This window comes from Macaca nemestrina, chromosome 16 (genome assembly GCF_043159975.1).
Source record: "Macaca nemestrina isolate mMacNem1 chromosome 16, mMacNem.hap1, whole genome shotgun sequence".
In the NCBI taxonomy this organism is placed as follows: domain Eukaryota; kingdom Metazoa; phylum Chordata; class Mammalia; order Primates; family Cercopithecidae; genus Macaca; species Macaca nemestrina.
In genome coordinates, this window is record NC_092140.1 from 10,839,574 (window position 1) to 11,116,335 (window position 276,762).

The following is a 276,762-nucleotide window of genomic DNA, read 5'->3' on the forward strand; positions in this document are numbered from 1 at the left end:
GCTTTCTGCATCAATGACTTATTGCTTCATGACAAGTCACCCCAAAACATGGTGGCTTAAAATAACAATGATCTTTTTAGCTCAGAATTCTATGGGTCAGAAACATTGAATGGGATCAGCTATGCAATTCTTCTGGTAGGCTGGGCCGGGCTTACTCATGCGTTTGCAGTGAGTTGCCAGTCTCATGAGGAGCCCCTGCTTCTGGGGATTGTCTGGCTGTCAGCTGAGACCACAAAGGCAACTAGGCCATGTATTTGTTGTCATCTACCCAGCTAGGCTGAGTGTGTTCCCCTGGCTGCTCAAGGTTCTAAAAGCACTTAGATAGTAAACCCAATGTACATCTTCGACATTTTCAAGTCTCCACTCGCCTCACAGATGCTGCTGTCCCATTGGCAAAGCAAGCCACACAGATAAGCCCAGGGTCAATGTAGGAAGGCCCCATCAAACTGCACCAATATTGGGTGTCATTACAGCAATCAAGCCACCACACTCCCATATCTCCATATCTAACTCTGCTTTCTCATCCTACTTAAACTGCCTGCTAGACATCTCTTCAAGTTGTCCTCCCTGAATTTCAAATTTTACTTCTATGAAATTCATCATATCCGAGATGGCCAAATAGGAACAGCTCCAGTCTACATCTCCCAGCACAAGTGACACATAAGATAAGTGGTTTCTGCATTTCCAACTGAGGTACTGGGTTCATCTCACTGAGGCTTCTCGGACAGTGGGTGTAGCCCACTGAGCGTGAGCTGAAGCAGGGCGAGGAATCGCCTTACCTGGGAAGGGCAAGGGGTTGGGGAATTCCCTTTCCTAGCCAAGGAAAGCTGTGACAGAGGGCACCTGGAAAATTGGGTCACTCCCACCCTAATACTGTGCTTTTCCAACAGTCTTAGCAAATGACACACCAGGAGATTATATCCTCTGCCTGGCTCAGAGGGTCCCATGCCCATGGAGCCTCCCTCATTGCTAGCACAGCAGTCTGAGATCGAACTGCAAGGCAGCAGCGAGACTCGGGGAGGGGCACCCGCCATTGCTGAGGCTTGGGTTGGTAAGCAAAGCAACCAGGAAGCTTGAACTGGGTGGAGCCCACCACAGCACAAGGAGGCCTGCCTGCCTCTTTAGACTCCACCTTTGGGGGCAGGGCATAGCTGAACAAAAGGCAGCAGAAACTTCTGCAGACTTAAACGTCCCTGTCTGACAACTTTGAAGAGAGTAGTGGTTCTCCCAGTTTGCAATTTGAGATATGAGAATGGACAGACTACCTCCTCAAGTGGGTCCCTGACCCCAGAGGAGTCTAACTGGGAGGCACCTCCCAGTAGGGGCCAACTGACACCTCATAGGACTGGGTGCCCCTCTGAGACAAAGCTTCCAGAGGAACAATCAGACAGCAACATTTGCCCTTCTGCAATATTTGCTGTTCTGCAGCCTCCGCTGGTAATACCCAGGCAAACAGGGTCTGGAGTAGACCTCCAGCAAACTCCAACAGACCTGCAGCTGAGGGTCCTGACTGTTAGAAGGAAAACTAACAAACAGAAAGGACATCCACACTAAAACCCCATCTGTATGTCACCATCACCAAAACCAAAGGTAGATAAAACCACAAAGATAGGGAGAAACAAGAGCAGAAAAACCGAAAATTCTAAAAATCAGAGCACCTCTTCTCCTCCAAAGGAATGCAGCTCCTCATCAGCAACAGAACAAAGCTGGATGAAGAATGATTTGACAAGGTGAGAGAAGAAGGTTTCAGATGATCAGTAATAATAAACTTCTCCAAGCTAAAGAAGGATGTTTGAAGCCATCACAAAGAAGCTAAAAACCTTGAAAAAAGATTAGCCAAATGGCTAACTAGAATAAACAGTGTAGAAAAGACCTTAAATGACCTGATGGAGCTGAAAACCATGGCACGAAAACTACATGACGCATACACAAGCTTCAGTAGCAGATTCGATCAACTGGAAGAAAGGGTATCAGTGATTGAAGATCAAATGAATGCAATGAAGTGAGAAGAGAAATTTAGAGATAAAAGACTAAAAAGAAAGGAACAAAGCCTCCAAGAAATATGGGACTATGTGAAAAAACCAAATCTACGTCTCACTGGTGTACCTGAAAGTGACGGGGAGAATAGAACCAAGTTGGAAAGCACTCTTCAGGTATTATCCAGGAGAACTTCCCCAACCTAGCAAGGCAGGCCAACATTCAAATTCAGGAAATACAGAGAACACCACAAAGATACTCCTCGAGAAGAGCAACTGCAAGACACATAATTCCCAGATTCACCAAAGTTAAAATGAAAGAAAAAATGTTAAGGGTAGCCAGAGAGAAAGGTCAGGTTACCCACAAAGGGAAGCCCATCAGACTAACAGCGAATCTCTCAGCAGAAACTCTACAAGACAGAAGAGAGTGGGGACCAAAACTCAACATTCTTAAAGAAAAGAATTTTCAACCCAGAATTTCATATCCAGCCAAACTAAGCTTCATAAGTGAAGGAGAAATAAAATCCTTTACAGACAATCAAATGCTGAGAGATTTTGTCACCACCAGAAGGAAGCACTAAACATGGAAATTATCAGCCACTGCAAAAATATGCCGAATTGTAAAGACCGTCAATGCTAGGAAGAAACTGCATCAACTAATGAGCAAAACAACCAGCTAACATCATAATGACATGATCAAATTCACACATAACAATATTAACTTTAAATGTAAATGGGCTAAATACTCCAATTAAAAGACACAGACTGGCAAATTGGATAAAGAGTCAAGACCCATCAGTGTGCTGTATTCAGGAGACCCATCTCATGTGCAGAGACACACATAGCCTCAAAATAAAGGGATGGAGGAAGATCTACCAAGCAAATGGAAAACAAAAAAAAGCAGGGGTTGCAATCCTAGTCTCTGATAAAACAGAGTTTAAACAAAGAACAGAAGAGACAAAGAAGGCCATTACATAATGGTAAAGGGATCAATTCAACAAGAAGAGCTAACTATCCTAAATATATATGCACCCAATACAGGAGCACCCAGATTCATAAAGCAGATCCTTAGAGACCTAAAAAGAGACTTAGATTCCCAAACAATAATAATGGGAGACTTTAACACACCACTGTCAACATTAGACAGATCAACGAGACAGAAAGTTAACAAGGATATCCAGGAATTGAACTCATCTCTGCACCAAGCAGACCTAATAGACATCTACAGAACTTTCCACCCTAAATCAACAGAATATACATTCTTCTCAGCACTGCATCACACTTATTCCAAAATTGACCACATAGTTGGAAGTAAAGCACTCCTCTGCAAACGCAAAAGAACAGAAATTATAACAAACTGTCTCTCAGACCACAGTGTAATCAAACTAGAACTCAGGATTAAGAAACTCACTCAAAACTGCTCAACTACATCAAAACTGAACAACCTGCTCCTGAATGACTACTGGGTACATAACAAAATGAAGGCAGAAATAAAGATGTTCTTTGAAACCAATGAGAACAAAGACACAACATACCAGAATCTCTGGGACACATTTAAAGCAGTGTGTAGAGCAAAATTTGTAGCACTAAATGCCCACAAGAGAAAGCAGGAGAGATTTAAAATTGACAGCCTAACATCACAATTAAAAGAACTAGAGAAGCAAGAGCAAACACATTCGAAAGCTAGCAGAAGGCAAGAAACAACTAAGATCAGAGCAGAACTGAAGGAGATAGAGACGCAAAAACCCTTTAAAAAGTCACTGAATCCAGGAGCTGGTTTTTTGAAAAGATCAACTAAATTGATAGACCACTAGCAAGACTAATAAAGAAGAAAAGAGAGAAGAATCAAATAGACGCAATAAAAAATGATAAAGGGGATATCACCACCGATCCCACAGAAATACAAACTACCATCAGAGAATACTATAAACACCTCTACACAAATAAACTAGAAAATCTAGAAGAAATAGATAAATTCCTGAACATATACACCCTCCCAAGACTAAACAAGGAAGAAGTTAAATCCCTGAATAGACCAATAACAGGCTCTGAAATTGAGGCAATAATTAATAGTTTACCAATAAAAAAAGTCCAGGAGCAGACAGATTCACAGCCGAATTCTAGCAGAGGTACAAAGAGGAGCTGGTACCATTCCTTCTGAAACTATTCCAATCAATAGAAAAAGAGGGAATCCTCCCCAATTCATTTTACGAGGCCAGCATCATCCTGATACCAAAGCCTGGCAGAGACACAACAAAAAAAGAGAATTTTAGACCAATATCCCTGATGAACATTGACGCAAAAATCCTAAACAAAATACTGGCAAGCTGAATCCAGCAGCACGTCAAAAAGCTCATTCACCATGATCAAGTGGGTTTCATCCCTGAGATGCAAGGCTGGTTCAACATACACAAATCGATAAATGTAATCCATCATATAAACAGAACCAAAGACAAAAACCACACAATTATCTCAAGAGATGCAGAAAAGGCCTTCAACAAAATTCAACAGCCCTTCATGCTAAAAACTCTCAATAAATTAGGTATTAATGGGACTCATCTCAAAATAATAAGAGCTATTTATGACAAATCCACAGCCAATATCATACTGAATGGGCAAAAACTGGAAGCATTCCCTCTGAAAACTGGCACAAGACAGGGATGCTCTCTCTCACCACTCCTTTTCAACATAGAGTTGGAAGTTCTGGCCAGGGCAATCAGGCAGGAGAAAGAAATAAAGGGTATTCAATTAGGAAAAGAGAAAGTCAAATTGTCCCTGTTTGCAGATGACATGATTGTCTATTTAGAAAACCCCATCATCTCAGCTCAAAATCTGCTTAAGCTGATAAGCAACTTCAGTAAAGTCTCAGGATACAAAATCAATGTGCAAACATCACAAGCATTCTTATACACCAATAACAGACCGAGAGCCAAATCATGAGTGAACTCCCATTCACAATTGCTTCACAGAGAATAAAATATCTAGGAATCCAACTTACAAGGGATGTGAAGGACCTCTTCAAGGAGAACTACAAATCACTGCTCAATGAAATAAAAGAGGACACAAACAAATGGAAGAATATTCCATGCTCATGGATAGGAAGAATCAATACTGTGAAAACGGCCATATTGCCCAAGGTAATTTATAGATTCAACGCCATCCCCATCAAGCTACCAATGAGTTTCTTCACAGAATTGGAAAAACTACTTTAAAGTTTATATGGAACCAAAAAAGACCCCACATTGCCAAGACAATCCTAAGCCAAAAGAACAAAGCTGGAGGCATCACTCTACTTGACTTTAACTATACTACAAGGCTACAGTAACCAAAACAGCATGGTACTGGTACCAAAACAGAGATATAGACCAATGGAACAAACAGAGTCCTCAGAAATAATACCACACATCTACAGCCACCTGATCTTTGACAAATCTGACAAAAACAAGAAATGGGGAAAGCATTCCCTATTTAATAAATGGTGATGGGAAAACTGTCTAGCAATATGTACAAAGAAAACTGGATCCTTTCCTTACACCTTATACAAAAATTAATTCAAGACGGATTAAAGACTTAAATGTTAGAACTAAAACCATAAAAACCCTGGAAGAAAACCTAGGCATTATCATTCAGGACATAGGCATGGGCAAGGGCTTCATATCTGAAACACCAAAAGCGATGGCAACAAAAGCCAAAATAGACAAACGGGATCTAATTAAACTAAAGAGCTTCTGCACAGCAAAAGAAACTACCATCAGAGTGAACAGGAAACCTACAGAATGGGAGAAAATTTTTGCAATCTAACCATCTGACAAAGGGCTAATATCCAGAATCTACAAAGAACTTAAAGAAATTTACAAGAAAAAATCAAACAACCCCATCAAAAAGTGGATGAAGGATACGAACAGACACTTCTCAAAAGAAGACAATTATGCAGCCAATAGACACATGAAAAAATGCTCATCATCACTGGCCATCAAAGACATGCAAATCAAAACCAAAATGAGATACCATCTCACACCAGTTAGAATGGTGACCATCAAAAAGTCAGGAAACAACAGGCGCTGGAGAGGATGTGGAGAAATAGGAACACTTTTACACTGTTGATGGGACTGTGAACTAGTTCAACTATTGTGGAAGACAGTGTGGTGATTCCTCAAGGATCTAGAACTAGAAATACCATTTGACCCAGCAATCCCAACCCTGGGTATATACCCAAAGGATTATAAATCCTGCTGCTATAAAGACACATGCACATGTATGTTTATTGTGGCATTATTCACAATACAAAGACTTGGAACCAACCCGAATGTCCATCAATAATAGACTGGATTAAGAAAATGTGGCACATATACACCATGGAATACTATGCAGCCATAAAAATGGATGGGTTCATGTGCTTTGTAGGGACATGGATGAAGCTGGAAACCATCATTCTGAGCAAACTATCGCAAGGACAGAAAACCAAACATCACATGTTCTCACTCATAGGTGGGAACTGAACAATGAGATCACTTGGACACAGGATGGGGAACTTCACACACTGGGGCCTGTCGTGGGGTTAGGGGAAGCGGGAGGGACAGCATTAGGAGATATACCTAATGTAAATGACGAGTTAATGGGTGCAGCACACCAACATGGCACATGTATACATATGTAACAAACCTGCACGTTGTGCACATGTACCCTAGAATTTAAAGTATAATAATAATAATAAAAAAATTATCTGTCTCAAAAAAAGGAAGCGTCTGTCAAATTGCTGCAACAGTTTCTAAACACACAGTCCCAATTTCCCCACTCATCTCTTCATGGACCCATGACAAACAGCTACTGGACTGAGAGCTGCCCTTTGAGAAGCACCTAAGTTAGGAGCCCTTCACTACTGATGGTCCAGCTAGTTTCTTGCCTAACCTTATCCTCCAATCCACCCATTCCCCCACACCCCAACTCTTCCTGCAAAATGTTATTTATGCATTTGTGCATTCATTCACTTGCATATTATTTATTTGTTTATTTGTTGACTTGGGTTCCCCCAATGTATAATCCATCTCTGTTCCTTCCCACATCCTCCTTTCTCTTCCTCTTCGTATCTTTGTGACCAGAAAACTCCTGAGCAGATGCTGCATGGTCTATAGTCTTCCTATCTGCTGCTGTGTGTCGCAGCTGCCTGCCAGGCCCTGTTTCATCCCTGATACGATGGTTGGTTGTCATCGCATTCCCCGATGCTCCTGTGTGGCTGCCAGCTCTCTGGTGAGTGTGGTCTCTCCCCACCTTAACAGTTGCAGGTCACTGAGTCCTGCTGCCTCCACCAACGCTTCTGTGGCACTGGTGCTTCTGTAAGAAAGGAAGATTTCCTCCGTGAATTACTAAAGCCATTTGATCCTTTTAGTGAAATCCTGCTTATTCCATTCCTCTCTCCGTTCTCCTTAGGTAACTGGGGAAATGCACTTGAAGATGGCTTCAGAAAACATTCAAAGACACCACCTTGTATCTCATCAACTTTGCCGAACGCCTACTCTGTCTGTTATTCAGCTGGCTGCAATAAAAGCAGAAAGAAAAGCACATCCCCACCAGAAAAGCACCATTTAGAGCGGTTCAAGAAAGACCAGAATCATGGGATTGTACTGGTGGTTGGGGTAATTCATGGAAGAGTACTAAGTGGTGACTAGGATTTTCATCTTGAGAGACAGTTGTCCGTGAGTCCTTCTCATTTTCACGCGTCTTCTGAGCAGAGGCATGACAACCTTTTTTCTCTTTTCAAAAATGTACATGAACAGTGGAAAGATAGGAAGTGTCTTTTCTGGAGCAGAGGGAAGAATGCTATACAGTACAATAAAGATAGTGTCTCCAGGCAGGGCGCGGTGGCTCACACTTGTAATCCGAGCATTTTGGGAGGCCAAGGTGGGTGGATCGCCTGAGGTCAGAAGTTCCAGATCAGCCTGGCTAACATGGTGAAAACCCATCTCTACTAAAACAATACAAAAATTAGCCAGGCGTGGTGGAGGGTGCCAGTAATCCCAGATATTTGAGAGGCTGAGGCAGGAGAATTGCTTGAACTGAGGAGGCAGAGGTTGCAGTGAGCTGAGATTGTGCCATTGCACTCCAGCCTGGATGACAAGAGCAAAAATCTGTCAAAAAAAAAAAAAAGAAAGAAAATGTCTCCCTCCTGGGCAAAACTTAGGTAGGTTTGCTTGCATCTCGTTTATTACCAAATATTGGAGTCCCCTAAGCTGAGGGTTTCTCAAATACACATACAACATCCGGGACCCCGAATGAGATCACATCCTTTACAGAGACATGGATGAAGCTGGAAACTATCATCCTCAGTAAACTAACACAGAAACAAATAACCAAACACCACATGTTCTCACTCATAAGTGGGAGTTGAACAATGAGAACACATGGACACAGGGAGGGAAATATCATACACTGGGGCCTGTCAGCAGGTGGCAGGGCAAGGGGAGCGATAGCATTTAGACAAATACCTAATGCATGTGGGGCTTAAAACCTAGATGACAGGTTGACAGATCCAGGAAACCACCATGGCATGTGTATACCTATGTAACAAACCTGCATGTTCTGCACATGTATCCCAGAGCTTAAAATTTAAAAAATAAAATAAAATAAAAATACATTAATTAATTAATTAATTAATTAATTAATTAATGTAATTAAACCTCCAGGACCCCCCTGTGTGGCCCCGTGAGACTTGGGAGGCGAAAGGAACTGACACCAGCATTCACTGCATGCCACTTGCTCTGCAGGAAGGAAAAAGTTCTTTGTCTCTCACCCAGGAGAGTTGTATCTTCTATCAGCATCCGTGAGTCAGTGGCAGGCTTAAGTGTTAGCTCAAAAGTGGGGTAAAATAACACAGTTCTTGACATTTAGAGGAGGTCAGGGAGCTCTTTTCCAGGTCCCACTTGAGCTGAGACATACAGGCTTTGTGTAAGTTAGCCATAAGGACATTCTAGAAGACAAAGAGAAAAGCACATAGCAGGGCATGGCGGTATCCCCTCATGACACATTTAGGAAAATTCAAATAGAACAGGATGACCAGATCATTGCCAAAGACTTCGCAGACAGCTGTGAAACTAAACCGATGTATTCAGTTTAGACTTAGGGTTCATTTTGAGTGAAAATTTTGAACAGCATTAAGCATAGTCTACATTAGCTAATGCAGTACTTCCCAAACAGTTGTCAAAGAAACATTTTGTAGTTTTCCTTGCAATGCAGCGTTAATCGTGTGCCAAGAAAAATAGACTTTCCTTGCACAATTAAGTTAGTTTGTTAACGGCAAGCAAAGTTCGATACTTTTTTTACTGAAGCCCTTCTGGATACTTTAAAACGTCAATAAATATTTCATATTTCGAATCACCCAATGGGAACTGTAGCATACAGTCTAGCTAGCCCCAGCTAATCTGATCAGATATCCTCTGTTTGGGGAACCCTGATTAACATTTCCCAGAACCATTGTTCTGCTCCTCCCGATATGAGTAATGTCTGTCTAGTCTGTTTAAAAATCACTATAGCATTATTATAAACAAACAAATAAAATTACAAATGAGTAAAATTAATCTTTAGCTGGATTTGCTTTGAAAATATATCTATATGGTTAGGATCCTGTGATCCTAGCCTTGATCACCTAAAGGAAGTAAAATTCTGCAGAGGCTTTTGCATGCATCTGTTCTCTGCTCCAATGACCTGCAAAGTAATAAATCATTTCATTAATTACACAGGAACATGTTAACTCATACACCTAACCTCTAGTTAATTAAGTTGTTGTAAGAACAATTTTCATAATACTGAAATATATATACACATACACGCACACACATACACACACACACACACACACACACATATATGTGTGTATAGTACAATAGAACACAGAAGTTTGGAGGTTTACCCTGTATAATTCAGACATTATTTACTTTGCTGAAGAATGCCCTCGGAGTCTTATTGCACTCTAGGTCATTGAAAATATAGTATTGCACACATATCACTTTAATATGGAAATATATATATTATATATAACAATATATGTATTATATCTGCATTAATATATATTTTATATATATATGTTGAAAATACCTAGACAAGTTTTTCTTAACTCTAAAACAAAAAGAATTAGGAAGTCAAGCAGGGCAAAGTTGATAGCCCTTTGATTGTTAGCCATTTTATAGCTGAAACAATGGCTTAATTATTGTTACAAGCACACACTAAAATAAAAAGCAAATATTGTTTCCTTAAAGTTGAAGGGAGGATTGATTGAAAAGCTCCACTGGCCAAAAATATTTGGAAGAGTTTGCCGTCATCTGCTTCAGCCTGTTGAATGGCAGAGATTCAACGCACTGGCTCTCCAATGTTTTGGGAAAAAAAGGATTCTAATCTATCGTTACTTCACCATTGAATCCCCCAGCCACCACTATGTTATCATATAGAAGATATTCAGTCAATGTCTAGTAAATGAATAAATGAATGTTTCACCTTATAATTGATTTGATAACTATATTGTATGATTTTGAGCATGTTTGCTGATTTCTATGAAATTCTTTACCACCAATCCAGCTGATTCAGATGACTAAAAAAGTTTATTAGAGAAACAGAGAAAATACAAAAATGTTTAAATGATTTATCAGAAGCAATAACTAAATTACTAAAATCCTGAGGATTATATGGAGTGAAACACTACAGTACAGCAAACATAGATAACATTCTGTTTACATAGATTTTACATTTAAGTTGAAAAACAAAATTATCTTCTCTTTGGTAAAATCATGGATAGGGTTTTACAATTTTCATTTATTTCAACTCTGAGTTTCTCATATGAAGTAGTGTTTATTTCATATAATCCTCTGGATTTTAACAAAGGAATACTTTGTTATTTAAAATGTCATGCTGCTGAGTGAGAAACTTATGCTGAAATCAATAAAAGATTTAAACTGCATAGGCCAGTTTTCTTTTCCCATCTCACACTGATTCGGTCTCCCCAGGTCCATGGGCTTTGTCCCTCCATTGTTTGTTAGTCTTGGCGTGGCCAGGATAATCCCCAGCTGCAAATTTCTCTTCCCCGATTTGCATGCATGAGGACTCACTGCCACCCAGAGCCATAAATTATTTGTGCATATTAGCCCCATATCATGACCTTTCATGATGAAAAAAAAAAAAAGATTCCCAACCTCGAAGGATTTATCATCTATATGGAGAGAAAGTCAAATGCAAAATTAACTGTTCTGCAAAACGGAATTCATTTCCTCATCCATTCATTAAGTCATTATTGATTCATTCAGCAACATTTATTTACCGCATGTGAAGGTACTGCTTCTGTGGAAGATACTGTGGATATAAAGATGAATAAAATATCTCAGTCTACTGCCATCCTCCTACTTCCCTGCCTGCCTTTCCAGAACCTTGGCTTTGGCTTTCATCCAGGCTCTATAGTCCCTCAACAACCACAAAAGACCGTTGTCTACAGTTTTCCCCGGGACCCTCCAGGCCTATAGGTAGTTGCCCAATCTTCCTCAAGCAAAATTTTTTTCAACTCCCCTCTTCAAAAGCTTTTAATCCCACAACCTAGGGAGTAAATTATAAATCCTCTAATTGATAACAATTGAAGCTCCCTGATATGCTGGCCCCTATCTATTTCCAGTCTTAAGAAACTAACATGACAGGAGTGACTTGCATTGCCCTAGTCCTTTCATACATACTATTTCAGACCCAGTGCCCTATGAATTATTTTCACAGTAACATTGGAGATTCACAGAGTACTGTCATGTGTATCCCAACGCACTTCATTTTCCTCCTGGGCACACCAAAGACTCGATTTCTAAGCCCCTGACATCTAGGTGGAACCATGGGACTGGTTCTTGTCTATGGAGTGTGAACAGACTTAATGCACTTCTACACCTGCTCCCTAAAAGACTGCCCACACTCTTTCCCTCTTTCTTCCCCTCTGGTGGTGAATGTGGAGACCTGTGTGGGAGACAAAGGCATCTCAAGATGAAGTGCTCAAAACTCATGCTGCAGCAGAGCTCCCACCCCTAGAAACCAAATTAAACTCTGATGTTAGAAAACATTCCATTTTTATTGTTTTAAGTCCCTGAGATTTCAGAGTTTGTTTGTTATTGCAGTGCAAGCTAGCTTATTCTAACCATCCAGCCAGAAATTAAGTACATCCTTTTAGACATGAGAAAACTAAGGTTCCAAAAGGTAAATGACACCCAAATGCATATGGTTAATAAGTAGAAGGATTATGTATTAGTCCATTCTCACACTGCTATAAAAATATTACGAGACTGGATAATTTATAAAGGAAAGAGGTTTTATTCACTCACAGTTCCACAAGGCTGTGGGATGCCTCAGGAAACTTACAATCATGGTAGAAGGCAAAGGACTTTCTTCACATGGCAGCAGGAGAGAGAAGAGTGAGGAGCAAAGGGGGAAGAGTCCCTTATAAAACGATCAGATCTCCTGAGAACTCACTCACTGTCATGAAAACAGAGATTTGTGTGGGGACATAGCCAAACCATATCAGACTATAAACTCAGATCATCACGTTCAGATCACTGAAACTTTCCACTTCAACCTCTTCCTTTTCTGCCATTCATGCAATGATCCCCCTCATAGGTCATTTAGCACAGCTACACAGAAATGCTTCCTTAAATGCACAGTGCACTTCCTCACCTCCATCCTTTGTCCACAGTAGTACCCACGGAGAAGGCTCTTCCCTCATTATATGCTTTGAAACCTGTACTTCAGGGTCTGACTCAGTCTCCACACGGAGCCTTTCCTGCTGCTCCTGAACAGAGCAAATCCTCTCACCTCTGTGATCATGCAGCATCTTGTCTCTCACTTTCTCATAACTCCTATCATATCATAGATCTGCATATACTGTCCCCCATTAAACCAAAGGCTTCTCAAGGACAAAGACCACGTTTAATTCCTTTTTGCACAACCCACTTTGTCTAGCCCTGTACCTTGTGCATGAGGTGCTCAATAAATGTTTGATTTTAGTTAAATTCACATTTTAAAGCCTTTAGAAATTTTAATACATTTTCCACTTCTATTAATTATTTTAAATGATCCTGGCCTCAAGACAACATTTAAGGTGTCATGACTTCTCTTTTGAAAGTGCCACTTCAGTAGCAGCATTTCAAAGACAAAAGACAGGCACTATATGCGGTATTGGGTTTCACATCGCTTTGCACATAAGTCACCCAATAATCATGTCAAATGAATAAATGTGGTGGTTTAACTGTTTAATCTATCATTAGTACGTGTATGGACTTACAGTGAATGTCAATGAAAGTCACTTCTGATAATAATACAGAAGGATAATATATGCAAAGGATCTCCGGACATGGTATCCACTTTGATCTTCTTTTTAAATACAATACTTTAGCTCTGATTTTTAAAGTGTACTTTGACATCCTCTGATCTTCTCTAATGAGCCACTTGATTATATAAGGGCCTTGCCTTGTGTTTTAGAAATGAATTTGCAGTGTCTCTGTTAGCCAGAGCTGGACTTTGGAAATATGAATAGTGGAACAGATTATTAACAAGCACTTGCTCTTACTTTACTTTTGTTACCACAAACCAATTTACTTCAGCAATATTTACCTACTAAAAACAAAGTACATAAACTGGAACATGTCTTTAAAAATGAATTGCTTCTAAATAAACTTTAGATGCAATTAGAATTATGATACTTATTATGAAGGGCTGTGTCTCCTTCCATTTGGCACTAGTGACAAAGGTTAAAAATGTCCTTCTATAAAAACACCACATCATTAAACAAAGCAACTCTGTAATTACCCACTACACAACTGGATAAATTCCAAGTTTTATAATTATTTTAACCTGCATATAATCTACTTGTACAAAAAAAAAAAGATAAGTCCAAAGGATAGAAGAATAGATTTTCTCTTCAGCACAATTTAGTTTTGTTCTCACTTCTGGAAATTCATTCTGCTCCTTTTGTTTGAAAAATTAAAATAACAAATATCAAAGTTTTCCACTCCTTCTATCTTTCTCTTTAAGTAACGATGTAAGCATATGGCTGTGGAACGTCAGGCTTTCTGCCTGTGCGTTGCTAAAATCCAGCACTGGGAATGAGACATAAAGTGGTATCTAGCATATTAAAAATTCAAGCCCCACAAGCAACAGGTGCAAGAGTAATGCCTAAGGAGAAGCTGAAGGATCTCATTATAATCATCTGATAGAGGCAAAACTCTCTAAAAGGCAAATCCTTGTTTCCCAATAGGATCAAGTTGCACCCGTGGAGGCAAAGTCCCACCACTTCTCCAGTGTTGCACTTCCAAAGGTTTCCATCTAAACTGCACATCTTTTCAAAGTACCAAGGGGCCAGGCTCTCTCACCAAGGTCCAGATAAACGTTCAGCTACCTCAGGGGTTCCCGCAACGGCCCCTCTGCCACACTGAGAAGAAGGCTATCACCTGTGGGTAACTCTACAGAAGGAATGCATTCTGCACTATCCAACACACACTGAGATGAAAAAGAGTAAACACTTCTAAAAAATCATCCTTTGAAATTTCCAGGTCACTGGAATTTAAAATCATGGTGATGACCAAGTACTTTCATCAAATATCCATGAAATACCTTAGGCATTTTTCTAAGCACAAATCCTAATACCTTGGCCAGGTTTCCCCTTTGAGTGGGTGCCCCTGTTGGCTATTTAGTTATTAACTATGAAAGTGGTGTTCTTGCTGTAGGCTCAGACCACTTCCCCACAGCACATTGAGCGAATGCCCCCAAATTCCGGGAAGCTGCATGGACTTTCTATAAATGAAAAATCTAAAAAATAATGACAACTGTTGAAGTTGCATTCAGAGCTTACTATTAGTGCCTGATAACTTCCAGAAGATCACTGTTACCTTCTGGAAAATTGTAAAACAGAACATGTTGACCAGTGAGTTACAGGGTCCAACTCCAATACCCCTCAGGGACTCACCTCCCAGTTTGGATATTCAGACCTGGGGAGAAAGAGAGCAGTGTAATGACTGCAGTTGTCCAGGCAAATCAGCCTGTATTTGTCTCTCAGTCTTCCCCTTTCTGAGTTTCAGAATATAAATATACAATTAAGTTATCTGATTTCTACACATATTGAACACTAAATGTAAGTTACTTGGAGCAATTAAGCATATATCTACTTGGCACTTACCATGCCAGACAGTCTGCTATTGTTTTACAGAAATTATCATTTTTATTCCACAAGACAAGCCCACTATTTTTTTTTCACATGAGAAAACTGAGGTTCTAGTAATTTAAGTGACTTCCTCAAGGTCACCCAATAAAGAAGTGATATAACTGGACACCTGTCTTCACAGCCCATGCTTTCTACTACGACATATTACTTCTGTGAATTTTAAGTTCAAAATGTGGACTTTATGTTTCTTAATCTCAAAACCTTGTTTTCTTTTCTTTGTTGGTAAAATTGTGACATTCCCAAGGGCATGGCTAGTAATTGACAATGGTGGGTACTGAATGTTGGATTTGGTGCTCTTTTTCCATATAACATCTTCAAAAGACACTGGACATGTGGTCTTAATCTGCCAATTTTTTTCCGCCCTCTAGTCTCCTCCCTCTCAAAACTTGGGGATCACCCTGAAAGCTCCTTACTTCTCCCTGACACACATCCCATCCATTAAAACGACCGGTTAGTTCTACTTTCAAAATATCATTCAAATTCATCGCTTCTCTCCAGCTCCAACAACAGCTCTAGGGCTAGTTGCCATCATCCCCTCCGTGAGGCTGAGTGATACCCCCTCATCCATTGCTTTTCCTTCCAATACCCCCAGTAGAGAGTAAGCTTTTGGAAATGCAAATCAGTCTACAGTAACCCATACTTAAAATCCATCAGTGACTTCCTGTTTCACTTTGGATTACCCTGGTCCTTTGTCACCTGCTTTCCCTCATACTTCTTTGAAAATATCAAGTTCCTTCCCACTTCAAGGGTTTTATACACACTATTCCTTCTATCTGGAGCACTCTTCTTCATTCAGCTTCAAATATACGTCCTCATGGGAGATTCCTGTCCCTTTACTCCTGTTTAAACTGGGTCCTCTCCTTGCCCTCTACTATGAACTGAATTGTGTCCCGCAAGCATTCGTATATTGAAGCCTTAGCCCCCAATGTGACAATGTTTGGAGATGGGGGCTTTGAAAGATGATTAGGGTTAGAAGAGGTCATGAGGGTGGGGCCCTTATGATGGAATCAGTGCCCTTATAAGAAGAGGCCAGAGTGCTCTCTTGTTCTTGCTCTCTCTATTTCTCTCTCTCCCTCTTTCTCTTTATCCCGGTCATGATGTAAGGACACAGCAAGACAGTGGCTGTCTACAAGCCAAAAAGAGAGTCCCTACCAGAACCCAACCATGTTGGCATCCTGATCTCAGACTTGCAGCCTCCAGAAATGTAAGACAATAAATTTCTGCTGTTTAAACCACCCAATCTATGGTATTCTGTTATAGCAACCTGAGCAAACAAATACACCCTCTTTTGTGGTTTTCCTAGTTAAGATATGGGCTAAACAGCAATAACAAATAGATCAAAAGATGCAATGATTTAAATAAGATGAAAATTCATTCCTCTGCCCCATTATAATCCATAGTCCAAGACTATATGGGAAGTTCTACAGTCTCCAACTCACGGTTTCTATCTTGCAGTAGAAGGCTGCAGTTTCAGTTATTATATTCCAGCCAGCAGGAAGCAGGGAAAGACCAAGAGAATATACATGATTCCTTTTTGAGGCACACTCGAGAAGTGATAATAAAAATAATAATAATAATTCTGTTTATTTACCATTGGCCAGAACTTAGTCACTTGGGCAGGTTGCAAAATATGCTAGATGCCTGGTCATGTTCTTGGCTGAAATTCAAGCATTCTCTGATTAAAGATGGACAGATGAAAGAATGGAATTGATGAAAAGCGAGCAGTCTCTGTATTTTCTCTTCACAAGTTGTATTTCAATTAATAGCTACATATTTATTTGCTTGACAATTTGTTCAATGACTCTCTTCTCTTTTGAACATATGCTTGATAAGGGGGAAACATTATACATGCTTGGATCAGCACAATGTTCCCATGCTGGGCACAGTTGCTAGAATACATTGGATGATTCGTAAATATTTGATGATTGGATGAGTAGAAAATGTGTTCTTTAACTATCATGCAATCTAATATGTCCACCTTCTGCTAAATAAACTCCTCAGGGGATAAAGCATATACTCTATATGTGTGGATACAGGCATCTCCAGCCAACCCTGAGGACTCCAATGCTGCTTCCACTCCTTCAGCACCCATTTCTTCCTTAATACCTTCATCTGGGGCTTCTGAACACTCCATTGTAACTTTTTTCTTGGCCAGATCTCTTTCTCACACTAGTATTACATCTATTACTACCAACCACTTTCTATGGTTCTTAGAATTCTTTCCACCTTGGTTCTCCCCCTCTTAACAAATGCTACCTTCAAACCCCAAATCAAATAGGCTAGTTACCTTCAAGTTATTTTTTATCCTTCTTTCATTCCACAATTCATCTTTACTCACTGATTCATCAATTCCTTCTTTCATTCAGCAGCTATTTATATCTGTTCTGTATACTGTGCTAATCAGCAAGAATAGAAAATATGTAATATAAGCTTTCCTAAGGAAGCTCAGAGTCTACTTGACTTGAGTATTTTGGGGACAAACTGGAAAGTAAACCATTAAAATGCAATGCAACGGGTGCTATGATAGAGATATGTTGAGAAAACTACGGAAACACAATTATTGAGTACCTACTACTATTGCCTCATTGGATCTGTTGTTATCCTCAGATCATCCCAACTGTACAGATAAGGAAACTGAGAATCAGAGTTAAAGAATATGCCCAAGGTTAGACTACCAGGAAGTGAGAAAGCAATTGTTAATTCAATACTATCTGATAACAAACTCACTACGTTTTCCCTCTGCAATGCACTAATGCAAATTCTGTCCTGCTCTAATGCAAGTTCTCTTAAGATGGCACCTAGTTCTGCCTCTTCTCATCAACAAACACCCAGCTCAAGCCAGACCCACATGGCATCCTCAATAGATAAATGTAATGGCTTCCCATGTTCTTTGCTTCAATCTAGAATCCTTGTCAGAACAGCAACCACTACCAGAGGAAAGATGGTGCAGAGGAAAAAAACACCTGTGTTTGCTAGTTATCAGTTTTGTATTGCTACAAACTACTCCAAAACTCTGTGGAATAAAACAATTTATTATCTTTCATAGTTTTAAGTGTTGACTGGGCTCAGCTAGGCAGTTCTTGCTCAGGGTCTCTTGTGCAATTGCAGTTGTTTGCTGGCAGGGACTGGAATCATCAGAAAGTTTCTTCATTTACATTTCTGGTGCTGGGGCTAAGACACTGGAACAACTGGGGATTGGTCAGATGTCTCATATTGTTGGCTTGTGCTACCTCATAGGACAGCAGTTGCAGGGTAGTTATATTTTGTACCTGGCAACTGGCTATTCTTAGAGCAAACTCAGTTTCTTAGCTATAAAATGTCGAAAGCAATGCCTAACTCATTGGGTTGCTATGAGAATTAATTGGAATTGAGTGTATAAAATGCCAGGTAGCAGGTAGGTTCTTGGTAAGTGTTAGTTCTCTTTCCCCATCATGTTCCACCCTCATTCCCTAGCAGGTGATAGAACAGGATTTTTATAAGTTTTTTAAATGAATGAATGAGTGAAACTACACAATGCATGGAGCTTCCAAAGAAATCATCCAAGACACTATTCATAAAGTTACCCTCCTGCTTAAGAATGTGTAGAACCTTTGAGTTGCTGAACACAGAACTCTGGGCCCACCAGCCTCTGCTCTCCATTCCCCATGACTCCTGCAGGCAGACCTCAAGGGCTCTCCTGATGGATCCCAGCCCTCCCTCTGACACAGACAATGGTGACACAACCTAGCATGTGTTTACAACTGCCCCTTGCTGGCACGGGAGCCAACTGAAAGAGCCCCAGTGGCCAGGGCACAAGCAATTTAGCAACAGGATAAAGTAGTACTGTATCATAACCCAAAGTACAAATTAAATATCCATGGGTCCATACTGATATAAATAAGTGATCGAGTAAATTAATGAATGAGGGAGAAAAAACAAATATCATGTGCAAAATGCCAAGTGATTTATGTAAATATGTCACCCTCAAGGAGGTGGAGTGTCAATCCCTACTCCTTAACTCTGAGCCACGCATAGTGACTTCTTTCCAAAGAGTGCATTATGAAAAAGGAATTTTTTTTAAAAGTAGCTTTTCAGTGGAGAAACCTGACAAACATGACCTCAGCCAGGTAATCAAGGTCAATATCACTTATAAATCATGGCCAGGCATGGAAGCCTGTACCTGTAGTCCCAGCTACTTAAGAGGCTGGGACAGGAGGATTGCTTGATGCCAGGAGTTTGAGGCTGTAAGACACTATGATCATGTCTGTGAATAGCTTCTGCACTCCAGTCTGGGCAGCATAGCAAGATCCCGTCTCTAAAAAAAGGAAAAAAAAAATTGTTATGTCATATTCACAGTGTGCTCCCTTGATATAATGTGATGAGAGTTGTACTTTACCTATGTGATCTTTGTCCCAAAAACCTATAAGCCTAGTCTAATCATAAGAAAAGCCTAACTGAGGGATGGTGTTTGACCTGGCATTCTCAAAACTATCAAGGTTGTCAAGAACAAAGAAACTTGGGCCAGGCACAATGGCTCACACCTGTAATCTCAGCACTTTGAGGGGCCAAGGCAGGAGGATCACTTGAGCCCTGAAATTCAAGAACAGCCTGGGCAACAAAGTGAGACCCTATCTCTACCAAAAACACAAAAATCATCTGGACATGGTGGTGTGCACCTGTAATCCCAGCTACTTGAGAGGCTGAAGTGGGTGGGAAGATCGCTTGAGCCCAGAAGTTGAACTCTGCAATGAGCCAACATCATGCCACTGCACTCCAGCATGGACAACAGAGAGACTCTGTCTCTGAAAGGAAAAAAAAGGAAACTTAGAGAAAATGTCACAACCAAGGAAACATGATACCTAAATGTACTGTGGTATCCTACATGAGATCCTGGCACAGAAATAAAGGACATGAGGTAAAAACTAAGGACATCTTAATAAACTGCAGACTTTAGTTAAAATAATAAATCAAGATTGTTTCATTAATTGTAACAAATGTACCATACTGATCTAAGATCTTAATAATAGAAATTAGATGCATAGTATATAGAAAACTGCTATACTATCTTTATAAGTTGCTGTAAATCTAAAATTGCTCTAAAAAATACGCTTCTATCATGGAAAAAAGTCTTCTGAGGCTCTGTCAGTAATGGCGATCACGCTGGGAGAGGCTCAGATGCTGAAAATAGAAGTGTTTCTGTATTTGCATTGAGTTGGAGTATGGGCTCCACCATTTGGAATCATCTCTCCCTACTAATCCAACCTGTCCCCTGCCTGCATTCCCTTTGTTCATGGCAAACCATCTCCTAGATCCCTAAGTTCAAGATCTCATGGTTAGCCGCTCTCTTTTTGCTGCATTTTCTAAGCGCAGTTGCTTCTGCCTCTGAATTTTATTTCAAATCCAGCATCTCAACTGGATATTACTGTCTTAGCTCAGGTCCTCTGCATCAGCCATACACATGTCTATGTCATTCCCCTCCCCCAGTCTCTCCCCAGTTTCAATCCATACACTGGGGCCAACAGAGCTAGCTTCTCCAAACAGGTATGTGATCACGTCATCCCACTGAGTAAAAGTGTCCTGCTTCATCTACATAGAATGTGTACTTACTTGCACTGATAGAGGATTCTTCCCACTACCCCAGTCCACATTTCCACTTTCCTTCCCTACCCCTCCCTTATGCGGCAGACACACCAGGTCACCACTGCACTCCACAAAACCTACCTTGGAGCTTCACGATTCATGCCATGGGGTGAAGCTCCAACAGGAATGTTCTTGTCACCCCCTCCCATCCCTGTGTTTCCTCTCTTGGTGAGCCCTTCACCCCACAAACCTCATATCAGAGTTACCTACACCAGACACCTTCTCTGACTCCCTCAGGCAGAAATCGTCCCTCTGTAGCACTGCCAACATGTGGATATGCAGATTTCCACAGGAAGGGTCTCTAATGTGCGAAGACCACATGCTATTCACAAACATCCGCCATGCCTACAACAATGTGTCTCTCATGGTGGGTACTGAATTAACCTATGCTGAGTGCTTCTGTTCTACAACTCACCGTGACCCTTCAAGACCGCAACCCCTGGGGACCCCCTACCCTGCCATGCACCACTGCTTCCCACCCTCATCAGAATCTTCTTTCTCAGATGAACATCCCTGTCAGCTCAGCTGAGGATCAGCCGGGATGGCCTGCAGCAGGAGTCAGCAGAATTTTAAAAGAATTGGCACTTTGAGCCTTAGTCACACAGAAGGCGACCTGACTGGTAGTTGTCTCTCTCCTTTTATGTAAAATACATTTCCTTGTGCCACAGTGATGTGCTCCTAACTCAGGATGAAGCAGCTGCAGCTCAAGGGGGCAAGAAAGACTGTCTGCTTTTCCTAATAACTACAGTCTCCCAGTGCTGCCTTTCCGACTAATGAAAGAGTCCAAGATTCCAACAAGGACACTAGAGTGCCCCTTGTCTAGCCCTCAAGCCCATAGGCTGCTGTCCCACTAGACAGACTGGCAGGTTAAAGAAACTCCCAGCTCCCAGAGTCTACGAAATGCTGCCCCAAAGCAGATGGATGTACCATCAGGAACACAGGTCCAAAAAATAAAAAATGAATCACTTACAAATTAAATTAATAAAATCAGTGAAATTATAACATAAGTAAGCCAGGTGTGGTCACTCACACCTGCAATCCCAGCACTTCAGGAGGCCGAGACAAAAGAATGACTTAAGCCCAGGAATTCAAGTCCAGCCCCAGGCAATATAGCAAGACCTTGTCTCTACAAAAAAACTTTAAAAGTCAGCTAGGCATGGTGGTGTGTGACTATGGTCCCAGCCACTTGGGAGGCTGAGGCAGAAGGATCACCTGAGCCCAAGAGGTCAAGGCTACAGTGAGCCCTGATTATACCACTGCACTCTAGCCTGGGCAAAAGAGTGAGGCCCCATCTCTAAACGCGCGCGCGCGCGCACACACACACACACACACACACACACACACACATAAAAGTAAGCTTACTCAAATAAATCAGATAGAATTTCAAACATGTTTATACAAATTGATGTTAAAAAGTAAGTTTAAAATTGGACCCCGGACCCCTAAATACCAAATGAATGTCAAAGACTACAATCACAGATTGCGTTCCAGTGTTCTTTGTGAAGCACTATATATTTTATAATAAGAAAGTCATTTCTTTGTTTTTGTAAAATGTGTCTACTAATATGAATTATAAAGCCCTTGAATTTTTTCTCCAGTTTTTATTTGTTCTTTTCTGTTCTCCTAAATGGTAGTTCTTCTAACTTCTAATTCTTCAAAAACACACAGGGCTAATGATTAGGGTGGGGAGGACGATTGGCCCAAAACTACCAGAGACTAGTCAGGCCCAACTATATTGTAGTCTTTCAGGACAATACCACCCTCACTGAGGGGCACTGATTTGTTCCTACTAGGACCCAAACATATTCTCCATGATCCTGATAATAACGGATGTGGTTCTATTCCCAAAGCAGAAATCTAATGAATCTTAAAGATGAGTATTATTATGTACTGTGATTTTCTTAATAAATCTCTATTCAATTTTGTAAATGAGTATCTCAATGTCGGGAGTAACAAATATATTAATAAGAATCAAAATCAGAAAGACCACAGTTTTAGTTCAGTAGGTTCTGTATCTTATCATTAGATGGCAATAACGTAAAAAGTTTCTTTTTGTTGTTGTTGTTCTCCAAACTGATATTTGCATCAGAGTTAGCAGCTGATAAGAGATTATGAAAATTCTGGCTAAAATTAAAATGCCAAAACTGGATCTTCTGGATAATGAGAAACTGATTGCCTCTATTACTAAAGAGGAAATGAAAGCAGCAATAGAGAAATTTGCAAGTAGCAAACCTCCTGTGGTGATGAGTATCAATTGGAATAGGATAAAGCTTTTGGGAGAGAATCAAAAGATCTGTGAAGCAGGATTTAGGAGAACTGTCTACTTACAAGACCCGTGAAAGCCTCAATGTAAGGGCCTTTGTTTTATAAAGAGTACCAACTTCCTTCCTGTTTGCTTAATTAATTGCACTGGAAATCAAAGCCTCCCAGGTAAAAACTGGATAGAATAAATTCAAGTTCAGATCAGTGGAGGTTTCCTGCATGGCTGCACTTACAATGTGTGCAAAATGTCTAATTTACAAGTGCCAGCAAATAGATTTAAACCTCCCTCCTATAGCAATTTATGAATTTGCACAGAAAACCTTTATCATGTAGAAGAGGAGTATTTACAAAGGCTCCTAAAGAAACTTCATTTTCAAGAACTTTGGTAAATGAAACATAAGACACAAATCCCTTTTTGACTGCACCAGTTACCAATAGAGTGCTTCTTTTTCTGGGAAGAAACATGTAGAATATAGATGTCATTTTGTTTCATTTCGTCTGTTGACAAAAGAAGTTTATGTTCAATTCAATAGCGAAGTGAGTCAAGGTAAAAATTAAAAGCCAACCATCCTTGGCAACAGTGTACTTCACTTTACAGTAATGTGTTCATGCTTTTTTTCAAGTTACTTTTAAAACATCTCCACATCAAAATGCACTGGAATCCCCAAGTAAACACTTAACCTCAGAAAAAGACAAAAACATATATTAACTTTAACAGCACTTCACAAGTGGTAAAGAACAAAACTCAAATCTCTTTAGCCAAGGTAACTTCTTGACAGACACTATTCAAACATTCCTAATATCTTTGCAGTTGATCATTTAATTATTCCTTCAGTTTTTCTCAAACTATTGCCCCATACTTCCTGCACATGAAAGGAAAGAGAATCTTTTGTTATTATTTCAACTGCTCCTGAAATCATCCTAGGAGACAACACAAATACACATCACTGAGGCACACACCTGAGGACTTTTTTATGTTGATGTCCTAGTTTCTCCCCTTTTCTCGGCACTTTTGTTTCTGTTTGTCCTGAAACGTACTTGATGTAGACAATGATTCCGAGTGCTGGTTCTACTTAAAGCAAGATTTTCCAGACAGGTAGTTTATGTACCCAAAATATGTATTTCCTTTTCTTTTCTTACAATTATTAAGAAATTTCACTTCCCAGAGAAATAAAAGGTAGCTATAGTATATTAAAGAGGCAGGAATTAGTCACATGAGGTGCACCTAAGGGTACCGACTGTAAGAAATTTTTTTTCTTTCTTTATTATTTTTTTTTCTAAGATGGAGTCTCACTCTGTTGCCCAGGCAGGAGTGCAATGGTGCCATCTCGGCTCACTGCAACCTCCACCTCCCGAGTACAAGCGGTTCTCCTGCCTCAGCCTCCCGAGTAGCTGGGATTACAGGCATGTGCCATGATGCCAAGCTTTTTTTTTTTTTTTTTTGGTATTTTTAGTAGAAACAGTGTTTCACCATGTTGGCCAGGCTGGTTTCAAACTCCTGACCTCAAGTTATCCACCCACCTCGGCCCCCCAAAGCACTGGGATTACAGGCATGAACCACCACACCCAGCTAAGAATGTTTTAAAACATTAAAAACTTTGTTGTAATGCACACTTGGCTTAAGAACTGATTTTCTCTGACATTTTCTTATCCTCAGTTTGCATGTGAAAATAATATATCTGTTTTTCAAATATCAAAACCAGGCTGACTAAAGAACTGTTGGAGATTTATGTGATTATAGCAATATATTGTTATTTCAGTTTGCCAAAACTATTACAGATTACTGGAGAAATCCTAACAAGAAATAAATTGCTGAGGAATCTCTTAACTATTGAGCATTTTCAGCTCCTATGGAAATACTAATAACTGTGTATTCATGAGGCTATGATAGGCATATTTAATATGAAATTAATATTCTTTCAATGTAATGTTTTGGTGGAGTGTTGTTTCACATGTGTTCTTAGCATTTTGGTCAGAGTCTTGTAAATACGTATGTCTTTAAAAGTTAAACCCATCAGTGCTGCTGCTTGGTTAAAAAAATAGTAAAAAATAAAAGTTAAACTCAATTAGATCTTTCTAGTGATATATCTGTATTCTGAAGCTCAAGTTCCAGACAATTTATTATAGTTATGAGAGCTATTTCAACAGATTGGCTGATCCAGTTAAGAAGGAGCATGTCAAGCATATAATGATAATAAGCATTTCTCAAAAGGTGGTCAGCTCTTAAAAATTCTATAGGGTTTCATTAAGGAAGGGGGTGGGACCTTGGCCCCACACTCACCACCCAGAATTATCAGGCTCCGGGGCCTATTGAGCCAGGCCCCTAATCCCAGATGCAGTCCAAAAGGACTCAAATCAGGCCGAAAGCTGACATAAGAGGGCCACGATCAAACAGGAAGCGCTGGAGTGGTGTGGACCAAGCACGTGCTTCAATCTGCCAGAAGGAGGCAATAGTCAAAAGAGCTATATCTTGAAAAGTCACTGAGAGAATATCCTACAAATAAAAAGGGAAAAGACCTCCCATAAGAGTGAAGTGAGGAGAAGTCTAAAGGCACCAAAGTTTGAGAAATCTCATCCAGGCATCCACTGTGTCTGGATTGCAAGAAGGGAAGGTGGTGGTGGGATGTAAATGTGTGGGGTTTCTTTGGGGGATGCTGAACCATAAGGATGCTGAGCATCCTCCAAGACAGGCTTAGAGACACCAGCCAGGGCACGTGAGAGTTTAGGTTCCAGAAGATGACCTGTATGGATGGTTTAATGGCAGCGGAGACTGTGGCCAAGGACATGGACTCCAGAGCCGATGCCTGTGCTCACATCCTGCCTCTGCTCCTGTCTACCTTTGTGACCTTGGGCGTGTGACTTACTCATTCATGAAATAGAAAGAGTCAGAGTCTATCTTAGCGTCATTGTGAGGATTAAAGGAGTTAATTATTTCTAAGACATTTTCACACATCTGGCAAAGAGTCAGCATTATTTAAGCGCCTGGTAAATAAAATAGTGGCTGAAGCAATTAAAGCATCATCTCTTTACCAAAGAAAGTCTGCTCTGGATTCCAGGCTTGAAGGAAATAAACAAACAAAAAAAAAGATACGCCAAAGATTACTGAGGTCCCTGACTATAGAATCATAATCCAATAACTCGCTTTAAGGAAGAATTCCAGTCTTGACCCCAGTATTACTGCACTGAGCATTATGTAAGAAGTTAGAGCTTCATCTTAAAGGTGAGAGGTAATGAGCTCTTCCACAGAAAAAGAATATGAGTCTGCTCGTTTGCTTTAATAGATGGTTGAGTACAGAGCCAGCAGATGGATGAGTCCCAAGCAAAGGCCAAGAGAAGAGATTTCCCCCACTCTGGGCTCTCTGATTATCCTTTGCTTCTCTGAAAAGCAATCATTCTTTTTTACAAGTTCTTTAGAAAGAAATACAAGGTTATTAAGAACGTTTTTTTAATTCAGATAGCCCAGATATTTGGGGGTAACTGTGTCATAATTACTGAGTTATGCATCAAGATTGCATATAAAATAAGTTACTGTGTATATATAAACAAATGAAAAATGAACTATAATATTCTTTCTAATTGTAGCTACGGTCATCAGGCTGGATCATTTAAAAGTTTACGGGAGTGTGCTGGGTTGCACTTTGTCTACAATTGAAACTTTTGTGGTCCAAGGGTCATCAAACCTCACTCATACAAATAGAAAGACAGAATCATGCTGAACAGTTTGCTTGCTAAATTCTTTTGGATTTATGTTGCAAACTACTACTGACTTCTACTCAAAATTAAAAAAAAAAAAAGAGAGTTTTACCAATTGTATCATAGTAAAATAAATACATAGATACATGTGTGCGACCACAAAATGCTGACCTTTAAATTTAGTCATACCAACCAATAGTATCTCAGAATCAGAGTTTATTAAAAGTTAATTATTGCAGTTAATAATTTTAGAATAAAGATCCCTTTCTAATTGTTACAACTTACATGCTAAAACCAGTGTCTAACTTGCCTTTCTTTAAAATGTAAGTTAATTATGTCTCAGCATCCGTTTTCCCTGACACACCATTACCCCTCCCTAAATATAACTTTACCTATAAAAATAATGGGCCAGAAAACCTCAATAAAATATTACTTGTATGTAACTTGTGCTGTATGGAAATCACCAGAACAGTCTATTACCTTGTATGTGATTCCTGAAAAAACAAATGCATCCTAAAATGTTTCATCTAATGAAATAATCTATTTTCTTTTGAAAAAAAAAAGAAAATGTAGTCAGGAAAATGAAAAGAGGAACACTTTCTAAAGGGACTAACAAGAGTCTTCTGATGTCACAAATTATATTGCCTTTCAACACAACTGTGCTCCCTAGTGGGAAGTTCTAAAAGGTTTAGTTTAAATTTTTTAGAAGTTTGTTTCATGTAAGCATCACCACATATGCCAAATGATCCATTAAGGGCGTTCCATTATAGCTTAAAGAGTTTTGAGTTAAACGCACAGGGCACTGTGGCCTAAGATGCTAAGAAAATACACAGCTCGATTTCCATTTGATGTAACTCAGCAGGAAGATATTATCCACAGAACATTTGCTGCATTAAGGCAAGCGGTTATACAATGACTTCAGAACTCTTTCAACTACTTGGATGCTCCTGACCTCCCTTGACCAAAGTCCACCCATCTTAGCATATTGAAAAGTTAGTCAATTCCCGTCATTCAAACATGAGATCTGCAAGTGTCCAGTGTGCATTGAAAACATGCTAGGGGTCTAAATCATATCCTTATGGCAAGGCGCAGTGATTCATGCCTGTAATCTCAGCACTTTGGGAAGCCAAGGCAGGTGGATTACTTGAGGTCAAGTTCAAGACCAGCCTGGCCAACATGGTGAAACGCTGTCTCAACAAAAAATACAAAAATTAGCCAGGTGTGGTGGTGAGCATCTGCAATCCCAGCTACTCAGGAGGCTGAGGCAGGAGAATCCCTTGAACCTGGGAGGCAGAGGTTGCAGTGAGCCAAGATTGTACCACTGCACTTGCACTCCAGCCTGGTGACAGAGCGAGACTCCGTCTCAAAAACAAAAGAACAAAAAAAGAAAGCATAAAATAAATCATATCCCGTGTTTTCATGGGGACTTACTAACACTATGCCAACCCACTTTTCCTGGCCCACACCCCGTAGAGCCTTTGCCTTGAGTCCTTCTCAAGCTAGCAGTTTCAGTTTAAAATCTGGACCATTCCAACTTTTATCCTAATTGTCCCCCTTTTGTATGGGCCATTGTGTATGTGCTAATTATCTTGCTCTTGTCTGCAGACAAGTGTCCTGGAAATACCCTTCAGGCCAGAATTACGTAAGTGGTGTCTGCATGCTTGGAAAGAAAACTGATAGCCTCAAGTCACTGAGAATGTCCTGGACTCAAGACATGGAGTGTGTCCTGAGAATGTTCTGCTACGTGAGCCCTCTAAGTGTGTTCAGTCAGTGATGCAAAAATATCCCCAGTGGATTTTAAACAAGTGCCATGTTGAGAGAGGAAGATATCTTATACTCAAGAGGGCAAAGTAAGAGATGCATATCTTAAAGGCATTTATCTCTTGGAGGAAGTTTCGACAGCTTACTTCTGGAAAGCATAGTCCTTCAACACAGTCTTCGGTATTAACATTTTGTTTTCTTTTCACTCATTTACTCTCACCAGAGATCACCAAACACAGACATTGTGGAAATAAAGGCAAGAACCCAACTGGTTTCAGAAGGGTCAAGAGTGGAAAAGGTAGGATTTGAGCAGTTGTGTTTAAAAATTCACATCAAGGGAGAAGAGTGAAGAGGTGTTCTAGATGGGTGATAGTAGTATATGGACAAATCCTGAAGATAGGAACTGCATGTGTCTTCAAGGAACAGCCAGTACACTTGCCTCACTGAGTCGAGGATTGCTTTGGGAAGAATGAAGTAGGTTGGGGCCAGATAGTCAAGGCCCTTGAATGTCAGCCTAAGGGATTTGCAATTTATTAACAATAAGAAGTCATTAAAGGCTTTTGATACAATGAAAATTACATTTCAGAAAGCTTTATTTGAAAGTGCAGAGGAGATCTACATGGGCAGGATGAGCTGTGGACAATGGAAAATGAGAAATCTATGTTCCTGGGCTAAACCTCTCCCTTTGGCACCACATGGTGACTTGGTCTCAGAGGGGGAAATCCAAAACAAAGGGAAAAGTAAGAAAACTGCCCTCCACCGATCTCCTCCTCTCCTTACCTCCCAGGGCTGATCCAACCACAACCCTGAGAACAAGCACTCCCCGGAGAAGCCCAAGTCCACAAGGAAGCCAGGCTTTGTGCCCGTCTTCTTCACTTGCACTCCCCGTCTTGTTCACCTACTGAAGAAGCACAACTAGATGAAGAAACACCTTTCCTTTTAAGGAAACTGGATTCTCCTTAACTGATGAGAGCCCTTTAAGACCAATAAGTCTCTACCTGGAGTAGGGCCAATTTAATATATCTGAATTGCCCTAGATAAAATGTCTTATCTGCAGAGATCCTTATCAAAGCCAGTAATTTCTCTATGTATTCTTCATAGTATGTCCAGCCCTAATGAAATTTTCTCCCACCTGCTGTCAACTTTTAAGTCCAGAATTCTGCCTAACACCAGATCAGCCTTGCCAGTCTCATTCCAAGCACAGCTCACCCAGGCCTTTCTACAACTGTACCTGTCTACTTGTGCTGACCTCATCTTGCTTGATCTTCACTTGTCTCTAGCAATGCTGTATCCAGTGGCCACTGTGGCCGTGACTCACATTCTCATAGGGATGTTGACCCCTAAGGAAGCTGGAGGGGGCGGTTACAGGGAGTCACCAGCTGGTGAGGGTCTGAAACACATGAGAACAATGGAAGAAAGAAGGAGGAACTAAATAAAACAGGCCTGATTTTTGCTGCTGTGGCATAGCAAAAGGGCTGCATAGCCAAGTCACTCCAGAGAACAACACAGTACACAGATCATTCCCATGGTGTCCTGAGATAGTCAGAAATGAGTCTGTGAAACTGAACCTTAAAATGCCTTTATGGCACTGGTCCTAAAGCCTAGACACTCATAGTAATTATTTACATAGACGAAGAGATGGAATGAAAAACAGACTTCTTTGCCTCTCTTCTTTCAAAGAGATTTACATTGGGTCACTGAAGAAAAACTCAGAATACTGGCTCTCAAGAATTCTTCATGACCAACTCCAGGTTCCATCTTGTTTCTTTCCTGGGATATATACTTGAAAGTTCTGTATCATCATCTATTTTATAAAATATTGGCATGCTAAATGAAGATGAGAGAAGGCAAAAAACAGAAACATGGGAATGGTAGTGGAATGCAATAAACGACACCATAGATACTGAGGTCATTTGTCCTTTCAGCCCCCTATTTAAAATACTACCACATAGAAATAAGATCTCTACATGCAGACCCAACTGAAAGTCCAGAGGCCAAGGTGGGCAGATCACAAGGTCGGGAGTTCCAGACCAGTCTGGACAATGTAGTGAAACCCCGTCTCTACTAAAAATACTAAAAATTAGCCAAGTGTGGTGGTGTGCACCTGTAATCCTAGCTACTCAGGAGGCTGAGGCAGGAGAATAGCGTGAACCCAGGAGGCGGAGGTTGCAGTGAACCGAGATCGCGCCATTGCACTCCAGCCCAGGCGACAGTGCCACACTCCGTCTCAAAAAAAAAAAAAAAAAAAGTCCTGAAAATAGAGATGTGTTTGATAGTCATATACAAGGATATGTAGTGGAAGGTCTGAGTTCTTATTAGCAAACATCAATTAAGCGTGTTTCACATTTCTGAGACTTACTAAAGCTTAAGGAGACTAAGATTTAAAACATTTTTTCAACAATGGTAACAATTCAAGAAATAAGTGCAATAGACACAAAATGCTACTGGAACACACAAGAATGATACCTGATGTAGAAACAGAGACAGAAAAAAAAAAGGATTTCCTAGGGCAGTGACCTCAAGTTGGGATGCTGAGGAGAAGGAGGAGGAATGAACCCTGCAGGAAGCCCAGTGCTGCAGGAGGAAATTAAACAGATGCAAAGCCCCTCACTGTGATAAGTAGGGCACACAGGGAGCTGCACACAGTTCCAATGAGAGTGCCAGGGTTCAAGGAAGGGAGTGGTAAGAGGGGAATCAAGAGCACAAAGGCGAGGGCCAGATAACAAAAGACTTTGTGTGCCACGTTAAAGATTTCGGATTTCATCTGGAAGGCGAGGGGAAGCTGTGCAGGGGTTTTCCAAGGGAACAGACATTATTAGATTTGTGGGTGAGAACCCTCATCCTGGTGTACCATCTGAAGACAAGCTGGAGTGGGGCTAGAAGGGAGGCCACGAAGCCAGCCAGGTGGCCAGGGGAATATTCCAGAAGGGAAATGGCAGAGCCCCAAGCAGGATGCTGGGGGTGGAAATACCAAGGAGGGAGTAGAGCAGATGAGGAATAGAAGACTCAGCTGAGCTGTGCACTTGTTAGGGGAACAGGCAAGCAGAAGTATTCATGGCTTCTGGATTGAGCAATAGACTGACAGGATGAGGCAATTCTCCAAGATAAAGAGCCTGGAGTGAGGGAGAGGGGAATCTGAATTTGAGGTTTATCTGTGAGTTATCCACATAGAAACTTCTTGGTCTTCCCTAAGGTTCAATCTCAAAGGCTTACATACAAACACATCTTTACATCTCTTATGTCAAACTAGGAAGGTATCCACAAAAATAATTTATTTCAGACTTTTAAGATCTACTACTGTTTTCAGTAGGTTCCAGCTTTCCGGTTAATGTGTTCTGTTAGCATATTACCCATGTGAAAAGTATTTCCTGTTTCTCTGGAAAGGATCTCTTACCATAGACTTGTGGAATTCACTGAGAATCTTGCTGTTTAGAATTTTCTTAATGAGCCCCCCAACAAAAATTTTATTTATACTACTGGTTTTTTATTTTTTAAACAATTTCTTACTCAAACACTTACACTTCAATAGCCTGTAGTACAAAATATTGTCCAGAACTTTTTGAAAAGTCTAAACATTATCCCCTAGCACCTACACTTCTTCACAATCCTCTAATAAATTACTCAGACATGAAGTTTCTTGATCAAATCCAGGAAGTATTCCTTCCACAGAGCTCACACAATACAACCAAGATGACTTTCAATTTATGGTATGGATGTTGAATCAATAGCAACTCTTTTATTGGAAGAAAACTCACATTTTAAAAAAAGCAAGATATGAGTCTATGTGGAGCATAGGCAATGTCATCCAAAAACCTTACAAATTATTACCCATATCAACACTTTTATAGAAGCCTTTCAAAAGATTCCTGAGTCTTCAGTTTAAGTTCACAGTTATTCAGGATTAGTCAAAAGCACCATTCACCCAGATGCCTCTGACCTGAGCCTGTCCACCTGCTACTGGTCCCCTGCTGCCTGTCCCCTCTCTCCAGCTCACTGCAGTACCTCCTCTGTCTTCCACCATTGCTCACCCCCCATCCACTTCCAGCACAGCAGCCAGAGGAAGCCTTTGAAATCGCTGAGCCAAGTTATATTCCTCCTCTGCTCAGAGCCCTCCAGTGGCTTCCTTCTTCCCTCAGAGAAAGAAGCCAAATTCCTTACAATGGCCTAAAAGACTGAATTGGTCTATTTTCATGCTGCTGATAAAGACATACCCGAGATTGGGTAATTTGTAAAGAAAAAGAGGTTTAATGAACTGAAATTTCCACGTGGCAAGAGAGGCCTCACAATCATGGCAGAAGGCAAAAGGCATGTCTTACATGGTGGCAGACAAGAGAGAAAATGAGAATCAAGCAAAAGGAGTTTCCCGTTATAAAACCATCAGATCTCATGAGACTTATTCACTACCATGAGAATAGTAGAGAGGAAACTGCCCCCATGATTCAATTATCTCCCACTTGGTCCCTCCCACAACACGTGGGAATTATAGGAGCTACAGTTCAAGATGAGATGTGGGTGAAGACACAGCCAAACCATCAAAGGCCCTCACTACCTCCTTCTAATCTCTCCCCCTTCCTCCCTCCCTCTCACCCTGGCCCACCCTGCTCCAGCCCCAGCAGCTGCTGTAGGGCCTGTGCCTTGACTATTCCTGTGCAGGGAAAGCTGTTCTCCCAGATGTCTTCATGGTCAAATCGCCCCACATCTTCCCTCAAGACTCGCTTTCTCAAAGGGGCCTCTCCTGCCCACTCTATTTTAAATGAAAGCACCCCACTATCACCCAGACACCCCAAAGTCTCTGATCCAGCTCGATTTTTTTCTATAACACATAAATGTTAACATATTTCACTTCTTGTATTGATGGATAATTTTTGATCTCCTTACACTAGACTGTAAACTCAATGAGAAGACAGATGTTTCTTCTCAGTTTTGTTCTTGAGTTTTAGTGCCTAAAATAGTGTCTAGAACCTAACAGGCACTCAATAAATTTTGTGGAATGAATGTGAGTGAATAGCAAGTGGGAATTCTTTATTGCTAACAAGAGTTTTCTGTGCTCAGGTCTTACCCAGAAAGAAAAATGTCCAGCCAGAGGCAGAGCAGCGAGGGAGACTAGTGGGAACTGTTTTTCTGAACTGTTAATAGAGAGAGCACATTGGGATTCCCAATCAATATCAACACAATCAGATCTCTAGCATGCCAAATCTATAGTTCATTTTTTCTTTCCCTCATTCATGCATTTTTATGCGTGCATTTTCAAAAATATTCGAGAGAAAATTTTGGTCCAACTTTTCTTTCTGGTTCAGAAGGTACATGCACAGATTTGTTAAATGGGTGAATTGCGTGTTGCTGGTATTTGGTGTACAAATGATTTCATCACTCAGGCAGTGAACATAGTACCCAATACATCGTTTTTCCATTCCCACCCTCCACCCTCAAGTAAGTCTCGGTGTCTACTGTTCCCTTCTTCATGTCCTCACGTACTCATTGTTGAGTACCCATTTATACGTGAGAATATGTTGGATTCGGTTTCCTTTTTCTCTTTGCGTGGCATTGGGAAGGGAGGGGAGGGAAGGGAAGTGCAAGCCTGTATTTGGTTTTCTGTCCCTGCATTAATTCATTTAGGATAATGGTCTCCAGTTGCGTTTATGTTGCTGCAAAGGACATGATTTCATTCTTTTTTTGTGGCTACATAGTATTCCATGGTGTATACTTACACATTTTCTTTATTCAGTTCACTGTTGATGGACATCTAGATTGATTCTATGTCTTTGCTACCGTGAAAGTGTTGTGATGACCATATACCTGCATGTGTCTTTATTGTAGAATGGTTTCTATTCCTTTGGGTATATACCCAGTGATGGGATTCCTGGGTCAAATGGTAGTTCTAAGTTCTCCAAACTGCTTTCCACAGTGGCTGAACTATTTGCATTCCCACCAACAGTGTATAAGTGTTCCCTTTTTTCTGTAACCTCACCAACATCTGTTATTTTTGACTTTTTAATAATAGCCATTGTGACCGGTGTGAGGTGGTATCTCATTGTGGTTTTGATTTGATTTTTCTAACAATTAGTGATGTTGAATATTTTCTTCATATACTTGTTGGCTACATGTATGGCCTCAAAAAGACTTTTAAGAATTACACACTTTACTATTAATATTTACTCACACCAAATATGAAAACATAAAGTATGTATAAATTTCCTTTTATGTGAGGCATTATGCTCGGTGCTAGAGAAGATTTTTTTCTTTTCTTTTTTTTTTTTTTTGAAGACAAAAGACCCGTTCTTTTGTGCTTAAGGAGCACACAATCTAGAGAGGAAGACTAGAAAGTGATTACATCAGACTAGGGGTGAGTTAAGAGCTACCTTCCCAAAGGAGGGACATTAGCTCATTCTTGAGAATGAGAATGAGTTTGGCAAGTGAAAGATGAGGAGAAAAAATTTCAAATGAAAGAAGAGGAAGAATTAAGACCTACAGGCATAAAGAGGCTGAAAGCCAAGTCATCTCAGCAATCCATCTATGTTAATTCCAATGAAGGCAAGTGACTTTTCCAAAGTATACAGAAATGAACAAATGTAAGGACTAGTATAATTACTTCTGTCCTTTGGAAGCTGCATTTGTATAATATAGATTTCGTTCCAGAGATATCAAAAATAGTATAGGGCATTAGGGGCATTTTCCTTTAGCTTAACCATAGAGAAACTTAGTACGTAGGTATTGTTTGTTCCCAAATAAAAAGGTTGGAAACTTCCCCTGTCTCCTTCTGCTGTGTCATCAAGTCATATACAACTCTAACTGGACTTACAATCCCTAGAGAGAAAACGGAGAAACGCAAAGGAGAGTGAAACGCAAAAGAGAAATCTAACGATTGCTTAAAGCATGTCTTCCTGTTACTATTCCTTTCTCTTTCCTCAGTGGTTCTGGAGTCTTCTGAGAATCGAAGAAAGTTGTCGAGTTTTTCTTTAGAAAATATCACATAGGCACTCTTGGTCAGGGTTCAGTGTAGAGAACAGAATCCCCCCAGAAACTGTAGCTTTTATCTCTCCACCCATTATGGCATGGGAAGGCTCACTGGAAGGAGGAAAGGAGGTTTGAGGTTTGTTTTGTTTTGTTTTGATTTTAAGGCATAAAAAAGGAGTGAATAGAAACATGTGTAAAAATCTCTGCACACGTGTAAACCTATCCACAAGCTCCAGGATCAAAACGTCTCAGAAGAGGTCAGGCATGATGGCTCACGCCTGTAATCCCAATACTTCGGGAGGCCAAGGTGGGCAGATCACTTGAGGTCAGGAGTTTGAGACCAGCCTGGCCAACGTGGCAAAACCTCATCTCTACTAAAAATACAAAAATCAGCCAGACATGGTGGCACATACCTGTGATCCCAGCTCCTTTGGAAGCTGAGGCAGGAGAATCACTTGAACCCGGGAGGTGGAAGTTGCAGCAAGCAGAGATCGTGCCACTGCACCCCAGCCTGGGTGACAGAACATGACTCTTTCTTAAAAAAAAAAAAAAAAAAAGCCTCCTGAGAAATAAAGACCTCAAAACAGCAAGCCCGGGGCAAGAGATAAGATGGGGAGCAAAGCACTCCGAATTAAGCAGCAAAGAAAGACAGAAGTGGCTATTTTTTTTCATTTCAACCTTTTCAGCCTGCAACCATCTTGGAAAATCTAAATTATAAAACCAACAGGATTTGAAGGTCAGAGAATACACTTGTGTGATTTTACCTTCAATTTCCTCATCTGCAAAATGGGTATAATCATATATATCCTATTCTATCTACCCCCTGGCATCGCTGTGAAAATAATAATAGCATACGTGGAAGAGCTTGTACATACTTACAAATGATAGCTTATTGTTATTATTATCTGTTTCATGTTATAGATCAGCTTTAAGGAATCAATAGTTACTTCTATAACCCACTTGAAAGGAAAAGCTCTTACCTACTTAAGAGCCCTAATCAATTAATAATAAATAGTGCATAATAAAATTAGCTGTTCCAACATTAGCCCCCTAAGTATTACCTGATTGATCAAGTAGCATTTCCACTAAGAGTTATGTATTAAATATGGATGAATCAGCAATATTATTTGTGAACACGCATATATGGAAAGCCAGAGAAGACTACTCAAATGGAACAGCCCGGGGAGCTGATGTTCGGCTTTCTCCATAAAACGCACTTTCAACTCAAAAGATCACCGCTGAACTCATCATCCTCCCCTCTGCCCAAACTTCCTCCTCAATCCTTCTTGTTCTCACCGTTTACAGCATCACAATCCAGCTGGCTGGCCTTAATAATTTTCCATTCCACCTTTTCCCCCTCAACTCCCATATTCAGTAAATAGCCAATCCTATTACTTTTCCAGTTCTTTGCTTTTAACTCATTGTGGTTGTTTTGGTGGAGGCTCACTTCATCTCTTGAAAAAGTTATGGCAGAATCCTCCTAAATGTGTATTCTTTCTATTGGGAGAAGGTTCCGTACAGGTAAACTAATTGTGTTGCTCAGATCTACTACAGCCTGACCAATTTTTATTTTGCATCATTTATTGATCACTGACAGATGTACTAAAAACTTTCTCACTACAACAGGGATTTGTCCATTTTACCTTGTGATGATGACAACTTTGGCTGGTTAAATACAAACTGCATTATTAGGTGATTAAAAGTTCAGACTTCTTAATTCTTACATTTTCCTCCGGAATTACTCCTCTGGAATTACTCCTTTTAATCCAAATGTAGTAACCCTCATCAGCCTTAACAGTGCTTTTTGCCTTAAGGATGTGTTGCAATGAATATGGTTAGACTAGCTTTCTTTGGTTAGTATTTAGCTGGTATATCTTTTTCTTCCCTTTACTTTTCAATCTTTTTTAGATTTACTCCTTGCATATTACATCCAGCTGGCTTTGTGTTTTAGTTTTTGCCTTTGACTGTAAAGAATTTCTAATCTATTCTGATAATCTCTGCATAATAAGTGGTAAGTTTAACATAATTGTTATTTATTTTGTGCTTATTCTGCTATTTTATTTTGTACTTTCTCTTCATTTTTTCTATGCTTTTTTCCTCCTTTTTGCTTTCTATTGATTTCACCAAGTTTTATTTATTCCTTTTCTTTCCTCTACTTATTTGCAAGCTACAGATCCTATCTCTGTTCTTTTAGTGTTTAGTGTTTTAGTATTTTGACAAGCTGTCCCTATTTCTAATTACACAAAAGCAGGGCAATGAGTTCGGGATGATGGGAATGGCACCTGGCAAAGGATGAGGCCACACCTGATGTCTGCACTTCTAAGCCTAGCCACACATGTCCTCTGCAATCTTCCACTCTCTCCGCTATTAGCAGCATGCATAGCAGCTGTGGGTGCATCAAAGACAGTGGCCTTACTAAGTGGAAGGAGCCTGGATTGCTAAGTCATCCTTTAAACAAAGTCACCCTGAAATTCAGATTTTCTTGATTACCTCGGCATAGTCAAAAACATACTTAAAGTCTGAAGATTGTCAATGTCTCTAACCTTAGATGACTTTAGAGTGATTTAAGTACAGACATCCTCTCCCCATGTGATATATTATTTTGTGCAGCGATTGAGTTCCATCTTGACTTTGCCACCCTTCACAGTCACCGCCTCCATGGTTTTATGTGGATGATGCTTATACACATGGAGCCACACATTCACCTTCATTCTCACAGCTCACCCCTTCCTTCTGAGTTCAGTTTCCTTCTTCCTGAAGCACCTCTTACATGGGACGTTTTGAATCAAGAGCTTTGTTGGTGGCAAACTAACTCAGCCTTTATCTTTAAGTGTCTTTTTTTTATTTTGCCTCTCGAAATATAGTTTAAATATAGAATATTTATTAACCATGATTTTCCCTCAACACTTTGAAAATATTATTCTATTATATTCTAACATCCACTTTGGCTGATGAGGCTTCTTTTGGTTTAATGGTTGTTCTTTTGCAGGAGAGCTACGTCTTTTTCTCTGGTTGCTTATAAGATCTGTTTGCCTGTGGCGTTCTGAAGTTCCATCAAGATGTGTTTAGGTGTGGATTTATTTATTCAGCTCAGGACACATTGCATTTTTAATCTGATTTATGAAATTTAGTCAATTTATGCAATATGATTCTACACCTAGAAAACCCTATAGTCTCTATCCAAAAGCTCCTTGACTTGATAAACAACTTCAACAAAATCTCCCGATACAAAATCAATGTAAAAATATCAGTAGGATTCCTACACCAATGACATTCAAGCTGAGAGCCATATCAAGAGCACAATCCCATTCACAATAGCCATTAAAAAAAAAACCTAGGAGTACAACTAATCAGGGAAGTGAAAGGATCTTTACAATGAGAATTACAAAACCCTGCTCAAAGAAATCAGAGAGGGCACAAACAATGGAAAAACATTCCATGTTCATGGATAGGAATAATCAATATTGTTAAAAGGGCCATACTGCCAAAGCAATTTACAGATTCAATGCTATTCTTATCAAACTACCAATGGCATTCTTCACAGAAGTAGAAAAAACTATCTTAAAATTCATATGGAACCAAAAAAGAGCTCAAATAGCCAAAGTAATCCTAAGCAAAAAGAACAAAGCTGGAGGTGTCATATTACCCAACTTCAAACTATACTGCAAGGCTACACAATCAAAATAGCATGATACTTGTACAAAAACAAACACATAGACCAATGGAACAGAATAGAAAGCCCAGAAATAATGCTGCACACCTACAACCATCTGATTTTTGACAAAGGTGACAAAAAAAAGCAATGGAGAAAGGACTCCCTATTCAATAAATGGTGCTGGAATAAATGGTTAGCTATATGCAAAAGATTGAAACTAGAACCCTTCCTCACACCATATACAAAAATCAACTCAAGACGAATTAAAGACTTAAATGAAAAATTTAAAACTATAAAAACTCTGGACTTTGAGAGGCCAAGGTGGGCAGACCACAAAATCAGGAGATTGAGACCATCCTGGCTAACATGGTGAAACCCCATCTCTACTAAAAATACAAAAAAAAATTTGCCAGGCATGGTGGTGGGCGCCTGTAGTCCCAGCTACTCAGGAGGACGCTGAGGCAGAAGAATGGCGTGAACCAAGGAGGCGGAGCTTGCAGCAAGCCGAGATTGCACCACTGCACTCCAGCCTGGACAACAGAGCAAGACTCCATCTCAAAAAAAAAAAAAAAAAAATTCTGGAAGATAATCTAGGAAATACTATTCTGGACATAAGCTCTGATAAAGATTTCATGATGAAGACTCCAAAAGCAATTGCAAAACAAACACAAAAATTGAAGCTGGGACTTAATTATACTAAAGAGCTTCTACACAGCAAAAGATACTATGAAGCTAGTACACAGACAACCTACAGAATGGGAGAAATTTTTTGCAATCTACCCATCTGACAAAGGCCTGATATCCAGCATCTACAAGGAACTTAAACAAAATTACAAGAAAAGAAACAACCCCATTAAAAAGTGGGCAAAGGACATGAACAGATACTTCTCAAAAGAAGACATACACAGCCAACAAGCATATGAAAAAATACTCAGTGTCACTATTAGAGAAATGCACATCAAAATGACAATGAGATACCATGTCACACCAGTCATAATGGCTATTATTAAAAAGTCAAAAGATAACAGATGCTAGTGGGGTTGTGGTGAAAAGGGAATGCTCTATACTGCTGGTGGGAGTGCAAATTAGTTCAACCACTGTGCAAAGCAGTTTGATGATTTCTCAAAGAACTCAAAGCAGAATTACCATTTGACCCAGCAATCCTATTATTGATTATATACCCAAAGGAATATAAATCATTCTACCATAAAGACACATGCATGCAAATTCATCACAGCACTAATCACAATAGCAAATGTGTGGAATCATCCTAAATGCCCATCAATGGTAGACTAGATACAGAAAATGTGGTACATATACACTATGGAATACTATGTAGCCATAGAAAAGAATGAGATCATGTCCTTTGCAGCAACATGAATGGAGTTAGAGGTCATTATCCTAAGCAAACTATCACAGGAACAGAAAACAAAACACTGCATATTTGTTGTAAGTGGGAGCTAAACATTGAGTACATAGAGACGCAAAGCAGGGAACAGCACACACCAGGGCTTACTTGAGGGTAGAGTGTGGGAGGAAGGTGAGGATTGAAAAACTACCTATCAGGTGCTATGCTTATTACATAGGTGATGAAATTTTTGTATACCAAACCCTCACAATATGCAATTTACCTATATGACAAACCTGTGCATGTACCTTGAACCTAAAATAGAATTTTTTTAAAAAGAAAGAAATTTAGTCAATTTATGGCTTTAATCAATTTTCTGAAAGTTTTAGCCATAAACTCCTTAAATATTGGCCTTTCCCTTCTTTCTCTTCTTTCACCTAGAATTTTTACTAGAAATATATTGGGCCTTCTAATTCTGTTGTCCACATCTCTAAACTTCTCTTTAACATATTTCCAGCACTCAGTCTTTCTGTGCTGTAATCTTGATAATTTCCTTAGATCAATCATCTACTTCACGAATTTGCTCTTCATCTGTTTACTACCCTCTTTAAATCTAGCTAGACTTTATCTTATCCACTGAGATTTGTATTTCAACTACTCTTTTATTCTTCCTAGAAATTGTATGTGGTTCATTGTTAGATATATCTGGACTATTCTGATAGTCTTGTTCACATTTTGGTAACTTGTTTTATGTCTTTAATCATGCTGTTATCTCTGCCTGATACTTCTATTGCCAGACATGCTTGGAGTCTAGTCCTATTGTTTGTCTTTGTTGATTCCTTCAGGATGGACTGTGTCATATGAGGTTGAGTCCCTGTTCTATAATGCAACAGTCATATTATCTTGGGTATATTACTTATCTTGACTAAATTTGTTTATTACTCTGTAAAATGAAATTAGAGATTAAAGCACTTGTTTCAGAATATTGTTGTAAGTACTAAATGAGATAATATGTAAAAGCCTTGGTGTAGAGCCTGAGCTCTCAGAACATAACTTTTCTTGCTAGTGTTTAGTGCTGGATTATCTCTAGTGCCCATCACAAAGCCTGGCACTTAGTTACTGTTCAGTAACTGTTTGGCAAATGAAAAAATTTAACTAATTTATGACCAATTTTACCATTACAAATTATCCAAATGCTAGTAATCTGTGGATGTACCATACTTGTACTATAAATGCTTAACTTACAAATATCTCAAACATCCATTTATTCATTCTCTATACAAGAACAACCATGGTCCTGATGATGAGATAAATAACAACGAATTTTTTTTAAAAATCCTGCTCTCATGGTGTTTACATTCCGGTGGAGATAAACTGATAATACATGGATCATATATTAGATGAGTAAATAGGAAGATGGAAGGAAGGAAGGAAGGAAGGAAGGAAGGAAGGAAGGAAGGAAGGAAGGAAGGAAGGGAGGGAGGGAGGGAGGGAGGGAGGGAGGGAGGGAGGGAGGGAGGAAGGAAGGGAGGAAGGAAGGAAGGAAGGGAGGAAGGGAGGGAGGGAGGGAGGGAGGGAGGGAGGGAGGGAGGGAGGGAATGAGGGAGGGAGGGAGGGAGGGAGAGAGGGAGGGAAGGAGGAGAGAGAAAAAAGAAAGAGAGGAAGAGAAAGGAAGGGAGGGAGGAAGGAAAGGAAGAAAGAAAAAAGGAAAAGAGAAAAGAAAGGGAAAAAAGGGAAAAAAGTAAGGGAAGGAAGAAAGAAATCACGATTAAGGCTTAGTCAGAAAACTAAAGTGATAGATTGGAGAGCAGCTGAGTTAATGCTTTAGATTGGACAGTTTTACTCTACATGGATGTTGAGTTGAGGGCTGAAGGATAAGACCCGAGCCATTTGGTGATATGAATAAGAGCATCTCAGGCAAATGAGACAATTAACGCACAAGCTCTGAAGGAGCTTTGCTCCTTCAAGAAACACAAAAAGGTTCTGCACATGTATCCCAGAACTTAAAGTAAAATAAATAAATAAAAATACAAAAAGGCTGTGTGGCTGGAGTAAGATTAAGGGGGGACAGCCAGGCACGGTGGCTCATGCCTGTCATCCCAGCACTTTAGAAGGCTGAGTTAGGCGGATCACCTGAGGTCAGGAATTCCAGACCGGCATGGTCAACATGGTGAAACCCTGTCTCTACTAAAAATACAAAAATTAGTCGGGTGTGGCGGCACATGCCTGTAGTCCCAGCTACTTGGGAGGCTGAAGCAGGAGAATCGCTTGGGCCTGGGAGGTGGAGGTTGCAGTGAGCCGAGACCGCGCCACTGCACTCCAGCCTGGTGACAGCGAGACTCCATCTCAAAAAAAGATTAGAGGAAGGGTGGGTCGCAACAAGGTCAGAACAATAGCTATGTACCAGATCATGTAGGGCTTTGTGAACCAGGGTAAGGAGTCTGGAGTTTATTCTACACATACTGAGAAACCATTCGAGAGTTTTGAGCAAGAAAATGTGATCATCCAAGTTCCATTTTTAAAATGTCACACTAGCTGGTTAATGTCTGAGATGGAGAACTGTTGGAGGAGATGCAGCCAACGTGAAGGCTGGGCGGTTGCTGCTTTCTGCCTGATTCTCAACCCATCCTGAAACTACCGTTGCTGCCACCACCACAGCTACTACTACCGCCAGCATCTACACGAAAAGCTCTGGTCTCATAGGGCCATCTGGTGGCCATAGTAGGAACTGTTCGATCCCAGGGGCTCTGGAAACACCCAAGTCTTTTCAGACTACCACGATCTGTCTCTAATCAAATTATTTTAAGTCCCACTTTCAAAAGTATCTGTTATTCAATTTATTCATTTTCTCTTGTTTTTATGAATATGATAACAATAGGATATTTTGTTACTTTTCATTATAAGTAAAAAGAAGTCTGGACTACACTCTAATGGACTAGGTTACAACATTGTGAGTGAAATTTACTATTTGTCATAAGAGGTTTCATGGAAAACATGAGGATCAAATTCTCGCTCCCCTTAAAAACTACTTACGAACACTTCTAGAACATAACAAAGGGACAAATAAGATTATTTATGATGTTACTTTAGTGAAGAAGTTGGAAGTCAAGCTCATGTATATATTTTTAGTTCCGAACGTGGCCCTAGATGTGGAATCATAACATCTGGAACAGCTGGCGAGTGCTGAAAGAATCTCAGGGTTTTTTTTTTTTTTTCTTTAAGAAAGTAGCAATTTGAAAGATGAGGCTTTGTTTCAGAAAGGAAAGCTATTTATAACTGGTAGCTGGCAATTGTTGAAGCTAGCTCTGGTTACTTTAGATATGAAATGAACTACCTTTTTCAAGAGTACAGTGGTCAAATCAGAAAACTCTCAACTTTTCCTGGCTAATGCAAAGCACCTCTTTTATATTAATTTAAATGTGTGACGCCTGGACCACTGATCCCCCTTGGAGAGGATTTTCCAGGTGCAATAATGTGGCTAATTGCAATAAGCAGTCCTACTTTTCTCTACATGGATATTTTCTTGTCCATCACATTGAAAGATCTTAAAAGCCATGCTTACTCGCTCAACTTCATTTAGGAAACTTTGACACATTATAGCAAGTCTGTTAAAAATTTATTTCACTGGGCATAAAGATCTCTGGCTGCTTTGCTAGGCAGAAGTGAAGCAGAGAATTTTCACTCCAGATATAATTAGATTGACTCTTACTTTGGGGATACTTTTGGATCCTTCCACATCAAAGTAAGATCTGGAGAAGCAATGGCAAAATTCCTCTTTCTGGAAAAATTAATTGTGGCTTTCAGTAGCTGTCAGTGGACTGTAGCAAGACAGGCCTGTGCTCTTGCCAGTGATCTTTCTTCCCCGCCCATCCATACTGTTGTACTATCCCAAAGTACCTGGTCTCTTGGGCATGCTCTACATGAAATGAGTTAGGGGTCAGCCCTGTTCTCAGCAGAGACTTGTCACAGAATCTTTCACCACCATTGGCAGCAATTAGCACTAATTGGTACCCTGGGCACCCGCAGAACAGCAAGGTCAGTGATGGAGTGAACAGGCAGGACAAATTACCCTTTCGCCTCTGGGAAGTGAACTTATTGGTTCTGTGCAAAGCTGCTCTGTTCCCACTACCTTGGCTGGGCCTAGGAGGTGGATTAAGGAGGAATTTATTCTCTGCAGCTGTCATACAAGAGGATTGAAGAAGGTCAGTTCACTGAGTGGGCAAAACAAAGCAGTTGAGTTACGACCACGAAACAGCCGTAAATAGGTCTCCCCGTCCTCACTCCGTATTGCCTCACCCCTTCCTTTCTCTCCCTCTCGCTTTCCATTTCTCCCAATAATATTATAAATCCAATCAAAGCAAGCGCTCTGTCAGCATTTTTCTCTCCTTAGCCTCAGAGTGCCCGCTGTTTATACTCATTACCGTGCAACCTGGGTCACCCCGTGGCCAGGAAGGGATATGGTCATTTGTCTTCGCTTTGCTTCGATATCAATTCATCCTATCCACTTCACCAGAGATACGGGAGTGACGTGAAAACAAGGAAACTGGGACCTGTGCAAAACTTTGGTCGTTGCAGAATATTAATTCTACTACGTGCCCTTGGGTTTGTCATTCTAATATCTCTACCATAGCTACTTTAAGTCAAGGGGTTGAAGAATCCTTGAGAGAATTAACAGGGAACAATTAATAATCCTTTCCTCTACTACAAGTAGCCACCAGACGACTTGGCATCACTCACAAGACAACAGAAGGCAAAGGAATGTTGGCATTCTGCCACCTTAGAAAACTCGCTCCTCCCTTTCGCTTAAGTCAGATGCCAGCACTCTTCTCAAGGCTGAGCAGAGAGGAATAGAAAAGGGAGTGGGCGTTTGATTAGCAAATTCACAACAAATAAACGACAGCACCAGGATATCATCAGTGCTCTTCTGTCTTCCTAAGATGAGGAATCGGTTTGAAACTAAACAAAAGCCATTCACTTTCCACCTTGCATTACTTAAAAAAATACTTCTTTTGTGAGTGTTTAACCATTCATTTGGGAGGAAGGAACCTCAAAATGGTTGACCTAGAAACAATTCAGCCTTGCAGAGATGTCTGAGCCCAGACATTACCAAAGCCAGGAAGGACCTTTCAGAAGTGTTTATAACTGGATCGATATGTCAACTGGTCCTGCCCTCAGCTCACCCCAGTTTTTGCTGAAACTGAAAGATAAGCCTAGAAACGAACTGCCAGAAGGCTCACAGTTGCCACAGATTGTGTAAGGAGGCAAATCTGGTTTTGGAGCTCCTTTCCCTTCCTAGACGGGCTCCAAGACAAGCTGATGTGATATCTGGCCTAGATATCTTTTCATTCTCAATGGCTAGTAAAACACCTGATAGAAAATGCTCAACAACTGTGGGTTATATGAAAGAATGGATAAGTGAATCATCACTGAAAGGCTAGAAGAGGTATAGACTTTATAGCAACTAATTGAGTTCATTCCATTCAGCTCAAGGGATGCTCTTTGCTGGAGACCTAGAACAAAATGAAAAATATATGACATTAGCCAGAAAAGTGACACACTTTCATTTATTCAATCAACAAACATTTGTTGACACCTGTGATATGCTAGGCCCAATGCAAGGCAATTGTATACAAAATAAAAAACATAGACTCTGCCTCATAAAGTTCAGTTTAGTTGAACAGGCAGAGATCAGAACACATAAAGAAAGACAAAGAGATGTGAAATAGCCATCCTAGACTACATCATGGAGAGTACAGAGCAGGAGGCTGCCGGCTCTGGGAATTTATAGAGGAGGAACATTTGAGCTGGGTCTTTGTAGAGCAAGCAGGAAACCAAAATAGGAAAGAGATGAGTATTCCAGGCTCAGAGAGCGATGGCAAAGCAGAGAATGGCTGTGATGAAGAAGGATGGGCTTGAGGGAGAGGAAGTAACTGAGCATCAAGTTGATAGGGAAGTGGGATGGGGTGGAGAGGAAAGGAGGCAGAGAGGGCGGAAGGAGAAGGAAAGGAAAAGGATGGAGACTCAGAGAGCTTGGCCTGTCATCATTTGGCCAGGGGCCTGTGTTCTACCTAGAATACAGGTTTGGACTCTAACCTGAGGCAACAAGATATCACAAACAAGTTTTAACCAGGACAGTGGCAAGATCAGATTGTTTAAGAAGACAATGTAATTAACCTGGTCCACAAAGCAGTGTCCCTTTCGTTCCCCATTCATTCTTTGAGTGTGCTTCTGGAAGCTTTGCATAAATGAATGTTTCCAAATGATATTAAAAGACTTAAGAAAAGTAAAAAGACGGTGTATGGAAGTTGTTGGTCAAAGAATGAAAAATTTCAGTTAGGAGGAATAAGTTCAAGAGATCTATTGTACAACATGGTGACTGTAGCTAATAGTGTATTGTATCCTTGAAAATTGCTGAGAGAGTAGATTTTAAGTGTTCTCCTCACAATAACTTGGTAAGTATGTGAGGGAATGCATATGTTAATTATCTTGATTTAGCTATTCCACAAGTATACATATCTCAAAACATGTTATACATGATAAATATATACTTTGTCAATTAAATATATGTATATATATAATTTTTAATAACACTGTGAGAAATGGGCTGGAGCAGAAGAAAAATAAAGTCAGGAGAATGTTTGATAGCTATTTTAAGGGCAAAGTTTAGGAGGTAAAATTGATAAGCCTTGATGATGAAATAATTCAAAAGCTAAAAGGAAAAGTGGACTTGATAATAATGGAGGTGTTTCCAGCCAGGACAACTGAATGGTTGAAATGCTTCTTGAAAGACTAGAACCTCTACTTTTAACTCCAGAAAAGAGACACTTGGCCGTCAAAATAGCCTAAAATTGTCATCACTACGTTGAACTATTATATGCTTAAAGGCAAGAACAAATGGCATGTTTCCAGTCTGCATCAGAAAATAACAAAAAATACTTTAAGACAGAGGAGCCTCGCAGAGATCAAGGAAACTATTACCTTAAACTATTATCGTTTCTCAAAGATCTAGTTGTGTTTTTGGTGCCTTTGGTGAATGAGAAAGCAAAGGCTTTCCTTGGAAGTAAGGATGAAAAATCATTTCAGTGATAAAGCTCCACATTCATTCACTCCTGACTTCCAGATTTTAAATGCAATCTTGATTTTATCTCACCTAAGAACAAGAGTGTGCATTTGGTTTTCTTATTAAAGTTTGACTGAAAAACTACTCAAGGTCCAGAGACAATGAACAATGATAGAAAGGTGAAGCACATTTCACAGGAATGTGAGACGGCAGGTCTGAGCCAGCAGCGGCCCCTCCCTCCGTCTTGGCCTTGCAGACATTTGCCTCCTCTGCCGCAGGCCTCAGGGATCCAGGCCCGTACATTATTCATTTTGCCTTTGGCATCCGGAGCACACCTTTCAACCGCATGGGCAGATGGATGGACACAGCTATGCTAGCAGTCACTTCCCCATTGCAAAATGTACCTGAAAACCACATCTTCCCAAGCTTTCCCTCAGGCCTTTTAAAAACTCAAAACCAGGTAAATTTTTCAGTTTTACACCGAAGTTAACAAGTACCCTATTGTGCAGGAGTTTTACTCAATTCCAAAAGGAGAAAGTATTTTTCAAAAGTTATAAGCCGCTTAAATATGGTTTTGCACAATAAGCTGTTTCATTTGGTTTTTAATCTGTATCAAAACTAGTCAAATGTTTACTACTTCCTAACTAGATCTGGCAAAGGTTTTATTCTATGTCCTTACTTTGTATTTTCTCTCAGAAATCTCAGGAAATTAAGGATAAAATGAGTATTAACAATGTTTATGTTACAAATGTAAACACAGGAAAGTCAAGAAACCTTTTAAACATTCCTGGATTTTTTTTTTTTTTTTTTTTTTTTTTTTTTTTTTTTTTTTTTTTTTTGAGACAGGGTCCTATTCTGTTGTCCAGGCTGCTATGCAGCTGCATGATCATAGCTCACTGCTGCCTCGACCTCCTGGGCTCAAACCATCCTCCCACCTCAGCCTCCCAAGTAGTTGGGACTACAGGCATGCACTACCACATGCAACTAGTATTTTTAAATTTTTTGTAAAGACAGGGTCTCACTGGGTTGCCCAGGCTGGTCTTGAAGTTCCTCAGCTCAGGTGATCCTCCCACGTTGGCCTCCTAGATTGCTGGGATTACAGATGTGAGCTACCATGCTGGCCTAGCAAGCTTTTTAATAAGGAAACATTTAATAGTCATTTTAATTCATCTATGCTGTTCTCAAGTAAAAATTATATATTCTTGTCCTGTTTTCCAAATATTCCTCCACTGAAGAATTGATATGTCAGAAGAAACGCACTTACAAAAGAATCTTTATTTTTGCTTTTGTTGACTTGAGTTTGTGACTCAAATAAACGCAATTGCTCAATTGTTTCACATGTATCATACCCACAGTGAAGCGTTTAATTTTTCTTACTGTATTTCTTGGTAATACCTGTCAAGTCAGCTAATCAAATAGATATCATGATCTACTCTGCTGTGTTCTTTTTTCTCTTCTGCTTATTATCTGAAACACACCAAAGGCAATGGGAGGCATGAGCAAATTTAAATCCCTTATGAATTATCCCTGGCAACGGTATTTTGCCTTTACCTTCAAGAAGGGCTTTTCATAATGAACTCTCTTATGGAGACTTTGAAGAAAACAGAAGAGAGGCACGAAACTGAGCACCCTGCGGAGAGCCTTTCTAAACAGAAGGCCAGGCCATCTTCCCGCTCAATTCTGCCTGGACAGCATTTGTTAGGGGTAAACAATTTTCTCTTCTTCCTGAGCCCTGCACAAAACATTTTCAGGATCTAACTCCCAACGCAACAGATTTCTTGACATCTAATCACAGCCGCCTGGTTTTATTGCTAATAATGGTCTATTAAAATTCCAAATCAGCTTATTAGTATCTTTATGTATTTCTTTAGTGAATAAAACAAGAATTCCAACAGAATTCTCTTTTTAAGTCAGTAACAAAGCTGGAAACCATCAAAGTGATAAGGCACAAAAAAACAGAGAATTCATCTTTAAATTGCTATCAAGGGAAAGGAAAACAAAAAAAATATGGGGGTCATTCACTGTAGCAACAACCTCTCTCCTAATAAAAAATCAAATGCCATGCATGCAGATATTGGCCAAGACAAAGGAAAGAAGTTACTTCTATTAAGGATCTTTCACCTAAGTGGCCATTTTCGTTTGACGATATTTAGCACTGTGAGAAAATTAAGTAAATTAAAGGTTTAACATTAGCATGCACCTATTTACATAAAAGACAAGTTTAAAACAAGATAATATGGTAAGATGATGTAGAAAGAGAAATAATTTCTCTAAAAGGAATTAAAGTTAAAAAATAAGAATCTTAGGCCGGGCACGGTGGCTCACACCTGTAATCCCAGCACTTTGGGAGGCCGAGGTGGGCGGATCACCTGAGTGAGAAGTTTGAAACCAGCCTGGCCAATATGGTGAAACCCCATCTCTACTAAAAATACAAAAATTAGCTGGGCACGGTGGTGAGTGCTTGTAACCCCAGATACTTGGGAGGCTGAGGCAGGAGAATTGCTTGAACCCAGGAGGCGGAGGTTGCAGTGAGCCAAGATCGCACCATTGCACTCCAGCCTGGGGGACAGAGTGAGACTCCATCTCAAAGAAATAAATAAGAAGCTTTTTTAAAAATAAAAATCTTTTTCTAGAGATATGGGAGTCTATGCTCTGCTTGGAAACTACGTTGTCAGTAGAAATAAAGCTATGATCAGTAACTACAAGGGGCTAGGCACTGAACACAGGTCCTGTGAACATGGGTGAGGGCTCCTGTGGTTCCCAACCAGAGTGGGTGATCTCTGTTGCCCACAGGGAGAATCAGTGCCCTACATATAGCCAAAGAGCACTGCCTGAATGAGAGTAACAGTATCAACTGCCCTGGATGAAGACTCCTCCATCATTTTTTTTTCAAGATTGAGCAAGCCTGTGAAGTTCTTGAACAATTCGAAGAGTAGAGCCCTAATAAGACCAACGTAATAGTCTTCTGCTAACCAGGGAGACTGGAGCATACCAGTTTTTTCTTAATCTTTTAAAAAATGTGAGAAGTGTAATATTATTACACCAGTATTATAGTTTATGTATGTTTCAATAGCAAAACGTAAACAGATCTAGGAAATTCAACTCAAATAAAAAGTGGACATAAATATGCCAACTCTAAAGGTCAATATGGTTGTCTTTGGCTCTGTGCTATTTTGAAATGATCAGTCTGCATCGAATGGCAAGATCTTTTTAAAAGGAAAGTTCCAAAGCACATTTATTGTTATGACTTAACTTGAGTTTTCTGAAGAAAACATATGGTTTTAAGAAAATATTGAATGTGGTTTTTGAAAATTCCTAAATGAATCTACATATACAGAAAAAATGACTAATGCCACATATGAAGGTCATATACCTTCTTGACCCTTCATCCAGGAGCCAAATTCAGGTGGGTACCTGTAACTTCTCAGCTACTGGTAGATGACCACTCCCTCTTACCTGTTACTCAGCCTGTGCATAGATTTGAGTAAGTTCATCAGTTACCAAAAGTGAAGCATTGGACTCTGACCTTACAAAGCAAATAACTCTTTGGGTTTACAAAGGGCAAAAATTTCCATGGGAAATCCCACATATTATAATCATCCTGGGTGGATCCACATTGGTACACCAATGTGTTCCAATACTATATTTCCTATGAACCAACTAAAGTCAGATTCCTGGAAGGAACATTTCTTGGTTCCTACCATATCTATGAAATGCCTACGTTCCATTACTGAGGTATTAAGAATGTTCAGAAAGCATGCTTCCTGTCTTGGTCGGATCACGTCTACACCATTGCCTCGAGCTTTGGAGACCACAATTTAAGAGGCAATATTGAGTAACTGGAGTATGTCCAAAGAGTGTAATCAAGATTGTGAAAGTAACTTCAAATGACAAATGATTGAAAAAGAACTAGTGATGTTTAGCCTGGAAAAAGAAAAACAAAAAGACTGTCTTAGACTGTCTTATACTCTTCTCATTGCAATTTCATAGAAAAGGTTAGTTTTGCATGGAAAAAGGCTTATTTTTTGTTGGTTATAAGAGGTAAGCAGATTTCAGCTCCATATAAGGAAGTACTTTCTCATAATTAGAATTCACTGTTTTGTCAAAGATAAGGGTCACTTTCCTGAAAGAATTCCCATTCACCATCTGCTACCAATACTTTTGCACTAAATAAGAGATTAGACTCCTAAGCTTTAAGGTAGCTTTAAATTCTAGGTTCCTAATAGTCTGTATATTTGGTTAACTCATAACATATTATACTTAAACACATTTTTTGCATGAGAATTTTGAGTCATTCTGGAACCAAGAGGTTCTTCTAAAGCAACTGATTAAGTCAAAAACACTTGATTTGATGCCAGTAGATATGATCCCCATTACCTTACAGATTGCTAAAACTGTGAAAGCATAAACTTCAATATTAGGCTTAGGTTCAAATCCCTCCTCTAACATTTAAAACCTGATGTGGCCTAGGCAAGTCCCTTAACCTCAATAAGCTTCAATTTCTTCATCAGTAAAATGGGACAATAGTGTTTAGCTCACAAGACTGTTGTAAGGATTTTTTTTCACATTCATACAAGCCATGTAATTAAAGTGTACAATTCAGTGGTTTTCAGTATATTCATAGCATTGCACAACCAATACTACTAATTCCAGAACATTTCCATCATCCCCCCCAAAACCTCTGTACCCAGCTGCAGTCATTCCCTATTTCTCCCCAATCCCTATCCTCGGGATAATAAACATAAAGAACTCAGCAAAGTTCCTGGCTCAAAGAAATCCCTTAATATAGGGCAGTTGTTATCAGACATCATGCCTACCACATCCCGACAACATGAGGTTGGAATGTGCTTTTTCCCTGTACCATTTGAATACTTTCTACATGCCCCAAGACATACTAGACATATACACATAGAGGAAGACGGATGGGGAAAGGGAGGGACACAAAAGATTTTTTATGCACAGTCCATAAGCAAATACATAAATACATCTGAACACACAACTATTTTTTTAAATGTTTCATTTCGAGAGAGAGTCATAGATTCATGTGCTGTTATGAGAAATGATACAGAGAGACATGTGTACTCTTTACACATACCTATGTAATCTAGCTATTTTTATGTAATCTAGCTATTTTCTTACGTTGTGAGGCTTTGTTGTTAGTGTTCTGTCCTCCATCCAGTTTACCAGTGCAGACAAAGAGGGGAAATAATTAATGTTGCTGAGTGGACCGGCCATGAAAGCACTGAGAACCTGGGAGTATTCTCCCTGGAGATCTGTGCAGTCACTCTCAGCTTTTCACTTTAGCTTGAGACACTGTCACTCCCTACTGAGTCTTCCTTTCTACAGAACCCCTGACCACTTCTGGGTGAAAAGCAGAGCCCTTTTCTGTGAGGCTGAACTACTCAGGTTCTTGGAAAATGGCGGTGTTGTGGCTCATTGGGCAAAGGGTGTAGTTTGTGTTTAACATTGGAATATTCCAATTTCTATTGATTAGATCAATTAATATTCTAGTACTGAGGTGAGGTAGTATGTTTTCTTTCCTCCAAAAACAATTACTCTGTATTGACTGAGCTCTAGGGGAAATGTTTCATAGGATATAGCTGAGGTTGGTTTCAACGCAGTTGGAGTCTTTCATGTGGAAAATTCTCTACTTAGCAATTACATGCAATGAGAAAACTTGAATTCATAAGTGGTTCAGTAAATCACAAGCCATGAAGAGTATAGGAAGAGCCAAAGAGAGAGAGTCTGGGCATTTAGCCAAATTCACATCACCAATATTTCCCAAAAAATGGCCAACAAAAATCTTGTGGAGAGCATTTTAAAAACACAGATTTCTGCACCAAAATACATCCATCCCCACTCTTGGTGGCTCTAAATTCAATGGATTAAGGCAGACCAGAGAAAAAGGATTTCCATAAAGCTTCCCACGGGGTTCCGCTCAGGAGCCAAGGTTGAGAACGATTGCTTCAGGCTGGTATATTTCACTGTGATGACTGTCCCCTCATAGCGGGAAAGAGAAAATGAACACCTCCCTTCACCTCCACTGTCAAAATTCTTAAATTTCTTTTATTTTAAAATTATTTTGTACTGTAATCCCAGCACTTTGGGAGGCCGAGACGGGCGGATCACGAGGTCAGGAGATCGAGACCATCCTGGCTAACACGGTGAAACCCCATCTCTACTAAAAAATACAAAAAACTAGCCGGGCGAAGTGGCGGGCGCCTGTGGTCCCAGCTACTCGGGAGGCTGAGGCAGGAGAATGGCGTAAACCCGGGAGGCGGAGCTTGCAGTGAGCTGAGATCCGGCCACTGCACTCCAGCCTGGGCGACAGAGCCAGACTCAGTCTCAAAAAAAAAAAAAAAAAAAAAAAATTATTTTGTACAATGAAAATGATGAATTTCGGTTTTTCAAATTACTTAATGGAGATTATCTAGTTGGAGGTTTTATGATACCAGTTTCGTGGAAGAATATGCCCTGAATTCATCACATATTTGGAAAGGAAAAAAATACTATACTCCATGCTGCCAGAATATTTCACTTGTGACCAAAAAAAAAAAAAAAAAAAACAAAAAACTCACCAAGCAAGGCTGGGCACAGTGGACCATGTCTGTAATTCCAGCACTTTGGGAGGCCAAGGTGAGTGGATTGCTTGAACCCAGGAGTTCGAGACCAGCCTGGACAACATGGTGAAATTCCATCTCTACAAACAAATACAAAAAATTAGCCAGGTGTAGTGGCATACACCTATAGTCCCAGCTACTGGGGTGGCTGAGGTGGAAGGATCACTTGAGTCTGGGAGGTCAAGGCTGTAGGAGCGAGACCACATCTCAAAAACAACAAAAAACAAAACAAAAAAACGAAAAAAAAAACAACTCACCAATACCAACCACCTTCTAGCTTATCCAGCAAGTGGTGAAGGTGGGTGAAAACAAGGTGGATGCCCAGGTACACTCCTACACTGATGAAATCAAGAACTCTGACTGAGCTTCCCCCACTATGTTCCCCCATCCCTTACAAACTCCTCTGTACCCCACAAATCCCACGCTCAACATTGTCACTGTTCGTGTATATCAGAATCATACCTCTGAAGACCATATAAAGGTTGGGAATCCAATCTCTGGGACTAGGAGCACATTTTTAATTAAGAGCCTGTCTGAATTTGGAGCTATTACACACTGTAGCAATAAAATTAAACACTGTCACTCTCTGTTCTTTAATAGCTTACACACATCTCATATCCAAAGTCCCCAAACTAGAATTTTAAGAAATATCCCCTTAGTCTCTGGCTGTCAAATAATCTCTGCACAATTTTTCTCACTGCGTCTTCACTTCATAGACCATAACTATGCTTAAAGTGTTAGACTCAAATGCGCATATGTGGCCCATAAACATAAAAGAATACTTAGTGCATGCAAAAATGATCGCCTGTATCATGCAATCTTGCAAGAACTCGGGAAGGATGGAGCCTAGAGGAATTGACCCATAGGAAGGCCTCTTGAGAAGGTGTTCTTTCCAGAAAGAGGTGCCTGTAGAGATATGAATCATCAGACACAGCCGATGGAGTGAGTGGAGGATACAGTGGAGCAGGTAGGTGAAAGCATCTCCCTTTTGTACCAACATGCCCCAGCCTCAAAGGATGATCTCTGAAGACGGAGATGTAGTGTACGGCCACACAGTGGGTCTCAAAAGTCTTGTTCCCAGACCAGCAGCATCAGCATCACCAGGAACTTAGAAACACAAATCTTCGGGCCCCGTTCCAAATCATTGAATCAGAAACTCTGGGGTTGGGGTTCAGCAACCTGTGTTTTGACAAAACCTCCAGGTGATTCGGGTGCACCCTCAGGTTTGAGAACCACTAGGTTACAAGAAATGGAAATCTGAAAAGTACAATCAGACATTTCTTCTTAGGCTGTAAGAATCAAAATCTCCCTTCCCACCCCAGTGTCCTCTCTGCTTGCTCCCTGTCTTCATTCCCTTACACTTGGCTCCTCTTCTGTCTCCTCCCTCATCACCCCTTCCGCCTCATCACACACCAGCGAACACCTGTACAGTGTTCAAAGAACTAGAAACCGGCCCCCATTTCTCCTTTTCTTGGAGAATGTATTTCATAATGTGTGCAAAGTGCGCAGGCAAGGGGCGGAATTGAAACAATACCTAATTAAAGAAGACAACACCACACGTTTATTACATTACACTGTTGTGTATTTACCCCTTGCCACTTTTGATGCATTTGCATATCATCTTTTATAATTCAATTCACTTGCTTAAATCATTTCTTTTATTTTTACTTATTTATTCAGAAGGAAAAGTTCATTTTGCAGATCACCGGGTCCTCCCAGTGGTGATCATCTGTAATTTCATACTCAAATTTTATACTTGGAGCTCTAGGGTAATGGTATCTAAATCCTTAGAATATCACCTACTTGGTAGGATCATGAAATAGAAGCAAAGCAAGCATTTTATTTAAGAGAGATTGCATCAACATCCCAGCTGAAATTTCTTCAGATGTTGGCTTTGACTTCTTGCATTTATCAAACTCCGTATTCAGTCATCTGCTTTGTAGAGATGACAATCAGCAGGCTTCAGGCTCTGCTGGTCAGCTCAAAAATCAGCCAGGAATAAGCACAATAAAGAGACTATCAGAGAGAAACATCTTGTGATTCCTTTCCTCAATAACCTTGGGGTCTCTCCCTCGGGTTTCCATTTCTACCATGCTGCTTTTGAAGTTGTGCCTGTGCCAGGTAACCATTTCTCACAAGAAGTTTTAAATACAACGTTTTCCCTTCTCTCCATTCTGGAACATTCAATGTCTGCCTTGCCTCTGCTCTCCTGTGGCAGTCAGCACCGTCCTCTTCACCTTATGCTCACAGGACAGCCTCTGACATTGTGGCAGCTCTCCGAGCCACCCCTCCTTCCCCCCTTCACCCACCACCCTGCTCCTGCATCAGCTTACATCGTGTCACCTGTCGGAGGGCTCCGGCCAGGGCTTGCGGCTTACTCTGCAATATCACCCTCCAGGGACATAGGTGCCTGGTCAACCTCAGGCTAACAGGCACCAAAGGCCATTTCCACTTAGACAAGCACTTTGCTGCCAAAGATACTGGTGTCCTTCCAGTCTCCCACTCGGTCCCTTTGGCCTGGTCTTTGGCATTGGAAGGCTGTGCTGCCTGAGTCAATGCGGGCCCTCCCGTTGAAAGATTGCTAAAAGGTGGTTTCCAAGAACTGATGTTCTCACATCACCCCATGGCTTAACTCTGCTGATTCAGGGAGAGTTCTCGCCTAGTAACAGACCTATAAACATCAGCACTGTTCACAGAATATGGCCACAAACAGATCATATGAGGTTTTAAAGTTCATCCCCACCCCCTCGGCCTTCTCTGCTGAAAAGTCAGCAGAGGGCAGCCCACATTTCATTCATTTCGTTCTTCCTGAGCCATTGCCCAAGCAAAAGAATAGCGTTTGCTTCCACCTCGGCACCTCCTTTATATAATAGGGTCTTTTTCGCTTCCCACATTGGTTGTTTTAAGATCAACATACACCTTTAAATTAATTGTTCTAATATGTGCTCCATATTCCTTGCAAAGAAAAACTTAGTGAAGTCTTCGCTGGGTATATATGTGGATTCATAAAATTCTACTCTTGGAGACATACTATGAATAGGAGTACATTTCTGCAGGCTCATCTCAAGAGTAGCCCACTTAAACTAATTTGTGCTCAGCTGGCAAATGAAGACAAGGTTTATGAAACCGGATAGCTCCAAATTAGCTGGGGAATAAAATTAAAATTTGGGATTTCCTTGCAGGGCTCAGAGTGGAAAACTTACACAAGGCCATACTCTGTAAACAGCACAAGTTTGGTGCCATAGAGACAGAGGTTCCCATCCCAACAACTGCCACCCACGTGTAACCTGGGAGGAGGCTTATTTCTGCTGAGCCGTAATATCTTCACATATAAATTGGGGTAATGCCACTAGGGTTGTCAGGATGATTCAGTGAGATGCTACATTGGAAATCTCTAAAACAGTCCTGAAAGCAGTGAGTATTCCACTAATAATGGATATTACTTCAGCAAAGGTTCGTAGAAGCTACAATCTTTCCAGCGAGTCATCGCAACAAGTCACTCCTATTTGCCCCCAAAGCTTAGCACACACACTTCCTTCTGCCTAGAGCATGTCCCGTCTCTCCTCTCTGCCCTCACCTCCATCTCCTTCACCCAGCTACACCTTCCCCCAGAAGCCCTCACTATGCCCTGATTGTGCACTAAGCTCCCACTGCCAGGACACCCAGAACTGATTGGTTTTCATGTATTTCCCCTACCAGGCTATCCCCAGTTCTGCCTCTGCCCATCTGCACTGGGCTCATGGTCTCCATGAGGACTGGCCCTGACTACCTGTTCACTATTGTGTCTGCAGCCTCTGCTTGGCACATTGTGGGTTTTCAGTAAATATTGAATAAATAAATGAATGAATGACAACCATTAGAGGCTGCCAAAAGAAGAAAAACTAAAATTCAAGGAAAGTAAAAGGGAACTGCATTAATTATTCTTTATTCAACTATTTATTATGCATTAATTAATAGTTGCATACTTATAATTACCTTTCATCCTCCTTGAATTACTTCTTCAAAAAAATATGAAATCTATTCCCAAGAGTTCTAGCACTTTGTTCCCCTGACCCTTTGAATGTTGCACAAAATGTTACCTTAATTTCTTTCCAATACATGATTACAAAATGTTTTTATTATGCTTTACATCTTCTAATTCTTAAATTGACTATCTATTAATCACAGAGATACTAAGGAATGAGGAAGTCCTTGGTAGAAAAGTGTTAATAATTTACCAGTTGCCAACTGTACTTTTACCTCTGCATGCCAGGTAGGTAGAAGCATTACTCATGTTTTTTAATCTAAGAATTTCTTACATTTTTATGGCCTGTCCTTTGGGCTTATTTATGATGGTTTGTGACAAAGAGACAACCTTTGCCATTAAGATTCATACTCTACTAACAAAGAAAACGCAGAAGTAGATAAGAAGCCCAAATTGAACCATGGCACTAGATAAGAGCACCCAAATTAAATAATGACACTAAAAATTAAAAAAAAAAAATTCCAGTGAAGGTAATTTAAAATTAAAACAAACAGTATAAACATTGCAGACTATGGACAATGAGAATACAGAAATTTTCAAAACATAAACTACAAAATCTAGCATTTGCCAAATAAGTCACTTTAAAAATTTTATACTTATATTTGTAGTGTCATGAAATAATACCCAGCTATTAAAATATTTTAATGGCATGTTTTAATCTCATTCTTTTGTGCCTTTGTTTGAAAAACCAAGCAATATTTTTTGGTTTGGTAAAGTGTTCTTGGTTGGCAGAAGATATTCAGTATTTTTCCGTTTTTCCCATTAATACCATTTATCACAAAACTGACCTGGATATCTGTTATTGTTTTTAATAATCCCTTGAAATTCCTTGATGGTAAATGCCAACTTGATTGGATTTCAGGAAAAGACAATTGCCTTAGAAACAAAGAAACAAACAAAGACAACAAACAAAGAACACAGAGGTCTCTATCATGAGAGTGAAAGCACTGCTCACGATAGAGACCAAAGGTTAGTTCAGTAGAATAAGCAGTCAACAGTGTATGCCCAGCAATCTAAATACTACACAGCCATATGCGACCTGAGTAAACACAAATGTCCAGCTCAGGAATCCTTCAAAAAGGAGTTAATATGACCTCACAACTAATTGATGCTAACCAAGGCACCTAAGACACAACTATCCTGTTAATACTACAGTATAATTATACAGAACACTGTCTTTGATTTTGTGTGGAACTTCAAAGCAAAGCAAATACTGACACTGGACTTGCAGGTAATATCCTAGACTTAATTTCACATCACAGACTCAAACATAGTGATATCTGGGTGTGGAACTCATTCGCAAACCACTTCCAGGCTTCATAAAGAAGATAGAAGGAACTGGGTCCACACACATACATACTAACACAAATGCCTATAATTTTTAAATTTTGCTGTGCCTGTATTCCTACTAATACTTTTGCAAATCATTTACTTGCTCCATTCCCAACTGTATTTCCTGTTATCGCCTTATAATTTATATGTGCCTTAAAAGTACATATTGTTGACCATTTTTATTTTCTTCACCTACAGATTTCCATGAAAACTAAATTAAAATGAAGTAGGAAGAAGCACAGTCTATTACATTTCTTTTAGTCTTATCAATAAGCTTACTTGTCTGATTTACTTATGGTTGACTTTAATTCTTTTATATCTACGATCCAAGGTCCCCAGCTTGTTTTCAAAGTTAATACCTGCAAATCTCTTCTTGCAGCTAAATTCCACTCAGTGGATGTGTTTTATTTCCAAATGATACTTAGAAATTATGTGTCTGCGAGGTCAGGAGATCGAGACCATCCTGGCTAACACTGTGAAACCCCGTCTCTACTAAAAAATACAAAAAACTAGCCGGGCGCGGTGGCGGGCGCCTGTAGTCCCAACTACTCGGGAGGCTGAGGCAGGAGAATGGCGTGAACCCGGGAGGCGGAGCTTGCAGTGAGCTGAGATCCGGCCACCGCACTCCAGCCTGGGCGGCAGAGCGAGACTCCGTCTCAAAAAAAAAAAAAAAAAAAAAAAAAAAAGAAATTATGTGTCTGTTCATGTGCAATGGTGCTACCTAAACAAATGAGACATGGTCTCTGTCTATAAAGACCAGGCATCCACTGAGAACGCCAAGCTCCTAGACTCTGAGGCCTTAACGAAAAAAATGGAACACTCCATTCTGTTATTGCTTCCTCAGCTTTTTTCTTCCACAATAGTGAGCTTCCTATTTGGCTGCAGATATGTTAGGAAGTTACCCAATGTCACCAATTCTTTATCCAAAAGAAAGGGAACAGAGTATGAATACGGAATGAAAAAAAGCTTTTTTTCTAAATTCTGGTAGACAAAAATTGGTACAAATCAAAGAGGATACATCATTACATTCCAAGATAGACGGTTTTAGTGCAGTACTTCGTTTCCAAAGACAGTTGATACAGTCTAGGGAACAGAACTCTCACGGTTACCTGTGTGTAATTTTAAGCTGCAGAGAATCTCCTGCCGGTTGAGGTGTCTTCTATGGAGTGATAGCTATTCTGTAATAACCTATATTAAAACCTTGACAATCAGTAAGTTCATTCTATTGGAAATCCAGAAAGTTACTGAAAGAATTGGACCAAGGTTTTTAATAACATAGTCTAGCTTGTCAAAAAGCCAGATAAAAAGGTACGAAAATTCACAGTATAACTCCCTTAGATTGAAGTTAACAAATCAATTCCCAGTCGTTTAAAAAAAAAAAAAAAAAAAAAAAAAGTAAGGTAGAAAAGGTCTACTCCAATTACATCTTTTGAAATTAAATTATTGTAAAATTGGATCTAAAAAGTATGGAGAAACTGCAGCAAAAAGACAAAAGAATAAAAGAATGAAGTGGATAATAGAATGAAGTGGAAAAGAGGGGCATGGTGTGTGTGGGTGGGTGTTAAACTTTGGGAGTGAATGCTATAAACAGAATAAAACAATGAATCCGGAACACTGCGTCTGACAGATTGGCACATAGAGAAAGATGAACTTTACAGAACTGTATGTTTAGTTTGGTCCTAATGCTGTCTTTGAAAGGACACCTTATGTATTCTACCTAAAAATAACTTAGTAATGATATTCAAATATTTTCTTAGCAGAGGAGCCATTTTTTCATTTGTTACCCCAAGGTTTCTGCTGCATTTCCAACTCTCAGGCTCCCAGAAACCTCTAGAGGCAGCGTTCAGGAGCCTTGGAACTCTACTGACCAGTTCAAAAACCACTGTGGTATTAAATTCATGTTGTTCAAAGTCAACAGATACGCATATAACTGGAGTTGGGGAGAGCGTGTAGAACCTTCAAAATCATCTCAGTATACACACCCATATGTGATCTCTTAATGACTCGGGGCCTAGTCCTTGTTCTACCCTCTGTCTAGTCTTTTTGTTCCCTGAGGGAGCTTCACAAACTATCTCTAAGCTGTTGACTATAAATTTATGCACAGTGACTCAGCACTGACTCTTTCTCCCACACACTCTACACTCTACATGGTGGGAAGGTCTGTTGACTCTGGCAGCCAAACACATCTAGAACTGGCCACTTCTCGCCACCCCAATGCAGGCTGCCACCTCAGATTGCGGCAGCCTCTCCCTGGTCTCATCTCTCCCCATTCTAGTCTCAAAATGACAGCCAGAGTGGTCCTTACATGAGGAAAGTTTCTTTGACTCCTCTACTCACAAAACCATTCACAGATTCTCCATTCTACCAGAAGAAAAGCCAGAGCTCTTTCTGAGGCCTAAAGGTCATGCTGGACCCTGTGATAAGCCACCCAGATCCTCTTCAGGGTGACCTAACCCCTGCTGCTGGAGCTGGTCAATGTCTTCAGGACTGCCTCAGCTGAAGTCACCTCACCCAAGGTCACAGAGTCTTCCCAGGGCAGCCCATATCCAATGACTGGGCCACACAGGGTCATCAAGGCCCAGACATATCTTTCCAATCAGGGCAACTCCAGAGGCCACTCTCAGGCCAGTGCTCTGTCTGGGGGTCACATCAGACTGTTACTGGGCCTGCATTGCAGTTTGACCTGTTTCTGTCCTACTTCCTTCCACTCCTTTCCATAGGTCTTCATTTCAACAGCACTCCCTAAAAAATGATCTGCTCACCCAATTCCCTCTCAGAGTGTGTTTCTAGAGAACCCAGCCTGCAACACAGTCCTACGTGATCTAGCTCCCTGTAGCCTCTCTAAATACTTGCTCACTCTGCACCAACCTCTCCTGCTTGCTCTGTGCCAAGCACACTGGCCTTTGATATTTCCAGAGGATTGACTGGCTCCTTCCTCCAGATCCCTGCATGGTTGTTCCTTCTGCCTGCAACACCCTTTCCCAGACACCTGCACTGCTACCTCCTGTCAGCTTCACCTAAATATCACCTTCGAAACAAGCCTACCCTGACCTACTCACATAGGAAATACAAGTTTTAAAATGGAACAGGTCTCATTTTTTTTTCTCATGTATTTGCTTATCTTTCTGGATATTTATTTCATTTTTGAAGGAATGACTTCACCTGCTTTTAAAAGCTTGAAAATTCTTGTTTTAAATATATAAAGACAGTGCAGTGGTTAATACAGGATTTGGGCTTGTACAGACCTGGACTTGAATGTCGTAGCACTACCACTCTGCAGCTATGTAGCCTGGGGACATCTCAGCCTCAGTTTCTTTATCCGTGAAGTAGGGATAGCATAGCTTCTACCTCTTAGAATGGTTATGAGGATTAAGTGACTTTATGTAAGTAACAGACTGTGAAAATGACAGAGATCCATGTAAATATTGGGAATTATTGAGAGATTGTCCTATGAACCACATGTACTAAAAAAATAAAATAAAATACACTGGAGTATATTTGTAGCCTGACTTTCTGATCAGAGTTCTAGAAAATATTCTTTTCAACTATACTCAACCTGGAGTGGACAGAAAACTTTCACCAAAGCAGAAAGGATTAATTCTAGAAAGGAAAGTATCACCCAGAGGGCACAGTAACAGCCTAAAAAATGTTACTGGGGACATGGCAGAGTAATTGCCAAGCAGTGTCGTCTAGGCAGTTACATAGTACAAAATCCTAATTCTTTGCTCTTTTTGCACTGACTGTAATTACTACAGACTTTATTCTACTTTAAGGAAATTCTACTCTAAGGAAAGTTTATGTGAAAAAAAATCATATTGTATTTCAAGTATCTAGATGTATATATGTTCATCAGAAGAGCTTTAAACTTTAAAACCAGCTATATGTCTGATTATCTGAGATCAGAGACCTAAATCTTTTCATACATATTTTTAACCCAAAGTGTTTATGCTTATTTCTGTTTTTGTGATACAAAATAATGATTGTTGGCTTAAAACAAAACAATAACTTCTCCAAAATCTCAACAATTTTTGCTTGTGTTCACTCATTTTTCATTGGACAGAATAAAATGTCCTCATCCATGACCTCAAATCCACAAGCTTGACTGATTTCAGAGGTTACATCAGAGGTCCACTCTGCCAGGCAGAGATGATAGACCACCTATAAGATAGCACTAATGGAAACCACAAAAGTCTGAGATTTACCATTACATTATGTATCTGCCTGTTCAGATTTATTTGCAGATCCCACTGTAGTCGATTTCCTTATTTCTAAAGAGAGAATCATAAGCTTATGTTTAAAAGAATTAATAACAAGTTTCACTGAAGAGATATCATTAAAAACTATCATTTTGTGATTATACATTAAAAATAATAATTGCACCATTGATTAAAATAATAATAAATGGTGATATAAGGAATAAGGACAGCAGACACTGACAGCACAGTGTGACTTTGCCAAGAGTTTCTATTACTGCATGAGTAGAAGGCAGGCCTGGGTGCTGATGGAGACAAACTAGGAACAAGTTACCCCCAATCCTACAGACTCACATGCAGTATCTGGAAAAATTACTGCCTGGGGTGAGGCAAATTTGGGAAACTGTCTTTTATTCTCATAGTGGTGTGTGTGTGTGTGTGTGTGTGCATCTGTGTGTGTATTTGCCCTTGGGAAACTCAATGGCACATAAGGTTATTCAGGGTTTTCTTTCAAGTGATTATTTGCTAAAAATTGCCTTAACCTTTCCACGTCCTCACTGAGGATGTCATACACTCCTCCGGTTTTTCTTCACAGCTTTATACAACTTAATATTCAGGCTAGGGAAACTGGAAATTTCCTCCAGGTCAAACAACTCCTTAAATCTATCTATAAATTTATTTTCCTTCTCCAACCTGAATTTCATGGCCCAGAGGATGATGGTGGTTTCTTTGCACAGATGGTCAAAGGTAATGAGGAGCTCTTCCAAGAAAGGATGAGCGTAGACCACATCTGCTGCCAAAATATAGTCAAAATTATTAGAAGACCTGGGGAAGTTTGTATCTAAAGCTACTCCCCAGGAGAGTTCTTTAACCTGAGGCAAATGCTTGCTTTTCATTTTGGTGTTTCGGGAAATATTATATTGCAGGTTTCCAAGTAATTCGGGTAAATCTGTGGCCGTCACATGAGCACCTGTGAAGCAAAGGACAGTAGAGAAAGTAACCCTCATGAGATAAGGTAGAACAATCAAGAGTTTCAAGCCAACATGCACTTTGCAATTCTGCAAAATTGTTCATCCCCCCACACAACAAGACTCATCAGTACCTATACACAGAAAGGGAATCCCATTCAAATGGATGCTAAAGCAGCTATATGCCTCTGCTTAAAGAGAAAAAAAAGACAGAGAGAGACCCATGGTACTTTTGCGCACCACTGCATTTTTTACGTTCTCCTGGTTTTTTTTTTTTTTTTCTGGTATGTTTTGCTGTTACTATTGTTTTTGTTTGCTATTTATCTACTACATACTAGGAGAAAAATAATCAAGAGAAAGAGAAAGTCAAAATATTTGGCACCCTCACTGAAACAACGAGAAGTCATTGATGGAAGAATAGGTACCTCCCTAAAAGAATTCTGAGCCTCAGTCGTGTGAGACCAAGTGAGTGTATGCAACATCGGACATCCTATAGTTGAACAGGAAGTGCTCAAGTGAGAAGTGGAGGGAGGAAAGAAGGCCTTTCCATGGCATTACCTGAAAAGTATGATGACATCCATGCTATGCCCAGGTTTTCAACTTGGCCCATCACAAGTGTAAATCTTCCCATCAAAAGATGCTAAAAACCTAGTCACAGCAAGTGTATAGTGCTCATAAAGCTACCGCTCACAGAAGAGGATGTAAACAATTTCCAGGATAGAAGTGAATAGTGATGGGTTTTTGAGGAAGAAATATGGCAGAAGCAAATTTGTAGAAATTTGGTCACTAAAGTAAGCTTTGAGCAGTAGCAAAGGCTGAAAATAATCTGCAAATAAATCTAAGATTGTCCAAATCTGCAGCATCAGAAAAGCACAGAGCAGGTAAAGAACAAGAAAGCAGAAATGGAAGAGAAGTCTAGTTCAGCTCAGACAAATAAGAAGCTACTCCTCAGCAGCAATATCACGAGTCTCTTGGCATCAATTGTATTTTGTGAAAACATTAAAATGGGAGGGAGATATGCCTATCATTGGTACACTCATGGAGATACAAGCCTTTACATTCTACTATGGGTGGGTCTATCATTTTCAACAAATCTTTTTTAAATCTCAGGGTAGGGAATACACCTTTGCCCATATTGAATGTAAACTCCCCCTAATATCTTTTTGCCTAGAGAGATAAACACTACCACTTTCGGCATACTGACCAATCAAAGTTTCTATCTTTTAATATTTGTTCCAAGTTAGACAAGCGGACTCAAGGGACCAGTTCTTTTTAATAAAACCAATGACTCCCCAAAGCACAAATTCTGCTCCTAAGTCAGGCTTTCAGGTATAAATCGAATAGTGACTCTGACCTATCCTTACTAAATGGAATAGTGACTTTGGCAAACAATATCAGGATACAGCAACTTTAAAAAAAAAAATGTATTTGGGAAGACTCCAAGAGACTTATAAATACTCTTATAAAAACAAATTTGAAAGTTGTAAATTGCTAAATGTTCAATTCCTCTAAAGATTTTAAAGTGGCAGGTGTGCACTTCTGAAGATCAAGGAAATCAGGATGGATCTGGGTAGCACACATCAGAGAAGGAGCTAAACTAAGGCAATGAGATAGATAACAATAGCAAAAAGACTGAACTGAAATAGGCTCAGGCATATATTAAAAACTATCACATGCTTAGTTGGAAAAGATGCTCGTGAGAGAACTCAGGGTAACAATAAAAAAGAATGGAGGTGGGTCAGGCACAGTTGCTCACGCCTGTAATCCCAGCACTTTGGGAGGCCCAGGCGGGTGGATCACCTGTGGTCAGGGGTTCGAAAGCAGCCTGGCCAACATGGCAAAACTCTCTCTCTACTAAAAATACAAAAAAATTAGCTGGGCATGGTGGTGCGTGTCTGTAGTCCCAGCTACTCGGGGAGGCTGAGGCAGGAGAACCGCTTGAACCCGGGAGGCGGAGGTTGCAGGGAGTGGAGATCGCACCACTGCACTCCACCTGAGTGACAGAGAAAAAGTAAAAGAATGGAGATGAACTGAGAAAACAAATTCAAGGACAAACACCTAAAAATAGAAGCAGACGTGTGATTTTTATGTGATTTCTAATACTCTCTCCCTATTCTAACACGTGCTTTTTCATAAAAACATAGCACTTCAAAACTCAAAAAGAATCTACAACTACGTGGGAACACTGAAATGGTGCTAAAATTTAAAGTGCGTCTGAATCAGCAGCAATAGAATCTGCCTCTGCCTAGTATTTCACATTTCTCCTCTTGCAACCAGAATGCTTCCGTGCACCGCTTAGTTAGAACACCTCATCTGAGGCTTGTGACAGTATTCCACAAGAAGAATTAATACAACTTAATGCAGAAAACTATGAAAGAAACCGGTAAGGAGACTTTACAATCTGTAGTTTCTAGATGAAGCCCATTCAAACAATTAAGGAGTCCCAGATAGGTGCAGGTCATAGTACACTGAATAGTAAAACAACTAATGATATTTGATCATCAAATTCTCTGACACTCCCTCTATTCAATCAGAAATATCTGCTTACCAAGTAAACTTGCCACAATGGAGACTAGTCCTGTTCCAGCTCCAATTTCAATCACGTTTTTGTCAACCATATTATACTGCTTTGCATTTGTTTCCAGGAAATAGCATAGAACAAGGGCCTATGAAAGTTAGAAAAAAGAAAACAGGGATGCTTGGCAAGTAATAACAGAAAGTAAAATTAAACTTTATTGGATAAATATGTCGCTAATGTTATGATATGTATGCATGCATATATGAGTATGTGAGAGTACTCATGTGTGTACCTGTACATCACTCCAAGAAATGTCAACAAAAGTGCATCCTCTGAGAGGTTCAACATTTCTGTTAGAAAAATTCCTTGGGGATTACTGAGAGGAAAAGAGAGAGAACTAAAATAGTGGAATTCAGTTGCTTAGGTTTGATCATTTTTAAAGGAAGCAACTTCTGATAATACTAGTCATTTCCAAGTAGTGTGTGGGATCGGGGCAGGTGGGGTGGTGAGTCCACTACTCTTCACGGGACAGTTGGTAAAGGATTGAGGGTCTTTGAGGACATTGTACATGTGAGACTCATAAAGATTTCATTGCAATTGTTTAACTCAAATGGAACTAATAAAAGGGGAAATGAAAGTGTTTACTGCTCTAAACTCTTCTTTTAAAAACTGAAGAAGTAAACACCCTGTATTAATCCTACAAATTTTAATAAAGTCAGAAATACAATTAATTGAGGCCCCGTGGCCAGGCACAGTGGCTCACACCTGTAATCCCAGCACTTTGGGAGGCCAAGGCAGGTGGATCACCTGAGGTCAGGAGTTCCAGACCAGCCTGGCCAACATGGTGAAACCCCATCTCTACTAAAAATACAAAAATTAGCCGGGCATGGTGGCAGGCGCCTGTAATCCCAGCTACTTGGGAGGCTGAGGCAGGAGAATCATTGGAACCTGGGAGGCGGAGGTTGCAGTGAGCCAAGATCATGCCATTGCACTCCAGCCTCAGGGACAATTGTAAGACTTTGTCTCAAAAAAAAAATTGAGGTCCAGGGTGGTGGCTCACGCCTGTAATCCCAGCACCTCAGGAGGCGGAGGTGGACGAATTACTTGAGGCAAGGAGTTCGAAACCAGCCTGGCCAACATGGTGAAACCCCATTCCTACTAAAATTACAAAAATTAGCTTGGCGTGGTGGTGCAGGCCTGTAGTTCCAGCTACTCAGGAGGCTGCAGCAGAAGAACAGTTTAAACCCAGGAGGCAGAGGTTGCAGTGAGCTGAGACCATGCCCCTGTACTCCAGTCTGGGTGACAGAGCAAGACTCTGTCTAAAAAAAAAAAAAAAAAAAAAAAGAAGAAGAAGAAGAAGAAAAAGAAAATAAAATAGAATTATAGAGTTAATTGGGAGAAGTAATTTCCCAATCACATGATTTCTAAAACATAGTATTATTTGAGGTCACAAAGAAGGAATATGGAACCTGTTTTCTTCTTCCAAATAGAACATAATAACGAACAAAACTGGCTGGAAAAATAATTGGAATGTAACAAATTCTGTATGAAATTATACCGATGGCCAAACAACAGCACCGTAACAATCCATGGCCTCAGTAATTCGAATCTCATGACCAATAAAATGAAAACTTTCCCAGGAAGTAGTTGTTATCGAAGTCGGAATAAAACATCTTGCCATGATCTCTGTGACCACCTGCTTGTCATCATAGTCTTCTCTGGTCTCTGAAAGGAAAAGAAAAAGGTAATAGTTGTATAAGTAAATCCATGAAAAGAGAAAAGAACTTGACAGAAATACAGCATTTCTGCTTAGACTAAGGAGCTTTTGAATTGACTTTAGGTGAGAAATAATAAGGTAAACTATTTGAAAATGACTCATAATGTAAGCTAATATTGCCATTCATCAGGGTGGCAACATCTTTATTATTTTTATGGGAGCTGAAATCACCACTGTCTACTTCTGCAGTGCTACATGCAACAAATAATAATTGATGCACTTTTTTAAAGCAATGTATTTTAAGAGCCACCAATCAGTTCATATAGATTAAGAGAAAGATTGGTGATGGAATATAAGAACCCACCTCTTCATATTGGCCACCCAGTGCAATCCTAGTTGTTCTGTGTCCCAGGCATGGTGCTGAGTGATGGAATATAGTAGCTAGCCAAATAGACATGGTCCCTGCCCTTGGAAAAATTGGAAATCCACAGACACAAACATTGGCATCCCTATGAAGAATTGTTGGATTGGATGAAAGTGCTTTTCCACAGTACTCCCAACGCTCTTGGCTCTGGTGCCCACTTGGATAGACATTTCTAATAAATGGTGTGTTCTCAGCTTTGCCTTGATGAACAGTTTTGTCAATGGTTTGACTAACTGATGACATTACAAGTATTATAAAGTTTTCAGAATATACAAATGTGATGGCGACAACAAGTATAATAGAAAACTAAATGTGATGGAAAATTTCTTGAGTTATAACAATGAATTGGCCTTAACAATGTGAAATCTAACAAAGATAAGTCTAGAGACCATATTCAGCCTGAGTTTAGCAGCACTGTTTAGGGGGTGGGGACAGATAGATACATTTACTTCGCCACAAGCTCAATATGAGTCAAAAGTTTAATATGACCATCAAAAAATCGGTGCACCTAGCCCACATGAAAAATATAATTTCCAAAATCAGGGAGGTAGAGGCTTTATTTTACACCAGTCAGATTATACTTGTACATCCAGTTAGAGAAGGCCCACTTTAGAGGGACACTGAGAAATCGTAGCAACCGAGAGGTCAGAAATCTTGAAACTCACCTTATAAGGACAGTTTTGGGGAGTTCCACACGTTCATCAAAAAGTAAAGATCTGAGTGAACACAAGAGTTTTCAAAATTTGAAGGACTAGAAAATAGAGGGTTGGGGTGCATGCGTGTGTGTGTGTGTGTGTGTGTGTGTGTGTGTGTGTGTGTCCTGCTTAGAATACAAACAGAATCATGTACTCCTCAAAAGAACTCCAATTTAACCATACCCACAGGAAGGGCCCAGCCTACCACCCACCTCTACCACTACTGCAAACATTGACCCTTGACAGAGATGCAGGGGAAACAAAGAAATTGAAATTTGGTATTTTTCAGCAAGAGCCGTCTCTTCTAATATTTTTCACTGTACTTCACCTTAAACAACTGTATGCATTCATATTCAGGAAGAGCTCTAAGAACCAAATAATATTGGTAACGTGTTTTATTTGAACTTTAACTTCTATTTCACTATATGCACTTGCCTTGCTAAGACTGGGGGTGCAGGGGGAGGGCAACACTTGCTGTGGAAGTTCTTTAGGGAAAAGTAGAGAACGTTAATTGCTTTCTTGACCTTTAACTGAATTTGTCCTCTTGGGCCTCCTTGCATACTACTTGTAAATGTAGCACTTCTATGACAAGTCACCTAAGGTATCAGGGATTAATAGATGTTACAGTACACTAAGTCCCAGGAACATCTTCAAAAGTCCCAGTCTTTGATATACAAACTTTGGCGGTGAATATTTACTGATACAAACTGACATCTTTGACTTTGCATGTTCTTTTAAAGGTTAGTTGGCCAGATTAGTGCTCCTGTCCTAACAACTACAGAGGAATAACAAATGAATTCCTAGCTTTTGACTGTGTCCTTCTGAATAGAGTTATTTCATTCTAAGAATGACCCCATCTTTACATAAATCTCATATGGAAATGAGATTTAAAAATATATGAATATATTATAATTGAAAATTACTTACACTCCTAAAACAAAGAACCTTCAAAGAGATTTCATGAAATGAATATAACCACTACTAATTGCATATACATTTTAAAAAGAGCACAACTATATCACTCATAAATGGTAATGCAAAATTAGTTATACACCTAAGATGGTCATGTATCACAGAAAACATTATCAGGTTGAATAAAATTTAATTGATAATGCTTTATATTAATATTCTCTTTTGCATTTAAATATTATATGAATACTACAAGCATCCAACAAGTAGCCTTCATAAATTAGCATAATTTACAGCATGAAACCCAAATAAACTAAACTTGGCTGCCTAAAATAATTTGTCTAAAGGGGGATATGCTCTTTGTAAGTACCATGCTGATAAAATCATAAAAAATTCTTTTAGAGGAACGATGATCAAAATGAAATTTCTTTACGACAAGGAAAAAAACAATAATTTGTCTAAAAGTGTAAAACTTTAAAAGCAAACATATACACATAAACACACAATTATTTCCATGTTAAAACATTGGTTGCTGTTTTCCAGTGTGAACTACTATTTAAAGATTTTGAGGTAATAGTTTTTTTCTTTTTTTGTTGTTGTTTTGTTTTTTGAGGGTTTTGTTTGTTTTGTTTTGTTTTTTGTTTTGTTTTGTTTTGACAGAGTCTGGCTCTGTCACCCAGACTGGAGTGTAGTGGCGCAATCCCAGCTCCCTGCAACCTCTGCCTCCTGAGTTCAAGTGATTCTCGTGCCTCAGTCTCCTCAGTGGCTGGGTCAACAACCACACGCCACCACGCCTGGCTAATTTTTGTATTTTTTTAGTAGAGATGGGGTTTTACCATGTTGCCCAGGCTGGTCTCCAACTCCTGAGCTCAACTGATCCACCCACCTCAGCCTCCCAAAATGCTGGAATTACAGACATGAGCCACCGCACCCGGCCTTGAGGTGATTGATAGTTTTAACGGTAATTCTTTATGTAAATCAAGACATGTTTAATATTAAGCTCTAACAATAACACCACCCATTTCAAGGTTGATAATAAGAATCTCTAAACTAGAATCTAATGGAAAGCGCTGCCCTATGATAAAGGCATCCCTACAGCAGCCTTGTTGTCATAAAAAGGAAAAAATCTGTGCTCCAAATAATTTACAAAGAACAGGCCCCTTAAACTGCATGTATATTTAGTTGTTGAATATGAGTCAAATATTGAGAAGATTGGTGAATTAGTAGATAGTCTGGTTTTTAAGATTTGAAGAGTAATTCCTACAAAAATTAATAGCATTGTCATACAACGGAATTTTAATATACATTTCTGAAGAATAATTTTTCCACATATATTCTTTCCTCATTATCTAGCACTTTGCCCCCAGGACAAACAACAAAAACCAGATAATATTACCCAAGATTCTGTACATCGGCTTCCCTATATGAGAAGCAGAAAACTTCTGATAACTGTACCTTCAGATAAAAGCTATCTACTATAGTTTTAGAACATTATTTGATTGGTGAATTGAATATTAAAACACAAATATTAAAATAGATTGTAAATAGAACATAGTCAAGGCAGAGTACTGCAATTATGTTGCTATCTTGGGCTTATGTATTTTAATCCTTTTGATACAAAAAAAGTCTTAACATCATTTTCCTGCTATTCAGTCTTTGGTGATGCTGAATAAAATCTACCAGGTGCTCTTGTTCTCCTGAGAATTAAAGGGGTTTCAAGTATAAAGTGAAAAGTAGCAAGATTCTGCTACATTATGAGGATGATTTTAAGAGGAAAATTCAACAATGAATTGACTTCAATTCTGGATTACAGCAAGCCTTCAAAAATAGAGGCTTTGTCTATATTATTCTCTTCTATAGTTTTAAGGTCAATAATAGCAATAATAAGTGGAAGGGCCAGATCACAGAAATGCATCCCCCCCACAAAAAAAAAAAAAAAAAAAAAAAAAAAAAAAAAAAAACTCTTTAATAGCTATGACAAGTGAATTCAAGCTTCCATTTGAGGGCTGTCATGAAAATCTGCCAGCAAAATTTAAAGTAAAATCCCCTCTACTAAATGAAAGAAACTGTCATTCAAATGAATCTTCTATTCAAAGATGAATGTCATGTGCTTCTTAGAAATGCCTACAGATTTTAAAAAAAGAAGTTAAAGATATTTTCAGATTAGTAAATAGTCACAGGCTTAACTTAAAAGGTACAATTCTGAAAACCTCAGCAATGCCAAGGTCTTGGACCCTTATGTTGAAACCAATTCCTGAGAAGATTCTACAAATATTCTCTGTCTGCTGGTCTTCTTAGTTTCAAGAACGTATAGAGGTTGTAACTCTAATCAAGTAGACCATACAATGCTACATTTTGTCCTTACAAAAGAAAGAAAACGTATCTTTTATTGAGATTGCTCAGGATGCAAGTGGAAAAACAACATGAATTAGTTGTACTACAAGTTTGCTACTGGGATCATGGAAGGGACAGACAATGAAACAAATGTCAATAGCTTGATAAATGCTATACAACAAGTCTTTCTAAAATGCTATGGAAGCATGAGTGGTTGGTTGAATCAGGAGAAGTATCATAAAAGAGGAGATATTTAAGCCCAGGAGTTGTTAGAAGATCTATAGAGCGAGGGTACAAGGCTAGGGGTTTGGGCCAAAATCCCAAAAGACACAATTTCTGATGCCATAATCCCCAGTGTTGAATCCTAAAAGATCAAAACCCCAAATACATAATTCTGATAAAAATAATTTTAAAAGTTCTTTAAAACATATTTACATTTTTAAGAGTTTAGAAACATAAAAATACAACAGAACACTTCGTGGGCTACTTTATACAATAAAATTGGCAACAATAACATACATAATTTTGCAATCATAAGCACTCAGGTGTGCTACCCACAGTTACATGGGTATAACAGTTATAAGCAGACAAACTGTATTCATAAAGAAATCACTTATATAGTTTGGTCACTTGAAATATCCTGATGACCAACCTAAGTCTTTTGATGAAACTGATCCAAACCTACAATGGAGCTGGATGTGGTGGCTCACACCCGTAGTCCCTGCTACTCAGGAAGCCGAGGTGGAAGGATTGTTAGAGCCCAGCCTGGGCAACATAGTGAGACCCCCTTGCTGAAAAAATTAAAATTAAATACCAACAATGGGTCACCACCATATATACAGTTGCCTAAAGAGCTGAGATCTTGAAAAATGTTACCTTTCACAAATGCAGATGCAGAAAAAGGACATCCCTTTATTTATTGAGGAAGTTTTAAGGTATTTACATATATACACAATGCTTACACACAAAGTCAGTGTTATTAAAATGCACTTTCATGGAGTCAAATTTGCAAAAAAATGCATAAAACAAATTAGAACTCTCTAAAAGCTCATACAATTTATACCTCTAGTTTTGAAAATGTAAAGGTGAAACATACAGCATAATGAGTTGTAAAAAATAATGCTGATGATTTAAAATGGTGAGAAAAAAAAACTTTAAAAAAGGAAAAAGAAAAACAAAACCTTCCCAAAGAAACTAAAAGGAAAATTCAACATAGGAAAAAGTGTATTACAGGGATAAATTATGGGCTACCAACTTACAGGAGGTAGCCTGTAAGAGCTGGCCGACTTCCACGATCACTAACTCTATTCTGAAGTCTTGCATGGAGATGAGTAACTGTTTCTTTTCTTTTAGGTCATGGCTCTTCTTGAAGAATACATTCACATTGATTTTCTACATGAGGCTGCTCTTTTTGAAACTCTAATTTGATTCAATATACACTGACATGAACATTTCCTATTAAATTTCCCATTTTCTGTATTATGCTTCTATGTTGTTTTGGGTACAGGGAAATCCATTGCTCATGCACTCATATACAGACCACATATTAGGCTGAAACAATACTGGTGATCAAACAGCAACATCACTGTGTGCTTTCTTATCCTACCGTGCACATAGTTATTTTAGAGTCAGTAACTTTGCTGACTTCATCAGGAAAATTCAGCTTTAATTCATTAAGAGCTCCTAGAATTTCATCAGCTGCAAGGAATGCCAATGCAGACAAATAATGCGTTTTAAACTGAAGTTTTCCGTGTTACCATATTCCACAGGCAATCCACTCACCTGAATTTTCCGGCAAATGTATTGGACTGAATGGAAAAAGAAACTGTTGGTAACACCTTGAAATCCACCTTTAGAAGTTTTGATGGCACCTAATTCCAAATCTATCATTATGGTTTGGGAATTCAGTTAGATGTGAGGGAATTTGTTCTTTGTTCTTTGTATTTCAAAGGGGATTTCAACATTCAGGATCATGGCATTTGGGATTGTGTCTTTAAGGATTATAATCAGCATTATGGAAGGTGTATGCTGGGGAACTATAGAAAATAAGCCTGAAGAAGTAGGTTGGGATTAAATTTATGTGCAACATTGACCTTTGTTCTATAAGGTAAGGAGGAGTCAATAAAGATTATTAGAACAGGAATTGACATGATCAGATTTGATATTTAAGAACTACATCTGACACCAGTAGCTGAAGAACTGGTGACCTTACAAGCTAATTAGAAGAATTGGAACAATCTAGATGAAAAATGACAAGTGTCTAAATGAAGGCAGTAACCTTGGGTCAAGGAGTCAAGTATGAACTTGTGTGCCTTCGAAGTGGTGGTATGTCTCCCCTAGGGGCGACAATTGACATTCAAACTTGACATTCAAATCTGAGTTTTGAAGACACCTGAAGTAGACTGGTATATTCAAGAGTTATTTTTATTCAACATGTAGAAATTTATTAGTCTTATCTGGAAGTTAATGATTCATGTTACTTGTAAAATGTTTAAAATGTGTTAATAAATTATTCTCACATTAGTAATTACATGTGCTATAGTACTCCAACTAGTATATTAAATATATTGCCTCAGACTATAGTTTGATAGGTTTCTTAAAACAGGGATACAATTACATAAATTTCCAGATATATTAATGCAATACTGTTTATAAAAGCAATATTACCCATTAATCCAATTCTGCAAAGATTTATGAAGATGCTCCTGAAAAAGTTTAATGTGATACCTTGAGCAGAACATTATATTAAGTCCTGAAGGGAGTCAACTGAGTGATGATCAGAAATACAAGATCATTGCCAATGAGCAAATTTAAGTCAGCCAATAGGGTTATGTTATAGCTAATTCATTCATCCATTTACTCATTTATTAAGTACCTGGGCACTATGAATTAGAAGGCAGACCAAGTGCTGTATAATACAGGTTCAGTAAAAGTGCTATAACAGAGGCTTCAGTAGGCAACTCAAAAATAGAAAGTTCCACCTCTCAGAGAGCTCAGGAAAGACTTATCTGAGACTTCCCAATTATGAGTTTGTCAAATAAGACAAGGGAAGACCTGTCATACACAGGAAATGACATGTGCAAAAGCCCACTGGCAAAAAGTCTCCTGACCAGTTCTGAACTTTGGAAACCCTGAGAACCAGAATATAGGATAAATGAAGATAGTAGCACAAGGTAAAACACATTATGCCATGCTAAGAAGTCTTGATTTCATCCTATAAGAAACAACGAGGCACTGAAGAATTTTAAGCGGAAGACAAATGTGACAAGATGTGGATTTAAAAGATGATGCAGTGCAGGTTACAGTAGGAAAAAGAACTAGAGGGTAAGGAAAGGGAGTTGGCCCGGAGCAAGACAGACAATTACAAGGCGGTTAACAGCAGTCAGGAGCAGAGATAATGAAGACCTGAATCAAGGCAAGTGATGGTGGAAATGGAACAAGGGGTAGGGAAATATATCAGGAATGTAAACTCAATGAGATGTAATGATGAAGGGTGTGAAGGAAAAGGAGAAGATCAGGATGAGTCCAGGTTTCTGGGTAGCCTGGGGAGTGATGTTGCCATTGACTGAGATCGAAAATATAGGTGGAGGGGCAAACCTGCAAAGGAAAATTATTTTAGATACATACTACTCTGGGTGTGCCACTGAGATTAAGAGAACCTGCCACAAGGAGCAGAGTTGCCCAACACTGCCCACTGCTGCAGCTGTGGCTCCTGGGAGAGCATGCTCCTCCTGGGGCTGCCTACTCAAGCCAGCCGGTTCCTGTTCCATATAGGACACCCCTCTAGTGGGCAACTGCTGCTCAGGGATTTTCATCAGCCCACCTGAGACTGTCTCAGAATTGTGTTGCAATTGGAGACTCTTCACCCAATCTGTCTTCTCTCTCTCCTCTCACGGGCACTGGAACCCACGTTGGGCTCTGAAGACCCTCCTTCCCTACTTCTGTTTCCTCCTTATCCTCCACAAACATTTCCCCAAGTAAATCCCTTACATGCTTAGCCCCATTTTGGCATCTATGTCTTGAAGGCCCTAAACTGACAAGAGGTAGTAAGTAGGATGCCAAGACGTGACAGACTTGAGGGTCATTGTGAGCCAGAATCGTTGAGCCTTGGGCAAGGATGAATCTGCCCCAAGGCTGCAGGTCCTCGGGTGACCCTACTGTTCTGTAACAGATTGCTACATATACTAACAGCTGGAGAGAGGCTGTTGGCATGAGGCAGGCAACATAGGATATTTAGAATAGTTCATGTGGGTAAGGTTTTAGACACTTTAGATTATAATATAGCCTTAGAAACACATATAGAAGAATTATCAGCACCCACCATAGCCCTAATTTTAATCTGTGTATAAATAAGTGACATCCTATAATTCTTGGATCTTCATGCCAGTGTTGAAATACGAGCACTGAGCTATGGGTTTGCTCTATCCTTTCCAAGCACAGGATTCTAAGTATAAAAGAGTTAGGGCAGGAAAAGTCCGTATACTTCAGTACTTCAGAACTGAGTGTTCCTCTACTTGGTGATGCCTTTCCAACCAAATGCCACCTGATCTGCTCCAAGGACACATCCTTAATCCCCTTAGCTCTGTGTGTGTGAACATATTTTTAAAGCTTTAATTGGCTATATAATTACAGAGTGTTTGTTTGTGTTGTAAAACATTGTAATGCTAGTTCTGTCTCAACCTTACCTTGAACTTCTTCCATTTCCTTTGTAATTTGCCAAATTATCTTCTACACAGTTGAAACCAAGAATTGTTACTAATGGTAATGATAATGCTGTAATTTTATTCATAAACCACACAGAAATTGCATCTTCATTCAAATCATCTAAATTTCTCGGTTCTCTAAGTGATCAACTTAAATGGTTAGGTTTGCAAGAATCACTTGGTGAAACTATTTGTGTTTCAGGAAGGTAGGCTGCCAACACTGGGCATACACCCAGCTCTCTTGGCCTAAAGATGTGCTCTCCTAGGTAGAAGCCACCTGGAATGGCCAAAAACAGAAAAACCAGGACTATAGTGTTCAGAAAACATCTACAGTGTGTGCAGATAAGGAGAGAACAAAAGAAATCAAGATAGTTAGATTTGTATTACAACTGCTCTACAAAAATACGGTAATTTTTCTAGTCTGTCAAGAGCGTATGTCTGTACTTTTGATCTCAAGACAACAGGGACAGTTATATTACATAACTCATGCAAAGTCAAGCTTGATATTTAAGACTATATAAAAATGATGGTTCAATTTCAAATAACCACACTGATAGTAGAATTCAAACTTAATCTCCTTACATCCAGAGGTCAAATTACATTATGTATTTGCCTCTAATTAATAGTTAGAGGAACCATAAACTCAGGCTATAGATGTTTATATAGCCTAAATTCGCCTTTCATCCAAGTACTAGTAAAAACTTATAGTTTTTACATAAAACTATTTTTATCTTTCTTACAAGCTTCTTATCTGAAATAAAATTTGCTTAGAAATCACATCAAACATTTAGTGTACAGCTCTTGAGAAAAAAAGTATTGCTTATTTGAAGATCAAAAACTCTGTACGTGCTTAGCAAGTCTATAAATCTAATACATTCTGTCAAAATTATCTTTAACATATCAAGATCATGCTATAGTAATAGACATTAAACATTATTCAAGATGTTTGCGGGCTCGCAAATATAAACCGAGACACAACACACCATTGATAAAAGTCCCAGCTCCCTTTAAGACATTAATGAATATTGCAAAGGTGACACTTTATATTCTATTACTTATTTGTCTTCTTAGAATTGGTAAGCTACATAAACATAAAATGATTTACCTTCTTGAGCTTCTGAATCCAACAAGTAATGAAATGATGGTTGATGATATATTGATGTTTTCTTCATTATTTCCTGAAAACTAGATAGATAATACATTAAAATATCAAATGGTAATAATTAATTCAAAATGTGTATGGAGTGCTTTTATATTTTCTTAATAAAGTTTAACTTCGAATACAGCAGACAAAATTATATTAAAATATCATATATTAACAAAGTGTGATTTGAGAAAGACCATCTAAACACCACCTAGAACAAATTAAAATGAGAACAAAGGCTTCCGAGTCAGAAATTTTAAAAAGCTACTACAGAAAGAAAACATATTCTTCACCAGACTACCTCAGTTGTAACAAAGAAAGGCATCATCTTCATATTGATTAGTAAGATCGCAATCCTAAAATTTAAGAGGTGATTAAAACATTGAAAGCTCTCTTGTTACCATCAATGCATCATTAGCACGTGTGCAATGTCAAACAGTCACTGCCAAATAATCTTTTGAGCAGCATCTACCTTAAGGAGTCCATACTATCACAGCCGATATATTTAAAACTGAAGAAACTATTTACGCCTCTCGAATAGAGCAGATTATCTGAATAAATTTAACAGTTATTCAAACTTTGGAAAACAACAATTTGATATTTTACTTCTCAATCTGGGGTAAAATAACTATTACAGTACCGTGAATTAATATAGCACTCCTTTCTTCCAAGAATCCCAAAGTACTTTTTACAGCCACCACATTTTCTTTTACAGCATACTTCAGCAAGTTAGAAGACATTATTTCCCCTACAGTTTGCAAATCAGGAAAGCCAAGGTTAAATTATGTCATTGAGGCTACACAGCTAAAACGATAGCAAAAGTGGTCACATGTTTTGCTCCCAATTTAGATCTCTCCCATTAAAGAAAGACGTCTTCATTATACGTGTCTGCCTTAAAGCTAATATTTAAATGGAAAGCCTGGACATACCTAAAGGAGTTAGCTGAGTTTCTAGAAGGTTAAAACGTATTATCCACAATTTTTGTTTTTGCTGCTGAGACCTCTGGTAGTGACTGAAAGGCTAGCATCACAGCACGCAGTTTACTACTGTACACACTGGTAACGAGTCCAAGCAGAAGGGATTAGGATTCTGACAGCTGCAGCTCCCATGCCTCTGGTTATACAGCAGTGAGGCTGGAATGCCCGTAACTAAGGGGACAGAAGGCTAGGAATATCCCATGTGAGTGTCTCATGAACAGAGCTAAAGGTGAATACAACCCACTCCCGGAAGTGAGCGAAGACTATTTGGAGGAAGTGATCCAGCTTTTAATTGGGATGCCAAGAGTTATTCTAAGACTCCATGGCTATAACATTCTAGGAAATGAAGGCCACATATTTTTCATGTCACCTATCTGCATGGGAACACTGTTCTTAGACTCCAACAACCATACCGGAATGTGTGTAGCATTGCTCTGCACCCAGGAATCAAACTATCATGATTCCTTTTTGTTCAGACTGAATGGGCAGGCTGAGAATATAGATCCACCTGTGCACCTGCCCAAGTGCATGTAGGTGTGTCTCTCAGAGGACATACACATTTCCTATGCCACTGGAAAGATCCTTGATAGAAAGTTACAGAGTTAACGATACAAGCAATATTGGAAAGTTAAACTTAGGAGCGTGACTACAGGTCCATGATGTATACACAGATGAATCAAGGTCACTTTAATGTATTGGAAAGGGCTAGGAGTTGGGAAGTCTGATTTTAGTTATTCCTGCCTATAATTAGATTGTGATTTTAAGCCATTTACTTAGTATGTTTCTTGGTTTCATCATCTATAAAACAAGGATCTATCAGAAGGGTGCCTTAGCCTTTGGGAGGCTAAGGCAGGAGGATCACTCAGCCCAGGAAATGGAGGCTGCAGTGAGCCGTGGTCACACCACCAAACTCCTGCCTGGGTAGCAGATCAAGACCCTGTCTCAAAAAAATATAAATATCTTTTAAAATTGATACAAAAGTCATACAACATATATTTATGGGGTGAATATTATAGGTAAAAACATTCTGGAAAGTTCAAAATCCTCAACAATGCAAACTACTATTCATAGGCAGTTAATTTGGGGCAGAGGATACTCTCTCTTTTGGGCTTTTTTAAAAACAAGAATAAATGATGAGCAAAAACCATTGTCTTTTTAAAGGACTTTTTGGAAAGATCATGCAATCCTCACTGTTAGATCTCATAAGAGGCAGAGTCCCTAAATCAAGCGTCTTAACCAACACGATGACAATGATCACTCCAGTTATACTGAAGTGCATAGAGACCTCTGCCTCCAGCTATAAGCAGCTTATAGCAAACCTCAGCTTCTATTAGGAATGAGAAAAGCAGATTTTTAAACACATACACACCCCACAAAAACATGCCTCTGTTATAAAGTATCAGAGAGCTGTCAAGGCCGCCAAGAATTCCAGGCATTGCTATTTCTCGAGGAAGCCAAAGAGAGGACCGCATGTAAGGATAACAGCAGAGCATCAGACAATCTCATAGAACTGTGGAGACAAAAGAAAAGTGTTTGTGGCTGCCAAGACAGCCAGAACTGTGGGCCCAAGATCCCAGAAAAAAGGGACAGAGAAGCCTGACACTTACCGCCAATCATTCACTCGAAGAATTGACTGATTAAGCTGTTTAAGGCAAGAGGTGAATTTTTGAAGCATTCAGTGGCAAAAGCAGATCCAAGCGCAAAAGAGGAAACATCAGGGCACTCCTGGAAAGCGACTTTCCTGGAATGCAGGGGAAACTAGAAGCTGGAGTCTTACAGAAAAAAACTGCAAACCAGCCTTGAATCTACTTGGTCCTGGCTGGCTGCATTGAGGTGATCTTCCCCTCTGCTGCCTGTCAAAATACCCTCTGGAATCTTCTCTAGAGGAAGATACAGAGTACCTATCATTTTTCACATAGACTGTCCAACATTCAGTCAAAACTCACCCAAGCATACCAAGAAACAGACAACAGAAATAAACTCATGGGTGACTTGGATATTGGAGTTATTAGACAGACTTCAAATAACTGTGATTAAGATGCTCAAAAACAGATGACAAGGAGAAGCACACCAGAGAACCGGAATCTACAACAATGAGTCAAATTGAAAAAAAAAAAAGAGTCAAATAGAGCTGAAAAATAGCAATCAATGAAATAAAATACTCAATATATGGGTTTAACAGCAAGTATAAAGCTAAATAAAATATTAATGAGCTGGAAGATAATCGAAATAAGCTAAATAAGCTTTATACATATATATAAATATAAGCATATTTATTATGTACCTAAATCAGCTCTAGGTACACCAACTTGATGTGAATAATAAATAAATGTGTCCAGCTGCTGATAATTTTAAATGGGCAACCTCTTTCATATAGGTAAAATAGCACCCTGGAATTTTGAGTTAGGAGATTTCGGTTCAGGTGAGAAGTTTTACCTACTACATGGATGAATTTGGCAAAACTGGTTAATGTCTCTAAACGTGTTTCTCCCCTTGTAAAATCATTATGTCTTGGTCACAGGGTTAAGAGAAAAAGAAGATATAATATTAAACTGTTACATAAATAGTGTTACAGAACAAGTTTATCATGGTCCTAACCATCCATTTGCCCTTCTTCCTAGGCACATAGATGGGGTAGAAATTCCATTTCTGAGCATATCTAGCTGTGGCCGTATGCTCAGTCCAGGTTGACGAAATGAGAGAATAGTGATGTTTCTAGTCACCCTTCACAGGACATTCTGCTTGCCCTGGACTTTTGTTCTTTCCCCTTCTGGCAGGATGCAATGCAGATGAAGTAGTCACCCAGAATAGACCCCTCAGGCAAGATAGCACCCTCGGGCTTGGCTGAACACAAGACTGAATGACCTCGTGGTGCACAACTGCTTCATCAGCTCAGACTGGCCAGACTGTTGAGTAAGAGAGAAGTAATGTTCTAGCTTATTTGGACCATTGTATATAAGCATCTTTTGTTACAGTGGCTTATCCTTTCCCCCAGCTAATGCAGTGAAAAACAAAGGTAAATATCTACTAAAGGCATCAAATTAAATTTGTTTAACAGCAAGACTGTTATCCTACCTACAAACATATATGCAGAAAACTCCCAGTGACGAGTCATTCTGAGAAATGAGAAAAACCTGAAAAAGTTTTTCTTTCCTCCCGTTGCCTCCAAAAATGTTCTGCTCCAAGTTCCTCCAGAGAAAAGAAGCATGAAGAAACCATTTGAGTTTATTTCTGTGGAAATCACTGTTGACTTTAGAAGGAAGCTGCTAGAGAAGAACGATGGATACAGACGACGTATTTGAAATTAGGAAGAAATAATGTGCAAAGAAAAGCAGCTGCTGTAGTTCAAGGACCGGAGAAGTTTGGTTGACGAGTCAACATAAATGACAGCCTAAAAAACAACACATCTAGGAGTCGTTCAAAGACTGCTGGAGGTTATCTATTTGGATTTTGTTTTTATTGGTGAAGATTTTCAATTTGAAGGCTGAAGGGAAAAGTCAGGAAAGATGGAAATACTAAAGATGCCAAAAAGACAGACCTGGGAAGGCATGTCTGAAGGCAGACGACCCACGCTTAAGTAATTGGTAGCACTCTCCTCCAATCATTCCTAACTTGAAGCAACTGGGAGCTTGGGAGTTGTTCTTGGGAGAGGTCTCCGCAGGAGCAGTCTTAAAATAACCTTGTCTGTCCACTCTGAACAAACACTGTGTCAACAACAATCAACCTCTGCAGGCCACTCCTAAAGCTGACCCACCTACACCAGTTCAACTCCAGCCCTGAGCCTCCAAATCCATTTACACAGAAGTCAGCTTCTGACAAGTGAAGTCTCGTTTAAAACCCAAACATAATGGTACAGAGGTTCCCATACATTTAATGCTCACAGGTGGAATGATGGACCCCATTTAGGTTTCCTAATTATTTGCTAAAACCACAGCAAACATATTCAAATATGTTCCAGCAGTGAGGTTCCCTCCTGCTATGCTTTTAAGTGGAACCTGAGGGAAAATGCAAAGCCATGGGCAGCAGAGCTAAACAGTTGTGTAAAACTGCCACTATCGTGGAATAAGGAACATGCACATGTTTCTTCTCAGTTAGGTCTGAATGTCAGAGGGAATGCCTGTTGAGAGTGAGTGCTGATCAACAGAAATCTTTTTCATTTTTTTACATGTGGCCAGGAAGGATCAGACATCGTAAGATAACGAAAACATGAAAAGACAAAGTCTGTGAACACAAGATAATATCCAATGATACTTGAAATATTCAACTAAAAAAGACTAGAAAAGTAAAACATTAAAAAACAAATGTCAAATTTAGCATTTGTACTTTTAAGAACCACACACTAAATACAAAACCCATGCAAATAGTTAATTTTATTATGCCTTCACAACAAATTCATTACAAAAGGCTGTCATACCTAATTATACAGGATACATATTTTTTAATTAGGTTTTCCTTTTTCTTCCCCTTGCACGTCTCAGTTTCCCTCTTTTCTTCCCAAACACAGATCTGGCAGTCACAAGGACTGTCTTCTCTTTCCCTCCGTCATCATCACTAGAGCTGCTGGTGGTCACACCTCCATTCTTCACAGGAGCTTCCTTCACTGAGTTCTGCGAATCTGAAGCACTGATTTTTGGCTCTTTCGCCGCTCTTCTCCTTTGTACATTCATTAAACTTTCAGCATCCTCACTTGAAGATCCATCAGATGATTCTGAGAGGCAGGTCTCCCCCAAAAATCCACCACACGTGTTCTTTCCTTTAGAATCTGAAAGCCTCTTTCTTTTCAGGCTTGATGACTCCTCCAATGTATTTGTTATGCCTCTCTTCTGGGTTTTTCCTTTTGCCTCATCAAGTATCTCAAATTCGTTCTCCATAGCAACAGAAACTGCTTCTATTTCACTGGCTACTGCTTCTCTCTCTTTCCTTAGCATACATGTCACAGCTCTGTTTAGTCTCTGGCTCTTAATACGTTTAGCATCTTCTTTCTCCTGTTGTGCTAATCTAAAGAAGGAATCAATTCGGAGCTGTGTCTAAAAAATAACAAAAGAATAATAACAATAAATCAGACAAGTAAGTCAAGTTTCTGAACCAAATCAACAAGCTCAACCTTGATCACTCACATTGGATTACTATGTCAGAGAATATTAATTCATTATCTCCCAAAACCCACTTCTCTCCCAATGAATTACTGATAGTAATTTTCACTTTCTAAATCATACCTAAAGCACTACTTGTACCATCTCTGTCAACTAAGTCTTTAGTCCACATCTCAAATGAGAAATCTCTTCCTAGATATTCAAAGAGTGTTAAATATTTTTCTGTAGCTAAATGTTTCATCTTCCTCAGGAGGAACACAATTTAATGGGGCCTCTTTCTAAGTCCTACTATATCTTTCTTTTAAAAACATTATCATCATACAATGCCTTTAAGACACAAGTTCACAGTATATATTAGCAACTGTAAGAAATATTCATGCCTTTTATTCAGCAAATTCACTTTTAAGAAGGTACTCTTTACAAATAGCTACATATGGGTAAAGCTATATGCCGAATGTTCAGCATTCTATAAAAACTTGAAAATTAAAGGTCCAACAAGTAGATTGAACTAATTATTTAAATCCCTTTCATATGTAATCTAGTCACCTGGAATTAAGAAAACTACGCAATACATAGAAGAAAATATGCTAATAAGTTAGGGGAGGATTAGATATATTAAGTTACACTTAGTATGGTCACAAATAAATGTAGGAAAATTTGTTAACCTAAATGTTAACATCTGTATTAGAGAAGGTAAATAATGAGTAGTTTTAATTCATTTTCTTCTTTTTCTAATTTTGGAACAATAAACACTAAGTTTTACAATGAAAAGGGAGATAAATATTATAACAAAATTTATCTGAAATTAAGAAGTCACCAGACACTAAGCCAAATAGCTTTGCTTTTCGGTTGGTTTATAATGTTTCCAGTAGACAGTCATCCAAAAAACAAAGAGAAACTCATAGAAATGTTGTCTCAGTCTTGTTCATGCTTTTCAAAATTATCCAAGCCTAATGAAAACGGGTTTAATTTAAATATATTATCTCAAAAGCTACACTCTCATTTCTGCTAAGTGGTTCATTTGTATGTACGTCTTGTGGGTTGTTTCTAGTGTGAGCGAAAGCTTGCTTTGCGTGAGTCGGAACATACTCACAGATAAAGCAAGAAGTAGGTACCTAGAGGAACTGAAGGTCACACAAAAGGGCTCCTTCCCCATAAAAACCTCTCCTACTGATACACAATAATGACTGAACTTCTACCTTTCAAGATTAATTTACAGAATTTAAAAATATTAGTACTTATAAAAACTTAAATGATCAGAATCGCTTTGGATTGAACACTTCCTTTCGTTAAAAAATGAAAGTAACGCCAAAGGGGTAATGTATTTACTCAGAAACACCTTAGTGTGAAATCAATTATTAGACTGGTTTTTTCAAAGAAAAAAAATGAATCTGAAAGGACTCAAAAGTTCAGCCCTAAGAGTGATCATAAGAAATGAAGCCAAAGTCTAATTTTTATTTTTCTATTTTCTTTTCTTCTCTCATCTAAATTATCCTAATTTCAAAATGTCTGCTTTATGTCCTAAAATAAAAGAGTTAACTGGTCTTTAACAGCTGTCAACTACAGCCTACTCTTCATCCTGAACTTAGGAGAAGGGTCCACCGTGATTACCTGCTGGGCATCAAGTTGCTTTAATACAGGAAACAGAGATTCATCTGTCTTCGTTCTGTTCCAGCCGAAATACCGCTGACAAAATATGCAGGCAGTTAAGACTTATAAATATTTTGAAACATATTTAAACAAGTGATAAATAAAAAGGTCCAAAGAACCCATTTTTGATTCCATTCCCCGTATCTCCTAAGATTTTCGTATTTATAAAGATTAGAGTGCTAAAAGAAAGTAGTAACAAAATAAATTACTCCGGCATAATCATCTGGCACTATGTTCTTTTCAATTCTCTAAAATAAAACATACGTAGCTCTCACTGTAGGACATCAAAGACTTGTGACTATGGAAAAAAGGTTAACTGGAATAAAAACAAGTTTCAGATATCCTACCTATTTCTTTGAGAGAAAAAATAAAATGTAGTTGGATTAATTCTAGTGCAAGTTTTGAAACATCTATCCAAATGATTACTTAAATATACACGGAGAGGAAAACCAGTATTAAAAAGGACAAGATTAGTCATCTTTCTTTCTTTCAGAATCAATAATATTTAAGTATGTAGTTGTATCTATGAATGCTTATCACTGCTTATTCAAACTAAGATCCTCTTTAAAACTAAAAAGAGGGGCCAGATGCAGTGGCTGGCACTACTTAGGAGGCTGAGGCAGAAGGATCCTTTGAGCCCAGGAAGTGGTGGCTGCAGTGAGCTATGACTGCACCACTGCACCCCAGGCTGGGTGACAGAGTGATACACTGTTCCTTTAAAACAAACAAACAAACAAAAAACAACAACTAAGGAGAGGGAAAAAGGAGTGAAAAGGAGAACTGGATACTAAGAATATGGGATTAACGGATATTAAGAAAAAATGATCCAAGTTTCTCTTCTGTAAGTTTTAAACAAAACGCATATTTCACAAGGTGTTTCCTTCTCTTTTAAGAAGTAAAGGATATTCTCTAATTTTTTCGAGATCAGGTTTCCCCCACAGAAAGGATCCCTTCGAGTCATCCACCACGGGTTTGAGGTAGGCCTCGGCAACAGCTGGGTTAGGAAAGCCAGGGGTGAGTTGCAATGTCCGTAATTTTTTTTTCACTTTGGTGTCATGAGGATTAGGTCTTATCTTTGGATTTTTTTGAGCTTCATGCCACCATTCTCTGTAAAGGAAACAATTACTTACACAGCAATAAGACATTACAGTTCATGCACTATGGATGAAGAACTAAACTTAGAACATGTAAACTCAAGTTCTAACTCAAATTATATGATATATAGAATATTTTATTAATTTCAGTACGATTAGCCACAATGTATAATGATGGCAAACATTTATGGAAGGCTTCCTCTGTGTTTGGCACTGTGTTAAATATTTCACATGCCCAATCATGACATAAGCCATGTCCTATTGTTACCCCCACCTCACAGAGGAGGAAACTGAACTCAAAAAGAAGTAACTGGCTCCAGATTTCACAGCTGGAATTGGTACAATCTTCCTCTAGAGCCCATACTCATAATTATACCACAAAAGTTACAACTTCTCTGGGTTTCTTTCTCAGCAGTAAAATGGAAGTAATGTATCTGTGTTATCTACCTCAAATCAAATACAATAATGGATCGAAGAATATTTAATAAAATGTAAATATGCCAAGAAAATGTTAAATTTTAAAAACAGATATATATATTTAATAAAATGTGAATATTTAATAAAAAGCAAATATGCCAAGAAAATGTCAAACTTTAAAAACACATATATCTGTATATATTTTATATATGTATATAAAACAGATCAATATATATAAAAGCAGAGATAATATAACTTTAAAGTACGATTCCAGTTTTGGAAAAAAACACATATATGAGAAAAGTAAACAGACATTTAAAATAAATAACAGTAACAACTATTACTTGGCTGTGTGCTAGGCAATATTCTACACAAGAACACAGCCATTCATTTTCTTCTTTATATTTTATTCATTTTTCATTGTTTTCCATTGTAAGCCTAAATCGGCGGGATAAAGACAGTATCGCACTCTTGGAGCATCCTGCCATCACGAAGGTGGTCCATGTGGCCTCCTCTTGAGCAGGCAGGCTGTGGCTGACCAGTGTGACCCGAGCTGTGCCGGGCCTAGGGGAGGCCCTCGCCACTTCCTGTCCCCTGGACCTCCTGCTCTTGGCTCCAACACGCTGTGAGGAAGCCAAGCTCACAAAGTGTCCATCCAGGTGGAGAGGCCCCGAGGCTGACACCACCACCTCATCAGCCCTGCGAGCCATCTGAAGGGGTCCTAGCCCAGCTGAGCCGTCCTAGCCGACATGGAACAGAGACAAGACACCCCCACGAGGCCTGAGCCAGCTTCAGAGGCACGAGCAAAATCAGCGACGACTGCTGTGTGAAGCCACTAAGGCTGAAGGTAGTTTGTAATGTGGTGACAGTTGACCAGAAACATTTATACAATTAGGAAAAAATAAATGCCATCAAAGTTACTAACATAATCCTCACCAATCCATGTACTCAATGGAACCTGAAAAAACGCCCGCAGCTCACGCTCCTCCGCTTCACAAGCTTGCTAGCACAGCATTAGGAACCCACTCAGACCTGCTGTCAGGGCCAGGGCCCGCCTCACCGATGCAGGAGTGCCATCTAGTGTACGAAATGACTAATTGCGGTCTTCCTTGTATTACAGCAACAAAATGCAAAAAGGAAAAAATAATTTTTCTTCATTACTTTTACAACACTCTTCCCAGGAGTGCACTGAGAGAATACCGATAATTCTCCTCTACTTTACTTGCAGATTTTCGTTTTTGAAACTGTAATCATGACTGCCAGTTAGAATCAGCGCACTTGTGAGCTCATCAAGCCAAAGCTACGGTTACCCTTTCAAGCAGGAGGGCCTGGCACTTCACATAAAGATGAAAGGAGGAAGGTGTCTGTCTGTCAATCAGCTAAGCTGGGAGAGTGGCGGCAACTGTAATGAAACTGAAGGATTCATGCTCAGTCCAAGGCCTTGGGGTAGGGGAGGGGAACTGCTGTTGCGCCATGCCAGCTATTTTGGGGCTATCCAGAAATTTAGGCGCAGTATTTTCAGATCTTTTTCCCCCAAGAGAATCCATAATTTTTCGTAAAATCTCCCCAAAGGTAAATGTTGGTAGAAAAATTGAAAATTAAAGCTCAAGAGAAGAATACACCATGTCGTCCAAACCAAATGTGACTACAGCTGAATTCAACCAGCAGGCCCAAAGCAGCCCCACTCTAAGAATGAGTCACCAGGCCGGGTGCCCTCAGGAGAGGAGAACAGAAAAGAAAGTGAGGCCACATTCTGATTTTACTGGTTTCCCACCATCCTTCCTGCTTTTTACTATGTATTCATCCTAAATGTCCTGAGCCAGGCAGGGCGAAGGCTGCTACTATCTGGCATCAACGAGCTGAAGGACCAAAGGCAGAAACTGCTCAAATAGAAAACGATTCAGTAGGCAACAAACGAGCAAAAACTGCTGCACAAAGAAAAGTGGAACAGCATAAACAGGTCATTCACTAAATCAGAAACGCAAACCGTCTACGAACATTAAAAAATTCACTCTCAATAGTTATCAAGAAACCGAATGGAAAAGTCAGATACTATTTTCACTTATCCTCAAATAATTGTTAGATAAGAACCCAAAGATTAAGGACACTCAAATCAATGTCTGTTAATACTTTTTTAAAAATAGAAATAACAAAAGACATTTGATTAAATTAGTCCTAATAGACCCAAAAAGAGACTACTTGGAGCCATTAAAAATGATATAAATCTGTATCATCATTGATAATAGGCCCTGTTCTAACACCAAATGGGTTAGAGGTAAAATAAAAAGTATAGAGCATCATCCCATTCTGGTAAAAAAATATAATACACACACTCAAATGAGTATACATATATATGCAATGTATATGCTTCCATATGTGTGAAGAGAAGTCTAAAATTACATAAATTGTAAAGTGTAATCATCTTTTTAATACATATTTATAATTTTCTACGATGCATTTACTTTATTTGTATAATAAAGTTATTTGCAGGTTTTCAAGCTATTTACCTACCATGATGTATGTCTACCTCATAACTCATTCCCAGTATATAAATTTCCTCAACAATAAGAAAATCAGAAAAAGATAAATCAAGACAGTATAAAATACAACACATTGGTAAGTGTGCTATGACTGGAAGACTGCAATCACTACAATAGTTTCACAGTTCATTTCAGTGATTCCAATCACTGACTCTTCAGACCAGAGCATCCCAACATCTTTCAAACACAGGATATGTAACTGGAGAGAACACTCAAGGATCATTAAATCAGCCACCACCAAACAGCATCTCACGACATAGTGATGGTTAAAAGATGCCACCACAATCTTGTGAATATACTAAAAACCAATGAACTGTACACTGAAAATCGGTGAACTTTGTGGTATGTGACTATATTTCAATTTTTTAAAAAATATGCCATCAAGGACAAAGAAAAAACTACTTTCCCAGACATACTCATAACTCCTGCCATCTCAGAATCTTCAAAATGAAAAATGTTCCCCGAGTATAGCACGACTCTGGGTTCTGGATGGAGCAAGACTTCACCACTGAACACGTCACAGGATTCATACGGTGAGAAACAGGACAGGAGTGCTGGATGTAACATTCCTGGCATTATATTTCCAAGTCCCTCCCTGGCTGACCTCTCTCAGGACACCGGACACACCGACAAGTACAATTTCCTTTGCTTCTCCATCACCTCCAAGAATATGGGAATCCTTGAGGGTAAGGCCTATGCCTTACTCGTCTCTCCTCTCCCCAGGGCCAGCACGGTGTCTGACACATCATAGCTGCTCTGTAAATATGTCAGTGAGTGAAAAGGCAACTTCTACATGTGAAATCCACAGGACTGGTTTTGTACCCTTGAACTAGGATAAGCCCAGCACTGCTAAGAACTGACTCTGATTTCATCATCTCTACAAAACAGAAAACAAGCGATACTTCCTGCTGCTTTCTCAGTGAACAATGATTTGTGACAGTTCATGCTGTAAAAAATATTTCCATTTGCTTATTTGGGTATTTACACAATTATCTGAATTAAAGAAATAAAAGACCTTACGAGAATTTTAGGAGAGGTTCCAGGCCATGCCCAGGGAATTCATTGAGAATTTCCATGGCGGTTACACAACCCACAGTTGGTATTCCTTCAGTATAATCACTTCCAAGCAAATAGGCCAAATTTATTAACTTATTCCGGTCCAATCCTAAAGAGTAACAATATTTTTTAATTTTTATTTTATCAAGATTTCTTATATAATATTTATAAACATTTTATTATATAAATCATATATGTGTGTATATCTATATCCAACAACCAAAAATATCTTATTTGAAAATAAATTATTTTATTCAATGGCATTCTGTTAATATTTTTAAAGTTTTATCCATTCTCATAGCTTTAAATACCCTCTATATGCTGACCCCCAAAGTTAGCTGTCTAGCCTGGGTCTCTATGAACCACAGTCACATATATTCAACTATCAATTCAACATCTCCACTGGGTATCCAATGAGCATCTCCAATTTATCATATGCAAACCTGAACACTTCGTTTCTCCTCCTCCACTGTGCTCCTTCCTTGTCTTACTTAAGGCAGGTCCACTCCACCGGCCACTCAGTATCTGGAATCCTCCTCAGCTTCATTCTTCTCCCGCCCCACATTCAATCTGCCTGCACACCCTAGCACACCAGACCCTGGTGGGTTTTAGCATCTTCCTATTCTCTAACATTAACCCTTGCCATTTCCTCCCTCTTCCTCTCATACTGGCCTCCTTGCTTCCCTAGAACACAGCCCACAAGCTTCTGCCTCAGCCCCTTTCACTCACTAGTCCCAAGGTATGTATCTACAGTGCTTGCTTCCTATTTCCTGCAGGTCCCTGCCCTGAAGTTTCGTGAGTAAATCCTTTCACAATAACTGTCTCTGAAACAGCACCTGCACTCTCAATGCCTGAAGTTCACTCTGTCCTCTCCTTTACTGCTATATTTTTCTATATAGCACATACCACCAACTGTCAAATTATGATTTATGTATCTGCTTATCGTCTGTTTCTCCTACTATTTTACTCTCTGCTCTTTCCCCCTTGTTAAGAACAACTGGCATATAGGAGTCACCAAACATATATTTTGCTGGATGAACAGAAGATGATCAATGCCAGAAACCCGAATACAGGCCCAGGTGCAGGAGTGACTCCCCCTGCTTCCCCTCTCCACCATCTTTGGTTCACTCTGGAGATCTCGGATAACTAGTCAAAGTTTAACTAAGTCAGATGACTAACTACCTAAATATACTAGGACTTGAATTCCTTAATTCAAATGTTTAAAATCCTATTCCTCTATATAAGCCAAAGATCACTTATATGAAAATTTTCACAGACCTACGATTTCCATCAATGCATCAAACTAGTTCCTTGGAAAGAAAAAGATTCCTAGGACAAATTCTGAAGGTAAGTGTCAGAAAGTAATCAAAAAGACTCTGAAGTCTTACCTAATTGATTGTGAAAGTCCACATATTGATAATATTCAACAAACTTGTTTTTATTAAAAAAGTTTTTATAGACATGCCGTGCTCCAAACAGCCAGATATCACTGTCATCAGTGATGGTTCCGGAAGTCTGATCAGTCAGGTCCAGGATGGCGCACTGCGCCTCTGCTTCCATGGGAGCCTGGATGTAGGGAATGCCGAATAGGCGCAGGAGTTCCTGCAGAGTGAGGGGTACACAGTGACCCCAGGGAAGGGCATCGCCAGGCCCTGAGCACCAGGAGGCGCAGTGCATACCCTCTTCATGCAGTGCATTCCCCCGGGGTCTGAGGAAGGTGGTAAAGGAAGCCCAAGCTGCCTGCACCCACCTGGCTTTCCAGGAACATCTGTCCGGTGACAGTAGCAGCGATTCGTTCTTGCTGCTGTTTTTCAGCTTTCAGTGAATTCTGTTGTGCTAAGAGGTTGCTCTCCAGAGTTTCTAACTCCTCCTATAAAATGTGTTTTCATTTACAGATTTATATTAATAATCCAAATGAGTCCATTTGTTACAGAAAGCCTGTATTTAGTCTGACTGAAATTACCAATAAGCTCTTTCTCCTTAGGAAGTACTCCACTGGATTGCTAACCAAGACTCTGTAATATCTTTAGAGATCCCTCACTAAACCACACGGAAAACGGAGTCTATTCCAGCCAGTAACCTACACAAAAACGAAGCCATCAGCAACCACAAGATGTACTGCAAATAGCTAATAAATACTCATCCAGCAACTCCTTAAAACTCAAAACCTACTTAACCCGGCTTCCTCAGCAAGAAGTGAAAACACAATGTTACAGTATTACCAAATTAATATCTTGCCATTCATGGAGTGAATCTTCCGCATCTTTCTCAGCTTCCTGTGGCTCACCATCCACGTCCTCCCTCTCAGGGTTGTCCCTCAGGAGGCTCTCGGGCTCAGCAGGGGCTTCTTCCTCCCTAGTTCCTATCAGTTCCTCTTCGCCTTGTTCTGAGGGAGGTTTGGACGTTTCATGCAATTCTGCTTGAAGTTCCTCATCACTAATCACACTTTGCACTTCAATGAAACTTCCTGTACCAAAATTAAAAGGTCACTTCATCTACAACCAAAACATTAAAATGATCCTGCAATCATCAAGAGCTTTCTGGAGGAAACTGAAAAATGCTACACCCTAAAAAGGAAAGATAAGACTATAACAGAATACATGTAATAGTAGCATTATTATTAAATAAGTGTAATCACAAATGCCTGTAACTTCAAGCCTTTTCAATTAGGTAAACTGGCATTGTCTTTGAAAGTAGAAAACTCTCTTAAGATGTGTATTTGCTTTATATAAATATGTTCTAAGTTAACTGACATTGTTTTAAAAATTCAAAAAGGAGAATTATCAAAGTATATAAATAATCAAGGAAGTTGCTCAATGTTTTTATGCTATTCACACAGCACAGAATAAAGCTGTGACTTAGAAATAGTTCTTTCTCTTCCACTTCCCTTCTCTCCTCTCTTACTATCTTTCCTTCTCCTTAAAATATATTTATTGGTTCCCTTCCTTCCCTGCAGGTGGAGAGGGCTGGCAAGGCCTGTCCAGTTGGGTTTAAGGAGACAATTGGAACAGAAGAGGGGGGGGTCTCAGGACCTGGGTGCTGGCACCAAGGACATAGCTGAAGCAAAGAGGACAGCAGGGCCAAGGAGGAGGCCAGTGGGAAGGGGAGAGGGTTACATATCAAGGGAGAATAAGCAGATGTAAATATATTGAGGATAAGGGGAGCAATGTTTCTCATTGTTAGGGATACTACAAAGAAGCAGGAGGCTAGACTGAACCCCATGGAATTGCAGATATCAGTATAAACTCATGCATTTTAGTACAGATAGATATAAAAATAAATACAGATGTGTGTGTGCATGTATATGTATACATAAATATACTTCCTGGCTCTGTTGCTGAAAGGGCCTGAGACAGTTACACCTCAGGATCCATAAGCACACTCACATCCAGCTTGCGGTGTCTAAACCCCATGCTCCACCGAAAGGAACAAGAGCTCCCTGGTGAAATGGCTGGTTCCAGGACTAGGGCAGAGTAAGTACAAGATATGCCTGAAACAGCTTGGCCAGAAAGTAAGGAAAAGCTCAAAATATAATGAAAAAACTGCTAAAAGCCATTTGAAGGAGTCCCCACTGGCCAAAGCTGTGACAATTTGAGCAACAAAGTAAATTATGACAGTATTGGATTATAACTCACTGAATAAAATAGGAATACAGGAGTCTACACTGATTAAAAATAATTTTAAAAAATGGGGAGAAGAAAAAGATCTTCCTCATAGGAGGATGTCAAGTAATAATATGTAAGGAATGACGGAGTTAGAAAACCATCATTTGGCAACCAACGTAGTAACAAATTATTCCGGTAAACATCAATGGATGCTAACAAGTGGATGAAAGTTTGTTCAGGAACAGCATATTTATATAGCTCCAAAAATTCCTTTCCCACAAAATACTTATTAATTACAAAAGGGAAATAGTAACTTTTGAATGAAGAAAACTAGCAGATACCAGGAACAAACTGTGTGTGTGTGTATGTGTGTTTGTGTGTGTGTGTGTGGTTGACTCTCATTATTCAAAGCGGCTATCATCTATGAAGTCTCTGTGAACACTCCATTAGCCAATACTGAGTCATTGCCCCTAAACAGATATATGTGCATATTCACACATACACATATATAACATATATATGAACATATTTCATAGATACTATCTTAAATCCTAAAAAACCGCCATCTTAGTAGATTCATTTTATAAATAAGAAACAAAGTTCAAGAAGCAAATTAGTGACCTGCCTGAGGCTGCCACACTAACAGGTGGCACAATAGCGATTCAAATCTGGTCCAACTGGCCTGGGGCCGGAGCTTCTTGCTCTCTCTCCATTGCATAATCCCCTACTGTCCCCACCCTCTGGTCATCTCAGAGCACGGGAACAAGGCAGAGTGTCACCTTGCTTAACCTCAGCAGAGCACAGTGTAGCAACTCAAGCTTTTCCCCAGCTCTGCAAATGTCCACAAATGACCACAAAGACATTGCAGTGAGTACTGATTTTGGAGTTACAAATAAATTTTAGTGAGCAGGCAATTTTGCAAATATGGAATATATGAATAATGAGAATCAACAGTATACATATGTATACAGATTTGGAGATATGTGATATACATATAGAGGGCCACAGAGAGACCAAGAGAAATTATAAGCTAATGTGGTATCATGCTAGCCACTGAGGTACTGGATGAAGGAACCGGTATTTTATAATATTCTTCCAACTTTTTAAAGTTCATAATTATTTCAAAATAAAAAGTTTTTAAAAACTAGAGGGAAACTCAACTTTACCTTCCCCAACTAGGGCATGTCATGCCTTTAAAAATGATAACAAAAAGCAGAGCAACATGGAAGGTCAAGATTCATGACCAGCTGTGTGTCCCTGGGAAAGTCATTTCACCTTTCTTTCTGCATCTCTTGTTCCTTATCTGTAAAAAGTAAAAACAGGACTACACAAAAGGATCTCTCAGTTCCTACAGAGGTGAAATCCTACCATTCCAAATTTCTACAAAAGCACAGACACGTACCATCAGATTCACTTTCTTCTGAGTCAATTTCCATTGGTTCCGCGGCCTTCGGAATGGAAATCAAATCCTGGCCTGCAGATTCAGTGGTCTGCTGTTCTTGGATGGTGTCCAGAAAATTCTCATGCTCTTTAGTATTAAATGACACCACATTTTCTACATTACCTACTGCCTCTGAAGGGACACTTACTATGCTACTCGTTTCTTGCAAACTGACAGGGCCAATGAGTTCAGAAGCAGAATTTGGTTTACATTTTGTTTCATCATCACTTGAAAGAACATAGGAATCGAATTTACTCTCATATGGGCAAAGTTCTTTCTGTTGCTCAAGCACTTCAGCATGTGTTTCATTCTTTGACACAGAATTTGTACAAGTTGGAGGTGCCGGTGTCAGTTCCCTTCCACTCGGGAGTCCAAGTGCGTCACTATGTCTAACCACTGCACTCTCCAGAGGCAGTCGATCTTTTCTGTCCTTAACCATAGACTCATCACTTATTGGAAAGGCTTCAGTCCCCACGTGAACAAGTGACATTTGTTCTTTTGGAACTGAGTCTGTGGGCTCTCTCCCCTCATTAGTGCTGGCTACATGCTCCTCTGCAGAGTTGGCACTGGATGACACGAGTGTTGCGGTAAACGGCATTCCTTTTCCATCTCTCACTTTAAGTCCTTCGTTACTGTTCTCGGTGGAGCTGTTTATATGCATTTCTTCTGCTCCTGGCCCTCCCATCTGCACATCACCTCCAGCACACACTTTCACATCTTCGTCATCATCAAGAGCTCTCTGAATAGCTGAAAGAGTCCGGGGTGATATGGAGCCTTCGTCTACAGCAGCAGGTGCATTCCTCTCATGGGACTGCCTTCGATTCTCACTGTCCAGCTCCTCTTCTGAGCTACTTCCCATCAGGGCAGTTTGCATGGCTAGTAAAGTTCTTGGAGAAGGAGGGGTAGCATCAGGCTCTTTCTCCGTCTTCAGTTTTTCACATGGAGATGGCTTCACGTCAAAAGACATGCTGTGCATTTTGCTGGAAGAAGGAAGAGACTCTGAATCCACTTCTGCAACTGTCTTAGCTTGAATACCTTAAGAAGAATTAAAACACTTCTCACCATGCAGTTTTACAGTGTGACAATACACTTCTAGCAAGATGAGTAAGAGAACACTGGTTCTCATAAATAAGTATATACATTTTCATTTAATCAGCAACTAGAAGTTAATTCATTAGCTAATTTTAAAGTGGTTTGGCACTATAGTAGTTAATCCATTAATAGCAGTATACGGTTATTACATAAATAGAATTTCATTAATATTATCCAGGAGTGCTAGTTTATAGAATTCAGAGTGATGATATATCTTGGATTTCTAATATAAATATATAAATGATGGTGCCTGATACCTTTTATCAAGATGTAATGTGAAGTGTCTTCAGAGACCACTCTCCTTGACTCTACCTCCTTCAGAAAGCCCCCTTCATCTTCATACTGCCTTCGGATGTGTCCTGAATGTTGCTGATTCATTTCCTTTTGGACATGTTCTATGTGCTGGTTCAGATAGTTTTTTTTAAGCAAGCCTTTGAGTTGGTACTGTGAAAAGTCATTGGACTCCTAAAAGCAAAATAAACAAACAAAAGTACTGTTTTATATTAAATGCAGATAATAGTACCATATTTCCACCCTTTCCCCAACAGGGAACAAAGAACAATTGGCTTTTTTCATTGATGGTCGTTTCATATTATAAAAGTTGAATAACAAGAAAAACTACAACTTCCTTTTAAAAAAATAATCTTCAAAAGAGTTGGGCAAAAAAAATCATGAATACTATGGCTGGGAGCGGTGGCTCATGCCTGTAATTCCAGCACTTTGGGAGACCGAGGCAGGTGGATCACTTGAGGTCAGGAGTTCGAGAATAGCCTGGCCAACATGGTAAAACCCTGTCTCTACTAAAAATACAAAAGTTAGCCGGGTGTAGTGGCAGGCGCCTGTCATCCCAGCTACTCCAAAGACTGAGGCAGGAGAATCGCTTGAACCCGGGAGGCAGAGGTTACAGTAAGCGAAGATCGCGCCATTGCACTCCAGCCTGGGGGACAAGAGCGAGACTTCCTCTCAAAGAAAAAATAAAAATAAAAAAACATGAATACAGTTTATGATTTAATCATTATTCAGTAAATAGGTATTGGGCATGTAATGCATAGCAGTCACTATGACATTTGATTATGGCTTAACAATCTTCTAGAATGCAGGTAAATATGCAAGTGAAGTGCCCAGCACAACCTAATCCCATAAAAGACACAATAAATCATAGTAATCACAGTTATTAATAGTAATACTTAACATTATAAGGCATTTCCCATGGAGGACATTTTTCTAAGTGCTTTTACATATAATATATAATACCTCATTTTATTCTCACAATTATCCTATGAAACAGATATCACCTCCATTTTATAAATGAAGAAATCAGGACTTAAATAGGTTAGGTAACCTCCCTAGAGTCACAGGGCTAATAAGGGGTAGATCTGGGATCAAAAGCATGTCGATTTACAATAATTGAATCTATTAATATAGTAGACAACCCCGTCATCCTTGGGGTATGTTCCAAGACCCCCAGAGGATGCCTGAAACTGCAGAACCAAACCTGATTGTCATCAATCAGAACATGTTTCTCTTCATGTGTTCCACCTGAAAATTTAATGGATTTTCCATCTTAACTGAGCACTTATCACACACTGAGGTCATGACTGTTGCAGTTTATGGTACGACAGCAAAACTAGCACCAATTTCTTTTTTCCTTCTTCACAATTTCACAGCTAGAAAAGTCATTTTTATGCAGATCTTAGCAACCTCAGCCAGCATACGATTTTTTTCTTTCCTTATTAATTCAAGAACTTTCACCTTTTCATTTAAACAAGGCACTTTACAGCTTCTCTTTGGCATATTCAAATTGCCAGCATCATACTCTTGCACTGCTGTGCCATTATTAAGTCAAGTAAGAGTGACTTGAGGAGAAGCACTGCAATATCGCGACAGTCAATCTGATTACCATGACAGCTACTCAGTGATTAACAGGAAGGAAGCGTCTACAGTACGGAGACGCTAGACAAAGGGAGGATTCACGTTCCAGGCAAGATGGAGCAGGAAGGTGTGAGATTTCATCACGCTACTCAGAATGGTGTGCAACTTAAAACTTATGAATTGTTTATCTCTGAAATTTTCCATTTAATATTTTCAGACCACAGTTTACCACAGGTCACTGCAAACTGTAGAAATCAAAACCCTGAGTAAGATGGAACTATGGTATTATGATTATTACTACTGCTACTATTATCTACCATCACTACTGTTACCAATATTACATTTGCACGACGTAGAGATGATACAAAGGCCCAACGTGGATGACTTAGAACATCTCTATCAAAATTACAGATCCAATAAGCTGCTACTCCACACCACCCTACAGTCCACCACTTCCCGAGACTTCGTGGTTGCAGAAAGAAAATACAGAACAGTAAATCACTAGGGACTGTCTCTCTTTCTCCCATTTCTTCCTATTATTGTTTACACAACCAAAATTATACTTCCTCAGCTGCCACCTTTCACACTCAAGAAATAAAATGTCTGACTGAGCCTGGATTTTTTTCCTGAAATAAAAATCAATTTACTTCTGTCCTTGTATATCCAAAGACCCAAGAATGTCACCTCTGTGCACCTTAGTGTCTGCTACTGCACACTCTTTGTGGAAAAAACAGGGAGTGATGAGAAAAGAAGTTTACCCTTCCTTTTTCGTATTTCTGCTACGAATTTAAGCAATATTCAAAAATTGTAGAAAATAAAAAACACTCCATCTACGCACTAAGGTCGATGACGCTGCAAAATTTCTATTCTGTCCTACAGTGGGTGAAAGGAGAACTATGGTAGAAGTAACAGGTAGTAGCAATAGAAAGAGAAAAAGAACTCACTCACTGGCAACTAAGACAGAGAGTCATCAATAGTAGCATGAATTAAGTATCAATGGTAGCATGATCAGGAGACATATTTGCTAGCACCCAACCACACACCACCTCCACTCTAGCTTTCTGGGCCTGCCGAGCTACAAGGTGTTCCAAGGTGAAGAAGCCCCATTCCCACTGTCCAGGAAGAGGAGGAGGGAATGCGGAGAGCCAATGGCATTTCTAGGGATGCAGCAGAGGAAGATACATCTGGAATTTCAATTTAGAACTTATTTTTCCATTGTGATTAGATTCTATATAACTATTAGTTTTTATAGACAATGTATATTATAGGCTACAATAACTTTTATGAACTAACCTAAGAAATGAGTCAGTAAGCATCCACTGGACACATACCATGTGAAAAAGACTGAGCTAGGCACTGAAAATACAGAGGTGGGCAAGATAAGCATGTTTTGGAGCTAAGAACTATAAAGTGACAGTACGGGGTGATGTGAGAACAAAGACCAGGAGAAGTCTTGGGTCAAAAGTCAAGAAAGACTCCTTAGAGTAAATGTCTAAAGGCTCAAACGTATAAATAAACAATGCTTCTTAGAATCTCGGAGATACAGAAATGCTGTTTACAGTTAACTGAGTTACCATATAAGTATTGCTTATCAATTTTCTCTTCTTTCTAATAAAAAGTTTTGCTGAAGTTCTTAATTCTAAGCATGAATGTACTGTTGTATGTTTTACCTCTGGCATTGCTTCAAATAATGTTCTTCTGCGCTTGGTGAACTCTTTCATATCAGTCAAGATTTCATGCTTTACTTCAGGGGGCAGGCTGCTGAAGTCCTCAGACTCAATATCTATCGCTTGAGGATTATGAAAGAACTCTTCCTGTAAAGAGAAAAACACAGCACCATGAAATTTACATTGCGTACACTTAGTTCTACTCACCATTAGGGATATGTATTATGTTTATATAATAAACACAGTTCTACATAATCAACACTTGGCTAAACACAGTTGCATATAATCTGTGACAGGCAATAAAGTGAGTAGGCAAATTAGGGAATGTAGCCATTCACTCTTTAATTCATTCAAAAGAAAAAATACTCAGCAGGTACCTCTAAGGCACCAGGCACGGTTCGAGGTACTAAGGTACTGTGAGATCGGATAAGGTGCCAGATAAGGTCCCTGCCCTTAGGAGTAGAGGAGGGCAGACAATAAATAAATAAATCAATGAACAAGATAATGGTAAGAAAATAAAGCATATTTATCTGATATGAGAGTGATTACATGAAAAGAAAACAGAAAAAAAAGATTCATTTGACAGATAAAGAAGACCCCACTAAAAAGAGGATGTGTGAGCAGGGACTTGAAAGATATCAAAGAGCCTAAGGACAGAGCATTTCAGGCTGAGAGAATAGAAAATGCAAGAACCCAAGACAGAATGAGACTTAAGAATTCAAGCAATATATATAATTCCTGTAATTAAATTAGTTTTATTTTGCTTATAACATAAAAAATGAAATTAAAAGTAAGAAATTCACAGGAGACATGGAAAAGCGTAAAACTTTTCTCAATTGTAACTCATTACCAAAAGTACTTTAAAATCCTTCATTAGTAAAAAAGATAAGCTAATACAACCTGCTGTCCTGCATGTCTGTATGTTACATGTGTACGTACTAACCAGCAAACGCGTAGGACAGAACTGTCACTGAGCTCAGCGTTTCCTGTGCCTTCCCTCACTAATGCTCCCATCACCCCTAGCAGGAAGGCACTGATATCAATTTCGTTTTACAAAAAAAAAAAATAAAGCCTTGGAGAATTTAATCTGTGTAAGATCACACAGCTAGTGAACAGTGGAGCCTGGATTGAAACGCAGGTCTTTCTGACCTCGAGGCCCATGGTCTTAACTAAGATTGCTCTCACTAGCTGCATTAATAGCACAGCACCTCCACAACCTGAAGGATCTCGAGGTTTTCGCTCAGAAGTCTTCTACCTGATATGACAAAACAATATGAACAAACAAGAAACAGTGAATTTGGGAATCAAAAAGATGCTATCTGTGACACTAACAAACTTGAAAAAATGTTTATGAAAAAAATACATACATAAGGTATAATCTCAATTTGTAAAAAATGCTATTCATGAAAATGTGTGTGGGACATTCTTCTTGTCTAACTCTCTGCCCCTTTCATAGGGGCTGACCTTAGTAACTAGCTTCTGAGGAACAGGATGTGGTGGGAAGGATGCTGCACAACTTTCAAAGCTAGGTCAGAAAGGCAACAGGGCCTCTGCTTGGAACGTTGGGATGCCCACCCTCAGAACACAGTCACCACGCTGGGAGAAAGCCCAGGCACCCTCAGAACACAGTCACCATGCTGGGAGAAAGCCCAGGCCACATGGAGAGGCCACAAGTAGGGCTCTGGTGCCAGCCGCACGGAAGTCTGGCTGACAGCCAGCATCAACCACCACCCATGGCAGCAAGGAAGCCTTGTTAGTCACTCCAGCCCCAGCTACAGACTGGCTGCATCTACGCAAGAGACCCCAGAGATAACTGCCTGGCTGAGCTCGTCAACCCCTGGAACCCAGACAGGTGATGAAAACAAAAGATGTTTTAACCACTAAGTTACACAGCAACAGATAACTAGAACGTACACACATATGTGTACACATATATATGTACATATGTACATTTGATACATGTATACAAATATACACACGGGTATTCAATTATATGGGGCAGGCGAAGAATGGATGAAAATATATCAAAATGTTACTACAAGTTATTTACGAATGATATGTTTTCTATATTTTTTATGTAAGCACATATTACTATTGGTTGGTTGGTTGGTTGTAAAAGAAAAATGGCTTATTTTGAATACACAGATGTGCATAATGGCAAATTCCATATATATACACATGTATAGGTGAGTGTGTATTTATATACATACATGTACACATATATATGCACAATCAGAAAGGCATCTGTCTTTACTTTTCATCAGGAACTTTCATAGTTTCATATACCTCACTAATACTCATTTTCATGTCATTCATTTCAAATAACAGAATACATTCTGAATTCAAAAATCATCTAAATACCTGTAATGCTTGTTTTTGATTCATTCTTTCTTGCCATTCTTTTTCATCTTCCTCTTCTGAACTGAAAGTCAAACACACTTTTACGGTATCTATGATTTTTAATGACTGCTTACAAAGATACTCGTACACAAGGTGCTGCTCATTATAGGAGCTACAATGGTGAATAAAACAGCAAGATCTGTGCCACTACTGGTCTCATGGTCTGGTGGGGGGCACATGTAAGTAAGCAATTAGAGTGGGATCTAATAACTTCCACCACAAGGGAAGGGCAGGTCACTAGAGATGCAATAGGGATTCACCTCACCCAATTTAGGAGGAGTCACAAAAGCTTTCCAGGATCCCCGACAATTACACTGGTGGGAGTTAGCCATGAGTTAACTGAGGAGTCTAGTTGTAGGGAGTGGGAAGGTTCGTGGAGAAAAGTGTTCCAGGCAAAAGAACTAAGTTTTATAACCATATAGAAACAAGGAAAAGAAAGCCTGCTTGTGGATGATGTGAAGAGAGGAAGGGATAAGACTGGAAAATGTAATTAAGGAGTTAAAGTTTTATCCTAAAGAAATGAGAAGCTAAGCTGAGTGTGGTGGCTCACGCCTGTAATCCCAGCATTTTGGGAGGCTGAGGCAGGTGGATCACTTGAGGTCAGGAATTTGAGACCAGCCCAGACAACATGGTGAAACCTCATCTCTACTAAAAATATAAAAAATTTTCCAGGTGTGGTGGCAGGTGCTTGTAATCCCAGCTACTCCAGAGGCTGAGGCAGGAGAATCACTTAAACCCCGGGAGGTGGGGGTTGCCGTGAGCTGAGATTGTGCCACTGCACTCCAGTCTGGGCAACAGAGACTCCATCTCAAAAAAAAAGAAAAGATAGGAAAAGAAAAGAGAAGCTAGAAAGTGTTTTAAGTAAGGAAATGACAATATCAGATTTGGATTTTAAACAGACTATAACACAAAACAGAGATTGGGCTTGGTGGGTGGAGTTATTACAAAAAGGGTAAGAAAAATACAAAGACAGAAAGAAGTTTAAAAACGAATAATGTAACCTGGAGAAAAAAGGACAGTGGGAGCAATGGAGACAAATAGAACTGCGCTGATTCAAAAGCTAAGTTGTCTCTTGGGAACTCCTGGGAAAGGAAGAGGTGGAGAGAAGGACAGGGGACAAAGGCAAACTGTCGAGTTTCTCGTTCTCCACCTTCACTTCCATCACAGAAGCTACCAACCATTAAGAGAGAGAGAGAGAGGAAGTGGAGTCCACAGAGAGGCTAAGCAGAAAGGGCCACAGAGATGCCAGGGGAGTGGGGCAGTGCAGCATGGTTTTTAGGGCGGAGAAGTCGAGTACACTGAGAAGTTCAAAGCATCTGCTAGATGTAGCAACAAGAATGTCATGGGTTGTGGTATTTTAGCATCATGGTGAGAGAGACCATATTGGATTGAAAAGCAGCTAGAAAGAGCATGTGTAAGCAAAGTGAAAGGAAAACTAAAATTCATGCCTTGGAGAATTTTAAATCCAAAGCCCTGGCAGATTCTTTAGAATGAAGAGGAATAAGAATCATGAATCACCAAAACACAAAGAATAGTAAATAAAAACTTTAGTCTTTGAAAAATATTCTGAAAGGTACAGATCGTGCCTATTTCAGATGCATTAAGAAATTTTCACATGCCTTATCATGTAGATAACACATCAAGGTTTAAATGTGTCCGAATGTAGCAATGACTAAAATAATATTCTTAAAGAGTTAAACATTTACCTGTGTTTTTCTTCCTCTTGTAAAGGAGGCAAAACATACATATCGTTTTCTCTTCGAACCTGCGTAAGACTGGGTAGTGCTTCATCTCTGGAAAGTATACAAATCTTTAAACAGATTATATGAAATAGTATTTTGAGTTGATAATACTCCCCCACTGATTACACAGACCCTGCTCAGGATGGTGAACAGGGACCTGACCTGGCTGCCCTCGGGCCACTGCTGTGGAAAATAAATGCAGTCGAGAGAAAGGAAGGAACCGTGGCGGGGCTGCTCACCCAGAGCCAAGAAGAGCATAATCAAAGTAAAAAGTGTACATGACACAACACAACAGCTGTTTTTTCTCATTAGCAAAGTTGATTCTCACAGAATGGAGAATTGCCACAACTCCAAATTACCAGGTCAAATGGCAGCCTACTTGTCTCATTTCATTCTCTATTTTCTGTTGAAAGTTAAAATTACACAGGGAAAGAGTGTCACAGGAATTCAAGACAAAAATCACTTTTTTAAAACTTCATCTCTAACATGACTGTAATTTTCCTCTTGCCTTTTGCTTTTAAAGGCAGTTTTGATGGCTTGTCTCTTCAAAAACGTTTTCAGAAGCTTCTCTGTCGTTTTCCTGGAGTCACTGGACGCTAAGTCCTTTCTCTGCCTTCTCTTCGCCTATGAGAAGAAAGGATGTAAGATCTCACTTCAGGATATTAGACCACTAGAAACATTTCTGTGATTTATTTCCCATAGAATTTGGTTTGTCTGAGTTTTCAGACTACGGTTGCTTTAGCATTTCCTCCTAATTGCCATATAAACGAATATCTTCAGCTTGCTGCTACATAAAGGACACCCAGAGTTTCTATCTATTACTTAATGGGCTACTATACAATATATTTGGGAAACTATTAATTTACTTTCTGTTTCTTTTAAATGTCCTTTAATATGCCCAAGAAGTGGAAAGCTTAAATGCTTCCCAAAAGGAATTATTTATTTATTCGATAAAATGTCACAGTGACACCAAAAACAATTTCTAATATTGCTTTTTATAAACATGCATTACTTACATGTAATTCTGCCCTTCAATATTCAAGATTATATATCACAAGAAATTCTAAAATGTATAGAAATATCTTGTAAGAAATGTTCAAGTCGTGACAAATGGATAGTCCCTGTGCTTATAGTTAAATTTCAGATAAAAATAACCAAGATATTCTCTTTTCCTTTCTAATCCTTCCACAAAGTACCTGACTTACAGTATGCCTTGGGTAACTGAAAACTGCAACATTCAAGTCTAGACACTGTTACTGAGGCAACAAACATCCCCCAGCATTTATAAAGCCTTACTTTTATCCTATATCCTCACTTAATTAGAGAGTATCTGTCTGGTATGATTACAAAGTCATCATTCCATTACTTTGGCATTTTCAACAAATTAAAGTCATATATCCAAATGGGTGCTGTCATTTGGACTGTTTAAACATTATTTTATGTCATTTTTTTAGAGATGGGGTCTCCCTGTGTTGCCCAGGCTGGACTTGGGCTCAAGCAATCCTCCTGCGTCCAGCTTTCCAAAAACATTTTTTAAAACTACTTCCAGAACAATAAAGCTGCAACTCATTCTCATTCTTCTATATCATGGTCAATTTCCTTCCTAGATAATCCACTTTAGTCACCACTTGGCACCACATAACATTGCTTACTGCTAAAATCCAATTCCCCTCAAGAGAAGGCTTGCTATCACGGAGGATACTTGATCTCAGATTCAGGGAGGCACTTCCCAAAGAGGGTTTCCACAGTGTTCTGAGCGATGGCCGCATCCTTGAAATAAATATAGAACACCTAACAAGATCCTCTCAAGGGAAAACTCTCAACGGCAAGGTTTTTAGTGGTTAGTTTTATTTTATTTAAAAGTTAAATTTTATCATTGTACCCACAATGAACTCTCATAAAACTTTTTAAAATGAAAATTAATTGTTCAAGATAAAAAAGTAGATGTAATTAAATTAAATATATGTCAAAATAAGTCTGTCTCTAAAATTCTAAAGAGAAAACAGAAATTTTATGTGAACTTTTCTAAGAATGCAGAAAGAAAAAAATTATTTGACACTTACCGAAAACTAGATGACACTTACCAAAGTCTGTTTCTTCAATAGTGGAGCGTCTCCATCAAACACAAAAACAGGACGAATTCGAAAAAATAAGAGTTTGCAGAGCCGATGAAACAAAGTGAGAAGATGAGCATTTTCTATTGAGTTCCCGTGGTGATCCCGGACTCCTTTAAGTGCTTGGTTTAACCAAATGCTAATATCTGGGAGAATTGTTAATGGAAAAATCTCTGGAATTTTTCTCTTCATCCTCACAACTTCAATTTCCTAATAACTGATATTATCCAAATGTTGAACACTAAATACTTATCACTATTCATTTAAAATTGAAAAACATTTAGCTCTCATGGGATCTACCTAAAGTCAGTTAACTTTAGTTAAGCTCTTGTTACCCTTATTCACATACTGCATTTTAAAATTATACAAAGACAGACACATCCTTTTAAGAAGTCTCGTTGCAAAGAATCGCTTCTTTAAAAAAGACAAGTGATTGCTAAAGAATTTTCATGAATTAGCACAAATTTTCTGGAGGACGATTTGACAATTCATAGTGAAAAAAACTTTAAAACTTTGCAGTCGATTTTACCACTTCCAGACATTGATCCTCAAAAATCATCATAGATATATAATGAGAGTTATTTATAGAATGCTTGTTAATAATAATGAAAATATAACAATCAGTTTAAAAGTTTTCCAGCAGGTCTTTTTATAAAACTAATTATGGGCCAGGCGCAGTGGCTCACACCTGTAATCCCAGCACTTTGGGAGGCCAAGGTGGGCGGATCACGAGGTCAACAGATCAAGACCATCTGGCCAACATGGTGAAACCCTGTCTCTACTAAAAATACAAAAATTAGCCGGGCGTGGTGGCACGCACCTGTAATCCCAGCTACTCAGGAGGCTGAGGCAGGAGAATCGCTTGAACCCAGGAGGCAGAGGTTGCAGTGAGCCAAGATCGCGCCACTGCACTCCAGCCTGGGTGACAATGGGAGACTCCATCTCAAAAAAAAAAAAAAAAACCAGAAAGAAACCTGAACTGATACTAATTTTTGCAGGTAAATTTCTAACACAGGGAAAGAACATTGAAGGAATCCCATCAAGTTATTTCTGTTTTTATTATGTGGCAGCAATTTTTCTATGCACTGGCATATCCAATGCACTGAACAAAACACAGTATTGGCCCTATGGAGTTTATAATCTAGCAGGGAAAAAACCAAGCCTTTGTGCTCCATGGCTTGCCCAGGCAATTTGTGCACTGCACTTGCTTTCACAGGGACTCTTATACACAATCAAAATCTGCTATTAAATAAGTTGAGCAGTTTAGTATTGAAATGAATGTACATTGCCTAACTTTTACTAACATAAAAAAAAATGTAGGCTCATCAACAATTAACTTACAAAACACTATGTAACAAAACACCTAGTGGAAAGCAAGCTAATGCTATGCTTATTTCCATAATATTTAGCAATACCATGGGCCAGGTATATCCAAGACCCTAGGGATATGCACCAAACAATTCAGCCATGAACAAAACAGAGACGGTCCCTATCTCCAGGAAGCCAGTGCAGCAGGACAAAAGCAATGGCAGGAGATGATACAGCCACCAGGAAGTTTCTAGAACGTGATTTAAGGATTAACTTTGATGAACATGTGAAGAACAGATTATTAGGAAACCAGTTCTAAAATGAGTTAAAATAGCCCAAGTTAATGCAGAGAGTAGTGGTGGAGACTATGAGAAGAGGTCGGATAAAAGACACATCTCAGAAGTAGAACTTGGTGTTGATGTACAACTATCTTGTATTAGATCGATGTTTCTGCTTGTTACAAGTATAGTCTGGAAAAGCCATAGAGCTCCCTATTGCACAGGATTAAATTAGTTTCTACTTGGCCCACTACTTTAAACTTTAACTTAAGTGAGGAAATCTAGTTTCAGATCAGTGACTCTCACCCCTGCTATCCATTAGAATAGGATATGAAGCTTCTGAAACATATGGATTATTAAACCCCATGGGCCTAAAATTTTAAATCATAGATACGGAGGTAGGTCTTCTTTTATTTTTTATTTTTCAATTAACTACAGGTAGTGCCAACACTCAGCTAGGGTTGAGAATTTTGTCTTGAATTCTTAGAGATGAAATATGTAAAATTAGATTATCTGAAAATATTCACATAAATTATTAACAAGAAATATGAAAAATGAGACAATCTGAAAATATTTGTATAATTTGACTTGTCTAATTTCAGTAAGTTTATAAACTCAAAATTAAATTCCTGCAGGCAGAAAAGTTAAAATCTGCAGCAAAGCCAAAAATCACTTTAGGTATAAGACCCAAAGACCAATAACATTTTAATACAAAAAATAAGTTTCTTTAGTTCTTTAGTTAGGTGACTTAAAATGTAATTAATCCCCATTACTATACATAGCCTAAAGAGAATGTAATAACTTGCTAATACATTTAAATGCATCTTAGAAACATTAAAATCTGTAAGAGACAAAAGTTTAACTGTTAATTCTGCATTATTTGACACAGACATTTAGACTGTATAAATAAGACACTAAGCTATATAGATGGTTTAAAGACCAAACAATTTATTATAGGGATACAAGAGTAAATTATGAAACTAGTATAATCATGGGTAAGTTTGTCATTAACAAACAACACAATAAAATCTAAATAATTTCAGGTGTCTGAATTCCCGTGAAAACGAAACAAAGCAAAATCAATTGTAGAACAAGTAATCAGATATTCTCCTTTGACATAAATGAGGTTATTATAAATATATGAGGTTGTCATTATGACTAGAATGTCTTTCACAGTCCTCTTTAAGAGACAGGCATGAACACTGCTCACTGCAGCCTTGACTTCCTGGGCCCAAGCAATCTTCCTGCCTCAGCCGTCCGTGTAGCTGGGACCACAGGTGCAGGTCACCACGTCCAGCTAATTTTTTGACTGCGTGTAGAGACAGGGGTTCACAATGTTGCCCAGGCTTGTCTTGAACCCCTGGGCTCAAATGATCCTCCTGCCTTGACCTCCCAAAGTGCTGGGATGACAGGCGTGAGCCACTGAGCCTGGCCGCAGTCCTCTTTAGTAAGTCTTCACAAGGGCTGCTACATAAAATGATCTAAATCTTTGCTGAAGTGTTAAGGGTTCTTGGCACTGAAAACTAACCTTTACCCTTTATTTCTGAGAAAATCTTTAGACTGCAATGATATAGAAGAACCGCTTGAGGGCAGCAACAGCGCATGTGCTCTAAAAAAAAAAAAACCCTTTGGCTTTCCCCAATTCAAAGTACCCTGTATAAAAACTTTTAAGCCAAAAATCAATTACAGATGTAGTCAAAGATTATCCATTTCCAAAAAATGATGACAATCTCATTATATTTTAAAACTTATCAATGTCGTTTTATTTATAAGTTGTGCTCCTACTGAAGAATTAGGGCTCCGCAGTCACGGACTTCTTTGCTGAACGCCCACACACTCTTGCACTCCATTTCCGGTCCCAATCCCCTCGCAATCATTTACAGGACTCTTTCCGCAAGCCCACGAGCCCCTAGACTCATAGATCCCCATTCAGGAAATTGGTGTAAGGTATCACCAGATTCTGAGCCAGAATAGACACTCAAAAAAAAAAAAAAAAAAAAAAAAGACTACGTAACAAAGAAAAAGATCAAAATTTCAAAAATAGTATCACGTTTTGCTAATGCAAAAAGAATTTAATTCCAATGACAAACGAAACCAGCCAAACATGTACAAAAACAACAGTCCTTAAAAAGTCAATTTTAAAAAAAAATGGTAAAACACCTGTCCACACTACCCTTCCTCTAAGAAACATAAATGGGGCAAGACTCAAGCAAAACTAATGGTCGAAATCTACTCTTCTCTCCATACTGACCTCCTGGACGGGATAGTAACTTTAAGATTTACTGTATTACTCGCGCTAAACTTCTCTCATTTAGGTAATTTATTTATTCCTCATTCCAATCCTGTGTGTAGATACTATCACCACCTCCACTTTGCAGATGAGAGAATTAAAGCAGAAAGGAACATAAAGCACTGCCACAAAGAGACAAACCAGGATGCACAGGCCGCTAAGACTGCAAAGCTGGGGAAAGCAGACTGGGCGGCCCTCCTCATCACCCGATTCCGCACTCAACCTACCACGGATCAAAAATATTTGCGGTGGAAAAAAATAAATAAATAAAACATACCAATAAAAACTACAAAAATTTTAAAAATACAGTATAACAACTATTTACAGATCACTTACATTGCATTCGGTATTACAAGTAATCTAGAAGCGATTTAAAAGATTAAGGGAGGCAGTGCATAGTTTATATGCAAATACCACGCCATTATATAAGGGACTTGAAGGAACTTGAACATCGCGGTATGGGGACGGGGGGCTGGAACCAAAGCCCCGGGGATACCGAGGTACGACTGTACTTAGAAACCCTAGTGACAGAGATTCTATAGCGACCCCGACCCCGACCCAAGACCGTCATCCTGCAGATGCTACTCTGTGCCCAAGGCAGAGCCCCGCGAGGAATCCAGCCCCGAATCCCTGCACCCCAAGTCCCAACGCGGCGTTAAGGATACCAACAGCCAGGATCTTCCCTTCCAGTGCCTCGGGGCTGACCTGACGCCCAGAGCACTCCAGCAGCTTCCAGAGCCCCTGGACCCCCATGAGGCGGCTGAGTCCTCAGAGCGGACCCAACAACTTCTACTCTAATTCTTCTACGACGGGCTATACCGCCGCCTAGGACCCTGGGAGGAAGCCCTCCCTGCTCCTACACAGGAAAGATGGCAAATAATACAGAAGCCACGATTTTCCAGGGCGGGGGAAAGCACTAACGGGAGCGCATTACAGGGGAGAGACACCGGCTGCAACACGTCCCAGCTGCTGTCACCGCCTCCCGGAAGAAAGGTCCAGAGAATGGCCGTTGGTGGGGAGGGGCAGGGCGTCGCTTCGCCAGCGCTTAGGCCCAAACGTCTGCGCCTCTAATGGAAGACCGGGGTGACAGGGCCACGCAGGCGACGGAAACAGCCAGAAGATGTCTCTGCGACACCGTTCGCCTTTGCTGGTGGGTCCGCAAACCCACGAAAAATGGACCCGCTCAGTTTCCGTCTAATACGACGCGCAGGGCGGAAGTCCCGCCTCCGTACCGACGTATATTTTCTGCGCTTGCAGCACTCCGGAAGTGAGAGGTTTAGCGCCAGTGTTGATTTCTTGGTGAGTTGGTACCGCCACGCTGGCATTCTGAAATCGTTAAGCATTAAAACAGTGTGCAAAAGCACCTTGTTGGTTGGGCAACGGGTTTTTGTTTTTTGTTTTTGTGGTCTCACGCTGTCGCCCATACTGGAGTGCAGCGTCGCATTCTTAGCTCACTGCAGCTTGGAACTCCTGCTGCCCTAGCTCAAGCGATTCTCCCATCTCAGCCTCTCAAGTAGCTGGGACCGCAGGCGCGCACCACTATGCTGGGCGAATTATTTTTGTAGAAACGAGATCTCCCTGTGTTGCCCAGGCTGTGAGGTGACGATTTTCTACGCGCTTTTTTAGTATCGGTTTCTCACCTTTGCGCCGCCAGTTGTGAAGACACTTAACACTAAATGTTGTTTTACACGTGAAGAGACAACCGAAAGGTGGATGCCTTCTTGGTTTTGTACTATTTATTTGTATGCTAGCACGTAGTAACCAAAGAGTAATAAAATTTAAAGCCTGTGAAAATGTTGGGGTCCCAACATTACTGAACAAAAGGAAAAAGTCAAGCTGGGAACTGCTCAGGGCAAAACCTGCCTCCCATTCTAGTCAGACATTCCTCTGCTAACTGAGATAGACGCATATTCTGATTCCCTCCCTCATCTACCTGTGACCTGGAAGCCCTTCGTGCTTCCGAGTTGTCCCCACCTTTCTGGAAGGAACCAGTGTACTTACATATATTGATTGATGTCTCCTGCCTCCCTAAAATGTATAAAACCAAGCTGTGCCCCAACCACCTTGGGCACCTGTCATCTGGACTTCCTGAGGCTGTGTCACAGGTGTGCTTCCTTAACATTGGCAAAATAAACTTTCTAAATTAATTGAGACCTGTCTCAAATTTTGGGGGTTCACAAGCCTTAATCCTTGACATATAGTTTAGTTTTCTTCGGCATCTAAAATTTATAATGCCACGACTTGTAGATCAGAAATGACTAGAAATCAATTAACAGAGTAACCCCAGGAAAGGCCACAGCTCTGGAACCCTCAGGCCAAGATTCAAATCCCCCGATCATGCCTCCCTATGGTCTTACTAAAGTCACAATTTTCCAGAATTTGTATCCCCATCAGCAAGCAGGGCATAAAACCAACCTTGCAGACTTCAGGTAAGGATTCAAGGTGTTACATGCAATGCACTTAGCACTAGTAACTACTCAGTAAATGACAGTGTTAGCATCCATATTTGTTCAAATTTGAACTAAATTTAAACTCAGTGAAAAGGCTGATTTAAGGGAGCGGGCAATTTTTTTTAAGACTTCTTTATAACAGAAGTATATGGGAAATTGATTATTTATTTATTTATTTATTTTAATTTTTTTGACAGGGTCTCACTCTGTCGCCCAGGATGGAGTGCAGTAGTGCGATCTCAGCTTACTGCAACTTCCACCTCTCTGGCTCAAGTGATGCCCCTGCCTCAGCCTCCCAAGTAGCTGAGATTACAGGCCCCCACCACCACGCCCTGATTTTTTTTTTTTTTTTGAGACAGGGTCTTGCTTTGTTGCCCAAACTGGTCTCAAACTCCTGGTCTCAAACAATCCTCCTGCCTCAGTCTCCCAAAGTGCTGGAGTTACAGACATGAGCCGCCGTGCTCTGTGGAGAAATCCATTTTTAACAAAACTATTTCTATGCCCAACAAGATGGTTCCCAGTGGCCATGTTTGGTTGACCTAGTCACAACTAATTTTCTACAGGAATAATCCTGACAAAGTGTTTTTTGCATTTCCTCCATATGTAAAGTAATCCCCAGAAACCGTTCCCAGTTGTTATTTTACTGAGAGTAATATAATTGCCTATTCAGTATTTGTCTCTTCCCCATGGTAGACTGTAAACTTAGTGAAACGAAGAACGATTTTGTTGACTGTTACATCCCCCACTCCTGGCACTTAGCAGTTCTGTAAATATTGCCTAAATGACCTCCTAAGCCTCTAGTCTAAAGCTCTCCAGTGCACCTTGCAGTCTGTTGGAAGAATCTGCTTGGAGGTTAGGCTGATAATTCATTCAGATCTCATCTGAGACATACGTTGCATTGTGTTATGGTCTGAATTGTGTCCTCCAAAATTCATTTGTTGAAGCCTGAGTACCTCAGAATGTGACTGTCTGAACACATGGCATTTAAAAATGATTAAATTGAAATGAGGCCATTAGGATAGGCCCTAAATCCAATCTGACTGGTGTCGTTGTAGGAAGAGGAAATTGGTCCACATGGAGAGACTCCAGGGATGACAGGCACAGAGGAAAGGCCATGTGAGGACACAGTGAGAAGGCGGCCCTCTCCAGGTGAAGGAGACAGGCCTCAGAAGAAACCAAACCTGCCTGGTCCTGGACTTCTAGTTTCCAGAACCGTGAGAAAATAAATTTCTGTTGTTGAAGCCACCCTGTCTGTGGTGTTTTGTTATGGTAGCCCTGAGAAACTAAGACACTGTGATCCTAGGCAAGTTTCTTCACCAATGAAAGCCTCAGTTTCTGCCAGCAAAACGGGAATGCCGCCAACATCTTGTTGTTGTTGTTGTTGTTGTTGTTGAGCTATTTAAGAATTGACCTGATAATGGTGTCTCATTTAGTTGAGTGAATCGCTGGTACAGGAGGGGTGGGAGTGTTATGGGTAAAGTTGAGATGCAGAATGTGATGGATCCTAGAGGAGCTGCCTGAGCCCCTCCAGTCTGGGAGAAGACAAGTTGGGAAGTATTGTAGCTGCTGCACCAACTTGGCCTAATGATACCACACAATTCTTTAACAATAATGGTAGGAGGGAAAGGAACTGCGCAGAATTTGATCTAAATAAACTTTTATTTTTTTTCTGCCCATGAGCTGGGTAAAAACAAATAGCCAACATAGGTATTTGAGTATTGTAAGTACTTTTAAAACCAAAGCAAAGGCTGGGCACGGTGGCTCATGCCTGTAATCCCAGCAATTTGTGAGGCCGAGGCAGGCAGATTACTTGAGGCCGGGAGCTCAAGACCAGCCTGGTCAACATGGTGAAACCCGGTCTCTACTAAAAATACAAAAATTAACCAGGCATGGTGGTGCATGCCTGTAATCCCAGCTATTCAGGAGGCTGAGGCAGGAGAACCACTTGAACCCGGGAGGCAGAGGCTGCAGAGAGCACCACTGCACTCCAGCCTTGGCAACAAAGCAAGACTCCATCTTCTTTTGAAGAAACAGCAACTAAGGGGGTACATATTAGATTTTAAAGGAATTAGCTCCTTAAGATGCTGTCTAAAGGGCTCTCTCTAAAGACTCTGAATAGTAAAATTCACATCTTTTGGAATGATAATAGCAAACTCTTAAATAGCACTTCCTATCGACAAAGCACTGTTCTAAACACTACATGTATTAGCTTATTCTTCAAAATCATTTATAAAGTAGATACTATTACCCCCACTTTACTAATGAGGAAGTAGGCACAGAAAAATAATTAACTTGCCTATATCACTACAAGTGATACAGCTTGTTAAGTGCAGAGCCAGTATTTGAATGTTCATTGTATCTATGGGGATTCCTCAGAGCTGACCAACAAATCAAATATGATGGGAATTTTACTAATCTTCTAAGACAAGTATGCAGTAACTCTTGCTTACAGCTTCTGCGGGAAAAATAATCTCACTAAACTCAAACCTCATTGTGCTCCTAATAACTGGAAAGCCAAACTTAGAACACATCAAGACTTTTATAAAAACTGATTATGGTCAATAGTTTGAATAACTCATCCTCTTTTTCTAGGTGTCACCCTATCCTTTAATTTCTTATTTTATTTTGCATTTTTCTCCTTTCCTCTTGGTTCTTCCTACCTACCTCTTCTCTGAAATATTCAGTTGAACTGTATGAAATTGCTGATATTCAACCATTTTTGATCTACAAAGATGACAACTTCATTTGCTTCAAACATAAGAATCAAATTGTCTATTTCCTATTAAATTAGAAATCTAAAATTATAGTCATAATGCATATTGTTTCATTAATAATAAAAGACACAAGATGGTTTCTTATGATGTACCAGTTGAGCAGAACTGACAAATTATCATGTACTTCAAAGACATAATGGTACTTTCTACCTAAAACAAAGGTTTAAAATCATTCATACAATTAAAAGTAGAAAACAAAACTTTATTTGATGAAAACTTTTTAAAAGTTCCAGTATGAAGTAACAAAATCAACAACCTACAAATCTCTTTCGGTTCTTTGCATTTCAAGCAAAATATTCTCTTCAGAAAAATGACCATTTCATAATATATATCCCCTTCTGTAGGCTAGGCATGTATGAGTGAACAAATGGATATAAAATTCAAGAAAAAATGAAAATATTTTAAAAATAAAAATCTGAACCTTTTCCTTGAGGTGTATTGCGATATGGTTACCAACATATTCAGCACCTTGTAATCACCAAGTTACTGATTTGAGTCCTGGAACAAGACCCTAAAATTAAAGAACAAGAGATCCTAGTCATTTGTGAGTCACAGATTGGCAGCAGAAGAAAAACTGACAGCAGCTAGAGGAGCTCAAAGACATGAAATTCACACTTCTGAAATATTTAATACTCACTTCAAACAGCTAATTGTCTATATGGTTTTTAAAAAAGGAAACAGCTCAGAGTCTGGAATATGGGTAGTTGTCCTCTGAGTGACTTGGGCATTTCTTATGCATCTTCAGTACTGTTATCAACATACGACTCCATATTGAAAGAGCAATCAAATATCAGGAGATCTCATGTCACAGATAACCCTGGGCATAGAAACTTAAGGTGCCAATTGTTCTTTTACTTTATCCCTAAGGCAAACGTCATCTAGACTTACAAAAGTCTTTCAAGACCTAAGGTTCTTGTCAATATTTGATTATTACAAACCATTCAAGAAAGTCAAAAAATCGGAATCAATGCACTAAGTCATCCATTTGCACCAAAAGAAAGGATCAGTTTCTTGAGTCTTTTCTCTTTTGCCTCTTAGTCAGAATCCTAAGAACATAACCAGGAAACAAATGAGGCAAGCAAGATCCTGCTATAAATCAAAGAACTACTAGACTCATGAAATAATTTTAAACGCGTGTTAACCATGAGTGAAAACTAGAAATTGATGGCCCCAATTTCTTTAAGGGCAGATGGTACTTTACATCTTGGTCTTGAGAATAAAACTATCTGTAACAAATATCTAGAGATTCGAGTCATTAAAAAAGTCACTTCATGCTTAAGTATTTCAAATCTTGATGCTATTAAGTGAATTTGTGTTTGACTTATTTAGACAACAGTTGTAATTTTATTGAATTTTGTGAAATTTTCTGTCCAGATTATTTATATACTCTTAACTTGAAAGGACAATAATCTGTGCTTATCTGCTTATATATCTGAAATCACCCATCATAATCATGTACAAGCTTAGTATCTGGAGAACTACAAGTTTATTTTTTATACCACAAGATCTGCTCCTATTTAATGTAGGCTTACTAAAATCTTCTACTGTCTTTATACAGTCCTCTGTATAGCAGTTTCATATATAATGCCAGCTGTTCAGTACCAAGCACAGTCAATCATTCCCATCGTAATCACTGTAACCCTGGTAACCACTGTTCCTTCTCTCATGGATACTAGACATCTTTTTCCATGCCGACTCCTGATGGAAACTAGCACTGAAAGACCGGCCCAGACGCCCATGCTGCTTCTTGGAAATATTGTCTTCACTCTCAGATTTGGAAATTCCCTGGGCATGTGTTGGAGGTTGTGATTCTTGTCTAATAGTTCCAAATGGAAAGTTCCAAAGGCCAAATCTTTGCCAGTTAAGTCTCTGGAATGCTATGATGCAATGCAAATTTCCCCCAACCTGAGAAGAAAAAAAAGTTGGGTGAAGAAAATAAAGGGAAATTAATTGTACTAATTTGTCCCTATGAACTCCCTTGTTTCTTTTTTACTTCACCTGCCTCAAAATGGTACTTTCCTTCCAGGCATCATCAGAGCACCTTATCCTGCACCTTTTCTGACAGCTGCCTTTACAAAATATAACAATGCCCACTGGAGCCAAAACACCTTCCTCCCCGTACCTCTCTACTACTTACTCTCAACACATACTAGAGAACTTCCCCATCTGCCTAATTCAAACACCAAGATCATTCCTCTTCCTCTCTCTCCTATTCTTCATATAGTTTTATGAGTAAGATTGTATCAATGGGATATCATTTCCCTAGAGCCTCCCTCAAAGCCTTGTTTGTACACATGACTCTGCCACAAGGCCACAGTTAATCTGGCTCAAGCTGGGCTAAGACTATGGAACTGAACCCAAGACAGCTCAGTCTCAGTCTAGACTGTTCATCTAAAAAAGATACATAAGTTGAAAGATGATGATCATAAGAAGAAAGTAATCAGACAAAAGGAGAGCTAAGAACAATGTATAGCCCCCAAAAGAGTGAAGCAGACTACCAATTACTTGGCCCTTGCTATCATTCCAATACCTGCTACCATCTACCATTCCTTTATGACTCCAGGTTATACCCCTTGCCCTAGGGTTTTAAAGACAGCCCTGTGTCCTTAAAATAATTTTCACTCCTCTATAAAATATAAGTTTCTGTTATTTACAACCTAAAGAGTGCTAAGTAAAACACTGCATTTTGGTCAGCTGGGAAATGCCTTCAAACACAATGGTGTTCTTCTTACCTTCTTTGTTTTTCTATACTGCAGTCCCCTCTCTAAGTGCCGGATATCCAGGTATTCTGGATTTTGAGTGTTTAGATCAGTAACAATATCTGCCCATCTATAGTTAAGAAGAAAGGATAAAGCACAATTTTCTTTAAGTCCAAAGTATCATTGCAATGGAATTTTTCATGAGCAAGTTGCTGCAATATTATCACAGCAATAACTGGCAGTAATTCTCTTATCTCAACATTGTTTCATCTACTAAACTGTAATAACTTCTAGTTTTATGACAATTCTGTTTATCCAACCATTGCCAAGGTTCTCAGTATACAATTGGTTACTCTTCCTACAGAATAAATAAATACCAACATATTAGATGACATCCTGCAGGCTAAAGCAGCAACATGCTATATTTCCTTTTCAATTACAGTCAAGTCCACTTTTAAAATAATGTAAAGTTAATATGTCTCTATTAGCAGACAACACAATTGTGCAGAAAATCCAAGGGAATTACAAAACAACTACTAGAACTAATAGGATTTGGTAAAGATGTAAGATTCAAGGTCTACCTAGGTAAATCCATTGTAATTTTGTATTCAACCAGCAAATAATAAGGAAATGAAACTTTTTAAAAATCAATTTACAATAGCATCAAAAAGTATAATGCACTGAGGAAAAACTTTTTATTGCAATATCTTTTGTTTTACTTCAATTGTTTTGGCAGTACAGCTGGGTTTTGGTTACATGAATAAGTCTTTTGGTAGTGATTTCAGAGATTTTAGTGCACCCGTCACCCAGGCAGTGTACACTGTATCCAATATGTAGTCTTTTATCCCTCATCCCCCTCCCAGACTTCCCTCAGGAGTCCCCAAAGTCCATTATATCATTCTTATGCCTTTGCATCCTCAGAGCTTAGCTCCCACTTAAAATGAGAACATATGATATTTGGTTTTCCATTTCTGAGTTACTTCACTTAGAATTAATTGCCTCCAGCTCCATCCAAGTTGTTGCAAAAGACATCATTTCATTCCTTTTTATGGCTGAGTAGTATTCCATGGTATATACATACCACATTTTCTTTATCCACTCATTGGTTGATGGGTACTTAGGTTGATTCTCCATCTTTGCAATTGAGAATTGTGTCACTATAAACATGTGTGTGCCTGTGTCTTTTTCATATGACTTATTTTCCTTTGGGCAGATACTCAGTAGTGGGATTGCTGGATCAAATGGTAGAGCTACTTTTAGTTCTTTAAGGAATCTCCATACTGTTTGCCATAGTGGTTGTACTACTTTACATTCCCACCAGCAGTGTAAAAGAACACATTGAGAAAAAATGTTTAACAAAAGACATAAAACTCCATACTGAAAAATAAAAAAAAAAAAGTTGAAATTAAAGTTCTAATTAAGTAAAGATATAGTCTATGTTGTTACAATGTCAATTCTCCTAAAACTAAACTATTAATTCTTTCGTTATTTATGAGACAGGGTCTCACCTTGTCACTGAGGGAGGAGAGTACAGTGATGCAATCTCAGCTCACTGCAGCCTCGACCTCCCAGGCTCAGTTCATCCTCCCGCCTCAGCCTCCCAAGTAGCTGAGACTACAGGCACATGCCACCATGCCTGGCTAATTTTTGTAGTTTTAGTAGAGATGGGGTTTCGCCATATTGCCAAGGCTGGTCTCGAAATCCTGAGCTGAAGTGATCCTCCCACCTAAGTATTGGGATTACAGGCGTGAGCCACCGCACCCAGCCGAAATTATGAATTCTATAGATTCTATCCTCATCAAAATCTTAACAGGCTTTTGAGCAAAAAGACAAATCCTAAAATTTTTATGGAAAAGCCAAGGTCCTAGAAGAGCCAAAACAATCTTTAAGAAAAAGAAAAATTCAGAAAATTCGTGCTAGCTATTTTCAGGATTTAGTATAAACAATTCAGAGTTTGACGTCAGTAAAAGGACAGACAGATTAGTAGGACAGAGTCCAGAAAGAGCCCACACATACAGTTTTCAGCAGAGGCACCAAAGAAATTAAATAAGGAAAGGAAAATCTTTGTAAACAAATGGTGTTAGAATAACTAGATAAACACTGGGGGAAAAATCAGAGTTGAGCTCTACCACATACCACACACAAAAGGTAATTAAGGCTAGGCATGGTGGCTCACATCTGTAATCCCGGCCCTTTGGGAGGCCAAGGAGGCAGGATCACTTGAGCCCGGGAGTTTTAAACCAGCCTAGGCAACACAGCAAGACTCCATCTCTACAAAAAAATTTTTTAAATTAGTAGGGCATGGGGGCACACATCTGTGGTCTCAGCTACTCAGGAGTCTGAGGTGGGAGGATCACTTGAACCCAGGAGGTCAAGGCTTTAGTGAGCCATGATCACACCACTGTACTCTGGCCTGGGTGATAGAGACCCTGTCTCAAAATAATAATAGAAATGGATCAGAAATCTAAACATAAAATCTATGAAGCTTCTAGAAAAAAACAGGAAAGCATCTTTGAGGTTGTGGTAGGCAAAAATTTCTTATTAGGCACAAAACACATAAAAGAACAAAATTGATAAAATAAATTTAATTAAAATTAATTAGAATTAGAACTTCTGTTCATCAGAAGGTTTACAACCACTCTGGAGAATTTTCTCACAGTTTCTTAAGTATACATCTATACTATGAATCAGCAATTCTAGTCCTAGGTATCTTCCAGGAGAACAAAACATATGTCCTCTAAAAGACTTGTACGACAAAAGTGACTTATCCATACAAAGGAAATGATTTGGCCATATAAAGGAATGAAGTTCTAATCCATGCTAAAACATGGATGACACTGAAAACACTGTATTAAGTGAAAGAAGCCCGGTACAAAATGTTACATATTGTATGTCACCATTTATACGAAATGTCAAGAACAGGCAAATCCCAGCCAGGTGCAGTGGCTCACGCCTGTAATCTCAACACTTTGGGAGGCTGAGGCGAGGGGATCACTTGAGGTCAGTAGTTTGAGACCAGCCTGGCCAACATGGCAAAACCCTGTCTCTACAAAAAATACAAAAATTAGCTGGGCATGATAGCGGGCGCCTGTAATCCCAGCTAGGAGGCTAAGGTAGGAGAATCTCTTGAACCTGGGAGGTGAAGGTTTGGTGAGCTGACATCACACCGCTGCACTCCAACCTAAGCAAGAGAAAGAGACTCTGTCTCAAAAAAAACCAACCAAACAAAAAAGAATAGGCAAATCCCTAGAGACAGAAAGTAGATCAGTGGTTGCCAAGGCTCAGGGAATGCGGAGTGACTGCCAAGGGGCATGGGATTTCTTTCTGGAGTGACGAAGATTTTCTGCAGTTAGATAGTGGTGACTGGTGCAGAACCCTGTAACTATAATAAAATCTGTGGAATTGTACATGTTTTCCCATTTCTTGAGGCAGTATCTCATTCTGTCACCCAGACAAGACTGCAGTGCAGTGGTATGATCACAGCTTACTGCAGCCTCAATCTCCTAGGCTCAAGCAATCTTCTTGCCTCTTTTTTTTTTTTTTTTTTTTTTTTTTGGTTGTGAAATGGTCTCAGTATGTTGCTCAGGTTGGTCTTGAACTCCTGGGCCCAAGCGATCCTCCCACCTCAGTCTCCCAAAGTGCTGGGATTACAGGCATGAGCCACCATGCATGGTGGGTGCGGTGAACTTTATGGTATGTGAATTACATTTCACTAAAATTTTTATATAATTTGTTTCAAGGCTTGTACATGAATGTTCCTAACAGCTTCGCTCACAAGAGATGAAACCTCAAAGCAATTCAAATGCCCATCAACAGGAAAATGGAAAACAAATTGCAGCATGCTTATGCAACAGAATACTACTCAGCAATAAAAAAAATAAACTCCTGATACACGTGACACAATGGAGGAATCTCAAATATGTTACTTAAGATATTGACACAAAAATAATATTGTATGATTCTGTTTACATGGAATTCAAGAAGAGGCAAAGCAAATCTGTGGTGACAGAAATCAGAAGAGGGGCTTTCTATGGAAATTGATACGAGTAGAGAGTGAGGGTATTTTCCACGGCAATGAAAGTGTACCATATCCTATTTGGGTGGTGATTATACAGGTGCATTCATTTATCAAACTAATTATATACAACTAAGATCTGTGCATTTCATTGTCTCTAAATGTTACCCCAATTAAAGAAAATAAAGGGAAGTCAACATACTTTTTACAGTGAATGGCAGGATGTTTTCTACTTGATTCTCCAATTAAGATCCAATATTCAACTTCCTGTGGTGAGAGAGGTCCCCTGCTAAACATAAAATACATTCGCAGTAAGTTTAATAGTTACTCTCTTGAGTATATTGCTTCAACTATATATTAATAAAAGGCATACTAGAGTGTACTCAAACACGGCATTCATTCATCAAGAACAGACATTAGAGCTTAGGTGAGGGTAAATTTCTATAGGCCATTAAAGAGAACTTACAAATTAAATTTCAGCCTTAATCCTCTATTCAAAATCTAGGGCTATAAAATGTTTTAATAGACCACCTCTAAAATTCTAGGAGAAAAAAAAAATCCTGGAATGCTACCTGCATTTTTCCACTACTCTTCTCCTTTCACTGTGAATTCAAGACATCTCAAAAGGCATCCTAAAAATAAAAGCCTAAAGCAATGGAGTCTCTAAACACACTGATTTCCTAATCCCATCCCTGGACATTCTAATTCGAATAGGTCTGGAGTACAGCTGGGGATTTTTATAGTTTTTAAAAAAAATCTCACATGATTCTTAGGTGAAGACAGAAGTGAGGAACTCTCTTTTAAAGGGTACAAAGTCGGTTTAAAACCATGATTTATATTTGATAAATGTCTGAAATCAGGTGAAGATGCAGGATTAAATAATAAAAGAAACACACAGTATACCTCACTTACAAGAAATTCCACCTCCAGAAAGATGAATAAAGCATTTCAGCATTTGGAGAGAACAAGAGAGTTCCCTCTTGCTCCTCATTCACAAAACACAACTTCCAGCTTCCTGGTTCTCCCAGGTCATTCCAACCTGTCTCAGCATCCCTCTCTTCCCTAAACCTGAGGAGCCTTTGAGTGGGACTCCAAGGTCACATGGCCTCCAACCCCAAATAACCCATCCTGGCTGGGTGTGGCGGCTCATGCCTATAATCCGAGCACTTTGGGAGACTGAGGTGGTCAGATCACTGGAGCCCAGGAGTTCAAGACCAGCCTGGGCAACATGGTGAAACGCTGAAACCCTGTCTCCAAAAAAAACAGAAAAATTGGCCAGGTGTGGTGGTGTGTACCTGTAGTTCCAGTTACTCAGGAGGCTGAGGTGGGAGGACCACTTAAGCCCAGGAGGTTGAGGCTGCAGTGAGCTATGATCTCACCACTGCACTCCAGTCTGGGCAACAGAGCAAAGCCTTGTCTCAAAAAAAAAAAAAAAAAAAAAAAAAAAAAAAGGAAAAAAAAAAGAACCCATCCTTTTCCCATGACCAAGCCAATCCCTTTGCTCAAAGTATTCATGGCTCGTGTTTTCACCAATTCTTTTTTTTTTTCTTTTTTTTTTTTTTTTTTACAGAAAGGGTCTCACTGTGTTGCCCAGGCTGGTCTTGAACTCCTGGGTGCAAGCAATCTGCCTGCCTCGGCCTCCCAAAATGCTGGGATTACACCAATGTACCTCACCCACCAATTCTTAACAAGACACTTCTCCCTTGGATTTGAACCATCCTGGTATTATCTCAACCCATCATAAGGAAAAGTGACTAAGCAGGAAAAAAACCATTAAAACTCAGTCACCTCTTTCTTAGGGATCATCTCTTCCAAAAAGATGGAAGTTTACCAGTAAAGTTATATAGTTAATAAAACAGAAACTCTGGATTAGGCAAAAAAGAAAGGTAACCATGAAGGTCATGTAGTTTCTGACACTGGAAATAAAAATTGGCTCAGAGCTTCCTTGCAATCAGGACAAAGGGGGAACCCAGATAAATTCCATGTTCTTCATTTTAAGAAAAGAAGACGCTTTTTAATTTACTCAGTTGTGACAATCTTCTTGACACTAGATTCTGCAATACATTGTACATGTGGGACATTGGATGAGGCACTAAGACATAGTCTGTAAAATCCTTTGCAACTGTTTTATAATAAATGTAAAAATTACTTTTCAGGAAGAGTGTGGTGGCTCACACCTGTAATCCCAGCACTTTGGGAGGCCCAGGCAAGAGGACCACTTGAGACCAGGAGTTTGAGACCAGCCTGCACAATAGAGCAAGACCTTGTCTCTATAGAAAACACAAATTAATAAATTTAATGAGCTGGGCATGGTGGTGCATGCCTGTAGTCCCAGCTACTCAGGAGGCTGAGGCAGGAGGATCTCTTGAGGCCAGGAGTTTGAGGCTGCAGTGAGCTATGATTATACCACTGCACTGCAGCCTGAATGACAGAGTGAGACCCTGTCTCTAAGACAAAAACAAGTGATTTTTCAAATGACTTTTTCCTATAATGACTGAACAACAGTATCTAAATGGATATTTTCAACAGCACAATTAACTAAATGCAGTTCTGCAGAAGAATAAGTCATAATGCTTAAAGAATAGTCTAACTTAATGTCAGGAAAGCAGATCACCAAGCCTTCCAATTTCAGAGACTTCTAATATTTTTTTATTTTTTATTATTTTTTTTTAAGATGGAGTCTCACTCTGTTGCCCAGGCTGGAGTACAGTGGCACAATCTCGGCTCACTGCAGCTCTGCCTCCCGGGTTCATGCCATTCTCCTGCCTCAGCCTCTCAAGTAGCTGGGACTACAGGCACGCGCCACCACGCCTGGCTAAATTTTTTTTGTATTTCTAGTAGAGATGGGGTTTCACTGTCTTAGCCAGGATGGTCTCTATCTCCTGACCTCGTGATCCGCCCACCTCGGCCTCCCAAAGTGCTGGGATTACAGGCGACAGCCACAGTGCCCGGCTATTTTTTAATATTTCTTAAAATGCACTTTCTAAAACATGTCAATGCTTACCTGAATGCTTTATTAGCTTTAAGAGGGGTTGCTTCGAAGCCAATTGGACAAAAATAATGATTTTGGCAATGATAGATATAAGCCAGTGATTCATCTTTCAATCCACGGGTTAACTTCGATAGGGCCCCTGAAGCTATTAAAAACAAACAAACACAAACTGAAGGCCCATAAAGCAGTGTCCACGCTTTACACAAAGAACTGGTTAAGGGCTTAAGGACAGAAAAGACATTACTTGGAACACACTGGCACTGCTGGGGAAAAACAAGAGGCTATTGATAGGTACAAAAAATGTTAATAAATGTATTCTGTTTTACTCTTTAATAAGCTCATTAGCAAACTAAAGAACTAAAATATGTCCTTGCTTACCAAAACCTTCTAATAACACACACAGTTGTCTATGAAATTTAATTTGTCTAAAACCTGATACCTAGTGTATTCAGCAATGGTTTCAACTTTTCTGGTTGTACACAGCTATCACTTAAAATTCTGAACAAGCATGCCCAATATTAGCACATGCATTTGTAAAGTATATACATATACCGCTGTACTAATGTCTTTATAAAAGATATACAAAAAGTTGGAATTTAAAATTAGGTTAAAATATAGAGGTTCTAATATATATGCAGTACGCCCTTCCCAACTTAAAATTTTGACTACTGATGTATATGAATAAAAAAACTCCAGGTAATAAACAAGTTCTAAAAATGCAAACTTCTCCTACTAATGAGACAGCCAAGTAAAAAGGGCTTCCTGGAGAATCCCCAACTGGTCTGCATGCTGGGAGGATGGGGTTGGGCCTCGGGAAGTGCCCGCTGTTTGCAGTGGGGAGGAGCCTGTCCTCTCCTATCCCTGTGTGGTAACCTGGGATTCAATCTTTGAGATGAGGGCCTGTTAGCAGGAACCCTTCTCGCTTGCTGAGGTTTTTCCTTTTCACCCAATAAATTCTGTTCCCTCTCACCCTTCAAAGTATTTGTGAGCCTAATCTTTCCTTGTTGTGTGATAAGAACCCCGTTTTTTCTACAACACTAACACACACTTTAATCTTTACACAAAACTTACGGAGGCTAGAGGAGTAGCCTTCAAAAGCCAAGTGACAAAGATAACATCTTTACAGAGACAGGCTAGTAGTACCACCACACCCTCTTATATCCACTCTTCCTTGGACATTTGCCATAACTATAATAGTGGTCAATTTCAAAAGTATTACCATAAGAAATGACTTTTTACCAGCACTTAGTACTCAAAGCCATTAACTGAGGTTTCATTAACTTGCATCTCCCAGAAGAAGCTAAATTATTTATTCATAAACAGCCCATTAAAACTAGAAATCCTAAAAATAGATGAAGCAGATGAAAGCTTCCAAGTCATAGTTTCAATGATTGACTTTCTGGCCACTGAAATAGCTGAAGACTACTAAGAACAGCAGGTCCACGGCTGTAGCAGAGAGCCAAGGAGTGATGCACAGTCCCTCAAGTCTATTAGTAGGGAAGATGGAACAAGTAACTTTTATATAAAGTGGAATAAGATAGTGCCACAAAAGGAGTCTAGAATTCAAAAGAGAAACAGCACATCAGGTTTGAGGAGTCAAGAAGTAGCATTCAAGATGAAACTTAATGAAGTGTCAGGATTTCAACAATCTAGACAGAGGAAAGACCATTAGGAGAAAACAAAACCACTGGGGAAGAAGGAATATACTCAGGGAATAGCCCATGATCTAGTTTATAGAATATAGGGTATAATGGTATAGAGAGGCCTACTGTGGGACAACCCAACAATTTCAGGCCAAAATCAGAAAAAGATCACCCTCTGAAATAAAAGATAGTAAATACAGCATTTTTAAAAATTTATTTATTTATTTATTTTATTTTATTTTATTTTATTTTATTTTTGAGACAGGGTCTTGCTCTGTCGCCGAGGCTGGAGTGCAGTAGCGTGATCTCGGCTCACTGTAAACTCTACCTCCCGGGTTCAAACGATCCTCATGCTTCAGCCTCCCAAGTAATTGGGATTCCAGGCACTCACCACCATGCCCAGCTAATTTCTGTATTTTTAGTAGAGACAGGGTTTCACTATGTTGACCAGGCTGGTCTGAAATTCCCAACATCAAATGTTCCACCTCTCTCAGCCTCCCAAAGTGTTGGGATTACAGGCCTGAGCCACTGTGCCAAGCCAGTAAATACAGCATTTAATACATTAAGGTAGTTGTCCAAGAAAGTAATTCTGTGTATGAGAAGACACAAATGTATTACTGAGGGAAGCTAAATTCAGAATGAAGTTGAGTCTGTACTTCAGTATATCTTTAAAATCTGAAACTTAAGCAACAAAGCAACCACCACCAAATGCAGACCCATGATCTGCACGGCATAAGCAAAAGTTATGAACTGCAATACCCCCAGAAAAAAACTAAATACATGAACATAAATACAATTTTCAAGCCAGCTGATTTAAAAAAAATGAATCTGGACTTGCCTGGCACAAATGTTGGTGGCTAAGTGAACCCATACTTTGAAGTTATCTGAACAGAGACCTAATGTTGGCATCTCCTAGAATAAATTTTCACTGTGGCTAGTGACATCTCTGAAAAAAATACTCATATTAACAGCTAAGTCTTATCAAAAGCCCCGGACTTCGCTTTTATTCCATTAGTGTGCTTAATTTACAGTTACTGAGAGCCCATTGGAAATAAGCACCGGGGAGTCCCTGAATCACAGCAGCGTGGTCCCCAGGAAAACGTAAAGCCCATTGTGAAAAACAGGCCTAGCAGTGCTTAAAAAACAATTTAAGCACAGAGAGAAGATCCATTTAAAAGTGTTTTTAAACAAACAGCGCTACTGACAACGGTTTTCACCAGTGAACATCCCAGAAAGAAAGGAGAAAGCCTATCTCTGCAACTCTTTCTTCCGCAATGGGAAAGAACAGAAGAGATGTCTGCTTTACACATGAACCACCCTACCCCCTGAATACCATCAGAATTCATAAGGTAACGTGATGTCGTGGGCATCGTATCTAGAATGTAAGGGCTACTTAGAACAGTCCCTATGGTCAAGGAGCTGGACACTCACATTAAACAGGTGAAACATAATAAAACATAGCACATAGCAAATGGAAAATGATGGGTGTGAATAATCAGTACTACAGGGATTTAGAGGAATCCAGGGCTAAGGTGGTCAAGGAACATATCAGAGATGAAGCAGGGCTTAATTGGCTCCCCCAATTAGCAAAGGTAAAGACAAAAATATTCCAGGAAGAGTAGGCAGATTAATTATGCTTCCAGAAATGCACACAGAAAAGCAGTAAGAAGTCGAATATTCTGGAAAAAAAATGAAAGTAGGAATAAAATTTGAAAAATACATTAAAACTTACTCAAAGAAATTACAGTAACCACCTCAACCTCCTAACAAAATAAAAGAAAAAAAGTTAAGGAAAATAGGTAGTTTATCCCATTCCTCAATGAAAAAGTGTGAATATATGCTGAAGGAAATTTAAACACATAGATTAAAAAAAAAAAAAAAAGCCACTGGGACCCAATGCTACACATCCTGATTATTAAGGGAACTGGTTAACACATGCACCAAATCATTACATTTAAATAAGTCACAAAGAACTTGGGAGGTACCAGACTATTGGAAAATAAAATAAATAAAGTACAGATATTCAAAAGATCTACAAATGAGAATTTCTAGCAAGATCATAGTATAAAATCTTAAAGTTGGACAGGACAGTTGATCAAAAATCTTTTAAAATTCCAGAATAGTGGTTCCTAAGTCAACTCTCTCCATGGCCCTTTTAGTGTTTTATTCCATTCCATTAATTTAAAAATTATATGTTCTTACTTTGGGAATTTGATTAAATTTATATAGCTGATGTATCCTCAATACCCAGAGTTTCTTTGATAGATTTTGTCTCTTATTCTAATTTCTCTTGGTCTTCCTGCTTCCCCTCTTTTCCTTTACTTTCACTGACCCATCTCTTCATCTATCTTCTCACTCTATCTAGATACTGCTGATATTAATAGAAAAAGCCATGAACTGCTCTAATGAAGTCCTCTTATAATCAGCAGACAAAAAGAAAACAAGTAAAAGGAATTATGAGTCTTGTTCTGGTGTCTCCCAGGGCCCTACTCATAATGCAGTCTTGAGACACAAGACTGAGAACTGCATTGTAATAGCTTTCCATTATGTCTGACATGTAAGTATGACATTCGCTCCAGTGATCATTTCTATACTCCCAGGCATGCATTTTGGTCCACATCCCATTAAAAGAGATATAAAGCCACCCTATGAATCAATTAAGAAGTGATTCTGAGACAGTCTTAATATTTTACTGTTTATAATGTAAAAGGCAATGTTCAAGGCACTGCTAAGATGTCAAGTTTGAAAACATCAGATTCAATGAGTTGGCTCATTTCCGTCCTTAGGAACACTTGAAAAACTGTCAACTGAAAGACTCCAGAAGACAGAAGGAGGATGCACTGGGTTCTGATGGAAAGCAGGGCCGACCTAGCACACAGGTGCAGGTGAGTGTGTGTCTGGGAGTGTGGGGAGGGGAGAGCAGGTAGGAGCCAGAAGGAAAGATGAGCTACAGAAAGGGAAAAACAAAACATTTTCCTTTCCACATCACAAGAGAGAGCTCTTGCAAAGGAAGAATGCCAGCTTTGGAATGGACAACAAAATTATCTCCTAGAAGTTTCCTAACCCCAATCTCCTGAATTCCTCCTGCCTCATTTCCTCAATTGAGAATTCATTAAATTAACTCCTATTGAGCACCTAAGTATCAGGCACTGTGATGCAAAAATGAGTAAGAACTTGGCCTGATCATCAAGGAAGGTAACTCTAGTTTTTCTGCATGAAACCATATGGTGCACCAAGAATTACCTCGCAACGAAATCAAGGTTCTACCAGAGGCACACGTGCTGCTGTGACAACCCAGGAGAGGAAGCGATTGAATCCTGCCTGGCAAGCAGAAGAAAAAGCCACCGCCCCCCCTCCGAGTTTTCCCAGGACACCACTATATCCATTTGTTATGTTGAAGTCCAGGATGGACAAATACATAGGAATCCAATCACAAAGATATGAAATCCCACATTCCACATGCTCCACAGCAGGGCATCTCATTGGTGAGGCACATAGGCCTAAGGATGACCTGTACCTTGTGAAGAACAGGGAAACAGCGAGGAGCCCAGCATGGCTGAACACCAGGGGAGGCAGGTTGGAGCAGGATACTCGAAACCCAGTCCCTCAAACACCATGCTCAGGAATTTAAGCTTCATCCTCTAGGTGAGGGGTTGGCAAAGTCCTACCAACAGGTAAATCCAGTCTGCAGACTGCAGCCTGTGTTGAAATGGGCAGCAAGATAAAATGGTTTTTACGTTGTTAAAAATCAAAAGAAAAGGCCGGGCGCGGTGGCTCAAGCCTGTAATCCCAGCACTTTGGGAGGCCGAGACGGGCGGATCACGAGGTCAGGAGATCGAGACCATCCTAGCTAACACGGTGAAACCCCGTCTCTACTAAAAAAATACAAAAAAACTAGCCGGGCGCGGTGGCGGGCGCCTGTAGTCCCAACTACTCGGGAGGCTGAGGCAGGAGAATGGCGTGAACCCGGGAGGCGGAGCTTGCAGTGAGCTGAGATCCGGCCACTGCACTCCAGCCTGGGCGGCAGAGCGAGACTCCGTCTCAAAAAAAAAAAAAAAAAAAAAAAAATCAAAAGAAAAAAGGGTCAGGCACAGTAGCTCATGCCTGTAATCCCAGCACTTTGGGAGGCCGAGGTAGGAGGATCACTTAAGACTAGGAGTTCAAGACTAGCCTGGGCAACAGAGTAAGCCCCCATCTCTAAAAATTTTTTTTAATCGAAAAAAATTTAAAAATAAAATTAAAAATTAGCCAGATGCAGTGGCATGAACCTGTAGTCCTAGCTACTTGGGAGGCTAAGGGGAAAGGATCACTTGAGCCTAGGAGTTCAAGGCCGCAGTGAGCCATGATCACAGCCACTGCCTTCCAGCCTAGTGGATGGAATGAGACCATCTCTAAAAAATAAATAATAAAATTTTTTAAATTTCAAAAGAAAAATAATATTTTGTGACATGTGAAAATTATGTGATATTCAAATTTCAGGTCCATCAGTAAGGTTTTTCCAAGGACACCACCATATCCATTTGTTTACATGTTGTCTATGGCTGCCGTATCAAGCAGCTGTGACTGCCCCACAACCATGTGTCTCTCAAAGCCAAGAATATTTACTATCAAGCCTTTTATTTAAAAATGTTTGCCAACTACTGCTCCTCTAGGTTAATGATTTTCAGTACTGACACATCCAGGTGGTTATACAAGATGACCCCCTTTGGGGGCACAGAAACAAAATATCAGAACATTTATTTATAGTGATCCTCATATTTTAAAAAGAAATTAAGCTTTACTAGTATTTATTCTGTGGATTGAGTGTGGATGCTCTCTACACTATACAACCCTACATCCAAAGGTCCCGGGTCACACATGTGCTATCCCTGAGAGAGGGGCAGGAACTCCACATGGTGGTGCGGGCTCAGGTTGCTAATTACTGTGCCTTGATACCCTCACCCTTTCACTTGCTTTCACTGAACTGCCATGTATTCGGTTTACAGGGTGTAAAATGTCATTGGCAGACATTTTATAAAACTTTTAATGAACACAATTGACAGAATCATTATTATACCTTCTAATAACTAGAGAATGACTGTGAAAATCTTTTGGACCAGAAAAAGGTTTAGCACATCTTGTGGAAGTAAACATTCAAGAACTATACAAGACAATGCCAAATTACGCATTTTCTTTTCATGGCACACGAAGACACCTCAAATAAGATCCAGAAGAAACGAGAGACAGCAAAATCGGATATATACACATTTCTTACATTACACCAAATACAGAGGAAAAAAGTTTCAATAGATTTAAAAAATAAAAGGATTTGAAAATATGAGTAAGGAATGAGATTTTTTTTAAAGCATATTTTTCAAAGAGCTACATATTTTAGAATAAAAATGATTGAAAACCTCTTTTAAAAAACTCAAGTTCAGTAGACAGTATAAAAAGCAAACTAGACACAGCTGAAGAGAAAATTATGAAACAGGATAATATATCCTTTCTTAGTTTTTCATTGCCTGGTCACCTACTGAGAGTAGTGTGGTTACAGTCTCACTAGAAACAGAAATAAATAGCAACACAGCATTTAAAGCTGTGTTTTCCAGAGGGATAGACAGGCCCCATGTGAATGCATAGAATTTAGTCAGTAGGAATAAATGCTAGCACTTACTGAGTCCTTACTCTGTAACACAGCGTGCTGAGTACATTACAAATATGACTCCTTTTATCCTCACACTGACCCTATACAAATATAGAAAGATAAAAGGTCTACATCACGGCTCAGCAAGTGACTTGTTCAAGGTCACAAAACTAGTATGTGTAGAAACCAACATGTAATCTCCAAACCTGCCTCCAGTAACCAACTCGATATCCCCAATATAGGTCAACAGAAAGATATCTGACTTTGTGCTCAGTCTTTTACCTTGGTAAACCATATACCCTCTATTGATAACAATTCTCTTCTTGATTAATCCTTGAGTCTTCTTCTCAAACGGTCCTGGACCTTTGACTTCTGTGTCCAGTTTTAGCATGAATCCTGATAAGTCAGTTTAGAGAGAACCCACAACTCTTAATATCTAATCAAGTTCCTCACGGGCCTCCCGTACCAACTCTTGATGTCTCAGACCTTGACCTGCCTTTAGCAAGAAGTCTGTTAGACCAGTTTAGCAAGAATCCCCATACCCTTACCCCTCTTAGTAATTTCCCACCCCCAAACCCCTTGTTGTGTCCATTGGCTATAAAGTCTCAGCTGTCTTTGCTGTATTCAGAGTTGAGCCTGATCTCTCATCCCTACTACAATACGCCTTTCACAAGTCTTAAATAAAGTCTTCCTCACCCTATTAACAAGTGTCAGAATAATTTTTTCTTTAACAATGTATTATAGTTTTCTGATTTATACAGTCAAAAGATTGTAATATTTTAAAAATGGAAATTGCTAAATAGTACCAATTATTTAATTAGCACATAACTAGAATAATCCTTGAGATCAACTCCATTAATATTTCTGTTATAACCAAGACTATTTTATAGCAAAACTTTGTCACTTTCACAATCTATTTTCCTGCCATTATATGTTACCACACAGGTCTAACATCAAATATTCTCAAATCCTTACATTCCTTCTCAGGAAGAAAAACTGCTAACTCCATGCTGCTTCCTTAGAGTTTTACTAGCATGTGCGCGCACACACACACACACACACACACCATGGACCCAAACAATACAATATGTTAGAGTAGTGTTTGTGATATACCTTAAAGTTCTAAAGGTTCTACATAAAAAGGTGAGAAGAGGCAAAATATTAAACTGCGTATTAGAAAGTGCCCTACAGATTACATGCAAGTAACAGACTGTATTGAGGGTTTACATAATGTCCCAGGAAGCTAAACAGCCAGTCTTTGAGATGAACTCTAAACCGTGTGTGTGTGCGCGTGTGTGTGTGTATAAATCTTCTATATGTTTACCTACCAGTTTCTCCTGCTGTTTTGTTCTTCCCATGAGGCTTATATAGAACATAAGAGCATCCTTTTACATGGAAGTGGTCATTAATTTGTCTAAACCACCTGAAAATAACAAGAAGATTTGCTCATGGCAACAATTCTACAACAAAGATGGCATTATTCCAATTCTAAAGAAATCCAGGCATAGCCCAAAGTTGGTATACCCATGAGAGGTTGAAGCCCAGCAGCTGAATACATGCTTTGCTATCAACACACATCTACATCATTATCATTTTGCAAAACCAGAAACACGGTATTGCCTCTTAGAGGGTCTTCATACCTCATAAGTGTTGTATTTCCCGTGAAAGGACCAAACCTAATATCTTCAAATGGAGGTTGAAAGCCCAGAATATGTAAAGCTTCTTCTTGGGTAATAGGTGGAAGACTACAAAAGAAACATTCATTGCCTTTCATTTTTCAATTCCAGTCATACGCAAATACAACCTATCTCAATGTTAATATGTTTGTCTGATTTGCAAATAATTTTAGTAATATTTTTCATTATTTTATTTTATTTATTTTTTTAGAGACAAGGTCTCACTCTGTGACCCAGGGTGGAGTGCAGTGGCATGATCATAGCTCACTGCAGCCTTAAACTCCTTGGCTCAAGTGATCCTCTTGCCTCAGTCTCCTAAGAGACTAGAACTACAAGTACATGCCATTGTGCCTGGCTACTTGTTTTTACTTTTTTACTTTGTAGAGATGGGATCTTGCTTTGTTGCCCAGGCTGGTCTCAAACTCCTTGGCTTCAAGCAACACTCCCCCCTTGGCCTCCCAAAGTGCTGAGATTACAAGTGTGAACCACTGCATCCAGCTCATTTTTATTTTATTGAAAATAATACATGTGTATATTTTAAGTTAAAAGACTTACACTAAAATACAGCAGGGTTTTTTAATTTACAAAAAATCTATTCTTAAAATTTTTTCTGTTATAGAAAAAGCAACATCGAATTACTTTGGAGTTTGAGGATACTGATAAATTGACATACTTACTTTCCAGCTCCCATTGTGCTATATAAGAAATTCCAACAAGAAATTAATGAGGAGATGCCACAAGAAGTCTTATACTGTGGTCGGCTTATGCAGTACCTGAGAAAACAAAAACTGTTTTCTTCACTTGAATGAATACAAAATATGCATGCTACAAATAGAAAACTCATGGCAATTAAGGGTGTTAATGTAATGAAAACTTTGATCCCCTAAGTCAATGTAAAATCTTCCATATTCACTTATTAATCATGTCATAAATATAAAATAACAATAAATCACCTGCTTTAATAAAAATAGCTAAGTATAACTAACTACCAGTTAAAGTGGATGTTATCTAAACCAAAGGGAAAAAAATTAATGATACATAAATTTAGACATCACCTATTAAAAGTTTGGTATAAACTCCTGGTTGAACTACATACATGATTATTTGCAACTTTAGAAATACAGGAGAAACAAAGCATTGCCCCCATGTGTCAACTTCTCAGAGAAATTCTCCAACCCAAACTAAAAATCATCCATTTATTACCCACTTGTCCATCTAAAATCCCTGGGCAAGAAGCCACGAAGCAGTGCTTCTGTCACAGAGAATTTTAAAAATGAAATACAAAATCCTTCCATGGCATGATTCAGTGGCACTAAGCAATCCAGATAATTTTCCAAACTGTCAAGATTCAAGAGAAGAAACTGGGGTGAATGCGAACAGAAGGAGAAAGAGACAGACTATTTATTTATTCTGCTTTAAGAAGAAATAGGTTGGCTTTTTTTTTTTTTTTTTTTTTTGAGATGGAGTCTCACTCTGTCGCCCAGGCTGGAGTGCAGTGGCGCAATCTCGACTCACTGCAACCTCCGTCTGCCGGGTTCAAGCAATTCTCCTGCTTCAGCCTCCCAAGTAGCTGGGACTACAGGCATGCGCCACCACAACCGGCTAATTTTTGTATTTTTAGTAAAAACATGGTTTCACTATGTTGCCCAGGATGGTCTCAATCTCTTGACCTTGTGATCCTCCCACCTCAGCCTCCCAAAGTGCTGGGATTACAGATGTGAGCCACTGCACCTGGCCAAATGCGAAGCTAGTCAAGCATGGTTGTAGGGGGAGACAATGTTAAATCAGCTTAACAATAACCCACAATACTCGTTGACTTTCAAATGATCTTCTCCTAACTGCTTTCTAAAGAAGGTGCTAAGAAGCAGCCACAATGAAACAAAGAAACAAGACCTATCATCACTAAGAGCAACTTTAGTGTTGTCTGAAAATTAATCACAAAATGAAAAATTAGACATATGCATGTGTACATATACGCATTTGTATATGTATATATACTATGCATTTTGGCAAACATACAAGTTAACCATGATCCTTAAATCTTTTTTTTTTTAAGTTCCAGGGTACACTCGCAGGATGTGCAGCTTTGTTACATAGATAAACGTGTGTAATGGTGGTTTGCTGCATCTATCAACCCATCACCTAGGTATTACACCCCGTGTGCATTAGCTATTTTTCCTGATGCTCTCCCTTCCCATGTTCCCACCCCCCAACAGGGTTCAATGTGTGTTGTTCCCTCCCTGTGTCCATGTGTTCACATTGTTCGGCTCCCACTTATAAGTGAGAACATGCTCCAGGACCCCTAAATCTGTAGACTCAACTACACAAAATGACACACAAAAGATAATAACTGTCACTTAACATACTAAGTGCTATCTTCAACACCTCATTGTCAAATCTATTGAGTCCTCCCTCAGTTTTGCTTTGTTCTTTAATTGTGGTAAAAACACACAACATCAAATTTATCATGTACACCATTCTTAAGTGTACAGGTCAGTAGTGTCAACTATATGCAAATTGTTAGGCAACAGAACTTTTCCATCTTGCAAAAAAAAACTCTTTACCTATTGAACAACACAACTCCCTTTTTCCCCTTTCCCCCATCCCTGGAAACATATGAGCAATTTACTAATGTCCTTATTCAAGTAATCTGCCCTAGTTGTTTAAATATGAATGTGAACTCCAACCTAAGAGATCTTTGTGGACAAGTGATTATTAACAGCTCTGTCATCATAAGCTATATGGTCCATGCTGATAAAACACAAGCAACTCATTCATTTACTGATTTTTTTTTTCTGCTGTGAATATTTTTGCCAGAGTTCAATTTTGGGGATTATTTTTCAAGTCCAATACTAACAGTGTTTTATATTTTACAAAATTTATCTTTACATACATTTACTAACAAAGTATTACATGCATGTGTATATTTTTTCTCATAACGCTACATTTGGCCTGAAAGAATTTTTAAAAGCAGAGGGAAAGGGGGATTTCTCTTAAGATTTTTCATACTTTTTCATCAATCTCAACTTGTTTCCTAGTCTTGTTTATAACCAGGTTAAACTGTTTACCAACATTCTACTACCTTCTATGGGACTTTCCATTCTAACCTAATGTTGTAATAGTCTTGGTGGAAAACAGGCTTATATTCCTGGTGATGTTTTCCCTTCAGGGCATTTCTCTCATCTATCCTTCCTAGTCCTAGCCTTCATGGCCTCACATGTTATACTATTAACATGTAGTTACACAGATTTGTTGTTGAAACAAAGCTTAAATCTAAGTGATTAGAAGCACAAACGAGCAAAGCCTTCTTTTCAAAGAAACTAAAATGAATGTTTTTGACTTTAATGTCTCTTCTCCATTATTCCCTACAAACTATTTCAAATTTATCGTTATAAAAGTTCCTTTTGTTAAGAAATCATCCATGACTTATCTTTAACTCAGAAAACAAAATTAATATTGAGCCTGATATCTAAGAAACAGATCATGACATGTGTTATAAGGAAACAGCATGAATGTTGAGTCTGACTCTTCAGCTTCAATACAAGATCTTCTACTTATTAGCCATGTGACATTGGCAGGTTTCTTGGCTTCTCTGAGCCTCCCTTTAGACAAGCTACTCTACTCTTCATTACCCACATTCCAGAGACACTTTGCTATAATCCTTTCAAAGACCCTTCACCCCCTGCAACACTTCGTATTCCCTCCCTTAAGACCCAGGACCTTAGTAAAGCATTTTGGTGATCATTACCTCCTTTCATGGTTAATTAGTGATTCATACCCATCACATGACAAACTGCCTAAGATATTTCACATTTTTCTGTGTAGTCCCCTCTCCTCAACTGGATTGTAAACCTTAGGAAAACAAAGACCATGTTGTGTGCATCTCTGTTTCTCAGCCTACAGCAAAGGGTCCAATATGTATTAAATAAGTGATAAAAATATATTTCTAAAATGTCATACGAAGGAATTTTAAAAACCCCAATCAGAGTCAGTCACACAGAAAAGTTGTCATGAATTAAACTTGTTTTCCTTAGACTAGGAACTGTATTTTAAGATAACCAAATAGCCCCAGTTGATCAATGAAAGCTACAGAAGAAGGCTGGGTAATAAAAGTAAAAAAAAAAAAAAAAATGGAATTTTGATATGTAACCATTTTGCAACAAATATTCAGACAAGGATCATCAATGGGTTTGGGTTGTCAATACATTTGGCTAAACCCATAATGTAAAAAGTTGATGGAACCTGGCTATTACCTAATGCCACTCTGTCACCCTACTGATTACTTGAGGGTAGCAGACGGGAAAGAAAGAACTCATCAATGTAGAATACAACTGTCACCACCTTAACCCAGTAATCACTTAGAATTGCTAAGATTAGGTAATCAGATACCATGTGACTTATGATGTGAAACGTTTGAAGTATGAGGGCCCACTTAAGCAGTGTTCTTGCATAAAATGTTGTACTGGAATTTAACCAAGTCTTTATATTCAACTTCCAGTTTACAGGAAATATTGAGGTTAGATGAATAATTTAGGAAACTAAAAGGAAAAAACAAATCTGGAATGTAGGACATTCTACAAAATATCTGGCCAAGTCTCTTCAATAAGTCAATCTTTACAATTATCATTTGTTGATTAAAATAAATAGAATTTTAAAAAGAAAAGGGGGAACGTGGGGTGGAGACTGTCCTAGATTGAGACAATTATGGGTCATGACACGCACACATGTGGTTCACAACTGGGTCGCACTTTGAACAAACAGATGTGAAGACCTTTTCAGAACAATCTGGGGAATGTGAATTTAGCCTGGGAATTAGACACTAGGGAACTATTGTTAATCTTATTAGGTATGACAAAAGTATTGTGGTTAAGTAGAAAAAAGTCATTTTTTAGAGATGCATACTTAGGTAACTTGAGATTAAATATGATAAAAATCAGTCACTTACTTGAAAATTCTTCAGCAATGAAAAGCTAAGTATGTAACTACATCAAAAGGTTAATCATTGTTAAATCTAGATGGCAGTTATGTGGAGTCACACAGATGACTCTAATGACCAGCCGAGTTTGGGAAAGATCAGCATAGCACATGATTAATCTACTTCAAACATCTGTGGTAGACTTTAAAGATTCAGAAATCCTGGTAATAATTTTAGAAATAAAAATATTTATGATATATATAATGTATTAATTTGTAAACTGCTAAGTTATTGCCAACATATATTACATATTTCAAAAATGAAAAAAATAAAAACTGATAACGTCACCATCGTCTAAGGTCTAATACTTTCCGCTGTTTAATATCTTCAAGAGGAGAATGCTGAGGACATTCCTTCTGATATCTTCCCTTTTTATCTGAAGTTTTTCTCTTGGAAACTTGTTTCTTTGCATTGCCTAGAATACAAGAGTATAAAATAAGCAGAATGCTTAAGATGAAGTAAACTGAAATGACAAAAATTATACACCAAAATTCAGAAGTAACTGCCTTAATAATTCTGCTGAGAAAGTATAAAGAAAAAATAACAATAAATAAATAACTGCCACCGGTTCTAAAAATGATATTTGCAAACACAGTGAAGTAATACATGTATTTTCAATAATAGTCCCCTACCTTAAACAGAAAGAGAGAATAAAAACAAATTTAAACAACCATGAATTCTATTTCATGTCACGTTCTTATACTCCAACTCCAGAGCTAGTCACTTAGTTGGTGAAACGGTCACAATCACTAAATCTTTAGCCACATCTAGAAAATCAAATTATCGACAGTAAAAAATTTAACTAGACCACTTTCCAGAAAATGAAGGCTTTCTATAAAACAATAAAACCAAATTAATGCAACTCTGTTAAGAAAGTAAAAGCACCAGATCCAATAATGTGATGATGTGATGTTTAAAAATATCTCTGGGCTTACAGAGACAACAGAATGAATGAAGAATGATGCACATATGTACATTACAAAAATGCAACTTTAGCACAGAAACTAGAATGAAAAGCAAAGTCTGCTGTGTGCATATATGCATGTATGTATGCATGTACCTACACACACTCATACATGCACACACATACATTCTCCAAAAGACCCTCAAGACAAACAACAGTGGTTACTACTGGGGAAGGGAGAATTGGGAGCTAGACAAAAGGGGAGCCAAAAGTAAGAGTGAGAATTTGTACTTTTTAATTTTTTTAATTGTTGTGAGTACATAGTAGGTGTACATGCTTATGGGGTACATGAGATGTTTTGATACAAGCATACAATGTGAAATAACCACATCATAGAGAATGGGGTATCCATCCCTATACTTTTTATATGTTTTATTTCTAAATTGTTAGTGAAATATCTAGTAAAAAAAGGTATATAAAGTAAAATATCAATAAATAATATCCAAGCCTCATTTAATTAAAATACTATTAAGATTTCAGATAGCTATGCTCAAATACTTTAATCTTTCACAGATATTCTATTTTACAACAGTTCTGTTATAAAAATTAACTGAAGGCTAATATTTCATTTTTATGAGTCATTCATAAATTATAAAACAGATTATATACATATGCACCTAATAAGCAAACATAGAAAGAGATCGGTTTTATTCCTTCAAGATACTCTACACTGAAACCATTTGGCACCTAGGAACAGCTGGAACTCAGGAACTATTATTACCAGGGAATTTCTGTAAAAATGTAATAATAAGACTATAAAGTCAAGAAACAATGTTTCACCTTCCTTTTAATTATTCTTTTTGTTTGTTTGTTTGTTTTGAGATAAGGTCTTGCACTGTTGCCCAGACAAGAGTGCAGTGATGCAACCTCCAGTCATTGCAACCTCAGTCTCCAGGCCTCAAGCAATCCTCCTACTCGGCCTTGGGAGTACCTGGGACCACAAGTGCATGTGACCATGCCCAGCTAATTTTTGTATTTTTAATAAAGTTGGTGTCTCACTATGTTGCCCAGGTTGGTCTCAAACTCCTGAGCTCAAGCAATCCACCTGCCTCAGCCTCACAAAATGCTGAGATTACAAGTGTGAGCCACTGTGCTCAACCCTTTTAATTATTTTCTCTAAGTTTTTACAGAGAACACATTTTTCACAGAGCTGAACATCACTGGCAAAGGTGAGCAATTGTGCCAAATCTCATTGTGCCAAATTTCCTTGACTGGTAAAATGACTCTTAGAGAGTCAGATGACAGAAGAATGAGTTTCTCACATTTCTTGAGATGTCTTTACTGCCTAATAATGACTTAATTCCCTAAGTAGTTTTCCCAGCCACTTAAAATTTTAAGGCTAATGAAACATGGAAATGTGTGACCTTGATAGGCTCTGCAAACAGTCTGTACTCACACTTTCCTCTAGGGTTCCATGACCTTGCCCCCATTCTCTTTTTGCTGAATCTACGATTGCCCCTGGGATCAATGAGCATATACGGTCCAAATGAGCATACTTCATAAAATCTCCGCACTGCCACAGAAAGAGCAGGTCCCACAGGCAAAAGTTGATTCGATTTGAGGGAAAGAAGCCACATCAAAGTGAAAGCTCAGTTTGACATCGGAACATAAAATAGCACCTTCTGCCTCCCATCACATCAGCACCAAGAACCTTCGCCCACTGCTCCTTCTCATTACCGAGTCCCTTCTTCCATTTCTCACCCTACCCACAGCACACACACACAGCCTCAACACCAAACACACACACACACACACAAATATATGTATTCACCACACTGACTTTTAGAAAAAGGTATAAGAGCAAATAAAAGCAGAAAATCCACTGTCTTTTTTTATTGGAAGAACCAAAGGACAGAGTCCTGTGCAATCACCATCACTGAAAGTGAGGTGAGAGGGAACCCACAAAGAAGACAGCCACAGAGAAGAGGGGACCCAAATTCTGTGTATAAATTTGGCCCAAATCTTGGACTGACCCCTGGACCATGCATGCACGGAGCAAACCCAAGCAACACAGCTAAAGGAACTGAACTGAGATGGTTGGAGCTGTACCAAGGAGACAGAATTTACAGTTTTAGTTCAACCAAATTAACTGCCACCCAAAACCAAAAAAAAAAAAAAAAAAAAATCAACACTTTGAAGGAATATACCAGAGTTGCCATAACATAATAGTCCCACTATCTAGGATACAACGAAATATTATAGAACATATAAGGAAACTGAAAAATATGACTTATTCTCAAGAAAAAAGATAAGGCCTACTCTGAGATTAGCCAGATTTTGAAATTTGCAGATATGACATTAAAGTAGACATTATAACTATGCATTATGACATAGATAAAATGCTCTTGTAATAAATGAAAAATATAGCAAATCTCAGATAAGAAATAGAAGCTATAAAAATGTAAATTCTAGAACTAAAATAAATAGATGGAAAAATATATACCATGCAAACATAATCAAAATAAAGCTGAGGAGCTTTATTAATATCAAACAAAGTAACTTTCAGACTAGAAAAATTTCCAGGAATAATGAAATATATTTCATAATGATAAAAGGGTCAATTCAGGAAGAAGGCATAAATCTCATAAATGTGCGTGAACTTAATAACAGAGCTTCAAATTACATTTTTTTAAAAAATTAACAGAATTAAGTGCAGTATAGGAGGCACCAGGAATCTGTCTCCCCACTTAGACAACTGCACTGGCAGAACCTGTCTGATGTAAATATTTTGGAATTCCAGAGTCTATTCAAAGGATTGCAACTTTCAGAGGAAGTCCTGAACAGTAAATGCAAATTTTGGTCAATTTCAGGACATAGCAAGGTACAAGTACCTATCCCCAAGTCCAGGCAACTGGGCACATGTTCCTGGAGAAGCTCCAGGCAGTTTGTGGGAACTATGGTGGGCAAAAAGGTCCATGTCCTACTAAAATTGGGAACCTGTGTTCTGATTGCTGACTGCTGCTTCTGATGTTGAAAGCACAGATACAGGGGGTCGGCCATTGTTGCAACTCTCCCTCCAGTGTTGCAAGCCCCTCCCACTACAACTGAAGCAACTTCCAGAGGACTTAAGGGGCCAGCACCTTTGGTGTGGTTTTTTTGTTCTATTTTTTTTTCTCTTCATTTTCCCTTTAGGGAGTCAGACATTTCAAAAACAGTATATTCAGAAGCAATCACTTATACAGTGAAATTTAGAAAATCACTGTACACACTCAGAGAAAGGCAGGGGCTTTTCCCCGAGAAGCCCTTAAATGTATACCTCAGGTTGATTACCAGCATAGAAACAGCCTATAGCAATCAAAAAACAAAAACTAAAATCAACAAACTCTGGGAAAGGGGGGTATTGATTTCCAGAGTTACTACATTATTAAATAACATTTGAATGTCTAGTTTCCAACAGCAACAAAAAATCACAAGAAACAGAATAAGGCCCATTCAAAGAAACAAAAAAATATATAAACCAACAGAAACCATCTCTGGAAAGACCAAATGGCAGATTTGCTAGACAGGACTTTAAAACCACTATCTTAAAGATGCTAAAAGAACTAAAGAAAGATGTATGTATGAAGAACATGGAAATATCAATGAAGAGATAGAAAACTTAGAAGAAAACCAAAAAGAAATTATTGGGCTGAAAAATATAATAACTGAAATGAAAAACTCACTAGAGTGATTCAAAGGCAGATTTGAGCAGGCAGAAAAATTAGTGACCTTGAAGATGGGAAAACTGAAATAACTGAGTATGAGGAACAGAAAGAAAAAGGTCTGAAGAAAAGTGAACAGACCTTAAGGGACCTGGGGACACCATAAAGTGGACCAACCTACACATTGCAGAAGTTCCAGAAAGAGAAGACCCTGAAAAAGGGGTAGAGAGATTATCCAAACAAATAATGGCTAAAAACTTTCCAAATTTGTTTTTAAAAAACATGAATGTAAACATCCAAGAAACTCAACAAATTTCAAGTAGCATGAACTTAGAAAGACCCACACCAATATACGATATAATAAAATTGCAAGGCCGGGTGTAGTGGCTCACACCTGTAATCCCAGCACTTTGGGAGGCTGAGGCAGGCAGATCACCTGAGGTCAGGAGTTCGAGACCAGCCTGATCAACATGGAGAAACTCCACCTGTACTAAAAATAGAAAATTAGCCAGGCATGGTGGCACATGCCTGTAATCCCAGCTACTTGGGAGGCTGAGGCAGGAGAATCGCTTGAACCCGGAAGGTGGAGGTTGTGGTGAGCCAAGATCGTGCCATTGCACTCTAACCTGGGCAACAAGAGCAAAACTCTGCTTCAAATTAAAAAATTTAAAAATTGCAAAAAGACAAAGACAGACTCTTAAAAGCACCACAAGAGAAGCAATTCATCACATACAATGGACTGTTAATAAGAATATCAACAGATTTCTCATCAGAAACTGGAAGTCAGAAGGAAGTGGGCTGATATATTCAAAGTGTTGAAAGAAAAAAATTTCAAACAAGATTCCTAAATCCAGCAAAACTGTCCTTCAAAAGTGAAGAAGAAATTCAGACATTCCCAGACAAACAAAAACTGAAAGAGTTTATTATCACTAGACTTGCCCTGTAAGGAATGCCAAAAGGATTCCTGTTGGTTGAAATCAAAGGACATTAGCTAGTACCTCAAAGCCACAGGAAGAAATAAATTTACCTGAGTGAAGGTAATACATGAACAATTACAAAAGCCAGTGTTATTTTGTTAATTTGCAACTCCAGTTTTTGTATGCCATATGATTTATGAGACTAATACATTTTTGAAAAATTATTATTAGTTTAAAAGCTAGTAGTAGGCCAGGAGCGGTGGCTCATGCCTGTATTCCCAGCACTTTGGAAGGCCGAGGCAGGAGGATTGCTTGAGCCCAGGAGTTCAAGACCAGCCCTGGCAATATAGTGAGACTCTATCTCTACAAAAAATTTAAAAAATTAGCCAGGTGTGGTGGTGTGCACCTGTAGTCCCAGCTACTCAGGAGGTTGAAGTGGGAGGATTGCTTAAGCCTAGGAGGTCAAGGCTGCAGGAAGCCATAGTCGTGCTACTGCATTCCCGTCTGGGCAAGTGAGCAAGACCCTATTTCAAAATAAAAAATAAAAATAAAAAAGCTATTATTATAATAACTTTGGTTTGTAACTCCACATTTTCTTTTCCACATTATTTAAGAGATTAATACATAAAAATTATTAGTTTATGTTTTCAGACACACAATGTACAAAGATGTAATTTTATAACATCAGTAACTGAAAGTGGGTGGAGATTAAGCAGTATAGGAACAGAGTTTTTATATATAGATAACAAGTAGCAAAATGACAAAAGTCTCTCCTTATCAGTGATTACTTTAAATGTAAATGGATTAAATTCTCCACTCAAAATGCAGAGATTGGTAGAATGGGTTTTAAAAAATATGTTTTTGTATATGTGAGTTCACACACAAAAAAAGAAACAGAAAAAAATAGCTAACTATATGCTCTCTCTGAAACACTCAGTTTAGATCTGGAGATACAAATAGGCTGAAAGTAAAAGGATGGAAATAGGTATCCAAAGCAAACAGCACCCAGAAGAGAGCAGGGGTAGCTATAAATAAACCAGTCATAAAAAGACAAACACTATATGATTTCACTTATATAAGGTACATGGAATAGTCAAATTCACAGTGACAAAAAGTAAAATGGTGGTTTCGAGGGAGTGTGAAGAGAAGGAATGAGGATTTATTGTTTAATGGGTACAATTTTGGAGATGAATGGTGATGATGCCTGCACAACAACGTAAATGGACTTAATGCCTCTAAACTGTACACGTAAAAATGGTTAAGATGGTAAATTTTCTGTTATTAAACATGTATTAGTTTTTTAAAAAGAAATTAAATGGAGAAAAGACAACTTCACAATCATAGTTGAAGATTTTTAACACCCTTCTTTCAGCAATTGATAGAAAAGACACAAGTTAAGCAGAGACACAAAAGATGTGAATGACACTTTCAGACACTTTGACATAAATAATATTTATAGATACTCCCAATGACTGCAGAATGCACATTCTTTTCAAGTGCACATGGTACATTCACCAAGATAGACCATATGTTGGGTCATAAAACAAGCCTCAGTAAGTTTAAAAAGACTGAGAGCATATGCCCTCTGTCCACAATGGAACTAAACTAGAAATCAATATTTAGAAAAACTATTAATATCTAGAAATTAAACAGCATACATCTAAGTAATACATGTATCAAAGAATAAATTGCAAAGGAAATTAGAAAATATTTCAAATTAAATAATAATAATAAGCATATCAAATTTGTGGGCTGCAGCTACAGCAGTACTTAAAGACTAATTCGGGGTATTATATGCTTATGATAGGAAAGTCTAAAATCAATAATCTATGCTTCCATCTTAAGAAGTCAGAAAATGAAGAACAAAGTAAACCCAAAGTAAGTCAGAGGAAGGATATAATAAAGAGCAGAAACCAATGAAATAGAAAACAAACAATTGAGAAAATGAACAAAGCTAAAGCTGGTTATTTGAAAAGATGAACAAAATTGATAAAAACTCCTAGCTAGACTGATCAGTTTTTAAAAATAGAGAAAATAAATTAATTACCAGTATTAGGATGCAAAAAGAGTTATCAATAAAGATTCCTTAGATGTTAGAGGGATAACATTAACTTTAAGCCCCCAAATTTGACAACTTAAATGACATGGATAAATTAAAATTCGTCAGAAATTAACAGAAATCAAGACAACTCCATAATTATACACAGAGATTTTAATATCTCTCTGAAAATCCTCAGAAAACAGGAGGAAAAAACACTTCCCAACTTTTCTTCAAAGAGTTGCATAGCCCTAATTCCAGAACTGGACAAAGGCATTAGACAAAAAGAAAACTACAGGCTCATTACTTACAAATTTAGACAAAAAAGCAAAATCCCCCTCCTACCTTTGAGAATTACAAATTTACATAACATTCTATGAAACAAGTTGATTTTGCAGATGAACAAGCAGAAGCATTAAGGTTTTACAAAATCATCAAAGAAGCCTAGAAGTAAAATACAAATCCTAGTTTGACGTGTTATTAACTCTGCAACTTCGGTCTAGAAATTTATCCCCTCTAAGCCTCCATTTCTTCACCTACAAATGGGGGTAGCAGTACCTGCCTCATAAAATTCCTGTATTACTTTGAATTCAAAAGAAAGAAGTGTCAAGTCTTTCTGTCTGCCACAGGACCACCCCATTGCAACTGCGAAAGTTATGCACAACCTAGGTAAACAGCATCCTCTTAAACTGAGCAGTGTACAACCCACTCAGTGGTACATGGAGGCTTTGCTGGGTGCCTCAAAAATTTTAACCAAAAAAAGCTAAAACATTACATAGTAGGAAAAGGAGATGTTTGGTCAGGAAATGTGACTTCATATGCCTATAAAACTATGAAACAGTACTAAGTTATTCTAGCCATATTATTAACCTTTTCTAAGCTATAATCTGTTTATCTATAACATTGTACAACATTCTTAGATTTTCAAAGCTCTCAAAATAATTTAATACAAAGGTTATGCTTGAAGTTTCCAGTGGAAACCCTGTAATGAACTACAAGCCCTATGTCAAGGTTACTTTCCCAAAACTACAGTGACAGACAAGATGATAGCCATGTTCATTATTTAGTATTATAAAAGGAAACTATGTGTAATGGCAAGATTAAACAAGACACAGTGTTTGTTTTACTGTGTAATGGCAAGATTAAACAACACTTAGTGTTTGTTTTCTCATTATTTTCACATATGAACCTCATGGCTCCCTTCTTACCTGTTTTGTATTTTGAATTTGTGGTCACCCCATCAAATTCAGATTTATCAATTTCCCATGCAAGAGGTAGCTTGCCTAGGCTGTTGGATAAGTTTTCCAAGCTATTTTCTTCATTGTAGATTATTTCCGATGTACTAGTCGGGATACCAATGTATCTTGATGAATTATTTCCAGCAGATAAAGAGGTACTATCAGGGAGACAAGAAGAGCGGGATGGATTTGGAGTTTTATAGACTGAGGTCGCCTGGTTGAGGAAGGCATAGTCCGAACAGATGGCATAAATTTTTTCCCGAGTATGAGTCACTGGACAACTCCATGGATAATGACCATCTCCTTTGGGACCCAAGGGTGCTCCTGAGGCACTTGTGCAGAAAGATTTTACAGCACCTTGTAGATTCTCTTCAGGTGACTGTCTCTCAGATTTGTGCTCACCATTTCCAGAATCATTTGACCTTTCTGTTTCTGCAACGTTAGGCATTGAATGCGGTGTAAAATTTCTATTACTAGAAAGAACTTGCAACTTTTTCTGTTTCTTGATAAACAACCTTGACAATTGTTTACAGCATGCTATAAAAGCTTGAGAGTCACAAAATGAGCTCCTAAGAGGAAGGAAAAAGAATGATCAACAATCCACCAGATACACAAACAGCACTAAAAAGCATAGCAAGTTTTATGCATACATATGCCTTCATTCTATATTAATTTTACAACTACTATATGACTGGAGTCATGATCACTATCTTATTTTTTAAATTAGTCTAAAATAATGCACTAAATTATTTTTAAATAATTAAAAAATAATTAAAAAGCAAATAGCCTTTTTTTTTTTTTTTTTTTTTGAGTTGGAGTTTCACTCTTGTTGCCCAAGCTGGAGTGCAATGGCGCGATCTTGGCTCACCGCAACCTCCACCTCCCGGGTTCAAGTGTTTCTCCTGCCTCAGCCTCCCAAGTAGCTGGGATTACAGGCATGCACCACCACACCCGGCTAATTTTGCATTTTTAGTAGAGATGGGGTTTCTCCATCTTGGTCAGACTGTTCTCAAACTCCTGACCTCAAGTGATCCGCCCACCTCTGCCTCATGCCTGTAATCCAGCACTTTGGGAGGCCAAGAATGGCGGATCACTTGGGGTCAGGAGTTCGAGAACAGCCTGGCCAACATGGTGAAACCCTGTCTCTTCTAAAAATACAAAAATTAGCCAGGCATGGTGGCACGTGCCTGTAGTCCCAGCTACGAGGGAAGCTGAGAGATGAGAGTCGCTTCAACCTGGGAGGTAGAGTTTGCAGTGAGCCGAGATCGCGCCACTACACTCCAGCCTGGGCAACAAAGTGACACTGTCTCAAAAATAAAAATAAAATAAAATAAAATAAAAATAAAAGGCCAATAAGCACATAAAAAGATGCTCAGTATCAGCACATGAAAAGATGCTCGGTATTATTGGCCATCATGGAAATACAAATCAAAACCACAATGAGATAACACCTCACACCCACTAGAATGGCTATAATCAAAAAGGTAAGAAAAAGTGTTGGTGAGGATGTGGAGAAATCATAACCCTCATACACTGCTAGTGGAAATGTAAAATGGTCCAGCTGTTTGGAAAACAGTTCTTCCAACAATTAAACAGAGTTACCATATGGTCCAGCAATTTCATGCCTAGGTATATATCCATGACAGACAAGAAAAATACATCTTCACACAAATGTTAATAGCAGCATTATTCATAATGACCAAAAAAATGGAAACAACCCAAATGTCTATCAATTGATGAACATATAAATAAAATGTGGTATATCAATACAATGGAATATTGTTTGGCAATGAAAAGAAATGAAGTACTGACCCATGGTACAACATGGATGAACCCTGAAAACATTATAGTGAGTAAAAGAAGATGGTCACAAAGGATCAGATAGTGTATTATTCTATTTGTATAACATGTCCAGAACAGGCAAATCTATGGGGACAGAAGGTAAATTCATGGTTGCCTAGGGCTTGAGGTTTGGGGGTGATGGAGTTTCTTTTTGTAATAATAATATTCTATAAATGATTGTGGCAATGAACACACAACTTTGTAAATACACTAAAAGCCAATGAATTGCATAACTTCATGGGTAAATTATACAGTGTGTGAATTTTACCTCCATAAAGTTGTCTAAAAAATAATGCATTAGCAAGATTTTTTAAGTACATAGGCATATAGGGTATATAATGAATAATGACCACAGATTTAAATCAACAAAGAATACAGAAAGGAAATTTTTCAAAGATTCATCACCTGACAGAAAAATGGATCCAATCAAGGTGTCACTAACTTCTGATCAGTTTCAGGAAAAACTGAATTTCAAGTCTAAACTGATTCCTTTAGGGAAGAAAACAGAAAGCTTAAATAGCAACTGAGGGCATGCAAGGAAGCTGAAGATTTATACCAGAGGAAGTCCTTGGTGATTTGAACCATCCCAGGTCACGCAGCAGACAACCCCAGGCAGGTGCCCAGGCGGGGTATGTGGGTTTCTCAGGGCTCCAGCAACAGAGCATCAGTCGAGAGATTCAATCCACCCTGGGTGATCAGTTGAACTTTTACCAGTTAATATCTCTGCCCATTTGCTTACTTAAAAAATTAGAAATAAAAATAACTGTCATGGGTTACAAAAAAATAGTATCAAAACCATCACACAAATATTGAACAACAAAAGCCTCTGAGTTAGGCTGCAAGAAATAGAAGATGATTCACGCAAGAGCCCCCTCGGTTATCCTGATCTGTGAGGAGAAACTAGCAAAGGTATTGCATGGCTTTCATGGAATTTAAGGAAACAGAGCTGCATATTAGGACTCCACATGTGCTAGGCAAAATTCCATTTTCTTTACTTAAAAAATGCTTTTAAAGCATGCTTTTTCTCTATTCAACCTTTCAGTTTTTAGGCCTGGTGTGGTGGCTCACGACTGTAATCCCAGCACTTTGGGAGGCTGAGGCGGGTGGCTCATTTGAGGTCAGGAGTTCGAGACTAGCCTGGCCAACATGGTAAAACCCCATCTCGACTGAAAATTTAAAAATTAGCCAGGCGGTAGTGACGTGTGCCTGTAATCCCAGCTACTCTGGAGGCTGAGGCAGGAGAATTGCTTGAGCCTGGAAGGCGGAGGTCGCGGTGAGCCAGGATCGCACCACTGCACTCCAGCCTGGGCGACCTGCACTCCATCCTGTCTCAAACAAAAACAAAAAGAAAAACCCTTCAGTTTTAAAAGAATTTCTGCAGAGTTTATAGTTGTTTGCAGGAGGGTCAGTTGGATAGGAACATTACCACAAAAGGTGGAACCTCCCATGGTTTCACTTTGAAAACTTTCACTTTCTTTTGGTAAAAAAAATCTTGGAGTAGGTGTAGTGGGTCCTCAGGTGGAAGTGCTGATGCTGTCTCCTTATTCATCTGGTGGTGCAATGATAATGGCAGAGGGAAGCTCAGTACCTGGCGTTGTTCAGACCAAACTCTTATCTTTTTGGAAGACAGAGTTGCTCTGATTCTTAGCAGGTGTCCTAACAGCATTTTCTACTTCTCATCTGTGATCTTCATGCCTTTCTCTACATCAGTGTGGTGGACAGAGAGGTAGGTATTTGTGGTATTGGGGTCGTGGGGGTGGGCTGTGGGAGGTGAGGAATGAAAGAGCATGTGGTCTGGGCGAGAAGCAATAGGCAAAGGTTATTGGAGTGAGTTTGGTGGGGAGACAGAAATGTTCCCGGCACCGCCCCTTTTATATCCTCATCTCAGACTTGGCTTCCACTTTCCCAGAGCTTCCTTCCTCACACTGAATGGAATTTTGCCTGTGGGACCATCTCTCTGTGTGACAGTGTAAGGATCCGATTTGATTTGATTTGATTTTTTTGAGATGGAATCTCGTCCTGTTGCCCAGGCTGTAGTGCAATAGCGGGATCTCAGCTCACTGCAACCTCTGCCTCCTAGGTTTAAGAGATTCTCCTGCCTCAGTCTCTGGAGTAGCTGGAATTACAGGCAGGTGCCACCATGCCTGGCTAATTTTTGTATTTTTAGTAGAGATGGGATTTCACCATGTTGGCCAGGCTGGTCTGGAACTCCTGACCTCAGGTGATCTGCCGGCCTTGGCCTCCCAAAGTACTGGGATTACAGGCATGAGCCACTGCGCTCAGCAGGGATTGTAAAAGTATGCTCATTTGGAACATATATAGAATAATCTTTTTTTTTTTTTTTTTTTTTTTTAAAGAAACTGGGTCATGCCATGTTGCCTAGGCTGGTCTTGACCCTCTTGGCCTCAAGCAATCCTCCTACCTCAGCCTCCCAAATTGCTGCCATTACAGGCACAAGCCACCATGCCCAGCCATGGAGAATATTCTTATCAAAAACACAGGCAAAGGGAAATGGCTGCATTTAAGCACAAAAGTTGGGGGTGAGCTTCCTGGAAGCTAAAGATAGAACACAGCACTCAATTAATATAAATTGTAACAGTGTGTGCCAGGCACAGTGGCTCATACCTGTAATATCTGTGCTTTGGGAGGCTGAGGCGAAACAATCGCTTGAGGCCAGGAGTTTCAGGCTGCACAGTGAGCTATGATCACATCACTGCACTCCAGCCTGGGCAACAAAGCAAGACTCTGTCTCAAAAAAAAAAAAAAAAAAAAAAAAAGGAAAGAGAGAAAAAAGTAACAGTCTGGTTTTATTTGTGTTTTTGGTTTGTTTGCTTTTAAATAATAGTCACTGAACAAGATGATCTCTTTGGTCGAAGTTTTAGCAAAAAAAAATGAAGATCATCAACATAAGGATGCATTTTATATTGACTGTCACTAAAATCCAAGGGCATGAAACATTCTCATTGGAAACTATATTTATGTAAATTTCTCTTTGAAAATGTAATATTCATAGATTTTATAAGCAAAACATTACAAAAAAAATGCAAAGTACCAAAATATATTACAGGAAAATGGAAATTACCCAAATCCCACGACCCAAACACTGCTAGTGTTTACTTTCTTTCCACACTGTCTCACGTCTATTTTCTCCCTACAGTGAGAGCCCGAAGAGGCGAAGGGGGCTTCTATTATTGCATCCTCAGTACTTTGCTCAGATTCTAGCTTTCTTAAAGTACACTAAGCACAATTTATTACTGATAATACTAATAACAGAATCATTATAGACAATACTGAGATATAGAGAGGCAGTTTGTCCCTCCACTTAATAGACTGAGCTGTCACTGTTTTGACTCATCTTGTAACTCCTTTTGTTTCTCTATTTATAAACCATTCCCAGTGAGTTGACACTTCTAACCTGACCTGTGCAGAGATATTAGAAAATAAAGTTTGCTACATATATATGATCACAGAACTCCTCTGCCTGAAAGCCTCTGCTCTTACAACAAAAGGCCAACTCCTGATGGTCCCTAGATTTATCTGGTTAGCTCCATCTCATTCCCTTCCCCCACCCCCCAAGCTCCACATTACTTTTTGGTTCTCCCAATACTATCTCCCTTACTTAGTTAATTCCCATTCATCTTTCCAATGTCAGCTGAAATGTCACTTTCTAGGGGAAACGTTCTTGGCTTCTCAAACTAGGCCAGGTCACCGGGTAGAGACTCCAGTACCTTCCTCGCACAGGTCTTACCAGGTGGCAATTTTACACTTAATTCTGTGCGTATCTGTTTATATGATCAACGTCTGCATCCTGCAAGTCTGGTTTTCCAGATTATTGTATCCCCAGGGCCTAGCATTTGTAGATGTCTCATTCAACAGATAACTTTTAAGTGTTTGCATCATGTCAGGCATTCCTGTAGGCCCTCATTTTGATTGATTGAGGTTCCCTCTTCCAGGCAAGTGAGGTGTTGCTATATTAAGATTTACTACTAAGCCGGCAAGGTAGCTCATGCCTGTAATCCCAGCACTTTGGGAGGCTGAGGCGGGTGGATCATCTGAGTTAAGGAGTTTGAGGCCAGCCTGGCCAACATGGTGAGACCCGTTTCTACTGGAAAAAAAATAATAATAATACAAAATTAGCCGCCCGTGGTGGCGCATGCCTGTAGGCCCAGCTACTCAGGAGGCAAAGCTAGAGAATCGCTTGAACGCGAGAGGCGGAGGTTGCAGTGGGCTGAGATTGTGCCATTGCATTCCAGCCTGGGCGATAAGAGCAAAACTCCGTCTCAAAAAACAAAAAAAAAGATTTACTACTAAGAATTACTGCAGGACCTCAGGCTCAACTAATAGCTTACACATAAAATCACGTCATAAGCAATAGAAATATGTTTTGCTTGTATCCAAAGCAAAAATTTATAAAATGGCAAGTGTTAAAAGCACCGCCAGAGTCACGATTGTTCAAAGTCACTGAAAGAAGTGTTCTGTAAAATAAACGTCCATTTGTAAAGCCAATCTTCATCGCCTAGGTTATAGACTTTTCTGGTTATATTCTGTCTATATTCTCAAGTATCAAGTTTATGAGAGAACCAAACATCTCTAAAACCCTCTTCAGTAAAGCCTTTTCATATGACAAAATACCCTGATCCATATTCTGTATAGAAGACAACTGAGGAGCAGGGGCACTCCGGTGACCTCGTAAAGGTCGAATATGTGCCGGAGGGCGAGACCAGAGGCGCACAGCCCCCAGCCGAGCTGATGCCACCCTTCCTACCCAGTGTCCTCCCGCGCCCTCCAGGCCCCTTCCTCCCCTTCAGACCTGCGGGTCCCCAGAGCCAAGGCGCCCGCCTGTCAAAAGATACCGGGAGTCCTCCGCGCCTGGCGCCAGCCTCCAGCCCGCGCTCCTGGGGAGGCCGGGAGCGTTCCCACCACCGTCCTCTGACAAGCTCGTGGCTCGGCCAGCTCGGAGTCCGCCAGGACTGAGGAGACAGTCGCGCAGGCCAAGCCCCGGCCGCGCAGAACCAGTGCGCGCCGAGGAGAGGAAGGAGCGCTGCTGCGCCCCCTGCCCGCTGCCACCCCAGCCCGCGCCTCAGCGCGAGTCGCGGGGACCGCGAGTCCCCGGTCCGCACCGCCCAAGGGCTGCCGAGGCCTCCTCGCCCCTACTCCCGCCTCCACCTTCCCTCACCGGCCGGAAGACGAGGCACTCCACCAGGGGGAGCGCGCCGAGGCCCGGGGGTGACCGCCTCGAACATGCTTGCCCCGGGCCCAGGGACGCTGTCGGTGTTAAAGGGGGCCCGCGGGCAATTGCTGCATCTGGGCTAAGAGCTGGAGTTCCGATTCGAGTGTTTGAGTAAACGAGTCGATATCATTAATAATGACAATTGCACAAAAGAAAATACGAAAGAAACCCCCCGCCCTGGCGCCCGACCAGGCCCGCCTTGGCGCGGAGCCACCGGCCCTTCTGGGTTTTCGGGGCAGCTGGCAAGAGGGAGGTAGGCAGAGGAGGCGGCTCCGGGTCCGACTCCCGAGCTGACCAGGGCGGTGCGCCCGTGACTCCTGGCGGCGGCCCGGGCCCGGGTGCGGGCATGCAGGGGAAGGCGACAGCCGCCGCGCGCTGGTTCCCGGACCCTGCCCAGCGTGGCGTGGAGACCGACGGCAGCACAGGGGTCACCGGTATCCAGATGGACACCTCCCAATCGAGCTTTGTTCACCAGAGGGCTAGGCCTTTCTCTCCCTGGTCCTTCTCATCCCCCTGCGACCCAGCTTTTCCCCCTACTCCTTCCCAGGAGAGCGGGCACCCATGCAGTGGCCTCCATCTGGACGCCACGGGGCTCCAGAGAGGCGATGACCCCTGGCAGCCCAGGCTGGTATAGAATTAAATAAAAATTTTGAATGCCCAGATGGCTGCGCGTAGAGTGGCAGCAGGCCGGGCCGGCGGCGCCAAGGTGCCCAGCGGAGGGCCAGGCGCTCAGGGCGCAAAGCTGGCCGCCACCTCGGCCCCTGCCCCCCGCCCCGGGGTACCTCTGGCCTGTCCGGTGGGGTCGGGTCGCTGCGGCCGCGGCGGAACCCGGCTCCGGACCTGGATCACAGCATCCAGCGCGCGGCCCGCGAGGCGCCTCCGGTTACCCTGGGGCCGGCGTCCCTCGTCCCATCGGAGCGCGCGAGGACAGCGCTCTGGACTGCGGTGCCCGGCGACAGGTCGTCGGATAGCATTGACAGCACCTTCCTTTCAAGGTGCTTTATGCCTGCTCTCTGCACGTGCGGAGGGCAGGGTGACCAACGCAAAAACCTGAGCTGCGCCTCCAGACCCGTGCGCCCCTTTGATGGGCATCTGTGGTGTTTATCTGTCCCCCGAAAGTGGTGACGGAAAAGTAAATAAATGGGCGAGAGGTGGTAAAAACCTGGCAGTATTTCTTCTCGTCCTGTCGCGAACTACATATCCCAGGGAGCCCGGGGCGTCGGGACGCGTGTCCACCCCGCCATCCACTTGGAGAAGGCCTTACTGAGTCTGGCTCGACGCACGGGCCAATCCCCTCGCCCTACACCTTGGCTGGAACCTGAGACGGATTCGCTCCCAAAAGATGCTCCAGTGGCAGGAGCAACTCAAGTTCATCATTGTCCTGAAAGAGAGGAACAGCGCGGTTCTCGGCCGGAACAGCAGAACGGCAGGGGACCCTCACCTGGGCGCAGCGGGGCACGGGCTTTGATTGTCCTGGGGCCGCGGAGACCCGCGCGCCTGCCCTGCACGCCGGGCGGCACCCTTTACAGTCGCGTTGGCTGCTGCGATCGGCCGGCGTGCCCCTGCCGAAGCCTCGGCTGCTTCTGTCCACCTCTTACACTTCTTCATTTATCCGTGGATCATTTCGAGTGTCCGTCTTGTAAATGTTTAGCATTTTGCTACTTTATTGCTTCTTTCTGGCGACGCTTCCAGCACTCGCCGAGACCGGCGGAGAAAAGCAGCTGAGCCCGGAGAAGAGCGAAATATGGGGACCCGGGCTAAAAGCAGACGTCGTCCTTCCCGCCCGCTATTTCTATATTCAGGCAGTGGATACATCAGGGAATAAGTAAGTCGAGAAACGGCTCCTTACCTATTTTGGATGGCGGTTAAATCTGTTTCTCCCTTTAAGTTTTTTCTTTCCAAGAACTCGTTTCCCCACAACAGTTTAAATTCCAGGATATTTGGGTACCAATTTTTCTCTGTAGCTGTAGAAGTTGTTCCGAATTATAATATATGCAATATAATGTGTTGTATATAACATATAAAATAATCTCCTAGCAATTTTGATCTTTCCAAGAACTCGTTTCTCCACAGCAGTTTAAATTCCAGGATATTCGGGTACCAATTTTTCTCTGTAGCTGTAGAAATTGTTCCCAATTTTAATATATGCAATATAATGTATTGTATATAACATATAGAATAATCTCCTAGCAATTTTGATTCGGATTCCCACATTATCAGGGCAAGACAGAGTCCCTCCACTTTGCTGGAAATACTGTTTCTAACTACTTTTCGCATAAGCTGTTATAAGGGATTTAAACCTAGCTGTTAGAGACTTGATGGGCTTCATCTTTCTCTGGTGCGGCTCTCAATTTTCAAGGAGACATCTGCAGGTAAGCATGTTTTGAAACTGAAAAAAATGAAGTACTATTTGAAACTTTAGAGTTCAGAAGGAAAGTATTGAAGTATTAATCTTCTATATGATTGTAACAAATATTTTGTTCCAATGAATTTAATACTTTAACATCATACTTAAAACTTATTTTTATGATTCATATACTTCTGAAATGATTGTCTTTATTATTGGTGGATGCTGACCATGTGTATTTCGTACAGAAAAAAAAATACTGGAATAAAAGATTGTCAAGTGAAAGACAGTTTGTAAATTTTGTTATTTGGCAAAAGATGATACACTACCTACTACTTTGCTTTTGCCCATGGCTGAGCGTGATTTTTTTTTTTAAGACAGGGTTTCACTTCCTAGCCCAGTCTGGAGTGCAGTGGTGCAATCACAGCTCACTGTATCCTCAACCTCCCAGGCTGAAGCTACCCTCCCACCTCAGCCTCCCTAGTAGCTGGGACTACAGGCGCGTGCCACCTCGCCTGGCTATTTATTTTATTATTATTATCATTATTATTATTATTTGTAGAGGCAGGATCTCACCTTGTTGCCCAGGCTAATCTCGAACTCCTGGCCTCAAGCAGTCTTCCCGCCTTGGACTCCCAAAGTGCTGGGATAGTAGGCATGGGCCACAGTGCCAGGCCTGAGCGTGATTTATAATACTGATATTGTAAAGATTCATTGGCAGAGATTTTTCAAAATAAGATCATTATCTTTGGGACCACTGTTTGATCACAAATATCCAGATGTGATGGCATGAAATAAATAAGTTGGTAAGAATATTTTTCTATATGGAATGCATGAGTATGTTCTATGCTTATATAGACTAGTAGTCTTAACATATTCCATTGTGATTGTTTAATGAAACTGTTTCATGTTATCTTGGCCACTGTCATCCTCATTTTTTTTAAATCTTTGATCCATCATATTCATTCTGGTACTAAAAGCGTAAGATAAAAAGAGGCAATTATATGTTAGAGGAAGAATGTGGAGGAGAATAATCAACTTTCCAGACTGAAGAGCATAATCTTTGTGTGTTTGTTCATTAAAATAATCTGTTTATTTTCCCCATCGCCTTTTCATCACAGATTCACATCTTCTCCAGGCGAAAAGGTCTTCCAGGTGAAAGTCTCAGCACCAGAGGAGCAATTCACTAGAGTAGGAGTCCAGGTTTTAGACCGAAAAGATGGGTCCTTCATAGTAAGATACAGAATGTATGCAAGCTACAAAAATCTGAAGGTGGAAGTTAAATTCCAAGGTCAGCATGTGGCCAAATCCCCGTATATTTTAAAAGGTAATTTGGAATATAATTTTATACCAGCAGTATTCGAATAAAATAATATATGTTATTGCATCAACAAAAACAACTTGGCATGATATATATATATATATACTTTTTTTTTTTTACTGAAAGAAAAAAAATAAAGGCTTTCTACTTGAAAGCTAAGTTATGAGTCCTGCTAAAAGACAAGATTTGAACGGAAATTCTGATTTGCTTAAGAGCAAGGAACATATTAGTAGAGAATTTACTCCGTGAAGACATACATTAGCAAGAATAATCAAGCTGTGTGCATCATCATATATGATACTTTCTTAATTGGAAATATATGATTTAAGTAACTGATAAATGTTATTGAAATTTGGTAGATCACTTCAGAAAGGGAGATAGCTTGAAAGAGAAGGCGGGCACTGGTGGTTGTTTTTTGTATTGTTCCAATGCCATTTTCCCAGAGAAATTCTCTGACTTTTTTTTTTTTTTTTTTTTTTGAGACGGAGTCTCGCTCTGTCGCCGGGGCTGGAGCGCAGTGACCGGATCTCAGCTCACTGCAAGCTCCGCCTCCTGGGTTTACGCCATTCTCCTGCCTCAGCCTCCTGTGTAGCTGGGACTACAGGCGCCCGCCACCTCGCCCGGCTAGTTTTTTGTATTTTTTTAGTAGAGACGGGGTTTCACCGTGTTCGCCAGGATGGTCTCGATCTCCTGACCTCGTGATCCGCCCGTCTCGGCCTCCCAAAGTGCTGGGATTACAGGCTTGAGCCACCGCGCCCGGCCAACTTTTTGTTTTGTTTTGTTTTTTTGGAGACGGAGTCTTGCTCTGTCGCCAGGCTGTAGTGCAATGGCGCAATCTTGGCTCACTGCAGGCTCCGCCTTCTTTGTTCAAGTGATTATCCTGCCTCAGCCTCTCAAGTAGCTGGGACTACAGGCACGCACCACCATGCCCAGCTAATTTTTGTATTTTTAGTAGAGACAGGATTTCACCATTTTGGCCAGAATGGTCTCATCTCTTGACCTCATGATCTGCCTGCCTCGGCCTCCCAAAGTGCTGGGATTACAGGCATGAGCCACTGTGCCTGGCTATTCTGATGTTTCTTATATAGGATGAGAATACAGTTTTGTTACCTAGAGCCATCTCCTTCCCTCTTACAGGCGACAGTACCACAAAACAGTAGGGAAGCAGTGTATATACAAGGGCGGAAATCTTGCCGCCCTTAACAACTGCAAGAAAAGTAAACTTTTCTTTTTAATTTTTGTAAACTCTGCAGAGAAGTAAGAAAAGGTAAACACTTTTTAAGAGTGTCTAGGCTCCTTTCCTACATTCCGCCAGTACCGCCTGGTATGGTATCACCCGCTAAACCTTAAAAAGATATTCCATTGTCAGCCACTGCCTGGGTTAGGTGGGATCTGACAATTATAAAAAGGAATAACAGTAAAACCTCAATGCAGATTGTAATTAACTTGTTATAAAATTAGTGAAGTGGACTGTTTTGAGAATTACTTTTGCTTCTTTTTGTTGCTGTTGTTGTTGAGACAGGGACTCACTCTGTTGCCCAGGCTGGAGTGCAGTGGTGCAATCACTGCTTACTGCAGCCTTGACCTCCTGGATTCAAGCAATCCTCCCACCTCAGCCGCATGAGTACCTGGGACTAGAGGCACTCACCACCATGCCCCGCTAATTTTTGTATTTTTTGTAGAAACAGGGTTTTGCCATGCTGCTCAGGCCGGTCCCAAACCCTAGAGCTCAAGTGATCTGCCCACCTTGGTCTCCCAAAGTACTAGGATTACAGGCGTGAGCCACTGTACCCAGCTACTTTTGCTTCTGTTTTTTGTTTTTTGTTTTTTGTTTTGAGACAGTGTCTCGCTCTGTCCCCAGCCTGGAGTGCAGTGGCGCAATCTTGGCTCACTGTAAGCTCTGCCTCCTGGGTTCAAGCGATTCTCCTGCCTCAGCCTCCCAAATAGCTGGGACCACAGGCACGCACCACACCACCTAGCTAATTTTTGTATTTTTATTAGAGGCGGGGTTTCACTATGTTGGCCAGTATGGTCTCGATCTCCTAAGCTAATGATCCGCCTGCCTCGGCCTCCCAACGTGCTGGGATTACAAGCATGAGCCAGGGCACCCAGCCTACTTTTGCTTCTTAATAATTCCTAGAAAACAACAACAACAACAAAAACAGAATAGCAGTTCCTTGTTTATTTTTGTTGTTATTGATGATTTACTTATTGAGAAAAGTACCTTAGACACTTTAAGAACCTGTTTGTATAACAGACCATCAAAATATTAAATCATATCACTTTTGTCTTTCATTAAAATAGGTATGCCCCTCTGATACCCTTTTACCAGTATTTGGTTATTCTTCAGTCTACAAAACATAAGGAATAATGAGCTGTAATATATACCATAGACATAAACTTAAGTATCTGTTGGCTTTCTTTTGTTTTTTGAAACAGAGTCTCGCTCTGTCACCCAGGCTGCAGTGCAGTGGCGCAATCTCCACTCACTGCAACATTCACCTCCCAGGTTCAAGCTGTTGTCATGCCTCAACCTCCCGAGTAGCTGAGATTTCAGGCACACACCACCATACCCAGCTAAACTTTTCTGTATTTTTAGTAGAGATGGGGTTTCAACATGTTGGCCAGGCTGGTCTCAAACTCCTGACCTCAAGTCATCCACACACCTCGGCCTCCCAAAGTGCTGGTATTACAGACATGAGCCACTGCACCCGGCCTCTATTTGCTTTCTTTTGAACTCATGCAAAGTAGACCTTATTATGAATATATCACAAAACTTCACTGTGAAGAGCTGTCAGAGGAGAAGACTGACTGACTTGCAATGCCCCAATATAGTAAAAATGTATTACGTCTTTCTTTTCTTTGAAACAGGGTCTCACTGTCTTGCCCAGGGTGGAGTAGTACAAACATGGCTCACTGCAGCTTCAACCTCCTGGGCTCAAGTGATCCTCCCACCTCAACCTCCCAAGTAGCTGAAACCACAGGTGCATGCCACCACACCCAGCTAATTTTTTATTTTTTGTAGAGACAGGGTCTCCCTGTGTTGCCCAGGCTGGTCCCGAACTCCTGGGCTCAGGCTGTCCTCCTGCCTTAGCCTCCCAAAGTGCTGGGATTACAGACATGAGCCCACCTCGCTGGCCTGTAATTCTCTTAAAATGTGTTTTCAATGAAAATGCTCTTCCTATGTAACTAGGCAAAACTCATGAAGCCACATTATAGATACTTATTACAAGTTTCAAATGCTGAGTGAAATTATCACTGTTGTGCTTTGTTATTCTTATATAAATAGGGCCGGTTTACCATGAGAATTGTGACTGTCCGTTGCAAGATAGTGCAGCCTGGCTACAGGAGATGAACTGCCCTGAAACCATTGCTCAGATTCAGAGAGATTTGGCACATTTCCCTACTGTGGATCCAGAAAAGATTGCAGTAGAAATCCCAAAAAGATTTGGACAGAGGCAGAGCCTGTGTCACTACACCTTAAAGGATAACAAGGTACAACACGCGATTCAGGTTTGCTTGTTTGTTTTAGTGATTTTTTTTTTTTGCTTGTTTTGAACATTTGGCTACAATTAGCTAAATCATGTTATAAACATTATTCGAATGAGCATTGTGACAAGCTTTTCCTCAGTGAAATCTGCCAGTGTTTTTAGACTAACATAATAAATGGTAAATTCTCTTTTAGGTTTATATCAAGACTCACGGTGAACATGTAGGTTTTAGAATTTTCATGGATGCCATACTACTTTCTTTGACTAGAAAGGTAAGTACATGTTTTCTCTTAGCTGTAATAGATCATTTAAGCCCAGATTTTACAGGATAATTTTTCAAAATACAAATTCTAACACTATCAGCGTATTCTCTTCTGGAGCCTCATGATAATACTGTTGTGAAGCTTTCTGTTATTTCAGTATCTGCGTTTGTTTCCTAGGACTGCCGTAACAAAGTGCTACAAACTGAAAGACTTAAAAGAAATATATTCTCTCGCAGTTATGGAGGCCAGATGTTCAAAATCAAAGTGTCAGCCAGGTGCCATGGCTCACTCCTATAATCCTAGCACTTTAGGAGGCCGAAGCGGGTGAATCGCTTGAGCCCAGGAGCTTGAGACCGGGCTGGGCAACATGGGAAACCCTGTCTCTACAAAAAAATACAAAAATTAGCCTGTAGTAGTTTCAGCTAATGGGGAGCTGAGGCAGGAGGATTGCTTGAACCTAGGAGGTCGAGGCTGCATGAGCTGAGATCACACCACTGCACTCCCAAGGCCTGGGTGACAGAGTGAGATCCCGTCTCAAAAAAAAAAAACTAAAGTGTCAGGAGGGCCAGTTCCCTCTGAGATGATCCTTTCCTTTCCTGCCCCTTCCTGGCTCCTGGCAGTGACCCTCCATCTTTGGTGTTCCCTGGATTGCAGCTGCATCCTCCCATCTCTGCCTCTGTCATCACGTGGGCTTCTCCCCTCATGTCTCTGGGTCTCTTCTTCTTATAAGGACACAGCATAGTGGATTAATGGCCCAGCCTACTCCAGTATGACCTCATCCTAACTAATATCTGCAACAACCCTATTTCCAAATAAGGTCAGTCTGAGACACTGGGGTTTAAGACTTCAGCATATCTTTTGCAGGGACACAATATTTTATAGAGGAAAGAAAAATGCCTTATCATAAAATTATTTTGGTACTAAACTAACTTTGAGTCCAAAGATGACTTGCCTTGTACTGAATCCCATTCCTTGGAATAATGGGCTTTTGTCGGGTTCTAGTGGAATGGTTTGAAAGTAATGTCAAAATAGTGGATGTGAAAGACTCTACCGACATTTTTACCAAATGTGTATTTATTTATAATCCATTATAATATTTATTTATTCAATAATTTGCATGTATTTCTTGATTAAACTACTCATGGAAAATCATAATGCCTTTCTTTTCGAGATTTCAAAGCACTTACAGTACAGTCTGTTAATTCTGAATGTAGGTAGTTATAGAGCATCAATATTAAACCTCCTTTAAACTAAGACATCGGAGTACTGTCATACTTCTCTTGTTCCTCTGTGTCAATCTATGGGAAAATGAGAATGTTCTTCAGGACTTCAGTTTCTCAAGATGCTTCTCAGACTGATCAGTGCTGGTCTGGCCTTAAAAATATATATCTGTTGTTTTGTAAATACTCTAAACATTTTCTGTGACTAGATAAAACAGATCCTCTTTACTATTTATGCCATTTGCCAGTAAAGGAAGGAAGCATAGCTTGAAACTTACTATGTTGCTGTTGGTGTTGGGCTTCCTGAGTTCAAATCCTGGTCCCACCACCTACCTGGTGTATGTTTTTTAAAATGGAACCATTGGCTCACTAGCAAGAAACTAGCGTTAGAGTCCCAAGTGCTAATTTTTAAATTATTTTCCAATAATTCTCCTTCTCTTTGATCATCTTAGAGGCTGTTCGCGGTATTAGAACAGAGATTACTTTTGCCATTTCATCCCTTTCGTAGGGAGCGTAGAATGCTTATACATGTGACCATATTCTGAAAAATTGCCCACTATTCAAACCAAGGTAATTATCATTACCTAAAACATGTAACATTGGCCTTTCATTAATGCAATTTCAAATTTAAATTGATAAATACAATGTATTATCCAATGCAGGAAATGTGAATAAGCTGCTTGTTTTGTTTTTTCTAGGTGAAGATGCCAGATATGGAGTTCTTTGTTAATTTGGGAGACTGGCCTTTGGAAAAAAAGAAATCCAATGCAGACATCCATCCAATCTTTTCCTGGTGTGGCTCCACAGATTCCAAGGATATCGTGATGCCTACCTACGACTTGACTGATTCTGTTCTGGAAACCATGGGCCGGTGAGAGAGAAGTCAGGGTTGGCCCAGAGCCTTGGTTTTCTTTCTTTGGTGAGTTCTTTTCAACCACCTTTGTGACATGATGATTTGGGAGGAAAATCTGTTGCACTTTGTTTTCTAGGGTAAGTCTGGATATGATGTCCGTGCAAGCTAACACGGGTCCTCCCTGGGAAAGCAAAAATTCCACTGCCGTCTGGAGAGGGCGAGACAGCCGCAAAGAGAGACTCGAGCTGGTTAAACTCAGTAGAAAACACCCGGAACTCATAGACGCTGCTTTCACCAACTTTTTCTTCTTTAAACACGATGAAAGCCTGTATGGTCCCATCGTGAAACACATTTCATTTTTTGATTTCTTCAAGGTATGACTTAATCAGTGGCTAATCTTTTTTGTTTTTCTAATGTATTTGTACATAGTGCTTTGGGAAGGGAAATTGAGGCCTGCAAATTACAAGAGGTGGGAGAAGTTCGCACAAAATTGAGTGAATATCGAGGCATAGCGGTGCTGGGGACTGTTTTGGCAACCAGGATCTGCCCTCACTGCCTAGTCTTGACATTAAATGTGCATCAAGGGAGTTTGGAGCCTGGATAGAGCTGTAATTTTTTTCCAGCTAACCCTTGAGATAAGCACATGTCACCTCCAAATATGTTTTTAATAATACTTACATGTAAGTCATTTTACAAATACTTTCCCCAGAGCCATGTTATCACCACAGAATAAGGAAGATAGAAACTATTTGTTTCTTATCAGGTCTTGTAGTGGGGAATGACTTGAAACCTATCCAAATGTTCTGCCTGGGAATTAGGGTTTGCTTTCTGTGTCTAGAATGTGGATTCCCCGTGTTTCCTGGGGAGTAGTCCTTTTTCTAACAACTCCCTTTTTAAGGCAGTGGGCAGCACCCTGCTCTTTAGACCGTGGAGCTGTTTCTGAAGTCCCCCGTGGTAGAGAGAGAGGTGGGGAAAAGGTCGTCATCTGTCTTCTGTATGTGGGAAGACAAGTGATTAAGGAGTTCTGTCTGCCCTGTGGATGACCAGGATTTCTTTTGACAGGTTGTGTTGAGGCAGGTTGACCTAAAGAATGTTAGAAGTTGAATTGTCCGTATTTTTCTATATGCATATCCCAAAGATTTTTGAAAGAAATGATTATAACCAAAGTGCAAGGACACTAGTCATCCTTCCTCAGTGGAGGGATGCTGCATCCTGCTTTGGCTTTATTCCTGCCTGTTGAATTTTCTGCAACTAAAGATGAAAGATTACTACAGTTCTATGAATATTTTTATTCATAGGTGTTCTTGCTCCACAGCTTGCTAATTTCTTTAAGACATATGTCTGGGTGTTTAAAAAACATGGTTAGCCAGGCGTGATGGCTCACGCCTGTAATCCCAGCACTTTGGGGGGCTGAGGTGGGCGGATCACCTGAGGTCCAGGGTTCGAGACCAGCCTGGCCAACATGGTGAAACCCCATCTCTACTAAAAATACAAAAATTAGCTGGGTGTGGTGGTGCATGCCTATAATCCCAGCGACTTGGGATGCTGAGGCACAAGAATCACTTGAACCCGGGAGGTGGAAGTTGCAATGAGCTGAGATCACGCCACTACACTCCAGCCTGAGTGACAGAGCGAGACTCTGTCTCAAAATAAATACATAAATAATATGGTTAACATGGCTCAGAATGTGCCATCATGAGGGGCATGTTTGCAATCAATAAAGTAGTAGGAGAATTACAAAAACTCACAAATGAATCTATCCTTCCTTATGTTGCAGCCTTAGGACAACAGTATGATTTTATTGGCTGCTTCAACACTAGATTTGTATCCTCCTTTGTAAAATTTAGGAGCACATCAAGCATTTAGCTCTAGATCAACCTGTTGTATAATGACGCTTACTAAATGGCAAAGGCAGAGCATGGAAGCTGACCAAATTGTGTCTGAGGATTGCAAAGGTTTATCTGTGGGTTGGGAAGGAAAATAGAGTGGAGAAAAGGAAATTTAATGGAGGTTCTTAGACTTTACCATTGTTTTGCAGCATAAGTATCAAATAAATATCGATGGCACTGTGGCAGCTTACCGCCTGCCATATTTGCTAGTTGGTGACAGTGTTGTCCTGAAGCAGGACTCCATCTACTATGAACATTTTTATAATGAGCTGCAGCCCTGGAAACACTACATTCCAGTTAAGAGCAACCTGAGCGATCTGCTAGAAAAACTTAAATGGGCAAAAGATCACGATGAAGAGGTAAGGTTAGTCTCCTTGAAGGCTTATTTCCACTTGTTTCCCAATATCATGGGTCCCTTTGAAATGTATTGTACCTGGAGAGCATCCAGGATGTTCACGTAATAGACTTTGGCCTGAAAATGGGAAGCTGCCTGCTCATGGATGGCACGGCAGTTCCTCTGGGCTGAACACAGCGAGCACTGCATCTTACATTAACTCTCCACTCTGCATGTGAAACAAAAAACTAACCGGGTTGCGGTGGCTCATGCCTGTAATCCCAGCACTTTGGAAGGCTGAGGCAGGCAGATCACCTGAGGTCAGGAGTTCGAGACCAGCCTGGCTAACATGGTAAAACCCCGTCTCTACTAAAAATACAAAAATAAGCCAGGCGTAGTGATGGGTGTCTGTAGTCCCAGCTACTGGGGAGGCTGAGGCAGGAGAATTACTTGAACCTGGGTGGGAGGCGGAGGTTGCAGTGAGCTGAGACCACACCATTGCACTCCAGCCTGGGCAACAAGAGTAAAACTCTGTCTCAAAAAACAACAACAACAACAACAAAAAGTTGAACTGTGGCCTTGATTACACTTTCTCTTTCAGTAGGGTTGCTCTGAGCCACAAGCATTACCTCCACTAGCAATGTGAAAATTATAAGATGGCCAGTCTGGCAGGAGTCACTAACTGGCTCCAGGTTAAAATGAGGGATTGATTCAGAAGTAGATACAGCCATAAATAGATAAATAAAGAGGGATGGAATGCAATAAACTTTAAGCTAATTGTTTGCTGAAATTTGTGAAGGCAGTGTGCTAAGCTTCATCTTGCGTTTACAAAGTCATCATTAGTTTGCTTGGTGTACACCTTGTCTCTCCAAGAGAGGCTTAATTCTAGAATGTCCAATATGACTTCTCAAACTTTCAAGTCTTAGAAACCTCCCTCCGATTTAAACAAACATACTCTGTTAAATGTTCTGTTTTACGACATGAGACTACCCCCAAAGATATTATTTCCCACAATTGCCTCAATGTATACATACTCTGAAGAGCAGTTTGCAGATGCCTGCATGGGAAAAATGGATTCTATTACAGGACTTTATCATTGTTCTTCCTGTAGGCCAAAAAGATAGCAAAAGCAGGACAAGAATTTGCAAGAAATAATCTCATGGGCGATGACATATTCTGTTATTATTTCAAACTTTTCCAGGTCAGTATTTTCCAAGAAAATTATCACATAACTTATAAGTAGACATGTTAAAAACAAATAATATTTTACTTAACAATTTCTAAACATGTGTTACTCTAGGGAGATACATATATATGTATGTATCAGAAGTATATATATATACTTATGTGGATGAAAATGAGAGGCAAATATTAAGTAATCATAAAAATAGTTGAAAACCAAAGATTAGCTAATGGAAAATGTTACAATATTAAGTGAAAAGTATTAATATTAGAACTATGTGATGTTTAACTAAGAAATTGGCCTCTGATCCTACACAGTTATGGTGCATAGATTTGTATGTTCTCTTTGTGTTACATTGCTGCTGCCTCACCGTATCTTTGTCTAAACAGTGCCAAGTGTGTTTGGGCCTCTTGTGCTGACTCCATATGAGCCATGACTTCCCTTGGAAATTATTTCCATGGACTCGAGCATTTAGAGATTGTAATCAAGCATATCTGACCATTTAAAGGACTCTTTTTAAAATGTGGTAGTAGGCCGGGTGCAGTGGCTCACACCTATAATCCCAGCACTTTGGGAGGCCGAGGCGGACGGATCACCTGAGGTCAGGAGTTTGAAACCAGCCTGACCAACATGGAGAAGCTTCGTCTCTACTAAAAATACAAAAATTAGCCGGGCATGGTGGCACACACCTGTAACCCCAGCTACTTGGGAGGCTGAGGCAAGAGAATCACTTGAACCAGGAGGTGAAAGTTGCAGTGAGCCAAGATCACACCACTGCACTCCAGCCTGGGTGACAAGAGTGAGATTCTGTCTCAAAAAAAAAAAAAAAAAAGGTAGTAAACAAGTTCTTGGCTAATAATAGTACTAGATCTAGAGTAAGATTTTTATCTCACAGTTGCAGATACTGAGCCCCGTATCTGAGGCTCTGCTACAGATCAAAGTTGGTATATTTCTGGCCTGTACTGGCTCTTTCCCATTTTGTAACCTTCCGTTGATGGAGGGAAGTGTAGGATAAACCATGTAAAATGAATAAACTCGGGGGATTTACCATGTGAATTTCTAAGCATCCATGGGGCAATGTTCATTCATTTAGCATAGGTACTTAGCACAGTGCCGTACTCAGAGTAAGCACATGATAAATGAAGATGATGATGGAGGCTTGTGCAAGCCATGATAAGGAAAGCAGAAGTCTGTGTCTTCACATTCTCAGTCTAGGGAAGATTGTGTGCAAAATTGTTTTTACCATAAGGCAGAAGATGGTTAAAAAAAAAAAGTCATGGAAATGTAGGATAGAATAAAGAGATGTCTGTTAGGAATAGGCAGCCAGTGTTCATCCTCTCAGATGCTCTGCTGTTGGTGTTCAGAACTAGTATATATGACGGACTGCGCAGATCACAGTTTGACACACATAAGTTAAACGAATCGTAGTCTTCATCTATTCTAGCTTGTCTCATTGGGTGGATCTAAAGTGTTGTATAAAGAATGCTTTTATGTTGTTGCTTAAACAGGAATATGCCAATTTACAAGTGAGTGAGCCCCAAATCCGAGAGGGCATGAAATGGGTACAACCACAGACTGAGGATGACCTCTTCCCTTGTACTTGCCACAGGAAAAAGGTAACCAGAACTGAGCTTATGACCAGTGTCAGAATAAAAACTAACATTGATCCAAACATGGATTTATTCCTATAGTCATTCAATCAGGCAGCAAATATTTGAGTTCCTCTCGAGGTCTCCAAGCAATTCAGTCTGCCAGAGAGATAGGTATAGAAGACAGCAGTGCTCAAGAAAGGATGCTACAATGCAGATAATTGAGAAGACATGGTAGCTCCCTGGCAAAGTGGAGGGAAGCCTTTTATAATGTGAGGATCCAGCTTACACCCTAGTTGAATGGATGCTTACAGTCTGAAAAATATTTTCATGTGTATCATCTGATGCCCTCATCTCCTCATGAGATAAGTTTGGCAAAGTTCATCATCCCAGTTTAGAGAAGCAAAAATATGTAACCACGATTATTGATGTTTTCCAATTCTTCATTTGAAAGTCATCTCTGTTGATACCACTACTTAAGGATCTCATTGATAAAAATGAAAGTCAGGTTCACATCTGGACTTTTAAGGTAAAAAGGACCTTAGAAGTCATCCAGTAAATGCCTTCATTTTATGGTTAACAAAACTGAGCCCAAAAAGGAATTGTGCTCAAAATCATCTAGCTGGATTATAGCAAAGCAAAAACCAATCTCTCATCATCAGATTGTGATTGTGTGTGTTTGTATATAAAGACATAGTGTGGCAGGGGACTGTTGCTTTGATTATGATTTCTGTTTGAAGGAATGTAAATTGCATAAAATAGAGTGTATATGTGTGTTTGTGTATGTGTGTGTGTAACATATGCTGACTTGACATTTTAAGCAACATAATTATGTTTCTGAATGGACAAGTTCAAAATTGTGGTATTATAACCAAAGACAAGAAGGCAGATTTGGCAATTATTATGTCTACCTCTCAAGGGGGTATAAAAGGAATTAAGGTGAGGCCGGCCCCAGTGATGTGACAGAACCAGCGTATATGAGCTCACCCGTTGATAAATATTCGGGAATTTTGCATACTGGTTAAATTTTTGGTAGGTTGGAATCAGCCTGATAAGAGTATTTACACCATGACAATCAGCACATGCTACAAATCAGAATTTTGGTTGTTTTATTTTTGTCTTTGTTTTTTGTAGAACTCATTTACCACTAACCAACTGGCCCTCAAAGGTAGTTCATCATCATTGTTAACTCTATCAGTGTTCCAGGTCCGTAAAAATCAGTTAAAACCAATGACAAAACAAGAATTGCCAAATGGAAAGGTTCCCCCTCACCAATCTGTGATTAGGTATCAGAACACTTCTCACTTGGGCTCTAAGTGAGACTAGGCAGCTTCCTTGCTCCACCTCTGCTCAATTGTTTATCTTCATCTACGTGATTGAGAGGAGGTACCCAGCCAGTATCTTCCACTGATTAGTAGAAGTTAGGGGCCAGAATGGTAGCTTTGTTTATTGTTTCGCTCATTGTCTATCCTAACCTTTCACCACTACTGTTCATAACACAAGGCCTTTACAGTAGTACAGCCCGTGGATGTTTGGGTTCCTTATCAGTAGGCTATGGAACACAATGTGATTTTACCCTTAGCTGACTCTGGGCCTCTGGAAATAGTCCCAAGCCCTAAAAGCCTCTAGCGGCAGCTTGGCTCCCTCTCATCTTTACAGGAAAATAATTAACAAATGAGTGTAAGTCTTCTTCACTTGTGTAAGACTTCTTGATAGCTCTAAATATTTTGCTTCTTAATTGCAGACCAAAGATGAACTCTGATATGCAAAATAACTTCTATTAAAATAATGGTGCTCTGAAGACTCTTCTTAACTAAAAAGAAGAATTTTTTAAAGTATTAATTCCATGGACAATATAATATCTGTGTGATTGTTTGCAGTATGAAGACACATTTCTACTTATTATGCAGTATTCCCATGACTGTACTTTAAAGTACATTTTTAGAATTTTATAATAAAACCACCTTTATTTTAAAGGCCTATGTTGTGCTAATTATTAGCTGTGTTTGGAACAGGGAGCAGTAAAAACAGAGGGAATCTGGGTCCTTGATGCACAGCAGCCCAGACCACCTGCCCAGACTGGTTTTAGATGACAAAGCAATGAACCCCTGTCTCCTTTTAAGCCCATATTATTGTGGGTATTCAGCCAAACTTAATTCTAGCTAATAGTTCATACAAGGCCAATCATCATATGGCCTCTACCTGCGTCTTTAGTCAAATCTCTCAGCACTTTCTAATGTCAATCCAGTCCTCTGGAAGAACGAGTCCTCTCCCAGTTCTGTCGATGCCTGTGTCCTTACCTTCCTGGCCCATGCCTTTCCTTTGTCCTGGAATGTCTTGGCCCTCTCTTCTTCATCCAGCTTAGACATCCTTCAGTACATATTTTACCCTTACTAGATTTTAAGTGCCATGAGTTCAGAGACCAGGCCTTTCTTCTGGGTAGTCCTAACGTCTAATAGAGTGACAGCAACTAGAAAGACTGAATAAATATCTAATGGGTGATATAGTTTTGATGTTTGTCCCTTCCAAATCTCATGTTCAAATGTAATTCTGAGTGGTGGAGGTGGGGCCTGGTGGGAGGTGTTCGTATCTTAGGGGTGGATCCCTCATGAGTGGCCCGACACCATCCTTGCAGTAACAAGTGAGTTCTCACTGTGAATTCACATAATCTGGTGGTTTTAAAAGGTGTGGCACCTCCCCCTCTCTCTGTGTTACTCCCTCTCTTGCCACATGATACCCTGGCTCCCCTTTGCCTTCCACCATGATTGGAAGTTTCCTGAAGCCCTCTCCAGAAGTAGATGCTGGCACTACACTTCCTATACAGCCTGCAGAATCATGAACCAAAATAAATATCTTTTCTTTATAAATTACCCAGCCTCAGATATTTCTTTGTAGCAACACAAAAATGGCCTTAACACAATGAGTAAATGAATGAATGAAAATCACTTTGAAATGCAGTTATAAGAACTTAAAAAGAACTAAAAATCTGAACACTGAACCATATATCATATTTTACAGATTCCTTTACCTAATATTCTCTCTTCCATTCATCTTCCAGTCAAATAATTTTTTCTAAAATATTTTGAATCTTGAAATAGACATACAGAAGAATATAAAATGTATATCTGCAATTTAAACATATATCTGCAATTTAATTATATGAAAACATCCATGTAATCACTGACAAAGATTCTTTGCTTGACCACCTGTATTAATCCGTTCTCTCGCTGCTAATAAAGATATACCTGAGACTGGGTAATTTATAAAGAAAAGAGGTTTAATTGACTCACAGTTCCACAGGGCTGACGAGACCTGAGGAAACTTGCAATCATGGTGGGAGGGGAAGCACACAAGTCTTTCCTCACATGGTGGCAAGGAGAAGCGCCAAGCCAAGGGGGAAAAGCCCCTTATAAAACCATCGGATCTTGTGAGAACTCACTCACTATCACAAGAACAGCATGAAGGTAACTGTCCCCATAAATCAATTACCTCCAACCAGGTCTCTCCCACAACACGTGGGGATTATGGGAACCACAATTCAAGATGAGATTTGGGTGGGGACATAGCCAAACCATATCATTTCACCTCTGGCCCCTCCCAAATCTCACATCTCACATTTCAAAACACAATCATGCCTTCCCAACAGTTCCCCAAAGTCTTAACTCATTTCAGCATTAACCCAAAAGTCCAAGCCCACAGTTTCATCTGAGACAAGGCAAGTCCCTTCCGCCTGTGAGCCTGTAAAATCAAACGCAAGTTAGTTACTTCCTAGATACAATGGAGGTACAGGCATTGGGTACATATACCCGTTCCAAATGGGAGAGATTGGCCAAAACAAGGGGCAATAGGCCTTATGCAAGCTCTAAATCCAACAAGGCAGTAATTAAATCTTAAAGCTCCAAAATAATCTTTGACTCCATCTCTCACATCCAGGTCACGCTGATGCAAGAGGTGGGCTCCCACGGCCTTGGGCAGCTCCACCCCTGTGGCTTTGCAGGCCACAGACCCTCACCCCAGCTGCTTCCACAGCTGGTATTGAGTGCCTGCTGCTTTTCCAGGTGCAAGCTGCAAGTTGTCAGTGGATCTCTCATTCTGGGTCTGGAGGATAGTGCCCCTCTTCAGCTCCACTTGGCAATACCCCAGTGGGGACTCTGTGTGGGGCCCAACCCCACATTTCCCTTCCACACTGCCCTAGCAGTGAGGGCTCCGCCCCCACAGCAAACCAACCTGGACATCCAGGTGTTTCCATACATCCTCTAAAATGTAAGCAGAGGTTCCCAAACTTCAATTATTGACTTCTATATACCCGTAGGCTCAATACCATATGGAAGCTGCCAAGGCTTGGGGCTTGCACCCTCTGAAGCCATGGCCCAAGCTGTACCTTGGTCCCTTTTAGCCACAGCTAGAGTGGCTGGGACACAAGCGACCAAGTCCCTAGGCTGCACACGGCAGGGGTGTCCTGGGCCTGGCCCCAAAACCATTTTTCCCTCCTAAGCCTCTGGGCCTGTGATGGGAGGGGCTGCCTTGAAGGTCTCTGACATGCCCTGGAGACATTTCTCCATTGTCTTCATGATTAACATTAGACTCCTTGTTATTTATGCAAATTTCTGTAGCAAGCTTGGATTTCTCCCCAGAAAATGGGTTTTTCTTTTCTATTACATCATCAAACTGAAAATTTTCCAAACTTTTATGCTCCGCTTCCTCTCGAACACTTTGCCATGTAGAAATTTCTTCTGCCAGATACCTTAAATCATCTCTCTCAAGTTCAAAGTTCCACAGATCTCTAAGGCAGGAGCAAAATGCTGCCAGCCTCTTTGCTAAAGCACATCAAGCATCATCTTTATTCCAGTTCCCAACAAGTTTCTCATCTCCATTTGAGACCACCTCAGCCTGGACTTCATTGTCCATATCATGATCAGCATTTTGGTCAAAGCCATTCCACAAGTCTCTAGGAAGTTCCAGACTTTCCCACATCTTTCTGTCTTCTAAGCCCTCCAAGTCTCTAGGAAGTTCCAAACTTTTCCATGTTTTCCTGTCTTCTTCTGAACCCTCCAAACTGTTCCAGCCTCTGCCCATTACCCAATTCCAAAGTCACTTCCACGTTCTTGGGTATCTTTACAGCAGCACCTCACTCTCTGAAGTACCAATTTACTGTATTAGTCCATTCTCACGCTGCTAATAAAGACATACCCATGACTGGGGAATTTATAAGGGAAAAAGGTTTAATTGACTCACAGTTCCACAGGGCTGGGGAGGCCTCAGGAAACTTACAATCATGGTAGAAGGGGAAGTGAATACATCCTTCTTCACATGCCTGCTGGAAGGAGAAGTGCTGAACAAAGGGAGAAAAGCCCCTTATAAAACCATCAGATCTTGTGAGAACTCACTCACTCTCATGAGAACAGCAGCATGGGGGTAATTGCCCCCGTGATTCAATTACCTCCCACTAGGACCATCCCATGACACATGGGGATTATGGAAACTGCAATTCAAGATTGTTCTCTGACCGAACTGAGAGTCAGGCTACTATTTCTTGTGACCCAATAACAAGATGCAGATGAACTGGGGAGGAAGAGAGTTTTTATTTCTGTAACCAGCTACAGGGAGAAGGCCTGGAAATTATCACTAGACCGACTCAAAATTACAAAGTTTTCCAGAGCCTATGTACCTTCCAAGCTATATGTCTATGTTTAAGTGTGCATTCATCTAAAGACATAAGTGATTAACTTCTTTTAATCTATAACTAAGTTCTGAGTCTTGAAGACCTTCCTCTGGAGCCTCAGTAAATATACTTAATCTAAATGAGTCCAGGTGCTGGGGTGATTACCCTTATCTTGCCTCCTACTAAATCACAGAGGTTTAGGGAGTTCCTTCAGACTCCCAATAAACTTGTTTGTGGAGGCCTTGGGAGTTTCTTCAGGCCCCCAGTAAAACTTGGTTAATCATGCTTTAAGGTTCAGGAAAGGCCTAGGCAAAATTCTTGGTGGGCTGTTGTTACATTCCAGCCTTTGTATAAGGACACTAGCTTTTAACATTTAATTTACCACTCAGTCAGTACTGAAACAGTTGTATGGAGGCCTGTGTTAGTGAGACCTGGCCTGCCACAAGATGAGATTTGGGTAGGGACACAGCCAAACCATATCACTATCCTTTCATCAGTCTCCTGAACCTTGTCATAGGCCTATCTGCGCACTGCCTTATAACATTCAGTTTTACCAAGAACCCTGCTAAGTCAGTTTCACAAAAATCCCCCACCCTCCATATGTGACCACGCTTTGTATCTAATCTACTTCCTCATCCTCTACCATCCCCCAAGTCATGTCTGATCATGCTGGCCTGTTTTCAGCTAGAATCCCATTTGGTCTATTTAACCAGATTATCTGTCACCCTGATGCATTTCCTCTTGGTAATTTTCCATCCACTGACTCCCTACCCTGATCCTTGGCTATAAATGCCCATTTAACCATGCTGTATTCAGAATTGAGCCCAATCCTATACTGAAATGTCTTGTCCCCTGTTGCAATAGTCCTGAATAGCATCTGTTTTTTACCACTTTATTGTCCAGCTCTGGTTTTTCTTCGACATTTCCACTCGGGTTCAGAAATAGAACATTGCTTAGAGGTGACCACAGTGCCTCCCCTTATCACATTTCCTCTCTGCTCCCAGGTAACCACAAACATTATGGCTGTGATAATCTTTTTCTTGCTTTTTAGTTTTACCACCTACATATAGCACCTCCCTAAGCAGCAGAGTTTACTCTTGCCTATTTTGAAATTGATGTAAATGGAATCATATCAAATTTCTGTTGGTGTTACTTGCCTATTTTTTTTTTTTTTTTTTTTTTTTGAGACAGAGTCACACTCTGTCACTCAGGCTGTAGTGCAGTGGCACAATCTTGGCTCACTGCAACCTCCACCTCCTAGGTTCAAGCGATTCTCCTGCCTCGGTCTCCTGAGTAGCTGGGATTACAGGTGCCTGCCTTGCCCAGCTAATTTTTTGTATTCTTAGTAGAGACAGGGTTTCACCATGTTGCCCAAGGTGGTCTCAAACTCCTGAACTCAAGTGCTATGCCAGCCTTGGCCTCCCAAAGTGTTAGGATTACAGGCGTGAGCCACCGTGTCCAGCCTTATTCATTTTTTATATGTGGACAGTACTTCACCATATAAATATGATCACTTTATTTTACCATTCCATTGCAGATGGACATTTGGATTCCTCCCATTTGGGGGAAATGTCAATCAGTGCTGCAGTGAACATTCTTATTCATGTTTCTTGGCCACATTTGATTAGAAGTGGAATTACTGGGTTATAAGGGATGTACATCTGTTATTTCACTAGATAATGTTAAATGACTCCAAATTGTTTGTCCCAGTTTATGCTCTTTCCAGGGCTGTACAGAATTTGCAGTTGCTTTACTTTCTTGCTAACAGTTGATATTATCAGACTGACAAATTTTTTGCCAATCTGATTAGTACACAATGGTAACACATGTTTTAATTTTCTTTTCTCTGATTATTAATGAGGCTGACCATTTTGTGGTTATTAGCCTTTTGTGTTGCCTTTCCTGTAAAATTTTAATTATTTTCCTACTAAGTAGTTCAACTTTCTGCTGGATTCATAGACATATATTCTGGATTTAGTACTTTGTGGTATATGCTCCATACGTTCTACTTTATGGCATGTCTTAGACTCTCATTTCAGTGTCTTTTAATGCTCAAAAGATTATGTTTTTGTTTTTTTGGGTTTTTTTGTAGAGACGGGGTCTCACTAGCTGGTTATTTAATGTAGCTAAGAAAACTGTAGATTTTTATGTATGTTCTGTACCCAACCCCTTAACGAACGATTTTATTAGCTCTACTACATTTCACTTGTTTTTTCTCAAACACAATCATATTTGAAAGTGACAGTGTATCTTCTTTGCCATATTTATAATCTTATTTATTTTCTATCCTTATTGCATTGGCTGGAACTTCTAGCATAATGTTGAATAATAGTGGTGACAACAAGCATTCTTATTGTCTTTCAGACTGCAATGGTATTTCATTAGTCAGGATTCTCCAGATAAATATGACCAATAGAGGGGTGTGTGTGTGTGTGTGTGTGTGTGTGCGTGCGTGTATAAAGATTTATTTTAAGAAATTGGTTCACACAATTTTAGAGGCTAGCAAGTCCAACATCTGCAGTTAAAGTCCGAAGACCATTAGGCTGGAGACCCAGGAGAGAACTAGTATCGCAGTTCAAGCCTGAAGGCTGTCTGCTGACAGAATTCCCTCTTGCTCAAGGAAGGCTAGTCTTTTGTTCTACTTACTCCTTCAGTTAACTGGATGAGCGCCCACCCCCCGCCACCTGCCACGTTACAGAGGGCAATGTGCTTTACTCACAGTTCACTGATTTAAATGGTAATCTTATCCCAAAACACTCTCATCGAAACATGCAGAATAATGTGTGACCACTTATCTAGGCACCCTGGATCAGCCAACTTGACACATAAAGTTAGCATTACAAATGGGAATTCATTCAACAAATCTTGAGCACCTAATATGTGCTAGACATTGTACTGTGCTCTAAGGATACAGAAGTGAACAATTGCTGTCTATTCTGGAAAAGAATGAAAATTATCAAGTAAAAACTAAACAAGATAATTATGGATTGTCATAAATAAAAACGGTATTACAGAGAAAAAAGTGGGGTAGATAGTGGTGGCTAGTTTAGATTGGATCATCAAAGATGTTACAGATTTTTCAATGTTGAGTAAAATGTTTGGTCTAGTTTATGATAAACAACCACTATTAAAACAGTACTGATGCATGTCGCAGCATGGATAAACCTTGAAAACATTATCCTAAGTGCAAAGCAAGTATATTAGAGCAACAAAGCACAGGAAAATTGCTTCTGGTAAACAGAGCAGGGCTACCCCACAGGCAGAGTAACACTCATGGATTGCTGGCTAGCTATATATCTATATATCTATATCTATATCTATATCTATCAATCTATATATAGATCGATATAGATATATACATATATATATAGAGAGAGAGAGAGAGACGGAGTGTCGCTCTGTTGCCCAGCCTGGAGTGCAGTGGTGCACTCTTCTCGGCTTTGCAACCTCTGCCTCCAGGGTTCAAGCAATTTTCCTGTCTCAGCTCCCAAGTAGCTGGGACTACAGGTGTCTGCCACCACGCCTGGCTAATTTTTGTATTTTTAGTAGATGCCGGGTTTCACCATGTTGGCCAGGCTGGTCTCTAATCTAATACTGACTTATTTCCTTTTTCAATAGGAAAGGCATTAAATTTTATTAAGTGTTTTTAAGGCATCTATTGAAATGTTCATGTTTTATTTGGCTTTGTTTTTGCTGCATTAATCTGTAATGTATTACATTAACAGCATTCTAATTTTTGAAACATTATAAAACCCCAGGGTTTAAAAAAAACACAAACCAGGGTTATTACATATTATTATTTTAATACATGGCTGAATTAATTGCACTCATATTTAATTTAGGATATTTCAAACTATAGCCCACAGGCCCAATCTGAGCCACCACCAGTGTTTTTACAGCCTGCAAGCTAAGAATGATTTCAACATTGCTAAGTGGCTGAAAAAAATAAAAAGAAGAGTATCTCATTACATGTGAAGCATATATGAAATTCAATTTTTGGTTCATAAATAAAGCTTTTGTATTAGTTTCCTATTGTTGCGATGATAAATTGCCACAAACTTACGTGGTTGAAAACAACATAAATTATTCTTTCACAGTTTTGGAGGTCAGAGTCTGAAACCAGTTTCACAGAGCTCATGTCAAGGTCACCAGCAGGGCTGATTCCTTCTGGAGTCTCGGAGAGGAGAAAACTTTTCCTTGCCATTTCCAGCTTCTAGAGCTGCAGTCCTTATATTTCTTTTCTTGAGGCCCCTCTTCCATCTTCCCATCCAGCATCTTGGCATCTTCAAATCTCTCTGCTTCTGTCGTCACATCGCCTTCTGTTTCTCTGAATGGCACAGCAGAATTCATAATAACAAAATAGTATGAACAATTCGAATGTCTACCAACTGGTGAATGGATACTCAAAAATTCTGAATACTATTTGGCAATAAAAATATATGAGTTGTAACAAGGTACAAAGTACTGATGCATGTCACAGCATGGACAAACCTTGAAAACATTATCCTAAGTGCAAGAGGGTAGAGGCACACGACCACACAGTGTAGGACTCCATTTATATGAACTGTCCAGAAAAGATAAATCCAGAGAGACAGAAAGTGTGTTAGTGGTTGCCCGGGGATAGGGGTAGGAACAGAGAATGGCTGTAATGCCAGTGAATCCCAAAACTGGAGCTGAGCCTGAGAGGGTTCTTGACTTTGCACAGGAAAGAATTCAAGAACAAACTGACAGTAAAATGAAAGCAAAGCAAGTACATTAGAGCAACAAATCACAGGAAAATTGCTTCTGGTAAACACAGCAGGGCTACCCCACAGGCAGAGTAACACTCAGGGATTGCTGGCTAGCTATATATCTATCTATCTATATATATAGATATCTACAGCTATCTATATCTATATCGATATATAGATAGATATATATAGAGAGAGAGAGAGACGGAGTCTCATTCTGTTGCCCAGCCTGGAGTGCAGTGGTGCACTCTTCTCGGCTTTGCAACCTCTGCCTCCAGGGTTCAAGCAATTCTCCTGCCTCAGCTCCCAAGTAGCTGGGACTACAGGTGCCTGCCACCACGCCTGGCTAATTTTTGTATTTTTAGTACATGCTGAGTTTCACCATGTTGGCCAGGCTGGTCTCCAACTCCTGACCTCAGGTGATCCACCCACCTTGGTCTCCCAAAGTGCTGGGATTACAGGCATAAGTCAGGGCACCGGGCCAGTGGCTAGCTATATTTAATACCTGCTCCTTCATCGTACGCTAAATAAGGGGTGGGTTATTCACGAATTTTCTAGAAAAGGGATGGGGAGTTCCTCTGGAACTGAGGATTCTTCCCTTTTTAAACTATATAAGGTAAGGTCTGGGCATTGCCATGGCATTCATAAACTGTCAGGGTGCCGGTGGAAGTGTGGTAGCATGTTTAATATATTATAATTAGTGTATAATGAGCAGTGAGGGCACTAGAGGTCACTTTGGTCGCCATCCTTGTTTTAGCTGGTTTGGGCCTGTTTCTTTAGGGCAGTTTTGGACGTTTTTTTAGGACATCCTGTTCTGACCAGATCTTGTTTTGCTCAGCGGGTGGTGATCAGTGCTTGGAAAACAAGTTCTGCTGATCTCCTACCTCAACTGTAACAGTGCACATACTTTTCGGGGGGATAATGGAAATGTTCTTAAATTATAGTGATGGTTGCAAATGGTTTTAAAATTACTGAAAATCATTGAATGGTGCACTTCAAATGAGTGAATTTTATGGCATGTAAAGAAACTTTTTTTAAAAACACAGCTAAAAACTTAGGAGACAAGGAAGTATTAAGACTTTGTAATTTGGGAAAACACTTGTGATAAATGACAGTGACTATGTGGTTTTGTGGAATGTATTTCCTTGTACGTACCGTGACAGAAAAGAGGGCAGGTGCCAGCTGCACTGGGCTTGGGGAAGAGTCATTCATTTAATTTTTTTTTTTTTTTTTCTGAGCATTATTCACACACTGGAGGTTCACAATGAAAACAAAAATTTACAAAAAGCAACCCTGTCTTCACCTGGGAGCTTATAGTGCAGTGAGGAGACAGACACATCCATAGCTCGTGAGGTGACCAGGGAAGAACAGGAAGAGCGAGGAGGCGATCAGGAGAGGCCTCGCTGTGAAAACCACGCACCCTGCCGACCCCGAGAAGACACGGCCCACGCTGGGAGGGAGAAGCCACGACAAAAGCCCGTCGTCGTGGGTTCGTGCCTGGTGGGTGATGGTGAGGATAGCAGAGGCTGACCCACTTTGAATTTTCTCTCCATGTTTGCTATCTCCAGGGAAAGGAGATAGAGAGGGGAGATGTGGGGGACCCATCGCGTGCAACAGCCTAGGCCACTGCCGGCCGCTGGCTTTGGCGATGAGCGCGGGGCCTTTGGAAGATCTGGCGGGGTAGGGGGGCGCGGGTAGGCTTCCACAGCATCCACGTGGCTGCGGCGTCGCCGACAAGGCCCAGGCGGGGGCAAGATGGTACGAAGCGACCGTTATCCCGTTACAGTCATCCCCGCAAAGATAACAGGAGGCTTGACCCCATGTAGAAGTGTGCGAAGCGGTTGGATTCTGTAAGCGTTTGACCCTAACGGGACTAACGAATTGACTATGGATGTGAGGAAGAGACTGGTCAGAGCTGATGGCGCCTCGGAATGGAGTGGTGGCTGGGATGAGGAAAAGCTCCGAGTGGAGCAATCCTGGGGGAGGCGGAAACTGGGGCTGACTTTCCAGCCGTCCGAGTGCTGCTGAGGCGGCGGCCACCCTGGCGCCTTCCCCCGGCTCGGCCTCTCCGCGCGTACAGCCCCAGGATGTGGCGGGCTGGGAGACTCACGCTCCCGTCGTGCTCTGCGGCCCGGCCCGCGCACCCGGGGGCGTGGCCTGCGCGCGCGTGCGTCGTAGCCGATCGCTGTGGCGGGGCGGGCGAGGCGGTCGCTTCGAGTGCGCTAGTCAGCTCCCTGAAGGGAGTGACGGCGGTTGGGTGCCCGCGGCCACTTTTGCCTTCCCGGGTAAGTGCGGCGGTGGCGGTTGGCGCCGCCGTCTGAGGGGCGGCTTCCTGGGAGACGAGACGGGGAGAGCACCCGGCAGGCCCGCCTGAGGCGTCTGAGGCTCGCGGGCGTCGCTCCTCAGGCGCGGTTGGTCCGAGCCGGGAGGCGTTCCGTTAAGTTCGGTGCCCGCGGGCACCAGCCGGTGGGGGCTTCGTCGGCTTTGCCGGGTAGGAGGGCGGAGTGTGGGGTTGGTACGGACAGGGAGAGCCGGACGGGGCTAACCTGGACCGCGTCAGCCAGTCCCGGGTGACTGGCTCGAAGCAGCCTCCGAGTTGAGAGGGGTCGTCCGGGGCGGCCGGCGGGGCAGCCCCGGCAGCGCGCATTTGCGGAGGGAACGGATCCCGTGCCCGAGCGCCGCCGAGCCCCGCACGCCCGTGAGACCCACTTTGAATTTTCTCTCCATGTTTGCTGCGGTTGTTGACCCGACCCGCTGTAAGACTCGGACTCAACGTTTTTGTTTGCCCCACGACAGCCAACGTAATGCTGTGGACGTAACAGGGCACGAACGTTTGTAACTGAAAGTTGAAGGGGCTGTAGCGTTGGAGGTGATCGCCCAGCCCTTTGAGTAGGAATTGTCCTAGAACTCCGCCGACCGCCCAGCCCGTGGAGCCGGCGCTCCGGACGCCACTACCACTGGCGTTTCGTGGGCGCAGCACCTCTAGCCGGTCATCTTCACCATCGCCATTGAGGGCACTGAGGCCGGGCCAGTCTTGAATCCCTGCCCTCTCTGAACTTAAAGCCAGAGATGAAAACACAGACGACAGTGGCCCGGCGCGGTGGCTCACGCCTGTAATCCCAACACGATGGGAGGCCGAGGCGGGTGGATCACCTGAGGTCAGGAGTTCAAAACCAGCCTGGCCAACATGGGGAAACCCTGTCTCTACTAAAAATACAAAAATTAGCCGGGCGTGGTGGCGCCCATCTGTAATCCCAGCTACTCAGGAGGCTGAGGCTGGAGAATCGCTTGAACCCAGGAGGCGGAGGTTGCAGTTCGCCGAGATTGTGCCACTGCACTCCAGCCTGGCGGACAGAGCAAGATTCTGTCTCAAAAAAACACACCCAGACGACCTAGAGCAGATTGCTTGGGGATTGTATTATGGGGCATTTTCCGTGTTTCTGAAGAAAAGCAGCATGTGTGCACCAGCTGTGGGGAACACACTGTGCATCGTGAAGTCTGAAAAATACTAAAGCAGACCGGGAGGTGGCAAACGCCTTGGGTTCCTAACGGTTTGGGAGGCCAAGGCAGGGGATATCGCTTGAGCCCGGGAGTTCAAGACCAGCCTGCGAAACATAGGGAGACCCTCGTCCCTACAAAAACATTTTAAAATAATTAGCGGGCGTGGTGGTGAGCGTCTGTAGTCCCACCTACTCAAGAGGCTGAGGCGAGAGGATCGCTTGAGCTCAGGAGTTCGAGGATGCAGTGAACTTATGATTGCATCACTGAATTTTCCGGCCTGTCCACTGGAGCGAGAACCTGTCTCAAAAAAAAAAAAAAAAAAAAAAGTGAAGCATTTTAAGTTAAGATAGTGATTGTTTACGTGCATCTAAATTTACTCCTTCATGAAGTTTCACTGAAATTACATTAAGGGGATTTAAAAACAAAAACAAACCTCCAACAATAGGAGAATAGGAAAGGAAACGCTGGCAATATCTTAGCAAACCCTGTATTAACCACAGACTCTTCAAACTGCACGGAAACTGGCAGCACTGGACAGCTGTGGTACTGGGAATGAAGGTGGTGGTGGTGCAGAAGGTGGGTGTAAGGAGCTTAAAGAAATGATTTAGGTGAAATCTGAGAAGCAATTGGATATCCAGATCCCCTTCCCCATTTCACGCTGTTGGGTGACTGCCTTTCCCCTTGTTAGAAGACTGGATGGAGGCTTATTCTCTTGAGAAAGTAAAACAGAGGATCTTTGAACTGAGAAACCCAGGCATAATTATGGGGCTACATGTATGAAGTTAGGGACACTGAAGCTTGAAGTCCTTCATCTCCCTTATCTCACTCAACTTCCAAACTTTTACAGTCAGATCAGACTAATGCTCTCCAGGCTGAAATAAGAGAATTCTACACGCTCACACACACAGATGGGGAAAGGTACATAATACGTTGGTTATGGTGGTTTCTAGGAAGTGAAAAGAACTTGGTGGCCGGGGGAAAGAGTGTGAGGAAACCTCTGTTTACATTGTCTTTTAAAATGTACCATGTACACACGATACCTATTCAAAAATGAAATGTATTCTTCACCTCAGGAAGGCCTATGAAAAAAATATTCTGTAAATTATGAACAAATCCTTTGACTTCTGTTTACATTTTTTAGTGTACCGTGTGCACATGATACCTGTTCAAAAATGAAATGTATTCACCTCAGGAAGTTCTATGAAAAAATTCTGTAAAAAATTATGAACAAACCCTTTGACACAGCGATTCCTTCCCCAGGAATTTATCTTATAAATAAACTTACACTCGTGTGAAAATAAGTACAGTTCTATATGGAAGGATAAGTAAGAAGCAGATAATATTGATTACCTTTGGAGAGGGGATCTGATGGCAAGTCAAAAGTGGAATGAGTGAGACTTTTTCACTACATATTCTTGGTACCTTTTGAACTTTAAACCTTGTTACTGTTACCTATTGAATGAATGAATAAATAAATGTTAATGGAAAAAATGGGTGAGTAATGGAGATCCTAACGTTGATAATATCCTAAACAATACAAGAGCTCTTAACATAGGAAGGAATGCTACCTAACAACCCCAAAATTTCAGTGGCTTACATTTCATGCTCATGGATCTTCAGATCAGCTGTTGTTTAGGTCTTGGTTAGACTAGTCTGGACTCCAGACTTCAGTTTTGGGTTCAGATCTGTTCCATATGTCTTCATTTTGAGACCCAGGCTGAAAATGCAAAACCACCTAGAGCATGTTTTTCTCGTGGCTGAGGGTGAAAGTTCAAGAGGGCTTCTGGAAGTTTGCCACGCCTAAGCTCAGAAGTCACACATTGAAATGTCTACCTACATTCCATTACTTAAAACAAGTTACATAGCCAAGTCCAAAGTAAACAGGGTGAAGACATATATACTCTGCCTTCTGGCAGCACTGTGAAGTTACATGACAAGGTGTGGATGGGTAGGCTTGGGAACTATAATAATGAAGAAAATGGGTTAATGGAAAGATGCTGAAAAATTAGGATAGTTCATTTAGAATGAAGATTCTTACAAAAATGTGTATTTATACATTTTTACATTATCATTTTTTGCCAAGATACAGCATCCTACTTTGATATGAATTACCTTACAGTTTCCATGTCAAAGTATCACCTTTGTTTTATCTTCTATAACATCTACCAACCCTGCACCTGCCCCTCTAACCAATTCTGAGTGCCCATAGAAAAATGTACATGTAAAGACACCAGATTTTAGGGAAGTAATTCTAAATGTTTATTTTAGCTACTGAATGTGTTCATTCATAGTTTTTGTGTCATATCCATGTCTGCCAACTCACCTTTCACAACAGAATCTTCTTTTCAGGGAGATGTCCTTTGCTTCTCAGATGTAAATGCACTTTAAGTTTGTTATTCAACAGTGAAAATGAGTCATACAGAGGTAATATTTTCGTATGTTCTGCATCTTCAAGGTTCCTGGTTTTTTGTTTGTTTGTGATTATATGGCTTCAGAGTAATCTTATTTTCAGCTTTCACTGTGGGAGGCAGTATAGCATAAGTGGTTAAGAATGAGGAATCTAGAACAGACTGCCCTGAGTTTAAATCCTAGCTAGCGGCTATATAACCTTGGGCAAGTTACTTAATCTGCTGTGCCTTATGTATAAAATGGGGATAATGATAGTGCTTGCCTCATAGGATTGTTAGAAAGGTGGAATAAGTTAATACATATAAAGCACTTGTAATAATACCCAACACAGTAAGCACTTAAATACTATTATTAATATCACTACTTTTTATTTGGAGGCTATGACTTGAATTATGAGCCTCACAGAGCCAACATGTATGTAGCTGTTCAGTTGTCTTAATAGGCAAGAAAGTAATTTTTGATCCCTTTATTCTCTTGAATTCCAGGTTAAATTAAAAATACCTTTTGGAAATAAATTACTAGATGCTGTGTGTTTGGTACCTAACAAGAGCTTAACATATGGAATAATTCTTACACATGGAGCATCAGGAGATATGAATCTTCCTCATTTGATGTCACTGGCATCCCATCTTGCATCCCATGGGTTTTTCTGCCTGAGATTTACCTGTAAAGGCCTTAATATTGTACATAGAATTAAGGCATATAAATCAGTTTTGGTAAGAAAATTTATGTTTACTTATAACAGAATTCTGTTTGAAATCCTTAATAAATGTAATATAAATTTTATTAGTAGTCATCTGGTTTAATTTAAAAAATCTTTGAATGAGTGTATTCTTAGAAAACTCAGCAGTACCTGAAAGCTTTTTAATGGTCAGATTTCTCTGTCATCAGTTTCCGTGGAGATGAATGCTTACATCATAAATGTTCCTCCATGATATTGCCAAGGAAACTACTTATGATTTTTCTCACTGGAATTATGTAACTTTAGCACATCATTTTGGCATTCTAGAATATTTTATTTACCATACTATGCATGTACAAATATGATACTGTTTTCTGTATATGTTATTTAGAAACCTTGCTTAAAATCCTGGATAACACTAAAGTTTCATTAAATCAAGCTTGTCCAACCCATGGGCCACATATGACCCAGGACAGCTTTGAATGTGGCCCAACACAAGTTTGTAAACTTACTTAAAACATTATGAGATTTTTTTTTTACAATTTTTTTTTTTTTAAGCTCATCAGGTATCATGAGAGTTAGTGTATTTTATGTGTGGCCCAACACAGTTCTTCCACTGTGGCCCTGAGAAACCAAAAGATTGAACACCCCTGATCTAAATGCTTTCAAACTTACTAAGTTTTTTAGAACTTTAGATGTTAACATTATCAAATTTGGTATTAGTTGCAAGCCTTTGCTGGCCTTTTTAAAAAATAATTTATTCTCTAAAAATAGTTTAGTGCTTAAATATTTTAGTAAGGGTAGGTTGACTTTTTTCTTACGTATTTGCCTGTATTACCTAACATGTGGTTTAATAGTGAAGGCATGACCAGAAGAGGAAGGACTGCTTACCTCTTTTAAGAAGAATCCCTTAAGATTTTCTGGTTATCTTTGCATAGATTTTCATACATTTCAGTAATGATGAGAAACAATATATCTTGTCTTTCCAGTGGAATATTTTATAGATGAAGAACTGATGATTTTTTTATTTTTCTAGAATTACCTAAAGACATCAGGAGAATACAAACTTGCAGGTGTTTTTCTTGGAGGTAAGTGCAATACTTGTGAATACTTGTTAAGTACCTGTTTTAATATAGGAATAGGTAATGGAGAGTTAAAATTAGTTGATCATAGGAAGCTAATTTAATGATTTTTTTTTGTTTTGGTAAGTCACCTTTTTAATATTAAAGTACTTTATATACTTAGAGCAAACTTGAACCTCATGTATATGTATTACAAGCTGAGCTTCTCTCCTTTTATTCATATCCCTGAATCGTCCTCTTGCATATGATTCCTTTACAATGATTGTCCTTGTCCTTTTAAGTGTTCAGAAAAATAATTGCCTTTTTTTTTTTTTTTTTAGCATTTGACTTAAGATCAATTTTTAGCTTTTTCTTTTCTTTTTCTTTTTTTTTTTTGAGACGGAGCCTTTACCTCCTCACTGGAGCCTCCACCTCCGGGATTCAAGTGATTCTCCTGCCTCAGCCTCCCAAGTAGCTGGGACTATAGGTGTGCACCACCGTGCCCAGCTAATTTTTGTGTTTTTAGTAGAGATAAGAGTTTTGCCATGTTGGTCAAGCTGGTCTCAAACTCTTGACCTCAGGCAGTCTGCCTACCTAGGTCTCCCAAAGTGCTGCGATTACAGGTGTGAGCCACTGTACCTGGCCTGGTATTGCAACTTGTTAATTGCTGCCGTTTGGAGTTAATTTGTTGGTAAACAGATATGATGAACAGTAAAAGATTAAATTTGCCACACCATCACTGCTACTTTATGTGAAAGTTTATATTTCAAACTGAACTTAATTTTAATTGATTTTAGGTCGTTCAATGGGCTCAAGAGCAGCTGCTTCTGTAATGTGTCACATTGAGCCAGATGATGGTGATGACTTTGTTCGGGGTCTCATTTGTATTTCTTACCCACTGCACCATCCAAAGCAGCAGCATAAACTCAGAGATGAAGACCTCTTTCGTTTAAAAGAGCCTGTACTGTTTGTGTCAGGCTCAGCAGATGAAATGTGTGAAAAGGTGAATTATAACTCAATGTTTGTGTGAATGAAAGAGAATGAAAGAAATATCTTGGGAGCAAGATACTTCTGGCAACAGTCTCTTTTAAAAGTTGCCAATTTGACTAATGCTAGTTTTGTGTCCTGGTTACTCCATTGCTTTTGAGAATCTAAAAATATAAGTATACTGACAAAATTTGTCTCCCTGGAAATAGAGTTGGTAAATATGACCCTTATTTGGAAAATGAAGGCTTAATATCTGAATCGTCTGATTTGGGGATTACTACACTGTAGATTTTTTAAATCATTTCAATATTCAGGCAGATTGTTTGTTATAAAATTGATTCTTGAGAAAGGGTTGGCAGTATCTACACATTACTAAATATTAGCCCAATATTATGAAACAACGTTGTATTCCCCAGAGCATATAATTTGCTTGGGAAAAAGCTTTTTTTGGGGAAAATTTTTTTTATTCCAATTTATTTAACATTTTATTAGTAGATGCATGAGTGCTTGATCTGATATTGCTACAGCTGAGGGAAGTGGACTGCCACATTTACGGACATTTCCTCACACATTCTATTGCCTAGAAAGTTGTCTGTGAGAAAGCATTTAGTGAATACTTGGAAATGAATATCAGTATAGGTGGGGAGAGAGGACCTTTTATTAAATATCAACAGAACATTAGTCTAGTATCCTCTTCTTTTTTTCTTTAGAACTTGTTGGAGAAAGTGGCACAGAAAATGCAAGCTCCCCATAAAATCCACTGGATTGAGAAGGCAAATCATTCCATGGCAGTGAAAGGACGGTCGACAAATGATGTTTTCAAAGAAATAAATACACAGATTTTGTTTTGGATCCAAGAAATTACTGAAATGGACAAGAAAGGTCATTAGTTAAAAGCCATCTTGAATACACATACAGTTAATTTGATAAAGAAGAGTATGCCTCTCAGCATTGTGAGATATATTTCAGACTAATTTGATGTTCTTTAATGTTCCCTTATTTTTGAAACACGTTTTAAATGTGAAATTAATGTCCTTCACAAAATGTCTTTTAAAAGCACTGTTATAGTTGTATAAAGATGATGTAAAAATATTGAAGGTGGTCTACATATAATTTATTTTCATTAGTATGGTTAAGTTTTGAAAAAAATTAAACATTCGAATTTTGTTACAAAGGTGCTTTTGTCTTATTGATACGCAACTGAAAAATTTTGTAGAGCAGTGTTATCTTCAGAAAAGGAAATCAAACCATTATGTTTAGTCAGATTTATAGAATGCACACTTCTCTTCACCTTTTAATAAATCTCAGTGAAGGGATGGGAGTGGACATATGTTTCGAATATGGGGACCCTGAAGACTTTTTAGAATGAAATAAAGATCTTTAATTCAAGAAGTGTTCACTGAAGGCTTATTACAGGCAAACCTCATTGGGTTTGCAAAGATGAATAAAAACTTGGAGCTTACGACATAGTGTGTGAGGCTGGGCACGGTGGCGTATGCCAGTAATCTGAGCATTTTGGGAGGCTGAGGTGGGCGGATCACTTGAGGCCAGGATCACTTGAGGCCAGGAGTTTGAGACCATCCTGGCCAATATGGCAAAACCCTGTCTCTGCTAAAAATACAAAAATTAGCCAAGTGTGGTGGCACACATCTATAATCCCATCTACTCGAAGGATGAGGTGGAAGAATTGCTTGAACCCAGGCAGTGGGGGCTGTAGTGAGCCTAGAGCGCACCACTGGACTCCAGCCTGGGCGACAGTGAGACTGTCTCAGAAAAACGACATAGTGTGTAAAATCAATAGACCACTCTGATTAAAGAGAGAAATAATTGTAAATTTGTGGTACTAACATCTTTGCTATATCTAGGCAGTTGGTGCACTTAATTTTGCCGTGGAAAGTTCAACTATCACCTGATCTCAAGCTTGAATGGTATTGAGTTATATATTTAAAAAAACATGGTGTTTGTATTTCCTGTAAAATTCACAAAAGGTGATGAGGCTGATGTCAAATTTAAATAGAAGTTTGCAGTAAGAAATGTTTCTTTATAGTAAATCTTTTGCATATCCTCCCTACTACTCTTAATGTTAGGCCATTAAAATAGCCTCAAGTGGCCTGGGCAGCTTGCAGATTTTTGAGGCCCCTCATTCCTCCTGCCCTGATGGAATCAGTAGATTTAAAATATTATTTTTCTAAATATGACAAAAGAATGGAAACTTAGGTAATAATGTCCAAATCTTTCATATTATAGAATAAAGTGATGTATAACTATAAAATTCCTGTTACTATGTATAATAGATATTTTTGACTAAGTAATTTCCTGAACCTAAATTTTTAAAAATGTTGTATGAGTAAACAATAATTAACATTTGAAATTTTAAAACACTACTAGTATCAAAAGATTATAAACATAAAAAATATGCAAAGCTATCGAGAAGATAGAATCACTGGTCTGTTAACAACTCTAAGTCACTGAGGAGCATAAATATTGTGAACCAGAAGTAAAACTAATGGGACAAGGAAAACACAAAGGACAACTTATTACATAATGTTAGAGTACAACAAAACATTTAAAAGGCTGCTAACCAGGCTATACAATTTACAATATTTGTGTTTCCAAAACTAAACTATAGGCATAATATGATGACCAAAGATACTACATCAGATACAGGGGTAATATAGGTAGATGATCATTTAAAGTTGATTTTCCCCTGAGTTGTCTATAAGAAACTACTGTTCCTTATTGATGTAATGGCTTGACATTTGAGGACTGTATAGCCATATTTGGGGAACATATAACTCCTAGAGAAAGATATGAATGATATATCTACAGCTGAAATGAACATTTAGGAAGAGGTCACATCTGCTCACCTCCATAGATTTACCACACCTTGCAGGAAAATGTTCAGCCCCTTCAAGTTTGAGATTATAGACAAGGAGCCATTCTGGGCGCCTCTTCTGGTAGGCCCTAATTAATGGCATAGCTGTTGCTGGTAGAGGGTCTTGACTGCAAGTTGTCCAGGTTCTTGATATTTTGAATAAAGAATTGGACAAAATGCACAGCAAAGCAAGGAAAGAGTGAAGCAACGAAAGCATAGATTTATTGAAAATGATAGTACACTCCACAGTGGGCCCAAGCAGTGGCTCAAGGGCTCTGGAGAAGGAATCTTCTGGGGTGTGAACACCCCCTAGAGGTTTCCAGTTGTCTACTTGGTGTTCACCCCATGTAAATAAAGCAGTGGCCCACAATCAGTCTGATTGGTTGCAGAAATCAATTGGTTAGAGGCTGAAGTGAAGTTACAAAGTTACACTCCCATGCAAATGTCTGGTTGCAGAAAGCAACCAATTTTGCAACCAACTTTCAATTTTCCATCTGCTCCACAGAAAAGGGGTTTGCAAAGGGAGTAGCCTCTGGTCTTTTTGTTACTTAAGCGTGGAAAGTTGGAATTTTCCTATCAACTTAGTTGTAGGAAGTCAGGGTGAATCGGTCTTAGGTTCCCTGCCTCCAGACCCTATTCTCCTGCCTCATAACCACTCACCTAGACTAATGCTCCCCACCCAGGGGGGACCTTTACCACTTAGGGCAGTGGTCCCCAACCTTTTTGGCACCAGGGACCCATTTCATGGAAGACAATTTTTCCACCTGACTGGGGTGGGAGTGGTGGGGGTAGGGATGTTTTCTGGATGAAACTGTGCCATCCCAGATCATCAGCCATTAGATTCTCATAAGAAGCATGCAACCTATAGATTACCCATGTGCACAGTTCATAATAAGATTCCCTGCTTCTATAAGAATCTAATGTCACAGCTGATGTGACAGGAGGCAGAGCTCAGGCAGTAATGCTGGCTTGCCTGCTGTTGGTTCATAGTAGGCCACAGACTAGTACTGGTCTGCAGCCTGGGAGTTGGGGACCCCTGTCTTAGGGGATATTTGGCAATGTCTGGAAATATTTTTGATTGTCATGACTAGGGTTGGGGTGCTACCAGCATTCTGTAGGTAGAAGATTGGGATGTTGCTAAGCATCCTACAATACACAGGACTGCAGCCACAACAAAGAAATAATCCTGTCCAAACTGTCAATAGTGCCCACGTTGGGAAGCCTCATCTTAAACCAGATTTGGGATTATCTGTAAGTCCTTTCTCCGTCACCATTAATTCTTCCATCCCCCTCCTTGATCCATTTGCTTTTTTAAATATTATTTTAGTTTTTTTGGTGGTGGTTGTTCTTTTTTGAGACTGGAGTGCAGTGGCACAATCTCCGCCTCCCGGGTTCAAGCAATTCTCATGCCTCAGCCTCCTGAGTAGCCGGGATTACAGGTGTGTGCCACCACGCCTGCTAATTTTTGTATTTTTAGTAGAGACAGGTTTCGCCATGTTGGCCAGGCTGGTCTCGAATTCCTGATCTCAAGTGATCCGACTGCCTTGGCCTCCCAAAGTGCTGGGATTACAGGTACGAGCCACCGCGCCCGGCCCAGTTTTATTTTTTTGAGACAGAATTTCACTCTGTCACCAAGACTGGAATGCAATGGCATTATCATATTTCATTGCAACCTTGAACTCCTGGGCTCAAGAGATCCTCCTGCCTCAGCCTCCCAAGTAGCTGGGACTACAGGCGCCTGCCACTGCACCTGGCTACTTTTTAAAATTATGGTTTTTTTAAAGAGACAGGGTCTCAAATATTTTTGTAGAGAACAGGGTCCTGCTTTGTTGCTGAGACTGGTCTCGAACTCCAGGGTTCAAGCAGTCTAACTCAGCCTCCCAAAGTGCTGGGATTACAGGCATGAGCCACCGCACCCAGCCATTTGCTTTCTTTTAGTTACTAAATCCTGGGTTTCACTCTCTTACTCTTCTTTTTATACTACCATCACTCTAATTCAGACCCTTATCAATTATCTTCTATCACTGCAGTAGCCTAATTGATTTTCCAATTTTATTGTCTCCTTGCTTTGATACACCAGTTGATACTTCTAACTCAAAAACTGTTAGATCTCTGAAGGTGGCTCCACAGTAGGGATCTGTCAACATTTTAGCCTTCTTTTCCCAGACTTCACACCTGTAACCATGCTATAGCTAACATGGACTATATAAATGTTTATAAAATGGAAGAAGTATTTTTTACTCTTCTTCCTACTTTCTTTGTTCATCTTTGCCTGCTACCAAATCCAAATGAGTAGGGGAAAAAAGTTTTTTTCCCTCTCTCTGCGGCTTTCCTTGAAATTACCCCAAACCAAGTATCTCTCCTCAAACTCCTGTAATATCTTCCTCCTTTCTGTGTTAACCGAACTCTACCTTCTCATTAAGTTATTAATATCTCCATCTCACTTACATTACAGATTCCTTCAAGTTTGGGATTTTTTTTCCGCATCATTGTTAAATGTTAACAAAGATGTTAACAAAACTTTAACAAAGTGTGTTAAAGCACGTTTTGGTTCCTTGTTCAGTGCTTTACACAATTATTATTCAATACATGTATTAAACTAAGATATTTACAGAAAGAATTTCTAACAATTTTGAACAATCTCTGGCTTTATGTTGCTATTTTATATATCTAATATTGGGACTTTTTCCTGTTAAGAACAAAAACCAAGTTCATAATGTCAAAATAGTTCAAAGATGGTAACATTGGTAAATATAATAGGAAGTTTAAAAGAAAACTAATATAATTTTCCTTGCGTTTTCTTGTAGTGTCTGTTTTTTATTACTGTTAGTAATAGGCTTTCTCTGGTATTCCTTTTCTTTTTACTCTATAAGCAAGTAAATCTTGCTTAGCATTTACTTTTGGTGCTGTTCACTTGACATTGGTCTAGGAGGTTTCTAGTCCAAGGGACAGAAGCATTTATGCTGAAAAATAGATAATTATACTTTCGTTAGTAGCAAGTACATAAGTAACAAACATGACAAAGCCCTGGAGACGGATAATACTTATGCCTAAATAAACCTAGCCATCAGCAGGAGTGGTACGCAGCAGTTCCTTTTCAGTTCTTTAAGAGCTCTTCAGTGAAATACTAGTTAGGAATTCAGTGCCATAAAGCTTGGAAAGATCTAAGGAACTAGAGAGAAGAAAATGTTGAAACAATGAATCCCTTTTAAGATAGTTACCATTAAATGATTTAGAGAATTTCTGCAAGTAGGCGAGAGTAACTATTTTTCCAGCTGCTTAATTTTTTTTTCCCCCCCGAGATGGAGTTTCACTCTTGTCGCCCGGGCTGGAGTGCAATGGCGCGATCTCGGTTCACTGCAACCTCCACCTCCCTGGGTTTGAGCAATTCTCCTGCCTCAGCCTCCCAAGTGGCTGGGATTACAGGCACCTGCCACCACACCCGGATAATTTTGGTATTTTTAGGTAGAGACGGGGTTTCACCACGTTGGCCAGGCTGGTCTTGAACTCCTGACCTCAGGTGATCCACCTGCCTTGGCCTCCCAAAGTGCTGGGATTATAGGCATGAGCCCCTGCAGCCGGCCCAGATGCTTAAATTTTGTGGGGAAACCCAGGAGACTAAAATCACCTCAATTGTCTTTGTGAGGAGGGGAGTACGGGGAAGGTGTACTTTACTATAGTTGTAGAAAAATCAAGAGGAATTGCTGAAGTTTCTTTCAGAGCCAATGAAGACCTACCAAGCATTCTAAAGGGTGATTCTTTGCAAAGACAAAATTCAAAATAAGAGTTATACTTAAATAAAGATTATAAATACCTGTACATTGTGGTCCAGGAGACTGGAAGACTGTAAATTCCAACATTTAGAATGTCACTGATCTCATAATCTCCAACGTTCAGGGACAGAGCTGATAATTCTTTCTTTTTTTGTTTTTTTGAGACAGTGTCTTGCTCTGTTGTCCAGGATGGGAGTGCAGTGGTGGGATCATGGCTCACTGCAGCCTTCACCTCCTAGGCTCAGGCAATCCTCCCACCTCAGACTCCCAAGTAGCTGGGAGTAACTGCAGGTGCACACCACCATGCCTGGCTAATTTTTAAATTTTTGGTAAAGACAGAGGTCCACCTATGTTGCCCAGTACTGGTCTCAAACTCCTGCTCAAGCCACCCACCCACCTCAGCCTTCCAAAGTGCTGGGATTACAGGCATGAGCCACTTCACCCAGCTGAAGTTGTAAATCTTTGTTGCACTTATTTAAACTGATGTGACAGAAGAGACCTGAACAGTTTACTTCAGTGTAATGAATAATACTTCAGTGTAATGAGTAATACTTCTTTGCTTAACCTACCTTGGATAAGTGAAGTACTAAAAACAAAACAAAAGTGAAGCATTAAAGAATTACATCTGCAAAGGAACTATTAATTAATTACACCTTTGAAGGAAGAGTACTCTAAATCCAAGGTAGTGTTAACATTCTTCATTACTAGTCCAGACTATCCTGTCTACTTGTGACTAAAATTGTACTTCTCAATTAGCTTCCAGGCCTACCCACTAGACTTTGAAGGAGAGTGGGCAGTACTGTACTTACATCTGCCTCTGCCCCACCCTTGATTCTGACATCAGAAAGGACATCACAAGTAGCTCCTTGAAATCACCGTAGACAGGGTGAAAAGGAAATTCAACAGGAGGTTATTCCAAAGACACTGTACTTTTCAGCATATCGATAGATTGTTGAAGGGGAATGGTGCCAATGGACCCTGCTAGCAAAAAGAAATATAAAATGTGTTCTATTTTAAGAAAAAAAATCAGGCCCATAAAAGACAAGTCATCATACATTCTACATAGTTGCAATGGGATATACTTAGACCAAAAAAACTATTTGACATTTCTCTGAAATTCAAATTAAATTGGGCATCTAATGTTTTTATTTGCTAAACCTGTCAACCCTATCTATATTCATTCTAAGAAAGGACTATATTTTCCTGACCACAAAGAAGCATAAAATACGCTATTCCTGGTGTTAATAGAAATGGTTATGTCAAATGCTTTCTACCAATCCAAATTTATTCTATGTTTATAATAGGGCTGTGACAATCCATGATAGAATTACGTTGCTTTCTATGAAGTTAAGAGAAGCTAACTTTTTGAATTTTAGTAAAAAACTACTTATATGGTGTACATATCTTACCTATGAACTTTCATTATTGCTAAAGTTGATATGAGCTCAGTTAAATACCCACTATGACACGTACCTCACTTAACTTAGGCCCAGAGCAGTCACTGCCACACTTGATAAGGCACCAAGAAGCACTGGCCAAATGTTGCACATGGTTATGAGTTGGGCATACCAACTTTTTATAATTCAGGGCCTCTGAAATCAAGGACTTCTGAATGAGACACCAGTCTCTTTCACATATTACATTAAAATGTCAAAGCAATATTATTCCTTTAAAAAAGGGGTAGGGGGTGAACTGGAAGATAATACATTTGTGACATTATGGGAATTTCTAGAGTCCTGGATTATTCAAAATGATTGGATGGCAATTTTCTTTATAATTTTACTAGGAATTATTTTTGAAATAATACTCATGAAAGCTTGTGCATCCTTTTGGAAGAAGTCCGCACTTCCTAAAAAGGGTAGTTCAGATGTCCGGGAGGTAAGAACAAATGGTTGATTTCCCCTTTCCCTAGTTTTCAAAAACAGACATAAGAATAATTTGTAAAATTTTTGAACTTTGATATTCAGATTACTCCTCTAACAATTTTTTCCATTAAAATAGAGGGAAGACAGTTGCCCGAAAAGCAGGAAATTTGGTGAGTATTATACAATTTCACATTTTAATATAAAACTTGTTCATCCTGAGCTTTTCTCATTGATACTGTGCCTTTTTTATTCCTACTCAGCTCCAGAGAATTGGTCAGTTATTAATCCATCTTCAGGAGAAAGGTATGTGACATATCACATATATATTTTGAAGCTAAATGAAATAGGTTGGTTGTGTTCTATTCAAAATGCCTTTACTTCTGAATTTCAAAGAAGGGTTTTCCTAGCTGTTCAACGTCACGATTCAATCTAACATTTACTTTAAGTGGTTGCTATGCTCCAAGCTATGTTAAGGACTTTTCGTATATTATTGAAATTATCCTTCAAGGTAGGTAGTATTATTATTGTTTTTACAGATGAGGAAAATAAAGCTTGAAGAGGGTAAGTGACTTTCTTTCCTACTCTAACACTCTCTCCAATATACCAGTTCTTACAATTCAACTGAAAAGATATTTATTTAGCACTTACTGTGGACCAAGCAAACACTGAGCTAGGTGCTGCATGAGTGACATGAAAGGAGTTTGTAAAATCAGAAGTTATCAGAATTGTAAAGTTATCTCCGTACTAGGGATTAAATACTGACATAATGATGAATCTTGTTGCTCTCAATATTTTAATTGTTTTAATTGAAATCCGTTCAACTTATTAGATATCTACTATAAAGTGGACACAAACACTGGGATTCAAGCCATAAGATAGTCTTTGTTCTCAAGAAGCTTATATTCTTGTGGAGAAGATGTATACATACAGGAAAATTGCCTTGTGGTATGGTGACACAGTGACAGAAATATTAAAACATTTAGGAGATGCCTAAGCCAGCCTAGGGCGTTGGTAATGGCTTCACGAAGAATGTTATGCTGGAGCTGAATTTTAAAGGATTAATGAACATTAGCCCGAAAAGGACACAGGTTTAGGAGGGTAAGAAAGACATTCCAGGACATAAACAGAAACAGCAGCAACGTGCAAGAAATTACTATTATTTCAGAGTTGCTTGGAATGTTGAGGTTGAGTCAGGAAGTAGTGGAAGACGAATGTGAAGAGGTAGGTAGGAGTCAGGTCATAAAGGGCTTTCTATACCATGTTAAGAAGCCTGGATTCAATTCTGTAGATAATAACCACTAGTGGTGGTTACACATAAGAGTGGCACAGTTTTGTGTTTCAGCTAGATCACTAGTCACTGTGTGATTAGTTGCTGTGTGAATCAGAGGATTACTTGATGTTCGTCTAATTTCTTTTGTCACGTATAAAAGGACTTTATTCTTTTAATCTGGTTGCTATATTGTCGTATTGGGTACTAGCAACTCTAGTTCTCAGGTGAGTGTCTTGGGAAGCTGTAACAATATCTGGAGGTGTGAGTAGGTAGAACCCTTGTCAGGGCCGGTTGGGAACAAGAATGCCAGCACAAGCTACAGCATGTCAGTAGTGCAATCAGAATAAGTCCAAATGGACAGACCAAGAGTCAGCATTTGAGATATTACAGGGGTTAGGTGTGCTTGGTGGCCCAAGCTTCACATGTAATTCAAAATCAGAGGATTAACAGGCAAGAGGAATTCACAAGAAGACATGGAGAAGAAAAAGGATTTTCAGCTTCAGAATCAAGAACACTTTAAAGATTTTCCATCCCTGTATCCTATTATTCCCTTCCTGCCTGGACAGAAGTTAATCCTATCCTTGGGTGGCATCTTTCTAGGGAGAGTTAAGGGAAATTCATTGAGAAGAAGAGGTTGAGGGTGGTGTTGAAGGAAAAGGATTAGAGAAAAGATATGGCTCCTATGGCAGCAGCATATTATGGTGAAAAAACACAAATTTTGAATTTAAAAAAGGTCTAGCTTTATATCATAGTTCTGCCTCTTTGTTTTTTTGTTTTGTTTTGTTTTGTTTTGTTTTGTTTTTTGGCAGGGTTTTGCTCTTGTTGCCCAGGCTGGAGAACAATGGCACGACCTCGGCTCACTGCAACCTCGGCCTCCTGGGTTCAAGTGATTCTCCTGCCTCAGCCACCATAGTAGCTGGGATTATAGGCACCCACCATCACACCTGGCTAATGTTTTGTAATTCTAGTAGAGATGGGGTTTCATCATGTTGGCCAGGCTGGTCTTGAACCCCTGACCTCAGGTGATCCACCCGCCTTGGCCTCTCAAAGCACTGGGATTACAGGCATGAGCCACCACACCCAGCCCTGTAGTTCTACCTCTTAATGATGGCATGGCCTTGGGCTAAGGACTTAAACTCACTATACCTCCATTTTTTTTTTTTTTTTTTTTTTTTAATTTTCGAACTAAGGATTAGAAGAATTACCTCTTAGGAATATCATGAAGATTAGTTGAAATAACATGTGTAACACGGTGGCTCACACCTGTAATCCCAGCACCTTGGGAGGCGGAGGTGGGTGGATAACTTGAGGTCAGGAGTTTGAAACCAGCCTGGCCAGCATGGTGAAACCTCATCTCTACCAAAAATACAAAAATTAGCCGGGTGTGGCGGCATGCACCTGTAATCCCAATGACTCGGGAGGCTGAGAATGGCTTGAACCTGGGAGGCAGAGGTTGCAGTGAGACGAGATCATGCCACTGCACTCCAACCTGGGAGACAAAGCAAGATTCCAGCTAGAAAGGAAAAAAAAATATATATATATATATGTGTGTGTGTGTGTATATATGCGTATATATATGTGTGTATATGTGTGTGTGTATATACACACACACATATATTTTATATATATGAATTCTTTTTTTGGAAAAGAACTATGTTTGGAACAGCATATTTTATTTTTAACCATTGACACCTTCAAATAATTTTATTTCATTTAATTTTTTAAAATTTCTTCAAAAAAACAACAGGATACATGTGCAGAACATGTAGGTTTGCTACATAGGGATACGTGTGCCATGGTGGTTTGCTGCACCTATTGACCTGTCCTGTAAGTTTCCTCCCCTCGTCCCCCATCCCTGAAAAGGCCCTGGTGTATGTTGTTCCCCTCCCTGTGTCCATGTGTTCTCATTGTTCAGCTCCCACTTAGGAGTGAGAACATGTGGTGTTTGGTTGACTGTTCCTGTGTTAGTTTGCTGAGAATGATGACTTCTAGCTTCATCCATGTCCCTGCAAAGGCCATGATCTCATTCTTTTTATGGTTGCATAGTATTCCATGGTTTGTATGTACCACATTTTCTTTATCCAGTCTATCATTGATGAGCATTTGGGTTAGTTCCATGTGTTTGCTATTGGAAATAGTGGGACAGCATCTTAATAAATTATTTTGAAATAGAAAGGTATATTGGCCGAAACCTAAGCATCAGAATGGTTAAAATGTACTGCATTAGAGATGGAGTGGATTTTATCTTGCTTATGAAATAGGACAAAGGAGAAAGGGGTAGCGGGGGGGCATAGGGGAGCAGAATAGAGGGAGTTGCAAGTGTAGTGGTATGAGGCTTAGGACTGAGTGACATAAAGGATAAGACCACCACTCAGTATCTGAAATCTGGGGACTCGAGCTGACCAGGTATAGTCTCAGTAAGCAAAGCAAACGGCTGACCTTATATCAGATTTTGGGGAATGGTTTGTTTTAGGGTTGGCCTTATCCATAGATGCATACTTGAGTGAGAGTCTGCCACTAGTCACCTGACTCTCAAAGCTTAAACTTGTCACTGACTGGTTGGTTTCAGAAGTGCATTTCCTGAAGGGAGTTATTGTTGATAGATAAAACTGTTTAAAAGCAGACTTGGTGTTTATTTGTTACTATGACTATAGGGTTGCCATTGATTGATTGACAACTGATTCTGGTACTGGTTACCATGGCTCTAGAACTGTCACTCTTTTCCTAGGAGAATGAGGAATTATTTTTAAAATCTCAAAGGCCAATTAAGATTCCTTGGTGGGGAGAGGCCAAAGGACATCTCACAAATGGGGAGACGTACCTAATGTTTAAATGGGAGCCCTTTGCATGACTGTAGTCAACTCTCTCCTGCTTCTGCCTCCAAGTCTTCACTAAAATCAGTCACATCTATGAGTGGTTTGTGTATGAGGGATATTTTTTCTCCTCACTGAAATTGAGGAAAGAGTTGGGTCAGTTTGTTGTTAGCAATCAGAAGCCTGGAGGTGGAGATGGTCATTCAGCAAATACTTACTGATTGCCTACTCTGTGTCAGGCATTGCTGTAGGCCCTTGAGACTCATCAGCAAACAAAACAGTGTGTGGGGGTGAGAAAGGGTCAGACAATAAACGACAGCATAATAAATAAATTATATGTCAGAAAGTGACATGAGAAATTAGAGAGAACTGTGCTGACCAGGCATAGTCTCAGTGAGCAAAGCGAACTGCTGATCTTACATTGGATTACTGAATTTTGGGAAATGGTTTGCTGCAAGGTTTTTTTGTTTTTGTTTTTGTTTTTATTTTTGGAGATGGAGTCTCATTCTGTTGCCCAGGCTGGAGTGCAATGGCACAATCTCGGCTCACTGCAACCTCCACCTACTGGGTTCAAGCAACTCTCCTGCCGCAGTCTCCCAAGTAGCTGGGTCTACAGGTCCATGCCACCACACCTGGCTACTTTTTGTATTTTTAGTAGAGTTGGGGTTTCACCATGTTGGCCAGGCTGGTTTCAAACTCTGATGTCAAGTGATCCACCTGCTTCGGCCTCCCAAAGACCTGGGATTGATTAGCAGGCGTGAGCCACCCTGCCCAGCCTGCGTCAGCATTTTCTCATGTTAGGATTAGATCATGCCCATTCCTAAACTAATCACTCAGAAATGGGATTACTATATTAGACTGAGCCTAATAATCTGAGGTAGAACAGGTGTTGGAGAGTAGACATCATGATCATCCAACCCAAAATTTTGTCTTAGTTGAAGAACGGACTTTACTACCAAATATTTCATACTAAAAGTAATGAGCAGATAACAAAGATGTATATACAGTCTGTATTAGATTGTTGGGGCTGCCATAACAACATATCACAAATTAGGTGGCATTAAAGAACAGAAATTTATTTTCTCAAGGTTCTGGAGGCTGAAAGGCTTGGTTTTTCCTGAGGTGTTTCTCCTTGACTTGCAGATGGGCAGTTTCTTGCTATGTCCTCATATGCTCTTTTCTTTTCTTTTCTTTTTCTTTTTTTTTTTCTTTTACTTTAAGTTCTGGGGTACATGTGCAGCACGTGCAGGTTTGTTACATAGGTAGACATGTGCCATGGTGGTTTGCTGCACCTATCAACCTGTCATCTAGGTTTTAAGCCCAGCATGCTTTAGATATTTGTCCTAATGCTTTCCCTCCCCTTGCCCCTCACCCCCTGACAAGCCCCTTTGCATGATGTTCCCCTCCTTGTGTCCATGTGTTCTCATTGTTGAACTCCCACTTAGGAGTGAGAACATGCAGTGTTTGGTTTTCTGTTCCTGTGTTAGTTTGCTGAGAATGATGGTTTCCAGCTTCATCCATGTCCCTGCAAAGGGCATGAACTCATTCTTTTTAATGGCTGCATAGTATTCCATGGTGTATATGTGCCACATTTTCTTTATCCAGTCTATCATTGATGGGCATTTGCGTTGCTTCCATGTCTTTGCTATTGTTAATAGTGCTGCAGTAAACACACATGTGCATCACATGCTCGTTTATCTGTATGTGCACGTCCATGGTGTCTCTGTGTCCAAATTTCCTCTTCTTACAAGGGTACCAGTCATATTGGATTAGGGCCCCACTCTAAATAAAGACATCAGTTAACTTAATCACATTTTGATGGCCTTATCTCCAAATATGGATTAAGGCCCACACATATGACCTCATTTAACTTTAATAACCTATTTAAAGGCCACGTCTACAAATATGGTCACATTCTGAGATACTGGGGTTAGGACTTCAACATGTGAATTTTAGAGAAACACAATTCAGCCCATAAAATAGCCTACATATTAGAGGTTAATAAGTGCTCTAAAAATTGAAAGAACTTGAAAACTAACATATTTTAAATTTTACCTAATATTTTTGTGTTATCTATGAAAAAACAAAATCATTAGTATAGCCTAAAATACCCCCAAATTCTAATTAACCAACTCCAGATTAATGAGATTTCATTGTGTCAACTGAAGAATGATGGTTTTGAAAAGAATGATGGTGTTCATAAAGGATTGCAGCCTGTAGGATAGCCGTTCTGACAGACTAGGAAGCATAGCCTCCTGTCAGAAGCCAGACACAGGCCATTGGAGGGCAGGAAGAATAAGACAGGAAATCATGCTGAATGAGGTGGGTAATACTTGTAGTCAGTAAGCTGTAGGAGGAATCATGAATATTTATGAAAGGAGAAATGTGTGCATGAGCAATTGAGCTTCATTCCTCTCCATGGAACTCATGTTCAAAAAATGGCAGCTTTAGCATGATATAAGCCTGGAGTTTTTGGCTCTCTGACATCAAAAGGTGAAGCCAGGGACATGAAAACCCCCACTGCACATCCTTCCTAGACTGGGCAGAACCACTCTGTGGTTGGTGGTCTCTTATCAGGAAGGAATGCTAGCTGGTTGTTTCACTGAAAGCAGAAGTGAGGGGCAGCATCAGGCCATTGGTTGATATCAAGGATGGTGCAAGCCTTTTTACCCTTAGGAAAGAAAGCCTAATGGTAGTGAGGGAGGGAGGTGGTATAATAAGGCCTGTCTGACCTCCCATCCCATCATGGTCAGGAATTCATTTTTCAAGATTTCTTTGGGGTCCCCTTGGCCAAGAGGAGCTCCATTCAGTCATTTGTGAGACTTAGCATTTCATTTTTAATTCTCAGTTCTATAAGTAATCAATTAGTACAAATAATTTTTTGTGGTTGAGTAGATCATGATGGATTTCATATACTGCCTTCACTACTTTGATTGAGGGTATTTAAAAGTAAAGTCACACTTACAGTAAAGTAAGAGGTAATCTGTGTTCCCCAAACAAATAGCTACTAGAATGATCTCACCTAGTTTATATGAATTTCAGTTTTTGATTTTAGGCTTGCTCATCCATCAAACAGTGACTATCAATATTTATCATGTATCAGAATCAGCTGGAGAGCTTACTAAAACTCAGATTTTTTGACCCTACCTTCAAAACTTCAGATACCATAGTGCTGGGATGGCCAAAGAATGTGCATTTCAAATAAGTTTCCAGGTGTATTATCAGGGTTCTCCAGAAAAACAGAACCAGTAGGTTGTGTGTGTGTGTGTGTGTGTGTGTGTGTGTGTGTGTGCGCGCATGTGTGTGTATGTGTGTGTGTTTAGAGAGAGAGAGAGAGAGAGAGTAAGAGATATATTTTAAAGAATTGGCTCAAGCAATTATGGTGACTAGCAAGCCTAAAATGTGCAGTTTAAGTTAAAAGGCTGTCTGCTGACAGAATTTCTTCTTGCTGGAGTATGTCAGGGGGTTGAGGTATCGGTCTTTTGTTCTATCCAGGCCTTTAACTGATTGGATCATGCCCACCCACATTAGGAAGAACAATCTGCTTTTCTCACAGTTCACTGATATAAATGTTAATCTCATCCAAAACACCCTCAGAGAAACATCCAGAATAATGTTTGACCATATCTGTGGGCATCACTGCCCAGCCAAATTGACAAATAAAATTAACCATCACACCAGATGATGCTGATGCTATTGGTCTGAGCACTTCTTAGACTGAGACTAATCATTTGAGGTACATGGGTGTTGGAAGTTCACATCATCCATGATCGCTACTCCAGCCTAAAATTGTACTGAGACATGCTTCCCTAAAATGTAGGCTTTTCTGTTGATCCCAAAGAACTGTTAACATAATCTGGATTTATCTATAGATGGTTAGTTTATACTATTGGTATTCTTCTGTTGTACCTATTACATTTCCGTAAGAATGTTTTTTTTATTTTTTTAAGAATGCTTTCTTTTTGTGAAAACATTCATATAGAGAACAGAAAAGATGTTCCTTGTAAAAGAATATAATCTTAATCCAGCAACTTTGACCCATTCCTGTCAAAAATAGACTTTTAGAGATGCTGAGGTATATTCTCTGAGATATATAATTGATTTACTTCACTTTTTCAGTCAATTAGTTTAGTAAGTGAGAAGAACTAGGTAATGAATTGTTTTGTATTATGGATAATGGTTTTCCAATTTATCTCTATACTGATCTGTTTTCATACACTATGCTGCATTTTCTTGAATCTGGAAGGTAATTCTTATATGAAATATATCCTAGTATTCATTTGTACACTGTTTTCTTATATTTCAGAGTTGGCACCTTTTCAGAAAAAAGAATTATTTCATCACTTACCTCTGAAGAAAAGGAATATAACTTTGAAGATAGAATTTTATTCTCACATGAAATAATACGGTCAGGTACTAGTGAAAGTGAAGATCAAGTAAGTCACTCTAGTGGAAGTCATGTGCCATCTTCAAATGGAATCAGCTCATCTTTGCCATTGTTTTATTCAGAAGTAGAGGAAATGTATCTAAGCCATACAGAGCATCCAGACAGTGAATATGAAACAATACAATTTTCCTCCAAGAAATTATTTTCAATGATGAAAACCAACAAAAACAAAAATTCAGAATTTTCTTCTGATCTTAGCTTTTCAGCCTCTAGATTAGCTGTAGAAATTGAAGATCCAGATGTGGCACCTTGCCCTCTTGCCCACTTATTTCTCTCTAGAGATCAAGTTAGACTTCTGGAAGAAAATGTGAGAAATCAAATTCCTTCAAAACCCAAAACTAAGTTAGGGATTAGAACTACTTATCAATGCTCAAGATCTCAAGAGCCCTTGAATCAGAATCAACCTTCTGTTGGAATGGTTATTTCTGTCCAAGCACAGGATTCTTTTCCAGGACAAAATGCTTTTCAGAATCAATGTCTTTATGAAGCCCAATTTACTAGTCAAACCCAATATATAAATCATAACCAAGAATCAATTAACAGCCAGCCTGATAACAAGGCCAGCAACTTTGCCCAACCTGAAGATGTGATGAGGAAGCCATTTTCTAGCAGCACACAAGACTCCTTCCAGTCCCAAGATTTGGATAGGAACCAACATTTTGTTAAAATTCCATCAATCGTAGAGGCACAATATTCAGTAAAGGGCCTGGAGTCTGATGAGCACTTAGGTGAGGATCAGCATTCTGTTTGGTTTATAAATTCAAACAAGATTAAATATTCAATTAAGAGGCAAGACACTATTTTTAAGAATGCTGAATTTCTAGTTTTAACTCTGAATCCAAATTTAGTTACCGAAGATATGCCACAACTAAGGAGTGTAAAACCACAAGGCCAGCAACAAATTGTTTCACCAGAATTAAACCAGGATTCTGTACATAGCTCAGTGCCTCTTTTGTCTACCATTAAAGGGCAGAAAAATAGAAGAAAAACACCAGACAGTAAAAGCAAACTCAGTCTTAACATTCCATCTCTAAAAGCCAAAAAAACACCAACTTCACAAGTATTTCAAATCACAGTATGTCACACGTTAAAAAATAGGAATGAGTTAGGATGCAAGAATAACACTGAGAAGAAAGAATTACATGAAAGGAAAGATATATCAGATATAGCTCTGCATCTTATTTCTATTTCCAAGCTTATTCTGCCTTATGTTAAAAATTATTCCAGAAAACAACTACTGAAAGTCATGCCGAGTTTAATAAAATGTGGACATTTTCTGCAGAAGCAAAATAAGTCACCAGATACAGAGAAAATCAGTTATGCAGGTCCTCTTGAGGAGACAGGAATCTCAGGTATTACTAAAAAGGAAAAGGAGTATGACAAAGAAAACAAAGGACTAAAAAATATTTCACCAAAAATGTTACCTCAGCAAGAACAATCCTTCATGGTCAACACTGTTCAACTAAAAGCACCTTGTTTACTAGTAGAAACAAATGGGAAGAGTAAAGAATCTCTTAAAGACTCAATTACTCAAGCAAAGGGAATTGGTATTACAGAATTTCATGCTCCAAATAGTAAAAAACCATTTGATCTGCATATTCCAAAGCACAAGACATCTTTAGAAGAAACCATATCAAAACCTATGCAGAAACTTGTTTTCTCTCCCGAAATGGAATCAAACAATAGAATGAAAATACAGGAGGACCTACAAAGTTCAGAGAATTCCTGTCTTCAACTTTCAAATGGAGAGGAGTTACCAACCCATACACCAAAAATGCAAAGGTGCTTTCCAAGGGAAAATACACAGAAACAAAAAGATTTTTTGGAACTTGTTCTGGAGTTGTCAAATGTCCATCTGGTCATTTCCCTAGGAAGCAAAATGCATAAAAGCAGTGAAGAATTAGAAGCCATAAAAATTCAAGTGAGTGCAGAAAGTGTAAATCTGAAGGAAAATACACCATTGATACTTAATGTTACGGAAGATAGTGACCTACATGAAAATGAGGAACTAGAATGCAACACTGGAAGTAACAAAACAAATATGCACCAAGATAAAGAAACGTCTGATGCATTTCACAGTGCCGCTTACACTAACATTTCTCAACTACCTGATACAGAAACACATAGCAGATTAAAAGCCAAGACAGATACATTAAGAATAATAAGGCTCAGTCATTCAGCATCAAAGCAAGAGAAATTACCAGATAAGAAGGAAACACAGAATGCAGAATACATTGATAAGAGCTCTACATTTAAAAAGCCACAAAAATGTGATAGAAAGGAACAGGAGAAAGAAGCAAATTCAGAGCTGACACAAGGCTTCAGGTTCAGCGTACATCTAAAGCAAAAGCCCAAATACATCAAATTTGAAATGGAGCGGATCAGTTCAGGAAGTAGTAAAGCCCCAAATAAAGAGCAAGAGGTCCAACTACAAAATCTTTCTACACAAACTATTTTGGAGACTAGTCCATGCCCGATGATGGATCCATTTCAAGTTGAGAAGGTGAAGCAAAGCACAGATAGACCTACAGAGAGAGAGGGTGCCAGAGATCCAAAGAATCCACTTACAATACCAGAGAACTTGCCAGTTGGTAAACTTTTAATTGATACAACAGAGCATAGTGTCCCATTTGGTGGAAACCTCCAAAAGACAATAGATAGTCATATTGTAGAAGAAAAGGAAGATGTAAAAAGATACTTACCTGCAGTTGCCCTGGGGTCTTTCAATAACCACTTGCTTACTTTACCATATTTTAAAAGGCAGGAAATTAAAAAAAAATTATCAGAAACAAAAAGTGTACTCAGTGTCAAATATGTAATTATGAAAGTAAAGAAACCAGCAATCTCACTGATGCCTTATAGCAATATATGTGGTACTCCAAACCACAGGAAAAAAATGGGAGGCAATTTTGAAATTATAATTAAACAGATACTGCAAGATAAAATTGTGGCAGGTATGCTTCTGAATGTTATTTACCCTCACATGTCTATTTTGCCTAATACTAGAATGCATAGCAGATTAAATGCAGAGAATCACAGTCATATCAAGCTAGTCCAAGAGGAATCCCAAATTGAAAGGGAAGAAAAGTATCCATATTTCATTAATAAGGGAAATGAATCCCAAAACATACTAGATGCTAAATTGCAAGATGAAGTAAAAGGTGTTAAAGAAACTCTACCAAAAGCAGTCCTGCATGATAGCTGGAACCTTGGACTTGATGCACATCTAGCTAAGGAGACTAAAACAGAGAAAGAAATGCATCAACCAATCCCATTCACAGAAACTATTATGAAGTCTGTTGTGTCTCCCATAATGGAACCATCTCATGTTGAGAATGTGAAGAGTACTCAAACAACACAAACAGGCTGCAAATGCACTGCAGATTCAGAGATGCCTTCTCCAATATCAGGAAAATCGCTGATTGCAGACCGTTTAAACCAAACAAGAGAAAATGATGTTCCAAGTAATGGAAGTGATACAAGAGAAATGGGTTACTGTTTTGCAGAAAAAAAGACAGAAATACCAAAAGATTTACCAGCAACTTCGCTAGAGTCTTTCAATTACTGCATGCCTGTTTTATCTTGTTCTAAAGTGATGAAAAAGAGAGTAACATTTTCTCTCCCAACAAGCACAGTGAAGGCCAAATGCGTAAATACAAAGGCTGTGAAGCCATCAATCTCAGAGACAGTGAGTGTCACAAGCCACAGAAAGAAATCAGAATTAGACTTTAAGACTAAGTTTAAAAAGTTAAATCAAACTAAAGGATTTGTACCTGAATGTGTAAATACCCTTTGCTCTCCAATGCATAGCAGTTTGCAGACAGAGTTCTGTCTCCCTGCGTCTCAATTAAAGCAAGGAGAAACAGCAGATAAGACATACATTGATGTCTTTGCTAAGAGTAGTATATCCCATGACAGAGAGGAAAAATTGCAAGATGGAGAGGAAGAGGAACAGAAAGTTTTATTAGAAGCAGCGCCGCAGCTGAGCCAGCAGCTGGGGTCTGATGCGGGTCAAATGAAGGAAATCCATCTTGAATCAGACCCAGTGCTGAACTGTTTAACAATGGAGCTACCTATTAATGGACAACGTATGCAGCACCAAACAGGTTTTAAACAAACTACTTCAGAGACTAGTCTCCAAATGGGTCCTTCAGAAGCTGAAGAACTACCAAAAGTCAACAAAACAGAAAATGACATAAAAGTCCCTGTAGGTCGTAAGATTCCACCTCCCAAAGTTTTATGGACTCCGGAGAATAGCCATGGCTTCATACTCAATGCATGTCAGAAGGATAATGAGCTTGTCAAATCAGATGAGGAACTGAAGCAACCAGGAAATACAAATATTCAGGTACAACCACAAAAACATTTTACACAAACTATTTTGGAGCCTACTTCATGCCCTACACTGGATCAATTTCAATTTGAAAAGGTAGAGAGTTATGTTAGGTTTTCACCTCTAAAGTCTGGGGAAGCAAAGGTTGATGAAATCATATTTTATGCAAGAGAAGGTGGTATCTCATCTGATTCTAGCCATCAAAAGGAACAAGCCGCTGGTAGTGAAAAGAAAGAGACAGTGATTTTTGATTCCTGCATGCCTGCTTTATCTACACCTAAAAGGAAGAGAAACTTAAAACAATTTTCAGACATAAAAACTTTAGTGAATCCCAAATGTGGAATTATAAAAGCAAAGAAGCCATCAATTTCATACATGCTCAATATCAAGGCTAGTGCTGGTCCAAACCGTAGAAAAGAACTGAGCTGTAACTTGACAACCAAAATGAAAGAAGTGCATCAAGGCAAAAAGGGAGCAGATGAAACATATGCTTTCCTGACTATGACACCTGACATTAACAAGTATGGCAAGGTAGAAACAGAGAAAGACATGCTAAGAGAAAAAAGACTAAGTTCTACTCAAGTAAAGCAAGATACATCTCCACATGAAGATAGTATTACTTCACATGACATTAAAGAAACCCGTCTTCAAGATGAAGAGCAAGAAGAAAGGGAACCAGAGGCATTGTTAAAAGTAATTCCACAGCACTTGCAACATTTCATATTCCGTTCAGGTCAGGGGAAGGATCTTGACTTTCACAAATTAGAAAACCAAGGAAGAAGGAAAATTCTGTTTGTTACCAAACAAGATGTCCCACAACAACTTCAGCCTGCAGAGCCAATACAAGGAGAGGAGACAAAGAAATGCCTCTGGATTCAAAATGGCACAGTATGTACATTAAATTCAAAACTTCTTCCTCTAAAATCAGAGGACCCACTAAACAGTGAAGTTTTAATTGGTGCAATAAAACGTGGTGTACCAACTCATAGGAAAGGTGTGGGGGAACAGCCCAATTCAGGTAAAGGGGGAAAGGCAGAGTTTAATAAAGATCTACGAGCAACCATCCTGGAGTTACAGAAATCACCACATGGTGAGGAGGCACAGAAGGTCAATTTGACTGATATGGAAAGCGAATCTAGCAATGCAATGAACATGAATGTACAACATGAAAGAGAAGATAAAAATATTCAAAAAATGTTACCAGAATCAGTTCCATGCTATAGTCAACACCTCAGTTTCAGTACATATCAAATGAAAGACCCTGACCCTTGCAAATCAAGATCTGAACCGAAGAGTCCTGAAGGCAGAAGTTCTTGGAATTTGTCTCATATAGTGCAAAAAACAGAGCAAGAAACACACTTTAGAGAAAGTGTTTTAGAGCCTATTTCTGGTTACATGATGAAACAAAGTCCTCATATGCAAGAAGGAATAAAATGTGTGGTAGGTCTAAAGACTTCATTTCCCAAAACAGGGAAATCAGAGATTGGTTCAATGCCACATGATACCCCTTGGGATGAAAATCCTAGAAGGAAATGGGATAGTTCTATTTCAGAGAAAACTGCATGGAATCCAAAAAACTTACAAACAGTCTTAAAACCTTTAGATTTCTCCAGTCTCATGTCATCTGAATATGAAAGTCGGAGCTATACATTAGAGTTTATAGGCAAGAAAAGTATAACGAGTCCCAAACATGTAACTTTGAAGACAAAGCAACTACCAATTTCGCAGTTGTTTAATATCATAAGATGTTCTACAGAAAACCACAGAAAGAAAAAACAGCACCGCTTTAAGTACAAGATGAAAGGGAGACAATGGTACACAAGTATAGGAGAGGCATTACGCAGTGCCACTGAATATGCTAAGAGTCCACCATCCAAATCGATGATTGATAAACTCTTATTCAATACAGCAGCAAGGGGCACTCTGTCTAACAGAACACACCATCAAAATGTGGATGGTCATACTACAGAGGAAAAGGAAGAGGTACAAGAAAATGTAGCTGCAAGTTCCTTGGGTCCTTTAGATTTCTTTATGCATGTTTTATCTGACTCTAAAAACCAGACAAACACAATACGGTTATCAGAAAGGAAAACTATATTGAATCCCAAATGTTTAACTATGAAGGAAAAGAAATCACCAATTTCACAGATACGTAAAATCAATAGACACTTTACTACAAAACATAGGAAGAAACTTGAATCCAATTTAAAAACCAAACTGAAAGCAATGTGGCAAGGTGAAAATGTGACTGATACATTTCCAAATACCATTTCCTTCACTCCAGATACCTCTGACATTAAAAGGCAAAGCAGATTCCAAACAGAGATAGACATGAGAATATCAGGGTTAAGTCATACACAACCAACACAAATAGAGTCACTAGCTGAAGGGATAGCAAGGTGTTCTGACAAGAGAAGGACTTCCAACTTGGTAAAGGGAACAAAACTACATGATAGAGAAAGTGGGGAAAAGAAGCAAGAACATCTTACAGAAATGGATCCATTCTATGCAGAAAACTTCATGACAAATACACATCTTAGAAAGGATCCTCATCTTGGTAAATCAGAAGATGTGCTTTTGGGAGAACCTTTTATCTCAAAAAGTCAGTTTTACAAAGGGAATTCAGAAAAAAATGTAAAAATAGAAAAAAACAAAAATGGAAAAGAAAGTCTCAAAGTTGGGCTCCCAAGGATGGAGAAATCAGATAATTGTGCAGAACTCAGTGAGGCAACAGATGATGCCATATCAAATAAATATGATAAAGAGAACATTGGCCATTCTGTTTTCAAAGAAAAAGCTTTCTGTAATTTGGCAGCAATTGTCCCAGATTCCGTTGGCAGGCATTTGCCTGCTTCAGAAGAAATTAAAAGACAGAATGGCAGCCTTAAAATAGCTGACAGGTCAAGTCCCCAAGGTAGTCCTTTGCAGGCAAAGCAATCAGCAGTTTCACAATCACTTAATACTGCAGGTTATGCTATTGTAAACATTAATAAGGAACAGAAACAGAACTTTAAAGCCCAGAAGACAGAAGTAGAGAGAAATAAAGTTGCATTAAATGCCCAGCTAAAATCTATATATGTTTCTATACCTCATCTACTATGCATAAATATGGAGCAATCACCTAGTACCTGGGATATATATGAACAATCTTCTGAAACAAGAAATTCCCTAAACAAAGCAAAAGTGAGGGAGAAGGAAGGGTATGGACAACAGGTTTTGTTTCAAACAGCTCCACAGGATATCCAGCCATCTGAGTTTGGAGCAAATCAAATGAGAGAGCCTGGTCCTTTCAAAACAGAAGCATCTTTAATCAATACAGTGTGTTCTAGGAACATCACTCCCGAGAAAACAGAAGCTGATTTAATAGATGAAGAAGCAAAGATAAATGTTGCAGAAGAGTTTAATCAAGAATCTGTTTTTTTCTCTAAGATACATCTACTTCAAATTGAAAACAAGAAAGAATCTAAAACTGCAGACGGGAAAACAAGGGCAGATCCCAAGACACTTGCCCTGCAAAATAAACAGCAAGAGCTGTGTGTCTCAGGAACTCTCTGGAGTTATCCTAATCCCTACACATCTATTTTTCCTAAAATCATAAGACATAAAGATAAGGCAAAGACAGCTGATGTGGAAAGTACTATGCATACCAAACAGATAAAATTGAAGGCGAAGAGAATACCAGTTTCCCAGCTGCTTGAATATGGTACTGCAAGCAATAAAAAAGAACTGAGAGGTAACATCCAGCAGCAGAAGTCATTCCAGCTGAGTAAAAATGCAGTACATCGAGTTCTAAAGGCTGTTTATGACTCTGGATACTATGTGTCTAGCATTAAAAAGCTTACAAAAGTAAAAATGGAGAAAGACGAGTCAAAAGACAGGGCATGCATTCTTCCACAGCCAAAGCTGGAGAAACCACTACAAGAAATGCAAAGGTCATTGTCGGGATGTACTGATATGTCCAACATTCTCAGAAAACAGGAACAAGATATTAGAGAAAAGGAACAAAAACACCAAAGCATTTCAGAAGACATATCCCAATACTATATTGGACCGTTAAGGATTAGTTCACAACAAATCAATTACAGTAGTTTTGATGCCCCACGAGTTAGAACAGATGAAGAACTTGAATTCTTCATTGCACAAAGAACAAAGGAAAAAGATGTGGGCATTGCCAAACATTCAGTTTCAATTCCATGGGAGAGAGAAGAATCAAAGAGACTAGATATTCCACTAAACTCAAAGGGACAGAATATATTTTTTACAGAGTTGGATACTTCTCAACAAAAGACTTGCCAGGAGCAAGAATTGCTGAAACAAGAAGATATTTCTGTGACAAACCTGGAATCTATGGCCTGCCCCATTATGGAACCTCTTCATTTAGAAAACACGGGAAAGGTAGCTGAGGAAGAGGATGTGTACATTAACAGAAAAAATAGTTCACATATACTGGAAAGAGAAGGATTAAAGGAAACTGCTATCTTTGTAGGTTCTAAAGGACAGAAATTTCTTTATACGAATTCAGAGGTCCAGAACAAAGTGCCTGCAGTGCAGAAAGAACAGGTGAATACAGATCATGTTCCTGAAAGTATTCTGGATTCTGAATCTTTCCTCAATAAAGACCCTCTTCACTTAAAACAGACAGTGAATACAACAAGAAAAGAAAACGTTACCATCTCTGAAAGTTTCAATGAAAATCTCTGGGGAAAAGAGCAATCAAATTTGGATATTACATTAAAATCAAATAGACAGAAAATTGACTTTTCAAAAACATTGAGGATGAAGCATCTAAGTAATTGTTATCAGAATAAAGAGAATATTCTGGAATCCATTTTCCCTTGCATATTACATCACCTTCATATTGAAAATCCCAAGAAAGAAGACTCAGCAGAAGAAATCATGAGTTCAAAAGTTTTAAGCCCAATGGTAGAAAAAGCATTGCACAAAGTAGGTATTCTGGTGGATCAACCTCCATGTTCAGAAGGAATAAATCTGCATATTAAAAGAAGAAAAGAACATCTACAAGAAAGTACACACGAAGCTTTTCCAGCATCTGTTTCTCACTCTCTAACGGACATACTTCAGATTAAGTCACCAAAGGTAAAGAAAGCATTAAAGGCAGTTGATAGTTTAGGGTACCACACTTCAAATACAAAAGGAATTGGCTTACTTTTTCCAAGACAGGCAGAGGAGAAAGAAAAATGTACATACGAGGCTCTTCCAAAGCCTGCATCTCACTCCAAAACAGATCTATTTCAGTTCAATGCATCTATGCAACAAGAGAAATTAGATGCTATGGATATTCCGCATTATGACTATTTAATTTCACAGACTAGAGGAGCAGTAAAACAAATGGATGTCATAGTTGGATATACTCAAAACAGTAAAGAAAGACAAGCCTTACTCAAAACAGGCCAAAAATGGCAGTACCTACCAATTTCCTATGAGAACTTTTGGGAGCATATATCTTACCCTCAAAAGTATCCTTGTCTCCTGCAACATTTAATGCCTCAGGAAAAGGAAACATTATCAGAAGGAGGTAATTTATCAAGCCGGACACCAGGACTAGACTTGTTTTCTGAAGATCAACTAAGCACTATAACTAAGAATGGACTAGAATGGATTATGCCCTTGAGTACTCCAAGGCAGATGAAAAAAGAAGATACAATGCTGCTCTTAGGATCATACCATAAAACTATAAAATATCCAAGTCTCTTATTTCCAAAAGGAATGAAATCATCAGATAGGGTACAGGTCTTTGATTTAATATCAAATAATAGCTCACCCAAGTTAAGACTTGGGAAGAAGATAGAAACACATAAGGCAAATGAAAAGGTACAAAAAGAAGTATGTCTGCCTGCAACATTACATTCTCTTTCTGCATCCATGCCTGTTTTGCAAGAAAGTAAAGGACAGAAGGATAGTATAAAACAAGTTATTAGGAAAGGCGTGATATGCCACAAAAGAAGAACTTCAAAACTGAAGAAATCAGTATTTTCACATATACTCAATACCAGTGACTGTGGTGCCCCAAGTAACAGACTAGAAATGCAGTGGAACGTGACAGAGAAAACGGTCAATGTGAAACATAGAATAAGTGAACTAGATTTGGTTGCAGCAAAAATATGTGAGTCTATTCTTTCTTTACCTCACTTCAAATTGAATAAAGACACAATTGATGGGGTGATTTCAAGTAATGTTAAAAGGACAAAACAACATATATCACAGGGAGAGAAGAAGGATAGAGTGAAAGCAATGGATGTGAAAAGAATAAAAAGCCCTAACATCATTTTGAAGCCAAGGAAGTCATCACTGCCACATATACTCAGTATAAAGGAATTTCCTTTGCTGTTGGACATTATAAAACAAGAGGGCAAGATGCAAGAAGGTAAAGGTAAATCAAGTATGAAACTGACAAACTTGTGTACTTCTTTACCATCTCTATCACATAGTAATTCAAATTCAAGAACAAAAGCAGGTAAAGGTAAGTTAGGAATTCTAAAGGGCTGCCTTCCACCACTAAAGCTCCAGGCATTATCAAATGTCAGACTAGTATCATTTGCAGAGTCAGTTAATAGAGAGAGTTTAAGTAATGTAATAGAATCAAAATGTTTTCCACAGAAAAAGAAGGCAGATAGAGAAAATATAATAGATGTGAAAGACATAATGGGCCTCATATGTATCACTTTGAAAGGAAATAAATCACCTTTTAAACATTTACTGCATGGAAAGGAACCACAATGGAGCAATAAAAAACCAGAGAAAATTACGCAGGAAGATGAAAGTAATCTAAATGTAGTTCAGAATAAACTCTGTGCTTCTATTCTTTCTCCACTTCACTTGGAATGGAATCCCAGAATAAAAGAGGTGTACATGAGAAGAATAACAAAATTCTGTCTTTCATTATCAACACACCAGGAATTATCAGATACAATGGAAAAATGTGAGCAGCCAATTGATGATAGTTTAAGCAGTATCAAAAAAGCAAAACATATGCCGCAGAAAGACAAAGACAGAGTGGAAAAGGCTTTGGAAAAAAACATGCGTTCCAAAAGAATGGCTCTTGAGGTGAAGCAGCCTTCAGTATTCCAAGAATTAGTGTTGAACATCAAAGAAAAAGGGGGAAAGATTCAGAAAGATAAACAAGTTGAGATTTGGAACAAACCTTTTGCTTCCATCTCTTTTCCACCTTACTCTAAAGTGGGCACAATTAAAGGAGAGGAAGCCATGGAAATAAAAATGAGATCCTCTTTTTCACAACCAAATCTCCAAGAGTCATCAGATACAGAGAAAATAGCATATGAAAAGTGCATTTCTGATAATATCTCAAACCGTGTAAAAAAGGCCCTAGAACCTACACTACAAAAAGAACAGGAGAGGCAAAACATGGAAAAAAATAGGCCTTTGAAGAAAATGAAATCATCAGTTTCACAGGGAATTCAGTTGAACATCAAAGAGCAAGAGAAAAAGATAGAACATATTAAAGGTGAAACAAGTGTGCTTCTGATGAATGCCTGCGCTTCCATCCCCTCTCCTTCTCATTTACAACTGGAAACAAGGAGAGAAAAAGCAGAGCATGTCACTGAAATAACAAGATACTGTCTTCCAGAACTATCACACCAAAAATCATCAGAGGCAGGGGAAAAAGCAGATGGACTGGCCAGTAAGGGTGATATCACAATCGAAGTACAAAAGGCAAAAGATTACATGCAACAGAAAGAAAAGGATGAAGTAAAAATATCTGCTAAGAAAGACATAATGCATCCAGAAGACAAAGGTCTGAAAGGAAAGAAGGCACTTTCACAAGACCTACCACTGAATACTAAAGAGCCAGGGAAAATGGATCAAGAAGCTCAGGAGCAAGGGAAAGAGGACAGAGAAGGTAAGGAGCAAGGAAAAGAGGACAGAAGAGGTGCAGGACAAGAAAAGGTTGATAGGGAAGACACAGAGCAAAGGAAAATGGATCACAAAGTTGAAGAGCAACAGAAAGCAGATGGAGTAGGCATAGAGCAAGGGAAAATGCACGGAGACAAGAGTGAACAGGAAACAGTTCTGTTCCTATATTTGCCTTCCAATTCTTCTCTAACCCATTATAAGTTGGACACAAGAATAGAAGGAGAGAGAGACCAACGAGGAATAATCAGACCTGGTATTTCACAACTAAGGCCTCAGAAATCATCAGAGACCGAGAAAAAAGCAAATGGAGTGCCTAGTGAGGGTGATATCACAAGTGAAGTACAAAAAGCAAAAGATTACATGCAACAGAAAGAAGAAGATGAAGTAAAAACATCAGCTGAGAAAGACTTAATGCATCCAAAAGACAAAGATCTGAAAGGAAAGAAGGCACTTTCACAGAACCTACTATTGAATCCTAAAGAGCCAGGGAAAAGGGATGGAGAAGGCCAGGAGCAAGGGAAAGAAGACAGAGAAGGTGAGGAGCAAAGGAAAAGGGATGGAGAAGTTGAAGGGCAACAGCAAGCAGATGGAATAGGCACAGAGCAAGGGAAAAGGGATGGACACAAGAGTAAACAGGAAATAGTTCTGTTCCCATATTTGCCATCTGAGTCTTCTCTAACTCGTTATGAATTGAACACAAGAAAAGAAGGAGAGAAAGACTTACAAGGAATAATAAAATCTGCTGCTTTGCAACTAAGGCAGCAGAAATCATTTGATGCAGGGAAAATAGCACATACAAACTCATTTGGGGTGGATAGCTCAAATGATGTAAAAACAGTACAAGAATACAAGCCACAGAAAGAAGCAGATAGAGGAGAAATAGTAAGTGTGGATTATATAATGCAACCTGAAGGCACAATTTTTGAGGCAGAGCAATTATCACTTCCACACACACTCAATATTCCTGGCAGCAGTGGCTCCAAACCTAGAGAAGTACCAACAAACATAAAAGAAAAATTGAGACATGTACAGGAAAGAAAAAGTGAGCTAGATGAGTTTCTGACAATACCTCCTCTACCTCACTGTAAATTAGGCAAAGGAACAGCAGGCCAAAAAGAGGAACAAGGAGTAACAAGATGTTTTCTTCCACCCTCATGGCACATGGAATCATCAGATACAGGGAAATTAAAATATACTTTGTTGTATTTGAATGATACCACAGGTAATTCAAAAAGAACAAAATACATGGCCCAGATCCAAAATGATAAAGCAAATATTTCAGAGAAAAGTGTAATGCATCTCAAGTACATAGCTCTGAAGGCAGAGAAATCATCCCTTTCCCATATACTAAAAACGAAGGAACTGCAGGTGACCATCAGTAAACAAGGGGAAAAGGCACAAGAAAGTGAGGTGGAAATAGTTGTGCTTCTGAACAAAACTTGTCCTTCTGTCACTTCTTCAGCTTTCCTTGAGTTAGACTCAATAAAAGAAGAGGAAAGCGAACCAGGAATAACAAGAAGCTTTATGAAACCTCTTGAGATCCAGGAATCATTGCCTTCAGGGCAAACAGCACCTACAAAGCCAACAGAGAGCCTTGTAAAGAAAGGGAAACAACTTCTCCCACAGAAAGAAGACGGAGTACAAACAGTATCCATGCATGGCCTGACGCACCCCAGTGATGCTGTTTTCAAGGCAAAGACATCAGTACCTCCACTAGTGTTCAGCATCACTGAGCACAGTCCTCTGAGCAAGAGAAAGGAGCCACAGTGGGGCATGAAAGAGAGAGCAGGACAGAAGCGGGACAGGACAGGATGTCCTCACATGATTCTGACAAAAATTCATCTGTTCATGCCTTCTCTCTCTCACCATAGATTCTCTCCTTCACAACTAAAGCTTCCTATATCATCAGGTGCAGGAAAAAGCAGACGTGAAAATTCAAATGAAGGTATTAGCTCAAATGAAGTAATACTAAAAGCAAATCAACAAATGCCATATAAAGAGGCAAAGGACAGAGTAAAAATAGAAGGCAGGGAAGGTAGAATACTCCCCAAAAGGGTACATTTGAAACCAGAGGCATCCCCACTTGCACTTCTATGCAACAGAAAGAACTGCCCTTTGAATATTGAAGAGCAAGGGGAAGGAGTACAGGAAAGCAAAAAGGAACCTGGAGTGGTTCCAAGGAAACCTTCTCCTTCATTGCCTCCTCCTCCATTTTACCTGAATTGTGACACTAGAAGGAATGAAAAGGAAGGCACATTAGGCAAAACACAATTCAGTTTCCCACCACTCAAGATTCAGGATTCATCAGATTCAGGCAAAAAAGCATACGCTGAGTCACTGCATGGTTACACGTTAAGCAACTCAAAAGGACCAGTACAACCCATAGCACAGGAAGAAGAGAAAGGTGAACTCAGAATAGATACGGAAGACAAAATGCTCCCCAAATGTACGGACCTGAAGGCAAAGCAATTACTACTCTCAGAGAAACTCAATACCGAAAAATTGCAGTGGAAAAGTAAAGAACAAAAAAGAAACAGTCAGCAAGATAAAAATAAACAAGTTACGGGTCTGACAAGCATGAATACTTCTTTACTTACTCCACCTTATCTTAAGTTTGATACAATAGAAGGAGAAGAGAACGTGGTAAGAATTACAAAAGTATCTCTCCCACAGTCATGGTCCAAGGACTCATCAGATGCAGGGAGAATAGCATGTCCAGAAGCAACCCATGGAGAACTTTCAAGTAATGTAAAGCAATTAAAAGCACACCTGCTACGGAAAGAAGAGAAGGATAGAGAAAAAGTTGTGGATATGACCAGTGTACTGGATCCCAACAAAATGTATTTGAAGGTGAAGAAATTGCCTGTCTTACATACACACAGTTCAAGTGATCTTCAGTGGAAAACTAGAGAGCAAGAGGAGGAAAAGATCCAGAAAGTTAAAAGTGGGCCAGGTGTCATGTTGTCTAAGAGTCCTTCTAGATCCTCCCCACTTCACCTTAACATGAGTGCTGGGTTCCAGGAGGAAAGCATACCGATATTAACAAGATCCTCTTTTCCCCTAGTAAAACTCCAGGTATCACCAGATACTGAAGGAGGCACATATATAAGGCCAATTGCTAGTGGTATTTTAATCTTTCTACAAAAAGGAAAATATGTGTTGCAGAACAAGGAAGAGGATGATGTGCAGATAGTAAACATCGTAATATTCCCCAAACATCAGGAAGAGAAGACGCAGGAATGTGAAGCTGAACCAGGTGCGGTTCTGACCAAATCCACTTCATTGCCAACCCTATCTCAACTGGAATTGGATAAAGAAACACATTTAGATAATGAAATGCTACGGCTTAAAAGACCTATTTTGCAGAGAATATCACACATAGGGGAGACTGTACATAGAGAGTCCATTGTTGGTGATATCTCAAAAGATGTTAAAAATGAAAAGCAACATATCCCTCAAAAAGAAGAGAAGAACCAAGAAAAAATAATCGACATGAGAGGCACAGATATAACTTTGAAGTCAAAGAAGTCACCTCGTTCCTGTATGCTCCACAGAACAGAACTGCACGTGAACTTTGGAGGGCAAGGACGAAAGGAACATGAAGGTCAAGATAAACCACCAGGTATGATTCAAAGAAAACACTGCATACCCCTTTCCAAACCATTACCATCTGACCTTAAACTGGGGAGAGCTACGCATGCAGATGAAGAAAGGCTTGGAGGTAAGACATCCTTTTTACTTCCACTAATGCCATCAGCATTACCAGATACAGAGAAAACAGCAGATGCAGAGGCAAGGAGTGGTGATGTAAGAAAAGGAAAACCACATAGGTCACAGAAAGAAAACAGGCATGAAGTGAAAAGGATAGATATGAGGGTCAGGATACACTGCCAAGAGCCAAGGATTTCACCAATGTCACATATCCTTAATGCAAAGGAATTAGTGTTGAATATTAACAAACTGGAGAAAAAAGTACACAAAGATAAAGATGAAGCATGTGTGGTTCTGTCAAGGACTTTTCTTTCTGTATCATCAGCACCTCCTCTTTATCTGGATTCAGGGAACAAAATAGACAAAGACACACCAGGAATTACAGGATCATCTTGTCCACAGCGAAATCTCCAGGAACCCTCAAATACCCAGAAAATAGCAAATAGAGACTCAGTTGAAGGTGATGATAAAAACATTGTTAAGCAAACAGAACAGTATGTGCCCCGCCCAGAGGCAGAGCAACAGTGGACGGCAAACTTCATGATCAGCATCCAGCAAAGGAACGAACCTTCACGAATCAGGTCAGAAGGAGATTTGAATCGGTTAGTTTTAAATTCAGAGGATGAGGACATTTATTTCACAGGGTTTGGTACCATAAGAAGTGGGAAAAGGCTAGAACGGCTCTTTACAGGGAAAAAGACTCAGCAAGAAACTGAAATAATGGATAACTTAAACCATAAGATCAGTCCTAAGGTTTCAGTCTCACTGCTAAGGAAAATATCTGAGGAACTGTATGTCACATTTGGCACCCCTACAAGTTCAAAAGGATTTTCTGTTTCAGAGAGAGATGCTCACCAGCAAGAAACTTCATCAAAACTATCTCCAGAACTTGCAGGTTCATGTAAATTTGATAAGCCAGGGAAAGATGTACAAAGTAATGAAAGAATCAGCAAAATGTTTTCTCCCAAAGTGTTAGCACCACAGACAAAGGGATCACTCAAAAAAATAAGTATCATCATCAGTTGGAATGCCCCCCAAAATATAGAAGAACAAGATATTGTCATGAAAAAGCAAGTGATCCAACGGTGTGAACGTGGACGCAAGACCAGGCCAAACACTATCCTTTCTCTTAAGTTTCCACTTCAAAGTGGAAAGCAGAAGACACGATCAGAAACAGATGTGGACAAGAAAACAACAGCACACCCCAGCCTACAGATGCTACCGGGAATACACGTGGATGTGACAGAGATTGACTGTGCAAAAGGGGGAAAGGAGCAGGCATTGCTCATTTCAAAACAAGAGGAAGGTGTTCTGGAATTGCTTCCAAAGTCCCTATTCCCTCCCTGGACTTTTCCATTTCAATCAGGAGATCTGAAGGAAAAAGATCAAACAGACGCAAACACCAATATAAATCTAGAGCATAAAAGAATAGAAATGGACAATGATACTACTGTGAATCAGAAAGAAGGGAAATTAAAAATAGGTGCAAACAGAGCTTTACATCTGGAAGAAGAGAAAACAGAGATGCACAAGGCCAGGACTGCCAATCTGGAGAAGAAGAGAGGAAGAATGGACACAAGCAGTAGTGCACACCTGCATCCTCCATCTCTAAAGGCAGAGGAATCTCAAATGAAGACTCAGGTCATCACTGAAAGGGAGAATAGCCACCTAACCAAGCAAAAGCAGAAAAAAGAACTAGAAGCATCTAATGCAAAACAAAGCATTCAACTACAAAACTTATTTCAAAGAAATGTTCTGGATTCATTTTATTCATATGTTCCTCTTTCTCCCAAATGTAAAGACCAGAAAGGCAGATTAACAATAAGAGATCTGAAAAGAGAATTGAGCACCGAATATTTAACTATGAAAATCCAGAATCACCCAATTCCACAGATGCTTACTATCACAGGGCGTGGTACACCAAGCAATAGAAAGAAATTAGAGTATAATGTTAAGCTAAAGAACATGGTTTCGTGGAGTAAGGATATCTCAGGAATATTTATCAGAAGTCTTTCTATTTCCATGATGCGTTCACCTCATGCTGACTCTAAGACAAACCGAGAAAGAGAAAAGAGAATCTGTCTTTCTAAATTCCAGGAAAAATCACCAAACACCAAATTCCAGGAAATGTTTAAGAGAGACACTTTAACAATTGTAAAACAGGAACAGAATTTTACAAACACAGTTCCACAAGATCCCCAGCCCTTTGCAGTGGACAAACAACAAATGCAGAAACTTTCTAATGTCAAATCAGAAGCAAACCTCAGAAGTGAAATGAATAAAAAATACTTAAAGGCACAAACAAAAGAACAGATTGTTCCAGGGCATGATGTCTCAAGGATCATTAAAACACCAGAGTTACGTATCATCAAGCATGAAGAAAAGATTCCAAAACGCATTCTGACACCCACAGAGTGTCCATCTATGCTTGAAGATCCAAAGTTACCCAAGCAAAGGGATCAGAGTGAACCAGTATGGGATATGAGCACACAAAAGGTTCAGCAACAAAAAGCTTTCCCAGGAACTGTGCCCATACCGCCTCAAGTTAAAAGTAATGAAGTCAAAATAGTTGCAGACAGTACAAATGCAGAACATTTACTTCCCATTTGTGAAGCAACCAAAGATATCTCTCAATCCCAGGTTAAAAATATGATCCAAGACAAAGTTTCTTCTGATAAACTGGGTAACATACAAGCCTATAAGCCTGACGACTTGAAGTCACCACCTTTTCCAGAGGGTTCAGATACAATATCAACAGCAATATATCCCAAACTGCAGCACAAACCCCTTTTAGAACAGTTTACTCCCAAAGAAAGAAATAAGCTTACTAAACATTTAGAGTCAAAAGCACTTGAAATACAACTGAATCTGATACCAGAGATGGCAAGAAAATCTTTACAAATGTTCAACTTTTATCCAAAAGGGACTATTTTAAAAGATAACAGTTGGAGGTTCTATTCGAGACATAAAACAGTGAGCTTTATGTCTCTAGAAGGGACTGATACCATAGAACCTAACTCAAAACATAAATACCAAAATGATTCCCCTCTTGTCAGCAATATGAAGACACTGACTGTTGATGTTTCAAGTGGTGGTGAGGAGACAATCACAAAGCCACAGAGTATTAATAAGCTAGAAAATAGAACATCTTCAGTGACTTCTGCTAGTGAGATGCTATTGCCTCATACCCTCCAAAAGCACTCAGTAAAAGAAAGAGGCAAACTCCTCATGCACTTTTCTGTGAAAACATTGGAGATACAAATGAAAGCCTTTCCCAGAATTGTAAGAGAATCTTATGCAATGACCAGTGCTCATGAGAGAAAGAAACCCTTATCTAACTGTATTCATCCTGGTTTCACAGGACCAAAACGACAAAACAGAATATTGTTACTTTTTGAGGAAAAGTCTCTCCATCAAATAGATCTTGATTTACGGTACAAATACCTTCGTTTTCTCCTAGGGCTTCCTGTTGGAAGTACGTTCCCTAAGCCAAATTTACTTCCCAAACATAATAAGTTAAACACAATTGCAATGTGTAAAAAAGTAGATGCTGGTGGAGAAAGTGGTAGTCTTTCCATTGATACAGAACTGTTAGAACAACATATTTCTTTCAAAAAGCAAAGTCCCCATGAAAACTCATCACTCATCGGAAAATTCCCAGAGCCAACCCTTGTGTGTGCTTCTGACCGTGATCTGCACGGCCTGAGGAAGAAAGATCCTCAAGTTCTTTCAGAGTCAGAATTCCGTGTGACTCCAGAAAAAAACAAACAATATCACGTATGGTTTCAAGAAAGGAATGCATATGAATCTGTTGATTTAAGGACCCAGAAAAATGCTACTGGTTCAGCTGTTTCACATGAAACTCAGATTTCTGAAGATTTTATTGATATTCAGACAGATATTGAGAGTCCAGCTGACTTGGACAAATGTTCATGTCTTGAAGTAAGTGAGAGTGAGGAATGTATGTTTCTGGAAGCCAACACTTATTTAAGTCAGGAATCAGAAAACATTCTATTTGAATTGCAGACAGGCATTCCTTTGGAAAATCTCTACAAAATCACAACTGATTTGAAATCATTTTACAGTGAAGATTCAGGTTCCCATTGTACTAGAGAGTGCAGAAAGGAAACCTTAATTATTACATCACCTTCCTGTAAGTCCCACAAAAGCAGGAAATACAGATCATCTTTCAAAATGAAATCTCCTGACTGGTTGTGTCATAGTTCATTAAATACTGTGGAAATTCAGTCTAGGTCATCTAGTGTATCATTCAGTGAAGAGAAACTTCCATGGACTAGCAAGAGCAGAACAAGTTACTCTTTAGCTTCCTTAACTGAATCAAATATTAAATTACATCTTGCAAAAAAGCAAGGCACGTCTCACATGCACCCAGAAAGCAAAGAAAGAAAGAAGGCCAGATCTGATTTATTTAGGAAGAACAACAGTCATTGGGACCACAATTACAGTTATACACACAATAAAGAGAAACGTGACAGGAAGAAGAGAGTGTATGATTATGACTCAGAAAGACTGGATTGTTTCCAAAGCAAACATAAATCAACATCAAAACCTCATCACAACGATATCAACTTCTATTCTGAAAGAAAACAAAACCAGCCCTTTTTTTTTGCCTGTGTACCAGCAGACTCACTGGAGGTTATACCCAAAACCATTCGCTGGACTATTCCCCCTGCAACCTTAAAGAAAAGAAACTTCAGAGTTCCCCTAGTGGCAAAGATTTCAAGTTCTTGGAATATATGGAGTTCCTCAAAAAAGTTGCTGGGGTCGCTCTCAGGGTCCCTTACTACAGTTTTTCGCAACTGACATTACCATAGCTAAACTCCTCTGAAGTGGACAGCTGGTCGCTATTGTGATATTCTGTTAATAAAGTCATATAATGTCCAATGGCTTCCTCGTGAAGTGTTTTTATATAAAGATAGAAAGTAATCCAATCTTCTAGTGATAGATTGAAATTTGTTATTTACCATTAACAATTTAGAAAGTCCAGGCACTTTTGCTGACTCTGGCAATTTTGCGTACCGTTTCATCAGGAACCACCAGACTTCACCAGAAACGGATACATCAGATATGGTAAGGTGCAAACCAATAGGTTGGGACGCATAAAATGTGTGACTTCACATAGAGATGTCCTTGCTGTTTGTGGTATCCGTATGAGTTTATACTGCACAAACACAAAAACTCTGGCGAACCCCATGTCATGCAATTCCCATCAAAAAAGAAAGACTAGTAAATGGATAGTGCATGCTCTGCTCTTTTGAATGTATTCTTGTCAGAAGGGAACATCCTTTTTGACTAGATGTTGTAGAGAAAGATTAGCCGCTTATAATTGTACACACCTGATGAAAAGAAGCCTTTTTCTGCCGACTAGTTTCTCATATTGTACATTTCAACCCGTTTCTCCTCTCTTTGCACAATCCTTTGGTCCTGGACACTGTGGGAGGCTTTCGTGTTGGGATGGAGCCCCTGACTTTGCACCCTTATTTCACCACCTAGGATATGTCCTTTAAAGTGGGCAGAAGGATTCCTGGAAGCTATTCCTATACTTTGATAGAAATATATATCAAAGTGAATGTCAATTACACAAATATATAGCCCACTACATCCAGTCTAAATGCACCCTAACTCAACTTCCCTAAATCTAATCCCCAAAGTATTTGTAACCTATCCTATACTCACTGACTTGAAGTCAGACGTGATGGAGGGTAAGTCAAAGTGGAAATAATATTTTTAACAAACTTGCAGTAAGCCTATCTTACTTTTACAAATCTTTGGGGCCCTGAAGCTCAAGCTTTTTCAGTTTTTATAGTATATCTGCTTATGCAGATAGCATCAATTTATTATTTTCCATATTGTAAGCAACAAATTCAAAGTCTACCATATACCATGCCTTGTCCTGGATACTGAACATAACAAAAATTAACAAAGCACAATCTTTAATTTGTTTTAATTTTAATTTTTATGAATACAAAATGGCTGTACATATTTATGGGGTTTATGTGATATTTTGATACAAGCATACAATGTATAATGATCAAATCAGAGTAATTAGGGTCTCTGTCACTCAAACATTTACTATTTTTTAAACTGTCTTTTTTGAGACTAGGTCTCACTATGTTGCCCAGGCTGGTCTTGAACTCCTGGGCTTAAGCCAAGTAAGTGGGATTATAGGTGTGTGATACCACACCTGGATTAACAAAGCATAATCTTTTTTTTTTTTTTTGAGATGGAGTCCCGATCTGTCGCCAGGCTGGAGTGCAGTGGTGTGATCTCAGCTCACTGAAATCTCTGCCTCCCAGGTTCAAGCAATTCTCCTGCCTCAGCCTCCCGAGTAGCTGGGACTACAGGCATGCACCACCACACCCAGCTAATTTTTGTATTTTTAGTAGAGACGGCATTTCACCATGTTGGCCAGGACGGTCTCGATCTCTTGACCTCGTGATCTGCCTGCCTCGGCCTCCCAAAGTGCTGGGATTACAGGCCTGAGCCACGGTGCCTGGCCTATTTCATTCTTAACCACAATTACTGAGTGAGATGTGTGTGCCTGTTGGGCATGACATAACTCCTCAAACTTTGGAATTGGATGGAACACAACACTGATTCTTGTGCAATACTTGCTTTTATTTCAGCAATGGCTGAAAACTCAGCTCGACAAAGAAAGTATGTAATGGAAAGGAATGTAAGTACCATGCAATTATAAAACTGTGAACTCTCTTGAGCTAATAATTCATATAGTGTCCAACAGATGCCGCTGTGTTCACAGCTCAAAAATGCTCCATGTCACTGCAGAGCGCATGTTTGGAACTGCTGCCTCAAATTTGTTGCAATGCTTTGTTTTCTGTACTTTGTCCAAAAACAATGGGATGATAAGAGGTGATAAGAGTGAGAGAAGGGGACAATTGAAAGCAGTGAGAGACTCAAGCTGGATTTATGGCATTCTGCCACCAGGTTACCCCACGTACACACAGCCACTCTAATTGGAATCACTTTACATTTGTGACAAAACTCTGGTGGGCCTTAGTACCTTCCCATAATCCATTCTCTCCCCCAACTCTCTTAGTTATTTTATTTATTTTATTTATTTATTTATTTTGAGACAGAGTCTTGCTCTGTTGCCCAGGCTGGAGTACAATGGCATGATCTCAGCACACTGCAACCTCTGCCTACCAGGCTCAAGTGATTTTCCTGCTTCAGCCTCCCGAGTAGTTGGGACTACAGGGGCCTGCCAGCTAATTTTTTTGTTTTGTTTTGTTTTTTTGTTTTGTATTTTTAGTAGATACAGGGTTTCACCATGTTAGCCTGTCTGGTCTCAAACTCCTGACCTCAAATGATCCTGTCCGCCTCGGCCTCCGAAAGTGCTGGAATTACAGGCACGAGCAACAGAACTTGGCCCTCTTAGCTATTTCATACCTTTGCTTCTCTTCTCAAACTTCGAATACCTTCTACCCGCACTCGAAGGCAGATGATCTTGCTTCATACTTCACTGAGAAGAGACTTCACAGACTCTCTTCACATCTTCACCTACATACTTGCCTCTTCACCTATTGCCCACGGATGAACAAAGCCATCTCAAGCCAATGCCTCAATTTACCTGCCAAATCTCATTCTTTCTCATTGTCTTACTTCACTAGGGCTGCTATAACAAACTGCCTTACACTGGATAATTACTAAAGAACAAGAATTTATTTCTTACAGATCTGGAGGCTGGGAAGTCCAAGATCTAGACACAGTGGATTCAGTGTCTGGTGAGGGCCTGTTCCTCACTCGCAGCTTCTTGCTGTGTGCTCACACGGTGGAAGGGTCAAAACGGCCAAAAACGCTCCCTCAAGCCATTTTATTTTTTAAGGTTACTAATCCCATTCCCCTAGTTGCTTCCTGAAGGCCCCACCACTTAATACTCTTGGATTGGGTATTAAATTTCAATATGAATTTTGGAGGAACGCAGATATTCAAACCAGAGCACTCATACTCATGGAATCACTTCAACATTTCTCCTCTCTCTCTGCTACATTAGCATTTTTTCACCCTCTACCAGATCATTTCCAAGAGCATACATGCTGTTATTTCCTTCATCTAAACAATAAATAAATAAAATTAAAATCATCCATTAACCCTTCTTCCCCTGCCAATGCCTTCCCCATTTATTTTCTCCTCTTTGCAACAAAAGTCCTCAAAAGAATTATCTGTACTCGCAATCCAATTCCTCTATTCCTGTTGTCCCATAAATCCACTCCAACCTTTCTTTCTCCCACCATTCCACTTAAACTTTTCTTATCAAAGTCTCCAGTAGACTCTACTTTGCGAAATTCAATGCTAGATCTAATTCCAAAATACTATTTTTGATTAGCAGTATTTGACACAGGTGATTGCTGCCTTTTTCTTGAAACATTTTTATTCAGTTGGCTTCCAGGATACCACAGACCTCCGTCATCGGCTCCTACATCTCAGTTGCATGTGCTGGGTTTTTATTTGTTTTTTTTTTCTTTTTCTTCCTCCATCTTTGGTGATCTTTTTCAGTACCATGGTTTTAAAGGCATTCCGTCTACTGGATTACACCCAAATGTACATCCCCAACCTCAACATTCTCTCCTAAAATCTAGACATGTATGATTGCCCTATTCAATATCCCCACTCGTTTGAATAGTGGATATTTCAAACTTAACGTAACCAAACCAGAGTGCTGATCTTCGTGAGCAAACCTGTTCTACCCATAGTCTTTCCCATCTCGGTTGATGGTAAATCCATCCTTCCAGTTGTTCAGGTCAAAAACCCAAGGGTGTATGTGTTCCACACAAGGAGGAGTAAACACATTCTACCATATCTCTTCCTTCAGCTACAGCTAAAAACCCTGGACGAAACACATAAAATAAATAGCAGAAGACTGAAAAGTGGAGAAAATATGGAAAATTAGCTAGATACTTTAGGATTCAAAAAAGGATATGGAGGTTAGTTTCCTATTTAACTTTTTCACTTGTATATTCTGGACTGGAGAATCTCAGAATCTGGAAACACCATACAAGTAGCAGACAAAAGAAACACCCCAAGAAAAGACTGCTCTTTTTAGCCAAACGACAAGGAAAGGGGGCATTGAGCAGGACAGAACCTTTTTGACAACACCTGTCTTACTCCAGACAAACATCACAAATAAATCCCATCTTTTTTTCTCTCCACTGGTTACTGTGCCCAGCACTGGAACTACGGGCAGAGCCCTCATTGCCATCACTGCCCTTGAGCAAACAGGGGATAAATTCATAGTTTAAAATCTTCTGAAAAAGAAATCACCAGTCCCAGACGATTTCGCTGGAGAATCCTACCAAACATTTAAAGAAGAAATAATATTAATTTTACATAATCTTTTCCAAAAAATAGACGAAGAGGAAACATTTCTCAATTCATTTTATGAAGTCAGCATTACTCTGAAAGCACAACCACACAAAAATCATATCAAAAATGGTCGGGCACGGTGGCTCACCCTTGTAATCCCAGCACTTTGGGAGGCCGAGGCAGGTGGATCACCTGAGGTCAGGAGCTCGAGACCAGCCTGACCAACATGGAGAAACCGCATCTCTACTAAAAACACAAACAATTAGCCAGGACATGGTGGCGCATGCCTGTAATCCCAGCTACTCGGGAGGCTGAGGCAGGAGAATCACTTGAACCTGGGAGGAAGAGGTTGCCGGTGAGCCGAGATCGTGCCATTACACTCCAGCCTGGGCAACAAGAGCAAAACACCGTCTCAAAAAAGAAAAAAAAAAATTAGCCAGACTTGGTAGTGTGCACGTGTAGTTCCAGCTACTTGGGAGGCTGAGGCGGGAGAATCACTTGAACCCAGGAGGCAGAGTTTGCAGTGAACCAAGATTGCACCACTGCACTCCAGCCTGGGTGACAGAGCAAGAGCAAGAATCCACCTCAAAAAAAAAAAAAAAAAAAAAAAAAAGTACCAAAAAAAGTACAGACCAAAATCTCTCATTAGTATAGTTGCATATCATCTTCAACAAAATACTAGTATATTGAACCCAGCAATATATTTAAAAATGAATATACACAAACGAATGTGTTTTATTCCTAGAATTTAAAGATGGCTCATCAAAAATCAGTCCAATCCATCATATAACAGGCTAAAGAAAAACGACACGATATCCAGTGGTGCAGAAAAAGCATTTGACAAAATTCAACACCTATTCATGATAAAAGCACTTAGTAAACTCGGAAGAGAGGAACTTCCTTATCCTGGTAAAAAGCATCCACAAAGATCAGGCCAGGGATGGTGGCTCGTGCCTGTAATCCCAGCACTTTGGGAGGCCTAGGTGGGCGGATTGCCTGAGCTCAGGAGTTTGAGACCAGCCTGGCCAACAAAACTAAATTCTAGTTTTTCTCTAATAAAAACACAAAAATTACTCGGCTTGGTGGTGCACACCTGCAGTCCAGGCTACCCCGGAGGCAGAGGTTGACACCTTACAGGTGTGAGCCTCTGCGCCTGGCCAATCTCCTGGTTTGAATACTTACTATAATTATGTAAGATGTTATCATGGGGCCTGGTGTGGTAACTCACACCTGTAGTCCCAGCACTTTGGGAGGCTGAGGCAGGAAGGTCACTCAAGGCCAAGAGTTTGAAACCAGCCTGGGCACTCAGTGAGAACCCATCTTTACAAAAAAAAAATAAAAACTTAGCTGGGTATGGTGGTGCATGCCTATAGTTCTAGTTACTTGGAAGGTTGAGGCAGGAGGATTGCTGAGCCTAGGAGTTCAAGGTTGCAGTGAGCTTTGATTGTGCCACTGCATTCTAGTCTGGGTGACAGAGCAAGATGGTGTATCTAAAAAAAAAAATGATGTTATCATTTCATTTTTACAGGGTGGTGGGGTGGGAAGCTAGGTGAAATGTACATATTGTTTTTGCAACTTCTTGTGAGTCTAAAATTATTTCAAAATAAAGGGTAAAGAGAAACAACATAGTCTATAACAAAAGACCATAAGCTGGATGGCTTATAAACAACAGAAATGAATTTCCCACAGTTCTGGAGAAGTTTATTTCTCACAGTTCCGTGCCCAGTGAAGAGACTCTTTCTGATTCACAGATGGCACCTTTTTGCTGTCTCCTTGAATGTGAAAAGGAAGAACTCTGAGCTCGTCAGCTCTTTAAAGGGCACTGATCTCATTCGGGGGGCACCACACTCATGACCGCATCACCCCCAAAAGCCTCACCTACTAATACCATCACATTGAGGATTAGATTTCAATGTGAATTATGAATTAGGTGGGGGTGGCGCAAACATTCAGGTCATAGCAAAAACAAAACAAAACAAAACAAAAAACCTTTTGGCTCCTGTGGAACTCTTCTCCTTCTCTCACATCGCACAGCTAATTCAGGAGAAGACCCAGATCCAAGCTACCATCATGTTTTGCATGGATGAGTGCAATTCCTCTTTGAGGTCTCGCTTCTACTTCTGTCACTGTTCAGCAAAGAAGCCATGGCGATATTTAAAACTTAAGTCAGATCTTTCTGCTACTCCTTATTTCACTCAAAGAAAAACATTGAAGTTTTCACAGCAGCCTCCACGGTCCTACATGATCTGGCTTTCTGATAACCTTCTGAGTTCTTATTTTTCCCTGACTGCTTTCTAGCCACACTGGCCCCCTTGCTGTTCCTTGAACACACCACATATCCTCCACCTAGGGCCTTTGCTGTAGCTCTTCTCTTTCCAAAATGCTTTCCCCGAACAGGTGTGGAATTAATTGAATAATAAAAGTGTTAAAATGAGAAGACCACCATGACGTACCTTCTAAAAGGCTTCCCTTCTTTCACTAAAATATCTTAGATTGGCTTCCCTGGTTGTGACAACCTGGTAACACCCAGGAGTTCCCTTGAATGATATGCACTTCTAGTGTCCACATCGTGGTCCTTTGCACGATCATTTAATAATAGCAACCAGTAGGATTTTTTGGAGATAGTAATTACCTAATCTTGGGCCAGGTAGAGCAAAATGGGCCTAGAACTCATGATTGCTTGGAGCAGTGATTCTTCCAGAGATATCTGTGGGCTATTTGTTCCAGAGATATTTGTTGAGCTGGACAGAAAGGTCAGCAAAGGAAAGAAGCCTACCCATGGGGATGGCCATGCAATGGCAATTTGAGCATGTAAAGCAACAATTACTATCAGTTTCAAGAGTATGAGTATATAAAAGCAAAACAAAAACCTTGAATCTATGAGTATGACACCATGAGTAAATGTATTAGTCTGTTCTCATGCTGCTGATAAAGACATACCTGAGACTGGGTAATTTATAAAGAAAAAGAGGTTTAATAATCTCACAGTTTTACATGACTGGGCGGCCTCACAATCATGGTGGAAGGCGAAAGTCGCGTCTTACATAGTGGCAGGGAAGAAAGAACTTGTGCAGGGAAACTCCCCCTCATAAAACCATCAGATCTCATGAGACTTATTCACTATCACTAGAACAGCATGAGAAAGCCCCACTTCCATGATTCAATTACCTCCCACTGGGTCCCTCCCACAAGACATGAGAATTGTGGGAGCTACAATTCAAGGTGAGATTTGGGTGGGGACACAGCTAACCCGTATCAGTAATGTGAAATATGCCAAAAGACAGCTCTTAAGGCACACCTAATTTGTAATGTTGTCTTTGACATCAGGCAATGCTGTCTAATAAGCAAGCCAGGTTCTGATGACAGTGCAGTGAATTTCTTAAGTGCAAATTACTTAAAACAAATGCTTCTTGCCCCACTCGTCTTCAGACTTATTCAAATTAGTATGATTACAAAGAAAAAAGCATTCTTTTTAATCAGAGGGGAGATCCTCATGCTTGCTTCTGCATCTTCCAGACATTCTGCCTCTATCAGAAAATCTTCTCTGCTATCAGCCTCCACCACAAGCCTCTTATACTCTCCCATGGACATAATATTTTGAAACAAAATTCAGAAAGTTTTACAGCTGAATTTGCTTTTTAGCCCTAGAACACACTTCTGTGGAAGGAGTAAAATTAAGCTGGATACTTCCTTGAGTGGTGGAAGGAAAAGAGGAATTTACAGGGAAAAGGAGAAAAATCCTTGAAATGAACCTCTCGAGATATTCTCCAGGCACACAAGTCGAAGAAAAACTATTCCTGGTAAAGGGAAAGTGGCATGATCTCCTGTGGCTTGGTTCTCTACCCTCTCTTCTTTCTGCACTGAAGCTAGAGAGCTCCTCACAGCACTTTGAAAAACACTAAATAGTGGCTGAAATAGATGGAGCTCAAAGAATGTGCTGTTCCATCCACAACCAACACAAATAATGGATCCTTACAAATAGAACTGAAATGTTAACTGCATCCCAAATTAATGGTGCTGAAAAGAATGTATTATAGACCAGTGTCTCAGTCTAAATGTGGATGATACAGTCATCACTGTGCCCAGACATCTGGTACATAAACACTTGGATATTTTGGAACAGGGTGAACAAACACAATGGCAAATCTCTGAAAGGCGACTGGCCAACTGAGCAGAGAGGTTAGCAGAACTGACCAGCAAATGGAAACAAGTTTTGCTTGCCCGTTGACAGGACATGACTTGATTGCATAATGTTGAATTTTTTTCCTTTTTTTTCCTCCTTTTTGTTTGTCCTTCATGTCAGATGGGTAATGTGCTGACATCATAACAATGTTGGAGGGAGGCACATCTCATATGTGAGTGTGAAAACCCAATCGTCACATGTATAAACCACAAAAGGGTCTCAATATACCTTTAAATAGGAATCTCAAATTTTAAAATATTTTGAAAACACTGAGCCTTATGTCAATACCGAAAAGTCAACTTTGAAATGAAAGGTTGTTTAAAATATTCTATTAGGCCACTTCAGAGTCTTCAAGGGGTGGAAGCTATTGCTATCTCCCTATCTTTTGTAAAAACAAAAACAAAAACAAAAAACATAAACGGGGTAGATAACCTCTGAGTAAATTTGATAGGTGCAAAATTCTCTCTTTAATTATTTCCCCAATAATTATCTATCCTTTTTATCCAACATGATAAAGAGTACTTATCTTCTTGTACCAGATACCATAGTATTTTAAAAGAACATTTAAAATATGAATAATATATCGTAGATAAAATACTCAAAGGAAAGATCTGGAAAACCTGTAATAATAGTGCAATGAAATTAACACAGCTTTGGAATCAGACAAGCCAGAATTTGGTTCTTGTAACCAATTTATCAGTGGCATCTTGAAACCAAAGCAGTCTCAGTGACCATCAGAAAACCAAGGCCACTGTGTACATGTGCTGATGGGGGAGCCTGGGCCTGAAGACCTTATTCTTTATCTTATACTTGGAAGAATCCTAGTAAAATCCTAGAATTAATGTTCTGACACGAAGACAGGCAAGTCACTGACTTGCCAAAGAATCACATCATTTTTGAAGCGAGAGGTACTTTGGTCTCATCATCCAACCAGCTCTCCCAATTTGACTTGATGGTTAGAGTGGACAGAGGGTCAGAAGTATTGGTTCATGCGCTAGTTGTATGTAAGTATTGTCTCTGTGTGTGTGTGTGTGTGTGTGTGTGTGTGTGTGTGTGTGTGTGTGTTCATCCTTACTTTATTGGTGGGCCAGTCCCAGTCCCATCTTAAACTCCAAAGAGGGTGAGACATAGGAGGAGAGCAATTCTGTTACTTTGCAGCAACCTAGTGATAGAGCTACACAATTTAACATTCAGTTTCTTCCTAGAATTCACAGTTCACTGCAGGGAGAACATACCACCAAAGCCATTTTTTCTAATTTCATTTTGAGACTCATATGCATTTCATATTTAAGATTATTACTGGTTTTACTAAAACACTGTCAAATATGTATTCCTGGTTCCTTTTGTGCACCATATGAACATACCCATGACTTTTCTAGCAACTTAAATGGGTTCCCCCTAAATATGTATAAAAGCATAACACTATGACAGGTCTTGCCCTGTCACCCAGGCTGGAGTACAGTGGCGCAATCTCAGCTCACTGCAGCCTCCACCTTCCAGGCTGAAGTGATCCTCCCACTTCAGGCTCCCAAGTAGCCGGGACTACAGGTGCACACCACCATGCCCAGCTAATTTTAATTTTTGTAGAGACAATGTCTTGCCATGTTGCCCAGGCTGTTCTTGAACTCCTGGGCTCAAGCAATCCAGCTGCCTCAGCCTCCCAAAGTGCTGGGATTACAGGCGTGAGCCACTGCGCCTGGCTCATTAGTCTATTTAAATGATGCATATCATCATAGGATTGCAAGAATTATTACAAAATAAGCCATATCACCTCTCCTTGCTGACAAAAATAGACTGGAACTCTGGAAAGGGAAACTTCCCCTTGATCCAAGAATCTGCACTGATTATGAGCTGCTGCACAGGAAATTTACCAGGCCTCAGCATTACTCTGTGTCCGTTCTAAGTTAACGTGTCATCAATTCTTCAAAACTCAGCTGTTGCTGGCATATCATTTTCCAAAGGGAGAAGATAAGTTGCAACATCCATTCAAACATGAAATAATACCGTCTTGATGTACATAGCAAAGCTAAGTAACCATACCGCGTGTGACCATTCATTAGGGAAATCTGCCTGCCCACACAGCTGGGAGGCTCATCAGCCCACATGCATTGAGCACAAGGCACTCTTTTTTTTTTTTCTTTTTCCAGACAGGGTCTTACTCTGTTGCTCAGGTTGGAGTACAGTGGTGCAGTCATAGCTCACTGCAACCTCAAACTCTAGGGCTCAAACAATTCTTTCACCTCAGCCTACTGAGTAGCTGGGACTGCAGGTGCATGTCACCACACCTGGCCAATTTTTTAATTTTTTCTAGGGATTGAGTCTTGCTATGTTGCCCAGGCTGGTATCGAACTGCCTTGGCCTCCCAAAGCTCTGGGATTGCAGGTGTGAGCTGCCACCAAAGAACTCTTTATATACATAATGTCATCTAATTCTTACAGCAGCCCTGCTATTATTACTTCCATTTTATAGATACGGAGACTGAGGCTCAAAGGTCAAATAACTTGCCCAAATTTACCAGTTAAGGGGCAGCGTCTCAGTTCCACCCTTGGTCTAATTCCAAAGCCTCACTTAGAGAACAGAATGTACAATTCACATCACCTTTAACCTGCACGTTGTGCACATGTGCCCTAGAACTTAAAGTAGAATAAAAAATAAAAAACGATCGGGGTGAGATTTCAAAGGCAGTTACTTCAGGCTGCACTTCCATACGTAGAGAAGAGCCAGTCACTCGCTTCCCGTCTGAAAAGTTCCAGGAGCTCCAGGCTCTTTCCTTGAACTGTCCTTGAACACACTCCTGCTTTTCCAGAGCTGTTGCTCCTCTCAGGTCAGCAGAAGCACATGGGGAAGTGGCAGGACCCTGACATGGCAGCCAAGAGACGTGGGGTCAGGCCCAGCTCTGTTACTATCAGCCAGAGCTTCCTGAGTTTTCTTTTGCAAAGTAAGAGTATTGTACTAGATCCATGATTTCAGCCATGCTATATCCAAACTCAAATAACAGATGCCCGACTTTTTAGTTAGCTTAATCTCAACAGTCTCTTTCTACCCTAAAATGCCATAGTTTGCAGTGATTTCTCACGAAGCCCTCCTTCATAGCTCACCCAGCCCACTGTGATCTCTCTCTCCTCTGAATTCATGACTCATCCTCGCCATATAAAATGCTACCCCAACATTTAGCAAGGCTGGGACAAGAATATAAAGGGAGAACCATGTAGCATTTGTCTAAATATGTAAAATTTATAAATCAAACTAATAAGCTGTTATATATGCTCTATTATTCTACCCTGTCAAAATCATCTTTCGCATGCACTGAAAGCCCAGGCTTGAATTTAGAATCCTCAGAGCTCCTGGAGGCCTGTTCTGGAAAGTGACAGTGAATGCAGAGCCACTCTCGGTCTAGGACTCTGGCCCGCAGCCCTCCCAACTTTATCTCCAACCTGGCTCTGTTTCCACAGCAAGAAGAGGAGTCCCAGGTGTCGACACACCAACACACACACATGCCATCAACCTACACACACACACACACACACACACACACAGAGCTCTCTCTTGCCTACCACTGGGTTCCTTGGAGAACAGATCCGAGAAGAGGCACATTCAGGAGTTGTGCCTCTTCCCAGATGTGGCTTAGAGTCGGCTCAGGACTTTTTGGACAGGGTATTCTGGAATCCCAGCAGCACAGAGCAGGGTCCAGAAGAAGGTGGGTGGCCCCTTACTTCCTGCCTCCCCTCGCCCCTCTCACACACACCATGCACTCCTTGCTTGGAAGGTGGCCTTTGGATGGAAGAAAAGCCAGGCTCTTGAAGACATGTGTGCAGAGCAGGGGACCCTGTTGTTGGAGTGCAAAGGCTGCACTAACTTCCTGACATGACTTTCATCCTTTCTTACCTTTACCTCACCTACTTTCCTCTTGTCACATATCATCTTGAGAAAGTTCTGCTTCCTATGAGTCCCAACCTTTCCCTAACTATCAGGGGTGGATAACTGTCTTAGTGTGTTCAGGCTGCTTTAACAAAATACCACAGACTGGGTGGTTTGTAAACAATAGACATTTATTTCTCACAGTTCTGGGGGCTGGAAGTCCAAGATCAGGGTGCCAGCATGGTTGGGGGTCTGGTGAAGGCCCTCTTCTGAGTTACAAACTGTGGTCCTCTCGTTGTATCCTCACATGGTGGAAGCACGGCAGGAGAATTCTCTTGGGTCTCCCCTCTAAGGGTATTAATCCCATTCATGAGGACTTCACCCTCATGACCTAATCACTTCCTAAATGTCCCACCTCATTATGCCATCCTAATGAGAGATTTCAACACGTAAATTTGGAGGAGGAAGTGTACAAACATTCTGTCCATAACATAAATAATTGAATATTTTACTTTCAGGCTATTGAGTTTTTCCTCTGCAAAATGCTTTTTCTGTTACAAAAATCTTTATTTAGAATTTATACAGAGTTCTAAAAACCTAAACAATCCATAATCAACCATTTAGATTTAACTGTAGATCACAAGAGTCAGAGCTATAAAGTATTTCTTCACTTAGTGTTTCCTCATCTTTAAGTCAATCTTCTAATTCATTTGTGGTTTACTGTAAATAGATTTCTCCAGCATATTCATCACATAGAATATGAAAGCTATACTCTCTGAAACCATGTATATCCATGCATATGTTTCTGTTGCTACCTAGATGAAGGATACTTTGGCTGGGTATGGAAACCTTAGCTTGTAGTCTTTTTCTAGCACTAGTTAATATATACAATCCAACTGTTTCCTAGCTTCCAGTGATGACAGACGAGGCATTCCACACAACTCCAAATCCTTTGCTTTAGTAAGTTTCTTATTTTCAGTCTGGAAGCTTTTCAGTTTCATCTTTATGCTTAGAGTTCAGCTATTTTACTAGGAAGTGCCTAGATCTGGGCCTTCATAATCTTTTCTGAAGAGGCATGCACCCTCTCCTTTTATAAAGTTGTGTCTCTCTCCTACTTACGGGTCTCTTCATCTATTACCTGTCCAGTGTTTGCCCCTCTGTTGGTTTCTTTTTCTTCTCCTGGAACTTCTATTATTTGCATGTGAAGTTTCTTAGATCTGTCTTCCAAGTTCCTCATCTTTCCCCTCACAATTTGTGTCTGTTTTGAAATTAGCTTTCATTTGATTTCCTAGGTCACAAATTTGTGTGTCAACAATAAATAACCTCTCTTCAGTTAATCTACTGAATATTTTAAAGGAATCATTTGCTTTGATGGAAGTAAAACTTTTATTGAGGGATAACACACATACATGAAAATGTACAGATTATACATGTCCAACTCAATATATTTTTGTGAAGAGAACAAGAAAATAACATAATAGATTATATAATAAACCAAAATAGAAATTATAAATCAATGGTTTATAATTTCTCTTTCATCACATAGCATATGAGAGCTATACTCTCTGAAACCGTGTATATCCACGCATATGTTTCTGTTGCTACCTGGATGAAGGATACTTTGACTGGGTATGGAAACCTTAGCTTGTAGTCTTTTTCTAGCACTAGTTAATATATGCAGTCCAACTGTTTCTTAGCTTCCAGTGATGACAGACAAAGCATTCAACACCACTCTAAATCTTTAGCTTTAGTAAGTTTCTTATTTTCATTCCGAAAGCTTTTCAGCTTTTCAGCTGATAAATCAATGGTCTATAATTTCTCTTTTCGTTTATTATTTAATCTGTTATGTAAAAGACTTTAAGTTATTTTATTATAGAAATTTTAAACATGCACAAGATTGCAGAGAATAGCACATGAACTCTAGCACACCGCTCCCCAGATTCAACAGTTCTCAAGAGTTTTCCATACTTACCTACCCACGTCCATTTTCTTTTTCTTTGTTAAAGTATTTTAAAGAAAATCCTAGACAACATGTCCTTTCTCTTCTGCATACTTTAGCCCCTAAAGTATAACAGCATTATCTTCCTTGCTCCCGATGTTATCACACCTAATAAAATTAACGATAATTCTTCAGAGACATTTTATAATCAGACCATGATTAGATTCTTCCAGTTGTCTCAAAAATACTTGTACAGGGTCGGGTGCAGTGGCTCATGCCTGTAATCCAGGCATGGTGGCACATGCCTGTAATCCCAGCTACTTGGGAGACTGAGGCAGGAGATTCGCTTGAGCCTGGGAAGCACAGTTTGTGGTGAGCCAAGATTGCACCAATGTACTTCAGCCTGCGCAATGAGAGTGAAACTCCATCTTAAAAAAAAAAAATACTTGTGCAGATTGTTTATTCAAATTAGGATCAAATCAAAGTCCATTCATTTCATTTGCATATTGTAATTTCTAAGTCTTTTTTAATCAAATTGATTCCTCCCTCTCTCCCTCGCTTTCTGACGTTGGCTTGTTTAAGAAGCCAGACAAGCTGTCCTATAGAATGTCCCATATTTTGATTTCTTTTTTGCTTCCTTGTGGTTTTAACTTCCTTCTTTAGTCCTTGTGTTTCTCTAGAGGCTTAGTTAGATTCAGGCTTAACTTTTTTTTTCTGGCAAGAATACATTACAGTTGGTGCTGTGTGCTTCATATCACATTACATCAGGAGGCACCAAATGATCGGTTTCCATTTTTAGTGATGCTGAGATTGATCAAAGAATTCAAGTAGTGACAGCCAGACCCCTCCATTCTTCCCCACCAACCAATCCTGAAGTAATGTTATCCTCTGGTGACTGCTGTGTGACTCAATTGTCTCACTAGGGATGGCAAAGCAACGGTTTTCTCATTCTGTCATTCCTTATTAACTTATTAGCTGGAATTCCTCAGTAAATAATAATTTTCTCTCTCCAATTAGAGCTATTTAATTATCCTGAAAGACAAGATGAGTGCTTAATTCATCTCTTTTAATTGTAAATTTTCAGAGTAAGGAATTGGTGTCCTGGTATTTGCAATAGTGTCCAATGAGCTGGATCTCTCTTTCTCTCATATGTTCAATTCATTCATTTACTTGAATGAATATATTTTTCTTATTCATGCCCAAATTGTGCCCTTTTGGTATGACTTTATACTTGTTTCTCTTTTGTCATACGGAAAATTTTGGTTATTAATAACATTAGTCTAATTATCTATTTTTATTATCCTACACTATGTAAAAATTTCAAAATACTAGTAATACAGTATACCTACTTAAAATTAGACTACCCAGTCAACTCCAACATTTACTCACACTTGTATTTGCCCTTAGAATATATCTCTATAAGCACGCATAGTCAAAATATTATGTTCTAAAATCACTTGAAACAACTCTTTTATCTGTATGCCATACATATTGACTCATTTATTGTTGTTTGAATTTAATTTTAATTTTTAAGCTTTTTTTTGAGATGGAGTCTCACTCTGTCGCCCAGGCTGGAGTGCAGTGGCACGATCTCAGCTCACTGCAAGCTCCACCTCCCAGGTTCCCGCCATTCTCCTGCCTCAGCCTCCCAAGTAGCTGGGACTACGGGCGTCCGTCACCATGCCCAGCTAATTTTTTGTATTTTTAGTAGAGACGGGTTTTCACCGTGCTAGCCAGAATGGTCTCAATCTCCTGACCTCGTGATCCACCCGCCTCGGCCTCCCAAAGTGCTGGGATTACAGGTGTGAGCCACCGCACCCCACTTAGTTTTTAAACTTTTATTTTATTTTTGAATTGTCTCTGAAATCAAAGCTATATAGCAAATGACCCTCAAGAGAGTCCTGCTTACATTCCTGTCCCTTCATTCTACTTCCTCCCTCTCCATAAAAGCAGCCATTTTTGTTAGCTTTAATTTTATCTTTCTAGTCTTTCTTTTAACAAATACAAGCAGTACTTGCATTCTCCTTGCTGCTTGCACATTGGGTTGCATACTATATATTTTTTATTTTGAGACAGGGTCTCACTGCGTCACCCAGGCTGGAGTGCAGTGGCATGATCACAGCTCACTGCAGCCTCTACTTCCCAGGCTCCAGCAATCATCCCACCTCAGCTTCCCAAGTAGCTGGGACGAGAGGTGTGTACCACTACGCCTGGCTAATTTTTGTATTTTTGGTAAAGATGGAGTTTTGCCATGTTGTCCAGGCTGGTCTCCAATTCCTGAGCCCAAATGATCCAACTGCCTCAGCCTCCCAAAGTGCTGAGATTATAGGCGTGGCCACTGTGCCCAGCTGGTTGCATACTATATGTACTATTTTCAGTGTACTTTCTTCATTTAGCAATATATCCACCACTCACTCCACAGCAGCATGTGGTGGCCCTCCTCATGCCTCTTACTGCTACATGGCATTACATTAGGAAAATGTGTCACAGTTTATGTAACCAGTCCCCTAATTAGATGCATAAATCATTTTATATTTTTGCTAGTGTGCCTTTGGGAAATTGAATTGCTGGGTCAAAGTATAAATGCATATAATTTTTTTCTAGACATTGACAAATTATTCTCCATTTTACATTGCTACCAGTTTTAGAGTGTCTGTTTCTCCATCTCTTGTCAATAAAACTTATTGTCAAACCTGTGGATTTTTGTTACTATGACAGATTAAAGCTGGGGACAGTTGCTCATGCCTCCAATCCCAGCACTCTGGGAGGCCAAGGCGGGCGGATCACGAGGTCAGGAGTTCAAGACCAGCCTGGCCAACATAGTGAAACTCTGTCTTTCCTAAAAATACAAAAAGTAGCCTGGTGTGGTGGCAGGCACCTGTAATCCCAGCTACTCGAGAGGTTGAGGCAAGAGAATTGCTTGCAACTGGAAGGCAGAGGTTGCAGCGAGCCGACATCATACCACTACATTCCAGCCTGGGCGAAAGGGTGAAACTCCATCTTGGAAAAACAAAAAAAACAAAAAACAGTTTAAAATGAAATCTCAATGTAATTTGACTTACATTTATTTTACCTGCGTGCAATTCAGCATTTTTTCGTATGTTTAAGGTCATTTTTATTTTTCTTTGAACTTTATATTTTTGTACATTGTTTACTGTAAGTTAATTTGTACATCTTTTAAACAAATTTTCAGAGACCGATATGGTTTGGCTCTGTGTCCCCACCCAAATCTCACCTTGAACAGAGATCTAGCCCTTTATCAGAGACTTAAATTGCAAATATCTTTTCCTAGTTTGTTCATTCATCTTGTGATCTTGCATCTGAATTTTTTTTTTAGATGGAATCTCGCTCTGTCACCCAGACTGGAGTGCAGTGGCATGATCTCGGCTCACTGCAATCTCCACCTCCCAGGTTCAAGCCATTCTTCTGTCTCAGTCTCCTGGATAGCTGGGATTACAGGTGTGTGCCACCACATCCAGCTAATTTTTGTATTTTGAGTAGAGATGGGGTTTCACTGTGTTGGCCAGGCTGGTCTCGAACTTCTGATCTCAGGTGATCCACCCTCCTTGGCCTCCCAAAGTGCTGCAATTACAGGCGTGAGCCACTGCACCCAGCCTCGCATCTGAATTTTTTGTCATACAGTATTATTTAAATCTTACGTGGTCAAATTTGTACCTTTTTTTGAGACAGAGTCTTGCTCCATTGCCTAGACTGGAGTGCAGTGGGGTAATCATAGCTCACTGTAACCTCAAACTCCTGGGCTCAAGCAATCCTCTTGTGTCAGCCTCCCGAGTAGCTGGGACTATGGGTACATGCCACCATCCTGGCTAATTTTATAATTTTTAGTAGAGACGAGGTCTCGCCATGTTGCCCAGGCTGGTCTCTAACTTCTGGGCTCAGTGGATTCTCCTGCCTTGGCGTCCAAAAGTGTTGGAATTACAGGTGTAAGCCGCTGGGCTCAGCCTAAATTTGTACATCTTTTAGACATTGGTTTTGGATTTTCAATCATGGTTTTAAAAGTTTTCTTAAATCACAAGTTAGAAAGAAATTAACACATCCCTTCTAATACTTATAGTTTCATTATTTACATTTATATTTCATCCATTTGGAATTTATTCCTGTGTATTTTTTTCCACATAACTCAATATTATTTATTAAATAATTCAAAACTTCCCCATGACTTGAGATAATACCTTCACTATTTATTGAACTTCCATAACCATATATGTCTGTTTCCAGATGTCCTATTCAAATGCAAACTTTGGCCTGTTTTTCTATCACATATCAATACCATGAAGCTTTGAATATAGAAGTTTTATAATGTTTTAAATATCTGATGGGATTAGCCTCCCATATTGTGCTTTTTTCCAGAACTTTCTTTGATAGTCTTGTTTATTAACTTTACTTATTTATTCATTTATTTTTTGAGACAGAGTCTTGCTCTGTCATCTAGGATGGAGTGCAGTGGCACGATCCTGGCTCACTGCAGGCTCCACCTCCCAGGTTCAAGCGATTCTCCTGCCTCAGCCGCCCAAGTAGCTGGGGTTACAGGCATGCACCACCACACCCAGCAAATTTTTGTATTTTTCAGTAGAGACAGGGTTTCGCCATGTTGACTTGGCTGATCTTGAACTCCTGACCTCAAGTGATCTGCCTGCCTTGGCCTCTCAAAGCGCTGGGATTATAAGCATGAGCCACCTTGCCCAGCCTATTAATTTTTTATTTAACACAAACACTATAATCTAACTCCAGAGGGCAAAACCAGCATTTTTAATGGAATTGCGTCAGATTTATATAGTAAGGGGGAAATTACATCTTAAGGAATTAAGTCCTCTTATCAAGAACGTATTGTGTTTTTCCAGTTGTTTAAGCCAACTTTGTGTCTTTTATTAGTATGCTGTATAATGTTACTCCAGTCAGTAATGAGCCGCGTACATGACCAAACTACCTGACTAAGGAGTGTGGACCAGGAAGAGATGAAAGAGATAGGGTCAGAAGTCTTTTAAATCAAGTTTTCAGGAGGCTGTTCCAATGATCAACAATATCAGATGCCGGTGGGTGTTAGGGAGAGAAAGGGCCATTGAGTTTTGCTGGTGGTTCACAGAGTTGAAAATATAGCAAAGATTAACTTCCAGGGCCACAATGATGTGACCAGAGTTGGTTAATGGAACTTGAACAATAACACCATAACCTGAAAAGGTGTCAAGAGTTTCAGGGCACCACCATAGTCCCATGAAGGGCCCAAAGGTCAGGCTGTGGGGGGCGGCAGGGACAGCATACCCTGCCATGAAATCGCCCCGTTGTGAGGCAAGTAGGTCAACTTGTGTCAGGAGCTTAGTGGGAACCCCGCATCATAAACATGGAGCCCTGCACGTCGTGCCCATCCACAGTGGTGGGTGCGTTCCCACATTCAGCACAACAACGGGTCCGAGGAGCAACGTGGCCGTCTGCCTAATGCAGACTCCACCAGCAGCTTGGCTCTAATCGGTCTCATCAGAGAAGGGGCCCTGACCATTTCCATCTATGTGAGTGACCCAGATGTTTCTCTCAGAAGTCACAATTTGTTTCCACAGTTTGTGTGACCTGCAGACGGGATGCTGTTAATCTGGAATCTGTAGTTTTCCAAGTGAGACTGACAAAACACTTAGCCATTGACAACAGCCCAAGAATGACTAAAAATAGGGCAAGTTGCATCAAAGGCAGTCTCGGCTGGACATACAAGAACAGCCATGCATTCTGCTTCTGAGCAGAGAGCTCACATCTGTTTTTGGATCTGTGTAGTCCCAGCAGCTCAGGGGACACCACTGGGGTTCAGCTTGGAAAAACCATCAGTGACGCAGGCCCCTGCATTTAGGGGAACCTCTGTAAAGGGAGGGCCCCAGGAAGCCATAGCTTTGCCTCAGGTGGGAGATAGCATTCCCCTCAGAGGGCTTGTGTCCACTGTTTTGTGTACAGCCAAGATGCTGCTGGGGCCAGGCTGTCCGAATTCCATTTTCCAGCCTAGGCTTATTGGACCCTTCTCACCATGTTAGTGATTGAGTCTGGCTTTAAACAGACCAGAGAGTCACAACGGCTTTACAGGTCAGGTGTGCAGTTCAACTAGAGGACAAGACCAAGCTGATAGCTGATTTTCAGAAGGAGTCTGCCTGGTGGTCACAACAGGGAAGTGATGAGTTCAACACTTCTGGGTGTGTGTTTGGGTGGAGGGTGTCTCCCATTGCCAGGGACTCCATTTGGCATAATCATTGGTCACCGTGACCTGAAGCTCAAAGGAACCAGGAGTGCATGAATCTCCTAGGGCACTAGCATGTCTCTGCAGGTGGCTCTTCCCAATCAGAATCATCCCCTCTGGCACTTTCAGGACAGGGAGTATCAGGCATGTCAGTTCCCATCATACCTCTAGATGGAGAAGGAACTATAGCAGCTGCACTGATTAATTTTATACCTTACAAGAAAAACGTAAATTTTATATTCCTGTTGGAAGGACCCTTTGTATGTATTTCTGCTTAGGTGCAATCAGGAGAAAGAAACCAGCCAGTAATTTAAACAGGGAAAGTTGAATGTAAAAGAATTAGATATAACAAGGGATTGGAATAATGAGGCATTGACTAGTAAAACGAGAACCCTAAAAAATGTGGAAATAACAAATATAAGCAGCAGCCTCCATGCTTAAGGCCGAGATAGAAGTTGCCTCTCCCCTCAAAAGGGCTGAGATCCAGAGCCTGTTGAGAGGGCGTGGCCATGGCTCACTGGATTGCGGAGAAGTCGCTGTGGTGCTGCTGCTAGTCACATTGGTCAGAAATCTGCCCCAGAGGGTTCTGGGAAAGCTGTTTGTAGGGAAGGGCTGAGCTACAAAACTACTCAAGGGTGCTGGTAGGGGGGTGAGTTGCTGCTGCTGGGTGCTGCTGGCTGCCATGCCTTGCGGAGACTGAGAACTAGAGACGTGATGAGCTCTGCAGGAGCTGGGTCCTGGAGAAACCATGGCTCTAAAGGAGCTGCACACTGGGGAAGCCGCCAGTCTGCAGGAGCACACCTGAACCAAGGGGCAAAACCCTCTCCTCTGTCTAGTCCACTGACAAAGTTTAGCGTTGTTCCAGCTGGCAGAGTATTGAAAGGGCCCGCATCCATTTGCAAAGAGTGGGCAAAAAGGGTGAATTTGGAGCTGAAAGGTGGTAAGTGCATGATTGACACAGTGCATCTGTTGTAAGGGACCTCTACTTGTATCTGTATCTTTAAAAAATAACTGGAAGCTAATAGGAGAAAATATTAAGTTAACATTCTATGTGGTGGGAATTTTGGTATTTCTTATATTCATTTTATAACTTTCTATATGTTTTAAATTTAGTAAAGAAAAATCTTAGTGAGAAAAAGTGATCGGTATATAGTAGTTCAATCTCTCTAAAGTAGAGAGTCTAAGAGTCTTAAGCATCTCTCTACTTGAAAAGAAACTGACTTGCATAATTTTTAAAAATTGTGTGACCTAAATTCTGTTGAAGAAATAAAAAGAAGTTGTTCCCAGTTTTCATTCGTACATTCATTTATTCTTTAAACTTTTAATGAGCATTTTTTTTCCATGCCAGTAACCAGACCGGGTACAAGGTCTCAACCCTCATGTTCCTTACAGTCCAGTGGGTAGGAGGCAGAGGCAGATTCTCAGATAATTAAAGTGGACTTGATGCAGGTGATGCCTCGTTGTGATGCAGGAAACAGTAAGAATTATCTAGTTAAAGAGAGGCAGGACACATTTTTCAGATAATGAATTAAATGTTTGGGAAGAAAAATGTCTAGCCCAGTTTGTCACTTATGAAATAATTAACCCAAGAGAATGGAAAAGGTTACACTCTAAATAAAGAATGTCTGTAGACATGAGCTACATTTTAAATAAAATCATTAATAAGTTTGATGGAGTCGAAGTTTTTATAAATGATTTATGAACCTACAGCTCCTATTGTGCCGGAAAAGCTAAAAAAAGAGAGGCTATATTTGGGCCTCAGTCAGTTTCTTGGCTATCTGCTAATGTTGATGGTTTTAAGTGGTTGGGATAACGTGGCATGCATTTCAGACTAGAATCAACACATTCTGGGACAGGTGACATAGACAGCTTTCATGAGATGAGCGTTTTATCACATTCATCTTCTGTAAAGTGAGAGCAGTGTGACATTTCCTTGCTCTCCTATTCATCCTGGGCTTCTTAAAGAGATATTACAACATAAACTTGAGGTTTTCTATGCATGTGTAACTGAGTATTTCTGACTTTATTGTCTCTGTATTAAGGCATGCTGTAATTCTTTCTTTTGGGAGCAATCCCTGTGTTGTTATTCCAATACCTAGAGTGATTCATACGTCTGGAATGACAAGACGATCCCATATTGGAGCCACTAATAATGCCATCGTTATTGCTGTGCTGGGAAGAGATCCAAGACTAGTAACTAAATCAGCTGATCTTTAATGTGTGTAAAGCACTTAAGCTACCCTGCAATTCAGGGTTTCAACTTGCACAGACTTGACGATTGAATTCTGATTTCCACTCAGGGTTTTCTATTAACATTGTGAGAAAGGATTAGTAAAATATTAACTTATGGAATTTTGTTCTGGGAGAACTAAAACAGAAGCTAACCTATTATTGCAAAGAAAGTCTCTTAACTAAAACGTTAAATCTTGAAGAATATCTTTGCTATTTACTTTTATTATGTGTGCAGTTATTAAAAGGACGTTTTTAGAGTATTTTTAGGCTTACAGCAAAATTGAGCAGAAAACACATAGACTTCCCATACACCCCACATGCCACTCACCTCTCCCCAGCCTCACCCACTATCAGTATCTCACACCAGAGTGTACATTTGTCAGAATTGATCAACTTACATTGACACTTTACCACCCAAAGTCTATAGTTTACATTAGGGTTCACTCTGAATGTACATTAAGACAAATATATGACATGTACTCACCATTATCCTCTCATATAGAGTAGTTCCACCACCCTCAAAGTCCTCTGGGTTCTACCTATTCATCCCCCGCAACCCCACCTCCTGGAAACCACTGATCCTTTTACTGTCTCCATTGTTTTGCATTTCCCAGAATGCCATGTGGTTGGAATCATACAGCATGCAGCCTTTCCAGACTAGCTTTTTTCACTTAGTAATATGCATTTAAGATTCCTCCATGTCTTTCCATGGCTTGATCATTTCTTTTTAGTGCTGAATAATAATCCATTGCCTGGATGTTCTACAGTTTACTTATCCATTCACCTATTGAAGGACATCAGGGTTTCTTCGAATTTTTGGCAGTTACAAATAAAGTTGCTTTGGAACCAACCCAAATGCCCATCGGTGATAGACTGGATAAAGAAAATGTGGCACATATGCACCATGGAATACTATACATCCATAAAAGGAATGAGATCATGTTATTTTCAGGGAACACGGATGAAGCTGGAAACCATAATTCTCAGCAAACTAACACAGGAACAGAAAACCAAATGCCGCCTGTTCTCACTCATAAGTGGGAGTTGAACAATGAGAACATATGGACACGGGAAGGGGAACATCACACATCAGGGCCTGTCGGGGGCTGGGGAGCTAGGGGAGGGATAGCATTAGGACAAATATCTAATGCATGTGGGGTTTAAAACCTAGATGACTGGTTGATAGGCACAGCAAACCACCATGGTACATGTATACCTATGTAACAAACATGTACATTCTGCACATGTAACCTGGAACTTAAAGTAAAATAAAAAAATAAAGTTTAAAAATAAAGTTACTATAAACATTCATGCACAGGGTTTTTGTGGACATAAACTTAGGGTTCCATAAGTTTTCAGCTCATTTAGGTAAATACCAAAAACCTTGTTTGCTGGATTGTATAATAAGAGTACGTTTATTTAGTTTGGTAAGAAACCACCAAGCTGGGCCAGGTGTGGTGGCCTATAATCCCAGCACTTTGGGAGACTGAGGGGGGTGGATCACGAGGTCAGGAGATCGAGATCCTCCTGGCCAACATAGTGAAACCCCGTCTCTACTAAAAATACCAAAAATTAGCCAGGTGTAGTGGTGGGCGCCTGTAATCCCAGCTACTCAGGAGGCTAAGACAGGAGAATCGCTTGAACCTGGGAAGTGGAGGTTGCAGTGAGTCAAGATCGCGCCATTCCACTGCAGCCTGGACAACAAGAGTGAAACTCTGTCTCAAAAAAAAAAAAAAAAAGAAAGAAAGAAAATCACCAAACTGTCTTCCAAAGTTGCTGTACCATTTTTGCATTCTCACCAGCAATGAAAGAGACTTCCTATTGCTTCGTATGCTCACCAGCATTTGGTATCCTCAGTGTTCTGACTTTTGGCCATTCTAATAGGTATATAGTGGGATCTTGTTTTAATTTGCATTTTCCTGATGACATGTGATGTTGAGCATCTTTTCATCTGCTTATTTGCCATCTATGTATCTTGTTTGGAGAGGTTTCTGTTCAGATCTTTTGTCCATTTTTGATTGAGTTATTCATTTGCTTATCATTGAGTTTTAAGAGGGTTTTTTTTGCATATTTTGGATAAAAATCCTTTATCAGATATGTCTTTTGCAAATATATTCTCCCAGTCTGTGATGTCTTTTATTCTCTAGGTGGTGTCTTTTGCAGAGCGGAAGTTTAAGCTTTAATGAAGTCCAGGATATCAATGTTTTCTTTCATGTCTGGTTTGTTTTTATTTGACTCATTATTTTCTTTCTCACTGCCCTTGATGACTAATAGGGACCTCTCCTCCTCTTTCTGTGCCCCAGTTGGATTATGCCATTTCTGTGGATCCTACACAATTGCCATGGGCATCATATGACATGGTGTTTACAGATGGGGTTTTGAAACTGAAAAGCAGCTGTACACCTATCAGGTGACATTACGAGTCTCTTGACAGTACACACACACACACACACACACACACAGAAACACACCACATGCATATATATATCCACATGCTTTTATTTCTTTCTTCTTTGGCCAGTGGGTTGTATTCATTATACTAATTAAAAAGAGACCATCCTTCTTTAAAAAACAAAAGAAAGAAAGAAAAATGTAATAAAGAGACCAATTTTTAGTTAGGTGCAGTAGCTCACATCTATAATCCCAAAGACTTGGGAGGTTGAGGTGGAAGGATCATTTCAGCACAGGAGATCAAGGCCGCAATGAGCCATGATTGCACCACTGCAAACCAGGCTGGGCAACAGAGCAAGGAAGACCCCAACCTGTTAAAAAGAGAGGAGAGAGAGAGAGAGACCATTTTTTTTGTATTACAGTTGACAGTAGCATTTGAAATCTAAGAGATAACCAGTAAATGTCATCTTTCATTTCAGAGGTTTTAGAAGGTTAACTTTCTCCGTCTCAGGGAGAAATGTATCTATTTCAGTGCCCTCTGTCTCTGGAAGGTACAAAAATTCTCACATGTCTCAGGTTCCTCATGCCACTTCTTGGTCTATCTGTGCACTTCCTTGTGAAATCTAGTTTTAGCAAGAACCCTGCTAAGTCAGTTTAGCCAAAACCTTTGATATCTGATCATCTTCCATCTTCCTCATCTTCAAGGTAAGGTTCCTCATCCTCCACCATCCCTTAGGTGACGTCTCATACCCTGATCTGTCTTCAGCAAGAATCCTGTTAGGTCGATTTAGCCACAATCCTCCTTACCCGGATGTTACCTCCTAGTAATTTTCTATCCACTGCCCCCTCCCTGCTCCTTGACTGTAAGTTCTTACTTGCCCCTGCTGTGGTAGAACTTGACCCTGTCAACTTGAAATAATCAGAAGAATTAGAACCCAGCTTGAAAGAGGTTATTTAGGCTTTGAAAAACTGAGAATATAGAATATCCTTCCAGGAAACACAGACTCCGGAGAAATGAGGTGGATGCTCTGATGTTAAAAATTAAGCTTTTGCTTATATAGGCAGAAAACAGAGAAGTTTAGTTCAATTATAACGTTTTCTATACAAGGTTAGTTTATGAGTTACAACAATTTAAATAATGACAGTTTGTTTTCTGTTTGTTTGCATTTTCTTCCCAATTTAAAACAGTATATTTAATATTGCATCTTTAGACAATCTTATGTGATAGCCATAAAGCCTTTGTGTGAGAAAGGTAGGGAGAAAGTTTATCTAGAATGAAGATCCACAGTGAATAGGGAAGAGGTCTTCCTCAGGGCCTTCTCTTAAGTCATTTACACTTAATAGAACAACATAGGGAAGGAAGAAGGCTAATCTCTAATCAGAGAAACACAGGTTTCAATTGCCTGGGTTATGTTTGCCTGCTCGCCTGACTCAGGTCCCATAATCACATTCATTTAAGGGTCAAAATAATTTAAAGTTCCAAAAGCTTAGATTTTAAGTTACTTATTTTCACAAGCCCCATCTCCCCCATCACAAAATCTCACTGCCGTAGTTCCTCCACCAACCCTGATGGTCCTGAATAACATCTGCTTTACTGTGCTGTAACAAGCATCCCTGAATAATGTTTTCTTTAACAGAAGCACCAAGAACTATCTTTGTGATTTTGCAAGATTTTCCCAGTTTACATTCATCTCCTGCTTCAGGGTTTTCTTTCCATTTATTTTGACAAAACTACATGAAACTTGCAGTTAACTTTAACTGAGTAATTAAAGACAACAAAAAGCAAACAGAGCTGGAGACAGAGAGAGAAAAAGAACCCCAATGAATTAACTGTGGCAGCACCAAGCGATTTGATGTTTTCTGGCCTATAGGCCTGGCTACGGGGCACCTAGAACCCTCAGGGCTAGAAGTTCCAGCTGCCCATTGACTAAGCTCTAGGAAAGGAGAGGCAGGAGCAGAAGAGGGCGGGGAGGGGAAAGGAGAAGGGCAGCATGTGAAGCTCTAAAAGCTTCTGATTTATTTTGCTGAAGATCTAGTCATCAGCTATAGAAAGAAAGGTGTCATTTGGTAACTGTCATAACCAGGTAGTTTATGATAGCTCATATTACCTCTATCCCACTGTAATGAGAGTATTTATTTGAAGCTGTCTCTCCATCAATTACAGGGAAAGATCTTGAGAAAAAGACAATTTCATGTAACATCTTTCAATATATTTTATTCCATGGTACTTTAGAATTTCTGTTATATAGCAAATGGCATATTTAAAAAGTACCCTTTCTAAATTTCTGTTATTGGTATATAAGAATGCTGTTTTTGGGGTTGGTTGCGGTGGCTCATGGCTGTAATCCCAGCACTTTGGGAGGCCGAGGCAGGCGGATCACCTGAGGTCAGGAGTTTGAGACCAGGCTGGCCAACATGGTGAAAACCCCTCTCTACTAAAAATACAAAAATTAACCGGGCATGGTGGCGCACGCCTGTAATCCCAGCTACTTGGGAGGCTGAGGCAGGAGAATCACTTGAACCCAGGAAGCAGAGGTTGCTGCAGTGAGTGGAGGTTGCACCATTGCATTCTAGCCATCTCAAAAAATAAATAAATAAATAAATAAATAAATAAATAATGCTGGTTTTGTACACGATCTTATACTCAGTTGATAAACTCCTTCATTAGTTCCAAATAGTTTGTCTGTAGAACTTATTGCATATTCTAGATAGAAAATCATGTCGTCTACAAACATGAAACTTTCATTGATTCCTTTCCTATTGTTACAGCTCTTATTTCATTTCCTTGCTTTTATCATACTGTCCAGACTTCTGCGCAATGCTAAAAAGGAACAGTGACAGTGGATATTGTTGCCTTTTTCCTGTCTTTGTAATTTTCCTCCATTTAATGTGTATATTATGTATAAATAATGAATATATTTAATGTGGGCTTTCAGTGGACACGTGTTGTCATGTTTATGAAGTCTACATATATATACATATATACACACACACATACACACACACACACATTTTTTTTTGAGACAGAGTTTTGCTTTGTCACCTAGACTGAAGTGCAAGGGCACGATCTCAGCTCACTACCACCTCCGCCTCCCAGGTTCAAGCAATTATCCGCTCTCAGCCTCCAGAGGTGCTGGGACTACAGGCAGCCACCACCACACCAGTCTAATTTTTGTATTGTTAGTAGAGATGAGGTTTCATCATGTTGTTTAGGCTGGTCTCAAACTCCTGACCTCAAGCGATCTGCCCGCCTCAGACTCCCAAAGTGCTGGGATTATAGGCATGAGCCACTGGGCCCTGCCAAAGTCCCCTAATATTTATGTTGGTTTTAAAAGACCATGAATGATGTTGACTTGTACTAAACCTTGTTTATATATCTTTCAAGATGATCATATAGTTTTTCTTCTTTAGTCTCTTAAAGGGAGAAATTACATACAAATTCCCTCTTTCTCACCTCCCACTAATATCACAGGATGTGCCCTGTATTTTTCTTCATGCTTATAGAATAATCATTTGACAAGAGTATGCACACAGCCACACACACACACACACACACACACACACACACACACACACTATCAGGCTAGACTAGAAGTATGTGTGATAACAAACCCCCAGCATCTCAGTGGTTTGTCCCCTAAACGTTTGTCTTGGTCATGTAAGATCTGCACGCAAGGGGCAGTGGTTGTCCATGAGAAGGTGCAGCTATGGAGGCAGCTTCCTTGAATGCTTTCATTATTTCTCCATCCAAAGACTTTGCTTTTTACTAGAGAATGGGAGCGAAGCAGATTGGAGAAGTTCCCAGAGGCTTTTCCTTCCAGAACCTGGTGGAGTTGGTATGAGAAAGGTGCTATGTCTCTCAGAGACGAAGGAAACAGAACCACAGAGCTGAAGAGGCACATCTAGGCCACTCATTTGGAAAGGGGGAGGGCTCAGCTTCCAAGGAACAGGCTCTCTGTTGCTTCTCACCTGGCTAGATATTTAAATAATTCAGCCTATTTCCCCCCAAACCTTGACAGCATGGCCTCATGGGAGAACATGTCTCTCCAACTGAGTCCATTCCTTCCCCTGTTCTAGGGGAAGGAATGAAAGGAATTCCGCGTTGTGGCACATCCCAGAATAGTTCCACCAGGTAAACACATTCTTTCCTAATAGAAATCTGTTGGGAAAAAATGATCTTTCTGAACAGTGGTCAACTGCTGTTGCTAAAATCGGAGCATGATTAGCGACAACTAAGTCCCCTCTCAAAAGTGTCATGTCCAAGCAGCAGATGGCACTATGGAAAGAACGGACAGCGTTGGAAGCATCTGCTCCTGGCTGGGAGTCGTAGGATGTCAGAGTCATGGGGCAGTCTCTCCCGCTGCTTCCCAGGCCTCACAGTAAAACAGTAACCGAGGCATCTTTGCCCCTCCTCAGCTTCCAAGCTGAATCACTGTGAAGAGATGGTGTTTCCACACTGATACATTTATTTCACTTCATTTATCTGAGGATGAAAGTGAGCTGCCGAAAGGTATCATTTATTAAAGTGGAAAATAGAATCAATGTCATTACCAGAGTATCCCTTATTTCAAGCACATTTTCAGTGTCAGACTTTCTCATCCAAACTTGTTTCCCAAGCACGGCGTTCCTCCATGTAATTAATATCACATGCTTATAGCTCAGCTGAAAAGCATTCTTGGCTATTTTGATAACATGAAACCTGGCAGTTACCAGTTGTGATTTACACGTGGTTGCAGTTGGAAATTTTTCTAAAATTACAATAAAATTTCTTTGTGGGGAAATCTGTTTTAAGGACTGGATTGGGGAAAGAAAATAAAAAAATAGAAGTGAACAACTAAGTGTGTCTATTCACCAAAGTGCATATAAGTTTATCAAGGCAACACACTGGCCTTCGATCAGAGCCACTTTACAAGGCAGGTGATTTATGGACAGCCAGGCCGTCCCCTGCAGTGAAGCGTGGGGCTTGAATGCTTAGGGACAGTCATGTGCTATTTTTAAAATAAAAAGACTATAACTTCACTGCGGTTTCCAAACTTATTGGATTATTTTACTCCTATGCTTTATTCCCTTCTTCACTGGTAATGTTGGTCATCTAAGACGAAACGGAAGTAAAATTTTCCATGTTCATAAGTCTGACAAATTTTAGTTTACAAAATTCCTTTCTCTGCAGGTGGAGATTTGACACTGTACCTGAGTGGATACGGGATTTAATTGTTACCAGAGCCAAATCCAAGGCGGGAAGAATCCCATCTGAAGATCCCAAGGCACAGGTGTTCTAAGTGGCCTCAATCGTTGCATCCCATATAGAAGCAGCTGGCAGTCTCAGCGGCTGCTTTCAGGGGACTCCCCCAGAAGTCTAGCCAGTGCAGGGATGGGTCAGGGGACATTGCAGCAGCCCTGGACCGTTCGACAGATAGGGTTCTGAGCTTTGGGTCACTGTGTTACCAGCTAATTGAGGGACCGGAAGTTATGAAATTGCCTGATTTCACTATGACCTTTTCTCCATTACACACTGAAAATCACACACATCGAATGTCAGTGGTTCCAGGGTTCTTGAAGAATGTCTGTGTCTCCAATGAAACCCTCACTTCTCTGGGAGGGAATTCCCATTGAGTCTCCCTTATAAGTAGGCATGGTGAATATGTCTTGCATTTGTCTGATCAGTATCTCTTCCTTTGTGGACCTTTTAGGAAAGATCAGTGTGGAAATCAATGAGCCTCCTATTGATATTCTGGGATGGGAACAAGAATAGCAGCCCATGGCAAGCTGTGGTGAAACAGCCAATCACGTTATTGTCAGTGGTCCCCTGGGATCACGTGCCTGTTATGGAGGAAGCAATGGAGCCAGGGGAGAAATGGACATCATCTAGAGGTTTGGACTTGGGGAAGTGCAACTCCATTGCTTTTAGTTGCAATAGCTGGAGGAGACTTCAGGTTATTTTCCACTGTAGAAAGGGTGGGTCTCCATTGTGAAGTTGTATTTATGGAAATAAGGAAGTATGTATGCACTGGGTGAGAAGAAGGGTAGGAGGGCTATTATAACCCTTGCCTTTTATGAGTTATGACCCTGCATCCCTTTTTTGAGCTGCCAGCCTGCTCTTTGTGATTTGGTGCAAGGCTTCCCACACAACCCAGTGCTGACTATAGGGGTGAACTTAGGACTAAGTTAGAGCACTCAGAATCTTTTTCCCTAGACATTGAATCTTGACCATAGATACACAGTGATGGATGGTGACTGCAGTTGTGGCCTTCAATGGCAATGTTTAAAGAGAAGGTCTGTGAACTCCTGCTGCTGAGATCTCTGAAACCAGAGCAGCCCTGTACCCTTTGTATCTCAAGGCCGGATGTGTTATGGGACCAACAAGTTCATATTCCACTGTGTAGTAACAGGCCAATGCACTGAGACAGCCAGGAGGCAGCAGAGAAAGTGTAATGATTGCAGGGCTCCTAGCAAGGAGATGGGAGGAGACCCTCAAATCCATCTCCCCGAGAGTTCTGAGTTGCAGTTTTAAAGGGGATCTTGGAGGGTGAGGGGCTGGAAAATTGGGGTCATTGATTGGTCAGGGCGAGGAGGATGAAATCATCAGGATGTGGAGCCTGTGTGCTTTGGTGAGTCAGTTTCTTGTGGGGTCCTTCAGACCTGCTGATGCTGGTGGTTTTAGTGGCATGCAGGATGTGAAAGTATATCTCAAAGGAAAACAACATTTCATAAGGTTCCAGTTGTTATCTCTAGAGCAGATAAGGGGATCTATAATCTTGTAACAGGGTCTATGTGATTCTAGGACAAGAAACAAACAACAACAAGGAAGCGTGTCAGAGAACAGGCCGCCCTCACGATCAATGCTGGGTGTGCTGCAAGCTTGTTTCAGTTTCATTTCTCTCCCTCCCTTCTTCCCTGATTACTTTAATGAAGTTTATTGGGATGGTTTCAGATGCTCAACTTTCCACATGATTAGGTGAGTGACCCAGAACCCTTCCAAAGAACCCTGTGGACTCAACCCTCTGCTTGAACAACATACAAGATAATATGAGACATTTATTTATTGAGGACCTTCTAAGCACCTGGCACTGTGCCAGATTCTTTCAGATGTATAAAATTTCACTTTCTCCTGATGATTCCGGAAAGGAATGACGGCATCTTATGAAGCTGTAGCAGATGCTGTCCTGGCCTCACTCACATCTCTCAGACGTGTTGGAGTGCCCCGGCTGCTGCTCTGCACGTGTAGCTGAGGTCCTGGTGGAAAAATACCACCGGAGCTCTCTGAAGCTGGAGTGGAATAATTCTGAAGCGTGTGTTTTGCCTCCTTTCCCAGTGTCTCCCCATGGGGCTAAACTCTGGTCACCTGCTCCTGTTGCTGGTCTTGTGGCACACATGTGGCCGGATGTCACCCTTTCCCTGGGTTGTGTCCACTTTCCTTGTTGTGTTATTCATACTCTCCAAATAAAATGCTTTCACTCAAATCCCTGCCTTTGTGTCTGCTTCTTCAAGAAACCGAACTAAGTAAGATGGGGGCTTCTGGGACGCTTGGAAGATGCAGCTCAGGGTTGGTCCTGTGTTAATCCCTCTATCAATGCGAATCCACCTCCACTGTATGGATGAGAACACTGAGACACAGGAGAGGTGAGAACAACTCACCTGACATCACTCAGTCAGTAGACACCTGGGATGGCAATTGGGGTTTACCCTTCATGGCAATGTTGATCCTTTTCCTGGCCCAGGGTGGCTTGACCTTTGCACTGTAGACATTCTGAGCTGGGTAATTCTTTGCTGTGCAGGGCTGCCCTGTGCATTGTAGGAGGTTTTCCTGCATCCTCTATGCACTAGATGCCAGGAGCATCCCACCCCTTATTGTGATAACTAAAAATGTCTCCCCAAAATTGCTGAATGTCCCCTTGGCAGGAGGGGAGGATTCCCCCTTGAGAACCACAGCCCAAGAGAGCCAGATTCCATAGGAAAAAGGGCAGTGCCCATCCTGACGGAGAGAGGCGAGCGACAGCACACGGACAGCCTCCTTATGGAGACTTTGATCCAATCTTGTATCTTCTGACTCCAAATCTGGCCCACTTTCCATTATGTAGGCTTCTTGGGATCAATTGTTCCATTGCTGTACTTGTTAGAAAGTTCTTTCCTGTTGAGCCCAAATCTGCTTCCCGGTAACTGACTTCATCAGCGTGCCCTCTGAAGCCATGCAGGAGTTCTAATCCTTTTCATGGGCTGCACTTCAACTATTTGAAAACAACTTGTGTGTCCCTGCCCTGTCCCCTCCCTGCCCTGCCTCCCGCCAATCCCTCCCTGAACCTTTGGAGCATCCCCGTGGCTGCTTGGGCACTCAGAGGTTCACTCAATAACAAATTCAGCAACTACAACACCTACTATGTGCCAGGTGCTACCCTATGTCAGGAACAATTCTCAGACAGGGAATTCAAACTTCTTGGTTCCTTCTCAAACCTGCAAACAAGAATTGCCAGAGCCTGGAGTTCATGCATGTTAAAGCTTCCGAGGGATTTGGGCATAGTCTGCCTACAGTTAAGTCCAGCATTTAAGAGCCTTTGATCTACCGTGGTCTAGCTCCAGGCAATAGAGCTCTGATTTGTATCTTAAAGCAGCTATCTAAAAGATGGCTTTGAAGAAAGTATTAAAAAGGAACTCTTTTAAAAAATTATTTATTTATTTATTTTGATTATACTTTAAGTTCTGGGGTACACATGCTGAATGTGCAGGTTTGTTACATGGGTATACACGTGCCATAGTGATTTGCTGCACCCATCAACCCGTCATCTACATTAGGTATTTCTCCTAATGCTACCCCTCCTCTAGTCCCCCACCGCCCAACAGACCCCGGTGTGTAATGTGTCCCTCCCTGTGTCCTTATGTTCTTATTGTTCAACTCCCACTTATGAGTGAGAACATGCAATGTTTGGTTTTCTGTTCCTGTATTAGTCTGCTGAGGATGATTGTTTCCAGCTTCATCCATGTCCCTGTAAAGGACATGAACTCATCCTAAAAATAGGATGCTAGGTTAAAGAGGTACATGTTTCTATCAAGTCACACTTTCAGTAAAATAGCTTTTAAAAAGTTTATGCAAAAAAAAAGCCTAGAAGTTGATACAAAAACAATGTTCGTGAGGTTTCCTTCTCTAGATAGTAGAATCAAAGGAGATCAACATTTTTTCCTTTGTCCTTTGCTTCATTTTAAAGCTTGTAGAATGAATGCGTATGTGTGTCTATGTATGTGTATATATGTATATAGATATACACACACATATTCACGTACATTGCCATTACTTTTTAAAAGATTTTTGTAAAATTGTACTGATGGCCATCTTTTTGCTATTTCTCATAGGGACTGATGACACCTGGAAGAAATAAGTCACAGACATGCAGAATGCGATCATAGACTAGGAGCATTTGGGGAATAAGAAAGCATTAGAACGACAGAGCTAGAACAAATGCCGGGTCATCCCCCATCATTTAAGAAAGTGGGAAAGGTGATTTATATGGGACCACAGCACATCTAGATGAACATCCTGAGTGAAAAGAAACTGACATAAAGAACACAAAATAGTGACACCAGAGAAACGAGTACCAAGGGTGGGTACAAAAACATAAAAGGGCTTTTATATCTACTCAAGTTAAAACACCATTCATCCAACTCCCTGGTTGAATGTAGCCTATCACAAATGATTCTTTAATTCCCATTTGTCTGAGGCTTTACTTTACATGACCTATATTCTATTTTAAGGGTTTCTGAGCTTCACAAATGAGCACATGATTTTCCTCCTTCCCTTTCGACTGTCCCTTATTTCAATCACATAAATCACAATGGCTTACTTTTTCTTGGAAGAGGTTTTCTGATTTCCTCTTCTCTTTGCTCCTTCTAAATCCCCCGGATTCAGCGTTAAGCCTTTGACTCCTGTCCCTTCTCATGGATAGACATTCTCCTTTCTTCCTCCCAAAAGCATTCCTTTCCTCTTGGTAGATCCGTGAGTTCTTTCTGGCTGCCAGGATATGGGTCCTAGGCAGAGCCTGGGTGGGCATGTCCTCCCTGTGGCTACCGGAGTTTGGTAAATGAGCACAAAATTCGCAGGTCTGTGCAACTGTCCAACACCTACTTCTTTGAAAAGTGAATTGGAAGTCTAATGTTTCCTACCACATCGCAGCAACTGGATGCCACAGGGGTAGCCTCTGTTCTGTTGCAGTGATATTCCTGAAACTTTTGAAGGGACTTCCATTTAATGTTGCTAGGACTGTGTGTGTGTGTGTCTGTGTGTCTGTGTGTGTGTGTGTGTGAGAGAGAGAGAGAGAGAGACAGATAGAGAGAGAGAGAAAGAGAATTCTAGCAAAGTAATGTGTCTATGAGGACTGGTAGATAATGCTACCCTAAATAACTTGGGCTTCCACTGGCTGGCTTTTGTTCATAAAATGCTAATCCTTTCAGGTGTAGACCTATATAAAACATTGGGGATTAAAGGTGCACAGAAGCCTCCAATCTCTTCTTCTGCATAAGGTAAAGATATGTTTAACAATTCAAAATTATTCTGGGCTTACTAACAACGAGTCATTTCCAACTCTTTGTTAACTATGAACGTGTGATGTAGATCATAGACGTGCTGAACTAATAACAGTCAGTAGACTATAGCAGTTCTTTTGCAGATGGCTTTTCAGAGCACAGCTGTCTTCGGGAAAAGTTAATTTATCACATCTACAGTGATGGAGAGGTCATCATTTCATTGCACAAGGAAAACTGTCCTTGGTATTTGACTGAAAATAGTTCTTTCCTTGCATGGAAAATGAAGATGCCTTAGATTGAATGTGCACGGTCCTATGGTGACAGGTTGAAATTCCGTATACAGCGTCACACTGTGTATTTCCTCTGTAACTTTGAAAACAATAACAACAGTTGATATCGCATGAGCAGGAGGCTTTGCATGGGCGACCCCTCTTAATTCCCACAACCATAGTATGAAGCAGTCTCACCGTCATCTACGTGATTTACTTGGATTGTACATGGCACAGGCAAGAGTCAAAGGCAGGCAGGTTTCTCACCACAGTGCTGAGACGTCTACACTGCGGACCCTCCAGATACTTTCTAACAACCAGTCTGCTATTTTCTAGGGGGAACAATCCACTTCCTGCAGCTGTGAGAATGTTGGAAAGAAGGAGCAAGTGAACGCCTGCAAGAGAAACAAATCCTCCTGTGAAGCAGAGCCTGGTAGAGCATTCTTGGCTGGCTTGGTGAGCTGGAAAATTGGGGCAAGTAGTTGATTATGTGATTCTAGAGTCAATGAAAATGCTACATTACTTCCACCACAATCTCATTGCTTTGAAATCTGTTGTGCGGACACGTGTGGGGCACACAGCCTCCCCCAGGTGTAGACAGAATTACCCACATGGTGGGGGCCTGGCACTCTTTCTCATGCTTTGTTCCCTGAGGGCAATTTCGTGCCTGCACGGCTGGATTTAGTGCTGGTCTTAGGTGAGCTAGTCAGTCGTGGCGTGGCTGGCATGTCTAGTTTCCACCCTCAGTTGGATGGAACCTCAATGTGATGGGCAACTCCTGTGTGTGAGGAATAAACCCAGGACAGTAAACACAGATGAGAACCATTTACATTTTGTAAAAGGGACTAGAAAATGTCACTGTGACGGTGTAGACTTCAGATACACAAAACATGATGAGAAATGTCAGGACAAAGCAGGCATAGAAAAACAAGTCAGAACCAAGGCAACGTGGGCTGCGTCCTGCCTGCTGAGTAAGAATGGAGACTTGGGCTGGATGGCCCATCCTGGCTGTGACTCCTGGCATCATCCCTGGCCAGCTGTGCTTGGTCTTGTGCTGGTTTTTAATCTCTCTGAGCCTGAATTTCTCTCATCTGAGACAAGGCGTCATGCCAGTGTCTACCTTATAGGGTTTTTGTGAGGATTCAATGAATACACATCAAGCCCTTCAAGAACTATGCGCAGCAACAATGTGAGAATTCCTCCAGCAATGTCAGGCATCGTATTTTAGGACCAATCAATGATCCCAATAGCTAGGTCTCTTGTTCTGGACCAGGTACCATTTCCTGCGCTTTAATAATCACGTTCACTCTTCTGTTTCTCACGGCAGCCTTGGGAGGTAGGCAGATATTATGATCGCCTTTTCGCTGATGAGGAAATGGGCCCTGAGGGACTGAGTGAGTTGCCCAGTGTTAGAGAGGGAGCCAAGTCGAGCTCCTGGCCCCGGTCCCAGTGCTTTCTACTGTCTTGCAATAGAGCCTCAGAGGAAAGCAGAGCAGCCTTGTGTTGGCTCCAAATCCCAGCTTCTAATCCATGATGTCATTAACCCCAGAATCCACACGTACCCCCAGTGGTATGCAAGTCTGGACAGATTTTATGATTCAATTCCAGAAGTTATTAGAGATACAGTATGGAGTTCCAGAACTTAGTGATGGGCTACAGTATTTGGAGTGGGGAGGAGGATGGCAAAGAATAACTTTTCAAAAGAACAAGAACTTGCTGCAGGCCCCTGAGCAACATAAAACTGGTTTTCAGGCCAAAGCTGCTGTTTTGGCATTTCTTCACGCACATAGGTTCAGTAATGCTGAATGGTTTCTCTGCATCTTGCTCTGCAAAGCCAGGATAACAGCTCCTTGGGTGGCTGCTTTGCTCACTCAGGGAACTAAGCTGAAAAGCAGGCGTTCTTTTCAGCTAAGATAAACTACACCTTTCGGAGCCCTCCGGGAATGTCTTGGGCTGAGCGACTCGGGCCTTGTCCAGCTTTTTCCTCTCAGCAGGCTCCGGCTATGGACGTGTGTCTGAGCTCCGCGCAGCAGCCTGGGCGCCGGGAGGAAGGACTGAGCTCCCCGGGTGGCTGGTTAGAGGCTGAGAAGAAGGGGGCTTCGCAGAAAGACAGCACCGGGGCAGCCCTAGAAGGTAACCTCCTTCTTCACCACTTCAACAGTTGTCCTCAGTTGCTTTCCTGGCGATGACATATTCAAGTAAATTTCAGTGACAAGAATTTCCATTTCCTTTTAACACTAGATTTTTTACTATAATGAAGCTTAGCAGAAAAGTGCTGTTTTGCAAGCATAAACATAATTCCTGTTTTTTCATTATTTACTTTTAAAAGTAATTCCTGTTTTTTCATTATTTACTTACCAAAGTTCACACATTTGTTTTTATTGCATGTATAGATTTAAGCTTGCTAAATTTTTGTAACCAGAACTTAAAAGAAGAAAAAAAAATCTAGGTTCGTTTCTGCTTTTCCCCAAAATACATTCTTGGCAGCTTCGTCATATAGCGAATCTTTAGAAATCAAACTGTATTTTCCCATTAGGACAATGTAACAGTTTAGGGTTACATTTCTGGGCATGGATTCAGTTGTAAATAAATAATAGACATAACAAATAATATAATAAAAGCCAAGATGCAGCATTTACAGTGTTTATAATTAAAGGTGGTAAAAAATACATCCCAATTCTAATAAATGAGAATGTTGTCTATTTTTACTGAATTGTTTACATAAAAATGCAACTCTACCTTATCTGAAAATCTGATCTCTCTAAAACTATCAGAATAGCACAGATAGAATAAATGAAAATATTTCAGGTGTAATAAACATACATTTCTTTATTGTTGTAGAACCTCACAGGGTCTTATGAGAGAATACATGTATGTCTATATTTCCTTGCAATGTTGATTGGAAAAGTGTAGCTGTCAAGCTTAATATTTGTCAGTTTATTTACCTGTGAAATGATGAGCCATTCAAAATCAGCCTACTTACTCTTCCTAGTCTCTAGAGAAAAATAAGTCCCCAGATGGTGACATATGGGAGGAGGGACAGGCATGGCCTGGATGAGAGTGGGGCAGGGCAGGGAAGCGGCAGGGGCTGGTACAGGTCCCTGATACTCTGAGCCACCACCCAGCAGTGTGCTGGTGATGGCTTGTACTGGCACCTGAATTTCAGTAATTTTTTTGTAGCTGGTTGTTATATATAACCATCATTCAAATTTAAGTTAGAATCTTATTATTAAATAGATTATATTAAAGACAAAGGATATTAAAGACAAAGGTATATTAAAAGCGAAGTTGATAAATACTCAAAAGTCATCATCAATTATTCTATTACCTCTTCCTAATATCGACGCTCTCGAGGGTAATCGTGTCTATGGTGCCTGTATGGTAGGAACACTACACAGCGGCGAGGTACTGCACGTCTTTCCCCAGCGACGTCATGCTGCTTCTCTGAAATCGGCATGGTGGGATTAATGGTTATTAAACATTAATTACCCTATTCTTCGGCCTTCTTCCTGCCTCTGAACCAGAATTCAGAGTCAGTCTCTCAGTTCTGTGTGGTAGGAGCTGGGATTCTGTTAGATGTCGGTGACTTCCCAAAAGAGGTGGGGAGAGCTACAGGGCTCCCTCCTTTCTCTACAACCTCCCTACAGCCTCCTACCAGGGCAGGTGACAACAAAGGACAAGGTCTCAGGACTGAATTGGCTACCTTTATTAGAGGGGTCTTGCAAGTTCACTGAGGTCCCAGGTTTCTGGAAGCTCACCTTTTTTGTCAGGGCAGAGAATTCTCCTTCAAAGTGGTAGAACATACTAAATCAAAGTCCCAGGCGAAAACAACACTGTGAAGGGCCGAAGACACCCGTGATGCTAATTTACAAATGAGTCACTTCATTCCCGTTTTTTTCAGTGTGCTGCACACTGATACTTTGGTACTATACAACAAAAAACGAATTTCTAGATAAATTAAATGAAAATATATAGAGACATAGAAAATACAAGCTCCGCGTTTTGTTCGTGGATTTAACAGACATGGTCAAATGGTTGTGACTGTTTCTAAAGGCTTACTCCAAATCCCTCTACTTACTGTGGAGCCGTTACTGGCATTTGCAGAGCAGTGGCATGGAACTGTTCCAGTGTGTATGGCATGAGTGACACCTGAAACACCCAGAGGCCCTGCCCCTGACCTGAGGGATGCTCTGCTGGCCAGGTTTCTCCCAAGACCCACTTCCCTTTGCCTCGTATTCACCTCCTTCTGCCTTCCACCTTGAGTGCCTATTTCAGATTAAAACACTTCCAATGTTCACCGGCTGCCTCCTCTACCTTTGTCCAAAGCCCGTATTTTACCTCCTGTTAAACGTTTTACAGTCATATCCCAGGCCACAAAGGCAGGTTTCGTGCAAACAAAACTGACCTTCCTCCCCGCCAGTCTCCGCACTGTTAATTCTTTCCCAACGCTGGGACCAACACCTTTTCCTCTGCTCCTGATCCTTCTTCTGCACACTTTGACTCACTGCTCTTTTTACTCCCAAACACTCTGGAAAACCTGCAAACACTTGTGATCCCTTGGTGTCGGCCCGATCAGGTGCTCTTTTCCTCTCATTTTATATGTCATTTGAGAGCTGCTAGCGTGGGTCATGGGTTTAAAGGAGTATTTAAAGCAATAGTAACTTAATAGCCAGAGCTCAGTTGACATCCTCCCCCAGGGATGTGGGGCTGGCTGGGCTTGGGTGGCTTCTACCTTTTGAGCAGCAATTGTAGGAAAGATTGAAGGAACACGCTCCAGCCAACATGTAGGAATGTTACTTCACTTCAAGACCTAAAAATAGGCAGGTCTGGCTGGGCGCGGTGGCTCATGCCTGTAATCCCAGCACTTTGGGAGGCCAGGGCATGTGGATCATGAGGTCAGGAGTTTAAGACTAGCCTGACCAACATGGTGAAACCCTGTCTCTACTAAAAATACAAAGATTAGCTGGGCGTGGTGGCACACACCTGTAATCCCAGTTACTCAGGAGGCTGAGGCAGGAGAATCGCTTGAACCCGAGAGGTGGAGGTTGTGGTGAGCTGAGATTGTGCCACTGCACTCCGGCCTGGGCAACAGAGACTCTGTCTCAAAAAGGGGGGAAAAAAAGGCAGGTTTGTGTTTACCTAGTTGCTCTGTATCCAGACAGCTCATTTGTGCAATGTTGCTGGTAAATTCGCCGTTTTTCCATCAGCAAAACATATGGTGGGGACGGATCCACACCTCTTCTGTCCTCCCCTAAATAAAGAAAGGGCCCAGAGCATTCTCTGGCATTTTGTCATGTGACAAAAATGTCACATCCAAATTTCATGTCCCCGTCATCCCATGTAATTCAATTTTGTGCCAATTTGCAGGCGTTCTCCTTGATAGCATCATCCCCTGTGTTTAGGGAAAGGTCGCTCAATCTAATGCCGTCTTACAGTTGTACCAAGTGTGTCTTTGCACTGGATTTTAACAAATCATGAACTCCAGTTTATTTTTCTACTTCACAGAATCCAACAGGATAGAAGCATCTCTTCACAGCCTCCAGAAATTTGTTCCTACAGATTACGCCAGCTACACTCAGGAGCATTATCGGTTTGCAGGAAAGGAGATTGTCATCCAGGAATCCATAGAGAGTTACGGAGCGGTGGTGTGGCCAGGGGTGAGAGAAGTGTCACGTTTGTGATGTCAGGATTTCTGGAGATAACAATTCCGTACTTCCGAGTTGCCTTGGACAATTTGTTAAGTTCCTTCATATCCTGTGCTTCTCAATTTGAGAAGCCCCTGGGGGGTGTTGGTGGTGGGCTTGGGATCAGCAAAAACAGTATTTCTTTCAGAAACACTGGTTTTACTTTAAGCTCTGTTTCTTGAAACATTATTTTTATATTAAATAAACTCAGCTATATGAGGAAGTGAATGCAAAACTTATATACATTGTTAAGAAAAAACCCAGAGATTTAGAGTTTAGATATTGCAGTGGGCATCTCCGAGACATGCCCGTCAACCCTCAGACATTCATCTCTCTCTCTCTCTCTTTTTTTAAATTTTGAGACGGAGTCTCACTCTGTCGCCCAGGCTGCAGTGCAGCGGCACGATCTCGGCTCACTGCAACCTCCACCTCCTGGGTTCACGCAATTCTCTTGCCTCAGCCTCCCGAGCAGCTGGGACTATAGGTGCGTGCCACCACGCCCAGCTAATTTTTGTATTTTTAGTAGAGATAGAGTTTCACCATATTGGCCAAGCTGGTCTCCAACTCCTGGCTTCAAGTGATCCGCCCACCTTGGCCTCCCAAAGTGCTGGGATTACAAGTGTGAGCTACTGCGCCCGGTCACCAGCCATTCATCTCTTTTCCATGGGGGCTGTGTCGGTAGGGACGTTTGGAAGCATGACTTTGCGGCATGTTACCCCTGTCACAGCCCTGAGAGGATGGCGCTGAAATGAGGGCAGTCCTCTGGATTTTGAGTCAGAAAAGCTGCCATTTCCGGGCTGGGTGGTCACAAATGTTCACTTCACCTCCATTTGCCTTCATTTCCATGTTTAAAACCTAGGGTGGTGGTAATGTCTACAGCACTCCTGACGTGGTTGTCAGAATTGTGAGAATTAATTTCAGGTTGTGAGATTAAATGAAGTCCTAGTGTAAGCTCAAATGAGCTGTCCTCATTAAAGTAATATTCTTGCCACCTTCAGCTGAGGAAATGGGGATGCGGGCCCATCTGCTGGCATGGTAAAGCTCCCGACTGGGGTGCAGGGCAGAGCCAAGTTGGGCAGTGGCCCTCGGAGCCAGCGCTGTCGCTTTTCCCACTGCAGATGTTGTCAGCTTAGAAAGGCTCCAGATCAGAATTTCTCAATCTGCAGTCTTGTTAAAATGCAGATTCTGATTCAGGAGTTCCAGGGTGGGGCACATTTCTTACACATTGCCAGGTGATGTGTATCTGCTGGGCCAGGGCCGCCACACTGAGTAGTCCTGGTTAGTGGTTCCATAGGGCTCCCTCAGGTCATCTGGTGATGACACAGGATGGGGAGAAGGGTAGCCAAAGGGCTCCAGGCTCTTAGAGTGTCGACCTTCACTCACTCCCAAACAGGGAGCTCTATTTTTACACCTTATGCATATAATTTCCTTCAACCAAAGGCTTTTCTTTGCCTTAAAAACAAGTTTGAAAATCATCAAACTACTCACAGCTTCCTATTGTAACACATTTGGCAAATAGACGATAGCAGTGGTGTAGCGATAAAGTGGTGTAGTAAGAGATCAGAGGCCGGGCATGTGGCTTACGCCGTAATCCCAGCACTTGGGGAAGCCGAGGCAGGAGGATTGCTTGAGCTCAGGAGTTTGAGCCCAGCCTGGGCAACATAGTGAGACCCCATCTCTCTTTAAAAAAAAAAATAAAAACGAAGAGATCAGAAATTGAAAAAAGACTATTTGTCCACCTGACTGTTTTATTCTGAACAAGGTATCATTCATGTACCAAACACTAGCCTCTCACGAAACCTGTTTCCTGAAAGCTGCATAAGAAGGGTATCTAGAGTGGGATGGCACCCTTTTCCTGTGCGACTTCAGGTGCAACTCTGTGAAAAGATCCCTTCGGAGTTTGCTAACAGGACTAGGGGCTGGGGGAATGCTTACAATGTCAAAAGACATAGCTGTTCCCGAGAAAAGCTTGGTCTCCAGATGACACCCTGGGGTCAGCCCCTCACAGAGCAGGGCACCAGGAAGGATGCCTGCAGCCATCTCCAGGAAGTTTCTCAGAGCTGCCCGCTGAATGGCTCCAGGTGACACTCTCTTCCTGATATTGACCTCCTCCCCCCCAGCCCCCACTACAAATACTACTCTTCTTTCCTTAAGGACCAAATAACTCCTTTCTTTAAAACTTCCCTTCTAGACTCTGGAGCTCCTTGCAGTGTGCTGCGGTTGGTGCTGTTTATGTCACACCCATGTTGCTATTTCACCCACCACCCTGGCCTTCCACACCAGCTGGCTTCTCCCCGGCCCCTTGAAGTCGGCCCTGACTCCTCGGCAGCTCTGTGGTGATCCCTCTCCCCTCAACCTGCTGTACGCTTCCTCTACAGCACTTACTTCCCCAGAATGCAGTTTGTAATTGGCTGACATGGCCCCCAAGCCCCACTACTGAGTTCCCAGACAGTAGAGATGACTGCGTCATATTCATCTTTGCTTGTAGCAGTTCAATATGAACAGATGAAGATGAAATGGAGTGACACACAGGATCAGGTTGGCTACTAAACCTACCACTGGTGATCCTAAGAGTGACACATCTCAAATCATCCTGGTTGCCCCCACTCCAAACTGGGCCCCAAATAGAAAGTAGAGTCCAGAGGAAGATGGGGGCATATCGTTAGCTAGGGCCTAAATGTGTAAGTAAATCATAGAGTTCATTATTTTTTTAAATCTCAGTGTTCACATTCCTCACTCTAGGTTATTTATACTCAAATTTAAGTAACTTTGTCATTTCTTCTCATAACTCTTCCTAATCTCTCCATTCCAGGGCACTGCTGGTTGATTCCTCATGGCCATAAATGTAAACACCTCAGCAATCAATGCAAATCAAATACCCTTTACTCTTTGTGGAAAGGTTAGAGGAAGGTGGAGGCAGAAGAGAATGAATAAAGAAGAAAGGGATGTTTGATTTCCTGTATAAAAAACTAACAATATTTAGTTATATATTGTTATATATATAACTAAACGTTGATATATAAAACATTTTATATGTATTATATATAAAATTTAGTTATATATTGTTATATATATAAATGTTGATATATAAAACATTTTACATGTATTATATATAAAATTTAGTTATATATTTATATATAACTAAATGTTGATATTTATATATTATATATAAAATTTAGTTATATATTGATATATAACTGTTGATATAGAAAACATTTTATATATAATATATAAAATTTAGTTATATATATTGTTATATATAACCAAATGTTGATATATAAAACATTTTATATATATTATACATAAGATTGTTATATATTTTTATATATATAACTAAATGTTGATATATAAAACATTTTATATATATTATATATAAAATTTATATATTATATATAACTAAACATTGATATATAAAACATTTTATGTATTATATATAAAATTTAGTTATATATTGTTATATATATAACTGTTGATATATAAAACATTTTATACTATATATAAAACTTATATATTGTTATGTATATAACCAAATGTTGATACATAAAACATTTTAAAAAATCTCCTTGCTACTACTCAAAGTGGGTCCATGGGCCAGCAGATGAGCATCATGTCAGGGCTTGTTTAGACGTGCAGGATCTTGAGTCCCACTCTTGACCTACTGAATGAGGATGTGCATCTTTAACAAGCTATCCAGGGGATCTTTTTGCACACTGAAGTCTGAGAAGCAATTTCTGAACAGTCTGTTTCTTAGAAGAACCACATTTTAAAAAGTCACTAACCCGTTGTTCAATATGGCAAAGCACTAGCCAACCTGAATTTTGGTAAAGGAGTCAGGAAAGAGGTGTTCAAGTTTATAAAATGACATTTAAAAAAAATGATTTCTATAATTTAAAAAACTGTCTTACAAGAAAGAATTCTAACATAAAACAACATTCTTAAAGCAGCTGGAGACCTATGATTAAACCAGTGGAAGAAGTTGCTGTTTTTTCAGCCCAACATTGCCCTGATTTGAAAGAGCTAAGCTGATCTACCATTCTTCCTATGCTTTGGAGATTGAGCAAATCTGATGGAGGCAATTTTAACAAATCTGTTTCCCCAGTTCCTTAGATGCAATTTATTATAACTTCTTTATTTCAGAGGTCTATATATGGCATTGAGTGTACATTTGGGTTCTGATGAATATAAACTGAACATATATAATAACATGTCTTTTAGTATTTAAATTTGGGTGCCAGAAAGGGTTGCTACTGACTTCCAACGTTCCAATGCCCACATGAAAAGTTATAATTATTTTTCAGGCTACGGCTTTGTGTCAGTATTTGGAGGAACATGCCGAGGAACTGAATTTCCAAGATGCAAAAATACTTGAAATTGGTGCTGGACCAGGCCTTGTTTCCATTGTGGCCAGTATTTTAGGTTTGTTTATTCCTGACCTACTATCCAGACCTTTACTGTAACAATAACAAGTGCTTACTCTATGACAGGCTGTGGTTTAGGTGCCTGGCCCTGACTTCACCCAGTGACTCTCCCAACAATGTCATGCAGCAGGAATTACTGCTGTTATCCAGAGATAACTGAGTCTCAGAGAGGTTAATCAACTCCAATCAACCAGTTTCCATGGGACGAAGTTGAGTCCAGAGGCATGACTCAGTCTCTGTTGTCAATCTCGGGGGTGGGGTGAGGTGGGGGAGCTACTGACCTCAGGTGGTTGGAGGCCAGGGAGGCTGCCCACCATCTTACAGTGCACAGGACAAGACCACCCACAAGGAAGAATTAGCCAGCCCACATTAGGTCAAACATGTCCAGCCCACCCACCAATAGAGCCAAGGCTAAGGAATCCAGTTGTTTCTTGTGTCTCTCCCTGTGTCTATGTACACTGTGGTTGCCCAGATGTTTCCAGGTCATTGTTGCAATTTTTCTTTCTCTCTTAGGAGCTCAAGTCACAGCAACAGATTTGCCTGATGTCCTGGGAAACCTTCAATACAATCTTTTAAAAAACACACTACGATGCACAGCACATCTGCCTGAAGTGAAAGAACTGGTATGGGGTGAAGACCTGGACAAAAACTTTCCCAAGTCAGCTTTTTACTATGATTATGTCCTAGCCTCGGACGTGGTCTACCATCACTACTTCCTGGACAAGCTGCTCACCACCATGGTGTACCTTTCTCAGCCAGGGACGGTGCTGCTTTGGGCAAACAAGTTCAGATTCAGCACTGACTATGAATTTTTAGATAAATTCAAGCAAGTTTTTGACACAACACTGTTGGCTGAATATCCAGAGTCATCAGTCAAACTTTTTAAGGGGATACTAAAATGGGACTAAATCCAACAAAGTGCCTTTCACAACGTTAGTGTGTCTTTTGAGCGATGTGTTAGAAATTGCTTTGTTAATAAAGACTTCTTTTATAGGATTGAGAAGGTAGTGCATACAAACAACTTGTATACTTGGAACTAATGTAACAATACTGCAGAAACTTTCTAAGATAACTTAAGATTATCTGGTTAATCTAAATATCTAAAAAGAAAAACTATAAAAACATGAAAAGTAGCTTTGTTGGTTCCAACGAAGTTACATGTTTAATAGCTCTTATATGGATAAATTAATAAGTGAATTTCTTCCCTATTTCTGCTATAGAGCATATGTTTAAACTTGTCAATATACTGCTGTCACATGATTTTTGAAACTGGGCTTGACAGAGTCACTATATCTTAGCTTGAAGACTCTACTTTTGCAGATTTTTAACTGCAGCAAAAAGAGGATATTGAATGATAGAAAACAATAGGCTTAAAGTTGATTAAAAGTGAAAAATAAAACTGCTGGAATAAGAACAATGTCGTCTTAAGAACTTCTTAATTTACAAAGACTCTCCCTCCGTGTCCATTATCTTAATAATTTCTAGTTAATTTCTATATTGTCTGCTTTTTTCACAGTATTTTAGGCTCTCCGGTCACATACTGTTCTACATCATATCTATATATATCTCTATATATCTCTATATCTATATATATAATACATATTATATATATTTGCTTTTACAACCATTTACGGAAAGGTAAGAACCTTCTTAGCCTGTACAAACAGGCAAGTTAGATTTGGTTCACAGCTCATAGTTTACCAACCCCTGGAACTGCAGGCAATCCACAGTGAAATTATTAGAATTTGTAAGAGTTTAGGCAAGGTTGCCAAATGTCAATAGTGAAAGCTCAACCTTATTTGTAAATTCTAACTACAGATAGTTAGAAAATGAAATTTAAATAAAGATACCACTTACAATTGCAATATTGAAGACTGAGGAATCAGTCTAACAAAAGATGGGCAAGAAGTTGATGCAAATGTATCTAGCATTATCGAGACAAATTAAGACTAACATAGGTAAGTGGGGAGACATCAAGTTTATGCATTGGAAGACACTGTAAATATGTCAGTTTTCTCCAAATTGATCAACAGCTTATGTGAAATCATTGTAAAAATCCCAATATACTTTCCTGTGGAATTTGTCAAGCTAAGTCTAAAATCATGTGAAAATAAAAAGGCCAAGAAGAATCAAGGCACTCCTGAAGAACCTGGTGGGAAGATCTGCTTCATAAGAAGTAGTACTTTAAAGAGGCAATAATTGAGACAGCAATTAGTATGATTTGCTATTATTAATACATATGGGTATTTCTTAAAGTGATCTTTAAATCTGCCTGTAAAACAAGAAGTATCTGTAAGTTTAAGGAACAAATGGGCATTCTAGCCATAATTCCAAAGATTTAATTGTCTCTATTTTCTCCTTTATTGATATTGCTTTCTGAGAATGAGTCTCTAAGGTAAATTTCGTGATGTTTTTAAACACTCTTCAATTTTTCTTGATGGTGATTAAGGTTTCTTCTTTTAAAATAAACAATAGCTGATTCATCAACAGCAAAATCTACCTGATACAAACCTGTTTCCAAGATTTTAAGACTAATTGTTTTTTAAAAAGGAAATCATGCTTCCCCCTACTCCCACATATATATAAGCGTGTGTGTGTGTGTGTGTGTGTGTGTGTGTATATATACATACATATGGTGCTAAAGAAGTTGCCTTTCTCTCAAGCAAAAGGGAAGGAAAATGAACATTCCTTTTGCAATGTCCTTTACGATACAGAACTT

General features: G+C 40.1%; 7 protein-coding genes, 4 long non-coding RNA genes and 1 other non-coding gene across 33 annotated transcripts; 5 read left to right on the forward strand and 7 right to left on the reverse strand.

Annotated features, from left to right (window-relative positions):
* Positions 1 to 3,415: 3,415 nt before the first annotated feature.
* On the reverse strand, positions 3,416 to 84,331 carry LOC105485374 (putative methyltransferase-like protein 21E). Of its 5 annotated transcripts, XR_011614610.1 has the most exons (8): positions 79,772 to 80,054; positions 79,093 to 79,172; positions 68,764 to 68,930; positions 67,236 to 67,353; positions 64,413 to 64,689; positions 54,129 to 55,427; positions 8,764 to 8,940; positions 3,416 to 8,101 (listed from the first exon to the last, which is right to left on the reverse strand). XR_011614610.1 is itself a non-coding variant. In XM_024793966.2 (6 exons), the coding sequence occupies exons 2-6, from the start codon at positions 79,157 to 79,159 to the stop codon at positions 55,406 to 55,408; spliced, it is 651 nt and encodes a 216-aa protein (XP_024649734.2). In that variant the 5' UTR covers positions 79,160 to 79,172; positions 79,772 to 80,054; the 3' UTR covers positions 53,918 to 55,405. The 5 variants fall into 5 exon arrangements, 4 of the variants coding, with proteins under 4 accessions (XP_024649734.2, XP_024649735.2, XP_024649731.2 ...); XM_024793966.2 differs by lacking the exons at positions 3,416 to 8,101; positions 8,764 to 8,940 and having other exon boundaries at positions 53,918 to 55,427; XM_024793967.2 differs by lacking the exons at positions 3,416 to 8,101; positions 8,764 to 8,940; positions 54,129 to 55,427 and adding an exon at positions 55,435 to 62,921.
* A 128-nt stretch (positions 84,332 to 84,459) lies between these two features.
* On the reverse strand, positions 84,460 to 112,910 carry LOC105485352 (ERCC excision repair 5, endonuclease). Its single transcript, XM_071081067.1, has 15 exons — positions 112,433 to 112,910; positions 107,862 to 108,037; positions 106,286 to 106,401; positions 105,742 to 105,828; positions 103,997 to 104,057; positions 101,639 to 101,782; positions 98,354 to 98,561; positions 96,966 to 98,039; positions 94,181 to 94,425; positions 93,709 to 93,828; positions 93,347 to 93,560; positions 91,923 to 92,067; positions 87,756 to 87,958; positions 86,813 to 86,895; positions 84,460 to 85,135 (listed from the first exon to the last, which is right to left on the reverse strand). The coding sequence occupies exons 1-15, from the start codon at positions 112,518 to 112,520 to the stop codon at positions 84,551 to 84,553; spliced, it is 3,549 nt and encodes a 1,182-aa protein (XP_070937168.1). The 5' UTR covers positions 112,521 to 112,910; the 3' UTR covers positions 84,460 to 84,550.
* Positions 112,911 to 112,935: 25 nt separating this feature from the next.
* LOC139359051 (uncharacterized) lies at positions 112,936 to 117,846 on the forward strand. Its single transcript, XR_011614613.1, has 2 exons — positions 112,936 to 113,066; positions 115,273 to 117,846. It is a non-coding gene; the product is annotated as an uncharacterized lncRNA (long non-coding RNA).
* On the reverse strand, positions 117,173 to 157,680 carry LOC105485356 (basic, immunoglobulin-like variable motif containing). Of its 9 annotated transcripts, XM_071081068.1 has the most exons (12): positions 157,267 to 157,680; positions 153,880 to 153,999; positions 151,660 to 151,743; positions 149,383 to 149,981; positions 140,903 to 141,029; positions 136,317 to 136,412; positions 135,604 to 135,708; positions 135,292 to 135,386; positions 126,710 to 126,842; positions 123,908 to 123,994; positions 119,724 to 119,820; positions 117,173 to 118,896 (listed from the first exon to the last, which is right to left on the reverse strand). In XM_071081068.1, the coding sequence occupies exons 4-12, from the start codon at positions 149,858 to 149,860 to the stop codon at positions 118,603 to 118,605; spliced, it is 1,512 nt and encodes a 503-aa protein (XP_070937169.1). In that variant the 5' UTR covers positions 149,861 to 149,981; positions 151,660 to 151,743; positions 153,880 to 153,999; positions 157,267 to 157,680; the 3' UTR covers positions 117,173 to 118,602. The 9 variants fall into 9 exon arrangements, with proteins under 9 accessions (XP_070937169.1, XP_011745941.1, XP_011745937.2 ...); XM_011747639.2 differs by lacking the exon at positions 153,880 to 153,999; XM_011747635.3 differs by lacking the exons at positions 151,660 to 151,743; positions 153,880 to 153,999 and adding an exon at positions 151,811 to 151,992.
* A 79-nt stretch (positions 157,681 to 157,759) lies between these two features.
* Positions 157,760 to 180,863, forward strand: POGLUT2 (protein O-glucosyltransferase 2). Of its 4 annotated transcripts, none has more exons than XM_011747628.3 (10): positions 157,761 to 158,309; positions 159,953 to 160,158; positions 163,442 to 163,647; positions 163,838 to 163,915; positions 165,825 to 165,997; positions 166,116 to 166,353; positions 168,018 to 168,227; positions 169,314 to 169,403; positions 170,894 to 171,001; positions 180,734 to 180,853. In XM_011747628.3, the coding sequence occupies exons 1-10, from the start codon at positions 158,128 to 158,130 to the stop codon at positions 180,851 to 180,853; spliced, it is 1,611 nt and encodes a 536-aa protein (XP_011745930.2). In that variant the 5' UTR covers positions 157,761 to 158,127. The 4 variants fall into 4 exon arrangements, with proteins under 4 accessions (XP_011745932.1, XP_011745930.2, XP_011745933.1 ...); XM_011747629.2 differs by lacking the exon at positions 180,734 to 180,853 and adding an exon at positions 172,719 to 177,791 and having other exon boundaries at positions 157,764 to 158,309; XM_011747630.3 differs by lacking the exon at positions 170,894 to 171,001 and having other exon boundaries at positions 157,760 to 158,309; positions 180,734 to 180,863.
* Positions 180,864 to 183,498: 2,635 nt separating this feature from the next.
* Positions 183,499 to 191,180, forward strand: LOC105485358 (testis expressed 30). Of its 4 annotated transcripts, XM_011747645.2 has the most exons (6): positions 183,591 to 183,651; positions 187,217 to 187,291; positions 187,762 to 187,992; positions 188,995 to 189,046; positions 189,817 to 190,022; positions 190,717 to 191,180. In XM_011747645.2, exons 2-6 carry the CDS (start codon positions 187,277 to 187,279, stop codon positions 190,894 to 190,896), a joined length of 684 nt encoding a protein of 227 aa, XP_011745947.1. In that variant the 5' UTR covers positions 183,591 to 183,651; positions 187,217 to 187,276; the 3' UTR covers positions 190,897 to 191,180. The 4 variants fall into 4 exon arrangements, with proteins under 4 accessions (XP_011745949.1, XP_011745947.1, XP_070937170.1 ...); XM_011747647.2 differs by lacking the exon at positions 187,217 to 187,291 and having other exon boundaries at positions 183,499 to 183,651; XM_071081069.1 differs by lacking the exon at positions 189,817 to 190,022.
* On the reverse strand, positions 185,027 to 187,972 carry LOC112427335 (uncharacterized). 2 transcript variants are annotated; one of them, XR_011614612.1, is made up of 5 exons: positions 187,851 to 187,972; positions 187,191 to 187,385; positions 186,465 to 186,584; positions 186,218 to 186,319; positions 185,027 to 185,164 (listed from the first exon to the last, which is right to left on the reverse strand). It is a non-coding gene; the product is annotated as an uncharacterized lncRNA (long non-coding RNA). The 2 variants fall into 2 exon arrangements; XR_011614611.1 differs by lacking the exon at positions 186,465 to 186,584.
* LOC105485360 (uncharacterized) lies at positions 188,841 to 197,341 on the reverse strand. The gene is made up of 3 exons (XR_011614614.1): positions 197,224 to 197,341; positions 196,696 to 196,831; positions 188,841 to 189,080 (listed from the first exon to the last, which is right to left on the reverse strand). It is a non-coding gene; the product is annotated as an uncharacterized lncRNA (long non-coding RNA).
* Positions 196,393 to 227,888, forward strand: LOC105485359 (coiled-coil domain containing 168). Of its 2 annotated transcripts, XM_011747649.3 has the most exons (4): positions 196,393 to 198,532; positions 198,656 to 198,689; positions 198,780 to 198,822; positions 206,909 to 227,888. In XM_011747649.3, exons 1-4 carry the CDS (start codon positions 198,302 to 198,304, stop codon positions 227,808 to 227,810), a joined length of 21,210 nt encoding a protein of 7,069 aa, XP_011745951.2. In that variant the 5' UTR covers positions 196,393 to 198,301; the 3' UTR covers positions 227,811 to 227,888. The 2 variants fall into 2 exon arrangements, with proteins under 2 accessions (XP_011745951.2, XP_011745953.2); XM_011747651.2 differs by lacking the exons at positions 196,393 to 198,532; positions 198,656 to 198,689; positions 198,780 to 198,822 and having other exon boundaries at positions 207,752 to 207,777; positions 208,277 to 227,888.
* An 8,737-nt stretch (positions 227,889 to 236,625) lies between these two features.
* Positions 236,626 to 236,729, reverse strand: LOC112427344 (small nucleolar RNA U13). Its single transcript, XR_003018864.2, has one exon. It is a non-coding gene; the product is annotated as a small nucleolar RNA U13 (small nucleolar RNA).
* Positions 236,730 to 264,255: 27,526 nt separating this feature from the next.
* Positions 264,256 to 275,440, forward strand: LOC105485362 (methyltransferase 21C, AARS1 lysine). Of its 2 annotated transcripts, XM_011747653.2 has the most exons (5): positions 264,256 to 264,397; positions 265,919 to 266,074; positions 269,447 to 269,598; positions 273,924 to 274,041; positions 274,557 to 275,440. In XM_011747653.2, the coding sequence occupies exons 2-5, from the start codon at positions 265,945 to 265,947 to the stop codon at positions 274,949 to 274,951; spliced, it is 795 nt and encodes a 264-aa protein (XP_011745955.2). In that variant the 5' UTR covers positions 264,256 to 264,397; positions 265,919 to 265,944; the 3' UTR covers positions 274,952 to 275,440. The 2 variants fall into 2 exon arrangements, with proteins under 2 accessions (XP_011745955.2, XP_011745954.2); XM_011747652.3 differs by lacking the exon at positions 264,256 to 264,397 and having other exon boundaries at positions 265,457 to 266,074.
* On the reverse strand, positions 266,034 to 268,528 carry LOC105485361 (uncharacterized). Its single transcript, XR_989533.3, has 3 exons — positions 268,347 to 268,528; positions 267,270 to 267,385; positions 266,034 to 266,120 (listed from the first exon to the last, which is right to left on the reverse strand). It is a non-coding gene; the product is annotated as an uncharacterized lncRNA (long non-coding RNA).
* Positions 275,441 to 276,762: the final 1,322 nt, after the last annotated feature.

What these genes read in the sequence shown, in the direction of transcription:
- LOC105485362 (XM_011747652.3), top strand. Translation starts at nt 265,885, where the DNA reads ATGTCTTGGGCTGAGCGACTCGGGCCTTGTCCAGCTTTTTCCTCTCAG. An exon ending in CACCGGGGCAGCCCTAGAAG is followed by an intron (nt 266,075 to 269,446) that starts GTAACCTCCTTC and finishes TCTACTTCACAG; the next exon opens with AATCCAACAGGATAGAAGCA. An exon ending in CATTGTGGCCAGTATTTTAG is followed by an intron (nt 274,042 to 274,556) that starts GTTTGTTTATTC and finishes TTTCTCTCTTAG; the next exon opens with GAGCTCAAGTCACAGCAACA.
- LOC105485374 (XM_024793963.2), bottom strand. Translation starts at nt 79,159, where the DNA reads ATGAAGAAAACATCAATATATCATCAACCATCATTTCATTACTTGTTG. An exon ending in GGATTCAGAAGCTCAAGAAG is followed by an intron (nt 68,931 to 79,092) that starts GTAAATCATTTT and finishes TTTTCCTTTCAG; the next exon opens with AGACCAGAGAAGACTATGAT. An exon ending in CATTGTGGCAAGTTTACTTG is followed by an intron (nt 64,690 to 67,235) that starts GTAAGCAGATAT and finishes TTTGCTTCACAG; the next exon opens with GTGCTCATGTGACGGCCACA.
- POGLUT2 (XM_011747628.3), top strand. Translation starts at nt 158,128, where the DNA reads ATGTTTAGCATTTTGCTACTTTATTGCTTCTTTCTGGCGACGCTTCCA. An exon ending in ACACCTTAAAGGATAACAAG is followed by an intron (nt 163,648 to 163,837) that starts GTACAACACGCG and finishes ATTCTCTTTTAG; the next exon opens with GTTTATATCAAGACTCACGG. An exon ending in ATTATTTCAAACTTTTCCAG is followed by an intron (nt 169,404 to 170,893) that starts GTCAGTATTTTC and finishes TTGCTTAAACAG; the next exon opens with GAATATGCCAATTTACAAGT.
- LOC105485359 (XM_011747649.3), top strand. Translation starts at nt 198,302, where the DNA reads ATGTCAAAGCAATATTATTCCTTTAAAAAAGGGGTAGGGGGTGAACTG. An exon ending in CCCGAAAAGCAGGAAATTTG is followed by an intron (nt 198,690 to 198,779) that starts GTGAGTATTATA and finishes ATTCCTACTCAG; the next exon opens with CTCCAGAGAATTGGTCAGTT. An exon ending in AATCCATCTTCAGGAGAAAG is followed by an intron (nt 198,823 to 206,908) that starts GTATGTGACATA and finishes CTTATATTTCAG; the next exon opens with AGTTGGCACCTTTTCAGAAA.
- LOC105485358 (XM_011747644.3), top strand. Translation starts at nt 185,420, where the DNA reads ATGAAGGTGGTGGTGGTGCAGAAG. An exon ending in AGGCATATAAATCAGTTTTG is followed by an intron (nt 187,993 to 188,994) that starts GTAAGAAAATTT and finishes TTATTTTTCTAG; the next exon opens with AATTACCTAAAGACATCAGG. An exon ending in CAGATGAAATGTGTGAAAAG is followed by an intron (nt 190,023 to 190,716) that starts GTGAATTATAAC and finishes TTTTTTCTTTAG; the next exon opens with AACTTGTTGGAGAAAGTGGC.
- LOC105485356 (XM_011747635.3), bottom strand. Translation starts at nt 151,839, where the DNA reads ATGGTTCAAATCACCAAGGACTTCCTCTG. An exon ending in AGCACAATGGGAGCTGGAAA is followed by an intron (nt 135,709 to 136,316) that starts GTAAGTATGTCA and finishes TTTCTTTTGTAG; the next exon opens with TCTTCCACCTATTACCCAAG. An exon ending in AGTATAGAAAAACAAAGAAG is followed by an intron (nt 118,897 to 119,723) that starts GTAAGAAGAACA and finishes TTTTCTTCTCAG; the next exon opens with GTTGGGGGAAATTTGCATTG.
- LOC105485352 (XM_071081067.1), bottom strand. Translation starts at nt 112,520, where the DNA reads ATGGGGGTCCAGGGGCTCTGGAAGCTGCTGGAGTGCTCTGGGCGTCAG. An exon ending in TATTTGAAGCAATGCCAGAG is followed by an intron (nt 98,562 to 101,638) that starts GTAAAACATACA and finishes TTTTGCTTTTAG; the next exon opens with GAGTCCAATGACTTTTCACA. An exon ending in AGCAACTTGATGCCCAGCAG is followed by an intron (nt 85,136 to 86,812) that starts GTAATCACGGTG and finishes GTTATTTTTTAG; the next exon opens with ACACAGCTCCGAATTGATTC.